General features: G+C 44.2%; 7 protein-coding genes and 2 long non-coding RNA genes across 15 annotated transcripts; 6 read left to right on the forward strand and 3 right to left on the reverse strand.

Moving 5' to 3' along the window:
- Nucleotides 1-18,346: 18,346 nt before the first annotated feature.
- Nucleotides 18,347-37,039, reverse strand: URB2 (URB2 ribosome biogenesis homolog). The gene is made up of 9 exons (XM_040551110.1): nt 36,829-37,039; nt 35,507-35,683; nt 30,212-33,596; nt 28,605-28,765; nt 27,186-27,296; nt 26,009-26,251; nt 25,156-25,246; nt 23,335-23,474; nt 18,347-19,060 (listed from the first exon to the last, which is right to left on the reverse strand). The coding sequence occupies exons 1-9, from the start codon at nt 36,952-36,954 to the stop codon at nt 18,863-18,865; spliced, it is 4,632 nt and encodes a 1,543-aa protein (XP_040407044.1). The 5' UTR covers nt 36,955-37,039; the 3' UTR covers nt 18,347-18,862.
- Nucleotides 37,040-37,321: 282 nt separating this feature from the next.
- Nucleotides 37,322-57,556, forward strand: TAF5L (TATA-box binding protein associated factor 5 like). 2 transcript variants are annotated; one of them, XM_040551111.1, is made up of 5 exons: nt 37,322-37,397; nt 41,908-42,052; nt 46,678-46,782; nt 49,134-49,858; nt 55,614-57,556. In XM_040551111.1, exons 2-5 carry the CDS (start codon nt 41,911-41,913, stop codon nt 56,409-56,411), a joined length of 1,770 nt encoding a protein of 589 aa, XP_040407045.1. In that variant the 5' UTR covers nt 37,322-37,397; nt 41,908-41,910; the 3' UTR covers nt 56,412-57,556. The 2 variants fall into 2 exon arrangements, with proteins under 2 accessions (XP_040407045.1, XP_040407046.1); XM_040551112.1 differs by lacking the exon at nt 37,322-37,397 and adding an exon at nt 40,617-40,714.
- A 6,742-nt stretch (nt 57,557-64,298) lies between these two features.
- Nucleotides 64,299-95,010, forward strand: ABCB10 (ATP binding cassette subfamily B member 10). The gene is made up of 13 exons (XM_040552585.1): nt 64,299-64,629; nt 74,411-74,611; nt 74,949-75,151; nt 76,957-77,091; nt 78,106-78,252; nt 79,054-79,189; nt 85,811-85,906; nt 90,103-90,312; nt 90,609-90,688; nt 91,834-92,014; nt 92,239-92,282; nt 93,709-93,743; nt 94,402-95,010. The coding sequence occupies exons 1-13, from the start codon at nt 64,299-64,301 to the stop codon at nt 94,703-94,705; spliced, it is 2,103 nt and encodes a 700-aa protein (XP_040408519.1). The 3' UTR covers nt 94,706-95,010.
- Nucleotides 95,011-99,247: 4,237 nt separating this feature from the next.
- On the forward strand, nt 99,248-129,237 carry NUP133 (nucleoporin 133). 3 transcript variants are annotated; one of them, XM_040551397.1, is made up of 26 exons: nt 99,248-99,565; nt 100,605-100,723; nt 101,449-101,552; nt 102,609-102,716; nt 104,446-104,577; nt 105,745-105,915; nt 106,543-106,698; nt 106,799-106,869; nt 107,451-107,598; nt 108,238-108,385; nt 109,044-109,201; nt 110,291-110,382; nt 111,135-111,298; nt 112,862-112,956; nt 113,076-113,300; nt 113,432-113,554; nt 113,953-114,052; nt 114,994-115,236; nt 116,412-116,545; nt 118,160-118,318; nt 119,709-119,844; nt 121,632-121,750; nt 123,173-123,253; nt 125,371-125,435; nt 127,755-127,843; nt 128,894-129,237. In XM_040551397.1, exons 1-26 carry the CDS (start codon nt 99,381-99,383, stop codon nt 129,028-129,030), a joined length of 3,462 nt encoding a protein of 1,153 aa, XP_040407331.1. In that variant the 5' UTR covers nt 99,248-99,380; the 3' UTR covers nt 129,031-129,237. The 3 variants fall into 3 exon arrangements, with proteins under 3 accessions (XP_040407331.1, XP_040407332.1, XP_040407333.1); XM_040551398.1 differs by lacking the exon at nt 99,248-99,565 and adding an exon at nt 99,838-99,856; XM_040551399.1 differs by lacking the exon at nt 99,248-99,565 and adding an exon at nt 99,860-99,878.
- A 3,799-nt stretch (nt 129,238-133,036) lies between these two features.
- ACTA1 (actin alpha 1, skeletal muscle) lies at nt 133,037-135,419 on the forward strand. Its single transcript, XM_040551400.1, has 7 exons — nt 133,037-133,189; nt 133,303-133,443; nt 133,549-133,873; nt 134,008-134,169; nt 134,391-134,582; nt 134,703-134,884; nt 135,009-135,419. The coding sequence occupies exons 2-7, from the start codon at nt 133,315-133,317 to the stop codon at nt 135,150-135,152; spliced, it is 1,134 nt and encodes a 377-aa protein (XP_040407334.1). The 5' UTR covers nt 133,037-133,189; nt 133,303-133,314; the 3' UTR covers nt 135,153-135,419.
- A 14,518-nt stretch (nt 135,420-149,937) lies between these two features.
- On the forward strand, nt 149,938-164,027 carry LOC121067261 (centriole, cilia and spindle associated protein). Its single transcript, XM_040551512.1, has 3 exons — nt 149,938-150,300; nt 157,445-157,728; nt 160,047-164,027. Exons 1-3 carry the CDS (start codon nt 150,012-150,014, stop codon nt 160,218-160,220), a joined length of 747 nt encoding a protein of 248 aa, XP_040407446.1. The 5' UTR covers nt 149,938-150,011; the 3' UTR covers nt 160,221-164,027.
- A 1,242-nt stretch (nt 164,028-165,269) lies between these two features.
- RAB4A (RAB4A, member RAS oncogene family) lies at nt 165,270-185,173 on the reverse strand. Of its 4 annotated transcripts, none has more exons than XM_040551515.1 (8): nt 185,043-185,173; nt 176,841-176,921; nt 176,110-176,224; nt 175,138-175,200; nt 173,149-173,303; nt 172,118-172,213; nt 169,657-169,817; nt 165,270-168,600 (listed from the first exon to the last, which is right to left on the reverse strand). In XM_040551515.1, the coding sequence occupies exons 1-7, from the start codon at nt 185,071-185,073 to the stop codon at nt 169,702-169,704; spliced, it is 657 nt and encodes a 218-aa protein (XP_040407449.1). In that variant the 5' UTR covers nt 185,074-185,173; the 3' UTR covers nt 165,270-168,600; nt 169,657-169,701. The 4 variants fall into 4 exon arrangements, with proteins under 4 accessions (XP_040407449.1, XP_040407447.1, XP_040407448.1 ...); XM_040551513.1 differs by having other exon boundaries at nt 165,270-168,679; XM_040551514.1 differs by having other exon boundaries at nt 165,270-168,739.
- Nucleotides 185,174-190,317: 5,144 nt separating this feature from the next.
- Nucleotides 190,318-194,908, reverse strand: LOC121067850. Its single transcript, XR_005818482.1, has 3 exons — nt 194,816-194,908; nt 194,649-194,714; nt 190,318-191,332 (listed from the first exon to the last, which is right to left on the reverse strand). It is a non-coding gene; the product is annotated as an uncharacterized LOC121067850 (long non-coding RNA).
- Nucleotides 194,909-230,000: 35,092 nt separating this feature from the next.
- Nucleotides 230,001-238,635, forward strand: LOC121067913. Its single transcript, XR_005818510.1, has 3 exons — nt 230,001-230,474; nt 236,331-236,480; nt 238,320-238,635. It is a non-coding gene; the product is annotated as an uncharacterized LOC121067913 (long non-coding RNA).
- The last annotated feature ends 47,716 nt before the right edge of the window (nt 238,636-286,351 follow it).

The following is a 286,351-nucleotide window of genomic DNA, read 5'->3' on the forward strand; positions in this document are numbered from 1 at the left end:
CTCTGAGTGGGACTTGGGCTCACCAGCCACCTCCCAGCACCATTTTTGACAGGAAGGTGCGAATCTGGGGAGGGGACCCGGGAAGGAGTCAGCTTGGCTTAGGAAAGAGCTGCTGTATCCCTTTTTGGAAGCCTGTTGAAAAGGAGGCCTCAAGAGGAGGCAGGTGATGGCAAAAGGGTTGCCTGCCTCAGCTGGCACTGAGCTGGGGATGTTGTAGGAAGGCAGCAAGGCTCTGGTAGGGATTTCTCAGGTGCACGAGGCATTGGGGCAGCTGCAGGAAGGGAGACAAGCAAGGTTGCTCCTCTGCTTGCACCCCGCAATGCCGGGGCAGAGTTGCCCCCTTGCAGGCATGAGCTGACACCGGTGTCACCTGCTGAGCCCCCTCTTTCTCCTGCCTGAGACCTGAGACAGGCGCTTGTTGAGGCCGTGAGGCAGTGTGCGTATAACGTGCCATAAAACAAATCACGTTACTTTGCGTATAAATAGACAGGTAAATTAGAATTCATTCTTAGGTCAAATTGGCTGAGATAAAGCTTAAAATAGAGAGGAAATGAACTCAGATATGTCTACCTGTTGATGAACCTGTTCCTAATCCACTATAAGGAAAAAAGAAAATTAAAAAAGAAATCAGAATTTCCTCTACACTACCACTCTCGCAGAGCCCATTTGTCTGCACTAAATGCTGCTGGGGGGGTCTAAAGCACAGCAAAGGGGCTGTGGCAAGGCAGAGGATGTAAACAGAAGTGCAAAGAGATTACTTCAACACAAATTCTTATCAGTTTTGCTATTCAGTGCCTGTCTTTCAGCTATGTGGCATTTCGGTTCCCGAAACTCTATTATGCCCGATTTATATCCATTTTCTGAATGGTAAAAGCTGTAACCTAGCACCTCGGGCACTGGGCTGAGGCTTCGAAGAGTTGGGTCTGGCTTGTCACTGCGTATGCAGCCATAGCAATGCCTTTATCCAAAAATCAGGGATAATACAACCCTGCTGCAACTAAAGCCAGCTTACGAGATCCTCTTGTGTGGGCCCTTTAAGTGCCGAGGGCTTATGCTGCTGCATGTATTGCCTTTGAATCAAATTCAGCTTTCTTTCAACATGACAGCTTATTTATTCTTAGCGCTCTTATTTGTGCTAATGCCACTGTCATCTATCAAAATGCAGCTGGTGTCCGCTGTATTTCTCTGGTGTCAACCTGAGGAAAATAGCAGTGAATTAGGTCCTCTCCCTTCAATTAGCCACCTTTGTTCCCATGAACACTCTGCCTGGATATGCTTTCCGCTATATTGACCGAGCTGCGGAGCCTTCCTGCTGCAGCCCCTCTCCCCAAGCTGTACGGACACCGCTTCTGGCTGCCCACGGTGCTCCTTGCTGCAGCATGACCAGAGACCGATGGCGTAGGCAAGGAAAGGAAACAGTGCTGGTGCCTGAAATACTCTGAAGGAGTGATCCCTTCTCTGATTTCTCAGTCATCCAGGCTTCGCTTCACCTGTACGTTCAGCAAAGCTACCCTCAGCCTGCTGTTAGGACAGGCTGACAGGCGCCTTTCCTGCTCAGAACAAACACCCAGACACAGCACATCCAGGAACACGCCAAACTCTTTTTTCCCATCCCCTTCAAGTTCAGGGTTTGTTTTTTTGGTTTTGGGGGTTTTTCGGTTGTTGTAATCATGGCCCTTGTGGAAGCAGTCTGCCTGACAGCCTTGCTGACTGAAATCTGCCGTTTATCCACAGAGCAGGAATGGTTTGTGCCTCTGAAGCTTTCTTATTCACATCACCTACATGCCGCGAGTCTGCTTTGAAGAGGCACCTCTAGGGGTGAAAGCATACTTCTGTCTCTAAGCTAAATTCAATCCCTGATCTCTTCGCAGAGACTAACAACAAGGGAGGCATTTGGCATGATTGATGGGAGCCAAATGAATAATTCATGGTAGATCATTTATTTTGATGAATTTTAGCCTCTTTTTCTGTTTGCAAATTGTCTGCAAGTAGCTTATGAACATCTCAAATGTATATGGGATTTGAAATTAACTGCTGGATACTTTCCGGAAATAATTCCTAGCCAGTAGATTGCTCACGAACCATTCAGGGGAAGCATTTGAAATTTCAAATTCCAGCCACGTCGATTAGCTTTGATTGCTCTCATGAGCCAGAAGCTCATCCACAACACTGGTGTAAATGCAGAGTAACTCCGCTGACTATGCTGGAACATGACTGCAGGTTTACTTTGGTGTTACCAGCCTCAGAATCTGCCCAGAAAACATTTCTGTTCTCTAGGCAGGTAGCTAACGTTTTAAATCAAGTGTCCTCAGTGACCGGGAAAGGAGAAAGTAAAACAAAATAATTATATGTTTACATTTCTTTTCCATGAATCATAAAATATTTTGCTCCAGTAACTCTCCCTGCCAGTAAATACCCATATCTTTAACATGCCTGGCTATTAGTCAGACACCTGTCATTTCTTACCTGATGCATTTCCCATCAGTTACCATGACTTTCCTCCTTCTAGAAACCCATTAAATGAGTTTGCCGAAGCAAACTCAGAACCAGACTCACCACCGAGCTCTCTGTTTCATGCCAGTGTTGCCAGCTGAAGCCAGTGGTATAAAACTGGTAGGGTACAACGGGGAACCACACTTGCATCACACATGTCACAGCGAGTGCCAGTCCCTTTTGGTGCCTAAGGCTGCCTGGGTGCAGGGCCAAGCTTGGCACGGTGCAGACTTCATGTCCTGGTGACCCAGTGGACCAGGTGCCTGGTACAAGGCGTACAAGGGTGCCTAATGCTGTCAGAAGGGAGAAATCTCTGCCTCTAGACCCCAAATCTTCCTGACTGGGAGGAGAAACTGAGTTCAGAGGGAAGCCAGGGAGGGGTCAGGGACAAGCCATGTCTTGGATGAGGCTGAGGTGGTGTGTTTGGGGCCAGGACCAGATCTGGCTAAAGCTGTCTGCAGAACAAGGACAGAGCACCAAATTCAGAAGCAGTAAGTCTGGGGGAACCCAAGGGACAGATTGTGTATTTTGGGTGGAATAGCTCAGCTTTGCAAAGGGCGATGCAGTCTCTTGGGGGGACAGGAGGAAGGAACTTTTGCTTTAATGTTTTAATTACAGTCTTTTAGCAAAGCAGACCAAGAGAGGGCTGCAGTTAATGGAATGTTATTTTTGGAAAGCAGAAGAGAGACCGTCTATTGGACTGGATATATCTGGATACCCTGTCATTCAGCGAATGCTTAAGTGTCACCTGGGCCCAGCAGTCCTTGTGCCAGATTCCTGCTGGCTTTCTGTGGACCACCACGTCTATTTTACACAAAGCAATGAATGGCCAGGCAGTCAGCAGAAGCTGTCATACAACTCACGTCAAACACGCCAGAAGTGAAAGGCTAAGGCACCCAGCCCCAGAGCAACAGTTGTCACTGCGAAGCAGGCAGATAAGAGCCTTAGTTAACTGAAAGCTGACAATCTGACTGAAAATCCTCTCCAGTCAGGTTCCCTGGCTTCAGTGAGGCCACAACTGCTCAAAAGTCAAAACACACTGCTCCAGCCATGGAGACAGAGCCCCGTCTGAGCTCTGAGTGACAGCTGGGTATTTGTTTCCTCCAAACCTCTGAAAACACAGCACAGGGAACATGGGAACTCCTCCACCGACGGCAGCCAGCAGCTAATGCTGCTCCTTCTGTACCTTTTCCCACCTCTGCCCTTGACCCTCCCGATAACAGACCTCTGCTGGCCTTCTTCCATCTGCCATGGCTGCATTTCACCATGCCTGCTGCAGCGTATTTGTTTTCTCACCGCGTCCTGATTGCACCAGAATCCGCAGGACGCAGGAGGAGGAGGAGGCAGGTGGCAAACACGAGCGCCCTTCGCTGGAAGGCCGGCATGGGTGGAGGCAGGATGGCGGTGACATTTCCTCATGGCAGAGCCTGAACTGTGTGGCACTCCTGGCCCACCCCGTGCTTGCGTGAGCCTTTCGCTGAAAAACTTCTAAGCTTGTCATTGCTGAAGGCTTTTTGGCAGCCAAGTCTTAAATATAGATTCTAATCACAACTGCACATGCTGTACGATCAGCCCCAAAACTGATTAACTTTTACATAAGCTTATGTTCAAGGGGCAATTCAAGATGTGGGAGCTGGCACCAGTTCAGGGCCTGAGTTGGTGTCTCTACACTGCTCATCCCATAAAAACAGCGTACTGCATGCTTAAAGAGAACCAAATTATATATAATAGGAAATTAAGATGAACAACCATGGAACAGCCTTCATAAATTAAGTAGACCATCAGGTTGTATTACATATATACGTATATATAGTGCGATGGAATGAACTGCTGTGAAAATGCTTATTTTACTGAACACAGTCTTCATGTGTTTTATTATTCAGTAGTCTTATTTCACCAACAGGGGGTTTTTCATTTCATTTTGAGAAAAATGCAGGAGGGAATAATAAACCACTTCAGTCCATATTGTTCCTGTAGAAGGAAATGGATGGTGCGGGAAAAGGAGGCATTTGTCAGTGGATGTATCCAAACCCATCACCAAGGCACGTAGCTCTGTGAGTTCAGTTCAAAGACATTGCAGTAGACGCCTGTAACATGGCTAACGTCATAAGGGACAGCAGTCATACCTCAGGACATAAGCAGCTCTACAGCAAGGTCTACAGCTGAGGTCCAGAAAGAAAATCCCTCTGGAATTGAACTCCAGAGAATTCTGCACCTTCACTTGAAATGCACTCAGAAGACAAGGAGTTTGACTCAATGGCCATTTGTTCCGTTCTGGTACTTTAGTTGTGCACTGTGAGTTTCTGGTTTTCCTGAGCAAATGGACATTATTTTCCATGAAATCTTCCATACAAAAATAATCCCTTTATGGGTCTGTAGTCCCCAGTGGTCGTATTTCATATCCCAAGCCACCAGCATTTCTCACTGACTCCTGGTACACTGAAAGTGGACTGTAAGGCAGCTAGTGTTTGAACAGCTGCCAGGAAGCGCTCCTACTCACAGGGCTACTGGCTTTCTTTCCCAGGCAGTGGGTGCTTCATCTTTAAAATCAATCTGATGCATTGGCACAAGCCCAGCAAGTGTTAGTCCATCTGCTGCCTAACTCTCCCGGTTTGTTTGCAGAGGCTTGCCATCAGCTGTTCAAATCCCTCCTTTTTCCCCTCCAAGGAATTTCCTTTTTTTTTTCCACCCCACTAACTCTCCAGGATCCCAATAATCCCCACTTCACTTTCTCTCTCTTAATCAGCCTCCAGAAAGCCATGGAAAGAAGCTTAGGAGCACACAGTGCAATTAACACTACTTCTAATTTAGCTAGCATGTTGATCACAGTACAATGGGGTGGGTGAAGCGGGAGAAACCCAGGTCTCTGCGACAGTGCTTGGCACAGTCAGTCCCCAAGCCAAGCATTATTTCTCCATGGGGAGAGAGAATAGGCTCCTGCTCCCCACACTTTCCTCCCTCCTGCTGCAGTTAACAGCAGCCTACAAATCATGCCTGGTAAGAGACCAGTAGAAGACCCCATTGATCATCTGCTGCCTGCTGTTTACGTGCACGTATCAGGAATGCAGCTGCTGCAATTAGCCAGGAGAAGGGGCAGGAGAACAACCAGGGGCTGACCAGCTATGAGACAGGGTACGTCAGCCTGGGACTGTGGGGAAGGTTATGTTGCTGCTGTCTACAGGAACTTGTTCTGTGGCTGTTGCCTCCCATCTCTAAAGCCTTAGGGGACACGCTTTTCACAGCCCAGTGTGAGCCTTGAGTCGCCTGGAGAGGGACTTTCTGGGCCCTCTGCAAAGGGTGTTCAGGTGAATGTCGGGCCCAGTGCTAAGTGCACCTCAGCAAAGTCAGGAGGGAAAATCCTGGTTAAACTCAGGTGTCTGCTGGAGGCACAGGGCCCTGCATCAACACTTCACACCCCTCCTCACCACGCTATGAAGGCCTCACCTAGGGAGGAGACCCTGCCCCAGCCACCTCACACTTAGGGCTGCTCAACCTCTCACTGGCGTCCCAGCTACCTGCAGGAGCAGGACGTACCTCCCACATGGCTTGGCTCCCCCCTGCCTGACCTTCCCTCCAAAATTCCCCTGGGAGAAGCACCAGCCCGTTTCTCCTTCCCTTCTCAGTGCAGAGCTGAGACGACCCCAGCATGGGCAGGCCCTGACTGCAGCCCTGCATGACAGTCACTTGAGGATGGCGCTGGCTTCCCTTTGCTTTCCAGAGAGATGAGGGCTTCCCGGAGTCACGGAGCACCTCCCCTGGGACACAGGAGACACTGGGTAGGCCGGGGTAGGCCGTACCAGCATGTATTTTCTCTCCCTCCCCCCTCTGGTGCCTGTGGCAAAGCTGTGTGACACAGTGCTTTGGTCCCGATTTGCAGTGCTCCTGCTGCTCCAGCCCCAAACAAAGGCAGCCATTCAGCCCAGGCCGCGCAGCAGTTTTATGCTACAGATGAACATCTACCATTGTCGCCAGTACTGCAGCCCAGAGAAATTAAATGCAAATTGTCTTTGTTCCCAAGCACAGATCCCCACTTCTTCAGCCCCAGGAGCCTAACAAACACCCTCTGTGCTCCCCATTTGTTCTCTGCGTATCACCTGCTTGTCAGCTAATGCTCTGCTAGGCTGTGGAATTTAGCCATGGGCACAGCCTGGCCATGTGTAACAGCATGCAGATAATCTCTTAGGGCTGTAGCTACGTATATATCGTGTACAGCGGGCATGTTTCAAAAACAAAAACAAAAAAAAAGACCAACCAGTGGGCCAGCATGCAACATGGTTAAACGCAGGAGGTTTTCTGTTCATGAGGGAAAGGCATCGCTGCTTCAAAGCCTGACCATCCACAACTGCTCTACAGCTGGGGCAACGCTGATGCTGTGCCTCCAAATCTTGATGCAAGAAATCCTGCATCTCCTGCCACTATCCCTTGTATCCGGGAATAAGAAGATAGAATTGATCCAGCGAAAGTCAGGCTGAAGATCAAAGAAAAATTTCCATTACATTAGCCTTCAATGGTGGGAAATAACTTCCTGAGGATACTGAGTATGCTCCATCATTTGCAGCACTTAATCCTAGGACAGAGGAAAACAACACAGAAAGAAAAACCTTTCTGATGGTACAGGTGAGACACTATCTAGTTTGCCAAGACACTTCTAACACTGCAGAGGCACCCATCCTGTGAGGACCCAGAATACACAGATCCCAGCACCCACAGAGAGCTCTACCGTGATCAGCCAGATCTCCTGCAAACACAACCTGAAGCACACCCTACTGCAGCGCTCTCTCCTTCTTGTGGCTGGATCACAGATAGTATGCAGACAATTCAGTCTTGCGATAACAAGGATGGGCCTCTCAGCTCCCAGTTCAGATACATGAGTTGCTATAGCTCGTAAAGACACTGCATATCCACTGAGTTGCACTGGCAGGCCGCATACACTCTTGGCCTATCACAAAAGTGAGATAAAATGTATTTGCTTAAATCATTTTCATTGAGGCTTGAGTAAATACACTTTGCCTTGTATTTAGTCACTACGTGCTTGCCTGTCTGAGCCTCCAGCTCACAGTGGTTTGTGCTTTCAGATCCATAAATTGCAGGTTCGAGCCTAGATGATGATAATGCTGAAGGCCATGATGTTTCATCAACACAGGACACATGATCTGCACAGACCTGTCAGCTAGGCCACAGCTCGTATGGTTACATCAGGGTTATCATCATGTATCTGATCAGCTCTATCCACTACCAGCCAGCATGCACCTCTGTACAGCACCAACATTCAGGTCACCAGTTATGCAATTTGTGAGCAATGAGGCGGAGTAATATCTGATATAGAATAGATGAACCTGCAATTGGCTGATGTATAAAATGAACTTTATTTAAAATAACCAAATATGGGTTTTCCCCCACATTTAGAAATCTTCATCTGCACATTAGCTTATTGGCTTCCTCACACACAGAGATTCACTCTCCCAGCACACTGGGGGAAAACTCCATTTCCATGAGTCAGTTCCTGTAGGGAAAGCACAGAGCTGAATATTCCCTTGCCAAAAGGAAATGATTAAAGCCATAAATCAGCCAAAACCATATGGCATCAAACTGTTGGGGTCCATTACCCTCCCTCTGTTAGGGTAGGGCAGGGTTCTTGCAGATGTTGAAAATCTCTTGGCCTCCAAAACGTGGATTAGTCCATTTGTTCAATACTTAGATGCAGAAAAACCCAACCCAACAGGAGGAGCAAAATGATCATCACAGTAGCATGGCTTCATGCAGCTGGCATGTGCAAGAAAAGCAGTCACCAAACTGACAAGCGGAAGGGCTTATGTTTTTCATGCTGCTGCAAGAGACCCCTGGAAACTGTTGTCACTGGAATCAAAGAAGGTGAGGGCATTTCAGAAGATGTGCATTGAAAACACAAGTTGAAAAGATGCGGGACATTCAGAGCAGGTTAAGCTGCTCAGTGGTCTGCTATAGAGCCCGCCTTCCCCTCAAGTATCCTGACGCACCACATTGATTTCTCAGTTTAACATCTCAGGAACCTGAGAGTTATTGACACAGTTACCACATCTTACTGAGGAGTATTTCACAGGAAATACCAAGCTACAGCTTTTCTTTTCTTTAACAAACACAATAGCCTGCATTTCTGGAACCCAAGGAATGTTGTACAGCAGGCAAAAATTATTTCTGTAATCGGTATGCAAACAGAGGAAGTGCACGAAGGGGTGAAATACTGCAGATGCTGGGATACAGCCCTTCGCAGGGAAGATAAGCGGCCTGCCAGAGAAGACCATGCCCAGCACCAAAGAGCAGAACCAGGACAAGATGAAGGCTCATGAATCAAGGTGTCCACAAAAGCTGAGCACAAAACCATCTCAAGCTTTGATCAAAGATCAACAAAAGACATTACCTTGTATAAGGCCACAACACAAGGAGCCCACACTCACTGTATCCCAGCTCACGCTGCAGTTGCTAACAGGCCACAGCTGAGTAGGGCTCCTGTCCAGTGCTAAACATCTTGACAGGGAAGAGCAGCACATCCTGCGGGAATCCAGGGCAAAGAGAGTGGAACCACCCACACTGTAACGCATGCCATGCAGCCTTCAAGACCTGCTTTTCAAAGCTCTGGAAACCACAACTCCAGCTAACATCTGTCAGCTGCAAGAAATTAGTCTCTCTGTTACTCACCTGCATTCTGCATCGGCTCTAAAAGAACAGGAAAAAGGGGCTACCCCTGAACAGCCTTTTTGTTTTAACCTGTCCCACACTACACTGCAATTCCCATCCCAGCTGTCTCTCATACCAATAAAATAAAAGCATTCTTGAAATACTAGAAAAAGGAACAGCAGGGCAGGCCTTGCTTTGAACTGGGCTGCACTGGGAATTTCTACTTCTGCTCTCTTTGTGTGCTTTTGACTTGAACATTTCCTACTGGCTTCAAAACAAAACCCAGAAACATACTTGCATTTCAATCTCTACAAGTTTCATTTTATGACTGACTCAAAAGGATGGATTCCCAATCTATCTGGTTCCCAAACAACACAGTGTTATCATTGCACCTTTAAGTAAGGAAGCCTCAGTGGCTCATTTTCTTCTCATTCACTGAACCAGGTAGAAAGCTCAGTCCTAGCTACAGAGAAGAAACTGCATAACAAGCCCTACAACCACAAACTTCATTTCACTCCTTTTTTTCCTTTTCACTCTTTTTTTCCCCCCCTCACTCTGCTGCACAGTCTGAACACTCCCATGTCACTGCAAGAAAGAGAATTTGTTCTCATGCCCATGGCCAGGTTTTAAAGCCAAAGTATGCTCTGCCATCAGAAATATGGCTGCAGCACTTCTGGCTATGCTTTGGCCAGCTTTAACCAAGGTAGCTGTGTTGGCAGCATCTGTGGTGCTAGGGCAATAAGGGCTGAAGTGAAGGCTGCACCCACAGCCAAGGCAATCAGGTAGCCAGGACTGAAGCCTGACTTTTCAGCTCTTGCACCTGCGGGACATCAGGTGCGATCTTGTTTGCCTGCTGGTGCTGTGAGTGCCTCCAAGTGACTCAGGTCACTTCTCAGCATATTTGTTTGTCTTCCCCACTCCTTCTGCAGATGGCAGGAAGGCAGCAGCAAACTCTACACAGCCAAAAGTGCAGAAGGGAGGAGATGAGCTCCTGTTACAACCAGGCAGGTGGTTAAAAAGGATCCTTCCATTCCTGTCCTGACACAATTTTAAGTCAGCATTTTTTTCCTTCAAGATTTCAGACAAGTTTAGCTTTTTCAGTAAAAGAGGATGATGACAAACATCCTCTTGGTCTGACAGAGTTTGAGTGAAGCTGTCAAAGTGTCAAATGCACATTAGCCAAAAGAACTCTTACAAAAAAAAAAAATGCTCCATTTGGCAAGCCACTCTCCATCAAAGCAGCACAGGCATACTACTTGAACTTTAAATTAGAAATTAAGATGTATAAGAATAGGGCTGATTGTTTATGTTGTTTAATAAAAATCTACAATCAGACTCATAACATTTATCCTGGATGCCACCAGCTGTAGCATTTTACTCCCTTATTGCTTTATGGAGCTCAGTAACTATTTGCGCCTAACTGCAAATTTACATTTGCTGGAGTACAGCTCCTAGCTATGTTTTTTTGTCAAATTTTTTTGTTGTTGTTGTTACATCCTCCTCTACTGCATTAAAGAACACTCAAATACCTGGTCTATTGCCCTACAGAAGTATTTGCATATCAGAACCGAAAAAAACATCTCTTAGTTTCCTTTCTGCAGCAATTCAGTTTATAATTCTGAAGGCTACAGATTATATATAGTAGCTGCCTTCACAGTTTTAAAGTCTTTGCAAGCTTAACCAATAAAATATTAATAGATTTTCTAATTAAAATTATTGATATCACCCTTGTTTTTCGTGGTGTTGATGTTGGTTTAATAACACTGGTGAGAAGCTCCACTCAGAACACACCTCCTGGTCTGAAGAGCTTAATGTCAAAAACTGGGCTTGGTGGAAGACATGCTGCAGCTACCCACAGGTTATTGGGCTCACTACGGCCGTAACTATCAAGCTCAATGGACTGTAATGTGATACACAAGAGGTCTAGCCAGACAATCTAGTTTGTAGTCCCTCCTCCTTATAAGCTTCTGAATCTAAATAAACAGGACAAGAAGACGACAGAGGTGGTATCATTTAGCAACCAGCAGAGCACTGCCCAATGTACAAATCACTGAACTCACAGTGCAGCACTCAAACCTCTAAATCACAGGGTCTCCCCACTTTTGTGGGGTTATGCCCTTATTCAGAGCAAACATTTTATGTCCTTCCCCCAACATGTACTATAACAGTAGGAGCAAAACCAACATATGTATGGTAATATCTATATACCATGCATTTGTATGTGCTTTGAGGATGTAATAATGTTTGTGGGGTAAAGATGGGGAAGGAAAGCAAGATTTCATTTGTTTTAGATTAAAATTTTCAACCTGAAAAGAAAGGTGACCTGCCATGGTCTTCTTTCATGACCTTCCCCCACACCCTGAGTCGTGCAACTCACCCACTGTGAAATAATGTGCTAGATTATACGCTAGTTCTCATAAAAACACTTTAGGCACTGTAAGCATACGTAAATTCAAACATTCAAATAGACTTTCTTCACCTTGCAATTGCAAGCTATTTCTACGTTTTCCTTTCCTGCAGGTCCCCGACATACATGACCCCCTTTTTTGAAACTGTGTGTGCTGACATAAACGTTGGATAGATGTGCGATGACATGGAGGTTAGGGGAGACAGAAGCAGCAAAGGCTGCACAGATGCCAGGTGGGAGTTGCAGGGGTAGGTGGAATTACATCTAGAATGAAATTGCTCCTCTCTTTTCACAGTGCAGCTTTATTTACCTTTGTCCCTTGTTCTTCCCATCATCCCTGTTCCCTTTCATGTCTTGGCTATTAACGTTATTAGGAAAATTATTCATTCAATTGCTTGTAGAAGCTGCCCAAAATAAATACATTCCACTTAATAAACCTTCTTAGCAGGAAGGAAAGGGAGAATGCCTAATTAATGTATTAATGATTATAATGCACTTTGAAGATGAGAAGTGCCATGAGTTCTAAGGGCATGTTTCCGCCCTCAGAAGTCCCTGGGAATCGTGTGCAGAAGTTAATTCTAAACATTACCACTACTACAGTGTGGCAGGGAAAAAGATGCACGTACAACTGCTTCTCAAGACCCTGGACCCACGTGTAGAGGTTGAACCATTTTCCAGATACTGCCTCTGTGTTAAGACAACATTGTTATATATTCATCTCCAAAACCAGGAATGAAGGAGTGCTAGGAGGAACCATTTAATGTAATTTGTCCATGCTCTGTGGACACATGGCCCAGCTATAATACCATTATACTTACCCAGAAAGAACAAATGGAAACTTCAAGACATTGGAAGTTCAACGCTACCATTTCTCACCATCCACACTAATGGATTTTCCCAACTCATGTGTGCTCAGTCTCCCCTCAAACAAGAGCTGCTGGGGCTCAGTCCCCTTGCTAATAGGTGAGAAGCGAAAGATCTGGTGATGCTCCTACAGTAACAGCAGCTTAAGGCAAAAGCGAGGGCAGGAAGACTGTGAGAGATGATAATCCTTAGGTATTGCAGGGAGAGAGTGTGTGGGTCAAAGGAGATTTCCAGCTGGTGAAGTTTCCATGGTTCAGGAACAGAAGTATTTCTCCTCACCCAGACAATACAGCACAGGCTGAGATCTGAAGAACAGATTTGCCCCTTGCTGCAGTAAGAAATCTGCCTTTACAGCAAGGGAAAAATAAGCAGCTTAGGAAGTCTCTTAGATGTCACTGCACAAACAAAATACGAGCTGCTAATAACAGGTTTCTTAGACGCACATTTCTTTTGGATGTGCTACCAGGAGGCACACACTCTAGGCTCTCCCTGTTATGGGCTTGGGTTATGAAACCATTAATGAACATACTTTAAAATGTCAGTTCGAAAGAAATCAGGTACTGGCAGCACACATTTGCATAGCCATCTCCTGAAAACACCCAGCGGTCTCGACAAGCCTTAGAAAAGAAAGTAAAACGCACATTAAGAGAACAGCAAGTTTCACGCACAGCTAGTGGGAGGACAAAAGGGGCAGGAATTAGGCTGTCAGTCTACACATTCTCTGATAATCACTTGGGATATGGTGAATAAATGCAGGGATGCCGTACTGCTCACCTCTAGCACAAAACAAAACAAAAAAGAAGCTTGTTTTAGCTGGGAACCCATGGAGCACATTGTGCAAACCTCGCAAGTCCTTTCTAGGGAAGTCTCTTGTCTGTGCAAGGGCCACAGAAAGCACAGCCTAGGCAACACAAGTGACCTGCAGCAGATCCAGGAGCGAAGCCAAATGAAAGCTCTGAGCTTTCCTCCCAACAGCGGGTGCTGAGAATCAGTTGCATCGCTGTGCCCCGTTGGCAGGAACAAGCAGCAGTCACTTTGTTGGGACAGACAACTTTTTTTTTTTTTTTTATAACCAGGCTAGAATCAGCATCTGTTTGCTCTAGTGCTTTTCATCAAGCGATGAGCAAGGATGGGTACTTTCCCTTTTGGGCTGACAGCGACTGAGTCAGCTTTCCCTCCGTGAGTTAATGCACTATCCGATAAAGCTGAGGCTTCACTCGCGCAGGCCATGTAATTCACCCCATGGCAGCAGTTGATCAAATTCGTTTTTATGGATTTTTCCGTTTGTGTCATAACATGAAAATTTGATTATTTTGTAACATTGGCATTTACTTTTCACTTCTTTTCCCGGGAAATTAACAAAAAAAAAAAAAAACAAACCCAGCAATACTATTCCCTGAGGTTACTGAAGGGAACTCCCACAAGCTGCTCTAAAACTGGCATGAAAAACTGAACATAAACCAGCCTCTTCTCCCTGCAATGTTGTTGCTTCTCCCACCCACTGTCTCTCACACCTGGTAGCGTGCTAGGACAGTGAGTGCCCGCTCACAGTTCACACCGCAGCACACGACGGAGGTCTGTGACCAAAAGAGGTTTCCAGGTGTTTGCAATACAACAAATAAAGCAACGGATGTTTAAGATGCACTGAGAACCAGAAACAGTCTGGTTTTCAAAGCTGCTCTGCTTTCTGCTTACCAGAAGCTTCTTTCTTTTTTTAAGCTGCTGATTTCCTACCCGAAACCAGATTGTTAATAAGGTCAGCTCATCAACAGAGAACCCTGCTAATAGTGTGATTGCATCCCGAGCCTCCTTTCCTGCTCTTTTCCTTCTCTCCTTTCCGACAGCAGAAGCAGCCCATGGCCCTCATCCTTAGGACAGTGATGCTCAGCTTTGTGCCTGTTCCCGAGAAGCCCCAGCACAGCTCTGTGAATGTCTGCAGAACCAGCCCTTCAAGCAGGGGCTAGAGAAATAAAGCAAGGGCTGCCTGAACTTAACCCAAAACTCAGCTGCTGCATGAATTAACAGGGGACATGTCCCTGGCTTCCCTCTCCTTTTACTCTTTGCTTGCTTTCCAAATCCTCTCCTCTCTGTCAGCTATCAGCAGAAAGACTCCTCTCCTCTGGCTGTGGGGGAAGAGTTGAGAAGATGTTACATCTGGAAAGAGATGGCCCAGAATCTGTGGCATCCTCCATAAATGACATCTAATAGAGGGCAGGAGATCTGTGGAACATTTCCCTCTGGGAAGCAGTTCTGAATCTAACCTCAGCAGGAAGCAATCAAACCGATGCCAATTGCTTTGGGGCATAAGTTGGTCTCCATCAACCTTAAAAATGCCAGGACTGTGGCAGAAACGGGCTCTTCTATACCTAGTAAGAACCAAGCAGCTGCTGCTGCCAAATTGCTGCAGGCCTGTACCTCTTGCAACTCCACCCTTGCATAAGAAGACGCCTGCAAAACACCAAGTGAATTTTGCCATTTTCTCTCCTTACTATCTTTAGAAATAAGTACACAGGAAGTCAGCATTCTTCTACAGGAAGGAAGGGATGGCAACACAGCTTCTGCACCTGGAGTACCTTAATTTATTCTTCCCAAATTCTCATGAAGAACTGATGAAGAGTTTGCTAGAGGGCTCTCCTAGACTAAAAGCTGTGAGAAGGTCAAAAGGACACACTCTCTTTCACAAATTTTCCAGGCTTGAAAGTTACCAACCCCCTTCTTTTGTATACTCTCACTCACATCTGACAAATTGTACAGTGCAGCTACAATAACACAAGCATCCTCCTTTTTGGGAACTTTAACCATCTGCAGAATACCTCACTAATCATCCTACAGTGGCAAAACAGCGCTGCCAAAAAGTGATACAATGGCACTTCTATGCTTATTATTAAAAAGTCATTTTGCTGAAAATAATTTAAAAAAAAAAAATAAATCATTTTTCCTCACTTGCAAACACCGCTTAAGACACAAATGCAGTTCTCCATCTGAATGGCTAAAATCCACTTCGAGTAGAAAAGCAATTACTGCACCTCAAGGCAAGCGTCCTTACAAGTCAGTAAAACACAAAAGCCTATTCAGTCCCACTACAGCTATTATCGCTGCAGACATTTATTGGTTCAGTAACAATGATATGGGAACCTCTCAAAGTCCTCCTTTGCTCGTGCTGTTTTGTTTTAACCCCAAAAAGGAAGCTTTGGAAGGAGCCGTCTGTTATCCAAGCCACAGACCCACAGCAAGAAGAAAAGCAAATCTGACGTTACCGGATCCATTCCAAACTCAAAGCAAAGTACTCAGTACATTGTCTCCTCCCAACAGGTAAGAACAGGAAAAATAACTTCTTTGTAAACGAGCAAAATAAACCATCTTTCAGTACCATATTTTGGGGTATTTCTATCCTATAAAGCAAGACAAATTAAGTATCAAGCCCCACCCTCAATAAGTAGAAAAGTCTGCCGATTTTCACAGCAGCTACCTAAAAATAAGGGATAAAGAAAACCAATGTGATGACTGCCAGTCATGAGTGTTTTTCTCACCCATCCTGTCTCTTACTTCATACCTGAGCTGGTTTGGGCATAGGGGAGCCAGGCTCAGGTGCTGCCCAGACCTAAATAAAACCAGCAACCCCAAGTCACAGGCTGAGCCTGGGGCGCAGCCGTCGGGACCCTAAAAACCTCAGACTGTGAGCAATACCTATGTGAGGCATTTCTGCCGGCATGGTAGCACAGAGAGAAGCCCTCGGAAGGGATGCACTGCGTCACCAGCTGGAGGTCTGGCCAAGATGAAGTCCCAAAAGCCCCTAAGGACCACGCAACTGAAGCTCAGCTGGGAGGCAGGTGGCGATCCCGTCCTTTAGTCGTGAGACAGGGCTTCTGCCAAGCCCCCTACCCGCCTGGTGCTCAGAGCTGTCTGCTAACCCAGCCGGGCAGAAAGAGGGCCCCAAAACCAGGAGCTCCCGAGCTGCCTCTGTACCTCTGCAGGACGGCTCCATCGTGTGACAGAAGAGGAACGCTGCAGCCCAGCGGGAACGCGCTGGAGAAAACAAAGCCTGCTTTCTCAGCAGGTGGTCCCATGCCAGCGATTTAATTTATGCTAGCTAAAAAGCCCAGAGCAGCTCTTGGACAAAGACCCAGGATTAGCAAGTGAAATGCAGCCTTATTTTTAACCCCTTTGTACCTTCCACGCTGAAACGCGGCTTTGTGCTTGAGAATTGGGGTGGTTAGTCTGGAGAAGGGAGAGGGCTAAGGGATAAGCAGTGGTTGCATAGCATGCTTGAAATAAAGGTTTACTTGTGGCAGAGTTTCAATTTCGCATTCATTCAAGCTCTGCGTCCTTTTTATAGCAAGAGTTTGTTCCTTCCACCACTGCTGTCCATAAAAGGCACTTACACGTTCTCATTTCCGAGCCACGTTAAAACTGAGAAAAATTAAGGAGTTAATACTGATGAAATAAAATTGATACCAGCACTTCACCACTCGTAAAGTGATGAGTAAGACATTATTTACGCTGTGGTCTACACTCAGGAGCTTTTGAGCTGCATGTGTGGCTTGCAACCATATGGCTACATCAGGGGAGCCCTGACACTTACAAGCCAGAGCTGCTACCTCACTTCCTTCCTCCCACGCTTTAAACCTAGCTCTTTTTTCACTACTCTTTCCAGATCTTCTCTCACTGTCCATAACTCTCCTTTTACTAGTGTACCAGCAGCCTTCGGCATAGAGCCCTCCTCCCCCCGTGCCCACTTAGCTGCACCCAGCTCACGCACATTTCCCTTCTGAAACCAACCAGGTACTTCACTGTCCCACAGCCCCAGGGGCACGATGCAGCAGGAACTCCTCTTCCAATTCTGACGCACAGCAGTGTTTCAGCTTGGAAATAAAATACAGAAGTGGCACAGGACAAGCCAACAGTGACAGGCACCAGGAAGCTGCGCCAGGCACCGCTTGGAGCCACCCAAGGGAGCCACCCACCAGGGCCCTGCCTCTGCTTTGCAGCCAGGGTCCCAGCAGAGGTTTGTGATGTCCCAGAAGCACCCAGCCAGGGCTGCAGCCAGTGGGCAGAGCAGGAGGAGCACCAAGGCTTCACTTCAGGCACCCAGGTCCAGCTGCCCCACAGCCCTGCTTGCTTTCTCCATCTTTGCCATGTGGAGCCTCCTGTGGCAGCCAAACTTCACCCTCTGGACTGGTGATGACACTCCTCATGTCCCCAACAAGAAGCTTGGAGAAAAAGCCTGGATGCTGTGCAAAGACCATTGCTGAGACCAACAGCTGAAACACTGGCATGTTACCAACTTTTAACTACAAATGCAAAGGCCACCACCAAAAGAGCTGCTATGAAGAAAGTTAACTCCATCCCAGCCCGACACAGTACGTTCTAGTCTTCCTCTACCCATCCTCTACCTATACTTTAAAGCAGATAATCATGCGAGAATAATGAGGCCTAGCTACTAACTGTGTGCACATGTGAGGACTTTCACCACTTATGAAAAAGTTTGGATCTTTAGTCTCTACTATTTTCAACACAATAAGCTTCAGTAGTTTGGCTAATGAAAGACAGTTATTTGATAAAGCTTCCTACAGGCTCAAGTGTGGTTAATTCACCACAGCTTATTACTGTCAGCTGGGTTGCAGTAAGTCCAGGGCTTGCTCTTAACCTAGAGTGAAAGGAAAGCAACAAGGCTCAGCTTAGACCAAATTGGTCTCAGATAGGCCTTGGTACCTAGCATTTATCACAGGCTAAAAATGCACAGTGAGAACTACCAGAGCTCAGATAACTAAGTGTAATTGCTTAATGACAGTAAATCGACCAGAGCTTCAAGTAATCAGTCTTTCTGATTATCAGGAGGATCACAAGATAAGTCAGTTGAGAAGGAAACTCAGTAGGTCACTTGCTCGGGGTTGGATTCAGCAGCAGAAACAACCAAGTAAAAATATAAAAGTTTTCAAAATTTTTTACTGTATTTCCACAGTACTGCAGCAGTAGCCTACCACACAGCTGTGTGATATTCACAAAGTTCCTCAGTAACAAATATGAAGTAACACCATATAAAAATATGCATCTAATTGCTTTAATTCTGCTTGCCATGTGAGTGAGTTATAACCCTCAGAGGCTTTTACACTAGGCTATTGCTTCCACAGAAAGCACCATGATGTGCCAAAGCCTGAAACCCAACATCTGCTGCCGAGACTGCAGCGAGCTCCCAGCAGGTTCGCTCGGGGGCTGCACAGGTGCAGCAGTTCTGCCATTCGTGGCACAGAGCAGGACAATCCTCCCTCCCCAGCCCCCTTTTCCCCATTATGAAGGTTGGTCGTATAGAGAAAAATGCAACCCGTGTTTAGGACCCTCTTCAGATTTGATCTTACTCATCATCCCAAAGCAAAGAGAACTGAGGGTCTTCTGAGCACTGCTGGATCAACTCGTAACTGACCACGCAGCACCAGGCAGAATTCATCACGCAGTATATTTTTCCTCCCCCTGTTTTTTTGCTTTGTGGTAGCGGTTGTAATCATTGTACAGATCCTTAAAGACCTCCCTTACACCTGCTGGTAGTGACGCATTTAAGAACTTGATGTCCCGTTCAATGCAAAGGTCAAGGATGTGATATATCCCCTCTGTGAGATGTTTCTTCACAGCTGGGTGAAGAGTCACCTACAAGAAGAACAAAACTGCATTAAACTTGAAGACAAAAAAAGCATGAAAACACCCTTTCCATGGCCAGTGTACATTAAAAGTGCTGACAAGATGTTATTCAATGCATCAGACCACCTGGAACAGTCCATTAGATAAAATCTAACATGTCGTCTTGTGTAATATTTTCCTGATTTTTGCAAATATATTTTGCAGAACAAGCATGCTCCTTGCAATAAAATGCATGTGAGTGCTACTACACACTGCTGCCAGAGACAAAGACACTGATCATCTTTGGAACCACGTGAAAAGTCCTCAGCAGGAAAACTGTAACTAAAATATTTGACCTGGATTACACATTTCTATACATCCTGTACATCTCTTTAGCTGTATGCTATGAAGTCCCAGTTTCAAACAAGTGCTGACTTTAAGCTAGTCTATCGTTCACATTGGGTAATCAATCACTTAACAACTTGATATTTATCTAACAATTTGTATCTGAGGATTTGAACGTGTGAGGTTTAATAAAAGGAGCTTTCTAAAAGCTCAGGAGACGTGCGTTTCCTTGAGCTAACATTGGAAATCGAGTAACTCACCTGAAGTCACGCAGAAAGTTGACGGCAGAACTGGGAATACAAGCAAGGACCCCTGACTCAGTGCCCTGCTCCTGCCATTACCCCTGCTCAACCCCACAGCCTGCTAACCAGGCTAGTTAACCAGGCCACTGGAGGTGGTGGACAACCCTGGAGTCCTCTGGTGCTCCACGTAAACTGGAATTTGTCCTGCGCACACAAATCACTTGCTAAATACTTCACTGCCTTAGGCAGTGCTGGCCTCTGGCATAATCACATTATTTTTGCTGCAGAACCACATCTTATCTTTGCTGAATCCCAAAATTAGCTTTATGCCTCCAGACCTAAGCCTCTGCACTCCAGGCCTGATGAAAATTACATAAAAGGCTGCCATTAAAATTCAGAGTTCTTTCTTCCTGAGGCAACTAATAAACTTTCCACTAATGAAGTGCACTCCTAATCACTGTGACAAGCTCCTGCTCTCTTTCTGCCCTGAACACAAAAGAGATAATATATTTTATTAGGGCTGCTAACATAGCTTGGAAGAACATACAACAGGCATTAAAGCACATAAGCCTTTCTTTTGATCTGTGACCCTGAACAGTTTGCTTGTCCAAAAGTTTGTCACTGATCTATTAGAAGGTTTGTAAAAGATGTTATTTCTCCCTGCCATGCACTAAAGTAACAGAACAACTGAGCATCACAGCTCCCAGTGAATGCACTGGGCTTGCTTCTCCCTCCACAGAGCAGAGAAGGGATTGCAGGGAATAAGGAGAGGGAAACACACAGCTATTGACAATACGGATTAGATGGCCCACTTGGGACAAGCAGATACCTCAGAGCTACAGTTAATGGAATTACATCCTTCACATTGCAAACCAGCCTGCACCCGTGCCTTATTTGGGCCACTCCTGCTTTGCAGTGCAGTTTCCTATAAACACCCTCCAATAACACTATGGGAAGCAAAAGCAAAGATTTAAACAGCTGCCACTACTAGCTGGCACTTAATTATGCTTGTAAGTGTTTTATGGTCTATATAGTTAGCACAACCAATTTGTCAAGCATTACAGAGCTCTTGATGTGCGACATTAAGTGTGTGAAGAGGTATTTCACTATTGCTGAATCAAGCAACAGCTCATACACAACAAGGGAAGAGCGCTGTCAAGAGTATGAAAGAAGCCAGAGATGCCACCCACTTCAGCAAGAAATCTTTCTAGGTTATCACAAAACAATTCACAAGTAAATTTATTTCCTGGTATAAAAAGGAAGCACTGAGGGAACTATTACGCAACTACATTAGGAGCAAATAACTGTTTAGGCCAATGGCTTTCATTGGTTTTAGTCTGCAGACCCTTAAAAAAGGGTTCCAGTAAGTGTGCAGATGCCTACATGAAGATTTAAATTTATCAACAGCATGTTTTTCTCAGGGATCTTTCACAGACACACAAGGTCTTTGGACTGTAGGCAGAAAGTCACTGACCTGGACTTGGAAGAGAGAAATAGCTAGAGTTTTTCTCTGCATCTGCAGAGCAACGTAAAAGATATGTGCCCCCTCAAGACCAGCATGCTGAGTCCTCCCCTTCCTCTGATACCCACCAACTCTCACCAGTCTAACGGTGAAATAAATCACCACCTCCTTGTGACCCATCTATTGTCAGAGACAGAAAACACCCCTTTGTTACAGCTTCTCAAGGCTCACTACACAAATTCACCTTTCCACGCTCAAATGCTCCATGCATACATTACCTATCTGCGGTTTCAACTATCATCCATCACTTTCCATTTATCAGTGAAAGCATTACACAAAATTTTCCTAAAATCTTGTGAGACTTTGTACTCAGTCTTAACACTGAATAAGTCTCCTTTTGACTTGAAAAAGTCAACTTAACTCAAAAGGTCATTTGACAATTCAAGCCAGGCCCCATTTGAGGAAAGGGTCTATATTCAGTGATGAACAGCCTTCAGAGAAGTTCCGCAAATTAAATAGAGCAGTAGTAGTCTTAATGTATCCCTAGTTTTGCTGGATTACTACGTATACTGTGGCACTGAAACAGGCTACCCAGGACAGCGGTCATGGCACCGAGCCTGCTGGAGTTCAAGAAGCGTTTGGACAACGCTCTCAGACATACGGTTTAATTTTTAGGTAGTCCTGGGTGGAACCAAGGGTCGGACCTGATGAGCCTTGGGAGTCCCTTCCATTATGGGATGTTCTGTTCTGTTCTCTCCAGGTGCTGTCTGCCAGAGGCTCCAGGTGGGGCCATGCTCCTTGGCTGTGGTGCAAAGCACATTTTTTACATCTTGTCCTGTCCAGACTGGCTCAAGGGCTACTGCATGAATTGCCTGGTTTAATTTGCTCATAGGCTTGTGGCTGTTCAGGGCCCCATTTGAAATCATTCTTCTTCCAGGTCACTTGGTAGAGAAGACTTACAATCAGACTGTAACTTGGAATATGCGTTCTCCAAAAACCCACAGCACCTAAGAAAGCTTGTGTTTCTTTGTTAGTTGGTGGAGACAGCTGTTACTTATTGATCACATCCACTGGGATCTGATGGCACCCATCTTGCTATTTTATTCCTAAAAAGTGGTTCTCCTGTGTAGGTCCTTTGACCATATTTTGTCCTATGACAAAACCAACTTTCAGAAGTAGGTGAGGTTCAGACTAGAAAACAGCTTTCAGGTGAGGTTCAGACTAGATATTAGGAATAGGCTTTACACTGGAGCAGGCTTTTTAGTGAGTGGCTGATGCCCCATGCCTGTCAATTTTCAAGAGGCATCCAGGTAATGCCCTTAATAATATGCTTTAACTTTTGGTTAGACCTGAAGTGTCAGGCAGTCAGACCCTATTTTGTAGGTCCCCTCCATTCTAATAACCAACTCACCAGGAACAGTAAGTAACTGACATATCCTATTGTTTTAGTCCCAAACCTCTGAAAAAAGCCAGGCAGGCAACAGAGAAGGCAGCTGAGTTTAAGCTTCATAACAGTCTTCATGATTATTTACACTGCTTAACATAATCTTTCAGAAACATAGAACCAGTTAGGATATTTTTGCGGAAGGCCTAAAGAAGACTACAATTACTTGCTGTATTTTTGGCCCATGTCCAGGCCTGAGCCACAAATAATCAGTTTGCAGGTGCTGACAATGCAGGCAGCATTCAAATCCTTGTGAAATTTAAACCATTAGGTTGGAGAGAATGACAACTAGAATTTAAGTCTGGATGTGAGAAGCTTCTGACAGGCTCTGGCATCAGTAATAGCAGGAATAGCTGTTTTCAGTAAAAATACTAACAATACCTTTGGTATGGAAGGAGAATTACTGAAGAGCTAACAATTCCCCAGCTAGATAACTTTTTTCCTTTCACTCATTCATTTAACTCAACTAAAAGATAGTTTCATGAAGGATTTTCCTTCATTACTTTGCCTAGATGAGGCTCTAACAGACATCAGGCCTGGACAACTGACACTACCTGGAAGAAGAACCTGAACTACCTCATGAAGAAAAAAACAAGACTCAAAACACGATAGAAAAAGCAGAAGTTCAGTAAATAGGTATTGCATTGTTTTACCTAACACACACACAAAAAAAAACAACCCACTGCCCACCCCTTTACAAAGTTTTTAGGAGCTGGGTAAGATAGATTCTCAGGAATTTGGATCAAAACTGTATCCCCATAAGGCACATGCCAACACCATGGCACTTTCAAAAGAGATGAGAATATATTACCTTCTGCAATTCGGTCACGTACTGAGCCACAATGAAAGCAGAAAACACAGTGAACTCCTCTGTTTTTGCAGCAATGTGACTATACATCCGTTCCACTAGGTGTGCACACTTCAGTATAGCTTCAAAGTCATCTGTGTTGCCTAAAACAGAAAGCAAGTTGCAGTCTGGTATTTGAGGCCTAAAAATACTACTAAAAAAAAATTAGACAATCTTCCACGATTCTTTAACTACATGAAACCAACATCAGCTTATCCTTTTTATCTTCTTTTCTTATCAAGCCACAGCTGAGAGGCCCCCTCCCACCCTCACAACACACCATACACATCTCTTACAATGGCTTGTTTGTAAGAGCACACTAATTCCAACTTCACACACACTGCAATGCTAAAAGTATTCGTTAGATATGCTGAAGAGTTGAAAGCAGCAGCTATGGTCCCTGCCATAATTCAGTCCCAGCTAGCACTGTGGAGGTGAAACCAAGGAAACTGGAAAATCATATCCTCTACCTGACAGAAAATCAGAAGACATATCTTAGAAACAGCATAATAAAATAGCTTTCTAATGACATTTACTATGTGCAGTACAAGAGTAGAAGCCACATCACTGGAGACATTAAAAGCAGGACTGGAGAGAGGACTTGAGAATTCACTCTTTCAGTAAGCAGTGAATGAGGAGAACCAACACAAACAAGAAGGGACATCTAGAATTCACTTTCATGTTATCTTTTATGCAAATATAACAATTCTACAAAGATAAACAATGTGTTTTTAAATTTCAGGATGCCATGTACTGATACGTTTTCTGAGACCACTGTCTTGCATAAACACACTACAGAAGATAGCAAATTCTCAGTTTGGTACCAATTTAGCATACTTTCTCTTTTACCCCTCAGCTATTGTTAGTATATTCTCCCGTGACACATGCATACATTTACATTTGCCCACAGCTGGGGGCAACACAAATCAGCCGAGATAAAACTGAACATGGAATAAGTTGTAGGACATCAGTAAAGAGCTGGGACACAATCAGTCGCAGGCCATTGAGTCAACTTGTTTCAAAACATTAGCGCTGGTAATGACAGGGTATTTGTGTCCAGACCAGCACAAAAATAAATTACTTTGAACATCTTTCACTTAGCTACTTTAACATTCATGCTCTAAGGCCAATGCAAATTCTTTAACAACTTCCTGCAGTCCTTTCTTTCTTTTTTTTTTTTTTTTTGAGATACTTAAGCCAATAAATTGAAATCCTTGACCACACAGATATATCACCTAATCCCAATATATGCTTAAGATATGTAATGTCTTGGCTTTATGCTTAGCAAAGACTAGAGAATATTCAGGTCTGAAGTAAATGGTTTCGGTCTCAAGAAGCTCCAGAAGCTCTATTCAGCAAGACCAATTTGGGGCTATCACTCAGGTGTGCTAGCATGTATCAGCAGAGCTCACAGCCACCCTGCTATAAATGTCTACACCACTTTCAGGAGCAAAAGTAGATAGGAAGAGCTGAAATTGGACACAGCAAGCCTTACTGGTTCCTGACCACCTGCCAGCCAGTTAGCGAAGAATACCTTACTCCCCCAAAAGCAGTGTTGTCTGGATGCAGCTCCAAAAGAGCTCCAGTTATCTTCCTAAATCTAAGACATTGCAAGGCTCATCATCAAATTTACAAACAGGACAGATGGGACTAATGGTTTCCACGCCACAGCTAGGTTTTGAGGACTTTCCTTTTGGTGTCAGACTGCCTTCTTCTGCAACTCCTCTTGCAGAACACAAAATTATTATGTGTATGTACAGCGTGAAAATGGAAAAGATACGGTACCTCTGTCTCCTCTCTGCCGTCCTTCATGCATGACAGAAGCAACCAGGCGATGAAAACTGTTCAGAAAAGATGGTGCAGCTTTCAACATTACCTGCAAAGACATGAAATAAAAACAGCTGAGATTATGTAGGAAAGGCAGTGGAGAGGGCAGATGTATACTACATATATACTACATCCCCCCCATAGTCAGGGGAAATCAATTCCTGTGAAGGAAACTATAAAGCTTATACGGGTGTGAGGAGCAAAGACTATCTTTTCATTCTGCATCTGTACAGAATCTAGCATACAAGAATCCTGAAGAGGACTACACTCCTGAGCGTATTCAAATATAAATAACAAGTAAACGTCACGTTTCCTTTTTGCTTCCACCCCTATCTGCCTCTTCTTCGCACGAGCACCCTGACCCTGTGCAAGTCCTGGCATGCCTTCACTTTCCCATGCCAGCAGGCTGACAAGAACACCCAGATGGTACAAAGTCTGAAGGTCACCAACTTCTAACATGCCTAAGCCCCGTTTTCAAAGGCCTGCAGAATCTTGATCTCCTGCGAGACCAGTTCGCTAGATCCTGACCCATTTTTGCTTCCAGAAGTCAAACTGTATGGATGTTTTATTCTAATCTAGTGTCAGATTTATAAGCAATCTGCTGCCAAAGACTAACAAAGGAGGCATAAAACAAAGCAGGAGAGCAACTAACATGATGTGACTGAAGCTTTTAAAGGACAAGCTGTACAACGCACTTACATACTAAAAGGGCAAATTATATCAAAACCACTCTTTAAAAGTTTCTCATCACCAGCTTCTGTCTTGGTTCTTTTGACCTTTTTCCCCTTCTCCTACCACCCCGGAGATATACCTTCGGATGACACTGCACGACAGAGAACAGAACTTCATGGACTCCCAGAAAGACACTGCCATAGTCTTCTGCCTTCAGATGATCCAGAGGGACGGTGAGGAGAATGTTGAATGCCAATGCAACATGGTGCGGATTCAAGAGAACCCCTTCTCCTTGTCTTAGCAGAGCTGCTGCAGCCTCCAGAATAGGCACAACTATGGTGGCAGTCAGTGACTGGTCCTGGCAGGCCTCTTTGGTTTGCATCTACACAAAGACAGGAAACAGAGAAGGAGTGCATTAGCCACCTGTTGCAAGCATTCAAACACCAAAGACCATAATGCTCTGACTTGAGTCAATACGACAAGACTGGTGCAAGCTGGACTGCAGGAAGACTCCTTCATTTTGGCAGTGTTGCTATAACTACACTCGGGGCAGAGGATGCACGTGATGCATTTCAAGCAGGCACTGCTCCGAGCGTGGAACTGTAAGTGTTCCCCAGTCCCCCGACAAGGTGGAAAGGCTACAGCGACCAGCACCTCTTTGCACCTCCCCATGAGTGCACTAGTCCAGTTCTCTCTTGCCCAAACATGCAGCTCTAACAAAAAGGGCAGAAATTACAAGCTCAACTTCTTGGTGCTGCAGAGCCAACATCTAAAAAATCCTGGTCTAGAGACACCATCACCAAGACAAAAGAATAACCTACATCACTAGGTTTGTATGCTGCACAATCAAGGACACAAAATCTGGATTTGGTTACTGCCAATTAAGTTTCCTATTCTGAAATCAGTGATTTTTTAATACAAGCACTTTTTTCTTTGTTTTGCTGCCGTTAGTTTCTGCTGTAACACATGACTGACAGTTTCCTTCTCTTTTGGACAGTAAGGAGGAGGACAGGAGACCCAGACGTATCTGCAGCCTAACAAGCCTCTCCCAAGCTCCAGATTACACAGTTCAGCCCCAGAAAATTACTGATAAGAAATGTCTGACCTACACATTGCACCCACAGGGGGAGACTCCCTTCAAGAAGGAGGAAAGGAAGGATCTACACAAGACAGTGGCGGTGAATCTGATATGGGTTTGTCTAGCATTCACAGTTGTTTTGCTCCAGTATTCCTCTGTGCATGTTACAGATGCAATCACTACAGACTCCAACAAATAAAAGGGATAGGTAATGAAGTTACAATAAATAGATACTTACAGCTAAAGCTGTGATTATCTGCGGGCTGGCAAACCAGAAAGCTTTCTCTTTGTCTCCACTTAATGGGCAGCTGAGCACCAATTTGATTAGCATAATAGCTGACAATACTTCCTGCAGAAAGCAGATTGACAGTCAGTCACAGGTACAAGACACACTGGCTCCTCTCAAGCACAAAAGAGCCCTTTCAAGGGCAGTGACAGTTTTGAGCATTAGCAGAGCCTTGATACATGAAAGCCCTCCTACCAACACATCTCTTTAGAAATTGTGATGTAATCAGCAGCTCAACGAAATTCGGTGTGCTGAGGGCAGAACTGGCCCAAATGTACTAATACTACATTTATTTTAGAGTCAACTTACTGTACAAAAAGGTTTGAAGTGATTTTTAAGAAAGGAAAGCCTTTTTTAACTGCCACTACATAAGAGAGGCAAGCAGGGGGGAGTATACGGACACTGGTACACTAAGAATGCTGCATTTAGCAGCAAGGTGGGTTTGGTTTTGTTTAAAAAATAATTCTGACTGTTAAGCCAGACTGATTAAAGAAACATACTACAAGCCAAAACAAATAGGTCTTGTCAGTGTATATCAACCCCAAAGTGCATGCGTACATATTCCAGTGCTCATGGTGGCTAAACTCAGGTGGCTGGACTTATAGGCATACACAGGAATTCCAGATACACTTTCAAAAAAAGGTATCAAGAATCGACATGGCATATTCATGTCTATTTCTGATAAATAAGACCAAGTCAGATAAACCCCTGAGTTTAATCCCAGTTTTGATCTCAAGTCACTGGGCCTTCTATGAAGGGAGCAGCTGGCTTTTTAGCCTCAAGTGTTCCGTGTGTTACCACTGCTGCTTGAGCTTCTCTGGAGAAAGGCATAGCATTTAAAAAGCTACTGAGCAGTATCTTGTTATTACAGAGTAAAAGTCATTACAGAGACAAATGCTGAAAGCATGGGCACAGTTTTGGTTTTATATAAAACTACTAACATATTTAAGAATGGCATGCCTGTAGCCCTGTTAAAAAGAGCCATAGACAAACAGTGGTTAACCTCACTGACTGCTAGTGTCTGCTGTGCAAGAGCTCTGATCAGCAAGTAAAAAAAAAAAATTCAGCATTGCATATAACATCACAGACACGATTTCTGCTGACAATACATGGAATTAAGGCTGTTGAGTCCTTAAAACTAGATGGAAAGATTTTCCAGGAAATTTCCATGACCTTTCCACCTCTCTCACTTTATGTCCAGAACACTACACAACACACTTACCAAGCCCTTAACCATGTAAATTAACTTGACCCAACCACAAAGCAGAAAGAGGAAAAAATATTTAAGCAGATGTCATTCAGCTAACACATTTTTTCAAGTTAGACAAAACTGAAGAAAGAACTTGACAATAAACTGAGCTCATTCCTTACTTTAGCCTTCTGTTGCCACATGGTTTTCATCTCAAGTCCCTGCAGCACCAGCCTCATTATGGCGTAAAACTCTTCGGGAGAGCAGCTTCCCAGCAGCTGGACAAGCACCTCCGTCAGCTCTGGCTCTATGCTTTTAATCACCTGGATTGTGATCGCAGGACCTGCAAATTCAAGAGACACAAGCATGGCTCAACCAATTCCCCAAGACAGGGACCTCCACAGGTAAGAACAGAGCAAAGCAAACCTTTAAACAGGTCTGAGTGCCTTTTCACCACTTGAAGGCACAGAGAACCCCATGAATTCCCTTCACACACAAACACACACACGAGTGCAATGCATTACTGTTTTCAGGAATTTACTACCCTGGAGTTTACAGAGTAGTCATCATACCAATAAAAAGCCCTCAGCAGCATGGAAAGGCTTCTTAGATGTACAAGTATCCACTGGATTCGTGTCAATGCTGAAAAAGCCTTCTTCACCAGGAATCTGTATTTCAACTTACTTAATGCTTTACACATTTATTAAAGATTCTTCCAGTTTTTACAGTGATTAATTATCTCTCCAGGCTAGAACACTTTACCAATCTTCAGTAAAGTTAGGCACAGGATGAGAGAGAGCAGTCAGCAGAAAAAAGAGAGAAGTCAGCAGAAGGATTACAGCAATTGACACCTCGTCATGGTCCCTAGTCCTGGTGTGAAATCCCTGCCCTGGCAGAGCTCTGTACTGAACCATCAAAACACAGGCAAGAGACAAAGACGAAAATACAGGTTGCTCCAATAATTAATAAAATTTAAAAGTAGCGTTGATTCCATCCTTCTCTCAAGCTTTTTTAACTTCTATTTTTGTGTGTTTTATAATGTACATAATATGTAAGTACAGTAGCACATGCATATGACTTAAATACATATTGTGGGTGCATGCTCAAAATTAACTTCTTTTTTTACTGATAGATGTGCACAACCAAAAAGTTGGGAGACCACTGTACTACAGCATGTTAGCATCGTTAGACAAATTCCAATTGTTCAGAGAAGTCAAAGGGAATGTTACCTCACTACCGTACCTCACTGGCAGCATTTAGTTCATCTTGCACTCTGAACAAGACAATAAAGAGGAGTTAGATCTCACAACTAGGAAGAACAGATTTTCCTGCCATTTCTAGCCCTGGCTCTTTATTTGATGGGGATAAAGGGTCTGATTTGCCAAACTACCACAGACTTTATCAGAATTACTGGTGTTCAGCAACCTTAAAATTCCAGTATATCTCCCGATAAGCCAGTACTGTTTGAAGATTTCTAAAATAAACAAGCAAAAGTTATCCTCCTCTTTAGAGCAACATGCAATAAAGAACTGAAAGATGCAGAAGCCATGGATGCTTACAACATCCAGAAGATCCTTACCAGATTCGATGGCTGCTGTGGTCCAGGTACCACAACATTGCCTCCTTGAAAATTTTCTTGTTATTCATTTAAAAAAGGATAGCTTACTGCTTTAACACAAGTAAATAGACACAGAATTTTTAAAGAGCTGTATATTTTGCATAAGTGATCTTTAACTTGATTCTACCCTGCAAAATTAGGAAAGGAAGTGAAGAAGGGGAGTTTTCATACCAGCGAGAAGCTTGTTTATAGCGAAAACAACAGTGACTGCAGTTTCTTTCCCAGGGCACAGCTCCGGTACGGAGCAGAAAACCGTTAAGAACTGCAACGCAGACTGAAGGAACTGCAAGTGACCTCCTGCAGAGGGCAGCTCTCTCAGTATCTGAGTGTAAAACTTTTGGTACAGTTTAACATGGGATGGCTCCAAAAACCCACTGTGATCCTCGGGATTCTTCTGCCAGCCTTTTCTGACAGCATGGCTCAGATCTGCCTTGAGAAGAGTCGTGACAGATGGTATAAACGCTACAGGCAACAGCTGGTTTTGGGTGTTACTCTGAAGACCGTGTTCAACAGTTCTTCCCAACTGCTGGACTACTGGTTCCAGCAAAGCAGACAGTATGTCTGTAGACTGCAGCTTCTTTTCTGGCTGCTGCTGAAGGTAGAGCGTGAGGACACGACACAGAGTGGTGAATGACACGAGCAGTAATTGCTCAGCTGCAGGATTCCAATTTTTACAGCATTTGCTTTTGGCCCTACCAGCACCTGGCTTGCAGCCCACGAGGAAAGACATGAATTTTTCCAAGTTAAGCTTCATACTTTGCCTTCTTTCAACAATCATCTGAAGAAAGTGCTCCAAAGAGGCTTGGACTTCCTGGAGATACTCTGCCCAAACAGGATCTGTCAAAGCATCAGTGAAGAATTTGCTAGCCGTAAGCTGGGAGGTTATGACAGCTTCAAGAACATCGCTGGCATGAAAAACCTTAAAAACAGAGTTGGCATTCCTGCCAGCTTGCAGGCACCTCAGGAGGTGGAAGCAGGTACGTAAAAACTTCAGTGATAGCAGCCTGCTGCAGGAGACACTGGCCCTGGTACTGGCTACCAGGGACAGCAGCACCAGAAAACACCGGACGCAGTCAGAGGGAAGAAGACTGTCTAGTTTCAGAAGAGAAGTAATTTCTAGCAAACGCAGGCAGCTTTCTAGCTGGCTTTCCTTCAGGATGACAGGGGAACCATTTTTTGCTAACTGTAAGATACACTGGGCAACTTTCTCCAGGGTTTTCCACGACAAACTGAGCTCATCATTCGGCTGTTTGTTTCCCGGTGGTGCTTCCACCACATCAACCAGTTTGGAAGGAGCCAGGATTTCTTCGTGCCAAGAGATATTACCTGCAGACAGCTGCTGAAGTGGCAGATCTACTGAATCCCTAGCAGCAGAGGGCAGCACCCGAGTGAACTGATGAATAAGGCTGGTCAGAAAAGCACAGTGCAGAACCTTCATCTCTGGGAGAAAGGGACTGTGCATGAAACTGAGACAGACCTTTCCAATGCTGATGGAAGGCTCCTGGTCTGCGGCAGCTTCCTGAGCTCTGGTCAATACTAACGCCTCCAGAAGCACATCTGCAACGTACTGTACATCTTTCAGGGAAATATATGGCAACAGGACAGTCAGGTTGGAGATGACAAGGTGCCAGTGTGCTGTGGGGTATGTAAGCTCATTTATTGCGCTGATATCTCCATCCCATGGTTCAGATTCTCCCCTGTTCATGGTGGCTCTCCCAGCTTCCAGGATGAAAGCTGCAGCATGCTGCAAGGCCTGTACATCACCTTGAGTCTGCATTAAAATCATCTTCATTTTCTGAAGCGTGAGCTGTTCTAAGCAGTATTTACCAGTGGAGGCAAAACTACTCGCAAGTTCCACGACTCTCTCCCAACACTGCTCTTCCACACCAGGGAAGAAAGCCGAAACGTCCCAGGGCTTTGCAGCAGCTGTAGCAGCAGCACTGACATTTTCAGCTGATGGAGACACGTATTTAGTGCAGCTAATAGCAAACAAAGTGTCTACCTCAATCCAAGTGTAAACAAGGAGGAGAGCAGAGTCGCTGGCCTTTCTTAGCCAAAGGTCTGGCTCCTCTTCCTCTCTCCCAGGAGCCTGCAGCAGCTCTATCAGCGGCTGAATTACTCCCTCCTGCATCTTGGCCAGCAGACTCTGAGTGCGAAGGACCACAGGGGCAGGAGTGACATCATCTAGGCTCCCCATGTTGAACAGAAAAGCGTGCAGCACTGAGCTCACTGACATCAGCTTCAAGGCCATGTCGGCAGACCCTTCAACAGCAGGAACAAGGATCTGGCACTTCTCCACTAAGAGACACACAATGTCCAGAATCTGGTTGGGCGGCAGCTCGAGGAGGCACTCGCGAAGCTTTACTGTCAAGCCAGCAGACAAGACAGGCAGCCTCAGTTCATCGACAGCTGGCCAGCAGATGACTGTCAGCACCTCTTCAAAGAGCCGTGGAAACTGCCGCAGCTTGGAGTATGTCTGAAACACGGCGCTGAGGAGAGCCTCCTGGGGCTTCTTCGTACGTAGCTCAGCGACCTTCGCATCAACCCAAGCAGAGGCCACTAAGTCAACCAGGTCTGGCTCTATGATAAGGTGGTTTAATGATATCAAGAGCTTGAGACACCTGAACCAAGCCGGGATGGAAGCTTGGGAGTGACTCATCAACATCTGCGCCAGCTTGCGGTAAAACCCAAACTGCACCTCCTTGTGCCGGATGCGGTCACTGGCAACGTTATAGATATCGCTGCTCAGCACCAGGCTCAGAAGCTGTTCCAGAGCAAGGAGCTCTGTGCTCCAGTCTGCAGGGGTCAGCGCGTCCTCCCTCGCTCCTTGCTGTAGGCCAGAGAGCCTGAGGCAGCCATAAAGCCTGCTGAGCATGTGGAAACACACGAGGTGGTTTTCTGCTTTGCAGTATGAGTCCAGAAAGAGCTTATACAACAGGGACACCGAACCAGCCACAACCGCTCCATGGATGGCAGGTTCACAAAAGCCACTGGCCAGCTTGGTCTGCACGGTGTTTACTGGTAGCAAGAGGCTTTTCAGTGCTCCTTTCTTCTTCTCCTGGAGTTCCCGTTCCGGCAGCAGCTCCTCTTTGTAGGATGAGAAGAGCTCAGGCTGGAATAACCCAGCCCGCAGCAGCGTTTCTACTTGATTTCGGATTTCCCTGCTTAAGTGCTGACGCACGTGGTTGTCATCTGCCTGCACCCAGCTCCTCACCGTCAGCAGGTGCCTCAGGAGCAGGCACGGCTGAAGCAAGTGACTTGTCACTTGCCCAAACACCCGATTTGGGTTGGTTTGCTGCCTCTGGATCAGAAGGTACTGAGCAAAAGTGAGGTGGAGGATGCTGAACAACTGGGAGCCCACAGCGTCATCAGAAGCCAGCTGCTGACACGCAAGCTCAGCGAGCTTGCTGAGGAGATCAACCAAGAGCTCACACTTTGCTGTGTAAATGATGGAGAGCGAAGGAGCAGAAAGGATGCCACTGGAGCAACTCAGCACTGCACCAATGTTTTGCTGCGTTTTTTGCAAACAGGCCTCTGATAACCTTTCATTTATGACCTGAAGGTTAAAAAAAAAAAAAAAAGTTAATTTTGTACACAAAGACAAAGCTCATCATAATGAATCAATGTCATCTTCTGGGAGCTCTGGCTGCAAGAAGGAAGGAACAGAGACCTGCTAACAGCCTCTGCTGGACCTCTCATATCGTAGATCTCAAACTAGAAACTGCTCTGGCCAAAATTGTGTCCCCTCATTTGTTTGCAACACAGGATATATGGGGAACCCCTCATTCAGTATGAGCATTACCAACAACAGCGTACACTGGGCATATTTGATCCTAATAATTAATCCTGCAGAAAGGGAGGAGAGGGAAAATTCCCTCCCTTCTTGCAAGGTCCCCCAAATTGTGTTCCAAACAAATTAAAACAAACAAAAAACTTCCAACTTTTGATCCAAGAAGTCTACCATAAGCAAGCATGTCTGTGACTAAATATCATTGTTACCTTCTAATAAAACCCAAAGTTTCCTGTACTGATACCTCGAAACTGAATGAGTGTCCTCTCTCTCTGAGAGATTCACAGTTCTAAAGAACTGAATAACTGAACTTTCATGTCCCTTCCTTTTCTCAAACTTTGTGTTGATTTCCCTACACTTTTATCCTTTAATCCCCCTTTTATCTGCTCCCTTTTCTCATCTCCAAATAGTTTTGTCTTTAGGGTACTCCGGCCTACTAGCCAATCAGCCAGACATGTTTAAATTTGCACGCTTTCTCTGTAACTTCTCTGAAGCACAGCACCTCTCATCCAAACAATTTTCTGTAGTTTGCAACTCAATTCCTGAACGTAAAGACAGTTCCAACCAGAGCACAACTGAAAAGGTCATTTTTTCCAGCCATTTTGACTGCCAACACAGCCATCCAGTAATTCTATCATCTCTAACCATGCAGCTGAATAAAACTATCTGGTTCAATTTTGAACAAAGTTCAATTGTAACTGAAGTCTCCTCCATCCATTTTCATCTGAGACTAAAATACTGATATGATTAAGATCAATAATGATTTGATGCCACTACTAAATTGGTTTAACTCAGTGAGCAACATAATACTTTAAATGGGAAAGCTGTGAGACAAAACAGGATTTCAGCTGACAAAAAAAAAAAAAGTCTCCTGCTCCCTGCTCTCCTGCTTCACAGCCAGCCTTTCGTCTGGGAACTTGATTCTTATTTCCAGTACAGCACAATAACATTTACCCAGATTCATGCAGCGTTCTTCAAATGAACAGAAATTGGGGAGAAACGTGCCAGAAACCCAACATGTACAAGATGTGTACCAATGAGTATGGGTTAAAGCCTTTTTTGATCTCCCACGCACATACAGAGATAGCCCAGAGAAGCATAGATGTGGATGTGGCAGTGCAGGAAGTTGGTCTGCTGGGGTGAGAGAGGGGTCTTAGCTCAAAGTAGAAGGGGAAATCAAAAGGGCAGTTCATTCAGAGTCATCATAAGAAGTTGCAAGTTCCTAGACAGGGCCTGCTGAAGAGCATGTCACTACGCATAAGTACTCATGCCAAACACACTGATTTGGGGAAAAACATCTCCCAAGACTTCCAGGTAGAATGATAATACAAACAGTAAGTAATATACAAGACCAACATGCATAAATGAGCCCTTACTTACCTATTGAAATACTTAAACCAGTTCCTTCTCGGATAGTTTGGAGAAGTTAAAGACAGAGGGGCAGATTAACTTGGAGGTTACTATTAGAATGCTCTGCCATTTTCAGTCTTAGTTCTGTACAAACACAAAATGTATTGCAGAACAGAAATAGGAAAGTTTGTAGTAGAGGTCCTAAAACCATCAGCTTTATTATTATTTATTTCATGCAACACCCTACACTGTGACGAATGGTGACATATTGTTGAAGACAGACACTGCTATCCAACATGTTACAAAATACCCATAGCTTTAGTTACCTGTGCAATTGAAAAACTGAGACTGATCGTCTTCCCACTCTTTAACAGATTCTGTAGTCTTCTACTACGGATAACATCGTCTAGATATGCCCAGAGCTTCTCAACAACTTCATCCTCCAGATTAAGCTTCTTATTGTAGTGGGAAACCAACGTATGGCTTACCCAATCAAGTAACACCTGTTAACAAAAGTGAAGAAAAAAAAGTGAAAACAAATAAAAGTAGTACCTCTTCACAACTACAACACTTGGGCCCTGAGAACTGCTTTGTATCTGAGCAGAACAGGCTCTGCACAAGCAGAGAACTTCACTTTTGAAGGCTTCAGTCAAGGCCTAAATTCCTAAAACCTTTAATTCTTAATCCAGCATTGGTCCCGTGCTCCCCCGAACCTTCAAAAGACAGCTTTCAGGAGTTGACATCCTAATGCCCTTTCATCAGCTTCTTCAGCAGAGCCTACAAATCTGGCAGTTGTTATTAATGAGCAAGAGTAATCTTTATCATTAAAGACCTGAAATCGTAGAATAGAATCGCTGAATGGCTGAGGTTGGAGGGGACCTTAAAGAAATCCCAGACGATCTTCGCTTTCTGACACTTGGTATACCTTTCATATCTTCCTTTTGGCAGGTTCAAATTACCATATAGAAATTCAGGTCTAGGAATTTAGAGGTGCAAACCGGAAAAAGTTGAAGACTACTAATTTATATCGTTGATTTCAAAATACGGTGTATGGCTACATTTCATATTTTAAGTAACTTAAACGACAGGAATTCCAAACACTGACGCCAGACGGTGCAAACCCTAGCTCCCACAAAACCCCTAGGCTGGAGGAGCAGCTCAGGACACCCCTCGCTCAGGGAAACACTGAACTTCAGGGTGTAAAACCAGAGACTTGAGGGGAGAGGTTTGGAGCTGCTGGAAGCACACACCGGTCTATGGTCAGCTCTCCCACCCTGGAGCTCTCGTTCTCACCTAGCTCCGACCCAGCAGCAGCAGGCTGGGGAGGGCCTCATGCGGCACATCCTAAAGCCTGCCCACGGCAGCTCTGAAGGAAGCAGCTTCCCTTCGAGCCATGAGGCACCGCACACGTGCTGCCCTCTGTCAGAGGGACTATTTTCCCCTGCCCCCGCACAAGCCTTTCTGCCGAAGCCACCTGGAAGGTGATGCCGCGACATTTCTTCGCACGGCCCCAGGACCAAGAGCTGCCCTCAGCTCGCCGGCAGGGCTGCGGGTGCGCTCCCACCCGGGGCCGAAACCTTTCGGCGGCCAGCTCCGTGCCACGAGGCGGCCCCTCCTTTCCGCCGGGATCCGCGAGAGGGGCGCCTACCTGCTCCTTGTTGGGAAGGAAGCACTGCTGCGACACCCAGGCGAAGCGGGCGAGCTTCACCTTGTCCCCCCACGGCGTCCGGGCGCTCTTCAGCTTCAGGTGCACGCCGGAGTACACGGCCGCCATTTCGCCGCCCGGCACCGCTTCCCCACCCTCCCTCCGCCCCTCCTCCCCCGTCCCTCGCGGTCCCGGCCCGGCGGCTCGCCGCCTCCCCCCGTCCCTCCCCGCCGAGGCGGCGGCAGCCGAGCGCCGAGCCCCGGGAGGCGGCGCGGGGCAGGCGGCGCCCATTGGCGGCCGGAGGGCGCCTGCGCGGGGGCCGCCCCGGCCCCGCTCCCCGCCGCTCCCTCCCCGCCGTGCCGTCGGGCGGCAGCACCGCCACCGCCGCCGCCAGCACCAGCAGCAGCCATGGAGCGGCCGCCGCCGGCCGCCGGCCCCCGGGCAGCCCCGGCCGCCCCCGCCAGGGCGGGCGGCAGCGGCGGCGTCGCCGCCGCTCGGTGCCGCCGGGCGCAGTGACAGCGCCGCCCGGCCCCCGCCCGCCGCCCGCCGCCCGCCGCCGCCTGCGATGCTCAGTGAGTGCGGGGGGAGCCCCGCGGGGACGGCGGCGGGGACGGGGATGGGGACGGGGAGGGAGCGGCGCCGCCCGGCGGCGGGAGGAGGCGGCGGGTCCCGGCGGCAGCCTCGTGGCGAGGCCCCGCAGGCCCGGCCCGGCCCCGGGAGGCGGCGGCGGGGAGGAGGCGGCGGCGGGCAGGGCCGGGGCTGGGCGCCGGGAGCCGAGCGAGGGGTCACCGGGCGCGTCCGCCGCCTCCCCCCCCCCCGGCTTCTCTCCCGCTTTATATTTTCATTTTAATGGCCCTCATAGGGAGACTTTCGCTTTCACGCCGGGGCAGGCAGCCCTGCGGCTCCCCGCCTCGCCGCTCGGCCGGCCCCGCTGCGGGGGAGAAGGGGCCGGGGGTGGGCTCCGGGGGCTCCCCCAGGGCCGTGCCAGGGCACCCAGAGCCCGCAGGGCTCCTCGGGGCAGGCAGCCCTAGCGCCCAGGGCACCCGGCTGCTCGGGGCAGGCAGAGCTTAATCCGCTGACGCGCAGCCCAAAGGGAGAACCGAGGCAGATGGACGGGGGCTCCCCAAAAACGCCAGCGCTCTGCTCCCCGGTTGCTGCTGTCGGGAGCGCGCCTCCTGCTTCACACCGTGTCAGCTCGCCTGCTGCTGAACTCCCCCAGTCACTCAGCTCCGGATTCAGGGTCATCCTCCCACAAGCTTATCAGTATCTTGTTTGCTCCCGAAGTTTTGCAAATCCGAGATTAGTTGAGTATCGCGAAATTAAACGCCAGGAGACTTATTTAGCGTTGGCGGTAGGCTCCAAATATCCACCCAGCGACAGAGGTTAAAACATGGTACTCCTCTGCTCCCCAGCTGAGGCCCGAGACGCTATTTTTAGTAGAGAATATTCAAAATGGGCTTTCGTGCTGTTGGGTTTTTGTTTGTTTGTTTTAAGATTACGTGTTCCTGATGGTTCTCTGCCCACAGGTCTTTCCTTCGTCTGTTGGAAGCAAGAGCGGGCTGTCCCAGAGTCAGGACAGGAAAGCAGAGTCTTAAAAAGCAGCGTTTCCAGCACTGGTTTTCAAGCTTGTTTTTTTTAAATACGTCTGTACTGGTGATATTTCAGGGCCGGGGAATCTGCCTGAACCTGTATCCAAGAGGTAGAACAGGCAGGAAATAAATTTCCTTGGCCTAATGCTTAGTGCTCATCTAATCTCCTAGGAAAGAGGAACTTGTGATGCGTTTTGTATGATCAGTCTCTCTTCTGAGTTTCTTCTGCGTTTTTGGTTCCTCAAAGAAAAGTAACCTAATACCCTTTTTTAGGCGCTCTGACTTGTGACGCTACAGGAGACATTGCATTGTAGCTGGGCAGACCCTTGATGCGATATTTCTTCTCTCTTTCCTTATGTATTTTGCTTATCAGTAGAAATAATTAATAGTGTTAGTATTTATTGTTCTCTCTGGGTGTTTGAGAAGAATGAGGCAGCTCGGACTCATGCATGATCATTTCAAGCTTCCTGCAAACACAGGCAGGGGTTGCTACATGTGTATTTTGAAGGTTATCTTCAGCTACGAGATCTAGTCCTAAAAGTGATGTGGAAGCTAAAACTGCAGAGTTGTCCTTTTTTTGCCCTTAAATTCTGCATCATCGACCTGTTGTGAACTGGCTCAGCTTGAACCCGGTTAAAGGCGCTTTGGCAGGCCTTTCTCCTGTTTGTTTTACGATAAACTCTAGTTTTGAGGGCTTGGTGCAGGACATTTGTAGGAATTTTGGGTTTGCTCTTCTGGCACTTTTTATATCTTTCACTGTGAGCGTGTTTCTCAGCTCCTGTGATGTTTCTTTATGAAATGCTGAGGGTGAGGGATAATGGCAGCGTGAAAGAGACCTGAAATGAAAGTATGGGTGGCAGTGTGGGTCTGGTGAAGACTCGTTTCCTGGAAGGTAGTTGCTGCACTGTCACCTGGGAGTAGGGAAGAAGACCTCTCTGAGATGCCGCTTTAGCATTCAGTACTCTGGCAGCTAGGAGGAGCGCACAAAGGCTGCGAATGGAGCAAGAAAATGTACAGATTTCACAAAGTGAATGTCACCTTGCTAATCCTGGCTGAAGAAACTGGGACTTCCCTGTTATCCCCGAAGCTCTGAAAAAGCTCGGACTTGAATCAGCTGCCAGTCACTGCTCCTTTCCCGGGCCCTTCTCTCTTGCTGCTGAAATACTTAAATCCTGGTGTTAGAATTTGAGACTACGGGTCAATCAGTTGTGGTTTTTTTCCCTTCTGTTTTCAAATTATCCATTTCTGCTGTTGGTCACCTGCCTCTGCTCAGCAGTTGGAGAAGACTGATTTCAGTGCTCCTCTTGTTTGACATTTCAAAGGCTGCCCTGCAGTTCTGCGTTTCTCACAGATCAGTTTTCAATTTCTCTGCTCCACGAGGAGTTATGAGGAATGACCTCTATATGCACGGTGTCCCCTAATGAATAAGGGTTTTCTCACCAAGCCTAGCCTAGCGCAAATCGGTCCTGTAACTACAGAAAAATGTACAGGCAAGGGTATTTCTAGATTCTTTTTGTTTCTGAGCCACAGACCTGAGGCTGATTTACCCAGTTTTGATTCTTAAACCACTTCAGAAACAAGGATTTGAGTCTGTTCAGTGCTATTTTGGGAGCAAGTTTCTTTGGATTATAACCCAAATCTAGCAATGTTAGATACAAATCCTCCAAAACAGTTTCTAGACCTGAAATACACATCTGTGAGAGCATCTCAAATTCAACTGAGTTGCTGCCCTAACCCGAGCTGTGTGGCAGACTGTATGCAGAGGCGTTAGGGTGGACCAGGATGGGAAATTCGTACGTGAGCCCGTGCTGCTAGCTGAAATGCAGACCAGCAGCGTAATAGATTGTGAAGCTCAGATAAGAGCTGTTTTTTGGGAGGTTGCTCAGGTGCTGGTCAGTCCCTGTGTCCACCCTTCTTCATGGACTTCATTGGTGTTGCGTCTTCTGCTGTTTTGTGTAGCAGTAAAAGTGTTGTATTTGAGACAGGGTAAGTCGATGTAATTTATTTAATTGCAAGGAAGATTAAAAGGAAATTTGGTTTTGGAGTGGAATAAGTTGTGGTTGAAGCTGATGATTTTAATAGGTCTATCTGGAAGTGCTTCCAAACTCCACACCTGTTGGTGCCCCTTCCCCACCCTCAACAGTTACTTCACCTGTGAGAACAAATGGAAAGCTTTTTAAGGTTTTCCCCAGAGCATACGGGTTTGCAATTCCACGTATCTGTTTGAAGTGAGTTTTGCTAAAACCTTGCATCCCATCTGCCTGGAACTTCACAGAGAATTTATTGCTCTAACACCTGGGGTAAGCACTAGAGTGTGCATGGGTACTATAGAAGGCATGGTTACAGTCACGCTTTTAAGTTGTCATTTTTTTTAGAAACTTGCTTCTTGCAAGGGAGGAGAGAAGACATCCCTGTCTGCCTCTCTTAGAAGCTGTGTTTCGTCGGATTTAGCTACTCAAACCAGAAAGCAAGCGCACGTGCGAAATGTATGCTGGTCTTCAGTAGCAGTGCTGTAAGGTGTGGAACTATTTTGAGGCAGCCAGTACCTGTTACTCTAGTAGAATAAAACTGTCGCTTAGTTCTTTTTGTTTTAAAGCCTTTTAAGTTATCTGAAGTTCTCTAGAATCGATAGCTATTGCCTAAGGATTGGTGGCAGCCAGGCCACTGACTACTGGTAGCTGCCCAAATAGCAGGGGAGCTGTTGCATTCATCTTCCTGAGGCTTTCATTACAAACCAGAGGCTGAAAGCGAGCACCAGGCTCCTTTTGGCTTTGAGATGCTACCAAGTGGTGTTTGTGAAGATGGCTTTCAAAATTTATTTAGCAGAAACTTCAAAGGTTTAAAAAAAAAAAAAAAAAAAAACATATGAGGCAAGTGTACATATATTGGGACAGGTGTAAAAGGCAGAAAGAAGGTTTTGCTTTTGATTTTAATTTCCCTGTTTTTTTTTTCTTTCTGGGAACTTACCTGACTGAAGCACCAGAAGTCCAGCTCTAACCTTTAAATTCAGGCTATAAGCTATTGCTCCTTTGACTCCCCAAACAGTTCAAATAGGTGTGCTATTTAAAGCATTATGATTCTGAAATTTTCTTCTTTGTATCTTAATTTCTCATTTCCTTGACTCTCGGTATCATTTTGTAGAGGAGAAACCTTCACTTTTTTTAAGAATTGTTTTTAACAAAATCAAACGCTTCAGCTCATCACTGCAGTTTTAGTCCAGAATCCTCAATGGTATTTCGGATTCCTCAGTGAAATTAGTAGAATTAGGCAGCAAAATATCTTCAGGGGTCTGGTTCAAAGTATCTATTTATGCCTTAGTACCGAGGCAGGTGCCTGCAGGCTTTATTTCATATTTCAGTGAGAAGTTTTTTGACTTCAGCAATGAAAATGCTGAGCTGTTTGTTCTCTGTTGTTTTTCATACAGCTCTGGTGTATGTCGGTCTTAACAGATACCTACACAGTAACAGCCCATCATCTCTTTCTTTTCTTTTAGGTCATGAAACGCGTACGCACAGAACAGATTCAGATGGCGGTGTCCTGCTACCTCAAGCGCCGTCAGTATGTGGACTCAGAAGGTCCCCTAAAACAAGGGCTGAGGCTGTGTCAGACTGCTGAAGAGATGGCAGCTAATCTCACAGGTAATCCTAATGTTTTCTGTGTGTGCTTCTTGACAGAGTTGTGGCAAGCGTGAGCATGTATATTGGTAACTAGGTGAATTTGTACCTATGGACAGCTTTCCTTTTGAAATAAAGAAATTTCCCAGTATCAAGTTGGTGTGAGGTATGAGCCTTTGAAGAATGAAAATATGGATGGAAATGGAACAAAATGAGATGCATGGGCAGTGAAACAGCAGGCTGAAACGTCAGGTTTGGATAGTGGAAAATGCATGTTATATCCCAAAAAGCGTGAAGTCTGGTGAGTAGTGGTGCTTTGGGACAGAGGTGAGAAGAACCTAGATGAGGAATTACGTAGAAGCAGGAAAATGTACCTTTGTGCTCAAGGAGGGCTGTATCATGTAAAAACGGGAGTGATGCAGGCTGTTTCGATTTCTGGCCTCGTCAGTTTCAAGTTGTGAAAGCTCCTATGTGTCACTTGGAAAAAATAAAAAAAAAATAAAACCCTCAGTCGATGAGACAGTTTATTCCCCTGTGTGTCCTTTGTCCTCTTTTTTAAAGTCTTCTGGATCCTGCTACGCTACCAGCTGGTCCAAATTCTGCCTGTGACCATCTTCATAGGAATTATTGTCTTTGTTATAAAAAGCTATGCTAGTACTTGAGCAGGTACAAATGTTGAATGGATGCAAGCAATGTGGAGGATATAAAGGTTAAATTTACATTTAAAACTAATAGGAAATACTAGGCCAAACTCTGGGTGAGAGAACAAGGAGAAAGTGTTTTCTTTTAATGAACCTGCTTAGTTTGTGACTGTATCCCAGGCTAAGACTGGTAGGGACCTTATTTATTTGTGATATAACTTGATCTGACACAACATTAGTTGCTGTGTAACTCTGTGATGGTAGCTAGATAAGACCAGATGTCAAAATGACTCTTTTCTGCCTTTATTTTGCTGTAATTACAATCCAAAGATGAGTGGCGTATAGGTAAATGTGTAGGCTGACTCTTTTGAGGACCTGAAGGAAATTGAGTAATATTTTCTTATTAGAGGTGACTTGCACCTTCTCAGTACTTTTGATTTCCTTGCTGTTTTCGGAGTTAATAATCAGACACTTGCTGCAACTCCCTGAAGTAATACTGGGCCGAGTTGGGGGAGAAATGGAACCAAAATAAAATGACAAATTGTTTTGGACTGGCTTTGATAAGGGGTTTTAGGGGAGAGGTGGGTAGAAGGGTCTGTGTTGGAATGGGATTAGAACTTGAGACCAATCAATACCAGGAGGATGCAAAATACCTCAAGGAGAGCTGGATTGGATTGCAAATTCTTTCATTCACATACGGCATCACGCAGGAAAAGAACGTCAGTAAAGTGTGAATGAGTGTGTGATTGATTTTTGTCTTTTAACTAATGTTCCAACAAACGTTATTAGTAAAATTCTTACAATTAGTCTCTATCTTCACGCTAGCGTAAGGCTTTTGTGGCTAGTGATTCAGAACTTAGTCATCAGTTTTCATTAGAACTGAAAATGGCCTGCTATCATGTATTCTGCTGCTGACTACTTTTCCATGTCAGACATGCTGGTAGTAAGCGATCAGTGAATATGCTGCAGTTCCCTGAATGACTGTGTCAAAAAAGAAAATCCCAGCATGTACTTATCCTGATAAAAGAGGCAGCTGAAGAAAAGCTGACCAGATTCTGAAGCCTGCGTTGCTTTATTTCAGGGAAAGCAATTAAGTATTTTTTTTCTGAAGACGTTTTAGTTTGTTCCCTAAAACTCACCTTGCTTTTTCTGTTCGTATCTTTTCCTTTATTTGCCTTTAAAATTAGTCAGTCTCTATAAATGGGGGAGTTGCCTGCTTCTGTCTTCAATTCTGTGATTTCTTCTTTCAAAGTGAAAAGTGTCCACTGGTTTGGGTTTTAAATAGTTTTCTTTTTCTGTTTTACCTTGGCATTTCTTTTCGTCTTCCCCCAGAGCCTCTTCAGTTCAGCCCTTCTCCATGCTTGCTATATTTGTACAGCTCTGGTTTTTGCACTAAAACACAGCTCAGAGCTTCCTCGTGACAATTCCATATTTCTTTAAAGAAGCGGAAGGGTATTTGAGGGACAGAATAAGCGACGGAGGAACAGGTTTCTCTGATGTTGTCCACAGGATTCTGGCAAGACGTAAGACTGTCGGAATTAATGTAAAATTCTACTTGATCTCGTCCACATAAAAGAGGAGTCAGTTGCTGTGAAACAGTGTTTACAGTAGCACTGCGTTCGTTAGCTGGAGCAGCGCTGCTCCTAGCCGCAGCAGGACACCAGGAGGGTACTGTCGGTGTCCCTGAACTAGGAACGAGTTCCTTGGAATTTGCTCTTGAGTTGCAATTACAGGAAGTGCAGTCAAGGAGCAGATGTTTCCAGTAAGTGTTCTTACAGCCACTGGGGAAACTGGAAAAGAAACTAGGGTAGGTCTGTTAATGTGCAAGAAGGATACGGACAGTGTTTTACTTCCACCAGGAGAAAAAAAAAATCCCTGAAAACTTACTCTCTTGTTCTGGGATGAGTTGAGCTCTTGATCCCTTTAGCAGTTTTAGCTGGCCAAACATTTTGGGAAGGAAAATGATTTCAAGTTGAAAGTTGAGCTTGTTGTTACGGGCTTGTAGGTAGGGTTCATTTGCCATTTGCTTGATGGGAACAAGCTCTAATCATTACTAAAACAGCAGGGCATAACGAGTGCACAGTCGGACTGCTCCAGGATACCTAGCCAAAGATGAATTTCCACTTTTTAAAGCAAGAAGTCCATCTTCATTTTGGAAGTACGTTATTTATGCAGAGAAAATGAAAAAGGTGGCAAGGAGGGAGCCCGTCATGAAACCAAAGAACCGTAGTTCGTGTTTGTGTGGCACAAGCAGGGTGGCAAGTCATGAACATTCGTGCTGAAATGAGGCCGCCAACACTCCGTGAAGAGTTGGCTGTTGCATGCAACCCTGTGACAGCATGAAAGTCAAGCCCTCGTATTTTCTGGTTTTCTGGTGTCCTTTGCCACGAGTGATACGGGTGACATTAGAAACTGTTGTTAATTGTTCTTGAGTTGCCGCGTTTGTGTGCAATGCAGAGTTTAATCAGTATTCATCATGAGAGAATATATTCAATTGTCAGTCCAAATAGAAAAGATTCTTGAATTAATTAATACCAGTATTCTGAGTTACAGAAATGTTAAAGAAAAAAGTTGCTTCTTTTATAAATTGCTGCTCTGAGTTTTCATGCAAAGCCCTGAGCCTGGGATTGCTACCAGCACTGAGTTTATGAAGCAGCCAGGCTGCAGAAACCTATCTTTGAATGGGTTGTGTTTGTTTTGAAACTGACTTGATAGAAGATGGGGTATTGGTACTGGAATCTGTATTTCTTTTCCCATGGGGGGATGATAAGCACAGCCCAGCTCTGTTTCTGAAGCTGAATTCAGAGTCGGTACGTACATCTTCTGTACTTCTGTAAGCTCTGGGAAATGGAGTGAGGGGAGAATAGCGACTGGCTGCGTGTGCCCCATGTGCTGATCTCTCTCTAATCAGAGGCATCAAGATGAGCTGGAGGCTGGCCTCTCTCTCTCGAATGTGAAAATTTGATGATCTTGCTTATAGACTTCCAGGGCTATCTCTGCCTCTGTGTGTGAGCCAAATGCTGGAACAAAAAAGTGATAGATAAAGGTTAGGAGGGAAAAGAGAGGATAAAAAGGGTTGGGAGGGAGGGAAGACCAAAAGACCAAGTCAAGGGATTTGAAAGGGAGAGTGATGAAAACGAATTTTATAAAGGGGAAAATAGTTACGAATAAAAAAAATAGGAAAGATGAAAACAAGATAGAACTCTTTGATTTGTCATGCTTTTAGAAGAGTAGAAGAATTAAATATATCAGTTACAATTTAGAAACGTAAGTTTTATTTCTGTTTCTATTCATTAGTACTTGTGTATGCTTAGGTTATATTGGTGGGTGTTGGAAACTTCCACCAAGTCCCCTGTCAGGTTGTGAGTGTTTAACAGAAGAGCGAAGGTTTTGTGCCAGAGGAAGAAAAGCCATTTTCCTTTCTAGATAATTCAGAAAGACATTTACGAGAGCTGATACTGACTCTGAAAATCAGTTTAATACCATCTCAGGTGACCGTAATACTCGGAGGTGGTGTTACTGCACACCTGATGTCCTCGATGGGTGCTGGGTCTAGCTGAAGAAGAGACTTTGTTTTGGAGAATGATGTGATTTGCTTTCCTCATCTTTTGAGTGCGAAGCAATAAAGCTGCAGTTATCTCGTAAAACTCTAAAGGGATCTGTGACAACATTACTGTGTTTCTTGTAAATTCAGTGTTGTATCTGAAAGCTCAGAAATGTGTTTAGGGCAGTGGGGGAGCAAGCAGAGTAGCTAAGCTTTTTTTAAATAAAAAAAAAAAACAACCTTCAGTATAGTTTTTCATTCGGGATATGTCTAGGTTGTGTGACTTCAGATTAAATTTAATAAATGCTGTGCTTAGGTGCTTCAGACTGTGTCTTCCCTGGGCAGTGTGAAATATAAAATGTCATCTTGGTGGCTGCATTACCTTGGATTTTATGAGAAGCTTTGTTTCAAGACACACATGCAGAACTCCTTAAATCCTAATCTTATTTTATTTCATTTCACAGTCCAATCTGAATCTGGTTGTGCCAACGTTGTGTCTGCAGCTCCCTGCCTGGCGGAGCCACAGCAATATGAAGTACAATTTGGACGATTACGCAATTTTCTCACAGGTAAATATCAAGAAGCAAGGAAGAGTATGTGAATTTTTGTCATCTCAATGAGTAAATGACAGTATAATAAAATTTAAAGTCTTATTTCTAACTGAAACTTCTGATTTCTAGTTTTGAGATTTCAGTTACTACAATTAGAAAAAATATGGATTTTTTTTTTAACCTGAGTGCTGAGTAGCTTTGGCTTTTCTGGATAGCTATCTGTTTATCTTTTTTTGTTCAGTCATTTGGCCTTTGTATCTGCGTAGATCTTCAGGACAACAGAATACATGTACAGGACAAGAAAGAAGATCAGTGCTTTATGTGAAAGGCGGGTAGCTTAGAAATGAATATAGTTCTCTGCTGTCTCCTACTTTTTTTTTTTGAATGTTTTTTGTAATTGGCTTCTTTTTATGATCATCTGGACTTTTAAGCGAGAATTTGTTCCCTTAAATTTAACTGTACTGGCTTTGAGACTAGAGGTATATGACAGAAAGGGAAAATACTATCATTCTGTAGTGTGGTGCAGAGGACAATCATGGTGTGGTGTGTTGGTTTTTTTTTTTTGGTTGGTTTTACTTTTAACAAAAAAAAAGTTGCTCCTGGAAATGTCCTTTTTTATTCTATGAGTGCCAGAGGTGGGGATAAGAAAGCAGACAGGATTATTGAGAATAGTGCAAAGAAAAGGGAGGTTGCCTCTCTTCCCATTTCTGGGCACACATTCATTCCTCCGGCGGGTCTTGACCCCAGTGTGCATAACACTAGAATTAATATTCCTGACAGTGGTTGAAGAGAAAGTTAGGGGGGGAAGTAGGCAGGAAGAGAGAGGCAGAAAAGTCGTAGCCTTGCCCCTGTTTCAAGGCTGAGCAATTTGGTGAGAATTTCCCATGCTGCAACTTGCCTTTTATCCTTCCACTGCGCACCTCTGAGAAGAGGCTGGCTCCATCTCCTCCATAACATCCCGCTGGGTACCAAAGGCAGAAGCTAGATACCTACTTAGCCTTCTCCAGGATAGGCAGACCCACGTCCCTCAACCTCTCCTGGTGTCTTCTTGGAACGTTTTCATCATTCCCATCTCTGCCAGCTTCCTACATCTTCCCCGTTGCTCCTGTTGCAGAGTGAGGTCCTTCCCTTGTTGCATTTCAGGACTTGAGCACCTGCTGACATAGCAGGAAAAGAGCAGCTGCCAGCTGCTTCGTGCTTTTGTTACGTATAGACCACTGATTTCATTGGCTTTGGCCCAGTTTCAGTGGTAGAAAAATGGGAATGATGCTGAGCTACGCAAGTGTGTGTATATATGCTGCACACCACATACGCATATGTATGCATACAGAAATGAAAGAGAGGCACAGTATGGGCTAGGACAAGTCTTGGAAGAGTGCTCCATTGGAGAGGAAAAATGGTCTCATGGAAAAGGGGGGGAAAAATGCAGTGGTGAGTGGCGGGAGGGGAGAACAAGTTGAAAATAAGTAATGCTATTTGCAGATCAGCAATGCATATTTTGTTCCGGTAATTCAAATGTCGTACTTGCACATCTGGGCCTCCAGTAAATCATTGTTGTGGCCCTGTGTGGTGCCACGGCGCTGGGCGGCAGGGCTCTGCTGCTCGCAGCTCCCTGCAGCTGAAGGTGGGAGGGAAGCAGCCCCAAGAAGGAGGGGTGGAGCTGTTGCCCAGATCAGTCTCTGCAAGGTACAGCATAGCCTAATCAGGAGTTTGTTACACTGTGTGCAAGGAATTACTGCTGGGATTTGCCTTGGCAGAGAGAGAGGGAGCGTGCTCATGAGCAGGCACAGAAATAAAACCAGCCCGGCATACTGCAGTACGTTTTGGAAACTGCAGCTTCCTTTCCCCCGGAGACAAATCAGTTCCATCCAAAGCACCACGTACAAGTTTTATTGAAGCTGAGGAAAAAAAAGCCACCAACGTTCAGGCCCACACAAGCTAGATAAATAATTTTGACTTCTACTTAAAACAGTACTTAATATGTTTAATAAGTATATGTTAGAGTTTATTGCAACAAACGACGTATGTGTTTTTTTCTTAAATACATGGGGGAAATCCAGTTGTCATGTAGCTTGAGGTGCTATTTTAATAACTGACCCACGCGTAAAAGGGGTTTTGAAATCTCTGCCTTTTATTCTGATAATGTACCTCACCAACTTTTAAATCTCTAGTTAAATCTGCAACAGATACTGGGTATCCCCTCTAAGTGACTGAAGGGGTTCACATGGATGCACCAACAAAAGTCTCCAGAGCCTTGCTCTCTTATGCCACCATCGAGACTTTTTGCAGTAATTGACCTTGCTCTGCTTTATTCCTAGTAAAAGGTAGATTGAGAAATCATTCAAAGCTTGTTGCTTTTTTTTATATAGATTCAGATTCTCAGCACAGCCATGAAGTGATGCCTCTTCTGTATCCCCTCTTCGTCTACCTCCATCTGAACATGGTCCAGAATGGCCTGAAAAGCACAGTGGACAGTTTTTACAGCCGCTTCCATGGCATGTTCTTGCAGAACGCCAGCCAGAAGGATATCATTGAGCAGTTGCAGACTACCATGACTATTCAAGATATCCTGTCCAACTTGAAGCTCCGGGCTTTTCTGGACAACAAGTACGTCATCCGCCTTCAAGAGGACAGCTACAACTACCTTCTTCGCTACCTCCAAAGTGACAACAACAACGCCCTGTGCAAAGTCCTGACCTTGCACATTCACCTGGATGTGCAGCCCGCCAAGAGGACCGACTACCAGCTCTACGCCGGTGGGAGCTCCTCGCGCAACGAGAGCAACGGCCTGGAGCCCAGCGAGGTGCCGGCTTCCATTCTGCAGAACGAGGCGGCGCTGGATCTACTGCAGGACAGCATTAAGCGCGTCAAGGACGGGCCCCCTTCCTTAACCACCATCTGTTTCTATGCCTTCTATAACACGGAGCAGTTGCTGAACACGGCCGAGATTTCACCGAACAGCAAGCTGCTCGCTGCTGGGTTTGATAATTCGTGCGTCAAGCTGTGGAGCCTGCGTTCCAGGAAGTTAAAATCTGAGCCCCACCTCGTCGATGTGTCCCGCATCCGCCTGGCTTGTGACATCCTGGATGAGGAGGTCTGGATACCCCTTCCCCAGTTCCCCTTCCCACACGCATACCCTTTCTGTTGAGGTATTTCTGACATGCATGTTGAGTATCTAATGGTGTCTTAGGGGACTGTGAGGCTGTTCACAGCCTGTCTGCCTCGACACAGTTTTCATAGCCTACTCGCATCCCTATTCTTCCCTGCCATGGTTGTAAACGCTGCACTGAGGTGTAGTGAAGATGTGCCTAGGTCACAGTTCTAGTCCTAGATGCCGATCTCCCTCTTCCTCTTGACCTTGAACAGATCGTGGTGTGCAGGCAGCCCATTAAGGACAGGTCATTTGGGAAGGCTCCCTTCCCCAGGGAGCGTGGAGCCTTCTTGTGGGTGTGAGGGTGAAACAAGGAGATGCGGGCAGTAAAAACACATCGTAGTGAATGGAAACTGGAAGAAAAGCAATTCAGAACAAGCAGTCAGAAGGGTGGAGAAAAGGAGAGAAACGGAAAGAGAAAAACAAAGTAAGAATGGTCTGACAGCTCAGGACAAAGTACACCTAAGTGAAAAACTGTATTTTTTTTTTCACCCTACAGTCACCCTAACAGAGGTGAAGAGTTAGTGTGGAAAAATTATGCAAAATAATTGTGTTAAAGAGTCAGCAGGGTAGAAACTTCAGAGGATTCTCAGTTTCTCGAGTGCTGGAGGTGAGGACAGGGATATCTGTGCTTTCGCATGCTGGGCTAGATAGCATCTTCTAGTGTTCTCTCTCTTTTTTTTTTTTTTTTTACCTCCTAGTCACACCCTTCCGCCCCTCTCGTCACAGCTGCCCGCGTAGTGTCTTATATCTGGTTAGAGATCAGAATTTATGACTCTTGCTTTGTTTAATCACTCCCCTCTTGAAGGGAAAAAGAAGAAAAAATGCATTTGCTCTTCTGTTGAGCGTTTAGCACGAGAAGCATCCTTTCATTTTCCACTGTTTTATTTTCTACTCATTAAAAAAAAATACCTGGTGGCAAGGTTCTGTTTGTTTTGGAAGAATGCAGAGAGCTTGGAGTACTGAGGTGTATAGTTAGGGATTGCTTTGTTAGTCAGCTTGAGAACTAGAGGCAGGCATCCAGGTGAGATAGCAGAGCAGCGTGCTCAGCGCTTCCCAGGTTAACCCTTTCTGCTGAGTGAACAGGTAAGTAGGTCAGGCCAACCCAAGATGAAGCTCTGTTTGTTTTCATTACAAGCTGCAAGAGTTCATCGGACATGTGACAGTGGATTGCATGTCGTGGAAACCAAATGTAAATAACCTGTGACAGAGGAGGATTTCTCTAATAAATCAACAGGTCACCTTCTTTGGCTCCAGACTAGAGAAAAGTGAGATATCGCCAGGTTATCGGGAGCGTGTATTAGCTTTTTGTTGGCACATATTTGCATATCTTACATGTGTTATGAAACAGCTGCAGGAGCTTAAGTACAAATGGCTGCCGTTGGTTATTTAATATCTTGCGTATCCTGTAGTATTTATGCACAGGTCTAAAAAAACGGTCAAAGACCAGCACAAGTCAAAGTTGTCGTTGCTCTGAATGATTTTACCACTAGTTAAACAAATAGTGACCTGACCAGGAGTTCAGAGTGAAGGGGGAATACCAGCCTGAATGCATTGTTGCGTGTCCTGAATGCAAACGAAAGCCTGAGGACTATAAAGGAAATAAATGCTAGTGTCAGGGGGCACAGAGTGAATATATCCAGGCACGTGTTGGGTCACAGGTGGGAGCAGACCACCAGCTACATGGGTTCCTCTGGAGCAGAAGCCACAGGTACCAAGACAGACCAAACAAGACCACCCTGGCTGGGGTGCAGTCATCAGCAATGCAGCCCGATGTGAACAGAGGCTGTATTTCAGACTGTCACTGCAACAAGTCACAGCGACAAATCTGATGAAAACTGTGACAACAAAAAATTCTGATGCGCTTTGACATTACTTCAGTGAGCTCTGTAGAACAACTTGTGAGGATGTTACACTTGGCTGATTTTCATAGGGTTTCTTCGTTGTTTGATTTCTGTATTGCGTAATTAGATTTGGATGCAGTGTTACATTCAAGTAGAGCCCAAAATGATCAATCTTCAGCTCGGTTTCTGACCTGCTGCAAGCAAATAAGTCATTCTGTTTATGGAGAAGTTACAGGTGTCTGGGACTGTGCTAGTTTCAGTGGATCTCTTTCAGGGTGGCACTAAAATTACACTGTTGGGTTTATTAGCTCTTTGCGTGTGTGTGTGTATATATATATATACACACACACACACACATATATATATATAAATATAAATGAGATTGTAGTTTGACAAAAGTGTTAGAGATCAACAGTTTTTCCTAGTTGACGTAAAGCCCTTGTGTCAGTGAAGTCAAAGTTGTCTTCTAGGTGTTACTAGATGTATTTTTAGTGAATTTTGCTCAGTGTAATGCCCCAGTGTGCTTCACCAGTGTTGTCTTGATCTTGGAAATAGGAGAGGCTGACTGTTTGGGATAAAGTAATTCTTTAAGTAATTCATTTTCTTTACAGTGGCATCTCCACTTCATAGTCTCTCTTACTTAAAGTCCGATATAAAATGCAATTTTACAGCTGTGCAAATGGCCTTATCGTTTGTCTCTTTGCAACATTGCCACGCTTGTTGCTGGTACTACATAAATCAACGACAGAAAATAGTAGTCTTTGTTCCAAGCTGTAATCGTGGCAGCCCTTAAATTCTGGGGAGCCAGGCTCGATCCCATTTGGCCTCACTTTTAAGACACTGAGTGGCAGTGGTCCTTCAGGTGGCGGTGAGCTGGGATGATGCTGACAGCTCGTGTGGCAGATGGGAGGGAGTTTGGGGAGACGCAGTGAAAATGCCCTGCAAAGAAAGCCAGGGTGTCTGCCCTCCCACCTTTCCCTGCTAGGAGATCCCTACTGTAGGCAGATAATAGAGCTTTCCTTTTCACACCTTAAGAGTGCTGCAGGATGAGAGAGAAGATGGCACTGAGGGAACCTTGTTACTAGTTAGAGTAAAATAACGTTTTTCTGGGGGGTGGGGAGGGATGGGCTTTTTGTTCCGTGGGTTTTTTTGTTTGCTTGTTTGTTTTTGGGGCTCACACATTCCCTTGGGGCTTAGGCTGGGTGGAAGAATCACGATAATTGTTGTCAGCTAGGTAATGTTTGCTCACAAAGTCAAATGCAGTAAAGCACGTAAGTTTTCTGAGTCCAGATGGCTGCCATCTAACATCCATTACTGATTTAAGTAATAGCTGAGGAGTTGGGATAGCCTGTTCGCAGGTAGCTCGTTCAGAAGGTGTCTTGTGTAACAAAACATGGAAATGTTTTATGTTTTTTTTTCACTTTCTTAATAATGTAATTTTAGGGAGTCTTGTACTTGTTGAGGAAGATTTCCTACTCACTTTTGAAGAGTAGATTTTCTGAGCTCATTTTAATAGTGTTGGTTTTCCAGTTCTATTACTTAAAATCTGTTTTGATAGTCAGTCTTCTCAAAATGGGGAGTACAAGTAATAAAAGTAGCTTCTAGGTGTGTCCGTAGGTTATTGATTAAAATAGGTGTATATAACTTAATTTCTTGTCAATTCTAAGGAAGCGCAAACCGTTCGTGCTGACCAGCAGCAGCAACCACTTCAGAAGGAGCTAATGGATGTCTTGGTAGTGCCCAGTGATGTGTTATACCCAGGAAACGTACTCAGTGTGTGCAATGGGAATCCTGGAAAAAATACTGCGAAGAGGGTTTCCCTGCCTCCCTGCTGATTTATAACACAGGTGGTAGCCTTTCTGTAGCTGCTGTAATCGCTCACCTACGTCGCAGTAGCTGCAGGACGCAAGGAGGAACGTGCTTGATCTGACAAAGAAATGAAGATTGGTTCTGTGAGGCAGTAATTTAGTGGCTGCACTTCCAGCTGCTCTGTTAATCTGGTCAGCAGACTGACTTGGACAGGGAGGAAACAGAAAAATGCGGTGACTCAGAAGCATTATCGGCGTACCATTTTCAGTGAGCTATGACACAAGTGTGCAGTTTTTTTGCTAAGTGATTCTTGAACAGAAGAGAAAGATAAGATTTGTCACCTGTGACCTTATAGGAGTGTGGTTTTGAATGCTTCTGCAGGCGTTTTCAAATAAGCTGCTACTGTAATGTAAGGGAAAAAGAGCATGTGCTTGTAAGAGGAAAAAGCGTAGGTGCTTGCGGACAAAGTGGCCCTCTATGATTTGAAATCATAGAATTGAGTACCTGGACTTGCAAAACTTACCAAAGCTATCATATAGTATAGGGAACCTGAACGGGCCTCCTCTGGTAACTTGTCAGGAATATTTAGGTTGTAATTAAATAGTACAAAACGCTGCAGGTACCAGTGTCTCTCCTTTAATGTGGTAACGTAGCCTGGAGATGCCGTGGATCCCAGCAGGCAGCGCTCTATCTGAGGCAGAAAAAAATCAATTTGAATAAGAATGGGGCTCTGCGTGCTGGAGCCTGTAACGCCTCTAACGCCTCGGTGCCTCACCTCTGCGGGGAGATGGAGTTGGCCCCGAGCCACGCCACGAAGCTCCCATGGGCAGCGATCGCTGCGGGGAATTAGCGCCGCTAAACGCGGCTCGCCACCTACCACTGAGCGCACAGCCGGGAGGGAGGAGGGCAGCGAGCTGGCAGAGCTGCAGGTCGTGAAACCGTAGGGTCAGTGCTGCTGGAAAGGGCCAGCATGGCAGTCCTGAGGAGGGGTGGGCTCGAGAGACTACGCAGATGCATCCCAAGCCATGGTTATCTTCTTGCACGCCGTCGGTGAGACCCCAACTTGCTAGGCGAGGACAGTTTGGGGTTGAGATGTGTTGCAACCTGTGCAGTCTGTAGCCTTGGATTATCAGGAGGTGCTGCTTGAGCGGGCTCTCAGGTTGATGCCCTCTGAAAGGAGGAGCCAAACGTTCAGATTCCTTTAGCACAGCTCACCGAGCAGCCTTTAAACCTGAAAGCCTTTACTTGTTGATGATCTGCCCTGGTACTTGAATTGGAGAATTACAGGATAAAAAGGTTTCCACTGCCGTCCTTTTTGTGATTATTCATCCTCTCCTACCCCAAAATAGATCATTTGACCTAAATAAGCCGCGTATATTTTCTGTTATTGAAGGGTGGGGATGTAAAAGTGTTCTGGTGGAGCTGGCACAGAGAAATGGATACCACGGCCTTGCTGCATCTCTGCTCAGGTGCGGGGTTTGAGAAGAAATGCCCAGTAGACAGCTTGTCAGATACGCCTTGTCCTTCCATCTCCTGCCTTTTGTCTAAGACATCTGGGTTTCTTTTTCTCTACTGTGAGTTTTGCTTCCAATAATGACCATACTGAAAGAGCAGATGCCAAGATCTGTTTCAACATCTTAGCCAAAAGTTTAGTAGAGAGCGGGTAGGGAATAAGCAGATGTTTTTAGCAAGTGTTTCAAAGCAAAAGACATTTGGAAAAATATCTTAAAATACTACTACTCTTTTTTTTTCCTTATTTGCATACAGTCCCAGGTTAAGGTGCCTTCTTAAGTGGGCATGAGGCTATGCAAAATAAGGAGAAAACCTTTTATATAAAAGTCTGATCTCCACATCTTTTTCAGCATTGACTTAGATGTAGCGAGTGCGCCAGCAGTATGTCTCAGAGTTGCACAGAATGTGCCACGTCTAAAATAAATTGTTCTGTGTTAACGCCAGCCTGCTTTCCTCACGGCGGTTCCTGTATTTGCAGAACAGATAAACAGGCTTTTTCTTTGTTGTTTGTTTTTTTTCTCCTCCCCGACCAGGAGGAAGAGGATGACAGCGCAGGCACAGAAATGAAGATCCTGAGAGGACACTGCGGGCCTGTGTACAGCACGAGGTTCCTTTCGGACAGTTCAGGGCTCTTATCTTGCTCTGAGGACATGTCCATCAGATACTGGGACCTCGGAAGCTTTACAAACACTGTGTTGTACCAAGGACATGCCTACCCCGTCTGGGATTTGGACATTAGCCCCTGCAGCCTGTACTTTGCCAGCGGTTCCCACGATCGCACGGCAAGGCTCTGGTCGTTCGATCGGACGTACCCGCTGCGGATATATGCGGGCCACTTGGCAGACGTGGACTGCGTCAAGTTCCACCCCAACTCCAATTACTTGGCGACGGGCTCCACGGACAAAACCGTGCGCTTGTGGAGCACTCAGCAAGGCAACTCGGTGCGTCTGTTCACCGGGCACCGCGGCCCCGTGCTAGCGCTCGCGTTTTCCCCCAACGGTAAGTACCTGGCCTCGGCGGGCGAAGACCAGCGGCTAAAGCTGTGGGACTTGGCTTCGGGAACTCTCTACAAAGAACTGAGGGGCCACACGGACAACATAACCAGCCTTACTTTTAGCCCCGACAGTAGCTTAATCGCTTCGGCCTCGATGGACAATTCCGTCCGGGTCTGGGACATCCGGAACACTTACTGCAACGCCCCTGCGGATGGGTCTTCCAGTGAACTGGTTGGTGTATATACCGGACAGATGAATAATGTACTGAGCGTACAGTTTATGGCCTGTAATCTTCTTCTAGTGACTGGAATTGCACAAGAAAATCAGGAACATTAATTTTTTTTTTCTTAGGGAAGCGGGTGGGTGTGATGAATGCCAGAGTCCATTACAAGCTGAGATTACTGACTGTGAAACGCTTTCTTCCTCTGCCCCCTTGGAAGGCATGTTCAGAGTGATGCTAATGCTTTACAATTTCTTGCCCACAAAAAGGCCTGTGCTGTTGAATGGAGTAAGGAGAAAGGCAGAGCGATGAAAGTATGTATACGTTCTAATCCTGTATTTGTAGGGATTCGGAAAAGGGGAGGAAGTCCAGTAGCTTGGGGAAACCAAAAGCCTGGTCCAGACAAGCGAAGCTGCCAGCCAGATAAGCTGCTGACCTGCACTTAAATATCCTGCGTTGATTGATGGGCACACCTTACCTACTGTTAACTGAGGCTTGAGCGTGTGGAGAACTACTGGCCCAGTGTTTTTTGTTTTTGTTTTGTTTTCCTGGTATTGCAGAGGACCAGCGTTTTAAGACCCTTATATTTAAAAGAACATTCTGTATTTTCTACGCTGATTGTGGTTCCAAATATTACAGCTCCCTATAGCACTTCTGCAATATTTTGGACAAGCTAAGTAGAAAATACCATCTTTCTTTTTTAATAAGGGGATGGAAATCTGACCTCAGTTGGGGCCCATCTCTGCATTGTCGTTTGGGTTTGGTTCCTGGTACTAGCTGTGATACTTGTATTTATGTTCCATTAATTAGGGATCTTTCTGAATCTGGTTGCACTGTGTTTTGAGGGTGGGAGGACGGTGAGGGGTAGAGTGGTGGCTTTAGGGGTAATAAGTGACTTGCCTTGGCTGGAGGAAGGCATGATAGAACTGAAGGGGCTAAGTTTGGACTCCTGTTTGGAACGGGGCTTGTCAATCCACCACAGCACCTCACAGAAATATTTCCGTAAATGGAAGTTGGCAATCTAGGAAGAGGGAGACAGGGAGAGAGAGAGGCACACACAAAGTGACATGGGAAAAAATAGTATTACTAAATTATTGTGCATACGCAGAGGCAGCTTTGCCAGTGTTGGATTTTTCTCAAAATGTTGCAATATCAGTTTCATGAACACTTTGTGAAATAAATCATCAGCATTTAAAGCAAGGATCTGCAGAAAAAGCACGTTCTAATTTGTCATTTGGAGAGATTAAATATTTCTGCTTTCTGGAAAGAGTTATTTTGTATTTTGTTTTCTATTAAAAGCATTTAGTTTAAAAAAAAAAATGGTTTGGACTCTTTCTGGGAAACTTGCATGGGAGGGAAAGGGCAGGAGCATGCTTTTACACTGCTTGAGGCAGAGTCTGCTTGGTGCTTGGAGGCTGAATCCGGTGGTCTTGGCGACTTGGTTTTTATATCCCCCTGCTTGCTTCCCTCAGAGCTGACGCAGCAGGTCATGGTGTTCCTGACACAGCTTTGTAGGTCAGCTAAGATGCATGCGAAGGAGCTCAGTCCTACCTGAGGTCAACGCTGCACCGCAAGGCTTCGTTCTATATGGCTGCGTTTTTGGTTTGTGGATTGGTGTTCTGAAACTCCTCTTCCAAGCAAAGGCACGATCCTAATACCATCTAGACAGTCTGTATGGAAGCCAGTAATTTGGCTTCCTTCAGACTTTCTGGACCTTCACGAGCAAATTCTTTTGAGAACATCAAACAGCCTAAGAAGTGAGATGACATGACGCCTCACAACTGTCTTTTAAAAATAAGTCGTCTTAGGTTGGTAAACAACAAAAACCTTTTATCAGAAAAGTGTGTGGCCTTTCTGAGATGAGTAACAGTGTGTGCTGCAGCTCTGCTCTGAGAGTACCAGAAACTCCTTTGTACATGTGGAGTTGAATGGCATTGCTGATCTTCTGACAGCTCGGCATCAAAGCGTGTAGCAGCTCAACAATCCCAGTCCAGGATCGGGGATTTTTGAAAAAACGATACGGGAAACAGTTGTATTGCTGATGCATTGTGCTGTACAGGTCTTCTGGAGAGATCTTCTCATTCAGATTTACTGAGCAGAGACTGCTCACTAGACTAAATTCATTGTATCCTCAACCCTGCAGTAATGTCTGTGGTTGTTTTGAGAGGTTTTTGCTAGATTCTGTTGATTCTAGCCCAAATATTTCATTATGAAATGATTACTTTTGTATCTTAGCAAAGTATCAAAGTGCATGGTTTGATAGCTGGGTGAATACCTAGGAAGACCATGGCTCATCAGTGTTCATTGGAACTCATTTGCTGTTTGTTGCCATATCCTTAGCAGTGCTGAGTTTTAGATCAGTTGGACTTTTGGTCCAAAGGTAAATCCAACAGCAACCAAAATGGGGGGGAGCAGGTGAGGTGGGCAGTGAAGGAAGCTTCCTTTTAACATCGTTACTTCTCTAATGGAATTGGGCTTTTTACTGGTTGGGTTATTCCAAGGTATTTTGCATGCAAAATGATGTGAGAGTAAAGAGACTTAGGAAGCAAATCATTGTATACACACATAGGCAAAACAAGCAAAAGTGATGTTCTGAGGTGTTAGGAAAATGGCATCGCTAACGACGTGCTTCCAGCCTATCAATTTCTACTTACTGTGTGGACAGTTTTTGTTTTGGTGCTCACAAAATCTAAACATTTTGAAGGCAGGAAGCCAGGAAACAATCTAAACTGAAAAAAAAAAAAAGTCTGCAAATGATTGACAGCCTGAATTTCAAGGCAGAATTAGGAAGAAAGTTTGAGTGGGAGGAAGAAATACCTTTAAGTCTGGCAAAATTTGGACAGTAATTTGTTAGCTGCGTATTTCAAGTAACTGCATTTGCACAGACCTCTTCCTTATTGCATTTTAAATATATGATAAAACACATTAAAGCATTTAAGCTGGCGTAGCTCTGCTCGCTTCGTTTGCAGCCTGGATGCTGCACTAGGCACCGCGTGGTATCAGACAGGTGCTCAGAGAGGAAAGGTGAGAGAGAGAGGTTGTATAGACAAAATCCCTCCATGGTTTATACACTCTGGCCTTCTTGCAGTTATGCTTTTGTTCTTAATAGGCCTCCCAAACTGTAGGCCCCGTATCAGCAATAGCTGCTGATGGATTTAGTCTCTCATTAATTTTGTCTCAGCCCATTTTTTAATCGGCTATATTCTCCTAGCTTCCGCAGTTCTCTGCAGCAACAAGTTCTACACCTTGATTTTTGTGGGTGGGAACCTATTTCCCTGGTTTTTGACATCCGTTGACTGATACTCTGTTCCCTAACCTCTTGAACTGATAAAGGCCTTGAAGAGCGAAACACCCTTTCAAAAGGTGTCAGGTAGTCCAGGACAAAATAAATATAGACAAAGCTGAGGTAGAAGTCCATGCTGAGTCACTGAATGCTGATGAAAGAAAAGGCTATTTGCTCTAATAAACAAAGTGCTGTGCCTCTTCACGGGTCTAGCTTAGAGTTGCCCTTCCTACTTCTTACACTTGCTTCTCCTGATTAGCGTCCTGCCTCACCATTCAGTCTGAGTTTTCTCTCCCTTGGCAGTGGAGTTCATATTTCTCCCCATTCAGGTTCTTTTGTTAAAAAGTTGTCTCCTGCAAATGTCTTGTAAGTCTAAGAACATTTTACAGAAGCGATATTTCCATTAACAGAACCTTTAGGTTTGCCAAGAAAAATCAAGAGGACTCTGGGCAATTCTGCTAACCTTGTTTTTTAACTGCTGTTGACTGCTAGTCCTCCAGGCTCGGTATGTTCTTCAACTAAATCCTGAAATGGCCTTCCTTGTGAGCGGTGTCTTGTTGCCAGCACTGAGCCAGGGTCTAAAACTGTACCATTACAAGACACCAATGTGACAGTTAAATTAACTGCCTGAATGTCCCTAGCCAAAGACTATCCCATCATGCTGCACGTTAGCTATGATTTATATATTATTTTTTTTTAAGTACTGGATAGGAGCCAGAACTGACTGAAATAACAATGCTCACCAAGCTCAGTGTATTTCAAGTACAAAATTGTCTCAGGACTGATTTTTTTTTTTTTTTTTTTTATTTAACAATTTTAAGCTTGCATTTGGGTTTCTGTTTCCTGGATGCTGTTATGCAGCAGTATTCAGCAGCAGCTACACAGAGAAGATAGTATATTCTCTATTAAGTGCCCGGTTTAAGACACCATGTTATCCACTGCATCTATCTTCCTGCAGAAATGTTCTCTTGGGACTGTGAAATTCTTGAACAAGGCAGCTGTAAAAGCTATTTCAATAACTTGATTATCATAGGTGTTACCCTGTAACTAAAACATGCATCCTGTTTTCAAACAGGAGAAGGGGTCAGCTGCATTAAGCTGAGGTCTAGAAAAGGAGAAAGACTTGCTTTCTTTATCAGCAGCCCTGCTTTCTTGTCTAGTTCAAATCTTCACAGTTCAGTTTAGGATAGAGTTGTCTCCTCTTTGTGTAGGTTTGTAATCTTCTGTGAAGTCACGATCCTCTGATGACAGGCCTGATAACAAAACTACTTTTAGCATCAGCTGAGGCATCAGCTAAGAATAGGACTTTATGGTGTCCGGTACTGTATAAGCATATTGGTTACCCCAGTTCCAAAGAGCAATAGGGGTCAGCAGAGTGAGTTGTAGGAGTTTGCATTGTCAATTTGCCACAGGATTTACAAATAAAAATAGAAATAATTTTAAAAGGGTGAATTCACCCTGTCTTTCAGTTAGTTTATGGGCAATTCTTCCTCATTCTTTCACAGCACTGTGATCTTTTTGGAATCGCTGTCAAGGTTTGGCATGTATGGAAGGAAGAGCCTGACTCTCTTCTCTCTGTGCGCTTTTCCCCCTCAGGCCTCAAATTTTAGGGACAGCCTGTCCCTGGGAAACTCCGTGTTGTGGAGGAGAGCCCAGCATGACACCTCCTGACCTTAGCTGGTCTCCTCCCCAGACACACCAGCCCCAGGCCTATGGGCAGTGTTTCTCTGATGGAAGGAAGAAACCCTGAATCCCTCTACCCTTACCAAAGGGTAGAGGGATTTATTTATTTATTTATTTATTTTTACTGTGGCTTAAAATAGTTTAGCACAGTTAAGTGGTAACATACCTGTTTCCATCTGAAGGAAGCCTTTGATTTTGTGATATTCTTTGGGATGTTTGGGGGATATCCCACTTCCCCACACCCTTTAATTTGGAAGGTGCCACATCAGACTTTCACTTAAGCAAGCAGGCTGCCTAGACAGAGCCATGGCACTCGCTGCTTCTGCTCAGTGGCACAGCAGTGCTCCTACTGAAGCATGAGACACATGAGTCTCAGGATGTTCCTGTAAGTGATGGGTAGAGGAGGGGTAGGTGGACAATAAGGGGAACAAGGTCACTAGATTACTCATTAATTACACCAATTACTCTTGCCAGAAGCAGTTTCTGGGGCCCTAGGCAGCAGTGATAGTACCTGTCCATCATAGAAAGCAAAGATCTCTAAGGGAGAATCTCCGTTTCCTCTTTTATTATTTTTAAACAACTTTCCTGTGAGAACTTCATGATAAAACACAGACGAATCGATTGTGTTGGAGGTGAAAAGAAGCAGGTCTCTTCAGCTTCTGAGGAAGCAGAGAAAGAAGGTTGTTCCTCCTCCCACTGCGCCCCCTCCACAGCACGAGTAGGGGTGGTTTGTTCCATATTCTGTGTGTCCATAATCACAGCCTCTGAAGTCTGCCTTTGGCCAGTCCAGGACCTGGCTTTGTTATAACTAGTGATACTTCACAGGTCATGGAGAGGGTAAAGGTAAGTGCAGAAACTGATGTGTGCTTACTGCTGTGGTAAACTGGGAACTCTAAGACAACGCCAGACAAAAGTTAGTGCTGACTGCGTGTTGAAGATGGCCCGGCATCCAGAAAAGCACAGCAAAGCTCATATACTGATATTTGTCCTTTAGGACTAGCACAAATCCTTCCTGAGCTGCACATAGTTCAAAAACAAACAAACAAAAAAACAGCCAACCCCAAGCTATTAGCTCTGACATCCCGAGGTTTGGAGTTGTGAGCGCACACATGACTTTGTAGTTTTTTAGGTTAATACATCACAACTTCAGTCCATGGCTGGAGTTGAACCAAGGCATGTTTGCGCAGCTTTTGCTCATTTTTGTGTTGGTGAGCAGCTTAGCTGGAGACTTGTGTGCTGCACTGCTGGTGCTTTTGCCATTTTTGCTTAAGGCAATAGCAGAGCAATCTGCATGTGGCAAACAAACTGGGAAAGAATAGCCAGAATTGTAGGCACCCTCTTCCCTCCTGGCAACTCCACTAGTGCAAATATCTCATGACCGCTTAGGATGACTGGGTAACCATCTGTGAGTTTGGGGGTTGTTGTGTTTTATAACACTTTTTTTTTTTTTCCTTACAGAACCAAAGCCTAAAACAAGTTGTAATGTAAAGCTCTACTGCATTTGCCTTCAGCTGGCTCTGCAAAAGAGTAGGTATCGAGGGATCTGAATGTTTTATTTTGCTTTCGTACTGCTTCAATACGGCTCAAGGTTTTCCCCCCTCAAGGCACCAAGGCTCCAGGCAGCTACGGGCCGCTTCCCGCCCAGGCCGGGCCGCCACAAGGCGGGTCCCGGCCCGGCCCCAGCCCCGCCCCGGCCCGCCCCGCTCGTCGCCCGCGGGATCGATTGGTCTCGCCTCCGCTCTGCGGGCAGGCCTCGAGCGCCAGAAAAGTCCCCAGGGCGGTCGCCGGAGGGGAGAGGCGTGAAAAAGAGCCTCCCCCCCCCCCCCCCCCCCAGCGACCGGGACCTGCATGGGGCACCTAGGGCCGGAGAGCACCCGTGGGGTGGCGCTTAAAGGCGAGGCTGCTCCGGGGGGCCTAGAAGGGAGGCGTTATGGAGAGGCGGAGTGTGAGGGCACCGGGCCCGCAGAGCTGGTTTAGCCCAGGGGTGGTGGCTCTCTGGGCGTCCTGGTCCAGAAATGTCCCCCGGTACAGCGGGGTTCGCTGTGTCACTCGTGGTAGCCAAGGGCTGCGTTCGCACCTGAACCTTCAATGTCACTTCACATACATGCGGGCTTGTAGCGGATCAAACGCTATTTTTGCAAACCGAGTCTTGCAAGTCAGCGTTAAAAATTGACAAAGTTTGACTCGACATGGTGAAGTGCTGGCTGGACTGGATGGGAAGATGGGGCACGTGGGGTCAGCACATTTGGTAATGCAGGACTACAGGAAAACATGTCTCTGGTGACCCAGTTTCTTTAACGTAGGGTTAAGGGCAGATGTGTTATTGGGAAATCGTGTGTACTCTGTGCAGGAATATGTATTAAAAAAAGTGAGAGAACGGAGGCTTCTTTGTATGGATCCCATACAAAATCCAAGCACAGGATTGGGCCCATAAGGATGCATGGGATAAATTCACACAGACACCACAGCTCCTGCTCCAAGCACGGGGTCGGGCAGTCAGTGACCCCAAAGAGCAGCAGTATGCATTAACAAAGAATGGAGGCTTCTTTGTATGGGTCCCGTAGCCCCTAGATCAAGCACAGGATGAGACCTGTAAGGATTCATGGGGTAAATTCACACCGACACCACAGCACGGGGTCGGGCAGACGGTGACCCCGAGGGGCAGCCGGGGGTTTCTCGTGTTGGACGCCGACCAGACCCGCGGGGCAGAGGGCTCGGGCCACCGAGTCGATTCTGAGCCACCCGCCCCGGGTAAGCCGCGCAGCCCGGCCGCCATTTCGCCGTGTGCCGGCCCCCCTCTCTCTCCCTCCGTCCGGGCGGCGGCAGAGGGCGCTGGCAGCGGCCCGAGGCGCGGCCCCGCCGGCGGCCGGGAGGAGGCCGCCAACCGCAGCCTTATCAGCGCGCCGCAGGGCCGGCCCCGGCCCGGGCCGCCGCGGGGGTACCGGCTCCCGGCCCATGGGCGGCGGCGGCGGCGGCGGCGGCTGCGAGGCGCCTCCTCCTGCCGCACACCGGCGCGGCGGGCACCGCCACCAGCGCCATGTCGGGCTACGCGCCGCGCCTGCCCTGGCTGCTGCCGCTGCTGCGGCGGGCGGCGCCTCCCCCGTGGGCTCGGGCCGCCGCCTTCAGCGCCCCGCCGCGCTCCGCCGCCGCCTGCGGGGCGCCCCCCGGGCCGCCGCCTCCGCGCCCGCCGTGCCGCCGCCGCCTCCTCCTCGCCCCGCCGCGGCCGGCCGGCGGCGCCCCGCGCCCCCTCAGCGCCGCCAGCGCCGAGCCGCCCGGGCCGCGGCGGGGGGCGGCTGCCGGCGGCCCGCCGCGGCTCCCGGCCGGCAGGCTGCTGGCCCTGGCGCAGCCCGAGCGCTGGAGACTGACAGGTACCGGCCGCGGGGCGGGGGGGCTCCCGCAGCCGCCCTCCGGATCCTCGGTTCGAGGGGGAGGCGAGAGGTTGGCGAGTCCCGCGCGGCCAACGCGGGGCTGTGCGGTGGGAGTCCGCAGGGTGTTACAGCAATTGGAGTTATAATTGCCGGGAATTGCTCGCCTAAAACTTTTAAAGATGCTTTTAAAATGCGTTACTTCTTCTCGGTTTCTCTAGGGTGAAGTCGAGCACCACAATCACGTATTGCACCTCTAACAGATCAGCGTCCTCTACACCGAGTAGATACAAACTGCTCGCGGTATCCCTTCTCACAGGGATCGTGGCATAATAGCTCCTCGTAAAAAGGCAATATCCAACGGTTGTGGGTTTTATTGCTTTTTTAAACAGCTTAATGGTGTGCAGCTCGTGTGCTGTGTGGTGGCATTAGTCCTGTCGGGCTGCAAAACATAAAATGCCTTAATTATGTGGGGCATGTGTGTGCTATATGGCAGCATTAGGGCTCTGCAAAGCACTCGAGCAGTTCCTTCCCACTGTGGATAAGTGGTGTTCCTCTCTGTTACCTTTATTTGGTAACAGCGAAGAGGTGCGGTGGGTAGGCTTCTTCGAAGACGTGTCTTTGAGGAATGTGAAATACTCTTGCAAGTTTTTATTCATAGTGGGTAGCTACAGAACCTGTTTATGTATTAGCGTTACACAGCCAAAATAACTTGGATCCAAATGAATATTAAAAAAAAAAAAAGGTCTTTCTATGTCATGAGCACCTGCTTCATGCAGCTAACGCAGCTGTCTTGTGTGTGCGGAGTGAAAGCAGGGAAAATTTGATGGATGAAGGGAGTAAAAGTGGTGTTCAGTAAGGCTTCAGTCTTGCTCGCAGTTATTTTTCTTTGCTGGCTTATGAACTAAAAATTAAAATCCCTTTGCCAGTAAGTAATGTTCAGCCTGTTCGGATTTTGGTGAAGAACCGATCAGAGATTGCCTGCTGACTTTCAGTGAGGTTCTTGTTTGTTTCCATGCAAAACCTGCAAAAACAAAGAGCCCAGTTGTTTTAAAGAAGGGTTTTAGGATTCAGAGGCTCAGAGCTAGCTGAGAACTCAATTTACCACTGAGTACAGTAGTGTGCAATTGTGTTCTAAAATAGGGCTAAGTATCCATCACCTGTGCAGTATCCTGATGTTTTTATCTAAGTAAATTGACTGCCGCAGTTACTAAAAATCAGCTACATGCAGTTTTATCTTTTGAGATAACAAAATGGCCTGAATTATTTAAAAAAAAAATTAACTTGATAATACCAATTCATGAGAATGGGGGGGGGAGAACATGCAAAAGTAATAACTACTTTTTTGTTTGTCTTCATTCTGGGAACAAAGTGAGTTTATGTAAAAGTTTTCTTCCTTATTGACACATTAATTAAAGCAAAACTTCTGTTGTGAAGTTGTAATAGAGGGAGAAGATGGAAAAGCAAACAAGGAAGGTACCTTGGGTCGTTTTAGAGAGCGGGAATAAAAAATATGGGTAAAAATGCTCTTGTAGGTGGTTGTAGGGAAATCACATATGTGCGTTGTATCTAACATATGTTAAAATACATTTTCTCTTGTTCCTGTAATATCTTTATACTACAAAACTAGTCCTTACAAACTCAGCATCTTTTACCTCTGTTCTCTAAGGAAAGAGAAAGGTTAATGGCTTCACAGTGCGAGACAATGAATCTAGGGTGAAACATTTAATTTCCTCTTCAAGCCCATGTAGCAAACGCAATGGGATCTCTTAAGAAGCTTACAGGTGCAGTTTTGTTTTGCAAGAAAGTTGATCTCTTCCAGACCTTCTGCAGGTTACGCAGCCCGTGGCTGGTAACAGAGGCTTATGGCATTGCCCCCATGGAGTCGTGTACCTCTTCCGTAATACCGGGCGGCAGGGGCTGTTCTGCTCTGTGTCATCCCACCCTGAAGTTCATAGCCACAGAAGAAGACGGAGCCCTTGCACTGATGTCAGGGCTAGGGAGCAGGGGAGGATGATTTGTGAGGAAGAGCAGCTTGTGCAAGAGTAGGTTCACCTGGCTGGGTGCAGGGGGGACGTGGTGTCAGCTGAGGAGGTGCAGAGGCAAAGGGGAAGGTGACCTGTCCTAGCTGGCAGCAGGGGAGGTATTTTCATCTTGTTTTACACACAGCCTCTTCCCCGTCTGCGGGCCCAGGAAGCAGTGGTGTGCTTTGGCCTGACATTGCTGTGTACTGGCATGCAGCACCCCCTGCAACAGTTCCTTCACAGAAGGAGGTGCTGGCCCTCCAGAGTCCATTAGAAGGGAAGATAGAAGTGAAAATTACCAAATATTGTACTGCCAAAAATACACACGCACACTTATCTCAGTGTGATATACCCTATCTTTCATCCTCAGTTACTCCTAGAGCTGGGTACAGCTTAAACAGGACATGTCTGTTAAATTAGTAGTTCTTAATAACAGGGGTAAAAAGATGATTAAATACTACAATGGCAATTTACTCCATTAGTGGCCACATTTTTGTGCAGTGAAATTATGAGTTTTTTAATTCTGTAATACCTCCCAGATTTAACAAAGGTGGAGAGTCGTTTCAAGAATTCTTTATCTAATGTTGTGCAGTCAGTCAGGTAAACCGGTGTCTTCAGCTAAATTCAGTTCCCAGGGAGCAGGACATAGCCATCGCTGAAATTACTAAATCCCACTATGTTTGCGAGGCCACAAAAATGCCTTTTCAAAATGATCCTTTTTATTTCTTCCCACCTCCTTGTTTCTCCCTGTGAGAATCTGTCTGTTGCGCTTCATCCAAACCGCACGCCAAGTAAAGAATAGCTCTATTGAATTGCAGGGTAAGCACAAGAAATTTAGAAATTTTTAATCCAACAGCAAAGTGTGCCCTTTTCCTGTATAACACGGACTGAATCAAAGTAAGAAGGTTCGGTTTGTACTCAGGTCTTCTCTAAAGATGTGCACAAAGTGTTATTTTGTAAGTTTCATTTTAGAATTTTGGGAATCTTTTTTAGTAGCTTTTTCCCTGTGAGTTAGGGTTGCCATGAAATGAGAGGAATGCTGCCTTGTTCATAATCTGTTTTTTCTGTACTTTGAAGTTATGCCAGGTGATGCACTTTCTCATACTTGAATGAGGAATACTTGAATTGCTGTAGATTTTCCTTTTGTAATTTTTAATAAGGAATAAACTGCTATAAAAAACAATTCTTAAAGAAAGACGATTTAAAAAAAATAGGATCAAAGTATTGTACCCAAGAGTACCTGAAGTTTTTACATTTCTTTGTAATGTAGTTCAGAAACTATTTTAATAATTTACTAGTTCCTTTGATTGGAGTAGTGAACAGCTTGAATTTATTTTATCTTTTTTTGTACAGAATGCAGGTAGAAATATGGAGCGCATCAGTTCTGAGTATTACTACCGGAAGACCATAATTTTAGTTATTAAAAAATGTCATCTTGTACGAGCATTATGTCAAGTACTTGAGTAGGAGTATCTTTGAAAACTTATTTTTTTTTAGTTATTTTAGGAAGTGAAATCAGGCAAATAATATGTATTTAGCTTGTAGTAACACTTGCATGGTTTAATTTTGAAACTTTTGCTCTTCCAAGTTTTGCAGCATGATTTTGAACATCAGCAGGCAATCCACGCTCCGTTTTAAAGATATGCATTTACTTTTCCATTTAAAAATTAACTAAAAGACAGACATGCCTTTGAAAAAAATCAGTTTTCACACACTCCCTAAAACCTTGATGGTGAGTCAAATTAATTCTGTAGTGTGCATAACAGGAAGGAAGCTGGTGGGAGCCAAGGCTTGGAGGCACCAGCATGCCCTTCTCTTTGGAACTTGGATTGAACCCCGCGCTTGTAAATCTTGCTGTTTCGTGCTGCCACCCAGTAGCTGGGACATTCCTGGCCAAAATTTAGGTTCACTTCTCAAGTCTGCGTAAGTGGCCACTGTTTTCTGGTACTATATTGCGATACTGTAAGGCGGTTCTGCTTGTCTAAAAGCTACTCAACAATCGCACCTTAACTTGAATTTTCTGAAGGCAATTGTTGTGGTTTTAAAATTGTAATTACTGTATGTATGATATTTACAGAGGTAACGTGCTGATTGTTTTCTCATGTGCCGTGGTGCCTTTTGTAGAAATCAAAGAGGCTGAATTCCCTCTCCCCCCAGCTTTTCTTCTGATTTTGTTGGTGTTTGTTATTGAGCTTAAAAAAAAGATTTGAGCAGCCTTGTAGCTTTATCACAAAAAAAAATCTAATTCTTTGGCCGGTTTGTGACAGTTCCTTATCTTAAGTTGGTGGTGAACTTAGTGAAGCTATTTCACTGAAATAGCTTTTCTGCTTTTTCACAGCAGAAACAGTAACTGCTGGCCGCTGTCATCAATTAGGGGCTTAGGACTCTGTTTCTCTGGGAAATGTTTTTGCTGCACTCTCTGTTTGAGTGAACTGTGAAGATAGAAGGAATAATTGCTAGATTGGTCTGACGTAAAGACTGTCTTCTGCACAAGATAAATATGAACAAGTTAGGTGCTTTCATTTTAAACATGTCAAAAGTAAATTAAAAAAAAAGCCGTACTTCTCCTGCAAACCTGGAGTTATTTTATGACTTTCCAATATTTGGTGGTTAGAAGCTTGGCTGATTTTTATAGCTGAGGAAAATCAATATCATGAGAAAACAAAATAGAAATTTTAGCTACTTTGCTATTGGAAGGAAGTCTGTTTTTTAAATATCTCCGATTAAACACTGTGAGCCCATAATTTATTGTTTAAGCTATTTTAACGTATAGTGGTAAATACTAAGAAACTTCTAATACTTTCCTACTTTTCTGAGTGAACTCTGTACTTCTGCTGTACCTGAACTACAGACAGGTCCATTCTCCTGAAATAATAGCCCAGGGAAGGTGCTGAAAACATACAGAGGATTCTGGCCTGGGTAAATAAATGGGCCATCCATTTGTAGTGGGTTTTGATAGGATAATAAGCTTTTCCTCTCCCCTAGCCCCAGCAAAGTAATTGCTTTTACGTTTTGTGTGTGTGGTTTTACGTTTTGTGTGTGGGTTCCAAAGGTTTTCCACAATGGCAGAATACGGTGAAGAAGAGGCCTGTTTGTGACAGGCTCTTTGCGAGTGTCTTAAAAGACCAGCTTGAGGTGCTGTGTGTGTTGATAACAACAAATTGTAAAACAGAGATACCATACTTCTTGAGAGAAAGTGCAGGCGCTTCCTTACAGTCGGTTCGAGTCAAGCCTCCGTCATTGCTCTCAGGCAGAGGTTTTGCACAGCTGTGCAAGGGCCTTCAGGGAGGCCGCGGGCCTTGCTGCCTCTTCCTCCTCTCCTGTGCAAAGCAGCAGTCCTACTTGCTCCTCCCTTGCTTGGGCTTCCTCAAACCACTGTGTTCTGCCTCTCTCATTAAGTATCTTCTCTGAAAGCTCTTCTACAAATCCTCTGTAGCCTGTTGTTATTTCGTTTGCTGTGTAGCAAAGGACTCCTGGCAGGTCAGTCCTGCTTGCTCATGGGAGCCTCGGTGAGGAGCTCCTGACGATGATTTCTGTGAATCCCGAACATGTCATGACTCGAAGAGCAGGCTTTCTTCAAGATGATAGACTTCCCTAAGTTGCATCATGTAAATGTGCTGAGCACAAGGGATGCACCCAGCCGATACTCTGGGGCTCTCTCCAGCACTGGCATCTATCTCTCTGTGCCCTTCAGACACTGATCTTGTTCCTAAGAGAGACAGGCTATACCTTTGAAATAACATCTCATTTAATTTCTGTTCCACAGCAATTTTCTCTGAGAGTTTCTCCAAACTGTTGTTGTATAATCCTGGTCAGTCAGATGACCCACAGTATGCCAGCGTTTTCATGAGCTGTCTTAAAGATATCTTAAGTTGTGCAACGGTATTGTTGGTGTACCAAAGAAAAAAAAGTCTTTGTCATTTCGAAACTTGAACTGTTCTTTTGTGCTTAAAAAAAAAAAACAAAACACCAATGATCCAATAACCACATCAAACTGTCTTTAGAATCCTCCTATAAAATTTTTCTAAACCCCATAATCATCACAGAAAATAGTAACTTGCAAGATTCAGCATATTGACCACACCTGTAAATTAACACACCTGCACTAAAAGAGCTAGCAGCTTTCCAGAATGTACTGGATATGTCTTATATAGCTGTGCTGTCAGACACACACCGTATTTCTCCTGAGAACAGTATTAGAGTTGTTCTTTAATGATCTAAGGAGGACTATTAGAAAATCCTTAATTGCTGACAGTGTATTCTGGAAGAAGATTCTATCTTGAAATCATTATTTGCAGAACTGCCTCTTCACAGTGTTGATAACAGCCATTCAGCCTTCCTGCATAATCCAAAACTAATTCCTTGTGGCCAGGATTCCCCAGACAGAAATGTACTTCACCTACCCAGCAAACACGGAATTTATCAGTGGGCCTTTCTACTATAAAATAACAATGAATGGCCTGATCTCCATGTGTGTGCAGTAGTAGACTTTATTCACCACTCCAAATGTATTTGTGGAAATTCAGTGTTAATCTTAAAAAGTCCGTATGTATTTGAATAAAACTGGACGGATAACTAGTAAAGGACAAGCATTCTCAGTTTCTACTAGAAGAGCATCTCTCACAAATCCAGAGCTCCGTCCTGCCAGCTCATGTTCAAATGACACCAGGAAAATGCGTGAAATATTCCGGGAGGTAACATCTGTAACCTTACTGAATAGGAAAAGCTAGGTACCGCTTTCATTTGCTGTGTCGATGTGTTGCCAAGCATCATTATTGCGTTGTTTTAATGTCCTTTGTCCCTTGATTGACTTGAATGATCTTAATTCATCTGAGGTCAAATCTTTACGTATTTGTGTTTAAAATTGTTTGCAAGCCTTTCTGGGAGAAGGACTGTTTCTTTGCTTTGTACTCTTCCACATACTGTATGGGGTGAGAGGGATGGTCTGGTAAGGACCAGCAAAATTAGAGATTTTCATAGCACTCTTGGTGTTGTTCTTGCATGTAGAAAATGGGTATTACGATCCTTCGGAGTCACTCCGTCCCTGTTCTGAAGAGAGATTTCTGATAGCTCTGGCTTGTTATTGCTTGTAAATACCCCAGTTTATCAGTTGGTGGCCAGTCCTCTGTGCCAAGAGTGTGTCTGTAGTGAAATGAAGTTGCAGATCTGCTGTCAAAAAGCAAACCCACTTTAGCTTTAATAGAGAGCATGCTGATCTCTGCAGTGATAAAGGCATCACTTTGCACAGCCATCTAGGTTTCTGTGCAGGCAGACAAGCAAAATGTTTGCTTAAGATTTCCAGCAGGGCTTCTCAGCTGCTCCAGGAGCCAGGTCGCCTTGTCTTTGCCTCTGTTTTCCACCTGATATAGCTCCGGGTTTGTAAGTCCCATTGATTTGCTTCACATTTTGTTTTCATCTCATAGCCTGCAAAACTGATGTTCTCTAAATATATATGTGTTTTTATATATATATTTTTTTTTCCAGAATGCACTATTTCGTTTGACACAATCTTCTAGCTAACAGAGTAGGCTGTATGAAATGAATGCTATAAAGTTTACTCTGACCTTTTTTTCTGTCAATGACAGCCTCCAGTGTCACCGAAGTGTCTTCGTATCTGCTTGCTGAACACCTCGTACTCCTCCCTTTGGCCACTTATCACAGTGACAGCTCTTCTTTGAGCGGGGAGATAGGACTGTTTGCTGATTACTTTTTCTTTAATTAGTCGACAGTTTAAAAAAAAAAAAAGATCAACAGCTTGGCATCTGTGCAATTTTCTAGTTATTCCGCTGGTGTAATCAAAGTGAGAGTTTCAATTATGGAACCTCATTTTGCGTGTGATTTGTGATTAAATTGCTATAGACGTGCATACTGCTTAAGGGGAAAATTAAAAATAACAGTCTGGATTGTGTGAGCCTTCATTTTCAGGGCTGCACTGTTCCTGTATATTTTTGACACTTTGACTGATATTGCAGTAGTTTAGTAGTCTTCAGTTTGCATTAGGTACTGGTATTTACTTTTAGTTCAGTTAAAGCTGCTGGAGGTAATTACAGTGAAATCCATGCTATTCATGAAATGAAGAAGAGCTGAAGGTAAATCCAAGCCAGGAATGCCGTACCACTAGGCAGGCGTAGACGAATTTTAGCTGTATGCTCCGTTTTCTTTGCTGAATATTTATGTATGTAGCTGTCCAGTTCCATCCATAATTGAGAAAAGGGCTGGACTCAAGGACACCGAGCTGCTACACAGCACTGTGACTGTAAAAGCAATGCTTTTGACCGTCTTCCCCTGTCTTATAGAGCAGCTTTTCCTGCCAGGAGATGACCCAGCCTTGTTGGATTTTTCCCTGCTGCTTCACAACCTGAATACACCCCTGCAGCCAGCCTGCTAATAAGGTCACTTGTTTGTGTGAAGCTTTAGCTACTAAATAATATGTTCATGAGACTTGTCTGTGTCATGGGTTACATAAGTTTGCAGCAGCAGTCTTTTGCTTTCTACCCTGGCTTTGTACAGGTTCTGTAGCTTCAAGCTAAAGCATTTGCTTCAGGTGGTGGTGGGTATGCAGTTCTTTATACCTTGAATTCTTCATCATAAATGCACAGCTGTATTTACACTTAAAGTAAAAACTGAAACAAAGCTTTCCGTGTGTGTGTGTGGAGGTGGTAAGGGGCATCACAGCCTCTGTGACAGATGTGAGGCATACTGCTCACAGCAGTGCGCTGCTGGGGGCTCTCTGCTCTTGTCATAATAAAAGCAATAACAGAAGCTCATTAAAATGGAAGGAAAACTGGGACAACTCCAGGATTTGCAATGGAGTTCCTTTTTGCCTTTAAAGACATTATCTGCTAGTAGTTTTATAGTAGTCCCGTGAATGGTTGCTCTAAGTGTGGGGTTGGCTATTTGAAAATTATGCTGTATAAATGGCATTGTTTGTTGTGGTTCAGTGGTTTTCATATCAGGTTTGTTCAGTTTCCAATCAAGAGGATTTTTTTCTAGCTCTCAGCCTTTCAGGCTTGGCTTGCCTCCTCAGAATCAAGCTGTATTCTTGGCTCAGGAAAGTTCTTTGCAGAATAAAGTTCATAAGGCTAAGTCTTGGTCCAGTGCAATTTTAATACGCTGTGACACAACTTCGAACAGTTACACAGGTGATCTTGCAATTCCAACAGACTTCTGTTTGTACGTACCCTGTTTTTCTTTGAGACCAGCGATAGTGAAGAGTAAAACAAAACAAATGTATTAAATTCTTGCCCATCAAGAGTAAAACACATTTATTTGCAAATAAAATTGTATGGTTTAGAAGGTTCTCAAATGGATCTTTACTTCAGTCCATTGTTATCTCAGACTACTGGAAGCCTTAATATGATGATATGGTAATAAACATGAATAATGAAATACAAACCAAACTGGAGTGAAGGATTGTTTGTGAGATATGGAAAACTTACTAATTGTTGTGCTGTCTAAGGATGAAGTGTGGAAAGTTAACTTTGTCGAGCGTAAGGGGAAATGTCAGACAAAAGGAACAATTCCAGGGCTGTGATTATATAGAGAGGCTTTCAGGATTTTAATACGTGCCTTGCCTAAGTTAATTTCTACAGTGACTTAAAATATCCCATTCAGAATGGGGCCTAAAAGAATGTTGATTATTTAGTGCTGGCTCTCACGAGCTTAATAGAAATTTCAAGAGAAAAAGTATTTCGTATGTATTATTAGCGATCTTGCAAATTCAGACTCTTTTTCCTTGCCTTTTCCATGTTGATTTGCAGCTGCTGTTGGCTTTCTGACAGTTTCCAGTGTCATTACCATGTCAGCCCCTTTCTTTCTGGGGAAAGTTATTGACGTTATTTACACAAATCCCAGCGAAGACTTCACGGACAGCCTGTCCAGCCTGTGTGCCTTGCTGAGCGGAATCTTTTTATGTGGTGCTGCTGCTAATGCTACTCGTGTCTACCTCATGCAGACTGCAGGTAAAAGCAAAAAAGTGGACCTGTGAGTTACCTTGTTTTCACAGAGTCAGCATATCTAGCGATCTGAAATGAATTCTTGGCACCGGCTAAGAAATTGTCATGGAATCAGTACCTTTTCTTACCGGATCAAAGGTATATTAATAGTGAAAAGATAAGCATGCTGAAATAATTGTTCAGTTTTGTTTACTGTTACGTGATATCTCAAAGCTCCCCCTCCAGTGGTACGTTAAAACTCTGTAACGTGACTGGTTCAGTGTTGTAGAGTTCAGCGATTTCTATATGGCTGGTGTGTGTAAAGTCTTGTATGCCATGCTTGACTGCCTTCTGTTTCTGACAGGACAAAGAATTGTGAAACGTTTGCGAACAACCTTGTTCTCCTCTATTCTGAAGCAAGAAACTGCTTTCTTTGACAAGACCAGAACAGGAGAGCTGATAAACCGCTTATCTTCAGATACAGCGCTCTTGGGCCGTTCACTGACTGAAAACCTTTCCGATGGGCTCAGAGCAGCAGCTCAGGCATCTGTGGGGGTTGGAATGATGGTAGGGTGGTCTCCTCCTTGCTTGTTGCTTCTTGCAGTTTCATCTTTGTTTCACTTCTGTTTGGTAATGTGTGAATGCCATTCAGTCCAGCAACTGTTGTGTGTTCTTGGATCCAAGTGTATTTCATTGGTTATTAACGCATACAATAACCTTTGTGCGTTGCATTGCAAGAGATGGTGTGCCTATAGCCACTTGATGTTTATTCATGAGCCAAAATATGGAGCCAAAAAATGGAGAATGAAGGTTTGAAATTAACTACTCTTGCTTCCCTAATTTATCAAGTGAAATTATAGACAAATAATTGAACTCCATTCTTACTGAAGACATTAAAATAAGTGATAATGTTCCCATGATTGTAGGTAGAATAAGGTGTGAGGGGCCTGATGTGAAAGTCGTTGAAGTTTGTTGATTCTGGGTAAAGCCTAGGTGAGCAAAAACCGCACTGAACTTCAAATTACCACTGAAGATTTTTATGAGTGGTAGTCTTTCAGCTTTAATCTGTCAATAAAGAACATAGAATCATATAATAGAATCCTAGAATCATCTCAATTAGAAAAGACCTTCAAGATCACCAAGACCAACCATCAGCCTCCCATCACTAAACCACGTCCCTTACTGCCATATTTAGGTAGGAAGCACGTTAGCAAAAACTTTGGTGCAGTGCATCAGTTAATATTCCGCAGTGGTCAGTTGGTTTACATAAAAATCTGACTTCCCATGGTGGTTTCTGTGGTATGAGTTTTGTTATGCTTATCTGAGAGAAGATATGCTGGTGGCAATTATCTTATATGAAAGTATGGTAACTTCTGCCAGCTACCTAGGGATAAAAAGAGAGAGCAAAAAATTTCAATACAAATAAACAAACAAAAACTTCCAAGACTGATGTTATTAGAAACGGGTAACAGTTTCCATTATGAAGCTTTAAAGCTTTAATGCTTTGTTGCTGATAACAAGTATGGTTTTCTGTCTTTATCTAAGCCAATAGAGTCTAAAGTTTATGGTACCATAGATTAACTGGAATAACCATATATAAAGCATCTTGCTCAAAAATGCTACCATGATGCGGTCTTAAAAAGTGGACTGTAAAGATTACCTAGAAAGAGGGATTATTATAGAATAATTATAAAGCCTGTCAAATCAATTTTGAAATTTTTTTTTGAGATTTGTCTGCTTTGATTACAGAAAGCAAAATGAAGTGAAAACATATTGGAACTAATGTTAAGAAATCATGAAAAGAACCCATTTAGGAGCTTTAATGATGATTGCTGTTACGAGTGATAAGGTTTTGCAACGTTAAATCCATTATTCCAGGTTATGACCATGAGTGCCAAGGAGTGCTGGTGACTCCACCTGTTCCTCAGTTACCCCAAAGTACTGTATGATGTTTCTCTACTTGAACTTTCTGTATTACACCATTTATTTAAAAGTTGTGACAGCACTTTAGAAACTATGTAATAGCTTGTGTCTTTCAGCATTCCCAGGAGATTTCCTGGTAGGCTTATTTACTGGAAGGTTGAGACACTTTGCTAAGCCCACACAGCGAACCACTGAGAAAGCTGGAAATGAAATCCAGACCACTTGACTTCTAATCCTTTGTTCTAGCCATGGGATACATTCCCCAAATGCTATGGAGGAATAGATATTTCGCCTGGAAGAAATAAAACATGATAAATGAAAGCATGGCAGCACTAAATTACAATCTTACTAATTTCAGAAAACTCTAGTGAGGGAAGCTGCAATTCAGTACTCCAGTGGCTTATTTTTAATCTGAACATAAACCCCTGATACATACCTTTTTCTTCTAGTTTTTTGTGTCTCCTAGCCTTGCTGCATTTGTTCTGAGCATTGTGCCACCCCTGGCTGTCCTGGCTGTGATTTATGGAAGATACTTGAGAAAACTTACTAAAATGACCCAAGATTCTCTTGCAGAAGCAACACAGGTAATCTTGTAGCAGATAACTTTCTAGCTAACTTCAAAGTTGCTCTAGTGTACTTAGGTTAGCATCTCTGAAGTTACAGATATTCTGAAGATAATTGTACTGTTCTTTGCCCTAAGGCCTGCTGTGCCTGTAGTTTTGCACCTGAACAGTATGAAAGCTAAACTTTAACACTTATCCATAGATCTCAAAAACAACAGTGCTTTGGGGGGTGGGGTGGGGAAACAAACAAAAAAACCCACTATCCATACATCATAAGGTGCCTTGGGAATTAAGAAATGTGCATTGTGGAAAGGATAAGGAGATTAGGCTAGAACTGTGTGACAGCATCAAAAAAATCAGTCTGTGAAGCCCTGTGTAATTTAGTACCTGGGTCTGACAAACACTTTTCTTGGACTATGGTTATGAGCTTGAAGCCATCAAACTCATAGTTAAAATATCCGTAGTTGTCAGCTGTTGTAAACTTGGAATGTCCTGAATAGGACTTGTGTAAATTGACTCTGTAGTACAATTCTCTCTTCTATTCATCTCCCTTGTCCTATATCAAAAGGAAGCTCATGTCTTTGAAAACCATGCATGGGAGTTCACATGAACAGGCAATTTTAGTGTTCTATTCAAATCTTCAGGTTGAATGGGGTGGGGACAAATAATTATATTTTAATCTCATATTTTTAATCCCAAAAGGGGCCTTGTTTTTTGTCAGACCATCACAATGTCTATTAACAACTTAGTCTAACTGGTTACAGTTGAGGTCATTTTAGAATTATTACTTTGCTGTTTAGAAGTTAAAATACTGAGTTGGAATGGGGCATTACTAGTTTAAATTAATTCCCAGTGCTGCTTTGTTTAAATGAGTGGGATTGTTTCAGGAAATAACTGCAAGGAGGGCATGAGAAAATTTCCAGTGGTATCCGAAGGAATGTATTTGGAGATACTGGCTTAACTTTCAAATGTTCTATAATATGAACTTTCAAAATTGTGTGTCTGTGTGTATTTTTGTTTTTTGCTTTAATCTAGTTAGCTGAAGAGCGTATTGGAAACATACGCACAGTTCGAGCCTTTGGGCAAGAAATGGCTGAAATGCAGAAATACACCAATAAAGTTGATTATGTGCTACAGTTGGCTAAAAAAGAGGCACTAGCTCGGGCAGGCTTCTTTGGAGCAGTGAGTATGCCCTGATGAAAGAAACCAACCATGCTATTCCAAGCATCAATTATTTTAAAATTAACGAGGATACTTACAAATCTGCAAATAAATGAATTGAGTGTAAATTGAACCTACATAGAACTGTGGGAATACTGGACTTAAATCAGTCTAAATTGCTGTGAAACTGCACCCCAAGATGAAGTGGTATGATAAAGCAAGTTTAAGCCTCAATTTCTGCCCCACACCTTCCCTGGTACTATTTATCTAAGCCCATAACTTTTATTCAGGGAACTAAACCAGTGGAAACCTTTCCCCCACCTTTGGTGTTTTACAGGTTTGGCTTCCTGATGAGATGAGCACCCGTGCCAAGGAAACTGGGGAGTGCATGGATAGGGGAGGGGGGATGGGATTGCATTTTTCTGTACCGCTTGCAGTGAATACATTTAACAGTTAAAACTGCAATCTAACTGCAGACTATCAACTCTGCTCCTTGAATTATGCCAATGTTTGGCATTCCTTTCCATCATGAGGAATGAGATTTTTCTTTTTTTTTTTTTTTCTTAAAGGGGGTGGTGGGGTTGTTCTTTGAACACTTGTCGGATAACACACTGTTGTGCTGCTGGGCTGTTCTGTTGGGCTGTCAGCTCGTTTAGGGTTAGAGTTGGTTTTGTTTGAATTTAACTTAGTGCTCCAAAACTATATATACACTTAGTATGGGAATTGTTTTATTAGAAGGAAAATTCTGAAACAGCATTTTAGAGGATGAAGTTTAGGATGTGTGTGACAAATCTCACTTTTCCTTTTTTTGTTTTTCCTTAGACTGGTCTTTCTGGAAACTTAATTGTCCTCTCAGTCTTGTACAAAGGAGGATTACTGATGGGCAATGCCTACATGACAGTTGGTGAACTCTCTTCGTTCCTCATGTATGCCTTCTGGGTTGGAATAAGTATTGGAGGTATGGAATAAGAAATTAGATTTTGTTCACATCAAAGCATTACAGTCAGTATGGGGGCGGAAGGGAAGAATCTCTTAAAAGATCTGGCTTGCTTAAAACATCTTCTCAAAATGATCTCCCCGAGAAGTCATACTTTTTTTTTTTATGAAGAGTTAATGAAAATAATAATTTATAACTTAATATAAGCTTTATATGTTCCCAAAAGAATACAGAGGTTATTTTTTTCAATGTGGATATGCAATAGATAAGTGTTGTTCTTGTTTTCTTTGGATCTAAACTAAGATATTTGGCATGTTTTGTAAAGAAATAGTATTTGTATGTTTGTTTTAAAATGGTTTCCTGTGTTAAACACAGTCTAGTTAGAAAGGCATGTAGAATTGACCTGTAATTCAGTATAAAGAGCGTCCTGAGCTGGAAAAAGTAAATAAAATGCCAGCAGAACACTACATTCTGGTGCTAACCTTTTGTTTTACCTTTCTGACTGACTCCTTTCTGAAGCTCAGACTCTGTAATCTACTGGCCCAGAAACAAACTGTTCATCTCTTTGAGAGAGCAGTCTTCACTACTGCATGCAGGCAAAAATGAAGATAAGGTACTTTGAAGCCTGATAACTGATTGGAAGGGCTCCTCTTTAAAATGAGTGTTGCTTCTGATAGATTGGCAGGGCAGTGCAGCTCATCTGTACTCCTATTTTCTAAGGCAAAGCCTGATATCGTGGGAAGCACAAAGACATGCCTGAAGGCAAAATTCACAAAACCTGCTTCCGTGGATATCAAAGTCGCTGTGGCACCCATTCCAACCACCAAAACCCCTATCTTCTGTTTGAATCATTCAAGTTTGGTAAACAAACAGATACCTGGCACTTTGAAAACGTGGGAAAAAATAATATTAAAGATATAAAAATAATGTTAGACACTAAAAATATGTTTGACTAATATCTGCAATAAAAACATATTTTTAAATTCTATTTAAGATTATTTTGTGTCTAGTTCTGGGTTCCCCAGTACAAGAGGGGCGTAGAACTACTGCAGCGAGTCCAGAGGAAGGCTGCGAAGATGCTTTGAGGACTGGAGCACCTGTTGTACAAGGGCAGGCTGAGAGAACTGGGCCTGTTTTGCTTGGAAAAGAGAAGTCTGAGGGGAGACCTCATCAATGTGTCTAAATATCTGAAGGGAGGGTGTCAAGAAGATAGAGACAGTCTCTTTTCAGTTGTGCCCAGCAACAGGACAAGACGCAATGGGCACAAACTGAAGCACAGGAAGTACCAGTTGAATATGCACATATCACAGCATTTCTTTACTGTGAGGGTGACAGAGCACTGGAACTGGTTGCCCAGAGAGGTTGTGGAGTCTCCTTCTCTGGAGATACTCAAAACCTGCCTGGATGCCATCCTACACAATGTGCTGTAGGTGATCCTGCTTGGCTGGGGGGCTGGACTAGATGACCTTCAGAGGTCCCTTCCAACCAAGGACATTCTGTGATTGAGGAATACAGTTCTGCACAGAGCTCATTCTCAGAGTCATAGAATATCCTGAGTTGGAAGGGACCCACAAGGGTTGTTAAGTCCAACTCCAGGCTCTGCACAGGACTACCCAAAAATCAACCCATATGTCTGAGGGCATTGTCCAGACGCTTCTTGAACTTGACAGGCCCAGTGCCGTGACCACTGCCCTGGGTAGCCTGTCCCAGTGCCCGACCACCCTCTGGGTGCAGAACCTTTCCCTAACACCCAGCCTGACCCTCCCCTGTCCCAGCCCCATGCCGTTCCCTCAGGTCCTGTCGCTGTCCCCAGAGAGCAGAGCTCAGCGCCTGCCTCTCCGCTCCCCTCGTGAAGGAGCTGCAGGCCGCCATGAGGCCTCCCCTCAGCCTGCTCTGCTCTGGGCTGGACAAACCAAGGGACCTCAGGGGCTCCTCAGGCATCTTCCCCTCTAGATCCTTCATTTTTGTAGCCCTTCTTTGGACATTCTCTGATAGTTTTATGTCCTTCTTGTACTGTGACACCCAAAATCATTCACAGTGCTCAATGTGAGGCCTCCCCAGTGCAGAGCAGGACTATCACTTCACTCAACCAGCTGGCAGTGCTGTGCCTGATGCACCCCAGGTTGTTCCTTTTGGCTGTCAGGGTGCACCGTTGGCAAGTTGAACGTGAGTCATCGACCATAGAATCACAGAATCGTCTAGGTTGGAAGAGACCTCCAAGATCATCTAATCCAACCTCTGTCCTAACACTAACAAGGCCTCCACTAAACCGTATCACTAAGGGCTACATCTAAACGTCTTTTAAAGACCTCCAGGGATGGCGACTCAACCACTTCCCTGGGCAGCCCATTCCAATGCCTAACAACCTTTTCAGTAAAGAAGTTCTTCCTAATATGCAACCTAAACCTCCCTTGGTGCAACTTTAGCCCATTCCCCCTCATCCTGTCACCAGGCACGTGGGAGAATAGACCAACCCCTACCTCGCTACAGCCTCCTTTAAGGTACCTATAGAGAGCGATGAGGTCTCCCCTGAGCCTCCTCTTCTCCAGGCTAAACAACCCCAGCTCCCTCAGCCTCTCCTCGTAAGACTTGTTCTCCAGACCCCTCACCAGCTTCGTTGCCCTTCTCTGGACTCTCTTGAGCACCTCCATGTCCTTCTTGTAGCGAGGGGCCCAAAACTGAACACTGTACTTGAGGTGCGGCCTCACCAGAGCCAAGTACAGGGGGACAATCACCTCCCTAGCCCTGCTGGCCACACTGTTTCTTATACAAGCCAGGATGCTGTTGGCCTTCTTGGCCACCTGAGCACACTGCTGGCTCATATTCAGCTGCCTATCAACCAGTATTCCCAGGTCCTTCTCAGCCAGGCAGCTTTCTAACCACTCATCTCCCAGCCTGTAGCGCTGCTTGGGGTTGTTGTGCCCCAGGTGCAGGACCCGGCACTTGGCCTTGTTGAACGTCATACATTTGGCCTCAGCCCATCGGTCCAGCCTGTCCAGATCATCCTGCAGAGCCTTCCTACCCTCGAGCAGATCGACACATGCACCTGACTTGGTGTCGTCTGCAAACTTACTGAGGGTGCACTCGATCCCCTCATCCAGATCATCAATAAAGATATTAAAGAGAACTGGCCCCAGTACTGAGCCCTGGGGGGCTCCACTAGTGACCGGCCTCCAACTGGATTTAACTCCATTCACCACAACTCTTTGGGCCCGGCTACCCAGCCAGTTTCTAACCCAACGAAGCGTACGCCAGTCCAAGCCAAGAGCAGCCAGTTTCTTGAGGAGAATGTTGTGGGAAACTGTGTCAAAAGCCTTACTGAAGTCAAGGTAGATCACATCCACAGCCTTCCCCTCATCCACCAAGTGTGTCACTTGGTCATAGAAGGAGATCAGGTTCGTCAAGCAGGACCTGCCTTTCGTAAAACCATGCTGACTGGGCCTGATCACCTGGTGGCCCTGCAAGTGCCGTGTGATGACACTCAAGACAATCTGCTCCATGAGCTTCCCTGGCACTGAGGTCAAACTAACAGGCCTATAGTTCCCCGGGTCTACCCTCCGGCCCTTCTTGTAGATGGGCGTCACATTTGCTAGCCGCCAGTCGACTGGGACCTCTCCTGGTAGCCAGGACTGCCAATAAATGATGGAAAGCGGCTTGGCCAGCTCTTCCGCCAGTTCGCTCAGTACCCTCGGGTGGATCCCATCCGGCCCCATCGACTGGCGTACATCCAAGTGCTGTAGCAGGTCGCCAAACATTTCCTCGTGAGGGCCACATCCTGTTCTCCATCCCCTTCCACCAGCTCAGAGTACTGGGTATCCAGATAACAACTGGTCTTGCTGGTAAAGACTGAGGCAAAGAAGCCATTGAGTACCTCAGCCTTTTCCTCATCTTTTGTAACTAGGTTTCCCCCCGCATCCAGTAAAGGATGGAGATTCTCCTTAGTCCTCCTTTTTGTGTTGATGTATTTGTAAAAACGTTTTTTGTTATCTTTAATGGCAGTAGCCAGACTGAGCTCCAGATGACCTTTGGCCTTTCTAATTTTGTACCTGCACAGCCTCGCAACATCCTTATAGTCCTCTTGAGTAGCCTGCCCTCTTTTCCAAAGATTATAAACCCTCTTTTTTCTCCTAAGCTCGAGCCACAACTCTCTGTTCAGCCAGGCTGGTCTAGTTCCGCGCCAGCTCATCTCTGGGCACGTGGGGACTGACCGCTCCTGAGCCATTAAGATTTCCTTCTTGAAGAGTGCCCAGCCTTCCTGGACTCCTTTGCCCTCCTCCCAAGGGACTCTGCCAACCAGTGTCCTGAACAGCTCAAAGTCAGCCCTCTGGAAGTCCAAGACAGCGGTTTTACTGGTCCCCTTCCTGACTTCGCCAAGAATAGAGAACTGAACCATTTCGTGGTCACTCTGCCCAAGACAGCTCTCGACCACCACATCTCCCACCTGTCCGTCACTGTTTGTGAACAGAAGGTCTAGCGGGGCACCTCCCCTGGTAGGCTCTCTAACCAGCTGCGTCAGGAAGCTATCTTCCACGCTCTCCAGAAACCTCTTAGACTGCTTTCTCTGGGCTGTGTTGTGCTTCCAGGATATGACTAGGAAGTTGAAGTCCCCCACGAGTACAAGCGCTGACGATTTCGCGGCTTCTGCCAGCTGCCTGTAGAACTCCTCATCTGTCTCCTCATCCTGGTTTGGCGGTCTATAACAGACCCCCACCAGGATGCTTGCCTTGTTGGCCTTCCCTCTGATCCTAACCCATAGAGACTCAACCTTATCATTCCCAGCCTCAAGTTCCTCAACATCAAAACACTCTCTAATATAGAGAGCCACACCACCACCCCTTCTGTGCTGCCTGTCCCTTCTGAAGAGCCTATAGCCAGACATTGGAGCACTCCAGTCATGAGAGTGGTTCCACCACGTTTCCGTGATGGCAACCAACTCATAGCCTGCCTGCTGCATGATGGCTTCCAGCTCCTCTTGTTTGTTACCCATGCTGCGTGCAGATGCACTTCAGTTGGGCCATTGCCTTCTTCCCCGGCTTTGCCATTGTTCCCCCTGGTACAGCTCCAACAAGCCTAATTTCAGCCCCATCCCCCTTCTTTCCTAGTTTAAAGCCCTCTCAATGAGCCCTGCCAGCTCCTGGGCTAGGATCCGTTTTCCCCTTAGAGATAGGGACCCGTCTGCGGTCACCAGGCCGGGTGCCGAGTAAAGCGCCCCATGGGGCTGTTCTCCCATCTCTGCTTTGTCTACGTCTTTATTTGTGAGGTGACCATGCTCATCAAGTAATGGACTAATATTATCTCTGGTCCACCTTTTGCTGTTAACATGTTTTAAAAAGTCCTTTATATTGTCCCCCACAAGTACTTGCTAGTTTCAACTCAAATTGAGCTTTGGCTGCTTGAACTTTCTCCCTACACTGGCAAACAGCAACGCTGTAGTCCTCCTACCTCAATTCCAGTGGCTGTACGCTTTCTTTTTCTGTCTGAGCCCTAGAAGAATATCTCTGCTCAGCCAAGTCAACCTTCTGCCCTGCCTGCTTGGCTTCCAGCATTTTGGAATTGCCTATTCCTATGTACTTAAGAGGTGGTACTTAAAAATTGACCAGCACTGATAGACCCCAATGCCTTCAAAAGCAGTTTCCCAGGGAATCCTGCTAACTAGTTCCCTGAGCAACCTGAAGTCTGCTCTCCCCTTATTCAAGGTTGAAGTTTTGGTGGCAGTTCCTTGAAGAATAAATTATCAGTGTTATCATCCTGGCTGGGTAACGTATAGACTCCCACAGCGAAATCCACCTCATTTGCTTGTCCCTTACTACTTACCCAGAGGCTCTCAACTGTGTCACTGTCAACTGTGAGCTCTGTACAGTCCAGCCCCTCCATTATGTACATCATGGGGACTCGGAAGTAAAGCTGTTGTGCCACAAGCTGCCCACCTTCCTTGACACCTACAAACAGAAATCTGCTGAGCGCTAAGTTTGCTTAGTATATGTCATCATCAATACATACAGGAGTTCATCCAATGAGCTGTGAAGTTCATTGTATAATCTGGAACATTGCCCCTTTTTGTGTTTGCTGTAAGCGTTTTCTGTTTACAACAGTTTACTGTGTTTTCTACCAAACACTGAAGACAGGTGGTGAAAATTGAAAACATTTTCTACTTAGTATTTGCTGTCCATATTATACAATCTTTTTTTTTATGAATGGTTGTGAATTTGCAAACCTGGGTGTCTCAGTTTCAAGGGGCTGTGTGAGACTCATGCCTTCTCCTCCATGCTGTGCTATAGACTGCGGAAGGTTTGGGGTTTTTCTTCCAAGTAGATAGCTTCTCGCCAAGGCTAGTGCCTTGTGTGGCCACCTTTCAGATAGTGCTCTGCAAAGCATGCTTTGCTTTTGAGTAGACACAAGCTTTGATGTTTTAACTTCAATTTGTTTCCTTCAGAATAATTTTTCTTTCAAAGATACAAAAAATGGTGAATAAAGGTTGTTGGTAGCTCTCAAGTGAGACTAGATAGGATTCAAATCAACAAGTCTAATGATGTATTGGAGTAAGAGATCCCCTATGTGTGTCCAGTGCTTCAATGTTGATATAACACAAAGTTAATATCTCCTAATGTCTTCCATTCATAATTCTCTTCTGATTTTGTTTAGGTCTAAGTTCCTTTTATTCCGAACTAATGAAAGGATTAGGTGCTGGTGGACGTCTATGGGAACTTATTGAGAGGAAGCCCCAACTTCCATTTAATGGTGGGTCCTTGGTTCGTTATTGTTTATAGGTTGACTTTCCTCTGTACTTCAGAAAGAGGTGTGTAATACTTAAAGGTAGTATTAACTTAAATTTTTCAGAAAGAAACAAGATACAATGGAAACTTTTCTGCCTTTTCCTAACTATGAAACAGATGATGAAAATTTCCTTTAATTGAGCTCAAAATTTCTTTTGTTTTGTTTTCTTCCTTTTTTTAACTAATTCAGGATATGCTTTTAAATATATTACTTTGAAAGTTATGTGACTGAGGACATGCTCATTTCTAGCTCCTTGCTTTGATGTCAGCACCGCTTTCTCTTGGATCAGCTTTAGAGTTAAGAGTGGAAGGAAGAAAAAGAAGGGAGGAGCTCTGTATGAGATGGCTGTATTTCGTATTTTCACTAAAAGGCTTACCATGCGCATCTCTAATGGCTAAGAAATTAGCAGTCTGAAAAAAGAAGCTTTCAAAAACAGGTATTTTTCATTAAGAGTATATCAAGTTTATGCAAACAATTCATATCAATCCAGTGAAAATGGTTCCTTAGTGTCAATTTGAAACCTCACTTGCAAGCACAGACAGTTTGATGCCCTTGAGCAGCATGCCAAACTGAACTTTTACCTTTTCTGCTGTAGGAGTTGGGGGGCTAAGATATGACTAGGAAATTAAAAGAAGGAAGGGAGCTGAGATGGAAAGTCCTTCTTGGGAGAGCATAGGATGTACAGGTACAGCAATTGTGACTTCTGGAATAATTTACGGTCCTCTCCTTGCAGAAGCACTGCCCACATTGCCCTCTTCTTTAGAGGGGGAAAGAGCCGTTCTAGCACATGGTTTACCTAAATCACCCATGGGTAGGGGAGTTATGGGTCTCTTTGCATGAGCAGCTTGCCATACCAGGCAGTCTCCTTGCCTGGCGTGTGTGGTGTTGGACCTGGTTCCATGGGCATAGTGTTTTTTTGATATAACTACAGTGTTCTAAGCCATGAACAAAAAAGTTTTGAAGGGGAGGTAATGTCCTTGATGTCCTTGACATTGCTGGGAGTGTGAAGACAAACAATTTTTGTGACAAATCAGTCATTCACATCTGACTTTTTGTGGGCTGCTTTAGGCCTAAAGATAGATTTACATGTCTGAAATCACATCTGTTTTTATCAGTAGGTTTACAGAAAAAAGTGCTCACCTTTGAGAGGTGTTAGATTTTATAGAGGAATAGCTTGCTGATGTGGTCGTCAAATTCCCAAAAGAAGATACGCAAACACCATCTATAAATCTGCCTTTTTGCCCTTGTAATTTTTTTTTGTCAGCAACACTTAATTCACAGCTCTATTTTTTAGAAGCCACGCGATGCCCTCCAGTGTATAAACAGCTTTTGCTTGTTTCAAAGTAGTTCACTGAGCTGCTTGTAGATGACAATTTCTGTGTGAATTTTTCTTTCATCAGCTGCATCCCATTAAGCAGAAATCGTACACAAGTTTTGTCCAGCTCTGCATGCTGATAACAAATGCAATATAGTAGAGTCTAGGTGAGCTGTCAGCACTGTAGTTACTCTCTAATCTTTATCTGGTTCTCTAATTTGGAAACTTTGTAAGGGCTAGCGTAAGAGGAAGAGGAGAAAACATTCAACAGACCTAACAGATTTTTTGAGTGAGCCATGGTTTAGGGAACCGAGTTTTATCTTTGAGTTGTTTGATGCAGAGGGGTGTTTTTGAAATACTCAGCTTCGGTTGTTTTTTTTTTTTTTTTTTCCAGCTTCTGTTTCCCTGTGCTGGAATTACTGGGGTTCTTAATTTGACTGACACCAAGGCACAGTCTGGGCTTTGTCTCATTTCTCTTCACAGCTGCAAGCCTGTGTCTGTAGGATGCTTTTCAGTGCATATAGGCCTTACTTAGGCAATTAAAAGTACTATTGTCTCGAATAGATGGAAGTAGAGACTTAGAATAAAACCTGCAAGAGGTGCAAGAGGTAACCACCAACTGGCTAATGAAGGGATAGCTAGACATTCTTGTCTTTACCAAGGAAGTTACCTTAAACTTCTTGCCATGACAGAGGATTATCCAGTGTTGCACTGCAGCATGCTGTGCCCTATATAGACGTAGTGCAACTCATAGAACTGTTGATTTCATCATCATTTGGATGTGATTTTTTTTTTTTAAATATGGATTATTTCAGTGGTCTTCATCTTTATGGTGGTATCAGGGCAGAGTAAGCAGTAGTATTGGGGAAGAAGTTGGCTTTCCCCCTGAAGGTATTGAATTGTTTAATTATACCAATCCAGAAAATGTTATTTATTGTATAGAGTGAAAATAAATTGGACAACGTTTCAGACATCTACGTTGCATAGGCTTACAGAAAATTTCTTCTGGGTTTCCTTTCACTATAAACTAAATACCTAAGAAAGGATATAAACCTTTGTCTCAAGGAACAATTATAGTTGATATATCTACTCTCTTGGCTGCTTAGGTTTTATTTTCACTGAACTCCAACTATATTATTTTTTCTGGTGACAACAAATATTTCAAGAACTGATGATAATGTCTTTCTTTCCCCCGTCTCTATAATCCAAACATAAATCAAGCACAATCCTGCATATAGCTTTTAGATATTTTTACAAGTAATATGTAGAGGAAGGACTTGTGGTACCAGACTTCCTGTATTGCAGTAGATTTCAGTGTTGCAGGCCATGTAATAGACTATGCAATAACTGGAACTGAGAATAAAGATAAGTGATTACTTGTTGCTTTGACATAGTAAGGATTTGGCTGCTAGCAGGGGATTTAGCAACTATATTTCTTTTCCCAGTAAACGGTTTATGGGTTGTTGTGCTTTAGGTAGCAAACAAGTTACAATGTGTATGTCCATAGATTAAAGTCAAGGAAGGAGTTTAAAATTGCAAGCGCTTGCCTTTGCCATTTCTGTGCTGCTACCATTAAACTGAAAGTCTGAAGCTTGGGGAAGAGGAAGAAATCTGGGAGAAAGAAAAGCAGTCGAAATGGCTTGCTCTAGGAATGGAAGGGCTAGTAAAAATCTTGACTGCTAGTGATCAGTGTCTGAGTTCCCTCTCCATCTCCCTCTCCCAGTTACCTGTTTAACCAAACGGGCATGTGGTACCATCTGCTGTGGCTGCTTGGGGGTTACATCTGAAAATAATGAAAGCTCAGGGGTGATGTGGCTTTAGCTGAACACTACTTGGGTATTGCTCTGGTGCTGCCAGTTTTCCCAAAACTGGTAGGAACTTCAAGAGCAAAACTCTGTCAGTTGGTAATGCTGCACCACTGTCAAATTAGCTTACTTTGTATGGACATGTCTTGTTGGGATATACCTGGGCTTGAAGAAATTGTATTTCTTTGTTTTATCTACTTTTAAGCTTTTTCCACTACTGTGATACTTCTTTAAGATAATTGTTAAGTCAAATGTTGTGTTTCAGAAAGAAGTTCCTTTTATTTAACTTCGGCAATCATTCATTCATGCTGGTTTGTTATGGTATTTCACAAACTGAAACCTTAGTTTCTCTGAACTGTTGCATAAGAATTACGCCTCTGGACTTTGAATGCTCTCCTGTTCGGAATTTATTATAATATATTTTCCAATTTATAAAAATCCAAGTCATAAAAATAGCCATTTATGCACAAACCTAGCAACAATTTTGTTCTAGTGACAGTTTTTGCTTAAATGCTAAGCAATTAACAGGTAGTGAAAAGTGAACGCTCTTGTCCAAAGGGGAGGGCATTTCAGGTGACTGTGGCTCAGTGAGAGGGCAGTAAGAGATTTGCAATGTTTATCTTTTTGCATCTCTTCTATGGCAACAGGACTTTGTCCTTCAACAGTGTGTCATTTTATTTCATTGCTCCTAATTGACAAATGTAAATTGGTTATAATATGTTTAAAAATTCAGATTGTACTAGAAGCAAACACCATAGTCGTTACATGTTAGCAAGATGCAAATTATTCCTGTTGCTGTAGCTGCCTAAGGCTTCACTGCTGGTGAGCAACCTGAAATTGCAGTCAGGCGTGAGCAGTGCCCCACGCTGATTCAATCATGGCTGAAATATAATCCCTGGGGGCCGGTGTTGTGGCTTGCAGCTATCCCTAGGTTTAATGCAGAGATGGATATTTCTACTGAGTATCTGTAAAGCAGGTCTAGGAGGTCTGAGATGATTTTTACTTCTGTTCAAACGTTTCTATTTTATTCTGTCATATAGAGGGAATCACACTAGGCAAAGCCACATTCAGAGGTGCATTGGAATTCAAGAACGTTGAGTTTGCATATCCGACACGTCCAGAAGCATCCATTTTCAAAGATTTCAGCCTTTCCATTCCGGCTGGCTCTGTCATGGCTCTGGTTGGCCCAAGTGGTACAGGGAAATCGACTATTGTATCCCTTCTCCTGAGGCTGTACGATCCTATCTCAGGTATGTTTTGAGTGTTGCTCTCATTTGACAAATGATGCTTTGTGCCTTAGATACACCCTATAAACAAGGAGGGTTCCTGCACTGAGGTCCTGTTGTGACTATCCCACTGATGTAGTGTGCTTCCCTCTGGGGTGTGCGATTACCTTGCGGTGGTGCCTGCATACTTTGCCTTTCTGATCTGCCCTGACAAGGTGCCAGGTTGTGATTCCCCAGGGGTCTTTGTTCTCAACAGTTCTTTCCGCCTCTTTTCCAGTACATGTCAGAACACACTTGACTTTACTGTTTCTTAATTTAAGGTACTATCACTGTTGATGGCTTTGATATTCGTCAGTTAAATCCACTGTGGTTCAGGACAAAGATTGGAACAGTAAGTCAGGTGAGGAAGAAAAAAATTCTAAATGAATGAAATAATTTTGTCTAAGCAACTTGTGCCTCACTTTTCTTGTTTTTAGCAGTATGTAATCTTGCATCTCAGAGAAAACCATAAAGCTCCTCCTTCTCACCGTAACTGTTGTTACGCATGTCTTATTCTAAAAATAAGTATTCAGAGCTAGCCCCATTATTCTGTAGTCTGTTTTTTTCTGTAGTCTATTTAATTATAGAGATACAAACTATTTGCTGAAAAGAAAAATATGCATGTGGAGACTGGGAAGTACAGTGTCGCAAATTATATGGGTTCAAGTACCTTGATGTTTGCTCTGATTTGTTGAGGAAAGCAACACAAAACTTAACATTTAGTCATGTTTTGTATTAATGGCAGTTACACAATCATATTTTACACAACCATATGAAAAATGACCTGTGCTCAGTGTAATTTCGTGGCAAACACAATTCTCTAACTGGGTATACATTGCATTTCAAAACATCTGCTTTATGTAGTAATGCCACCAAATGCTTTTGTGCAAAAATGATGTTCCTGTGGGCATATTAACATTTTTTCTTTTTGAATGTATGTATTTCATTTTATCCAGGCTGGAGTTACCAGTAGATTCCATACTATATAGTATGTTTCTTACTTATGTTATACCAGAGCAGACTTACCTTCTTTCAGACATTTTCCTAGTTTCCCATCACTTGTCCTATCTGACAATCCTCTGCTCTATTTTAAGCTTTAATTAAACACACAAAATGCCGTAAAATTTATGTAGAGATAGTTAAGAGAAGATTCAGTATTGTTGTAAATGATGATATGTAGTAAAACATGAAGGGAGATTTTCTGATGTTTGGATGAATAGATCTTTCTGAATTTTTCCTCAAATATTATGAATTGAGGGCTATGTCATGTTTTGTCAGTTCAAAAAAAACCCAAACAGTACTTATTTTTTTCAGCTGCCCATTTTGATGTTTTGTTGTGTGTTTTGTTTTGTTTTGTTTTGTTGTTTGTTTTGTTTTTAAATCAATTAACTTTAACATACATAAAATGTTGGGTCTTCTAAGTGGGATTTATGTTATTTGAAATATAGACAATATGTGCATGTAATTACAAATATGCCACATTATGTACATTTTTGAATTTTTCAGGAACCAATTCTATTCTCCTGTTCTATTGCTGAAAATATTGCATATGGTGCAGAGGATCCATCTACAGTGACTGCAGAGGAGATTCAGAAAGTTGCTGAAATAGCTAATGCTGCTAGTTTTATCAGAGATTTTCCGAAAGGGTTTGACACTGTAGTTGGAGAAAAAGGCATTCTACTTTCAGGTACGTTTTCATTTTATTCAAAAAAAATCTTGCTGCTACAGAGTGAAGCCAAAATTCTATTATTTTTTGTTAATCGGTCTTTTCTGCAAGTCATAGCCCACCATAAATATTAACAAATAGTTCCTACATTTCTGTTCCCCTCCTAAATTGCACGTGCCTAATTGTGTTCTGGCCTTCAGTTAAAAGTACTTTACATCTATGAATTTACTGACTTTTTTCCCCAGGTGGACAGAAGCAGCGAATTGCTATTGCTCGAGCTCTGCTCAAGGTAAGACTGCACAGCTACTTAACTACTTTGTGGGGAAGGGGAGAGGATTAAAGAAGAGGAAGCTTTTCAATGGGAGGGTTGGAAAAATCTTTTTTAAAAAAATATATATATACATATATATAAATTTACATCTTTTGTATCAGGGAGTTTGAAAGGTCTGATTGGTTTAAATACAGAAAATTTACTTATGTAAGCGCTTCTTCCTGTCTTTCAGTCATGTTTTTCTAATGATAGTTCTTGCCAAGAGTGATAGTAAATCACAGTATAATGGCTTTCTTTCATAAGACCATGTCAAGGATGAAGGAAGGCTTTAAGAATATGGTGTTAGTAAACTTACATAATATAACTTTGTTCAGTCTCTCTTCAGATCTTTTATGGGTTGTTTTTTTGGCTTGCAGTTTACCAGTGCTATAGATGGCCAGTCTTGACTTTGAGGGGAGCTGGTCTCAATTTGGAATGACCTACTAGTTCAGGCACAACATCGTGCCTTTTTTTTTTTCCTTCAAGGGTGGCATGGTTTTAGCTTTAAGGCAGGCTGTGTGCCTGGAGCCGATACTCAGCTGGAACTTTGAGCCTTGTTGAACCCAACCTAGACTCCTATTAAACCACCCAGGTGTCTATAGCACTCTAGCATGCCTAGTTCTGCTAGATTACTGGGAAATTTTCATTATACCATTCTCTTTTACCACAAATGCTGAAAAGTCAATTGCATTTCACATCAAGCACAACTCATGGGAGTAGAAACCTTATTTGGAAAAAAAAAAGTTGTAAAAAACGAGTTCTTGAGATATATGTGTTTTGGGGTGCAGTGCAGTCTCTTGATCAAGTAAGTTGATAGTAAAATCTTCAGACTTTAGCTGAAAGAGAAGGAAGTTTGGATTTTATACTGTAGTTCGGAAAAGAATTCTTAGGTATTTGAATGTGGCTGGTCTTTTTGTTTTTTAATTGGGAAGAGTTCTTAAATACTATGTATTTAATCTATGGTGAAGTAATGCTTGTTGGTAGGTTTTTGATATTTTTGATTCTAGACAGTTATATGTAGTAGACTGACTACAAGCAGAGGGTAGTTGAACTCCTGTGAAAGATCTGTGTAACAGCAGTGAATAGGAAATTGAACATCATACTGCAGTGCTGCTGAGTGTACATTAAAATTTGTCTCCCACTGCAGTATGTTTAGTTTGTATCTTTTAAACAGTGATCAGTTAATATGTTCTGTTACTTCAGCTTGCAAAATTTGAAGATGAGTTATTTCTGTTTTGTCCTCTTAGCATGTAGTCTTCTTAAAAGTAATGCTTTCTTTGAGTGATGCCCAATTCTTTTGATGAAATATGTACTTGGAATTTTCAGCTGTATGAATACTGTTGCTATTGATATGAATATTCAGATGTCGAAGTGTAACTGTAACCAATTTTACTTTCTTCTTTAGAATCCTAAAATTCTTCTGTTAGATGAAGCAACAAGGTAAGAAAGAAAATGGAAACTTAGAAATGATCTATTTGTAAAACTGAGATTTGGGTAGTGTTCCATCTCCTTTATCTGCACGCCCTTGCGCAAATTATCTAGCATCTGACTTCTCCCTGCACACCCCTCCTCCATCCCCCTCCTCCCCCCCCCAAAAAAAAGGTGTTTTCTGAAAAAAAAAAAAGGTGTTTTCTAGGTAAATATATTAAGATACCTGTGATACGAACTTTCTTTATGAAGAGTGGAAGGGATAGCTGGTACACCATATTACAGTATTTCAGTTAACTCTGTAATGTGCAACTTAGCTTTGAAGCAGATGTTTCAAAATCTTCTTGTACCTTTAGTTTAAATGATGAAGTTGTTAGTGTAAAAGAGATGATTGTAGTGCAGCACAACTTTTTCACTGAATTAATTTGGTATTATTTCTTCTTGCATATGACAATATGTAACTCATATAACTTGGATGTGTACACTACGCATGTTCGTGTAACTTTTCCTGCAGTTCCATTCGTTCAACTTCACCAACGATGTCAAGTGTTCGGAGTTTTAGCAAAATATGCCTAATGCAAACAAAACTAACCTGTCCTTAAAATAACAAATACCCTCTTCTCCCCACCCCCTCTTCCTCCACCCCCTTCTGCTTCTTATTTCTTATTAGTGCTTTAGATGCTGAAAATGAATATCTAGTGCAAGAAGCTCTGGACCGGCTGATGGAAGGGAGGACAGTCTTAATTATTGCTCATCGTCTGTCTACTATTCAGAATGCTGATTCTGTTGCAGTCCTTGGTCAGGGCAAAATCCTTGAGTGCGGAAAACACGAGGAACTACTTGCAAATCCAAATGGACTTTTCAGGAAACTGATGCAGAAACAAGCATTTCTTCAGAATAGTGATGCTTTTGCATTAGATGTACAATCCGGAGAAAATAATCTATTAAACGAAAATGTACGAGAGAATGTATGAGTAATGGAAGCTTACAAACTACAAAGAATATAACTTATGTTTCAGTTATGTAAAGTAAATGTTATATTTTTCCAAAATGTACAAAATATCCTTTTGAAACTTAAAAGTGTTTAAACTTTTTATAGAGAGCTTTTTAATAATTATTGTAACTTTTTAAAATGTCTATCACATTCAGACAATTTCAGTGTGTAGATTTTTCTGCTTTGTGTGTTACGTTAATTGAGACCATTTAGACTCTTGTTTGTTGTAATGCACTGTATGATGATGTGCTGCATTCTCAAGTAAAATCAGTATTTTAAGGGGAATTAAGTGTCAAACTTATCATTTTCATGTCATTGTCTCTTCCCTTTTCAAGGAATTTTTGTTTTCATGTTTGTTGCTAATCTTAAAATGCTGGAATTCAAAAGTGCATGTTTCACTGCTCTATTTCAGAGCAAATGCTAAGTTGATTGTGGTCACCATCTACAGTTAATAAAGAGAATTACAAATGAGAACTCATTTTTAGAGAGTATGGAAACATTGGAGGAAAGTTATTTAAAAAAAAAAAAACTAGCTGACTTTACATATAAGGACAAAGGCATTGTATTTTTTACTGTTTTTAGTTCATGATAGGGAAATCTAAAATCTGCATACATTTTCTTCCATTCTCTATTTTCCTAGTTCTTTAGTTTCATTTCCCTTTCTGAGATGATGTCCAAAAGAAGATGTTCTTACATATATAAGTTTTTGTCCTTTTTTAAGGCATATGCAAGTTTGGTTTTATTGTTACTTAAAATTTCATTCACAGAAATCCCAGGATATGCCTAACTACCTTGTGTCACTTTCTCAATGACAACTGGTAAAATAGTAGCATTACAATAATTTCAATAACTGCAGGACAGTAATGTTTGGCAATAAAGTAGGCTTCATGTTTCTAATTTAAGAACTTCTTCAATAGTGTCTCTCTATACTTTCTGAAGATGTGAAACCCCACAAGATAATTTTTAAAAAGCTATAAGCTTTACAGGGTCACATTAAAGCTTATCTGTGCTAAGAAATCGAATTGTTGCTGGAAAACCTTATTGGCAATAGGTGAGATGCCTAGTGCTGGGTAAGCTTAAAATGTTTCTCTAACGTGCCATTATAATGGCACTTTGTGGAACATAGTGAAAACACTAATGAGATCCCTGCACTATAAAATGAAAATAAAATTACATCCAGATAAAAATTATACCTTCTGATATAGTCTTACTAGAAGCAGATATTATTTTAAAAATGTGCCAAAAATACCACTGACCAAATGTTTAATTTCAGTGTTGACTAACAATAATTGTCTTGATACTGTATTTAGAGGAGCTTGAACTTTACTCTTTACTCATAATCTCTCCTTATGCAAGTGCAATGAGCGTTTTTGTTTGTGAGTTTCAACCGTGAGGTTATGGGGAATTAACTGCAGCTGAACTGAATGAATCTTCTATGTCTGTTGATCATTAGTTTTTCTGGCAGGTTTTGCAGTCTACCATAAAGAGAAAAGCTACAGAAAAGCTCTTGTTTAAAGAAAGGTGAATGTCTGTCATAAGAGGTGCATTGGATAGCAGACTTTATAATATTCCTTGGACCAAACCAAGATCTTAACAAGGTGAGAAAACTTTGCTGGACAAGTTCAGATTTTTAGTTTAGACACCTGCAATGCATGTGGCACTGCCTCTGTATGCACGTGGTATGCTATATACCTACCTCCACAGCAGTGCCAGGCAGTGATGGATATGGTTGCATTTTGAACTGTAGGAGCCCTGTTAGCTTAGTAAGAAAATTTGATCCTTTTGTTGGAGGAAACAGAGACAATATTTAAAAAGGGGAGAGAAAGGTATTAAAGCGTTGCATTCTGCTTTTGTTATAAGAGTTTGTTTTCCTGTCTAAGGTGGAAACCATTGGTGCATCTCTAACAACCCTGATGGGTGTTCTTTGTGAAGGACCACCATCTCATGCTGCTGCCTTGTGCAGCATGTTCCATAGGGCAAAAATGGACCACACGTCATAGAAAAGACTTAATATGAGAGTATCTGACAGTGCATCAGAAAGCACTATAAAACAATCTTTATTACACTTTGTATTTTTTTTGTGATTGCCTCGTTCATGTTTTAGTAATGCTTTGTATCATAAAGGTAATGTGTAAAAACATTTACTGCTTCATGCTATACTTATATTGTTGAAAAGATTAAAAAGACCTTTCAGAAAATAAATTCCTCACCCAAAACTTGACATTTCAAACCCAACCTGCGCTACGTACAAAACACTATTTACTCTGAAATCTTGTTAAAAAAAATGAAAGAATATGTTGTTATAAAGTATTACACAACAGAAATGCCTTTGATTGGCTAGTAAACATTTGACATTAGGTCATGGTTCACCTAAAACAGGTAATACAGAAATAAACTGCCCAAGTTTCAAATTCCACATCAAGTCAAATCCTGAGAGGTAAGACTTTTGGAAAAAAAAAAAAATTCAGTGATTAGTAAACACTTGACATAAAATAAAAGCAGTGGATGAAGCTAGCTTGAGGCTTTTCTAATTTTAAACTATCATTCTTCATCTTTTCAAAAAGAACTTCATTTATCTAGATGTCAACAGCTGCTTACTGCTCCGATGCACAGATAGGAGACTATTTTGCCAGACACCTTGACTTTTAAACTTGGTTTGAAGAGCTCTCTTAATGGGGCTGTAATTGCTACATTGAAATGTGCTGACAGTTATATCATAGTGAAAAATCCCCAGCTGTAATGTGAATTGGCAAGGTACTGTAAGCACTTTTCACTCCAATGTACACAATCCATTTTAGTGATTTTAGTGCCATTGTTTTTTATGGTTATCCTAACAAGTACAAAGACAAAATATTCAGTGAAAAATGGTAGAGTTTCTTTGGGTTGTAGAAAAGGACTTGAAGAGGGCATAGGTCTGCTCTTTATAAAAAACAAACAACAATAAAAAACCACCAACAACCTTGAAGCTTATGTTGCCAGCTGTTGCTATTTGTGCCCTAAATCTTGCCTCTCCTCTGCTCTCTGCTGTTTGTTTTGTTTAAGCTACTGTTAATAGTGAGAGGTTCAGTTCCATGAATGATGGTATTAACATGCTCAAAACACAGCTGTGTTGCTACTAGTGTATTACAAAGGCCAGATGGTACTCAGAAATGCCTTTGATCACAGGTGAGTACAATTTAATAAGTCAAATTAAGCGCATCTGACATTTCCTGAATGAATTTCACAATTGGTAGTTTTTAAAGTGTTTTTGTAGCATTGCAGGACGTTACATAAGACTACCTCACTTCTGTGCTGCATGCACTGGTGTTCTGTGTTGGTCTAAACATATCTTCTCTGTATAGGAAAGAAGACAATTCCCAGACATTAAAAAAAAAAATGTACGTCTGTTTACATGTACACAAAGATATGTAATATAAAGACTTTTCAGCATCTATCATTATTTGCTGTATTTTATGTGATAACTATGGGCATCATTTCAAAGTCTTACTATTAATCATGCCTTTTTCACCTTCACCTTGGAGGCTAGAACTATTTCCTTTTTTAAGGTTTGCTACCCAGTCAGGACTTTCAGGGCTCAAATACTGTATCCAATTGCTTTCAAAACTACCTTGCTAAATACACTGAATACATTACTTAGGGCTGTGTGCTTTCTGTAACCAATTCATGAGAATGTTGTTTGCAGATGACGGGGTCTGAGCTGCTGCTAGCCTTTCAAACTAAGTTTCTTTCTAAATAGGTAGGCAACTATTTGCAGCTCGTCTACCTCGGCAATATTTTCTACACAGTTTTTCAAGTAATCAGTCAAAATAGAAATATAAAAAGGTTAATATTCTCATATATTTTGAAGTTGTGGCTCTAACAGAAGTCTATTTCCATTCTCTTAGTTCAAATCCTCACTGAGGTCATGCTCTCTCCTGAAGATGGAGCCCTAACACAGGGCTGGGGCAGCAAAAGGAACCCGAGTAACGAGCTGAGGAAGCAGGGCAAGGCTTCAGGCAGCCAAGGGCTGCTGCTTGCACTAGTTGCACCCTCTCATATGTTTTAAAAAGGAGATGTAGAAGGGAGTTATTGGTTTTTAAAATAAACTGAATGTTACTGTTCGCGGATGTTGAGAACTGTGTGAATTTTATTCATTGAATTGAACAGCTTGAATTTTACTCATTTTTTTCACATCTGTGTGTGCATTTTTTTCTTTGTGGGTTTTCCTCATGATGTGAAACATATCAAAATTCGCATGGAGTGTCTTTTCTTTTGGGGTATTTTTTAATAAGAAAACTGGGCGAGCACAGGTGATTTTAAAGAACGGGCGGCTCTACAGGAACACACAGCCACCTAAAAGCACCAAACAGCGGTTTGCACCGATCTTTCAACGACACCTGCTGTTCCCAAACCCATCCTTTATCCCCCAACACGACAAAAGCAGGAACACCCTTTGCATTTTAGCGGCCAGCTGCCCACCCCACGGCTCCTCCTTGAGGGCACCGCCTCAGCGAGCGGCTGCCGCGGGGTCGCCCCGTCCGCCGCGCAGGGGCTGCCTCCCGCCTCTCGGCGGGCCCGGCCGCGCTCCGCAGTGACGCGAGTCGGCGGCGCCGGGCCGGGCCGAGCCGAGCTGTGCTGGGCTACCTGGGGCCGCTGGGGCCCTTCTCTCTGCGGCCATGTTCCCCTCGGCTCCCGCCTCTCCGCGGACCCCCGTCGGGCAGGCCCGCAGGAACCTCGGCAGCGCCGCGCCCAGCCCCCTGTCCCGGGCGGGCGGCAGGAAGGGCCTGACCGTGGCGGCGGCCGCCGTCTCCCCCGGGCTCTTCTCTCCGGTGGCGCGGAGGAGCGGCTCCATCTCCGCGCGGTGAGGCGGCGGTTCTGCGGGTGGCTGTCTCCTGGGACCTATTGCGAGATGTTCCACAGCTCTGAGCATCCCTAAACCTTTTTTTTTTTTTTTTTTTTTTTAAGTAGTTTTTCCACGATATGCTTTTGGGGTGTGTGTGTGCTAGGGCACTCGTACTCGAGAAGCTGACGTGCTGTGTAGAGTTGTGCTGTATTCTGTTTTACTTCTTAGTCTTTTTTTATTAACTCTGGCTGTTTTTTTCCTGTTTGCCCGTCCGAGGTCATGCTGCCCTGTCAGCCAGCTGTCGCTCTGGTACTTGGCTTCTCTTATGATGGTACTGAAGAACTTGGACGTCAGCACAGATCCTATAGAATGGGATCTTTCCTACAGTGTATACGTTAGCCTCTGTATTATTTTTGTTTATTTCTTTCTTTGATACAGACTTTAGTCTACAGTAAGACTTCCTTCTTTCTCAAAGCTTGATTTTGTGAGAAATATTTCATAAAGGGTCTTTGAAAGATTTAGAGAAATATAAGTACTTAGTATTGTCTCAGTTGTGTTGACTGACTTTTTTTTTTTTTTTTTTCCCCAAAAATTTGGATGGAACTGTTAGACATGACTTTCCTGTATGAAAATAACAGAAAAAAAGTATGCTGGTTACTAGTGCGTATACTCATTTACTCTACTATAGAAGTAGTAAGACTTTATTGGCTTGTAGTTTCTCAGGTACTCTCAGGTCCTTTGTAGGCTATTTGACATCATCTGTTCTCATGGTACCAAATTCTGACTGAAATATATTGTAGCTGAGCAGTTTTGTGGTTCTTTTATAGTTTAAAGTTAAATGCTGCAAGTTCAATATGTTTGAAATATCTCTTATTAACTTTTGAATTAGAGAGTTCCTCAGATATATCTGTGGTATAGGAAGAATAAGAACCTGTGCATGTAAAACAAAGCAAAAACATTCAGTTTGTGCATTTAAAGTAAACGTTGAAACTCGTGGAGAAAGAATAGAAAACTAATCACAGCTTTTGTTTTCTTGTGGTTTTTGTTTTTTTTTAAGAGCAACTCCCACCAGAGTTATACAGCACCCCTCAGCAAGCGAGACTATTAACTATGATGTTAAGGCTTTTGGATCCTCTCTGCCTGTTAAGGTGATGGAAGCCCTGAAAAAGGCTGATGGTAAGAATTGGTTTTATCTATTATTTCCCTCGCAAAAGTTGACAGGCGGAAGAAAAGTTAATGTGGTGTTGATGCTGTTTAAAAGTTGACTTTGCAGTGTAAAATGAAATGCTTGAGTCTTGGTTAGAATTCAGCTTGCTTTGGTGTGTAACTGCAATCATCATTTTCACTTGTTTGGATTCTTTTGTTTCCTGGACTGGATGCTCTAATTTTATTTTTTTAATCTATGTACTCTAAGCCATTAAATGAATACATAGTGGGTTTAATTTAACTTCAGCTCCATGTCATTTTGGCAGGTGGAAAATAAAGAAACAGAAGTGGTGGTTTTATTCTCACTTTTAAAAGCCCCAATCATACAAACTGTTCCTTGAGTTAAAGAAATTATTTATTTTGTTTTTCTAATAGAGATAATAGGAACCAAAAACGTGTAGCTTTGTAATGGCTTTGTAAGTTGTTCAGCAGTTTTAAGGTATTAATTATCTATTGTAAATTGATGGAAATGAAAAGCCTCTAGGATTGTCTTGCTTTTCACGCTCAAATGTTGAGAGTTTGTTAAATGGACTTTAAACTATATTTAGTAATTTGGTCCTTCAGATACATAGAACTTGTGACGCAGAATTTAATTTCAATACAAAAGATATTTCTTCTTTGCATATGAGAAAGAAGGCTAGTTGGTTTTCAGCTAATTCCTGCGGTGTCTTAAAGTATTAATCCTTTTTATGTAGCTGATGACCAGCTGAGCGTTCAAGTGGATGAAAGTGGATGGGCCTGGCTGGTCCATAGAGAGAAGCTGATAATTTGGAAGATTGGTCAGTCTCCGGTTGCGAAGGTAAATGAAAGATCAAGATGGAGGCATTTCTGTGTTTTATGCTAGTTGAACAAGTTACCCAGTTGTGTTGTTTTTAAATCAAGGGTTTCCATATAACTTAAAGTTTGCCTGTTTTCTACCAAAAGCAGCATTTCGTATGAGGTCATGGTAACAACAGTAACTAAACTAAAGCTTTTGAGGGAGCTTAGCAGTTTTATATTTCTCTCTTCATTTTTTAATTGTCACCTTAACACGAAGGTTAAATCTTTGTATCTTAATAGGTTCCCTTTTTTATGTTAGATAGCCTTAACAAAGCTTATTCCAGTAGTTAGAAACTAGTTGATATGTTACAGATTGGTTTAGATAATTCTGTGAGTGATGTTCAACTGAGTTTCAGTGGTGCTGAATGCATGTTTCATTTAGTTTTCTTACGTCAAGAAAAAATGTTTTTCTGCATAAATGTTTTTCTAACAACAACATATCAGTGCATGTAGCAAGTAAAGTCAGAGGAATGCTGTAGTTACAAAATCAGTACCTTCCAATTAGTGAAACACTTACTGATCATACAGATTCTGCACTGAGGGTATGGAAGTGTAGAAGTGTCAGGTATATGCATTCTGGTACTTGTAGAGATTTTTGAAGGGATTACATTTTTTCTGATTGATTTAAGTTTTCTTGGGGGAGAGGAATGTTTCTACCTCCCCCCCAGTCTCTTTGAATACCTAGTGAGCTTTTTCAACCACTTTCAGTTTAATTTTATTTTGCTGTTAGTATATTATCTTAAGGAATGTCCAAGAAATTGCACCTCAGAAAGAGAAATAATTCAAAATTGTAGTGTTTTCAGAAACAGAAATAACAAAAGGAAAGAAATTATGTTTGAAAAATAGTTAAATAAGTATGTTTTAGCTGTTGGATCATTGTGACAAATGTGCTGAAAATCTCGTGACTTTTTTTTTCCACTTTATACAGTGTCTATGCTAGTTTAATACTCCTCTGTCACAAAGTCTCTAGAACTTTTGACACTGCTGAATGAGTTCTTACATGTCTCATCTTTATAACTGCATCTCTTTCTTACAGTTATCTCTGTGTAAGGAACTTCAGCTGCCACCCAGTGACTTCCAGTGGAGTTCCAGTTTAGCAGCTATATCTTGTCTCAGTTCCTCAGGTGAAGCGCCTTCTCTGCAGGTGATTAACTTCAAAAGTTTGGGGTTAAAAATGCTTTTGGACTAACTTTGAATATATTTTATCAAGTATTTATTTGCAAATTGTGCACTTGGTGTTGTAATATATATTCCAAAAGTCAGGATTGTTAATATGCTTGAAATATAATCCTGCTAGTCTTTCAAATTATGCCATCTACCTGTTATAGGATCAGATTGAATTAAGAGTTTTCCTGTGGATTACCTAGCATGCTTTCTTAACAAACTAAGTCAACTAAGAAGTATTGCGTTTAACTAACACTAGGGTTTAAAATATCCTGTATAAGCAAGAAAGATTTAAGTACATACTTGCTGGAAAAGTTGTTCAGCTCTCTTTTAATTCTGGGTACACATGGCTGAAAAGCAAAAAACAGCACCCTCCCTTTATCTAAGCTTCATAATGAAGCTGACGTTGGGAGGGCAGATGGCTTATGTTTTGACTGATGATTTTGCTAAATACATTTTCTTACCGCACAGTGTTAGAGGATGAGGTTTGATGATCAGCTAGGTTTTCTTAAAGTGTGCCAAGTGTGTTTGTTACAATCACTCATGAAGAAAAAAAAAAGAAACTTCATTTTCAGCTTGGGCATAGTTTAGAGTTGATACATACAGTGCTGTAATAGAACTGGATAAGCAGTTGTCCTTGGAAGGAAGAAGCAGCACAAAAATATGTACTGGGAACTTTTCTTCTTACTTGTCATTCTGTTACACTTCCGGATGATAAAAGCTATCTTAATTTCTTGTGATTAGCTCATAACTCTTGAAGTGTCCTATGACTTTTTTCAGACCCAAAGAAGTTTCAGGAGAAATGATACACCTAAACAATGATTTTATTTTATTCTTTTTAATTTCATCTTTCTTCAGTTTGGAGCTATGTATGGATACTATGACTTCATAGTCATGGAAATACGGTTGGAAATATTTAAGTAAATTGTAAATTATTAAGTAATAGGCAGGAGTCACCAAGGACAACATGTTATGTATATTTTTTTATTGTTCTCATGTTGATTAGCCAACCACTCTCCTTTGTGCGCTCCTGCATCTAGTTAAAAATCATTTAGAAAACTCCATGGAGCTCAGTGACAGCTCTCAGGTACCGTTCTTCTGAACTGTGATTTTCAACAACTAGTTGATTAGGTACAGTACTTTCTGTGTAAATCTTGAATTGAGCACAGTCTCTTGCATTGTGTTTTGAATTTGGTATCTGGGTGATTTTTTGGAGTTAGAAGCCCTAATGGGGGTACACAGTGGACTTATGTCTTTTTGAAGAAAAGAGCAACTGTGTGATTTAATTCTTCTGTTAATGACTCTAGAGCAATTTCTTTGTTAAATTGTAGTCTGTATTTTAAGTCTTCTGTAGTAGCTTGTAACTCTTGGCATCTGCAACATTCCACAGGTGTGTTTTTTTTTTTTCTTGCAACTGTAAATTTTGTTTGATCCTCAGTAGCAAACCCTGAATTATCAGGAACAAGAACCCATACAAAGTGTTGTTAGCAAAATAAGCAAGTATAACATTCCCTGCACGTGCTAAGTTATGCTACAGAATTGTTTTGCTGTTCAGTTCTCTGCTTGTCAATGAGCATACATACATATTACTTTTTTGTGTGTTAGTCATTCACAATCATGCTATCTGTATGTAAAATAACACTTAGTTAAAGCTATGGTGTGATTATTTCTTATTTCGCATGTTCTGATAATTATTTTCTCCCTTCAAGTCTCTGGCAATCATGGTTGCTACCAGCGAAGGTTCTGTGCGCTACTGGCCCAACCTTGCACACGAAGGTTCCTATACGGAGACATTCACAGACTTTGGAGGCTCCCTCTGCAGTTTCCTAACAGCAGTGAAGGTACAGTGCAATACGATTTACGCAAAATTACTGCTTTACTTCCTAACCTAAAAATCAAAAATCAAATGTTTCTCATTTTCAGCAGTAAATCTCCAATGAATGTCACAAAGCAAGCCATCAGATGCTCTGAGGAGTAGTTTCAGAGATTGTTGATGAGCACTGTTGATGATCTTAAGTAGCAGAGAAGAGTGGCAGTCATAGATACGCATTAGAGAGGTCACGAGGTCATGAAAGTCACAGAGGCATGCAGGACTGAACCACAGGGTTATCAAGCCTGGCTTAGTATCTCAACCTGTGATACCTCTCTATCAGAAAAAAAGAGGGGACTGCTTCATCTGAACTCATGGTCTGCGTACTCAGTGTGTTGTGGTAAAGCTCGCTAGTGGCTGCATTTGAGAGATTTTAGTAGGGAAGGAAAGAAAAACTGTACTATGAATTCCATTTTCTGCTGGTGATATATTTAAATGGGGAAGAAATTCTCCAAGTAGAGTATATAAAAAAAAAATCAGCAAATGTTACAATATTTGATATCTTAAAAACTAATTATTCCTAATTGTATTTTTTTCATGACCTTATCAACAAGGCAGCATAACATTCAGTGTTCATATCCTATATTATAAATATTTTAGGGCATCAACATGTCGTAAACATTTGTAAACCTAATCAAAAGCCAGTGATCTTAATGATGAATTTGTTGAGAGTTTCAAGAGGTTAAGAAATACTAATGGGTATCTACCCTCTTAGAACTGAATTGTGCCCAGTTTTCAAGTATCAAATTGAGGAAAGCGAAGTCTTCTCGTACTTGTAGTTTTAATGTTGACACCAATGTGAATTTAGAACTAGAGGAACATGGTTTTCAGAGCAGAACCATTTTATTAATAAGTCAATGATTTAAAAGCTCCATTATTACATATATGACAACTATACATAATTAATCAACCTGTTGTTGGACAGATCTAACCTTTAGCATAACTTTTATATGGTATGATTATGAAATTAGGCTGATTGTTCTTTTATTCTGTGAACATTTCTTGTAGAGGTAAACACTTCGTTCTTTCAGCAACCTCCAGGCCATTATCATTTTAACAAAGAGTTTTATGTGACTATAAGATCGTTTCAGGAATGTGCTTTTAATTTTTTAACATAATTGCTTTTTCTTTTTGTTAGGGAGGAAGCTTTATTTTATCATCTTCCAGAGGCCAGCTAGTTCGATTGATTCCAGATAGTTCTGGCAAGATTCATCAGCATGCCCTGCCACAGGGTCAGGGCATGTTTTCTGGAATTGGCCGAAAGGTTTCTTCTCTTCTGGGAATATTGTCACCTGGAAATGATGCTGTGGTAAGCTTGAAAAAGTTCAGATAGTAATCTACCTTAATTTCTGTCTGTGATTTCTAGTCTCAGTCTTTTGGAAAGGAAAAAGAAAGGTCTGTGTAAGGATGTATGATAACAAAACAAATGCAGTACTGATTTATGTTACTTATATTTTCTGGAAGTTAAAAAGGCAGACAGAAGCTAACTAAATACTTACGTTGTGTAATGAAGAACACCGACTTGTTCTTTAGATCTGAATAAAAGCAGGTTTTAAAGCAGTAACACTTCCTGGGGAAGTCCGCAAAGCATCAAAATCTTGACTCTTCTAGTGATAGCCTCACTACTACTTGAAGAAACTAGCAGTAACCTGTAAATATACTTTTCAGACAAAGGGTTGTGCAGGGTTGAGGATTAGGTTGACCTTTGTCAATGAATTCCACAGAAGGTGTGAGAAACATCCTTATTATAGATGTTCTTAAATCTGTAAAATGAAGCTTCTCTTAGAAATTATCGTAATACTCTGATCTTGTAATGTAGCTTGTTCACATTGCCTGAGGAAGTGATTTTTATATGGACTGAGAGCGGTATAGATTTTTATGTCCTAATAGCAATGCTGTGATTTAACCTTTTGAGATTTTTCTTTTTTGAATGCAGATTTCTAGTGTTCTTTGGGATAAAGAGAGATCAAGTTTTTATATGCTAACGAGTTCAAATCTAAACAAATGGGAGATTGAGGATACATCGGAACGTTACATTCTCAGCTGGGATGTCAACAGAATCCTCAAGGAACACATTTCAGATGCAATTTGGGTAAGAGCATGCTCACCTGAAAAGGTTTTTTTCTTTTATTTTATTTTCCCTTAATAAGTAACTATGTATAGTTATAAACCAGATGCATTTTTTTTTTTAGGGTTCTGAAAGTAACTATGAAGATATTAAAGGAGGAGTAAATATACAGTATATGGATTTGCAGCAGAATCGGTAAGAAAGTACACTTGCTTCTGGTAAAACTTAGATTAATAAAGTATGTTTGCCTTCTTGGATAAACTTTCTGTAAGAAACTGAAATTCAATTTTACTTGAGTGCCAATATTGATAAAATAAGCATGTCAGATAACTAGATAATCATAGGTTATCCTGTTTCATTCTATTTAGTATTACCAATTCTTTACCTAAGAATAATTCCTTTCATTTTTTGATATCATTTTTATCAGGTTTGGGTATTTGTGTTTTCTTGATATTATAAAGGCAGTAAGTAAGCAAATGTAACTTTTGTACCAGCAAATGCAGAGAATTCTTTCTGTATCTGTTGTATTTTATTTAATTACAATAAATCACAACAACTGGATTGGTTCAGTTTTATACAGCAATATGCATACTGCATATGTTAATAAAACATCACGAAAGAAAAAACAGGATAGTCTTTGCTTAAAAAAAGTATATAACATTGGAAAACATTTATTTGTTATCATACTTGAATATCTTTTTTCTGAGTGCGAGAGTTCAAGCAAGTGAAATGTGTAATAATCATCTCACAAAGGGGTGCTCTCTCATCTTGAACAGTGATGGGCTGGTGATACTTGCTGCAGCATGGCATCCCGGAGATCATCCATGTCTTGTTTACTACACTCTGATAACAGTAGAAGATAAAGGCTACCAGATGTCTGATGATGTTGTTGTGGAAGTCACACAGTATAATCCATCTTTTCAGGTATGCAAATGAAGGCTCTAAAACTACTTCTGAGCAAAGAAAGCACAGTGTTTCAGAATGTTCCTGTACGTATATCAGCTCTCAGATTTTCTCTAAAGGAAACTCAAATTCTGTCTTAAGGTTGCTTTTAGAATTTGTATTTGTAATGTTCTGAGGAAAATGTCTATTACTGTTTAATAGTAACTTTATGTGAAGTTTATGCTACAGTATTTAAAGTGTAAATATATTGGTTGTCCTTACAGTTTCTCATTTGTGATATCTCTTCTGGAAGCATAGGCTTTGGCATTAGCTTTCTGTGGGTAAACTTCTCACGCTCTCCCAACCCCTTCTAGTGGGTCATTTCATAATTGAATTTGAAAATGGAAGGAGAGTGAGTGTGAAAGTGGTAATTTGTTTACTTCATCTCTCCATTGAAATCAGCAAGAACTTAATGTATATGGAAGTTTAAAAAAAGTGATGAGAGCAATCTTAAATTTTGGGGCAAATGAAAAGTGTTTTATTGGTTGTAGAGTTTTCTTTGTCATTTTATTCCTGTCTTATTAAGAAATTAAACTTTATGCAACTCTAGATCAGCCTTGAAAATGTTATATGTTTGTTTAAGGTTCTGATTATATGTGTGTTGATATGTAATGCTTTCAGTCAGAAGAGGAAGTGATGTGCTGTCTGGTAGTCCCAGATTTCTTTAGCCATGCCGCTTACCTTTATAAGGATGATGAAGTGTTTGCTTGTTCCACCGGAACTGGAAGAATTTCTTTGCCACAGGAGAAAATTGTATTTGGCATTCAAGGTAATATGTTGGGGGGGGGGGAGTCAGGTTTCGTTCAATTAAAAATTGAGTGTGTTTACATCGTTAGATTTCTTAGATCGTAGAATCATGTTTACGCTACTTTTTCTCTGCAAGTCTTTCAAACTGATGTTTTTTGTAGGTGTACAGACAAAATGCCGAAGTGACCTCTGGTATTGATATTGCTTACTCTAGAGGGTTTTTGGATGAAAATGAAGTAAATCTGTGCTCTTGGTATATGAAAGCCTGAGTGGATGCTTTAGATTTTGACACTTTTTTATTTCTTCCAGTGTTCACTGTGGATTATTTTGTTTTCTTGAAATTAACTTTGTTTTGAGACTCAGCCTAATGTTCATCCTTGCATTAGGTGCCTCTAAGTATATTGTGCTTGACCTTTCAGAGGTGTTTTCCAGTAGGAAAAAGAAATTGGTCCGTAGGCAGAGTTTGAAACACATGAATCGTAATTTTTATTTTTTAACCTTGCAGTACCTGGAGATTTACATCATGGTAATAAACAGTATCCATGCGTTCTGTTAAGCCCAGTGCAGTTGTCAGAATTACTGGTGGTTCTTCACAAAATTCAATCAGCATCTATGGAACTGTGTTGCACCTTGTTTTTGCAGTTGCATTTACATGCCCTTTTGCTTTTTCATCATCTTAGGAGATAGCATTTTAGGAGCAGGTTCCTGTACAAGCCTCCCCATTTTCTTTGCCAAAAAAAGTGGACTCGTCACTATCTTGTCCAGAGAAAATATTTCCGTGCTTCCTGAAGACCTTGAAGATTCTCTGTCCTCTTCTATTGCTGGACCAAGAAGTGAGGTAATAGTTGAAAACTGAGGATAGAAATATTACTTTTTTTCTCTGACAGTTTTGTATTTTCACTGTGGAAATCCTAGCTTGTTTAAGGTTTTGGAAGTTTTTTTAGATTTGAACACTTTCAATGAAGGCAGTTTTCAAAACCCAGGAATTTTTACCATATCTGTCACTTTGTGTAAGGTGGTTCTTCCTCCCACCCCTTGTTCTGAAGTAGCAATTTCAATGAAATAATATAATTTCTCATGTAGGTATATTACTACATGTCACTAGGCCTCATAGATAACTCCGATGGAACTGCAGAGACTGAGATTTTGCTGTCACTTTTCTATCAGGGTGGTCTCTTCAGTCTTTTGTCTGTTCCTTTATAATCAACACTGTTTTCTTATTGCACTGTGGAAAGCTTTGAGTCTAAGAAGTCCCTTACAGTGGCTGAGTATTGTTTCTGCTCTGGTACATGTTTTTGCTTTCATACAATCTTACTAAAACATGTGAAAGTATTTTTATTGATATTTTATGTAATGTGTGTTTGGTAAGCTCTTAATTACATCAAACATGTTTTCTTTAAAATGTACATAGAATTTGTTGCCAACATGTCCCTGGAGTAAGTGGGAAGAACAGAAAACTTGTTAAAATAGAAAATAGAGAATATTTCTGTGGGCTAATAGTTTCAATTTTTATCCCAATTAAACCCCCTTTTTAGATTAATTATTGTGAACTAGTATTTTAGTGGAAGACCTTTGTGGTGATAGCTCAGATGGATCTGTATTTTTCTTAATTAATCTATAGTTAGATTTGTATGCACTTTTTTTTCTTGGAGATAGAACTCATGAATGCCTTTTTAATTCCATCAAAAATGTTGGTTTTGAATGTCTAATATACTAGAATATTATATAAATGTATGCATGCTTGAGGTCAAACTGCTACTTTAATTGTAATGTATCTCTTTTGGCTAATGTTTGGCTTAATAAACACAACTGCTTCCAGATGGCATTTGTATTTTGACTCTGTACTGTTATGAAAAAAAAGAGTTTAAATTTCATAATGAAGCTTGATCTTTGTCTTCCAGCTGAAGTTTTTACTTTGTGTTTTCAGAGTCCTGCGTTTGATGTAACCAATAGGCTTGAAATCGTAGCTCAAGAAGATAAGACGAAATTACTGAAAGCTGCTTTTCTCCAGTACTGCAGGTAGAAATTGCACTTGATCTTTGAGGCTTTGTTTGCTGTTCTTGAAGGCACGTTGGTGCTTGAGTAAGAAACTGTCTTGGTAAAGATAGTATTGTGCTACTTAATTGAAAGTTGCTTTAATGGCACATACACTTCTTTATTAGGAAAGCATGGATATAAAAGTGGAAAAAATGTATGTTTTGGGGAGTGAAAATGCCAGGAAATACACTCTTTTTCAGATTATCCCGATTAAAGCAACCTTATTGCTGGGATGCAGGGAATGCCTCTGAAAGGTTTGCTATTTGGTTAGATGACTGATGTAAGAAGTGGAGGTAGAGAGGTGAAAAGATACACAGAGCTGCAGACTTGGATTAGTTACATTTAAAAGGGTTTCTTTTCAATATATATTCATTACTAGCAGACAAACAGAAAACTCTTCAGACTAATCTCCTTAAAGAGTCTTAAGATTTGAAACAAAACAATTTAACAGGAAGTAGGATTTTTTTTTTGCATAGAGTTACATGTTAGATAAAAGATTATGAAGGAGATTAAGTGCGTTGAATAAAGGATGCCAGGACAAGCTGTAAACTTGCACAGGACTTAGAAAGAAAGTCTACGTGTATTCACTTGGCACTCTGTGTAAACACAACAGCTGCTGAAGCAGGCTGTAGTCCTGAAAGAGTATCAGAAAATGCTACAGACTGAGTGGCTCTAGTTCCTATAATCCTATAAATTGTTTTTATTTCACATACGTTGTGTTCCTTTTATTTCAGGAAAGATATAGTCAATGCACAAAGCATGGTAGTGGAACTCTTTCCAAGCAGTGCAGATTTGGATTCTGATGCTGAACTGGATAGGGCAGTGACTCAAATCAGTGTGGACTTAATGGATGATTACCCTGCCTCTGATCCACGGTGGGCTGAATCTGTACCTGAAGGTAAACATAATGGTTGGTTTGTGAAAAACTGTTCTTAGTACTCTAGATAAAATCATATTTTAAATTGGCAAAGAAGGCATCGCTGTTTCATATCCTTCTCCATAAGTAGGTATATTTCCAGAAAGGCTACAAGAGGCATCTTACGAGACTGCCGGCTAAACTTTGTCTACTGTGGTTAGTTTGACTTCATAGAACAACAGAAACAGCAAAGGAAATGTGCATTTCTGAGGATGGGACTTTCTGCAGGGTGCAAGTGGTGCCACTTTACTGTTTCCAGGATTATTTGGATAGATCTAAATTAATTTCTGCAGATAGATATGTTAAGAGAGGGGTTTTACTTGCTCATGCTTAACACTTTTGTCAGCGTGGCTGCACAACTTCTGGAAGGTTTGGATCCTGGGTAGAGTGAGCTTGTGTCTTGTGTTGGTATTAATGTCTGCCACAAGAGAAATTTATTTTGGAAACTTCTGCTGTACATAAAGGATTAAAGCAGGCACCTTTTCAGAAAGAAACATCTTTGTTCATGCTTCCCTGTTCCTTAGAACAGCACGTACTTGAAGCTGTCCCCAAGACCTCTAGGCAGCAGTTCCTGGTTTCTGAGCAGAGACTTAGATTGAAAGTGGAAACACTAACATTTGAAATCTGCGTATGCAGATGGATGATGCTTCCTGCTGTTGCTGCTTCCTGGCAGCTAGTCAGAAATTGTAAAGCATCAAGTCTTTAGTTCTTTCTGAATCCTAATTTCATCTTTAACTTGGCAATTTATCTACGTTTATTCCTGTCTAAAGGAAGAAGGGAAAGTTCACTGCTTCTTGAAAATAGTCTTGCTATTTTTCCTCATAGTGATAGTTCTTTTGAGTTTTCTATCTTAGTAGTCTTTGGCTTAAAGCATATGTGGAATATAAGAAAATAATTTCACGTCTGGAAAACTCCATTGAGGTGAGATACCTGTGGGGATGCTCATGGGAAAGCTTCCATTGTCCTTACTGACCCCTTAGAGGGCTTAATTGTTTGGGCAGAAGAATATTTCTGTAAAACACTCTTCAGAAGCAAGCTCATTTGAGGAGGAAGAAAAGTAGAGTGGTGTTGGGCAGCTGCCCAGATGTTGTGCAGTGGAATTGTTCAGGCAATGTGCGCAATTAGGAATTAGGCCTGAGTGCCTCTTACTGCACACTTTTATTTCATAGTAGCTGTGGTCTAGGGCATAATAAATTCAGCAACAGCTAGCCCACCATGATGATAAAAATCTTAATCATACTAAAAGTTGAGTAAGCTGCTGTTTTAGCAGCATAATGAATTGAGCACTACAAAATAGTCGTGCTGATCTAAAGATATTTGATTTCTTCCAAAGGCTTTACTTGAAATATGGTAGAGTTCAAAAGCCACATTAAAAACAATGTGGCAGCAATATGTAAGTGTGTGTGTGCATTTGTTTAAAGAAAAATACCAGTGTGGTAACAATATAGAAATTTACAGAAATATATTTTATCTCAGAGGCAAAGTTAGCGATCAAAGAAATGAAGATACAAAGTGGTCTATGACTTTATTTTTTTTTCTTTCTAGAAGCAGCTGGTTTCAGCAACACATCCCTCATTCTTCTTCATCAGTTAGAGGATAAGACAAAAGCTCATTCCTTCTTCATTGAGTTTCTTCATCAGGTAAAATTTTTACCATTCTTCTGGTACCAGCGCACACAAGAATTCTTAAGAGAAAAATAATTCTTTCTAGTTCATTGTTTAAAGTGCATGTCATGTTTTTTTGTTTTGTTCTTTAAAAGGTTGGCATATTTGAACGACTGGGCAGTTTTCCAGTCAGAGGGATGCCAATGGCAACTCGATTGTTGCTCTGTGAGCATGCAGAAAAACTAGCAGCAGCTATTGTTCTCAAGAATCATCACTCCAGGCTGCCTGATTTAGTGAATGCTGCTATTCTGATTGCCTTAAACAAAAGGGAGTGCGACATTCCACCAAGTCTTACCCCTGCAGATGTTTTCTTTCGAGAGGTAAGAACAGCAGACTGAGTAGAACGAACCCTTTTATTTCTGAATTATTGCGTAGTATAACATGTAGTAGAAGTTGGAATACTTTAATGTATACTTTAATTTTTTTTTGCAATTTTTCTTTCTATTTTAAGGTGTCCCAGATAGATTCCATCTTTGAATGCTTGCTAGAAGAGGAGGAGCAAATCTTGAAAGATATGCATATTGAATCAGTTGAGTGGGCCCAGATAGTTGTCAATGTGAACAACATCATTAAGGTACTGAATAGCATTAACTAAAATGTTTTCGGGAAGGGAGGGTCAAATGTTAAAGAATACATCTGAGTTACTGACATGAGAAAAGTGAATACAAATTTTGCATGCCTGAATATATTAGGAAGAAAGAGATGGTCTTCTGCAGAATCAGGGGCATTCCTTTTCCTCCTGAGCCACTGATGAAGAGAGTTTGAGAAGCTGTGAAAGCATGTGTACTTAGCAAAGAGTGAAGAGCTTGTGCTTCAGAATGGAAGTTTCTTGCTCAGACAGCGTGTACCTTTCTATGTAACTGAGAAAGAAGGGGCTATTAAAATAACGCTTCAGGATTATAGAAGACAGCATATTTTATAGCCCGTGTATATGCAGATGGGCTAAAATTTTATTTCCTTACCTTTAAACAGGATATGCTGCAAGCTGCCTGCCAGTATCGTCAATCTAGAGCCTCTTTATATAAAACAGGAGAGCTTCCAGAAAGAGAACCTGAATATATTCCATGGACAGGTGAGAAATCTCTATTACTAGTTTAATAAATATGAAAAATCTTTTTTGTTTAGTAGAGATGTGTTCTGGAAAACATGAATTCCAGTCTGAATATTAACTTATTCTTAAATTTTGTCAGTAAGAATGGGAGAAGCTAGGGGTTTGATCAATGAAACTGAGTGACTAAATGGACACATTTTGTCCAGTATTGATGGTAATTCTTTAAAACTTGCAATCCAAATTTGACTACAAAGTTTGGGGTCAAAGCTTATATATGTAAGTGTGTGTGTGTGTATATATATATATATATATATTATTATATTACTGTGCACTGGTTCTAGTTGGCAGGCCTATGGGATATATAACATTTAAAATGAATCATCAATGTGATCCAGAACTGTTTTAAAAAGGCCAGTGTTTCTCAATGTTTTGATGGTTTGTTAACATGAAAAATTGTTAGAACAAATGTTTGTAGCTGCATGATCTTCTTGGTTGGTGCTTAGGCTTTCTTGAGGCCTTTGAATCAAACATACTTTTTTGGTGCTCCCAAGATCAAAATCTTTTGAAAAGCAGGATGCATGTCTGTCTTGATGACCACATCTGTGGATTTCAAGTGGGTTATGGAAGTTGAATTGTTTTTTATGTGTATTCTCTGCTTTGCCCCGGAGGTCATGCAAGTGAATTTTTTCTTCAGAATAGCTGATGCTGATGGTATAGATCTCTGTAGTTTGGGGAGTGGTTTCGTTTCTTTTTTGATTATTTTGGTGAAATTTAATATTAGAAGGAAGATGGGAGTATGTGACTTGTGGGATTTTTCTAATATTGTTCTGATTTTGACCTTAAGATGCTTATTAGCTTTTATTTTTCTTTTTAATTGTAACTAGTAACTTTTTTATACTTCAGCATGGATTCCTTTGATGGTGAGATAGTTGTTTTAATATTTACTGTGTTTTCTTTCCAAGCGTCTAGCAGCCTACGTTCAGCAATAACACGCCAGCATGGGATCATTCTGAAGATGGTGTATCCTCAGGTGGACAGTAACTTACGTAGCATTGTGGCTGAACAGTTGGTGGCACTGCTGGATTGTTTTCTAGATGGCTATGTTTCTCAGCTGAAATCTGTGGACCGACCTGCTGATCAAGAGAGATACAGCAGTTTGGAAATGGAATATGTGCAGAAAAGATCAGAACTCTTGTCTCCCTTCCGTAAGTAGTTTGTTTTCCTTTAATGCAAGGATTAAATGTTCCATTTCATGAGGAAATGATGCAAACCTAACAGAGTAAGTGGTGTTTGTGTATGAATTCAATTTGTTTCACATTTGCCTTCAGAGTATTAATGACTAGTTTTTCTGATTTAATGGGATTTTTGCAAAACAGATCGGGCATGGATGCAATCTTGTATGGAATTCTGCATGCCTCTAATAACGCATCGCTGCTTTAATTTTTTAATTCTGCTGACTTGTTAAATTTTTCTGGCAGGATTTATGTTCTGTGCTAGATGACTGAAAGTATAATAGGCTTTTGAATGTTTATATTGTTGATAGTTGGAAAAAATTATAAACATCTGAAACTTTGTTTAGTGTTTATCAGAAAAAATGTTAACTTTAGAATCTTGATTATGTAGTCAAGCCTGTTAAACATGTCAGATGTGGTCAAGTCTTTAATGAGTAACTGACAGCAAAGCCCCCCTTGTTGAGTGGAAATAACTCGAAGAAAATGTACTTTAGTAAACTTAAACTTTTTTTTAACTAATAATGAATGATACACTATAAATAAGACAGTCTAATAATCGCTGACTCTTAACATATTTAAACTTCAAGAAAAATCTGTTAACCGTCTCAGTTTTACTGACGTTCATGGGCTATGTTAGTTTGCAAATACATAAGTTAACAGAATACTCAGTTTTGTTTGAGAGGAAATACAAACTACGGACTGAACATAATAAGATTAAAATGTATTTAATAGAACCAAAAAGAAAGTTCAAACAATATATTTTGAATACAGATCCCATGGTCTTTAGTTGTTCTTTCTGTTATCGAAAGCTTTTGCCAGCTCCTTTTTTGCTTTGTGTAATTAAATGGTTATTAATACAGATATTAAGTCACTTGTGGACTTCTACCCCTAAAGAAGCACAAATAACAGATACATGCTATCTTTCAGAGAAAACGGGGAGTATACGGGTCATTTTGTATTTTAAGCTTCTCTCCCCTTGTACTGTGGGACAGAGGTGGTAGGTATGTAAACTTGCATGTGTGTAGGGTATGTATGAAGTACCTCTTTGATGTGAACACCTGAATTTTGTTTTCATTTTACGCAGACATCCTGTAACAGCTGAAGATGAGCATGTGTGATATAACTTCTTTTTCTTCTTGGTTACTTAGTTTCCCTGGGACAGTATCAGATGGCAGCTGCTTTAGCAGAGAAGTACTGTGACTTTGATATCCTGGTGCAAATGTGTGAGCAGACAGACAACCAGGCCAGATTACAACGTTATATGAGTCAGTTTGCAGATCAGGTACCTCTTTTTTTTTTTTCCATGTTTCCTTTAGATAGTGTTTGGTAAGTTTGCACCTGAAGTTTTGCAAAAAAAATAATAATAATAATAATAATTTTCTTTTAGTGTGTGTATTTACATACACGTACAGAATGAAATGTGGAAAATTAGGACCAAGATTCATCTTGCAGAACTTAATGGAGTATTTAACCTGAGCTTGTAAATAAATAAATAAAATAAAGTCAACAGAAATATGGATGTTAGCTGTATAGACAAGAGGGTTTTATGGGACCTTTGTGCATCACTTGCACTGTCTCACTCTTGACGTCTTTCAGCATTTTGTAACTTGCTTGCTGAAGTATTGTAGTCAATGTTGTTTTATTAAACTAATGTAATACGAATTTAGGGATAACTTCCAAAAGAGGAGAGGAGATTGTTAAATGTATAAATAGAGGAGTTGAGAAGAGTAGGAAGCAGAAGTGTCGCTGTGTTCTTTTTTGTCGTCTTGTCAGATGCTTGTTGGGCAATTTTTCCAATATCTGTCAAAATTCAGTGTAAACATTTTTACATGTACTGAAAATTTGGAAAATGGAAGGAAAAAGGCAAAGAGACTACTTGAGGTCAGGGGGGTTGGGGAAAAAGGTTTCCAAATTTGAGAATCAGTGAGCTCAATTTTGTTTAGCTTTCCATAACAGCTGTGGAATGAAGAGTGCTCATTAAGTTTCGTAATGAATAGAGTACAAAAAGGGTGTTTAATAAGAACAATTTAAAGTATCAGTAGCAGACAGAAATGAAAGTAAATATTTTTAGTCGCAAGAATGAAATACACAAACTGCTGAAGAATTTTCCATTTGTTCTCATTAGTTGTCTCAAATACTGGTGGTGGTGTGGGTTTTTTATGTTTTGTTTGTTTTTTTACTTAAAAAACTTTCTGAAAAGAGGTTAACATGACAAACATAGAGCAGAATAGATCAATAGATAAAGTCTTCAGACTTTTTTTTTAACTGTTAATGCAATTAAAGCTTAGCATTATTCCAAGATTATTCTGAAAAGTCTAAATTAAATCATAAACATAAATCCTGATTAGTTATTTCACACTGAAGTTCTTGAGGATAAAATAGTTTTGAGGGATGTTTTTGGTTACAAAACAAGATTTATTTTTTCAAACAATGACTAGGGGAAATAAGGTTGCAGGTTCAGCTTGAGATAGGAGGGAATGTTTCAAAACAGTGATAGAAAAATAAACTTTCAAGTATGAAACGAAGTAGTTAGCACGGAGTTCTGAGTGGTGGAAAGGAACAGGTGAAGATATTAGTTTGAACTTGTGGGTGAGGTGATACCTATTTTCAATCTTGTGGGTTACCAAAGAATTTGTTTGGCATTTCCTTCATTTCCATTTAAGGACAAACTTGGATGCATCTATCAGCATCCATAGCGGATGAATTCTTTAAAGATTGTGTTTCTAACAGGACTTAACTCCTTTTACATCAACAGTATTTTTTTTTCAGTCTTGTTTTTTTTTTTTTAAGCAAGTTAACCCACGTTCTTACCAATTACATTCTGTGAAGTATTTTGCCTTTTAAGACAAACAAAATATTTAAAGGTAACTTTTATAATGTTTGTTTTCCTATTCAGAATTTTTCAGATTTCCTGTTTCGCTGGTATTTAGAAAAAGGGAAGCGAGGGAAGCTGTTATCCCAGCCTATTGCTCAGCATGGACAGCTGGCCAGTTTCTTGCAAGCACATGAACATCTGAGTTGGTTACACGAAATCAATAGTCAGGATTTGCAAAAGGTAGGCTTTCTTAATACAACCAAACTGAAACATCGTATGGTAAAACTTCTAACCACTGTGTCAGGTATATGTTCAAGTATGCAGGTTACCTAATTCATGAACAAAAGAATGGTGCTTAACTAGGTGAACAAGGGGAGAAATATCACAGATTATTAATGGAGTACCGAAAGCGCCCCTCCAGGCACCATCTGGTGTATCATATAAGCCGCTGCATCATGTAATGGAAATTAGGCCCATGTAGATGACTGATACTTTGTATCAAGGAAGATTTATTTGGATGAGTGATCACCACCCTGCTGTTCTGGGAGTTTACCTTGAATATCAGTAACATTTTCAGATGATCCAGCAAGGGGGAAACTAAAATTTGTATTTCAAAGCTAACTTAGTGAAAGCAGAGAAATTTTGAGGTATCACAAAAGTAAAAAGTAAGGGAAAAAAAAAAAGTGCTTCATGTATATTCATAATTTGAAAGCAGTTTATTTTTAGAGGAGTTAATGTGTATGTGGATAGATTAATGTTGTTTTGGTTTTGAACTTGTTTTTTTTGTAGCCTTGTAATCTGTCCAGTTCTTCTCCTACTTCTTGTTGGGCAGTCTTCCTTCTGCTAGATTTATGAATACTTTTCACTTTTGCGAATAAACAATCTAAAGAAAAATGGCTTCTTCCAATTCATATGCACATTTATTAAATATGCAAAGGATGGTAACATCCTGTTATAAATTATAGGTTGAGAATCATATATCCATTTAAAAATAAATAAATAGGAAAACAAGAAATATTTGGTCAGAAAGGAATCTTGATATAATACAAGTAACTGAAGTGTTTGGGAATCTATTACTTTGTTGGTGTAGACTGAGTTTCTTTTATAGCAAAGCACTACGAAGGAGGGGGATTCTAGAATAGAAGTAATTCATTCTGGATTGCTCATTTCTGAGTAGGTGCTCAGAAATGTATTGTTCCTTTGTCAGACATACAAGTAAATTTTTGCGCATCTGTTGGGTTACTACAGTGGTTGAAAAATAGATGTATGCCAAATTCCTGAATTAACAAATAAATAATCTGCGTGCAAAGTTGTTCCGTCAAGGTGCATTTGCCTGGTTTTTATAGCGAAGTCTTCAATAAAATCCCAGAGGAACAGTATGTGAAGTTGCAGCTTATCTTTAATTATAAGATAGTTTTGAGGGGTATTACAGAAAGAGATACCTATATATCTTCCTAAATAGTGTAATGCAGAATTCTAATTTGCAAGTTCTTCAAGACTTCTAAGAAATAACACGTTACAGTACTACAAATCATAAATAGCTGAGACTGCAGTTCAAGTTAAATCCTTCTTGCCTGTTAACTTTCTGATGTTAACTTCTGCAACTGATCTCTAATGTGTTTAATTTCAGGCTCACAGAACATTGCAGACTTTAGCAAACATGGAGACCAGGTATTTTGCAAAGAAGAAAACACTTCTTGGCTTGAGCAAATTAGCTGCACTTGCATCTGACTTCTCAGAAGAAATACTGCAAGAAAAAATAGAAGGTAAGAAATAAAAACAGAGTAAGGTGAAGAATAGATTAATGAAGTTACTGAATTAAAGCCACATTTTTGTGAATAGTTCATTTTCTGAGCATGAGGGCTCTAGCCCAATGTGGTAAGGATACATTGGGCTGATGACTTTGCTCATGGTGGGAATGGTGAGGAAAGCAGCATAAGGCAGTAACCGCAGTATTCACCTTCCCCTGTGTGTTAGGACTATGACATTGGGAACTTTCACCTTTTCACTTTTCCTAATAACATGCTATTAGCATAAACAGCAGGCTGCAACGTTCTTTTTTTAAGTCATTAGACAGTTCAGAAGCAGCTGAAACTTCTAAACCATTCACAACATTTTTTATGAAGCTGCATTTTATATTTCATATGCAAGGTAAAAATAAATCAACTTCTTAAAGCCTAATTATTGAATAGTTATCAATTTTGAATTCCACTCAAGTCCTGAGACTCTTAGGCTCTAAGGAAATGGTGTATATATGTTATATTGTGATAGTGTACCCGCAAATACATAAATCTGTGATCAAGTAGTGCTTCCTCAGTACTTTCTAGCATGGTTAGTGGCAGTGTTTCATTGTGATCTAACTGAAAAGATATTAATGGAAAAATTGGGAATACCTGTTCTGCTTTATTACCAAGTACAGCAGTTCCACTGCTCTGCCCTCATTGTCATGCTTGAAAATACCCCTTTCCTGCTGTGAGTTTGTGAAAAAGCATATATCCTACACTAATGGTTAAACTAATACTGGCCACCAGGGGGAAGCTTTAAAATATTACTGAAGATTATTTCTCAAGTTTGCTTCTATTAATCTGCATGTTTATCTGCGTATGTTAGGTACAATTCTTGAATGAGATCTTGTTGAAAAAGGCTTAGAATAATTGATAGCTAAGTAGGTGTTACAAATTTATTTTTAGATTGTAATAATTTATTGCTTGATTTCTAAGTTATAAAACATCGCATCTAATCTCTGTATGAATGCAACTTCAAAATATATGCCAATGCTGATGTGAACAATCTCATCTTTAAATAGGAAAACCTTAGAAAACTGGGGAAAGTAAAGCTTTATTTCAAGAGTGACTATCAAAATTTGGTGTGGACTTTATTCTGGTACACACTTCTGTATGACAGAGGGCATAGCTTTTTAAATTTATGCTCTTTGTGTATAGGCTTTGCATTAATAAAGAAAGAGTAATTATTTCTGCCATGTTCCGCTCATCCACTTGAACAGATAAAATACTCCTTTAGAATTATTTTCACATTTTTACCATGCAATGGAACTGGGGTTGGAGTTCGCATACTGTGGGTGAAGTTACTCTGTGTTGATTCTGTTTCAGCCTAATAGGTTTCAGGCTGTACTGGAAAATAAAACAATTCAGAAAGGAATAATTCATGGGATGCAGCAACTCCATTGCACGGATCTTCAGCCAGAATGTGACTCTCCGAAATCACAGCCAGCTTGCTTTCCTGCCTAGTGCCATAGCATCCCTCCAATCCGATGTATCTGTTTTCTGGTTTTGAGGAGGGGGAAAAAAAAAAGCTATTAGTCAGCTTTACACTGGGAACCTGACTGGAAAATAACAACTAGTTCATTGGGATGACAGTAGTGCAGTAGAAGTATTTCTGTGCTTAAGCAACATAGAAGTATTCAAATAAAATGCTTCATAAGAAATATTTGTAGACCTGAAAAATATTGTAACTTGGCAGTTATTGCTGTGCCATAGACTTTATTACTACATTTTAATAACATGAAACATTTATTTCCTTAAATGACTACAAGAAATATCGGAACAGGAACGCTTTCTGTTACATCAGGAGACGCTCCCTGAACAGTTACTGTTAGAGAAACAGTTGAACCTCAATGATATGCCAGTGCTGTCTGCATCTCAGCTCATTGATGTAAGTATCTCCTGTCTTCTCCGTTACACAGATAAAGTTGCAGTATATTTTCTACTCCAGTGTTATAAAATAAGCTAGATCACAGCTGTTTTTATGTCTTATTTGACTTGCTAACCACTTAAAGATCTGACATATGAAATTGTTTACCTTTGCTTTGTTTATTTTGTTTACCTATAGCAAATTTCAAAATAGTTCAGAATTTCCTTGTTGCACGCGTGTTTTTGAGTGCTGCTAGGAGAAGCAGCAGATCAAATCAGTGCCAGAAGCTGTCTTACTGGTCTAAACCAGTTTTTGGAAATGAGATAATTTTTACCTTCTGTCGCATCCTCAGCAGGGCAAAATTTGAAAGGCAGAGGGAACAAATAATAACAACTTAATGAAGAAAGATGCTACAGTCTAGAAATGGAAAGGGCTGGAAGTGAGAAAGAGCACCCACAGTCTTTGTCTTTAAAAACAATGAACAACAGCAACAAAAAAAGCAACTTGTTCCAATTCTGGCATCAATAGAGCTGACTGCTCCTCCACACTCCTTTCTGGTGGGAGCCAGGAACCAGTAGCTTTATTTTATCATCCAGTGATGCATACAAAAATATTTGTTGAATAGCAACAATACGGTGTAAAACCAACCATGCCTTGTCTGTTAATTTAGCAAGTCGTTAATTTTCTGTAATCTTGTGGAAAATTAGGAGCTGGTATTGCACCTGTTAGAATTTTCCCCATTTTCTTAGAACAATGTGAAGTGTCAGTAGATTCTGAAGTCGTTACCTCTGTCTTTAAGTGAAGCTGACTGTGGGATTACAGAAGAGTAAGAAGTGTCATCGTTTGACAAGTGCTGGCACCATGCCAGTGTTCCTTCTGAATTCTCTCTGTCAAACCCATGTTCTTACTTGCTTCTTGCAATGCCAGAATGAAACTTAGGAAGTGTAAACAAACAGTGCATTAATATTAGTTTTGCTTTTAAGTACTAATTTAGAATGTTGTTTATGGGAAGGGGGGTGAATGAAATGTGGATAGCAAACTTACCTGTTTGTAAAAGGTGAAAGGCAGTACGTGTGCTTATGTACTGCTTCGAGCTTTGTCAAAATAATTCTGAGAGCTCATTTTATTTGTGGAGCTGAGCTCTAGCTACAGTAGTCCAGGAATGTTACAGCCTTAAATGGTACTTAAATTTGAAACCTAGCAGCCTTATATCCAATGTCATTTGTCCACAGACCATTGTCATGTATGTGGAATGCTGCTCTAAAACCTTAAGTATATTCCTTACTATAAAAATACTTGCAATTGAATCAAGGCATATTTTCATGAGAAGGTCATGTAAGTGGAAAATACATGGTGGTCTTCCCACAATGAGTTGTTTGTGATATCAGTTACATTAGTTTGTAGGCTAAAAATAATTCTCTGCGTTAATCTTTCATGTCGTAGATGTACATATGTGATGAGAACAGAAGGGCCAATGAGTATGACTTCAAGAAAGCACTTGATCTACTGGAATATATTGATGAGGTAGGAAAAGGTTTCGAAGACTTTCTAATCCAGAGACTTTTTTTGATCATTTAAGCGAGAATGTTGCATCTGTAGTTAGTTAAGAATATATTGGCTTAGTGTATGGTAGTTAAAAATAGTCCCTAATGTGTTTTTTGGTTTGTTTTTAAGTCACTGGAGACTTAATGCCAACTGTGGTTTAGATCATTGAAGAAAAATTACGCTCCTCATCTTCAGTTCCCATTTATAGTCTAGTTTCTTTTTTAGAGCCTTGCTTCCCTACAGGCTTCCTGCAAACAGGACAAAAATTATCTGTTTTCAGTTGTTCAGTTCATGCATCATCCCTAGTGGCAGTTTCTCTGATGGTTTATGAGATAAGGTGGAATAAAGGACACCAACTTTTTAACACATAAATAGCACTGAACCACAGATTTGTTATCCTAAGCTCGAAGTGCTCGCTGCATCTCACTGTATGATCTGGTAACTTGCCAGGAGAAACTTTCCAGTAAGCATGAATAAATCAACTTCTGAGAAACATCAAACCAGAATTAAAAGCAACCTTCACTAAAAAGCAGCGGCTGTATTATTTCAGCAAACTAGTTCAGATTTCTCTTATGGATCAGTTGGAATGTATTCCTTGGTAACTGAAAATGAGAGCTTTTTTCAGATTATCCCAGTTCATGTTTGTTTGGGTAGAAGGAATCCAAGTAGGAAAAAAAAAAAAAACTCCTTTTATTAGTATTTACAAAACGATTGTTCCATTTTGTTGGCCTTCAGTAATTTTGGTTTGATGACAATAAATATCTCTAACTTTGATTTTTTTTAGCTGCTTTTAATTGATTTTTTTAAATGGAATTTTCTTTTGAGTAACATTTATTTACTGTTTATTAACTAGTATTTATTTATTTATGTATGAATCTGTTTATTTTTCTTGTGTTCACAACTACACCGTATTTTGTAGCGTGGAGTATTACTGCTTTGTCATTTACATTGAGTTGCTTTTTAGTTTAAAAAGAAAATTCAGTGTGATTTTCTGACTTCTCCCTTCAATTTTACAAAGTAGAATCCGAATTTTGCATTAAATAATTAAAAAATTTTTTTGCAGTAAAATAAGTCTGAGTAAACTCATTTTGGTTCAGTCTTTCAAATTAATTTTCCCCTTGAATTTGTCTCCCTGTTTCACCAACATCGAGACAGAGACAACTATATTGGCTTTTTTTTGTCTTTGAAGAAGGAAAAAGGAAGATGAGATCTCAAAATTAATTTTTTTTGCTCTGATATTTAAGTCTCTTAACTTAGGTAGAACCATTCAGCAAATGATGGCTTAGCTTAGATTTGCAGAGATGAGTTCAGCTAAATGTAGGGTATCCATTACGGATAACCAAACCAAACAAGTGCAATTCACAGCACTTTAAGAACGCATATGTGTTCACCAGTTTTCCTAGCTTTTCTCCAGCAAAAGTTTAAAGACAAGGCCCATCCTCTTGCTTCCAGGTTTTTAAAGGCAAGAGATCATAGCTTTATGAGGGGAATTTAAAGTAGCTGTGATGCTTTAGGACACTGGGAGGTGAAAAAAAAAATACATGGTCTCTTCTGCCATTAAACCTTAAAAGGGTCTCTGACACCAGTTATCTCGAAGTTTCTCTGCAAAGAAAGGACTGACCTTTCCAAGACAAGTGTATATTTTTTGAAGACATTTGTTAATGTATTCATAAAATACATGTCCTAATTGTGTATGCTAATGCACATCAGCTAGCTTGGCCACGCCAAGAAAAGAGCCTTGAGTTCAGTCACCATTTAACAAATGTTAAAATAAAACTTGGCTGGAATAAACTGTTTTACATACTGGTAGTTGTTTGTGCTTTAGAATATACCCTTTTTTCAAATTGAGGTAGTTGGTCTTCAGTGATTGTGTGGGGATGTAGAAAGCCTGAGCCATGTCTTCAAATGGAAATGAACTGTCTTGAGTGGTTCAACAGTACCATCAGCTCATCTGTTAAAACAGGAGGTGTTTTAAAAAAAAAAAAAAAGTTCAATACTTGAAGAATCTAACTGACTGGTGTAATCTGTGTGACACAGTGATTATTTTTTAAACAAATTTTAAAGTTACTTCTCTTTTTTCCTTACATGATGTGAAGGAAGAGGAAGTGGATGTAAATGATCTGAAACTTAAAATTCTCTGCATGGCTCTCCGAAGAGATGGGTAAGTGCAATATGAATAAAAATTACCAGGAGTATTTGTGACATAGCTTTTCCAGAATTGCACATTGGTGTACTGTTCTTCAGCTCATTGAAAGGATTGAATTTCATAGTGTGAAGTTTATAAAGTATGAAGTAACTGGTCAGAAAGTGTGTGGAAACCTCCATTTAAAAAAATTTTATAGTACTTTGCTTAACTCACTGGCAACCTCCTATGCATTTTCAACACCCGAGAAGCAGAGATGTAGCCATACAGCTCTCATTCTTGAACCCTTTGCAAAGGTAAAAGCAGCGATCAATGCTGAAACTTTTCTTCCCCTTTGAAGCATCTCAAGATGAAGCTTTTTAAGAGCAACATGTGCAGATATCACTCCTACAAACTTTTATTTCACTTATTTTTGACTGCTGAACCACTTCGACAATTTCATGACTTTTTTATATTAAACTGCATTCTTAACTCTAAGAGATCAAAACCCCGGTGGCTTAAAAGACAGTCTTATGGGTCTCCAACGCCGAATACAGGCTGAATCCAACTGGTCAGAAAAATCTTGTCATTAAACAATGCTGCTGTTCTTTCGCAGGGTAAATAACTCAAATGGTATTCCCTCCCTGTCTTTACTAATTTCCAGAAGTTATCCAGCTTCACTAACTTCTATCCGTGTTCTTAGGAAGAAAAGATGAGGAGAGGATACATTCCAAATGCACCAAGCTATTTGTGATGGGCATGGACATAAGCATCATTTACATTCACACATACACATAGGATAGATTCCAAGGGACAATTGTCTGTAGAAAATAACTTAGTCATGCAGCTAGGAGTTTATTGTCACACACGACACAAATATATGCAGAAACAGGTTCATGCTATTCTGTTTTCTTCCTTTCCTGTTGATTTCAAGACAGAGGTATCTAGAATCCCTGCATGGCACCAAGCCAGTAATTGGTTTGTGTCCTGTCTACCCTGAACCAAGAACAGAGATTCGGATGCAATATTTAAACTATTCAAATTATGTACAGTGCTGACAACATGTTGCCTGCTCCTCTAGCTAAACAGGTACAATTTGAGATCACTTTGTACTAGTTAGTGTTTGGGAAGCGTGATCTCCCAGTTGAGTTTCCTGTCCAGCAAGGCTCACAAAGGTTTACAAAGAGGTCAGTCACTGTTTCAAAAGAGGTACTTTTAATTTTCATCAGTGTGTGAAATGAAGTATTTGACATATTACAGAACCTACCTTTTAAGGGTGGCATCTGTTTGCTACCGTAACGACTACAAATGGTGGTGAGCTTCTCGGGTAGAACAGAGGGCCTTGGTTGAACATGTTCCTGCCATTCTGGTAGGGCTCTCATTATCTCTCCTTCTCTGTGCCTAGGAGAAGGAAACCATCACCACTCCTTTCCCCTTCACTGCCTCCCTCCCTCAGGCTCTTCCCAGTAGATTTAATGATGAAGATCTAGAAATTTTGGAGTTACAGTGACATCCAGGGTAAAACTGGTTTCAGTGAAGTACGGAGGATTTGGCAGTAAGAGTTTCTGGGAGACAGGTCCAGATCTGAACCACATCCTATTAGCCAAAGGAAATCCATGTTAGTTTAGGAATTGACATGGATGTTCTTGTGTGGCGGTTTAACACACAAAACAGGTAATTTTAACAACTGAAAGGTCAGAACCCCAGCAAAGGAAGTTAGGTCGATGTTGACTTAAAGCTGCTTGCTATGCATAGAGCTCTGTAAAAATGAAAGTGTCCCTTAAAATAACATTTCTCTTAGAAAAATGTTTGGAGCTTTCTTACTACAGGTGAGACTTGTATTCATAAGTTTTTCGCATTTAATCACAAATGAAACTCAACTTGAATTTTTGTGCACTGTTACAGGACTGCAACTTGTATTAGGTATTTTTTTCCTCTCATTTTCAAACATATTAGCAAATTCCTGCTCTTGGTTTATTCTACCAGAAGATAAATCTCTACTTTCATGTCAATCAGTAATTACTGAGAATAGTTAATTTTTGTCTTGATGGGTAATACTTGTGGTTTTATCAAAGAAATAATGTTTGTGTTTATGATTCAGAAGGCGGTAAGCATTTCCATTGTCCTCCTAACTAGACTCTGTTATAGTAGTGCAGTTATTACAGTCTTACTCTTGGAATAAAGAATAACTAACTCAGGATAAAGAAACCTCTTGCTCTGAGGTATAGCCAAGTACATAACACTTGTGTGAACATAATCACCTTTGGTAACTCACTGGATTTCCTGTATGTTTTTTCTTATTTGCATTTGTTTTTTTACCTATGCAATTCTCTTAACAAATTATTCTTTGACTTGCAGATGGTCCAGCTCAGAAGGTAGAGATGATCCAATTGAAGCATCTAAAGATAGTATATTTGTGAAAATATTACAAAAACTATTGAAAGAAGGTAAAGTGTACTTAAATGTGAACTTGAAAAGATTAACTTCTTGAAATTTGGTGTTTCAAAAACTACTTAAAATGAACACTAATATATAAGAAAAGTAGCATAAGTGAATTCTTAGAGTAATATAAGCCTCCATGTGCATTCCACTAGATAACTAATTCCCATATGATTATAACTCTCTCTCTATGAAATGCTGGGGACGTGAAAGAGATGAGCTAATTTATTGGTTACAATTTCAGTGCCCTCAAATTATTGGCTTAGTAGGGCAGCTGTCAGATTTTGCATGGTTTTTTATTGCATAGTAAAGCAGGTCTTCTGGAGTCAAATGCATATCTTCTGTAAGATAAAGAATTAATATTTAATCATCTGTCGTTCAGAAGAGTGTGAAATATTTTAGCTCAAATGCTTTTTGTGTTTTTCTTCCAAAAAGCAAAATCAAAATGGATACCACCATGACTCTCACTAAGCTAAAAATGCCCATAGGAAGCTTTGGTCATAGAAGTTACAGCTTTGGGGAGGGAATGGCAGGGAGGACAAGGAATAAGCAACTTAAAGTTAAAAAAAAAAATAAATAAATCAGATTTTAATACTACTACAAATGCCCTCTTTTGAGATTCGAGAAGGCACCACATCAGAAATACAAAAATTAAGTTCTTCAGAACAGTTCAATCCTATCAATTTCTACCCTTCTTGTGAGATTTTCACAGCTTAGGCTGAAGTGTTGCAACTGATAACTGGAAGTATTTATTATATGACTGATCTTTTATTTCCTTTGTGACATGATACATAATGATGTAGATTTCATGTTTAAGAATTTTAGGTTTAATAATGAATTTAGGGATAAAATCATTGAGGAGCTCTGTTTGGGCAGGAAGTATTTTTTGGACTCAGTTTTACAAGATACCTAATTGTTATTTCATTTCTTTATGTGCATAGTAGAATTTGATCCTCCCAATCCCAAAAAAGGCAGAAGTGGATGTTTACTTAAAATGATCTTAAATGCCAATGCAAAGTACTTCTATCAGTTTGGTAATTTAAGGTTTTGTGTTGTAGGAGTTCAGCTAAGTGAATATTTACCAGAGGTGAAGGACTTCCTGCAAGCAAATGAACTTGACCACTTGAAAAATAATCCTTACTTCGCGTTTGTGTTAAAGGCAAACTATGAACTCTACATTCAGGGGCAAGCATGATGATTGACACTTTTAAAAATATTTTTTTCTAAAGTCCTGTTGAATTCATGTCTACTTTTTTTTTACATTCTGTTATTTTCCTAAAACTTTGTAATAAAGGCTATGGAGAGTAATATACTTGGTCTTAAATTTATAAACATCGACACTTCAGTCAGGAGAGGCAGGGGTGCATTTTCAGGCAAAAGAAAAATAAAGTTTTCATTTTCCGTACATCTTGTAAACTTGCTATTTCATTTTATATCTTCATTAGTATGAGTCCTACCTGACAGTCAGATACACAGACACGTGGGGTGAAATGTGTAACCCACCGAAGGAGGAGTTAACTCTTGCTCTCACTTCACAGGGGCTGTGATTTCAGTTCAGAGAACATACTGAAAACATTAACGCTGGATGACTGTATAGCTTGCTAAAGAAACAATTATATAGAATAGCTCTATTCTCAACACTCTTTTTGTATTGTGCAGTGTGTGGATATACACTTTCTGCTGTAGAAACTAGGTAATTTCAATTTTGCATTAAAGATTACTGTAAGGAAAGCTGGCTTGTCATGAGTCACTCGGCTTGTCAGTGACAGCCATAAAGCACAGTTCTCGTAGGAATTCCCCTGCTCCAGTAAGAATACCATTCTTCTAATATACCTGATTTTATATTTTATAATACTTTTTACAGTGTTTTGAAAAAGCAAGTTTATTTTATGTCTGTAGCTTTCATATAAACCATATCTATAATTATATGTAACTATAAACTATATGGATGTCTAGAGCACATCTTAAAAATGAGATTTAAGAGCTCACGGGGCAGTCATTCACTGTAACTGCTTGAGTCTAGGCTGTCAAGAAACCTAGAGAGCAGTTAATGGAAGTGAGAGTCCAGCATGATCGTCCTTACTCGGCGACTTGTTCTTTACTAGCTGATGCTACTGATAGTCTCCTTTTTTTTTTTTAATAACACCACATTGTCCCAGTTATCTCTAATGTGGGAAGACAAAATAAATAAATCCATTTTAGTTATTCTGGGTGGTAGCAGATTTTAATTTTTAAGCTAAATCAATGTTACTTTAATCTGTAACATTGCACCTTTCCTTTGCAAGTAGCTTAACATGAAGAGAATGAATGCAGAGCAAGTTGCATGCCCTTATGTTTTACTTCTCTGGCCAGATGCCTGCTGCAACAACTTGATCCAACAGCTGAGAAGGTCAGAAGTTAAATCGGTTGAAGAGAATCCAGTTTCTAGTTTTAAAAGCGCAGCTCCCCTTCCGTTGCTTCCCCTCCTCCCTGTACTAATACAGTAAGCTGGGCTGAGAATCTGAACATGTTTGGAAGAATAGCTTTATCTAGAGAGGTTCTAACTAATATGGGAAAGAAATGCATTAGCAGTCATCTTCTAAGATTGTTCTAAGAAACAAACTTTGCTCTTCTGCTGTCTTACATGGTTGATAACGAATCGTGGGTGCAACTCCTAGCTGTGGTTTCAAAGAAGTGGGATATTTAAGGCATTAGAAAAAGTGCTCATCTTTGTTTAAATATGACTTTAAAGGTGGTTTCATGTTATTGATAAGTGTAACGTTTTAAGGGAAAGGGAATACTGTAACAGATGATTGACATCCCATGCTGAAATACGTTCTACCTGAACTTTTACTAGACACGTTTTGCTTGAAGAGGAATCTCTTTAATTGACTGTCTGCAGTAAAATACTTCAGGGATATCTTATCCCTTCCTAGACTGTCGGCTGCCTGTATTCTGTTAGGACTGACAGGATAAGCCCAGGAAAGCTTCCTCGAGAAGGACGTGTTTCTGTTCACCCGTAGCTATCAGTCTGCTTCAAAGCTCTTGGCTTCCTTCATGAGATGTGTTTATTCCGGTTGGTGTAAAAGCACTCTGCAAGTTCTCAGGAAACAATCAGCCATGTAGTCTTCACAATTAATGTTTTATTCTACTGCAGGGTTAGGAGGTATTTGGCATTTGTACAATGCCTTTCATCTGTCTATTGCCAAAACAGAAGGCTACGGGCAATGAGTTTACTTAAATAAAACCTCATTAAAATAACTTCCATGCCTAAACTGAAGTTAAGTGTTCTCTCGTGCTAGGAATGTTAAATTGGTTCGCTGTTGTATTAAGGAGCTTGAAAAGACGGGGATTTGGAAATGGCGAGGAGGAATAGCCCCGTTTCATTATGTAATAAGTCACTCTTATAGAGAACTCTTGTCTCGGATTACTGTGTGGGGAGGATGCCTTCATTTACCACTGCATATCAAAGGTCATGCAGGAGCTCTGGTTTTGTCACACTTGGAAACAATTAAGAAAGCTGGAACATAAAACAGCAGGTTTTGACTAAAACAGCTAAAGGAGTGTGGACAGCTCCGTTAGAATAAGGTGGTATATGGTATATCTTCTTTCTTAAACAGTTACTTTTTCATTGATGGGAAATACACACAGTACGAAATGCTTCTATCCTCTATGGTCATAAGAGTTGCAGGAAAGTTTATCAATTTCCATTTGTGGTAGGTTTCATTAGTTCATTGTGGATAGTGGTTTTCTTTGTGCTCTCTTTCGGAAACTGAAATATTTTCTGACTTACAGCCTAAATCAGATTGATTTAGTGAGTCCAACACTGTCACCGTTTTGCTGTGAACTGTATTTGGGTAAAGAGAAAATTAAGAGAGACCATGGGGAAAGAGTAAGTTTAGGCTTGTGTCAGCTTTCATTGAAGGACCGTTGAGAATGTTTATCTTTCAGCAGTGTTAATGTTTTAGGCGGGATTTCTGTTACAAACACAACTTGATTTCAGATTCACAGCCTAATCAACATGACTGACTGTATTTTGGAAGCCGGGAGTCTCACAGTTCTGCAAATAAATTTGATGGCTGTGATTCCCTTAAGTGCTTTCAGGCTTCCGGTTTTTGTACTGCCAGTTGTAGATGACAGAACTGAAGAATAATAATGCAAGTTGAAAAATAGCACGAGGGAACAGCATCTTTTATCCCCAGTATAATTTAATACAGTAACATGACAGTGAATGAAAATGTATAGCAGAATGAAACAGGGAGCAGCCAGAGGTAAAGAATGCTGCCAAGCTAGAGGATGCAGAAATGGAGAAAAAGAAAAGCTGCTTGCTTCTCTATTGACCCTTCTTGTTCTGCATCGCAGTGGAGGAAATCAACTCCAGAAATGCCTTACTTTCAGGCGACTCCTTGCAGTGTGAACACTTCTGGTTTACTCTTTCTTCCTCCTCTCCTGCCTTCCCTGTGTTAGATTGTAAAAGGATTTTAAAATTTAAAAGGATTTAAAAGGATTTGCCTCGGCCAGTTGTGCCTTTAGAGCACAATTTTGATTTGCACGGACTCACTGGCAGGGCTGCAAATCTGCTTGTGTTCCTTCCCCTTAAATTCTGGTCACCAGTGAAGAGAAGAATCACTTTATAAAGTCTCCCAAGTGTCTCACAGGCGGTCTCTGATTAAATACTGATTTAACGCGGTGATGAAGTGTTCCTCCTGGCTCGCACAGCACCCTCACCTAGTCAGAGATGCCTTCCCTGTGAGACCGCGCTCCTTTTTACAAGGGTGAGCTGCGCGACGAGGGATGGCTGGGCACAGGGCGAGGGCACCAGCAGCCACTGCTGGGACCAGTCAGCGGGGTTCACGCTCTCCAAGGCTTCTCTTCAGGTGCTTGTAGCGTCCTCCTGTACTGTTATTTCCCAAGCCACATCAGTGAAACACACGACGCTATGCGCCGTGCGGCCACCCCAAACCTTCCTCTCCTCCTGCCTGCCCCCTCACCAGGCTCCCAGAGCCCCGAGGCGGCTCCCCCCGGGGCACACCTCCGCGCCGCCGCCCTGCCCTGCCCCGTCCCGTCCCCGGGGGGATTATTTCGGCCCCGGGCCGGGCCGGGCCGGGCAGGGGGGCTCCGCCGGCCGCTCCTTTTACGGCCGGGCCCGGCTCACCTGGGCCGCGTCCAGCAGCGCCTTCTTTGGGCAGCGCCGGGCCGGGGCCGCGCCGGGCCCGAGGCCCAAATATGGCGACGGCCGGGGCCGCATTCCTCAGCGCCCGGCGCCGCCGCGATAAAAGGGCCGCGGGGCCGGCGGGCGGCCCACGAGCCAGCCGGCCAGGAGCGGGAGGCCTCTCTGCCAGCCGCCCGACGCGCACAGCCCGCAGCCAGCACAGGTAAGAGCAGCCCGGCTCGGTAGGGCACGGCACGGCACGGCACGGCTCGGTAGGGCACGGCAGAGCCCCTCGCCCCGCCGTGAGGCTGAGCCGTGCGCCGCCCTGCCCCGCAGCCCGCCCCCGCCATGTGCGACGAGGACGAGACCACCGCGCTCGTGTGCGACAACGGCTCCGGCCTGGTGAAGGCCGGCTTCGCCGGGGATGACGCCCCCAGGGCCGTGTTCCCCTCCATCGTGGGCCGGCCACGCCACCAGGTACGCTGCCGGCTCCCGCGGGGCTGCCTCCGGCTGGCCCCGGGTCCCTGCGCTTGGACCCACCCGTGGAGAGGTCGCTGAGCCCCTTTTTTCCTCCCCCCGCAGGGCGTCATGGTGGGTATGGGTCAGAAGGACTCCTACGTAGGAGACGAAGCCCAGAGCAAGAGAGGTATCCTGACCCTGAAGTACCCCATCGAACACGGCATCATCACAAACTGGGATGACATGGAGAAGATCTGGCACCACACCTTCTACAACGAGCTGCGTGTGGCCCCCGAGGAGCACCCCACCCTGCTCACTGAGGCCCCCCTCAACCCCAAAGCCAACCGTGAGAAGATGACCCAGATCATGTTTGAGACCTTCAACGTGCCCGCCATGTACGTGGCCATCCAGGCTGTGCTGTCCTTGTATGCCTCCGGCCGTACCACTGGTGAGTGCGAGCGCCCCGATGGCCCCTTGTCCCCAGGGACACCCAGGACTGGTCCCCTCTAGCTGCCAACAGCTCTGCCCCTGGCACAAGTCTGTTCCCGGGCCGTGTCTCAGGTGTCTTCTCTGTGTTGCCAGGTATTGTGCTGGACTCCGGCGATGGTGTGACACACAACGTCCCCATCTATGAAGGGTATGCCCTGCCCCATGCCATCATGCGCTTGGATCTGGCCGGCCGCGACCTCACTGACTACCTGATGAAGATCCTGACTGAGCGTGGCTATTCCTTCGTCACCACGGGTAAGCACTGCTCCTTCCCAAAAACGTCCTCCTTCATTTCCAGCTCTTGCACCTCTGGGGATGCTGTAGCCTCTTGCCCCATTGCAAGCCATGGGAGTGCTCCCTGTTGGGCGCTTGCGTGCGGTTAGGGGTCTGGAGACCCAGCAGACCTGTGGAGGAGTTGCAAGTGTTCTGTTTCCCCCTTCATTGCAATCACTGATGGCTTTGCTCCCCCCTGACAGCTGAACGTGAGATTGTCCGTGACATCAAGGAGAAGCTGTGCTATGTGGCGCTGGACTTTGAGAACGAGATGGCCACTGCCGCCTCCTCCTCCTCCCTCGAAAAGAGCTACGAGTTGCCTGATGGGCAGGTCATCACCATCGGCAATGAACGTTTCCGTTGCCCAGAAACCCTCTTCCAGCCTTCCTTCATTGGTGCGTGCGCCCCTTCCCTCTCCCCTCCCCAGCAGCTCCCCCCTCTCTCCTGAGTCCTGGCACAGAGCTCTTGCTTGGCGCTTAACTTGTGCCTGCTCTTCACCCCTCCCCTGCCCCCAGGCATGGAGTCCGCGGGCATCCATGAGACAACCTACAACAGCATCATGAAGTGCGACATTGACATCAGGAAGGACCTGTACGCCAACAACGTCATGTCTGGGGGTACCACCATGTACCCAGGTATTGCTGACCGCATGCAAAAGGAGATCACAGCCCTGGCCCCCAGCACAATGAAGATCAAGGTAAGGCCAGAGCGTAACGGAGCCAGGCACAGGTCTCTGGGGACAGCCTTCTTTTGCCCTCCTGCGGCGCCTGACACCTGCAGCATTTACGTGCACTGATCTCATCTCTTTTGGCTTTTTCTAGATCATCGCCCCCCCTGAGCGCAAGTACTCTGTCTGGATCGGTGGCTCCATCCTGGCCTCCCTGTCCACCTTCCAGCAGATGTGGATCACAAAGCAGGAATACGATGAAGCTGGCCCATCCATTGTCCACCGTAAATGCTTCTAAACATGTTTACATGATCACTTTGCCAACCACTCTCAGGATGACAACCTTGTAGGTTCCAGGCTGCTGAGGACCTGCACCAGCCATGTAACTTTCTATTTTGTAACAATTTCTGGTTACTGTTGCTGCAAAGCTCCATGTGACACAGTGTATGTAAAGTGTACATAAATTAATTTATTTTACCTCGTTTTGTTTGTTTTTAAAACCAATGCCCTGTGGAAGGAAACAAAAAACTTCAAGAAGCATTAAATCATCAGTCATTCTGTCATACTCCTAATGCAGTTCTTTGTCATCATTTGCGTGGGTTCTTCCATCACTCGCCACCGTGGCGCCTCGGGGTTGGGAGCAGAGCGTGGGGTGGTGGGCTGGGGGCTCTCCGAGCAGGGGCAGGATCCCCAGCCCCATTTTGGGTCACAAAAAGCTCAGTCGTGCAGAGAGCGGCCCCGGGGTGGCTGCGTGCTGCGCCATGCTGCTGCAGGGTGGGTGCCCACCGCACTGCGACGCGCTCCTCCCAGCCCCGGGGGGAAAGGGTTACCTGGAGCTTTCCTCACCCGCGGTGGCTCGCAAAGGATTTTATTTGGCTCAGCCTGCAGCAGAAGTAGCCCAGGCATGCCTGCGCAGCCCCAAGCCGTGATGGACAGAGGCAAGGCTGGGGCTGAGGGCAGGTGGCGGGTGCAGGTTAAATAAAGAGCTTTCCACTCCGCTTATGGGAAACCCACCCGCGCTCACCCCGTCCCCGGGGGGCTGAGGGCACCCAGGGCCACTTCCTCACCCTGCCTGACACTCTCGCCCTTCCCCTGCTCGTGTGCAGGGGTCTGCCTGCAACGTCAGTCCCTCCCAGGGCCAGATCCCTCCCAGGGGGCTTCCCTGCTCCATGCAAGCCCTGAGGAAGATCCCGGGGGCTTTGGCTTCCCCTTTGCCTGCCCCGGGGGAGCTGCCCCTGCCTGTCTGCCTTCTGCCTAGGTGCACTGGGGGGCTTGGAGACCCCCTGTTGTTCCCACCAGCTGCTCAGCTGTGGCTGCCCCCTCGGGGAAGCACCCCAAAACCTGGCTGGGTGCAGGGCTTGGTGCAGCTCCCTGCCAGGACACACGTGTGTGTAGGAGCAGGTGGCCCTTGGAGAGGCTGGAGGGCCCTGGCAGGAGAGCAGTGCTTGGATTTGGGGGGGTTTCTGTACATTCTCATGGCTGTGGGGACAACAGTGTGGGAAAAAGGGAAGGTTTTCAGCTGAACTTCCAACCCAGGAATGTTTTTGCTCTGCTGTGACTGCATTAAGGACATGTTCTTTTTTTCATTCTGGCAGTTTTGCCTGCATTAAAGTGAGACCCGTGGGCAAATCCACTTTCTTGTACAGCCACATCCCAAAGGAAAGCCCCGAGGGAGGGGCTGGCCTGATCCTTCTGGCACCTGGGGCTGTGAGGCCCCCCAGCAGCCCTCGGTGCGGTGCTCCGAGCGGAGCGTCTGGGGCTGGATGGGGAAGCAGGAAGGCATTCGCCTCTCAGAAGACAAGCGGGAGCCAGTCGGTGACCTTGCACTTGCCATGTTTACAAGCTGGCGTGTGGCGGCACGTGCCTCGCAGGCAGCGCTGCGCGGGGACGTGGGGAGCTGCTTACCACACGGCAAATCCTCACCGCTTGACCCCCGATCGAGGGTTCAGGAGTGGCTTAAGTGGTGTTATGAGATGGATTTTAGGGCCTGCTTCTGTTTACTTGATGAAAAGGCTGCTCTGGAAGCGCAGATAAAAGTTGGAAAAGCAGCCTCGCGGATCAGACAGTGCTCGCTGTGGGGTAAGAGCGCGGCTCCTCCACGTCCGTAATCACAGTCAGGGTCCTAATCCCCCGACAAAAGGGGCTGTGGGGGAGCAGCGCCAACCTAACCCAACCCAACCCAACCTAAAAACCTCACCTTTTCAGGTTTCAAAACACAACACTTTATTTAAACTGGAACTAGCCTTTTATTTGGGCTTGGGATTTTCAGAAATCACAGAAAAGGTTGTTTGGAAACAGATAAGATGCATTTTCACATGGGTGAAAATTCACAGTGACACCAGCCTGGGTCTGGTGCTCATTGTGCATTTAACAAGAATTTCATTGTCCTCCTCTGTTGTTGGCAGGAGGCAAAGGATCAAGGACAAGCATCCTCTATTTTGAGAGAGGGAAAGCATTAAATCCGACCAGGGAGGAGTAAAAGAGAGCTGAAAGCAGGATGCAGGACCCCAGTGTGTTGTGGGAGACAGGGTGATGGCAGAATGGGACTGCAGGCAAGATTTAGTAAAAGGATAAAATAGAGGTTGCTTGCAAATCACTTTTATTTTCACCCAGGATGCTCCTAAGCAACAAGTTCTGTGGAACTATTCATTTTTGAAAGTGAAATTGAAACATTAAAATGAATCCCTTCAAAACACAGTTGTTCAAAATTTCAGACATCTTAATGGTATTTTATGGGAAAAAAGATTTGCTGCTTCTATTTAGTTAGTCCTCAGGAAAAAAAAATAAACAAATGGAACGTTGCCTGCTAGGGTTTCTTTCTTTCTTTGTTTTTAAATGGAACGGGCTCTTTTTTTTATTAAAAAAAAAAAAAAAAAAAAAAAAAACAGTTGAAATAGCTGCTCAGATGTATAGATTTCCATGGTGCATCTCCTTGGGCTGGAAAAGGAGCACATCAGGGTGACCACAACCTACTGACCAGTGCTCAGTGCAGGGATAAACTCCCCTGTTTGAGGCGGGGGCACAGGGAGCGGGTAAGCATGGTGCTGCTCTGCCAGCAGTGGTGCAGCCCTGTCTACCTGCAGGCATCTCCCATGCTGTGGCTGCCTGTAACGAGCAGCTACAGATCTGTAGGAGACTCCATTTTTCATCTGTTCAGCACCTGAAAAATAAAGCAGCTTCTGATCTCTGTGCATCGGGGGAAGCCAGGAGTACTGCAGGCTCGCGCAGGGGTTGTGCGCTGTGTGCGATGGGTGTGAGCGGACACTTGGAGGAATATTTTATGTCCCTGGGGATTTCCTCCTTCACCATGCAGGGCTCACCATCAGCCCCAAAAATCCACAGCCAGAAGCAGAGCTGGAGCCAGCGATGCCAGGCCTTGTAGCACCGGCCACCCCACGCAGCTTATCCCAAAGTGCTTGCAGGGACCGCAGCCAGGGCGCTCTTGTCCTGGCCGTCCTCTGAAGCTGATGCCAGTGGCCTGGAGGCTGCTCTGGCCCGGGCTGCTCAGGGAATGCCTGGGAATGAGCCTCTTCTGTAACCCCACATCGCAGAGCTGCGTATATATAGATCCCTGGAAGCAGCTTTCCTCCTTGGCACATCCCTGCGGCCCGTAATACCCTGCAAGCCTGCCTGCCCTGTCTCCTGCTCCCTCGCTCTCAGCTTCCAGCAGCTTCTCCCTGCTCTGAGGAAAACAAGGTTTTGAAGCTGAGAAGAGGGAGGACAGCCTTACAAAAGGGCTCTTGCATGCTCAGGGATGAGCAGACTAAAGCCAGTGCCATCTGGCCTGGGTGCCCGACCCTGCTCATGGAGCCACAGCGCTTTCTGCACTGCTGGGCTCTTCCATGAGGACCTGAGCTGTACCTGTGGAGATGGACATGCCTATGTGGCTCTTCTGGTCTCGTAGCTTTTGCTTAGGCTGCCCAGCTTCACCGAAGCAGAAGCGTCCCAAGTGTGGGTTCAGGTAGGTGTGTGTGAAGGGATGCGGCTCTGTCTTCCCCCTGGGGCAAAGGGACTACTGGAGGTGGTGACCCTTCATCTGACACCTCCTGATCCCTCAGACCAGACACAGGGGTCGCTTTGTCTACCTGAGTGCAAAGTAAGACTACTTTACATTGCCACTAACTGTGGCCAGAAAGCTGCAGAATGGGATGCTGCTTTCCTGGACACCCCCACTCTGAGCCTGTATTCTAATAACCAGCTTTCCAACTATATAGTTGTCTTTTTTGTTGTTGTTGAAGGGTATGAAAACAAAACAAACAAACAAACAAACAAACAAAAACAAAAAAAACAGAAAGCTCCCAGAATGCCCTGATCCCAACCAGTGACGGTACTGCTTCACCCCAATTCAAGCAGCACTGCTTCAGGTGATACACCATGTTTCCCTGATGACACGAAGGGAGCAGTTGCATGGGTGCTTTGGTTTTCTCTCCCCTTTTCCCTTTCCCACCCCAAGCCCATCACGCTTTTCCTCCATGACCATGAACAAGTCATGGCTCTGTTTGTTACCAGCAAAGTGGCTTTTCTGTTTTCTGTCTCAGAGGAAGATGATGAGGAACAGCTAGTGTTCATGGAGGGTTTTGAGGTGTTGTCATAGAAGGTGTTTGGGGAATGGGAAATACTTGGGATCCTAAATTTAGCTCTGAAAGTCATGCAGTCCAGTTTCCTGGCACAAATACCAGAGAAAGTCTTGAAATCTGAAAGTCTTCCAAGTGTGGCTGCAGCCCGGAGGCTGCAGTGGCCACCAGCGGTGCTGACACCACCGGCTGTGCCGCTCTGCCTCCGCTCTCCTGCTGCGGGCAGGAGGCACCAGCAACCTGAAACACCACCACGGTGACGTTGTGCCATGGCTCTGAACACCAAGCATCACTTTTGTGCTGTGGGGATAACAGAGCCCAGGCACAGGCTGCCCAGAGAGGCTGTGGGGTCTCCTCCTGGGAGATCTCCAAAAGCCGCCTGGACGTGGCCCTGGGCAGCCTGCCCTGGGTGGCCCTGCTGGGGCAGGGGTTGGGCCAGGTGGGCTCCAGAGGTCCCTGCCAGCCTCAACCACTGTGATAACTCCTGTCAAATCCTGACCAGGCTCCAGAAACCAAGTGTAGCTCTGCCCAAACTGGCAATGGTGGGTTTCTTTACAGTCTGCAGCTTGCATGTGCAAAGGCTGAAACAGAAGTGCAGGCAGCCCATGGAGCACACCTGCTGGACGTGCATCATTGTTTAAAAATAAAAAGAGTAGGTTGCTGAGAGGGGAGAGCAAAGAATAACACGGAAAATACTGCAGGGTCAGCACATGGCGTGGAGAGTGCTCTTGCCAGGGCAGGGGGCTCCAGGCAGGGACAGAGCAAGCAGTGGAAGCAGTGGACATGGAGGGGTGGCCATGGAAGGAGGAGAAGGGAGCTGGGGTGATCGTATGGGATCATCTGAGATGATTGCATTAATGATGTGCTCCAAGATTAATACAAATTAATACAGGCTCCCAGGGGCCCTGTATTGACATTGCACTTAATTTCAACCATCTGTGCAGGTTAGATTTGGCTGATCACACCTTGCAGCAAAATTTCAGCCCATTTACCAGGTCTCAGACATGGAGTTAGACAAGCCCTTGGTTTAACTCTTGGCAACATGCTGGAATTGACTTATGCAAGTGATCCTCACTGAAGCCACTGAGAGGACAAAGGATTTGGTTTAAGTGTTTGCATGATCAGGTCCCAGATTAAGAAACAAAGGCATAACAATTAAGGCAATAACATGAGAAATCCAAAAAGAAGAAAGAGAGAACAATTAATTTTATTTCTGTAAGTCCAGAAAAATGGCTTGAGGAGATTAAGTGATTGGTTGGAAGTAAAAGATTAAAATATGTATATATATTTATTCTTTTTTCCTGAAAATTGTAAAGTGTATGTATTTAATCTATTGCCTGTTCTGAAGGGTTTTGCATTGCTGATTTCATGATTGACACCTATTTTTCACAATTTTGTGTGGAAGAATCAGTCTGAACTGAGGAAGAGATGCGAGGTATAGAAGGAAATCAGTAGCAGCAAGGCCTAAGTCTGGAGTGCAGATATTCCTCAGAAGCAGCAGCATTAGCAAATAAGATACATGTGTAGAAAAAAAGCATTTAAGGAGAAAAGTGTGTCATGACACAACCGTAGGGGCTGATACCCTCAGCAGTCACATCGGCTTTGCCCTGGCCATGCCGAGGTAGGGCCCTGGGCGCGAGGGCGGCCGCAGGCCTGAGGAGGCATTTCCCTTTGAGACCCCGGTTTGTCTCTGGCCAGCAAGAGGCGAGCGGCCTGTTTTGGAGAAATGGCCGTAGATATAACGGCCGCATATGGGCACGGTGTTTTTATATGGTAAGTGTAACCGTGAGCAGGGGTTGGTGTTGCTAAATGAATATTTAAAGCAAATGTCTGATAAGTTCTTCGCTGTCAGTTTGAGTTGTGAGTCACGTTGCACAGTCCCCAGCCATGCCCCTCTCTATTTATAAATTCATGCCTTGCTATATCTGACTCGCTAAATAACCCTTCCAAATTGTGGAAGGGATTCTGGGGGCGTACTATGGGACGCAGGGAATAATTGAGAGGAGCAAGGGGAGCTGGGGAGGGCACAGCCATCTCGGCACGCGTGGAGGCCCCGGCGAGGCCCAGGAGCCGCCGGCTTCGGCCTGCTGGGCGCAGGGTGGGCAAAGACCAGCAGAGCCAGGGGGCTTCAAACCCAGCCCCCTGGTATTACCCAGCAGTATTTTGGGAACACCGCACTTCATATCCTGTCAGACACTTTCCCACCAATTTCTCCGACTCTTTTTTTACACAGAACATGGAGAGATGGCATTGGGGCTGGAAGGGTAAGCAGGCTGCCGTAAGGTGAAGTCACCATGATCTTAACATCCAGACACTTTAAAGAATTTAAAGAAATTGAGGTGAAGGGACAAAGGTGACTGGGGAGATGAAAAATCTAAAAAAAAAAGATGGGAAAATGGATTTTCCAGAAAGATTTTTTGATTAAAATGACAAAATAAATTCAGGCTTTGAGTTGGCTTATCTATTGAGTTATTATTATTTATTATTATTTTTAGATCAGCTTTCATAGATAAATAAGCAAATATAAGGGTTTTAGGGTTGTTCTCCTACAGCGAATTTCCAGGCCATGATCTGCTGTTTGGCTCTGTCCAAAATATTTTTATTTAAATGGTTTTGTACCTTCCTTGACAGGAAACCTCCATGAGTTAGGAGTAAATAACTTATTCACAAAGGAAATCTTTGTAGCACATTGAAGGAATTGAAGGATTGTTTCTCTGTAGCATTTGTCAGATGCCTGGCATTGTAGTTTCTCCACCAGAAACCAAAAAACCATTTCCAGCCCACTGGGATACAGTAAAAGGATCCTGACCCTTTCTGCCTGTCAACTTTCCACAGGCAAAGGGCAAAGAGGGACAAAGGCATTCAAAGAGTTTTTAAGGAGTGGTTTGGATGAGTGCACGATCATCTTTTTCCCTTTTGGTCATTTTTAAGTGGTGGCCTTCTAGTCTGCTGGTGGACCGGGCAAACCAGAGGCCAGGGCTGGGTGTGGGCACACACAAGTAGCCAGGCTCAGCGCCCCTCTGCCTGTTGACCACGGAGCCCTGCCTTTGCCCAGCTGCCACGTCTCGGGAAAGGAGGGTGCTCACTGTTTGCTATATTAATGGTGTCTCCTGCTTTTATTTCTTGGCCAAACCTGTCCCCTGGGACATGGGTGGGGAGAATCTGGGGTTTGCGTGCCCTTGATCCTGTCCACCGGCATGACGGGGAGACCTACCTGCCCATCTTCCATGGCTGTAAAATTAAGAGTATCAATGTAGGCAAGTGTGGCATGTTCATAATCTTCCTTGGAAAGCAGAGCTGCAAGATATTTGTGATGGAACTGACTGATTTTATTCCTGTTTGCCTTTTTCTGCATGTCGCACGCAGTTAACTGCTCTTTGGTGGACATTGTCTGATGCTGAAGGACTTTAAAGAAAGGCAATTTCTCTCTGGCCCAGCACAGCAAGGCAGGGCGCAGTAGTGTTTGTCCAGCATCATCTGCAGAGCTCCTTCTTGGGGCAGAGAGCTCTGAGCCCTGTTAGGAGAGTGCAAGGAGCAGCCACGTGAGGCTGGCCAGGCTGAATGGTGCCACTGCAAATGAACAGGTATTTCCCAGCCTGAGGAAGAGGCGGCTCTGCCCTCAAGTGGGTGGTGGGAACAGCAGTGTGGGGAAGGCAGGGATGCCTGCCCGGCTGTGGGAGCACTGGGAGCACCACACCAAGTCCCCAAATCCCTCTTTTCTCTCTCCAGCATAAAGCCACCCGTCTGGTCAGCAACTGCTAGCAAAACACTCACTGTCCTCTTAGCGAGCACATAGCTGGTGCCCAGCTTCCCTGAGAGCAGAACCGATGCTGGCTTTGTGCGGGGCACTGGGGACAAGGGGGGCAGCTGCCTGCCCCCTGCCCCATGCCGCCGTGTACTCGGGGCATGATCTGTGTGGGGTTTGGTTCGCTGGCAGCTGGTTCTGGATGGAAACCAGTGAGCTCGGGAGATGAAAGTCGTCCGTACAGCACTCTCCAGAGCCAACAGGTCCCTCGTGCCGAGTAGATAATCCATTATAAACAATGCACGTGGATGTCAACGCTCTCTGAGGGAGGCGCTCACAAGTGGTGTGCGTTTTTTTTCAAGGACACCCATTTGTCAAAACCTTTCTGGAGATAATTGCTGGTGCTCCGGGGGGATGCGGTGCTTCAAATGCTGGCTTTTGCTGCCAGGTGCACAGCTGTGCTTGGTCTCCTTCCTCTGAAAATCAAAATTCCAGCACAGACCTGGATGATCGCAGATTTGAAATATCATTTTTGTAAGGATGCTGCTGTGTCTGTAGCTGCCGTTTGAGAGTGGCTGGACTTTTTGGTGACTGCCCTTGTAATAAGGCTACTTTGCCGGAGGATTTTAGGATAAAGAGTACTGGAGAGGACAAACAGGCATCCAGAGACAAATGTACTAACCATTTAAACCGGAGAAACTCACTGTAATGATTGCTTTTCTGTATTTAAAACAGGCACTGTGCTTCGCTGAGCAGCAATCCTCCAGGAAGCCTTTAAGACCCGACGGGAAATCTCCAATTAAATGCTGAGTGGCGTGAGGGGCTGCAGACAGTTTTGGGGATGGAGCAAACCCAGAGCTGTGGGTCCATGCTGCCTGCTGCCCATGTGCAAGGGCTGGCACCCAGCGCTGCGGTGCTGATGGAGGGGCTGAGCCCCACAGCTGTACCAGCTTCGTCCTGCTTGGAGCAGAGTCTGAGAGAGCCGGGCCAGGCTCTGCCCAAACTGCAAAGCTGGTGTGCGGTCGGCAGCGGTTAGCACATGTGTGTGCGTTCAGGCTGCTGGCCGGGATTGCTAGGAAGCCAAAGGAAGAGACACCCTAAGACTTTAATCTCCCTCCTATCTGGAGGCTAAATTAACCCTGACTGCACTGACATTTTCCAGCCTGATAGCCAAGTGGCCGATTACGTGCGTCTCGCTAGCTGCAGAAACTTGCACAGATGGGATTTGCACATCCGCAGGTTCCGAGGGGTTAAAAATAAATCCCCCCCCCCCCGCTGATGGCTCGTTTCATGTCCATTTAGAGGTGTGCCATGCTTTTCATGCATTTCCATTCTCATACTCCTGTGTGAGACCTGAGAAAATGCCTTCGCAGTGGTGACATTCTGTTCAAGGCAGTTTTATTTTTTTTTTAACTATTGCTATCTGGGCTAGCTCCCCTCCGAAGTATTATTTCACCAGGAGTGCATTCGCCATCTACGTGCCGTGTTCTAAACTGGGCGCTACAACATGTTTGCTCGCACGTTTATGGCTCTCTCCGCCACTGCCGGGGCGGTGGCTGCCCCGGGGCACGGTCAGTAGCTAGCGATCCTTTTTGTATTTCTCAGCAAAACAGGGACTTGGTCTCTGGAATGGGTAAAACACTTTCCATTGCTTTTTTTCTTCATGTGTTTTTTTTTTTTTTACCTCAGTGCTGGGATGGTTTGTTCAGAGGAGCACCATCTTTCCTGCCACTTCTTAATGTCAGCTGTGCTGGGTGGTGGCACCACGTTTGGTGCAGGCATCCCAGCAGGTACCAGCACGTGCATTACTCCAAGCGTCCGCCTTTCTTACCAGTTGCTTCCTGGGACGTCCCAGGGAGCGTGTCCTGTGCAGGAGGAGCTGTGCACGTGCCCGAGAGAACAGCCGGGTGTGGACCCACAGCTTGTGGGGCTGGGGGGGCTGTTTGGGATGCGGATGGGATAAGGGGATGAATGTAACACTTGGGTGGATGTAGAAGACACAGAAACAAAGCAGTGGTGCTGTGGGTCCTGCCACGGCGGGGAGCAGCTGGGGTTGCTGGAGGAAGGGGCTGGCACCATGGCAGTGGCCTGCACACTCTGGGGAGGCTGCTGCTGAATCTTCAGTGCTTGAGGGGGAAAGGCAGGAGGAGGGAAGGGGCAGGCAAGCTGACAGATGTGGGAAATGCAAAGAGGGACAAATTCAGAGAGCCCCCTCCCCGCCACAGGGGAAGGGCACACGGAAGGGGACAAAGCTTCTTGCCCGAGTGCTCACTTCTGCAGAGACGGAGACTTTGTGGGGGACTTCTTTTCCTCCGTCTTTTTTTTTTTCAGTTTTGCCAGCAGCAGAAGACAGAAACTAGGAGCAGAACAAGGCTGGGAGGCGTAATAAAGCAAGGATTTAACTGAAAAGCAGTCAGAACAGAGCATAGGCTGGGAGTCCAGCGTGGCCGTGCTGCTTCTGTGGCTGGAGTGGAGCAGGGAGCTCAGGGCAGGGGGCTGGCTGGGGGCAGCTGTCCCCTCCCCAAGCAACGCTGCATGAAAACTGGCTTTTCCTGCTGATGCTCACCACGTCCCGGTCACTGTCGGGTCTTACCCAGCCCAGGCAGCCGCTGCGCACCGCGTGAAACCCAAGAGAGCCTGGACGATCTCCAGGAGGCAGGCAAAATTCCCATATCGAGCCCGCCTCGCTCTCTCCCTGCTAAAACCCAGGAGGGTTTGCCTTCGTGGGGGCTTTTATAAGGGGCTGCATTCCTCCCGCGGGAGCCCCCAGCCAGTCAGCGCGGCTGAGCCCATATTAGGGACACCGCTCACCAAACCCCGGCCGCGTGCCCCCCTGGCTCCCCCCAGCAGGGCTCTCCGCGAGGTCCCCCCTATGCTGGCTTAAAGACGTAGCCAGGGCAGCAGAGAAGGGCGCAGCGAGCAGCGGGCGAGACGCGTGCCCAGGGCATCGTGGCCACTCGGGATCAGTGGCCAGCCGCTAATCCTCCCCGCCGACGCTCTTCCCCATTAGGTGGAGGTGACAACAAGCGAAGAGGCAGCAGGGAGGGAAGGGGGAGCCGTCACCCTGCCCCCAGCGTGCTGCTCCTGCTTCCAAAGCTCCCTTCGCTTTCCTGTCCTCGGTTTCCCCCTTTCTTTCTTCTGCCCATGGGCAATTTTACAAGCGGCAGCTGAGCCCTCGCGTGTTTGATTTGAGGCTGGACCTGAGCAGGTCCTCTGCCGCTGCTCTCCTTCCTGTGCTTCCAGGGGGAAGAGCTCGTAAGGGTGCTGGAGGTGCTTCGGAAGAACTGTGGGTGGCTGCGGCAGGCTGTGATGGGCAGTCTTCAAGTGCATGGTCTTGCCACTGAGGCCCATAAATGGAGTTTGCACTGGGGTGAGATTTATTCTGTGCCAAAGACCCACTGTTACCAGGGTGGGGACAATAAAATTATTATTATTTTTCAATCATTAAATTATTTTCCACATATTAATACCCATCAGTTTGGTGCTTGGGAAAGTGTGTGGGCTCAGAGACTTCTGCACCACTTGCCTCTCCCTGAACAGATGCACACGGGCTGTCTGCTGCCTTGGCTCCTTGAAGTGGCCTCCTACAGGTGTTCCTGGGACCACGAGCTCGAAAACGCCTTGCACAAATTGCAATTCACTGCATTGGACTCTGCCACTCCACGTGTGGTGATTTACGCCCTCAGAGCTTCCGACTCAGTGTTTAATTCGATGGTACCTGGTTCTGGAGAGCCCCTCAGCCTGGGGGATGCTCTGCAGGGGAGCCACTGGGGTTTCCGACCCTTCTCTGTGATGGCTTTATTTTGTGGGCAGCTGGTACAAACCTAAAAGGGATAATAGCCCATGAAACCAAAGCCCCTGCATCTGCTGGATTAACCAGGCTTCTGTGAACAGCGTGGGGGCTTCTTTTGTGAGGTGGCTGGGACAGCCACCCCCAGGACTTGGCAGAATTTCACCAGATACAGAGCTAGGAAGCCTGTGTCATAGTTTTATTTTCTTTCTCTGGCGGGGAAAGTCTTGCTGATTTGGATTTCATGCTGTTAAGTACTTAAAAAAGTTAAATTTAATACTTTAAATACTTTACAAAGTACATTTATTTATAAGAAAATGCATCTTTCTTTTCCCTGTGTTTTCTCTCTGTCAGACTTTACCCAAGAGATCTCTCAGCAGCCCCATTTCAGATGACGACTGCTCCTGTTTCAGCTGGGAGTCAGCCTGCTGATGTGAAAGCTCTGTTGACATGTAATTTTCCAGCCCTGCTACATACAGACTGGCTGCTCTCCTCCCCTGGTGCCCAGTGCCACGGAGAGGTGGAAGAAATCAGGACTCTGGGGCTTGGTTCCAGCTCTGCCATTGATCTGGTGAGAAAATCCTGACTTACCTGGCCACCTGGCTTGCTACCTGCAGGAGAACAATAATAAGGATTAAGAGGCAGAAATAAGATCCTTGGGGGAAAAGGGATTTAAAAGCAGGTTTCAAATTTCTGTTTTGGTTTCAATGGTGTCTTTACTTAGTTTTTTAATGAAGGAAAAAAAAACAGCAAAATTTGTAAGGGAGGAAATTCTCAGACTCATAAATATTGTAGTTCCTCATTCAGGCATCTGTGGAGCTGCAGTTACTTAATGACTGGCTACTCTCAGCCCATGGAGGTCTCTGCCCTGAGGTATTGAAGCCAAAACTTGTTAGGATTAAAAAAGTAAATGTTTATATAGCTACACTGAGATCATCCAGAGCTGCTGTGCTGAGGACTGGGAGTGATCCCTGGCTGGTGCACATGGAGCTGTCCGGCTCTAGCTCTAGGAAGAGTTGTCCTTCGCCTCCTTCACCCAGCACAGGCTCAGCATCCTCCCCCAGAGCCCCTGAATGCGCTCCAGGGCTGGTTTCGGATGGGGGCTGGCCTGGAAGGACGTTGGGCCCTATTGCCTGGTGGCTCCTGCACTGCTAAGGCCTGAAGATTGATAGTGGCAAGCCGTGCAGAATGTGCCTTGAGTAAGGTGTGGCTTTTGGCATCAGTGTTGTTGGGTGTCTCCACAATCTTCTGTTACAGGTCTTTTTATACAAATTGTCCCCGGTTATTTCCCCAAGTCTGTCTGCGGCCAATCTGCCCATCACCGCAGGGTGTGTGTACAAGGGATAAAAGGGATGTGCTGAAACCGCGGCAGGAGCATGAGGACACGGCTTACCTCATAGCACACGTGTCTGGGTGCTTGTTTTCATGCCAGCAAGGGAATATGGCCCTAGAACAAGCCTGGTACAATGGAGGGAGGGGCAGGGGCAGCTAACAACAATCCTGCATTGTTTATGATGTGCTGACATCTTGCAGGCCGATATGAAGAGTAGTTATCTGCTCTGAGGAGTGCAGAGTCTGGGGAGAAAATGCAGAAGATGGGAGCTGGCGGACTACATGCCAAGCTGGTGCTGGTGTTGGTTCTGGTGTTTCGTGTATGAAGGCTGAGGCACACGTTAATGGCTAGGAGGCAGGCTTGTGGGCACCCCAGGAAAAGTATGGCTCTGCAGCATGTGAATCCTTTCCTTGCTGTTGGGAAAGGAAGCCATTGACTGGAGTGTCCACGGACCTCAGATATTGCCGTGCCTGCCTAAACTGGGGACGGTCTTTTTGAGAAGGAAAAGCAGTGCACAAACGTTGCTCTGAACTGACCCCTGGGAATGACAGCAGCCTTTTCATAATCCCAGCTGACAAGGTAATGCTTTGTGACTGGCTCAGAATGCCATTTTGTACAAAATTACAGTTTCTAGATATGAAACAAATGCTGCCATGCCCACAAATATGAAATCCATAAATGTTGTCTGACCATACAGACTGAGCAGACTTTCAGAGTAAGAAGTTGTGGTTTATTAGGAAGTCATCTGCTCTCCCGTTGGGCAGCTCTGGCAGCCTCCTCTAGGGATGTTTTTGGTGATGGTCACTCGTACACAAACCTCCCCTGCTATTTCCCAGGAAATTTGGACGGTGGAGCTAAGTGCACGGCTGGGTGGCAGGGGGAGGCAATGGTGACACCCACTGGAGCCCTCAGGGGGATAACCAGCATGGGTTAAATGCAAACGGTGTGGTTTTGCTGGCTGTGCTGGAGCCACCAGCGCCTGGGTTAGGATTGAGCACTTTTAATCGTGGGCGCCTGTGCTAGCTCCAATTTTCTAACTTGCGTTGGTTTTGTGCTGGTTCAGGCAGGCCGGCCCTTCACCACAGCAAGGCAAGGGGGAGAAACCACCGCTCGTCCCCGTGCTACAAACAGACAGAAGGCGCCTCCCTCCCACACGGCTTTCTGGAAGGCCGTCAGTGCCCCCCCGCGTCCGAGCGGGGCTGCGGGGTGCGCTTCGTGCCTCAGTGCCCGGCATGGGGCGCTGGGCGCCTCCGGGTGGCGCAGCGGGCATCGGGCTGCCAGAGCGCCCGAGGGAGGGCTGTGAGGACGGCGAGGGTCTGGGGGGGAGGCGTGAGGAGCGCTTGCGGTGACTGCGTTTGCTCAGCCCCGAGCGGAGCAGGCCGAGGGGAGGCCTCATGGCGGCCTGCAGCTCCCTCAGGAGGGGAGCGGAGGGGCAGGCGCTGAGCTCTGCTCTCCGCGGACAGCGACAGGGCCCGGGGGCACGGCACGGGGCTGGGACAGCGGCGGGGCGGGCTGGGCGCTCGGTCCGTGGCCGCCCCCGAGCCGTCACACAGCGGGGGGATCCCCGCGCTGCGATTGGCTCTCCGCGGGCGGGGGCGGTGCGGTGCGGGGCCGTTTGGGTTTAAACGTTGCAGCGGGCGGGGCGGGGCTCGCCCGGTGGCGGCGCGGCGTGGCGGCGGCTGGCGGACCCCCGGCCCCCCGGCGACGGCCCCGCCATGGTGGTGCCGGCGCGGCGCGTGAAGACGGAGTACATGAAGCGCTTCACGGAGCCCCAGTGGGACGCGTGCGGCGCCTGCTACCTGGAGCTGCTGCGCTACCGCCTCAGCCGCCGCCTGCTGGAGCAGGCGCACCGGCCCTGGCTGTGGGACGGCTGGCAGCAGGGCGGCAGCGGCGCCAGCACCGCCGGCTCCCCCTCGCCGCCGCCGCCGCCGGCTGCCGGCAGCCCCCCCCCGCCGGCGTACGAGGAGGGGGAGGCGGGCGGCGAGGCGGGACGGGACGGCACCGGTAGGAGCGGGGGCGGCGTAGTGGGGTGGGTGGGTGGGTGGGGGGGGGGGGACACCGGCCGTTAACGGCCGCCCCAACGGCCGCGGGTGGCGGCGGTGCGGGAGCCGGTACCGGGGGAGCTGTGGAAGCGGGCATCCTGACTCACGGCCGCTTATGTAAAGCGTTGCCATGGAGCCGCGCATCGCGGCGCTTATATAAGCCGCAGCAGCAGCACCCCGTGCGTGCGGTGTGATGGCTGCCCTGGGTCTGGCCTTTGGGGTCCTGGGTCTGTAGCAGGTGCAGAGCCGGTCGTGCTGTGCTCCTTGCTAGCATACGTCGCCTTCTGACTCCCCAAAAATCAACTTTGTGGCATGGGCAGACAGGTAAAGTTGTCATCAGCCTCTCAAAACGATTAATCTTTAATCCCATAAAGTACCTTTCCTTACCTATAACGAAATACAACTTTATCCGGCAGCCACTGACTGGTGTTTTGCAGCGTATTTAGAACCACCTGTATGCCTCTTGTGCAGTAGCAGGGGAGTGGGGAGTTAAGCCTTATGCTGCTGGGGGTTAGTTCTGGGGTTCGATGTGCTTGTTTGGACTGGGGAGATCACATCGTCTGTCTTGATGTCCCTTGGGGCCTGAGCTTACCAGAATGACGGAGTACTAGAGCACAGAGTACTCTGATGTTCACAGCTCAGCTGCATTCACTGTCCTTAAGGATACCATGTTAGCTTTAGCTCTGTTAGCTATTTCCTCTTCAGGAGGACTGGTGTTTCACTGCCTGGAAGTGGTATAGAGTTTTGTAACCTCACAGTGGCATGGGTTTGTGTGCTACCCCCGTCTGGTCATTCAGGTGTACTAAGATGCTGTTGAGCTGAAACATGGTTATTCCATGTTGGGGGAAAATGGCAAGGCGTCAGGAATGGTCATGGATGCTCTTAAGAACATGGCCTGTCTGGGTTGGTGGAGGTGTTCTTTGCTGCTGCCTGTCCAGGTAAAGCTCTCTACCTCTCCATTGCCATGCAGTGATGAAAGCACCCCAGGTAACCAGAATGTAACAGTATTAGTGGGTCTGATCTTGCTTTCCACAAGTAGTATTTTGTAGTGCCTTCAGGAAAGTGGTATTGCAGGGTATGCGTGGAAGAAGCAAGTATGTAGCAGCTCTGAGAAGCAGCACTAAGGAATCTCACTCTGCTGAAGGAGCAGGGAATGGCAGTGTAGGAAAAGATGTGCTCTGTTAGGGTGGCCTATATATAGGCTTGGTTTCTAGTGAGGGGAGTGCTAGAAGCAGTTGGGGTTGCGCTCAGAGCTTGGGGTTTCTGCCTTTCCTGATGTGGTTTGAACACATGCCAATCCTGGGTGGATGTGGTAGGGAACAGGATCTCATTCTGTGTATCAAACCAGTGGGGTACAGCAGGTAGCTTGCTGTGACCCAGGCTGACTGGCAGCTGGTGAGGCTTGAGGCTGTGTGTGGGGACGCTGTTCAGTCCTCGGCCCTCCTGCTGCCCTCCGTGGCTGTCTCTGGAAGACACCAGGCTGACTTCCTTGGTGGCTTGATTCCAGTTGGATCTGCTCTGGAAGCAGGTAAAATCTTGATAGCTGCAGATGTGCTCCTGCTCATACAGCTGTTTTCTGTGGCCAGTGAGGGTGCGTCTGTCCTGTGTGTGCATGGTTGTCTCCTCGCCTTCGTGGCAAAGGGGCTGCAGAGCAATGCCAGCCTGCCCAGGGCAGCTTTTGGGCAGCTGTGCCTGTAGCTGGTGGAACTTTGCCATGGCTGCTCTAAGAAAATAGCTCATCTTCTCTTAGCTTCTTCCCATTTAGAATAGGAGAAAAATCTATACCTAATCTTCACTTTTTTGCAAAGTGACAGTATAAATATATTTTCTTGCAGGCATTTAAGAGCCTTAGTAAAAGGTCTGAGAACAACTCTGCTTAGGCAGCTGAATTAAGTGGAAAATTATATCAGTGTATAGCTTACTGTACAATCAGAAAGCAAGTGACTCATTCAATATTAGGCAATTAAAGATGTGTTTTTCTTTTTAGTGACTGACTAATTAAAAAGTGCAGAGGAGATAACATACAAACTGCCACCCTATGAATCTTGCATTATTCAACTGCTTTTTTTTTTTCTGGAGGAGCTTAATTATGCTAAAGTGCTGTGGGGGCAGCTGAGTATGCTCATGTCAGTGACATCTTTTGTCTTTCGCATCTGACATCCACCCACGCGCTGCAGCATCCTGGTTGTTACCTGGCTACTGCTGCTTCCCTCTGTTCTGGGGGGAAGCGGATTTCTGGCTAAGTGGTATCTGAAGTGGTTGTGGCAAAGTACGTCTGGCCAGCAGTAATGTTGCTGAATATCTGAATACTACCACATGCAGTGTTTTTTCTCTAGTAGAAACAGAATTACCTGCTCTTCACACAGCCCCTACCCATGAGGGAGCACTGAAAGCTGCAAAAACCAGCACTGCTTGACTTTAAGGTTCAGTGGTGTTGGTCTAAAGTACTGCCAGCATGAAACTCCGACATGACAACTAGGACAAGTGCGTTTTGTCAATATATCTCATGCTCAAGTGGTAGCTGAGTGATAATAAGGTGCACTGAGTGGCAATTTTGGCATAATTCCTTCTGCCTCTTCACTTGCGACACTGTTGGTGGGACTGCTCTGTAGAACATGTCCAGGCATGGGTGTGTGTTAAACATAATCCAAAGAAATCTTGACCTAAATCAGCTGGTTCAGTTGACGCATCCTCGGACCTGTCAACAGAACCCTGTGGGCTGGTAAGTGAAAGACAGGAGCTCTTGGCAGCTGCACTGCAGGCAAACATGTTTGTGGGATGATACTGCTGCACATGCATCCAGGATTAAGCCATCTTTCCATCCTTATTGTGATTTTTGCCTTCAGCACTCCTGTAGAGAGATCTGAAATGACAGCAGTGACAAGCTGGTGTCAAAGCAGTTGCCACACAGTAGTCTGACCTGGATTTGTGCAGCTCAGTAGAAGATCTGATTGCAAACTCCTTCCCTGGTCTTGCATGTCATGATGTTGCAGGTGTATTTGCTGGCTTATGTGCATGGGGAGGAGCAACTGGTGGTGGGGGAAGAAGGTAAGTGTCAGCTTAGGGGGTTACAGTACTGTGATCCAGTCACTTGAGTGTCTTTTGGCTGGAAACAAGCTTTGCCATCAAGTCAAGCCAGTTTTCTACCCAGCTGTGGTAGTCATTCATAGCCACAACTGAATACGTGCCCCCCTCAAGATGCCCTGGAGACCTGCCTTGCTTGGGGGTGTTTGTGCTTAAGTGGCTGGTGTGCAGGAGGCTTCCCAGAGCAGGCACCTCTCAAGCCCGGGCTTCAGTGCTGCATCTGAACAGGGGAGCTCCAAAGACAACTTGGGGGCAGAACCCAGAGTTTCCTGCTGTGGTACAAAACACGTCTGAACCTGAGGTAGCCCTGTATGGGGCAGACATCCCACACAGATGGTAGCGTTGGTCCCCGGGGACTTGTGGGTCTAGTAGGAAGGCTGTTGGCTCTGCTGACTTGCTGGAAGTACCTTTGAAATGGGATTCTTGTCAGCCTGGTAGAGCATGCAGTGCTGTGGGAGGGAGAACAGCTCCACCAACTCACATTGGGGCAGCGGAGGGGAGCTGTTATGCAAGTTGGGCGATGCAGGAGGACTTAAGTGACCTTTTCTGGGCTGGAGCTTTCAACTGCCCTGTTGGGTGGGCCTGGTAGCCTTGTTTTGCTGCTAAGCACTTAATCCCCTCCTGTCCAGTGTGCTCTGCTTAGCATCCGCGGTGCAGTTCGAAACTGTTCCTAGCTTTTTCCCTATCCTGGCTAATCCCTGTAATGCTGCAGCCAGTCGGTTCTGAGTTTCCTGTTCTATTTGCAGCATGTGTTCAGCAGTGCCTGCCGGAGCTGCCGTGCTGCAGGGCGAGGAGATGGCTGCTGCTGCTGGTGGCTGGGCTGCCCGAGTGGCTGGGTCTGCTCCTTCCCTGCCGTCAGCTGCTGCCTTCCTGCAACAGGGGTGCCTCACGAAATTGCTGGGATATGTGCTGTAGTTTTAAATGAGATTTAGATGTCTGATGAAGACATCAGCCTTGTACCTTCACAAACTGAGTTTATATAAATGAGCTGTAGGAGTGAATTCATTAAAATATCTGCTCTAATAGGAGGTGCACACAAGGTGCCATAGTATGCTCTGGCATACAGCGTTTACTGCAAGACTGAGCAGGATTCTGCGTGCCATTTACTCATATGCTTTTATAGCTATTTTGGGACAAGCTGGCTTCGTCATTTCTGCACCAGCTGGGACTGTATCCGAGTGAGCAGCATCCGGGCTCGTCTGTTGCTTTGAAGTAAGGCTACCGATGCGATTGCAGGGACCCTGCTTCCCTTTATTTTGGAGCCTCTAAATGCCATCTTCTGTGGCTTGTGAACTCCCGTGTTGTTGTGCTCTCCTGCAGAGAAAGAAGGTGCAGTTTTCCTGTGAAGGAAGCCATTCCATCCTGCCCCAAATGACTCATTTCATATTTGACAGCAATATGTCCCCCCTTCACTGTGTTTTTCTCTGAAATGTCACTGACATGCTCAAAACAGTTCCTCCTTTTGATACAGTCCCTTGCATACAGAAGGGGACCGAGCCAGTCCTTTTTTAAGAGCAGGCACTGTAGAGAAACTTGTAGATAACAGACTTTGGCAAGGGTATGCTTCTGTGCTGCCTGTTGCAGCCGGGATGCATGCGCGGTCTTGTCAGCGGTGAAGCTGTGCCCTAGAGAGCAGGATGCCACGCAAAGTAGGTGTTTTACAGCACTGAGGTCATTGCTGCTCACTTTTATCCAGCCTTGGCTGTGACTGAAACCTTGTGTCTGATATTTAGGTATGTAAAATTCCTCTGGCCACTCGTTGCTCCCATTCTGTCACTCCTCTGGCACCGGCTGCTTTCCTTGGCTGTTCTGTAGGGGCACTCAGTTGAACTCTGAATGCTGCCATGTTGCTGGCTACTTCTAACAGCTACTTGGCCATACTGCAGCGGCATCTGCCTCTGAATGCTGCGCCTGCACAGCTTGGAGGGCACATGTATAAAGATGGCCCTGAACAGGGCCCAGCACCAGGTGCTGTGCTGGTTTGGCAGCAAGTAGGAAACGAACAAGCCGAGCAGCTGGGCGGAGCAGGCAGCCCACCTCCGGCAGTGCTGGGGCATGCAGCAGGTTGTCTGGTACCCTGCTGGGGCAGAGCGAGGGTACGAGTGAAGCACCGCTGTGCCAAGCAGGTAACTTCCATTCTGGCAGAGCTGGATGGATATGGAATGAAATTAAAGCGGTGTCAGGTTGGGCACGCGCAAGCTTGGTTAGCTAAATCACAGCAATTAGCATGAGCAGTTGCTGTTGTGTTATGGGATGGGCAAGTCCTTCTATTCTTAATGACAGTACTTCTGTAAAGTTTGTTCTAGTTGTTTGTGGTCAACCTCTCAATATGTAAGCAAGCTGTAAGCAAGATTAATTCATTCTACACCAGTGGAGGAATTGCTTCCATACGTGCCAGAGTGTGCCGGTGCTTGCTGGAAGCACATGACTTGGAGCATGGGCAGCTTGCAGCTGGTGCAGCAGGAGTCCTGCGTGTTCAGCTTGCTCTGTGAGCAGCCTGAGGGCACCGCTGAGTGTCCAGGGCAAGGCTGCAGCTCAAGCTCAAAGGTAGCCCCTTGAAGGGAGAGCACTTAGTAGCGGGCTGCTGTGCTGTTAGGTTAACAGAAGGCTTTGGTTGTCTTTTAATCAAAAGGCATGGTTGGCCTGAAAGTCATGGAAAAACCGGGTCACGATGTCTGCTTGTGTATGTCTTATCTTGTATATTATATATATGTCTTGTATAATGCTGATCTGGCCTTCAGTATCCATCTAAATGTGCAGATTTAGATGATGCACGTTAGGTTCTGTAAACCTTAATGTCTGGTGGACGAATGCTGCACCCCTTTGTCACCTTATGCTATGGGAACAGGCAGGGCCTTTAGGGATCTTGGGTAGAGGACTGGCCAGAAAGCTGTGGGTATAATTAGAGCTCTATCCTCATATAGATTTTTTAGCAATTAGCATAGCTTTATTATTACTTCATTTTTAATCACCTGGGTCCTTTGCAGCGTGGGTCAAGTACTTAGCAAGCTACATGGAACACAATACTCATGACCAAGACTCAGAATACACAAAACCACCCAAGTCCATCAGTCCTTGGAGGACGATGACCATGGTGGTATCCTGGCCACAGGGGAGCACAGGCCTTGCCATCCAGCAGCAGTTCCGGTACAAGGCCCACTTGGAAGTTGCAGATGCTGCTTTTTGTGGGCAATATCTCATGTGCTCTTGTACTCCCTTCCGTCATGGGGTCACTGCATCCTGGCAGCCCAGCCCTGGGGGCTTTCATCGTGCTGGTGGCCAAGTGTGCTTTTCTCAGTGCTGATTACCCTGCTTGTAGATAACTGCTGTATAAAATGGCATTGGTTATGTCAGCCATGTTGTCAGGTGTCAGAAGCTGGGGGGGTGGTGACATGGTGTTAGGGAAGGTGGGGAAACTAGGGCAGCTGTGATGCTTTAAACATAAAACATTCTTCACTGAACAGATAGCAAGGGTGATGTTGATTGCTTTATAAATCTTTGGTTCATACTTTCCTCTCCTATGTAAACAGCAAACCATAATCAAGATGTAGGCATGAATAATCAGGGAGCTTGAAAATGAACTGCGCTCTTCTTTCAGTGGACGTCTGTAATATGAGGGATTTATTTTACATAGCTTTATCAGGCTTGTTCTCTGGCTGGCAGCATCTACATGCCATTCAGCAGTCCATCTGTTTGCTGTCTGAAAGATGAAAGGATGAAACAGTGAATACGGAAGATCACTGGAAACATTGTTAGTGCATTTACATTGCTGCCTGGAGCTATTAGGCTTCTGTAGCCTCATTTCAATATGTGGAAGCTGATGTGCAGAGGGATGGGCTTGGAAATATCAGTCACTAAAGAGTGAAGGCGTTTGAGCAAGGTATGCCTTTGCTGCTGTGGAATTAGTGACGTCTTCCATTGCTAAAAAAAAGTGCAGCTTCAGTGACATATCAGGAGGCTGTGCAGATAGGCATAACTGTTGTCATTGGGAGCTCAAACCAGACCTTTTCTTTTTCTTTCAGAAAAAGAAAGAGAAGATCAAGAAAAGCATCAGAAGGAAGAGCAAGAAAAAACTGTAGAACACACTTCCACAAAGGAAGCAGATAAAACCAGCCGTACAGGACGACGTCCAAGCCGAAGTGCCTTGTCCAGTCGTAACGATCGAAGATCAGCCAAAAGTCCTCAAAAGACAGATGCACCAAAGGAGAATAAACATCCATTTGCTCTGTATGGGTGGGGAGAAAAACAGACAGATACTGGAAGCCAGAAAACTCACAATGTCTGTGCTTCTGCTTCAGTGAATGAAGTAAGTAAAAAGCTTCTATTAAAGTGAGCACTGATGACTTAGTGCCTAGAAAAGGCACGCAATATCTAGGTAAAAATTCCAAGGATGCTTTTATTTGTGATTGCATGGGGGGAACTGAGGGCTTCAACAGCTTCTGTTTTGTTGTGGGTGGTACTGTCTTGTAAGTACTATCCTGCTGTGGCTATGTTATGTTATACAGGAGTGAAGTTTGGGGCTTTCTTTGCTTCCTTTGAGAGCTGATGTCATCCCTCCAGGTTTGGCTGTGATTCGAGTTGTGTATGAGCAGAGTTTCGTCAGGTTAGTCCTTCTGGGCAATAGTGTATTTCTGTGAAAAGGCTTTCGAAGTGTCAAAGAACAAAAACATGTTTGGATGCCTAGTTCTGCTTGCTGCAGAGTCTTTCTACGTGTTGCTAAACCCCGTTTCATAAAGACAGCCGGTTTTCCACAGTATCCAGTCGAGCCTGCAGAGTCCAGCTTTGGTGATACCAAAAATAGCTGTTTGAAGGAACAGTGGTTTTGGTACTTTCTCCATCAAAATGCAGCAGTAGTTGTACCTGCAAGCCTCTAGTGTGGCAAGCATACAGTGGAGACCTGAATGCACAAACCTTTTGGGAGGCTTAGAGCCCTCCTACCCACAGGAAACTCAGAGTTCTCATCAGACAGGAACCCGTCTGCCTACACTGATGACTAATGTCACAGGAAAGATGACAGGCATCAGATGAATGAATGCGAGTGTGACAAGTTATGATTGAAGACACCTCTATATGGAATGCTGGATATGCACTTTCATACTGGTCACAGCCAAGTATCTACATTTTCTGTAGGGTGTGCTTGTGGATAGAGCTGCAACCTGTGGTCCTTGCTAATGCTTTCCTCACTAGAGTTAACACTTCTGTGTGGTAGTCAAGAACTTGGGTTAGGTGTGGAGGGGACAAGCAGAGGAGGAAAGCAGTTCAGAGAGGTGTATGTAACTGTAGATAGGACTGTCAGTACAGTATTGTTATTAATATTAAAGTTACAGCAGTAAACCTAAAGATGTTTGGCATGTCTGACTCCAATAGCTTTTAACCTGTTGCCAACCTGTTTTGAGCAATACTTGGAAGTTCTGATTGATGCCTGGCTATCTTGTTTCTGGCTGTTACAGTGCTGCCAGCAAAACTGGCTCTTATAAGTGCATTGCTGCATTCTGAACTTCATGAAAACAGGAGAAAAGCAGCAGGCAGTTAGTACCAGGCATCCCAAAGCTGGGATCTGAATCTCGGAGTCTGAATCCCTGAGACAAGATATCTGAGGATTAATGTGGTGGATGTGCTGTCGATGTGTGAGGTACAGCAGCTGACTTCCAGCAGGCTGTTTTGGAAGGGGTTTGAAGCATTTTCTCCTTCCTGGGCAGCTGACCTCTTCAGGAAATGAGGAATGGGACCTGCAGCTTTTGGAAGAAGCTGCCTATCCTGGTAATGGATGCTGTTACTGGATTGATAAGGTTGGATCAGAGGTGGAAGTGGCTGACTGGTGCCTTGTTGAAGCCCAGTAGATGTTAATGTCTAACTGGAGCAGAGGGATTGATACGTTGAAAGACTTCTAACATTTCTCATGCTAGAAACAAAGTTAAAGAACCCTTAAGGGTCTCTGGTTTGTAGTGAATGGCAGGATTCCTCTGAAACACTTTCAATTATGTAAGCCATGGTAGTGCTCTGTCACTAGGGTTGGCTCTGTAGGGAGGGATTGCTTACTGCCTGCCTAGGTCACTTTTCTTGGATGTTTCAAAGTTCTTACTCTCTTGAGATGAGATCTTTAAGACTGGAAATAGAGGCAAGCAAACACAGAAGCTGGCTATTAAGACCAAATTTGGTGAAAATGATAATTTGAACATGCATCAGGACATAGGTTTTTATGTTTAAAGGTCAAGAAGTTCTTCAGTATCTAGTGAGCAGTCTCTAAGGACTGATGTTACTACTACGCCTAGATTTTAAGGGATGCATACTGAAGGATAATTAAGAATTTTCTATGGTAGAAATAGGAGAAACAAGGTTTTTAAAATGTCAGAGTTAAGATTAAGAGAAACATTAAAAATTTTTGCAGTCTTTCCCACCATGAAGTGGGGGAAATATTGCAGAATAGAGTTTGAGGTATTTCTTTATGGAAAAGTTCTATGCTTCTCTTTTATTAGTGGTGCAAATTACAGAAGAAAATGTAATCTTCCTAGCAAACCCTGTTTCTTCAGAATGGGGGTTGGGATAAATAGCAAGTGACCCTTGGCTTTCCTGGGGGGTTCCTAGCCTGTTTTCCTGCTTGTAATACTAACTCTGGTCTTCCAGATTCATGAATCTGCTCTACGAGCAAAGAACAGGAGACAAGTGGAGAAAAGGAAGCTTTCTCAGAGGCGAGTACGATCAGCAGAAACAGAGAAAGCTTGCCGGATAAAACCTCCCCCGCCAGACAACCCTTGGATGACGGAGTATATGAGATGCTACTCGGCAAGAGCTCGGTGAAATTGGATTCCATTAGGTATCGTCATAAAAAGTTTTGCCTATCAGGACACTGGTGCAAGGAACCAAACTACTTATGCAAGGTTTTTATAGGGAGTTTCCAGCTGTTAAAATATTTGTTACAGTATTTTTATCTTGGCTACCTACCTCACAGTGGGGTGTATAGTTGGAGCCATAACATTTGAAGCGGCTTTTAGATATAGCTACCCAAATTTTTAAACAATTCCCCTTTTGGGAATCTTTGTAATGTGTTTCAGTTGACTTGTTTTGGGGGTGGGGGGAGTGGAGGGGAACGCTGGCATACTGGCAATCGAGGCAAACACTTTTTGATCTTGGTTATGAGTAATCTGCTGTCCCTTACTTCAAAGTTAAGTCCTCCAAATCATGAGGACGTGGTATTATATTAGGGGGGAGAAACTTTAAAGGTGTGATGGAGGTGCCTTTGTATTTATAGTACTATTGAGTCAATACTTCTACCAAAATAAGCGTATTAAGACAGGCAACAGGAAAGCCAGTAGGTCTGGCAAGCAGCACTAATAAACATAGATGCTTTTTAGGCAGACAAATGCCAAGTGTTGTCTGTATATAGAGGCTTTCAAAAAACTTGTTTAATCAGTGAATCTGGTGATACTTTTTAATTTTCATTGCTGTTACAAAGGTCATTGTAATAAACTACTAATTTTCAGAGCAAGAAACAGCTACAGAATCATTTTGCTGTTGCTGTGCCTATTGTACCAAATAACTGATGTAGACAATCATTATCTGACAGCTGCTGCTCGACAGGCAGTTGCTTGTTGTACCAGGATCAACTTGGCACCACTGTATTAAGCTTGTGGTCAACTTATTCTACATTTAATCATGTAAATGCCAGTTTATCAGTGGGCTGGCTTCTGTCTAGTGAAGTCTATTTTTAACACTTACGAATATCTGCGCTCAGTGGGGTTAGACTGCAACATGCATTCCATGTGGTGGTGTTGTATGAGTGTGCTGTTAGGGGTTTTAAACTTAAATCACTTTTGATGATGCTTGTAGATGAAGTTGAGAAGCTTTCTGTCTCAAAATTGGTGCAGAACTCCTTGCTAGTGGGGTGAGGGCTAGGGAAGGAAGGAGAGGTACCTTTTACTAAAGAATATATATAAAGGAGCTTGAATGCTTTCAGTTTGTAGGTCTTTCACATATTAAGAGTCATTGTTTGTCAAATTCTTAGTGTTTTTTCTCCTCAGGCTGCTGTGAATGACTTTTTCAGTTTGATAACTAAACTTTAGGCAGGCTATTCCTGTAGTTGTGAGCTTTAAGGTTTTGTTCAGATGTGCTGTGTTAGTTATGTACGTTGGTTACCTTTAACATTTTTGAAGCTTGCTTTTTACAGACTAGACAACTTCTCACAGTAAGCACACTTGCACTTCTGCAGCAGAAGCCTGTGCCTGTCTTCGCTTCACTGCACAATCTCAGTGAGTAAGCAGGACTAGAATTGCTGCTGCAACAAGGGACAGTTAGATGCGTAGTTGAGTTTGGTTGTGGATGTTCTTGAAAGTATTCATGTGGAGTGACCAAACACTGCTGCCTTCTAATGTTAATTGTTGTATCAGTAATGGTTTCATTAATTTCAGTCTTACTACGGTGTCTTTGACCCCATGAAATAACCTGATTTTCAAGTATAAAGCTTTACAAGTCCTGACAACTCTTGTTCAGGCTACCAACCAGAGATCTTACAGCTTTTAAAACTGGGGAAGCAGAGCATGACTAACGATGTTTATACGTGGCAAAATGACTATATTCCAACTTCTTAGTAGGCCACAGTTTAGAACTTTCTAAAACTTCAAAACTCTGTCCAAAACTGAGACAAACTATTCACCAGAATGCTTTTATTCCATGTGGGATTATGTTCTTGCATGCTGTTTTTCCTAGTCAAGTTGCTTTGACACTTTCAATTCAGAAATCCACCCTAGTTTTGAACAACAGTGTCAAAGCACTAACTCAGTACTATTTAACAGCCCTACTAAATACAGCTTGTTCTGTTGCTGTGTACACCTCTGGCTTTGTAGACTTCATGTGACCATAGCAGATGGACTGTGTACCGTCCGTGTGTTTTGTCACGTTAAGCAGTTTTCTTGATCATGGACTTGCCTCGCTTTCCAAGGCAGCTTCCAGAGTTCTCTTCCCACTGAGAATGGAGGAGCCAAGATGACTGTGTCTGCCTTAAGTTCCCATTCTTGGATAAGATGGATCTCCCATTAGATGTTGGACTAGGGGTTTTAAATGTCTTCTGCCTTGGATACTGGGTACCAAACCTGGAAAGTCTCAAAACAGGATTGTGCAGGTGTTCTGTAGAACATGAGAAACTTTCAGCAGCATCTGGGCTGCTGTGTACTGAGGAAATATTGTAGTTCTTATCCTAGTCTGGACAAGAGCTGTTCCCCACCAAAAGTAAGTTAGAAGATAGCAGTGACAGTAATTGGATCATGTGAGTCACTTTTTTTTAAATAGTCCGTAGCTAAAAATCTTGGGTGCTATGTTGGTGCAATTTTAGTCTGAGTAATGTAATGCCTGAAGTGAGGGGCAAATTCTGCTGATCAGGTAGCTTTCTTATATTTGGGTATTATTTGACCTTTTAAAAAAAGGTTAGATCTGCTTAGGCTCTGTGAAATAGTATAGTCCTGATAACTGCAAGTTGTATATGCAAAATATTTGGTGGCCAGGCTGAGGTCTGGAAAACTATTCTAGTGTTTTAACATGAATTTTGATTGAACAGACAAATGACTTGGAAAACTGAACTTTCAAGTGTCAAAGCTTTAACTATGTTCCATAGATAAAGGAGCAGGTTGCTTTGCATCAAGTTTGACTTTGTTTTCCATTCTAGATAATGTTTACCCTATCAATGAAGAAAGTTCTGACTTTTGTCTTGCCGTGGACTTTAGAATTGAGCCAAGTTATGAATGCTTTTCACTCCTGTTTTACCAGTAAAACTTTGTAAGAACACAGTCAATACTCAGTTGAATACTCAGTTGTCCAGTCTTCATTAAAGTAACTGTTTATTCCTTTAAGTTTCTGAAAGCACTCAGCTAAGTGAAATGAGACTTTCACAGTGTAATGCTGCAATTTAACTATAGTGTTGTAAAGACTAGTGTTCACAATGTGAAATGTTGCAATGAAAACTGCATATGAATGTCCCTGTAAAGTACAGTAGCATGCCTGTTCAGTCACTGCTGTCACATCTCTGCAGCTATGAACTATGGTGGTCTTTACTGGAAGCTGAGATAGTCAAGGTGATTCCTAAATTTAGAGCCAAACTTAACTCTGAGGGACAGACCTGAATTTCTGGTAATGAATTCTATCAAGGTACCCAATGCATATTAATCAAATTTTTAACACCTAGGGGAGTATATACTGCCCTTCTAATTTTTATGGTATAAATGCAGTACAACTGAACTATAAAGGCCTCTGATTTTTTTTACTGATAAGGACCAAAAGCTAGCAATCTGAGGACTGGTGTCCAATAACCTGCATGTGCCAGTTTGTTTTCTATCTCAGTTAGTGCACTCAGCAGCAAAGCCATATGTAGAGTCTGACTCAACACCTTGACAATAGCACCTATAAAATTAGGGGTAGAAGTGAATGGGAAGCTGCCTCAGCTATTGTTAGCACTGAATTCACTTTAAATCACTTTAAAAATTCTAGGGAAATACCATCTAAGCTTGAAGCAATATGTGTTTTTTAAAGTTTTTAATAGTATGTTTTTAATGCTTCTGTATTGTCTATATTTAATAGTGTAGTGTCAACTTGTATATGTGAATAAAATGAGTGACACAGTATCCTGGAGTGCTTATACTGTGGTGTTCTTTGGGTCTCAAAATTTTTGCTACAGGGCTCTTGTAGACTGCATGCAGACTACAGCCTCTGCTTCTCATATCCTCTCCTCTTATGGAGAGTAAGTGACACTGGTAACTAGCACCAGTCTTTACAGAACTGTCATCCTGAGAGCTGAGTTTGTTTCCTATGTTCTTCCTATAACTCTCCCATGATTTTAATGTCCTTTCCTTAGATGACTGGCTTTATGTAGGATGAACTTAATTAAAAAAAGAGCCAAAACTGTAACAAGCTGTCTCAATTGCAGGCTGAAGTCCTCGTGAATCTTAACTTATAGCTGGAAAAAGGGTAATATGGGGGAAATGCAAGAAGCCACATCACTAGGAACAAATATGATGTTGCAAATGGGAGAAGTTATTTAAGAATGGCTGCACTGAATTACTATATACTTCTACAAGTACATATAGTGAATGAGGAAGCCGACTGAAACTACCAGGTATGTTTTTCCCCTGGTATTGCAATATGCTTTTCCCTGAAGTCTTTTGTTAATTCTTTCAGTGTATTGAATATGAATGCAAATTAGCCATATACACAAATAACTTTCATAGTGTTCTTTTTTTTAAGGCTCAATAGGCATAGTTCCTATTGGAGATATGTCTAATTGAGTACAAAGAAAGGAGATAATCTGTGTTGCTAAGTAGACTATAGAAGTTATAAGAGCATATACAGGATTCAAGTTGCACAGAAACATCTAACTTCTGAAACCATGTTCTTCAAGAGATCTAGGCAGATGTATCTTCCCTAGAAACTAATCAGTATTGCAGTTGTTAGGGCAAAAAGGCAAACCCAACAAAGCTAAGAACCAAGTAACTGCATGCAGCCTCACAGCTCTGACATGCAGGAGCTGAGATTCTCTGTGGAAGACAGCCTTTGCAACTGCTGCCTTTCTAACAGTGGGTGGCAGCAGCAGTGCCCCAGGGTGGGGGCTGCCTTGTGCAGTGGGAATGCTGGGGGTGCTGCTGCCAGGGTGTACAGTGATGGCCCCTTCCCTGCTGCTGGGAAATGCACTGAGCAGTGCTCCAGTTCTCCTAGCTGCTGATACTCTCCTAGCTGATACTCTACCAGCTCAGCTTCACCATGAATTTAGCACAAGTGTTCTTTTTGTTTGAGACCATCTAAGGTTTGTCTTGTGGATGTACCTTATCAGGCAAAAGTGCAAATAAACAGGATTTGCAGTACAACACCTAGAAATCAAAAATTCTTTATTTGGTGTTAGATACAAGCATGAAATGAAATAGTATAGGCCAGCAGCCTCATTAAAAGGCAAGACAGGATTTAATAAGACATTTAAATCTTCTAAATCTCTGAACGGTTAAAGTTCCATATCCAGTAAATCCTAGGATATGGGTGCCTAGTATTTTGTGTAAAAACTAAGCCATCTTGCTTTGGTAAAGTAAGAACTTTACACTAAAAACCATATATAATTTAACATTTATCACTTAATATTATGTGAGCTATGTTTGGTTTGCTGTGTGAACTATAATGTTAAAGCTTAAAACTGATTCCAGAGCTCTTATAGGCATGATGTTTGTTTTTAGAAATAAAAATACTCAGAGGAAAAAGAGTAAACTGCACAGCTTACACTGGAAAGCTACTGCTTCCAACAGTATTCTCCTCAGAAGCTGCCATTTTAGAAAGTATCTTTTTTTAAATGTCAGTGAGATACAGCCTAAGGGTGCAACACTTTACAAAACATGTACATTAACCAGGTTTAATATGCACTAATATAGTAAGGGTGTAAGTATAAGAAAATTATAAAAACCTGGCAATCCTGATTATAATGAAGGTATTCTTTCCTTCCTCACGGGAAGGGGACAGCATAAGACAATTTGTTAAAGAATAAAACTGTGCTTACTGCTGCTTAACCACTGACACATGACCAAAATGATCACATGAACTAGTTAGTATAAACAAAGGGCTGCTCTTGTATACAAAGGGAAAAGGACTGGAAAATATTTTTAAAACAAAAAACACCCTGTAGAGCACTTTCTTTCAGCAGTGTACTACTTTAAAGCAACAGAATTAAGTAACAACCCTCCCCGTTTCAACTGTTAGTGTAATAATAGAGAAGTTTTTATCAAGTGGCAACCCCGCTTCAACCATTTTAACAGCATTGGAAGGGAGACCTTTGGCTTTACCTGTGCTATGTCATGGCGGGTAAGTACACAGCTTTTACTTTCGTCTGTGTACCAAGAATCTGATTAGATCATGGGGAACACATTCCTCTATCACTTTTCCAGTACTTCAGTATTGGTTTGGGGTTTCAGAACTGACACCTTCACCCCCACCCCCAAGAACTCTGGTAAAAATGCAACACACCCCAGTTGAACAATATGCCATTTGGACATGCTGGAGGTGGTAACTGCATCCACCATCTACTTCAGGGAACTTCCATTTGGAGTAATGGAAGTCAAAATAAATGTCATGACTAAGACAGGTAAGGTTATTTGGAGTTTGTTCGTATTGTAAATGCAGGATTAATATTAAAAAGTATATTTTGAGACAGTTTATCAACAATAAAATGGAATAAATTGGAAACAATTCTTATCAGTTATATAAAAATCCAAATCTTAAATAAAACATGATACATAGAGAGCTATAACATGAAAATCTTTAGACCCTACAACCTTTTTAAAACTAAGCCTAGGCTTTTCTAGTACATAGCAAACTTAATTATTTTGTACTTTTAACTCAGAGATGAGCCAGGGGTGTATAATTTTGCAATGAGCATCTATTTGAACCAAAAGTGTCAGGACAATATTTTTTCCATGCAATTCTAATTCCATGAAAGACAGTACACCTCTCCTCTCTGTAGGATTTTTGGCTTGCTCTTGTGCATTAACTGCCCTCTGAATTAGAGCCTTGGTTTAGTTTTCTTATTTAGTTTTTAAATGTGCATTTGACCAATGTCCCTTAAATAGGGAAGATTCATGTATAGAAAAATAAAGCACTTTTTACCCTTGGAATTTCAGCCCTGGGTTCTGATCAGATGAGCTATTTTGTGTTAATTTGCACTTCCAGGATAACATCCCCTTTCTAGTTGGAAATCACTAGAGATATTTTTACTTACTTATATGAGTACAACTGGAATGTCACTCCCCACCAGCAGTTTGAGTTTGGCTACCTCCAGAAACACTAACTTATTTCCACAGCTCCATAAAAGCCCCATATCTTACCTGATCGGTTGTTATGACACTGTAAAAATGGTATGCAATACTTGTGGTTCTCTCTTCCCTCTTGAACCCTCTGCAAGTCTCTTCTCTTTTGTCTCCAGCTAAGCAATGACAACAGGATTCCTAATCTCTTGTTCCATACCTCTTCCTCACCATACAAAAGCAGCACAGGGGAAGAATTAATTAACATACAAAAATTAGCACCAAGGCTGAAGGTTTCCTTGATGAGCTTCACAGGAAGAAAGAACTACATTAGTATTCATATTTTTTTCTTCTCATGCAAGTCTTCTGGAAGCAATGTGGATAGCATTGTAGTATCCACACAAAAAAGGTAGAACTCCAGAAAGGCAGAATTTAAGTTCATAATTTTAAAATCTAATTTTACAATTCAAGTTCTTAGTTGTACCTTGTAAGAGTTTAAGAACAAGATATTAGTATTCTAAACTTCAAATGTTCAGGATAGTTTAGGAAAAAAACAGTGGGGTTCAGTTTGTACTTTACTGGGTATGGTTCACCAGACATTTTTCCCTAGTTGATTTCTTAGTCAGAAGTAAGAGGTTAAATAGAACTCCTCCTGTGATTGTTCTCCATGCGCCCCTGCCCCTGCACTAGAATTACAAAACACACAGAAGATGCACAGTTCTGTTCACATATACATACTATCATCATGACACCAGTGCTAAACAAAACATCAGGACCAAGAAAAATTCCAGAATGCATGTCAGTTGACAGCCACTTGAGAGATTTAAAAGCATTTTTCTGAACTTCTAAATTCTTAAATATCTTAAGAGATACTTAAGAATTATGATAAAATAGGATATGTGAACTTCAATAAAGATGAATTCTCCAATTTGATGTGTTACAAAATGTTAACTATGGGTCTAACCCTACATTGAAAATCAGTTGTGTAAACACCTTGTCAGAATGTGTCAAATTAAGAAGGAAAAACAAACAGCCACCTCTTACTGACACTGCCAGTGGTTTTGTAATATATGGCATAAATATAAACTGTTGTGCAAACACGACAAAGCCTACCTCAGTTAAATTTTAGTTTATATGATAAAAAAATAAAATATTAAACTGCTTGTAGTGCAACATTCTATCATCATATATAAGTATACCATGCTTTGTAAATTTACTGTTACATTATTTACAGTATATAGCAATGCTTTCAAATAAAGATGAAAGAACAAAAGTAGGCAACGGAAAATGTTTACATACAGGTATCACCTTAACATTGTCCACTGAATTATCAGGTTTTCTTTACAGGCTTTTGTGTCACATGGACAATCCTCCACCCATAGCACATGGCGCACCTTTCTGTCAGCAGTCATCTGCTCTGTCTGTATATAGCGGAAAGGCATGTTTAAAAACTGCATAGCTCTCAAACTTTGTTTCTTCAAACGCCATTTACATGGACAGCTGAAAAATACATAGGAACTCCATCACTTACCCACACCAATCAATGTAAAATCTCGAGAGCTGAAACAAGATCAATAAACAGTCACTGCTGTGGAGTCACACAGAATTGGACTAAATGAATGCCCCTTTTAGCAGTCTCTTAGTTGAAGGAAGGTGTTTTATAGGAGAAAAAAAAGGGACGAAAGCAGTTAAAGGATTCTCAAGCATTATTTAAAAATTCTGGGCTTTAATTGGGAGCTAAGCTCCTTGAATATAGAACAAAATATGAGAACACATAATTGAATGTGGCCTTATTTAACGTTCTGTAAAGCTTCTGCTGGCAGTTTGAGTAATGCTGCTGTGCACTGCCCAAATTGATAAAAATGAATACAGTAAGACTGACGTAGTAACTATGCTTCCAGTAATAGCTTAATTTGATATCACTGCCCTCATGTTAGAGAAGTAAGGCTTAATGTGGCTGGAAAAACTTATACACAGCAATTCTTTAATTACCCTCAGTGACTAAGGGGGAAAGTAGGAAAAAAACAGTCAGTGGAAGCTTGAAATCCAGTACTACCTTTCATTTCCAAGTGTCAGTCTTTAAATTTCATTTTTTTTCAGAAAATACTATCTAATAGCTTTGGACAAGATACTGCCCCCATGCATTCTGTAAATTCTCATTCCTAGTAATATTTATTCACAATACCATGGAAATGATTCACTTTTTCTACAGTGCATTAGGTAAGTATCAGAAGAACAATGCGTTTCAGATATACAGAATTTTTAAATGTTTTCCGCAGCATTCCTCAGAGTAAAAACCTCAAATACATCAGTGGGGAATAACAGTCTTGTGTAAACCTCTACTGTGCATTATTTCATTAGATTCCATGCTGCTGCTTTTACAGGCTGTGAAACTGAAAATGCCGAGCAGTTGGTATAGCCCATTTATGAAATACAGTAATTTACCAAACACCCTAAGATTTTTGTAACTAACTTACCTTCTGTATCTAAAGTGAGTATTTGGAATTTTGTGCTTTGCTTCTTTAACATCCACATTCTTGAGCACTTTGTGCTTGTGCTCTACGTGGTGATCTCAGCTGTCTCAAGGCAGCGTCTCCATACTGAATACCTGAGCCCATTCTTTCTGGATCTAACTCTCCTGAGGAGAAACAAAATGGTCACAGAAGATGGATCACTTACAAATAATACATTCCAATTTAAACGACGACATCAGATACAAACATAAAATGATGTTCTGCTCTAGTTACGGAGAGATCTATTGCAATTCTGTTTATTTTTAGGCAACTCTAGAACTGTGCTATTTTCTTCTGTAATTACAACCATGTGCCCTTAATCATAATGACAAAGCAGTTCGAGCTAGGCTGCAACAGAAAAGTGTTTTTGCGCTACTTCTAACAAAGGAAATACCTAAAATGTGTTCTGCAAGCACTGTTTCATGTTAAAAGACACCTGCTCTCAGAGACTAACAAGCGAGCACTGTAATACTAAGCCAAACAGAAATGGATCAATTTGACAGTAAGATTCCGTAAAGCACTGCCCCCGGAGGAAATGGCCTCAGCTTTCCCAGCTACTGCTAATCCATTTCTGTGGCTGGTTTACTTCACACCCAGTGCCTTCAGAAATGTTCTTCCATTTCTTACTCCATGGTGAACTGACCAAGATTAGAAATGTTTAGGTAAAAAAAAAATAATCCCTCTGAATAATTCAGATAACTTATTCAGGTTCATTGCACATATCTGCTCCCCCTGTGAGTCGGCAGATGACGCCACGTTGAGCAGAGCAGTTGATAGCTTGAGGGTAGGGCTACCATTCAGAAAACACCTTGACGAAACTAGAGGAACCATTCCAGCAGGAACCTCATGACATTCAGCACCTACATGTGCAGAGTACTGTATTTGTGACAGAACAACCCCAAGCACCGGTACAGACTGGGGACTGACCAGTTGTTACACAGCAGCCCTGCCAAAAAAGATCTGGGGGTCCTGATGGACAAGCTGACCACGAGACATAGCACACACTCATGACAAAGGGGGTAAACAATGCACAGGGCTGTGATAGCAAGAGTGTAGCCAGCAGGATGACAGAAGTGATTATTTCACTCTGCTTGGCACTTGCAAAGCCACATTGAGAGCCCTACGTCCAGTTCCGCATTCCACAAATGCAAAGAACAAACTGGACAGAGTACAGGAGAAGGCCACTGAGACAGTTGCAGGCTGAAGCACACTACGTTCAGGCAGAGGCTAAGAAAGCTGTGTTTGTTCAGCCTGGAGGAGAGAAGGCTAAGAGAGAATCTAAACGCAGGACTACAGGATCTTAAAAGGGTCTAAAGGCTAGGGCCAGACTGCACTCAGAAATGCACAATAAAAGGACAAGAGGCAATAGACACAGGATGCACAATGAGACCTTCTGAACGTCTTGGGGCATCTCAAAATATGCCTTGATGTGCCCTGGGCAACCTGCTCCCACTTTGAAGCTGACTTGAAACAGGAGGCTGGATGTCCAGAGGTCCTCTCCAGGCTCAATTTTTTCATGATTCAGTGCATGTGTGATGACACAAGGGAAAGGACAAACAGCTCACATAAAGCAGGACTCATTTTTGTCATATTAATGCCTCTTTAAATCAGTCATGGAAATACAGTACCATGACTGACTAGCCATACTCTGCTTTTTTTCTGTTACCTTTTTTTTTAAATGAAGCTTGCTATTTGGCATTTATTTGGTGCAGTAATCAGGAAACTCCTGTGAAAATACTGCATTCTTTTCGCATAATTTTGTTTGGCACTCAAAATGTGTAATTACAGTCTGAGATACTTTTCAATATAGCCCATTCTTAAAACTTGGAAGACATCGGACAGCTGATGGCAGACAAAAATCAGAACAACAGATTAGCTCTAATGACACAACACTTGGGAGTCTGTTTCTGATAGAAACCTGCCCACTTGCATTGAGAAGCTTCTGGTATATTTCTAGATCTACAAAAGAAAAAATGATTTCAACTGGGAGCTAGGGAGGTCACTTCAGGGAATACAGTTGCTAGGAAACATCCCCGGCATCTTCTGTGTTAGTGTTCAAATTCTCTTGACCACATTTTCTGCTATATAAGAGAAGCAGAAATCAAAGGTATGCCTGCCCTCATGCTAGGTTTTTATTCTGCATTGCTAAATCTAATGTCACGCTTCACGTCTGTATGGACATAGCAACCCACAGAATGCACTGCCCATACTCTGAGCTGACTATTAAGGTAAATGCCATGTCAAAACATCCATAATCCACCCCTCTCCTCATTTTAGGTATACAGATCTGACTTGAACGTTCATTTCTATTAAAACATATGGCTATAAATCAAACTGGTTATTTTACTACAACTAATTAACATTAGATGCTGAAACTTACACATATACTTTTATTTTTCAGGGAAAAATAAAAATCTCTATTTACCTGATTCAATTTTGTTGAGTATTTTTCTTGCACACTGTACAAAGGCCTCTTCAACGTTTTCCCCTGTTAGTGCACTTGTTTCCAAGAACATCAGCTCTGCATTTGACACCAGAAAAACAATCTCAAAGCAAGTCTGAAATATCTGATATAGCAATTCAAACAAAAATTGATACTAACAATAATTCTTCTTAAACTTGAGGAGAGCTATCCCCAATAGCATGGTCCTGAAAAAAATCTGTTTTTGAAAGCAAAACTTCTAAAACCACAAAAACTTCACTGAAATTTACACAAACCTAGAAAGTCAGAGTCCAAACACAATAACCTAGGATGCGCATGCAAAATAGCACATGAAACCGAAGAGCTTCATATAGTTTCCTGTTAATAGAAAACTATATGCGAGGGGTCAGCCAGCAACCATAGTAAAATACATGGTAGAAGAGACTTCATAATCAATTTGCAAACTGAAAACAGATTTTACTGTTAGCAGGAGTGTAGCATAGAAGCTCAGAATGAGACTGGCTTTAGCTGCCACAGAAACGTGTCTTGAAAGACTGAAAATTCTGGATACTACAGACCAGGTAATAGTCCTCTGGATCTACGCCATATATTGAACTGTTTCTCATGAGTAAAACACATTGCCTTCATCTGAAGCCAACACCATCCAACCTGATCTACAATGTATAATATCTACCAGAAGCTGAAAACTAGGAAATATTACTCTATTTTCTCTCCAGCCCATTGGTGGCAAGGTAACACCTGAGGCTGTATTACACTCCCTACAGAATATATTGCCCATTCAAGTAGCACCTATGACTGGAAGAATCACCGGTAATAGAACTTAAATAGTACATGCAGTTCTCATTACAGACACTGTCCTTTCCCTCTGCCTCATCTACTAACAGGATTATCTCTTCCGTAGACACTTGACAAGTTACAGTGGGCCAACAAAGTATTCCCTATCTGCACAAAAAATAAATTGTTTTAAATATAAGACATCGTTCATCATTACATGATGATTTTGTACTACTTACCATTTTCTTGTGCAAACCGGGATGCTTCTAAAAAAGTAACTTCACGATCTGCATCAAGATCCTTTTTGTTTCCACACAGTATTATTACAATATTTTGACTTGCTAACATTCTTGCATCTGTCAACCAATTAGTAAGCGCATTGTAGGTTTCTCGGCTGCGAAGAAAATAACATCCCATATTAGAATACACTCATTTCTAGCGAACAGATCACCGAGCTAAAGCTTAGAAGGCAAATCAAATTTGTGGCAAGCCACAAACTGCTGCTAGTCAGGCAAGTCACTTACACAGCAATAAACTGGGAAGCGTATCAAGTTCTTTCATGAAACTATTTAAAAGCTTAAGGTTTTTAAAAAGCAAAAGTGAAATTAATCAGCCAATTTCTTTTCAGCAGTATTTTATATATTCAAGGTCAAGAAACATGCTAGCTGTGTACATGTGCTGTGGGATCCTTTAGAAAGGAATGCCTCTCAGCTTACTTTCCTTGCGTTTATGGATGTTCTGTTCCACTGCCGTACCTCCTTTCATTAGATAGCCATTCTGATTAATACATTCTGATTCAGACACCAGGTTCTATGAACCATGTTTTTTGCTAAAACACATACAGATATCCCAGTTGCAGCTATAAAGCTCTCTGAAAGTTGGACCTCTTCTAAAATACCACTAATATGGTTTAGAGTGACAACCCCAGATGAAAGGGGCACAGATGACGAAACAAAGAAAAAAGCAAACAAAAATCCATAGTTCATGATGAGTCAGACTACTTGTCGTCTCTGAGAGGTAGCAGCCTGCTTGCTATTACTCACTCAAAAAACCCCACAGGTCGGAGTAAGTCAAAATAAATAACAAAATACTCCATTAATTTGAAAGGCTAAAATTTTAAGCGCTAATCTAGTTTCAGCCTTCTGTACATGAAATTTAGGGCTAACAGAATGAGTTATTGTTTAACATGGAATTCATCTGATACTTAAGTTTCAGATGGGATTATAATAATTAACTACACTTACAGAGACTTGCTGACCTGAAGTTTCACATTTGTTTTAAGACCAATTACATTGCAAGCAGTTATGCACACACCATTAGTCACTGTAGTGGTGGTCAGTGCTGAAGCCTTCAAGAAACAGGACTGACAAATGCATCCAGCTGACCTTAAGTACAAAACACTGATTTCAAAGACTGCTCAGAGGAGAACAGTACACTCACAGGACAAAGAGCAACAGACCTAGCCAAGTCATTATTAACCAACATGAAACTTAGCTGACAAGTATCAGTCAATGGTGGCCAGAAAAAAAAATGTGTAAGTGTGCAATGGTATGGTCTTCTATTGGCTGCCTATAACATTAAAAAATAAATAAAAAATACGGATGAACAGGTTTTGGGGGGCTATAATTAAGGAACACATAGGTAGAACTAGCTTCTCCAGAAGACGACTTGTTATACCAGAACACTAACAAGCAATTTCCACAAATAGGGGTGTACTGCCCTGGTTAAAAGTGGCTCAAGTCTGCTCTAAATTTCTGTTGCACCCTGCCAATGCCAGGTTATTTGTTTTGAAGGCTATGAAATTAAGCAACATAGATCAGGCCAGAGGCTTGTTTTAGCTTTGTAAAATCATGAATGTAAAAGATATTTTAAGAAGAGAACAAGACATGCACAGTGATCCTTCCCCAATTTATTCAGTTTCCAACAGTTGGTGGTTACAGGCTTCGTAAGCCAGTGGCTGCGATTAGTCCACCAGGATTACAACAGCTACTGGTAAGCCCATTCCCATCTATTTTTCTAACCCTTACACTCTGCTTACATTTATGGCATTCATAGTATCTCACGTAAGCAAGTCCCAAGACTTGAGTACACACTAAAACAGTAATATTTTTTATATTTTTCTTTTCGTCCTGTCCATTCTCTGTTAGAGGATTAGATACTTGGGCAGTATATACTTATTTGTTAACTATATCTGATAGCCAATAAACAAAATGCAGTAGTTTTCTTACCTGGTTATATCATAGACAAGCAAAGCACCTGCAGCGCCTCTATAGTAACTTCTTGTTACAGACCTGAAATAGAATTACAGATAGCCATTTCTGTTTGTACCGGGTCTGGCTGGGACGGAGTTAACTGTCCCTGCAGCAGCCCGTACGGTGCTGTGCTCTGCACGTGTAGCTAGAACAGCCCTGGTATCACACCAGTGTTTTGCCTCTTGCTGAGCAGTGCTGGCACAGCAGCAGGACTCCCTCCGAACCACCCCAGAGCCAGTGGGCAGGAGGTGGGGAGGGGACATCACCAGGGCAGCTGACCCAAACCGACCAAAGGGATAATCCATACCGTACGGTGTCACACTCAGCAATAAAAGGTAGAAAAGGGGACACAGAAGGGGGCTCTTGCTATAAAAATGCCTGTCCTCTCAAACAACCACTATACGCACGAGTGAGACCCTGTTTCCCAAGATGTGGCTGAACATTGCTCACCAATGGAAAGTGGAGATTGTTTTTCTCTCTCTTTGCTTCCACATGACCTTTGAGTATTTTTTCCTCTTTCTTTTCTCTTTAATTAAATTATCCTTATCTCAAACTGAGGGCCTTTTTTTTTTTTTTTTCCAAAATATTTTCTCCCCTCACACCCCTTTCCTTTGACAAGTGAGAGAGCAGTGCAGTGGAGTTTAGTTGACCATCGGTGCAAAACCACCACACTGTTAAATCTCTGTTGTTTCAGATCTGGGTTAATATAATGCAAGCTACACTATGAAACGTTTATTTATTTAAATAAAACATGATTTTAAACATAGTAAGCTATGCAGCAGCAGACTATTTATAACTAGGCTTTTGACAAAGCATTTTCAATGAACATAGCCATCCGGGGATTCCTAAAGTCCATTATCCCTACTTATAAGCAGGGATAAAAAAAGAAACATCATTGAAAGTAATGATTGAAGAAACAACATTTAATAAAATGGCTGAAAAGTGCACCTGAATCTCTCTTGTCCTGCTGTGTCCCATATCTGCAATTTTACATATTTACCACCAACGTTTATGATCTTTGAACCGAATTCCACTCCTATTGTATGATTTGAATCATCTTTGACTGAAAAACAAAAAATAGAGTTGTTATTTGGAGAGTATTTAGGGTAAATGAGTAGTTGTCACAAAATCCAGGTTAGGTATGATCCAAACTCTTCAGTGTTCAAATTATCAGCTACTTTTTGAGCAAACAAAAATCAGTGCAACTCATAAGCCTACTGCCATCATGCAGAAAAAAGCATTTATTACATTTTTTGAACATCCTATTGAATTCAAAATTACTAGAATGACCTACCTTAATCAAGTCATTCCCATTAATGAATGGCAAGACAACTTCCGTTACATTTTATTCAACTGTTTTCTAATACTTTGACACAATTTAAAATTAAAGAAAAAGCAAAACACAAAATGCCAGTCTTGCCCATGAATAAGCAAGATACATTTTTTCTTTCGAGCATGAAGTTAAGGCACTTGCTCTATGCAGACTGTTGATAGCACAGATTCTTAGCAGTATGTAACTGCCCATATCAGAAGCGAGGTCATGGTTCAAGTTCATAGATTCATGCGCAGTTCCTTGGTAATTACACATTATCATTCTAGAGGTGTTTCTCAAAAGAATTATAATTCAGTTGAGAAAGATAAATCTTTGGAGAACTCCTACTGTGCTCATGTATACTTACACTTCTTTTCAATAAACTGGTGTAGCAAACAGGATTTTCCAGTTCCAGCATTTCCTATGACCAAGAACTTAAACAGGAAATCTGAAGATTGAAACAAACAAAAATTGCTAACTTTTAGTAAGAACTCACATTTTTGTCTTAAGACCAAGTACCCAGGCCATCTACTGTCTAGTAGCTGTTATTTCACGGAGAAGAGAATAGAGGGCAAAATAATGAGAAATCTGAAGAATACCCCAGTGTATTCAATAGTGAGGTTAGAAATAAGAGCTAAGAATGCTATTTGTTTATGGAGATACAAGAATGACAAGAGGAGATTAAATGGCTGAATTACAAGGCATATGGTTGGCTTGCATACCAGCAACCTGTTTTAAGAGCATATAAGCTATCAACTAGAGTCAGTACAAATGCCCTGTATCATGACATTAACTCTAAAAAAAAAGTACAAAAACGTCTAGATTTTAAAAAAATGTATTTAGATTATTTTCCGCTTTTAATGCATGTATGATCTGGAACAACTAGAATGTTTTTCCTGTGTATTCAGAGGCAAGAAATATTTTTTATTCTGGAATGGCTGCTTTCACTTTTCCTCTGTATGTAACTGAAGATACAGTTACTTCTGGCACTTTGCCTACTTATGAACCATTTACATCAGTGTTCATTTAGCAAGGCAAGTATTCAAGATGTCATTTGTATTGTTATCTATACAGTTTGATACTACCTCTCCAGGTCTACTCTCAGGGTGGCTAAAGACTGAAGAAAGCCTCCTTGTCTTATCACTCTCAAACATTTACACTGATAAACTGTGATTAGAAGGTTTACAACTACTTCCCCAACACCGAGCCATCAAGACAACTGTTAAAGTTCTTGCGTGATTCACTATTTATTTTTCCACCAGCAGTGTTCTTTTTATAGTCCTCTTTGCTTTATTGTGCAGTTCCTTATAAACATAGTAAAACATCAAATAAGCATGCAATGAAAAGAATTAAGCTTGCAATAGCAACAAAAATAAAAACTTAGCATTAGTTTTGACTATACCAAGCAAGTCAAAGCACCGATACATGAATCTTTCAGAACCTTGTTTGAACCTTTAGCTTTACAGGTCGAATTTAACATGCACAAATAAGTCTACCTGCTCATTCTGTTTCGAGCAGGAACTGTTATTTGTTATGGTGCATCATAAACATCTAGCAATGCCAAAAGCAAAAAGCAAGTGGCTATGAATCCTGGCAAAGTCCACCATTCTTTGTCTTCAGTTGTTTTCCAAATTTTGCTATCTTTAAAATGAGGTATTGTTTTACCAAAGGTTTCTGCTGTTTTTTCCACTCTACCTCTGCATGATTTTCCTGTTCCAAACGCTTTAACAGGCTTTGGTATGGACTCTGTTCTGCTTGTCTCAGAAAGAAGAGATTGCTTTTTTTGCTCACAAGTATGACCATTTACACACACTAGACATTCTGTTCCAAACTCCTCTCATTCTTCACGCCCCCACCCAGCTGCTCATGCTTTGTCGCTGAAAAAGACCGTAAGAAAAGGGATTTTGGTTCAGGCTGTGAAATGTGTACTGGTTCTTCCAGTAAGGAAGGACCCTTCGTGTCATCTCAACTGCAAAACACACTGAAACTCAGAATACTTCATTCTCCAGACTGTAACAAATCTTCACCGTTAGTATGAAATGTATGTATATCATTAATGGCCCCAAAGCATTAAGTTAGGAAAGCCAAATGTCTCTTTTTATGGACAAAACAGCACTAGTTAGCTGCCTTGGGTACCTTTCCATCTATTTAAACCACCGTGGGTGTGTGTAATCTCACTGATTTTACCACTTTCAAAGAGTTCCTCAAAATGCAAGATGTTCTGAGACACAGTTGCAACGAAAATAATCTGCTTTTTGTCTCCGCAGTTTCTTCCAAATATAAATTTGAAATCCAGTTAAAACCGGTTCTCCTACATAACTGGCAAATGCTGCTTGTCAAAATTTTGTGTTAAAAATGACTATAAAAATCAAGCCTACCTTTCTTTTGTCCATGGACAACTCATACCATGGACAGTAGTTTAACAGCTACTGTCAAGCTGAAAGAGGAAAAGAACGACAGCAAATCTCTCTTCCTACACTAGTTTTTCCTGTCATTTTAAGCCCTGGTTGTTAGATGTGGTTGATGAAGCCGTATTTTGCCATCCACAAAACCCTGCTGAGCGGCACAATTGAGGAGCTGCTCTGTTCTGCACAGGCAGGCTTCAGGCCAGCGAGGAATTCAGAGCCAACAGCGTCACTGGCAGGGACCGATATGGAAGGGCCTCAGAATAGCACTGGATTTTTCCTGAGGTGCTTCAGATTTTCCTCTGAAAGCAGAGTGATACTGGAGATTTCATATTAAATTCCTCAAATGGATACCGTACGCTAACAGCACTTTACAGATAGATTCCTAACTCCTACCAAAATCCTATTAGGCCAGACAACTTTAGGAGTTTTTGTTTTGTTTTTGTTTTTTTTCCCTACAGAAAAATCATTTGGATAGATGATGATTCAATACCTGCTTGCTTGGTAGAAAAAAAAATGCTTCCATCTGCCAAAACAGCAAACCGGTTTTCTAATGTGAAACTTGAAAGTGCAGTTTCATACTGTAATCAAGTGAATTGTAAAGAAGAGAAGTGTTTTAGTCTCCTACAGAATGGAAAAAGCCAAGCCCTCTATTAAAAAATTTATACCAGAAAATCTTTCACAACATGCAGACTCGTACAGTAAGGAAAGTAATGTTTTGCAGTTATGTTCACAAAGGTACTTCTATCACTTGAAATTATTTTATGTCGATTGCTCACAAGAGCAAAAGGCTCTCAATCAGACTTAACGTTAATAGCTTACCCACAAGCACTGGATAACACGTTTCAGGAAATCTGGAATACTTTGCACATGTAATCAGCAGCAAGGAAGGACAAGAAAAAGCATTTGCCAATACCAAAAGTCACAAATATCCATATTTAATGAGTTGGGAGCTTTTTAAAGTTATCAGCCCGGACTATCAATGAATAAAGTAATACCAGGTAAGAAGAGGGAAAATATTTTTTCAGTTTGTTGTTGTGGAACTTCTTTCTTACAGCGTCATTCTGCATGATAATGGCAACCATATCAGTAACACGTTTATAACTTTCTTTGTTTGATTTAGGACATGAAATATCTTCTCTTTGAACTGTGTGGATGTCTCAGAAAATGCAGCATTGTTCAGAAACAGAAACTGAATGAGACAGGCTAAAGAAGCTATGTGCCCACACTGCAACTCATACTCAGGAAAACCTTCCATATAATAATTCTGTGCAATTTTACCGAATACAACTCATATCCTAGTGTTTGTACCATTGCTTATTGTTCTAGTTTTTCTTTTTGGCCTCCTCTCCCAGAGGAGTTAAGTCACTTTGTTTACAGCTTGCTTTTATTTATTCATTTTTGTGATTGACAAAGAAGCTCTGAGCTCCGGCATTCCAGTCGGCTGCCAAGGCTGTCACCCTAGAGAAGTTTTTCTTATGAGCTCTGTTGTTCCTCCTTCATGGAGAAGCTGAAAAGAAACATCATTCCCATGCTAAAAATGCTTGCTATCATGCTGGTTACTAAAACGATCTAGAAAAGTTAAAGCACTCTGCCTGTAAATAATGTCTTCATTATGTAGAAAGGATTTCGAAAGAAAACTGAACTCTGTGCCAGAAGGAAAAAGGGTAACAAGACATTCACTAGAGAAAGCATGAAGAGAAGAAAGATAGCATAGCATGGCTGTTTAAGGAAATAAGGCAGTGTAAGGAGTCAACTTACTCCCCTCTGTGAGCTACGTGCCCCACCTGATCCCACACTGCACACAGTGCCAGGGAGCAAAGCAGCTGGACGGATCCTTGCTTCCTAGCACAGGTGAAAAGGACTCAGTAAAACCACGGCTCCACCCCAAAGCAGCACCGGCAGCCAAACTGCTGTACGCCGGGGAAACGAGGGAAGCTGAGGGGGAAGGAGAAGGGAGACAATGGTGGGCTTTGACTCAACCACCACGGCAGACCAAAACCAGGCAGACCAAAACCAGACGGCTGATGTGGAAACCACCCCAGGACATCCAACCTCCTTCTCTGTCTGAAGTTTACTCCAGCAGAAGGGATAATTGAACTGCTTCTGAACTACTGCAGCCTAGCCTTTAAAATGTAATGTGAAATGAATCGTTTTCTATACTCTTCTTAATACAGGAGGGGAAAAAAAGACCAAATTGTATCTTCAATCACAGCTCAGGCTTCTTCCAACTGCCTGGGAAAGACTAGAACATAGATTCATTAATGCTGACCCTTTGGAAACTCACATTCATGCCAGTTAAAAAAAAGAATTTTCCTGATAGTTAGACATCTTTGATTTTGCATAAATTTGCACAAGGGAAGAGTGCTCTGAAGCACTCCTACTAGCATATGGTTTTCTCTCTAAGTGAGAGGAAAGAGGAGCTATTCTCCCTGCTTACCCCTTTCTCCAGCAGTAACAATTTCCAAGATAAACAGGTAGAACCGATAAACTTGGCTCTGTTCCAGGTGGCGCAGAGACTGCTTGAAAGAGGGCAGCTTTGCTTCGTGCCCTGAGCAATCAAATAAGCTTTGAAATAAACTGAAGACCAAGGTGACAAATGCAAAGACCATCTGAGAAGTGCGTGCGGGAAGGGGAGGGAGGGAGGACAAGGAGAAAAGCATGAATCAAATTGCCTAGACCAAGAAGAAACACTTTTTTGATGACAGAAATATCTCTGATAGTAAGAGATTGATAAACTAAACCAGACTGGCAGCAGTAGATATTAATGGGGAGAACAGAAGGAAGTAGGGACTGAAGAGATTTGAGTGGAATCTAACACATCACATTTTCTCAAAAGGTAGTACCACCTTTCCTCTAGCCCTCTACCACTTAAAATCCAAAGGTCACTTTTATTTACCCGTGAAGGGTAAGACACTGTAAAATCAGTCCATATTTATCATGTGAAAATGCTTACGTTTTGCACTGGGAAGCAGGAGAAAGCCTGCATGTATTCATAGTAGCTATCTATGCAGAGGCCACTGCATCTCAGAAAGCACGAGTTATTCAAAGGAAAATTATTTTAAGAGATTTGTTTCCACTGTTACAGCAGATGCACATTTTACGGTGACCCTCCTCTCCCAACAGCAGCAGTAAAAAGTTCTTCCTAAATTTAGTCTCAAAATTCATGGAATTTTCTCTTCACAATTACTTTGGTTTTGTTCCTGGCACTTTGTAAGGGAAAGAAATTGATTGCATAGGATCATACTACAGCAGCGGAAATCCCAACTTGTTCCAATATACCTCAACTGAGTATCCTGGCAGTCTCCTTTTACCACTCCAAACAGAGCTGAAAGCTGGGGGAGGATGGAACAGCACATACTGAAGAGCAAAATCCCAAACATGATCCTTATTAATTATTCATTTTATTATACCCTGCTTCCCAGAGCAAACTTTGAGCCACCGCATTCCCATGCTAAAACACTATAGAGAGCGGAGACAGCACTGTTCTGGTGATATATTTGCAATAAACCACAGTTAGATGTTTGTCTGATTGAACCTCATTTGACTTATAAGTACTGTAAAGACTTCTTTCTACCAGTAGAAGAAAGATGCAAATAAATTTAGAACAGTTGTGTGAAGCAGCCATTAAGATTTAAAAAAACATACGCAGTATTTTCCCTATCTGTCCATTTCACAATCTGCTCCAGAACCCGGCACTCAAGTTCTACAGGTCTCCAGCCTCCAGCGCTCCACAGGTAGTGATATCAAGCCAGCAAAGTGTTGCAGACAATGTTAAATTCACTCTCATATTTAATTCAGTTACAACTTTTCATTCCGCACTGCTACCAACACGACAATTCGTGGGCAACAGGTCCACTGCCACGCAAGGTTTGTTTCCACCACCCCCACACCCTACTGGAGAAGGAGCGTATGCTTAAAGATCATTTGTATTCATGAAGATAGTCCAAGGAGCCTGGGCGGCATCACGTCCAAAGCCTCAGAAAGAGATTAATGAAATAAAACTGTGAAATTGATATGGAGAAGGCTCTTAAAAGACAACTGGCAACAGTAAGAAAGAAGAAGCATCCTTAATCATGGGACCATCACTTCAACTGCAGGTAATTTACAATATTGATATTAAAGCAGAAGTCCTGCAAAGATCTTCCAGAAACAATGGAATTGAACAAAGCAATTACAGTTTTCAAATCAAAGCTGAGAGTAAAACAACATAATTGGCTATGTAAAGCAGTTTTAATAAGCACAAAAATATTTATTTGGGAAAAAAAAAAACACTAAAATTAGTATTTCCACAGTAATTTCAAGGAACCTCAGAGGTCTGCCAAACGATTCTGATACCCAATATATGTTGGAAAGGAAGAGGGTTAAGCAAATTTCTTCTAAATAACTTTTGGAAAAAATACCGTCTGCACTGCTTTCTCAGCAAGCCAAAACATTTGCTTAGATTCCTCTAATTATGATGAAGTGCTATATATAGCTATTCTGCAGTAAACTATTCCAACTGTTCTGGAGTATTACAAAAAAAAGAAGGTTGGGGGGGGAATACAACATTTACATGTAGTTAGCACACAGACCCCACTCTCTCATGATGCTGAACAGACAACGTACAGTCCCCAAAATAACGGCAACCCAACCAAAGCTGTTAAAACTAATATTGACCCTTAGTTGAGACACAGCAACTAGCCTTTAAAAGTTTCCAGACCTTTCAATGTAAGACTGAAGGCAATTTAAACTGTTGTTTTACACAAACCTGATTTACCTTTCCTTTGTTCAGGTCTAGGAAATGATGAGTAAAATCATTAAGAGGGGAGACAAATATTACACTCCATCCCCTCAGAAGAGCTAAGGGTCATCAAATAAAACTGGCTATCAAGCAGAACTCTTCAGAAAACAAGGAGAGCGCCTTCTGCAGAACAGATGGCATATGTGGGGAGCTCCCTGCCAAAGGATGCTGTGAATGCAAATTTGCCAGAGTTCAAGAAAAGACTGCACAAGTTCATTGAAGAAAGAGCCACCAAGGGTTTCTCAACAGAAACCATACTAAGCTCATGGAAATTTTAAGTTGAAAATAGCTGGAGAATATCAGGGAAATCATCACATGTACTTGCCCTGCTCTTATCCTCTTTTCAAAGCACCAACAGGACACTACAAAAATAGATACTAGTCACTATCATGGTCAAGACATAGCGTAGGCACTGTTAAATTCTATGTTATGTCATAACTTAGTTTTTACTCCTCTGTCTATTCTAAATCTTGACACTCACGTATTCTAGCTCAGAATTTCTGTAGGTTATTTATGTACATACAGAACAACCACTGAAACTCAGAAGAAACATACACCAAAAAATAAGCAAACAAAATAACATACAACAACTGCAAACCGTCAAGTTTAAGGTCACATTTTCTAGAACACCAAAACAATCAGAAAGCATGAAGAGTTATAGTGGGCTTACAGTTGCTATTTTGCATCACTGGAACAATACGAAAAAATGTTGAAATGTACTTGTTAAGATATGGCATGAAAATATGGGATTGTAATAGCAAACAGGCTGGAGCACTGCTGGCATTCTGTCTTCTCTGGTTATCTGTCCATCCATTTGTTTAGAGACCACTAGAAGAGTACAGAAGTGATCCCAGTCCTTGATCACGAGTTCAGACCATGAAAAACTGGTTCAAACTCTTACCTAAATCAGCGAAGCACAACTCGCTACTCTGGTTTTGTGCAAGCTTTGTGTTTCAAGCATGGAAAAAAGAAGCAGGGTCTCAATGTCCTAATGTCTGCCCCATGCTCTGGGATCATTCTGCCCCCAGCTCTGTGCGCCTGCCATACACTGACCACAGCGGGGAAGGAGACCTTAGCCCCTGATGATCAGGGCGTTGAAAATAAACAGGCTTACACAGCAGAAACAATGAGGCCGGTGAACCCCTAGCAAGAACTCCTGCTGGCAATGCTGCCCCCCTCACACCTGGCCGAGCTGCCGCAGGTCACCACACGGCACCCACCCACGCCATCAGTTACTTACCGTGTCCCTGCCCTACCAACAGCAGCCGCACGCCCACCACTAGGCTCAGGCTGTGAGAGCAGGAGGCTGCCCCGGCGGCCCCCAGCCCCTCGGGGCGCTGCCCGCACCGCCCCAGCCCCGTCGCCGCCCCCCAGCTCCTACCGTAGGTCTCGGACATGGCGGCCTGCGACATGCCGGGAGCGCCCCGGCTCCCCGCCGGGCCCGGGCACGGCGCTGCCGCCCGCGGACCGCCGCCGGGAGGGACGCGGCCGGGCCCCGCCGCCCCGCCCCGCCTCGGCTCCGCCCGCAAGGGCCCTGCTGCGCACGCGTGCTCGACCCCGCGCCATGGCGGGCGGGCACCGCCTCTGTGACGAAACCCTCAGCACCTCAGCGTCCCCCCTTTTGGGTTTCTTAGTCTCACTCCTTCCCCAAACCCCTAACGGTTAACACTGAAGTAGACAGATTTTGCCAGATTACTAAAAATGTCATGCTACGTCACTATGAGAACAGGGAGATCTAGACACCTTGCTCTGTACAAACAGGATTTTAGGCTAAATGTAGTACTGATGCCACGCTCCTCTGCCTCCAGCCACTCCCAATTAGTTAACGTGCACGTGCCAGCACACAAAAAATGTAAAGCTTCCTACAAAAGCTTTTAGTAATACTGAAGAGAAAGATGGGCTGGACGAACAGGACAGGAAAGATAGAAAAAAAAAAGAAAAAAAGGAGACACAAATAGACACAAAGCGTGAACTAGGCTGGAAAATACATTGCTGGTATCTCTCGAGTTTGCAAATATAGGCTACTGTATTTCAATTAAAACATTATTTTTGAGTAACCAAAAAGTAAGTAGCTAGAACTGACCTCATTGGTGTCCACCTGCAGTATAAGGGTGAAGAAAACCAAAAGCCAAATGTTTGTCTTCTGATTTACGGTTTCTGTTGCTTACACCTGCTAGAAACTTCCGTCTCACGTAAAAGCAGATCGTGTCAAACTGTGTCTGCAGTTCAGACGTTTAAATACTATCATTTGTTCCTCAAATTAGTTTCACCACAGTTATTGTACCTATATACTTGGTTTGGTCATAAAGTTGCTGCCCAGAAAGTCATGTTGAGGTTTTTCTATTTTTTTTTTTACTCGTTTTTTTTTTACTCATTTTTTGCTAGTTTTTACTGAATCACAGAATCATCTAGGCTGGGAGAGACCTCCAAGATCACCGAGTCCTGACCTAACACTACCAAGTCCTCCACTAAACCGTATCCCTAAGCTCTACGTGTAAACGTCTTTTAAAGACCTCCAGGGATGGTGACTCCACCACTTCCTTGGGCAGCCTATTCCAATGCCTAACAACCCTTTCAGTAAAGAAGTTCTTCCTAATATGCAACCTAAACCTCCCTTGGCGCAACTTTAGCCCATTCCCCCTCATCCTGTCACCAGGCACGTGGGAGAATAGACCAACCCCCACCTCGCTACAGCCTCCTTTAAGGTACCTGTAGAGTGCGATAAGGTTGCCCCTGAGCCTCCTCTTTTCCAGATTGAACAATCCCAGCTCCCTCAGCCGCTCCTCGTAAGACTTGTTCTCCAGACCCCTCACCAGCTTCGTTGCCCTTCTCTGGACTCGCTCGAGCACCTCGATGTCCTCGATGTTTACAAACTAGATTACTACAATATTAGTGTCTGATACCTTAGGAATGGAGAAGGACCATAAGATCTCCTCAGAGGCAGACTCAGGATGGAGGAGATGCAAAAACTCCTTCTTCCAAATTAAAACAACATGACTTTCTGGGACTTTGCGTATTTAGACACGGCTTTAATGAGCCGTGTTTTGGATTCCCCTTCACTGGAGGCTCAGGGCTGCTGGTTGGGCCTGGAGTGCAGCCAGAGGTGGGACGGACTATTAGTTAGGAGAGTGATAGGATGTATCTTGGTTTAGTCTGAAGGTGGCACTACAAGGCCATCTGAGAAAGGCACTGCAGTAACGTGATGCTGCATGTGCGTTTTCTCCATCACTTCGGGCTGCATAGCATGGGGTCCTACCTGAGAGGTTCAGGTAAAATGGGGAACAGGGCGCTCTGCCTTGCTTTCCTGCTCCTTGTGTGCTGGATATGGAAAATATCCCAGTGCTTGGGGAAGCTGCAGGCTTCAGCTGGACGTGAAGCAGCAATGAATTTGGCTCCAACAACCCAAATGAAATAAAAAGATTGATGCGTTGAGAAACCTCTGAGATTTGCGTGACCTCCTTGTACTCAGTGTTGCTGGCCAGCTGACTTCATTTAAAAACAACTGACATCATCTGAATGCTGTCATCTTCAGCTTCCACAGAAGCTGCCCTCAACCTGTGAACGTGTTTGTCAATTAATAATGTAATTGCAGTTAGTCATGGAAATTTATGGGCTGAGTGCTTCTAAAGTCATGGGCCAACCCCTCAGCTGTTAACCAGGAGCAGTGGGAGGTGGTAAAAAAAGGTGACTGTGAAGGTAGGCTGGTGCTGTAATCAAACACCTTTATCTTGGCCCATGGACTGTCCCGTTTGGACCTTCCCCAGACCTCAAGCTACACCACTGAACTGGCAGCTGGTGAAGTTGGAGTCCAGCATGCTGTATGTTAGCCACCATCTTTTTTCCTTTAATCATGCTCTTTTCACCAGTGGCAGAGAGGAGGCAGCCACACGGAGCAGGCTAGGGAGATTCGGGGTTCCTGAACAATCCCCAGAAGCTGGGATAAGCTCATTTTCAGATAAATATATGCTATAATGCAGAAGTTCAAATATGCCCTAATGGGGGATTGGGTATCATTTTGTCTGGCAGAAACCTATAAAACATTTTTAGGTGTTTTTTTTTAGAGAAACATACTAATGTACTTTCACTAGCATAAAGGCACATAGATGCCCTGTATTAAAAAGAGAAATGCACAGTAGAGAGGGAAAAAAAAATATCAGAATATAGATGATGGATTTCAAAAACAGTTAGTGATTTAATTTTGCAAGAACCATGTAAATAGAGTACTAGAGTGACAGGGCCTAAATACTTGAAGAGTTCAAGAGAGGCATGGGAAAATGACGATAACAGAAGTTTGGGACATTTTCTTGAAATGCGTTATGTGTTTAAAGTGTCTAGAACACAGTTTTGTGCGAAACTCAACTGTATTTTATGAAGTCAGCCTCAAGGTGTCACTGATCAGCTGCTCTGCTGGTGAAACACATTGGGGATTCCATACAATACGATGTAATAGGCCACATTTTTTCACTTTTAACAGGAACTTGCTGAGGGGTTTGATATTTTTAACATCACGTACTTGAAGCAGAAGGTTTGTTAAGAGATTGCTCAGGAGGACTCAAGGCCACCCAAGTATTTCACCTCTTGAGCCCAAAGGTGTACTATCTGCTCAGGAGAACTCACTCGAAGTGGAAAGGTTGCTTATTTGGGTCCTGTTTCTCAGGTGGATGTCCTCAAAGATGCAGTACAACAGTCTTGATTCCATTCTGCAGCCTCAGGTGCTTTGAATGAAGCACCAGGAAGCCATCAAGGCTGATTTTGGACACGGGTGTGATCTGCCACCTGCGTGGTTCACCTGGATGGCTTAGCAAGTCTAGGTCAGTGTGAGCTGCATGCCTGAGGAAGAATTTGCCATGTCCCGTGTTACAGATAACCAAGTCATGGATGGATAATCTCATGCTCCCAGACTCCTTGTCTCCCAGCCAGCTCAGTCGGGGACCTGTCCAAAATGTACCATGATGCCTGCACCTGCTGCAAGTAGCTATGCAGCTGGACCCTGGCCCATGGAGGTGCTCCCATGCCTCTCTTCAGATGCAGCCTAAGCACACACCAGTCATTTGGGACCATCCATCATCAGTGCACAATGAGAGATGCCTCCAAAGAGTGCCTCAGCACAGGCATCTTCATCAGCCATCTGAGGACTGAAAGGATCATCTTCTCTGCATTTTGTTACAGAGGCAGCACAATTTACACTTGGAAAAACAGACTTTTGGATACCTAAAGGCACATTTTGCAGTGCTCTCTTCCTCTCTAAGCTGTTACACACCTTTAAACATACATTCTGCAATGACAACCGTGCTCTGAAAGCTGCTTTCATTTGATAATCCAAAAAGGCTGTAAAGCTCCTGGCTTATGTTTGTTCTGTTGTGTACACAGATGTGGTTGGGGGGGACCTGGAGGGATGCAGGCTGGTAGCAGTGAGCTGTACTCAGTGAGGAGGCTCCCTGACCAGCAGAAGAGTCCTCTGGTCATGAGGTGCTGCAGTTTTCAGCTGCAGTGTTGCTACAAGCAGCTGCAACTGCATTTAACTGTTTCCCAGTATTGCTGTCCCTCTGAACGTGGTAGTATCATGCAGTTGTGGAAGCTGGATAAGTAAAGAGGCCAAAGAAGGGCATGCTGCACGTCTGTCGTGGCAGTAAGGACATCTCAGCAGCTGGAGGAGGCCTGGGAGAAGAGAAGGCAGCTGTGCACGGGGGTTGTCTCTAGTGCTAAACTCTTGCTCTAGCTTTGCATGAGCCTGGAGATGTGATCTGTGCCAAGCTGGTTTGAGAAGACCAGTCTGCAGTGCAGTGTTAAGCCTTTAACTGCTAAGGATGTGCTACATTTCCCTGAAGCCACAGAATATTTCTGTCTTAAAAGCCACAAGGCTAGAATTTTTTATCTTGTGAAGCATTTTGTGACAGAAAATCTTAGTAACTGATTACCTATTAAGGGATCAGACTTTGGATTTTATTGTATTTATTTTAGACACTCTTGAAAATCAGGACATCTGAGGTCTAAAGTGGCTTTTATAGACAATATTTTTGCTATAAAATGCATTCACCTTGAAGTTTTCTGGGATGGAGGGGACTGAGCTGCCCCACATGGATGCCCCTGTGCTGCAAAGAAGGCTAGACTTTCTCCACAACTGATGGGCAGACCCAGCCAGCTGGTAAGCCACTTTCATGAGCCTATCCTGATGACACATGGATTTAAGATCACGTCCTTTTTGCTAGGCAACGAAGTTGCATTTGTGGATTTTTGAAAATGAGTTTAAAGTAAAAAATGTCTATGGTGATAAACTTAAGGATCAAGTCACATCTTATTTTCACCCACAGATACAAACACAAGCATAGTCTTTGCACTTCATAGGAAACTGTTCAAGAGTGTCTGAAGGAAGAACCTGAACCTAAATATGATACTATCTGTGTAGCAAGTGAGTCTCAGTTCTCAAAATGCAATTCTGTCTCTGGCCACGCACATCATTTTTAATGTCTGTGTTCCTGCCTGTTTTGCTTTCACTTGTAGATAACCTTGGAGCTCTTTTCATCTTCTAGTTATTCTTTTCCATAATATTTTTTGGAAAAGAAAAAGTTTGAAAATACTTCTGGTTCATGAAGAAGCTTCCTTCCTTTTTTTTTTATTATTTTTTTTTATTTTTTCATTACAGCCAAAGAAGAAAACTTTACATCATCAAACTGACACGCTGATTGAAATGAATGGGCATGGCTTTGAATCTGGCTTTGGTTATTAGTGACAGAATATTGTTATCGATGGCTTATATAAAATATGTTTGATGATCTTATCTGGTATCCTGGCTGTTGCTGTCACACAAAACCCACACCAGTCAGCTGTTTGGAGCAGAGGTTGAAGACAAATGAGGCAGACATGCTTTTCAGCAGATGTTACCAAATTTTTAAATGAGACCCCACGCATAAAGCAAGATCCTCACTGAGCTTGTTCCGATTTCCCTGCTCCATGGCCAGGGTTTCTCACATATTTGCAGGCCCTTCTCCTGTGCTGGGACCCAAGATGCTCACGCTGCAGACCACAAACCCACCCATCCCCTGCTGCCCAGCTGCACTGCCCACGGGGCGCAGGGCGGCAAGGGGCTAGTGTTGAACATGGCCGTGAGGATGCGCCCAGTACTGCGATCCTCTCCCATGGGAAGAGTTTGTGCAGAGGAAGCATTTTTGGAGAACTCTGACATTGCAAGCGCCCCCAAAGCAGGCATAAATGAGAGCGCAGAATTCAGCTCATAGCTTTCCTGCAGCTGCATCCCAAAACAGGTACCCTGCCTTCAGCTGCTTGGATGCTTGCACACGTGCCCATCTGTTAGTGTGGCGCCGTGCCCAGGCCGGTCGGATCCCCCTCCCGGGCGCTGGTGCTGTGCCAGGCGTGGTGTTTGGTAGCTGACCTCCGTAACCTGGCGAGTCACCTCCTAACGGCATGGTGGCCTCCCCACGCAGCGGGCACATATGTTCTCAAACAGCTTTTTTATTTTTTTAACCTTGAACACACTTGTTGACCTCAGCTTAAGCAAAGAAGGAATGAGGGCTTAGGAGTGTTTGCCAGACGCACGGCTTGTCCTGCACAGGCAGCTTGGATGCTCTCACATCTCTTCTTGTTTTACATACCAGGAAGAGTACACCAGCAAAGCTCTTGGGCTGCTGCATCTAAGGTCATGCCAATGTCAGCCTGTGGAAATAAGAAGAAAACAAGGTTGTTTTTTTTTTTTTTTTTTTTTAAGTAGAAAAGCCTGCTGAGCTCAAAGCACAAATTTAGCGCTTCCCTTGCTGAGTGGATGAAGTATTGACTGAGAACGTAGGATGCTCTTCTATATAAACAAAAGAGCAGAAGAGTTTTTCTCTGCTGGGAAGTAAAATGAAAAAGAAGTGGAACTGAGCATCCTAGTCACAGCTGAAAATATCGGATGCAATTGATTCTCTACAGGAACAACTCATAATCATTAAAACACTACAAACGTATTCGCAGGCTTTTGCCAATTAAGCCATGAAAGCCGTGCTTGTGTGTTGATTTCAACATTGTCTAGATGGGCAAAATCAATTAAAGCAATTCAATGCAACAGAAGCAGCTTAGCTTCTTCTGGGAGAACGGTAGGCGCAATTTTCTGACACCACTTAGCTAATGGGGTGAAGCCCATGCTCTGCTGATCACCGACTGCCCTCAAAGTTTTGGCTCAGGGTTAAATTTCACTACAGCTGAGACATGCAATCCCTCTCTAAATTCCAGAAATCTGATTTAGGCCTACATAAGGTCCTTAAATATAAAGCCAGTGTAAACAGCACAGGACTTAATGGGAATCCTATAAAAGTGTAAATCCAGTGGATTTACTTCCTGAAGCAGTAGCAAGAGTTATTTGTGCAGAAGCTATGATCGATACAGCACGCCTAACTCTGTGTTAGATGTTTAACACACATTTTGCAATTAAGTAACTTATACATCGATGAGATTCACACTAAGACAGGAAAAGACTGCTTCCACTCCCTCCTTGGGGCTCATGCAAGGTTGCTTTGGAAGATCTTCCCGGTGGTTTCTGCTGCAGGCATTCAATAACAGCCTGCATCGTGCTCTGAGAGTACATAGTGCAAGCCTGCTCTTGTTTCTCGTGGGACAAAACTCCACAGGATCCTTTACACTGTATCCTTCTTCCTGCTTCTGCACCTTGTGTGTGTTTGTGTATGTGCCCTCTGCACAAGGGCTCAGGACGTTTTTGCTAGTAGTAACAGAAGTGTCACTAGGGTGCAGGCACACCACACTGTGCAGCTCCTTCTGAGGTTGTAAAATGAGATTTTTTGGAGATTTTCCTACAGACTGTCAGCACTAAAATTATGTTAGAAGACTAGTAACCAGATTTAAGCTCTTGGGCCAGGGCTTCCAGTTGTGATCTTCTTTAATGGGTGCATAGATAAAACAGGGGCCAATTAACGCCTCTTGCCTTTGCCAGCTTTGTTTTTGACCCATCATGTAAAAATCATTACAGAAACACGAGGGTCACTAAAAGTGAAATATGGGGGTAATTTTCTCTATTGCTATAAGCAAAGCATTTGTTTGTCTGGGTTACACCAACACAGCCAGGCAGCAGTGCTGTGGTGGGCAGTCTAGAAGTGTCACCCTTAGGGGGGGTTTAAAAGAACTGTCCTCCTAAATAAGCTGTTTAGATCTTGCTTTCTCTATTTTGCCTCCTCCCTTTGTAACTCTTAGTCAAAGCAGTTAATGTCTTGTTGCTCTACAAATGGCTTCCACAAAACCTAAAACATCCCTATCTTTTCATGTTACCTTGTCTTCACGACTAGCTAAAAGTAATTCCAGTGAGCTTACAAAAACAGCACATTTCCATTTTCCTTCCTATCCAGGAAGAAGTTTTCCTACAGCCTTTCTGGGTAACACATGTACCTGCTTACAATGAAATTCCCTGACATTAGGCAAACATCCCACCTCTAAATATTCTTGACCTGAATTTCTGCAAAATAAGTGTACACCATCAGGGTTGGGAGAAAGCCTCCTTACTGGGCTGGCAGCAATATTATGCACTGATAAGCAACCTTTCTTTGAAGGAAATTTTAATACAACTCCAGTGTTCAATTCTGTTGGTAACAACTTTGGTCCTGTAACAGTTGTCAGATTTTGTTAATGTCACATCACAATTAATTTCTATTACTAAATTTATCTCTATTCAATCAGTAGTTAATAATGCAAATTAAATCATAACCTACACACCTAGAATACACTTAGGGCTTACTAAATTTTTAAATGAAAGATTAAAGTAGTTGCTGAACCTTTCTGTTCATGCCTTTGTTGTATTGTAAACAATAAATAACTATATGTTAGTTACACCTTTACTTGTGTATTTTTCTTTGCCAGTTTTATGAGGTAACACACACAGCTGACCAGAATTTTTCTAATTCATTTTTCTGAGGACTGTTTTTCTTTTGGCTCACCCTGCTCACCTCTTAGTTTTCGCTCTAAACCCAGCCCAGCTATGCACAAAGTGAAGCTGTGTAACCTTGTCTGTATCTTCCTGCTATACTCTTAAAGGCAGGCCTTGAATTCTCAGTCTTGTAGATGCTGGTCACCATGCTTGGATAAAGCATGAGGGCTGCCAAAATGCAAAGAGTACTTAAATTATGTACTGCAACACCATGGTAAATAATAGAACGGTGTGATTGTAATTATTTTAGAATTATTTTAATGAGTAATAAATTTGGACATGATCTTCTGTTCTTAAATTGTAAAACTTTAGCATGCTGTCTTAGCTACTACCAACTACGTAAATGATTTATTTCCCTCTTCATTTTATATTTGTCTGAATAAGTATTCTAATCCCCTTTCATTACTCAGATGACATATTATATGCAGAACTCATTACAAGCCTGTCTTTTGTGGCTGGTATATTTTACACATAGAGCTTTCATAGAATCACAGAATTATGGAGCAGCTTGGGTTGGAAGGGACCTTAAAGATCATAGAATTGATAGACGACCATCTAGTTCCAACCCCCTGCCATGGGCAGGTACACCTCCCACTAGACCAGGTTGCTATTTTGCCTAATAGTTTTCATCTGCACATTCAGGAGACGTCCTTCTTAACCATAAATGCATACAACAGGTTCTGCTACATAAAAATCTTAAAAAAATAAGCAAATCTTAGAGCTCAAAGCTGTAACTATGAATAAAGTTCTCCTTGCTGGTCAGAACACCCCCTGGATATCTTGGTGGCTTTCCCTCAGGCCTCTTGTTGGGTTAAAAAGAAACCTGTTCCTCACCCCACCGTACTATAATGAGCAACCGTTCCTGTTTCAGGATTTTTCAAGTATTTCCCAACATATGGTCTCTTAGTACATGTTCTTGGTATTTAGCAATGCACAGGATCCCCACTCTCACCCCCTTCACGCTGAAAAACATTGCAGATTTGTGAGACTTTTTTTGTCTTTGTGACTTTTTATTTCTTCCCAGTAACCATTGAAATTAATAAGCTGAGAGAGGCTACTCACTGCTTGTGATTTGAGTAATCATCACAGACATCCTTTGGGCTTCGACTTGCAAATCCTTACAAGAGTCTAAAACAACACCATTATTTAAAGAGAAATATTTCGTTACTTCATTCCTAGCAAATTGTGTAGAATTATAGTCTAATTTCATTGCTAAAGAATAAGCTTACAGCAGTAGTTCATTTTTTTAAAAATTTCCACATCAGCAGGCCAACTTGCTATAAATCATAGCTGGTAGAGGATAGTTGAGAGCGCTTCTGGGGAGGCATTCTCCAAGTGATACTATGTCAATTAATTAACATTGGAAATATTATCCGCAACGTTCTTGCTTTTAATAGCCCTAATTGGATACACATAAGTCTCATGTATTAACAGCTCAGGGAAATTTAATCCATTTGTGGACAATTCAGACTTAAAGCTACATCAACTAGTAACATTACAATATCCTCTGTTTTCCAAGCATTCTCCCACAAAAATGTGTCAAAGCAAATATTGCTCTGGCTTCCCCAGTTTAGCAGGTGTGCCCACGTTAGTTTACAGCAACTGCAATTAATTATCTAATTCTCCCTGGACCAATGCCCTGTGCTTGCAGCCATCGGTTTCCCCGCCATTGTTTTAATAATATGATTAATTTGATCCATCCTTCCAAAAAATGAGGCTCATAGAAAACAGGTAATTTAAACAGGGCTTCCAGCAGTTACAGACATCTGGCCGCTATGGTTGGAATCAGGAATCATCATCCCTAAAGGAAGATTCCCAAAATGCTCCTAAAAATGCTCCCAAACTTTGGTTCTAACTATGGCCTGGCTAGGGCTAGATGCTCTTTTAAGGGGAAGGCTGGCTTCATCCATGTTTAACACATACAGATTTCCCAGCACATAATTATACATCTCTTCTAACCAACACTTCATTTGCAAAGCTGATTGTCAAGTATATAAATTGTAAATATATTATCATTCAAATAAACCCTCGCTAATACCCTAGTAAACTGAAAGACCTCTAATAACATTACATTTATTAAAAACAAAATTGCTGCTGAATCTCTCTCTTACTAAACATAAATGCCTTAAACAGGATGTCCTTCACAGATTTACTGCCTCTTCTTTTCTGAGAACTTTAATATCTTCACGCTCAAATAAAGAATAAGTTTGAAATGAAACCTAACTCTTATTTCATGCAACTTTACTAATTAAGAGAAAAACTCATAGGAGCCAGCTTTGTGAAAGCATATACCCAACCTGTCTGTCAAATTCACGGTGCATTTGTATGTAGTCACTGTTAGTAATTCCCCAGCAATCAGGCTGTGGGAAAATGCCTGTAACGCGCTACGACAGCATTGCCCCCCTCCCAGCTAGCTGGCTGCCGAACAGTGGCCAGAAATCAGCCTTGGAGAAAGCAAAGAAGTAACAGCTGCCACAGTGGAGGAGGAAAAAGGACTCCACAGATAACTCAGCAATTGTCTTGGAGCAGCTAAATCCAGAAGTGTTAATTGGTAAAAGCAGAAGCTGTGATTTTCCAGGGGATTGTTTTCTTCTCTGCTGTATGAGGGACCTGTTTGTGGCAGAGCCCAAGGAGGGATTGCCTCCTGCTCTGGGGACTGAGTGATACCGTGCTGTCATGTGTGCCTGCAAGAGGTGTTACTGAGATACAACGGGGCCAACAGTGGGTTGCACCCATTCCAACCTCCTGGCCTGGGAAGTCATAGATCCTGAACAGAGATGAGACAAAGTTATATGACAGGCTCACAGACATGTCTCCTGGAGCAGAGCTTCTGCTGGAGTCCTGAGCCCACCCGAAGGCTCTCACCTTGAGCAAGGGGAGTGCTGGACTGTAGAGCATCCCCTGGGGGTGACTGTTCCTGGGGGAAGGAGCATTGCCAAAAGCCAGGAAGGGTGATTTTTCCATGTGGTGTGAAGCCTTGCGTGGTGGTGCTACAACTGCAGCTGGGGTCTCAGGGCACTATGGCAGTTATCTAATAAAAAAACTCATTGTTTCAGTCTCCTGTTTAAGGCTGTGATTCTCAGGAAGACTTTGCTTTGACGTGAGGAAGAAATAACCCATGTGTCATAGGAGCCCAGGAGGACTCTCTCAGAATGGCACGAGTGATGCACTGGCATTGGTGTCCAGCCACGTCCATCCTGGTCAGTGCAGAGCCCCTGGACCATGTCCGCACTCAGGTCCACTAGTGCATACCCTGCATTTGGATCTGTGTCCAAGGAAATAGGATCTGACCTCTTGCTGCTCCAGAGGGATTTCTTCACATTCTCCCATGGCTCTTATTCATGTTTCTCATATTTAGTATGGCCTCACACTGAAAAAAGCTCTTCCAGTCACGTCAAAATCCTCCCTCCCCTCTTCTTTCCCCTCCCAGGCTATGCTGGGCCACATATTTGGGTAAACTATGTGGAGGGGGTTTCTGTGTTTGCTTTCTGACATTCCCCAACTATGAAACCATAGATTCTTACAATGTACTTTCTGGGTATTTGCATGCTGTACTGGCATGGTTGTTGGTTGGCCAACAGCCCTTTTCCTGTGACAGCGCCTGGGAGCTCCCTCTGGGTGTCCTGGTGCCTCCTGACCTTTGTTCTTTACCCCTCCACACATCAAAACAAGGAATGCTTGCTTCTGGGGTGACAGGACTGGGGGCTCCTAAAACACGAAGCAGGATCACTACACTGAGCCACCATACATACGCTGATACACTCTTGTGTAATTTAGGGGTAGCACAAATACTGCATTGACCTTTACTCTGATGTCTGCTTATTTATCTGCAGCAGATGAGCAGTCAGTGGGTATATCCCAGCCTCAGCAAGTTCTGTCAGCACTGCAAATACCATTTGTTGCTTTATTTTATGGGAAGGAAGGAAGATTACCTTTTTATTATTGTTTTCAGGGATGCCTCACTGCAAGGCCTGCTTTTCCCCACCCTAGATATCTAGAGCTTTTATACCATTGGCCAAATTTTGCCCTCTGGCCACATTTTGCCTTGGACAAGCTCTCGAGCATATTGCACATTTGATGAGACTGATGGCAGTCAGCCCTAGGCTTATGGACAGGAATAGCAGATCCTTATCTGAACTTCTATGAACTGGGTGTGGGGGGAAAGCACTTTGGTCCAGGCCGTAGATGGAGGTTCAGACAAGTTTCGGCTCAGTTCTATAAGGCTGTAATTGTAATGGTATGAGAAGAGAGAAAGAGACACCCTGAGAATAGAGCTTTGCAAATTATACTTCCATTATCACCTAAAATGCCAATATAGCTAGGCCTTTATTTTATTATTTGCACAGAGCATAAAGCAAGCTTGCCCTGTGCAAGCAGTTTCTCATCCCATCAGCACCAGCCTGGCATGAGAACAGTGTCTGCCTTTTATCTTCTTGGCTCAGTTGATGTGGTTTATTTCACACTCAGATGAGCTAGAACTTAGAGGGGGAGAAATTTAATTTCAAGCTTGAGCACAAAGTTTGGGATCTGGTTCAGATTTCCAGTTTGTTTTAGCTTACGCTCAGCACCAGTGACTAGGTTACAGGGAGGGCCCCTTCTATCACTGCTCCCCTTTTTTATACTTAGGTTGTACAAAATCCCAAACCCAAATATCTCCCAAATTTTGAGTTAATTTGGACCTGGCTCCATAATTTTCAGAGCCTTTTTCTCTTGGAATAGGAAACTTTCCTCCAATTTGCCTTTTGGAGAAATTCACACCCAGCTTTGCTTGATCTCTAAAACTAACCTTTCAGTCTGCCCTGATACCATTTCATTTCTCCACTGAGTTCTGCATGGTCCTTTTCCTGATCAGCACTTTGTGTATATTTTGTGTCCAAGCCAAAGACCACAAAAACCTTACAGGGATGTCTTCGTGGACTTCAGGGACAGCTACATTAAGCCATGGCATGTGTTTCCATGTGCCTTCAATCACGGTTTTTGGCAAAGTTGTGAAGAGATTTGATTCTGTCTTACTGAAAACAAGAAATCCTGGATTTGATTTGAGTCACTCTTTGCTTCCTCTTTCCTGTGCTGAAATGTTCAGTAACTTATGTATGTCTTTCCAAGCAGTGTTAACATTTGATCCTGAAACCTTTGGTGACCTGCTGATAGACATGCAGCCACAGGCTAAAAAAAGCCGACCACTTTTCCTGGACTGACTCCAATAGCTTTGATCTAGAAACTGAATAAATTTGTGAGTGCTTTGTAATAGGAAAAGGAAAGATATTTTCCAGAACATTTAGGACGTATTGTACAAAATGAACTGTTGTGTGCTAAGGTGGAGATGACATCTGAAATAGTAAATACACGGCAAGGATAAATTATTCATGGAGAAAGGAAATTGGCTGCTCACCTTTGGGAATGAAAATCCAAACGAACCAAAGATTTGAAATGAAATAAACTGGATGGTTTCAGCCCCCTCCCTGAGGTGCGATAATATCAGCATCATGCCTTGATCTCATTTGGAACTGTCCTTCCTTTCCCTCTTTTTCCCACTGCCAGACCATATTGTTGCAGTATTGTTGCTGTCAGTTTGTCATTCTGATGGTGTTTGCTGCTTCTTCCCAACTCAAGGTGAGCAGAATTGCAAATCGGGTGAGCATATGTGGAGTGCTCCTGCTTGGTATTCAGTGGCAAGGACAGGTGGCTACCAAGTGGCTGCTGGGCATAGATTTTCAATACTGCTGCAGTCTGAACAGACTTATTTTCACAGTCCATTGAAAACCCTAGGTTTCCTGAGATGCTAAACGCAATTCTGAACATTTTCCTCTTGCTCTGTGCACATGTGCATGTTGTGTGTGTGTATGCACGTGTATGCACGTTTGTGCTGGGGAGCCTCTGCGGTGCTAGGGCTCATTTTGCCTTAAAGGGGGATCATCACTCTCCTGTCTTCGGAAAATAGGCTGGCACTGTGATGAGTTGATAGAGAAGGCCTGATCAGATCAGTGAACTTTTTCAATCTCAAATCTCCTAAGTAAATTCAAAGAGTACTTGAACTAATGTAAATTTATTGTTCTTCCCCTTTTGCCATGGCTTCTATTTTCTCTTCTTCATGACAACCCAAACAAACACTTCTCCACACACTCCCCTCCCAATTCAGCTTCCATGGGAACAGGTCTCTGCACCTAACTGCTAGATTTGCTTCATCGTATCCTTGTCTTCTTCCTCTCCTACCAGCTCAATTTCTGGCTTATTTAATCCACTTAGCTCCAGATGTTTCCACTGTGTAAAAGGAACTTTTTAGATACCCGCATGGGAGGCTTGTCTCATTGCAGGGGGTGGCCTGCCCGTTCAGGCAAAGGTATTAACCGCACGTACATATGAAGCCATAGGATTTCAAGCATGGATATCTGAAAAACACCGTTCTTGAAGTTAAGCCTTCATTTCTGTTCTACTTTCTCTGTGACATCTTACTGTCAAAAAGGCAGCAGAGGATGACGACATCAGACAAGTTTATTTCTTGCAGAAATCCCTGAAGGCTGTACAGAGGGCACAAACAATGCTAGCATGCAGGGAAGGGCAGTTGCACCTATGCCACCTGGAAATTCCACATCTAGCAGGATAATCCAGATTTCTGGTTATTGGAGACTAACATAATGGCCCAAAGCAGCTGGAACATGCCAGGATCTGTCCCACAATACAGGCTTGATGTCAAGAAGGATTAACCCTTTTCGTAGTGAAAAGCGATACATTTGATAGGGTAATGGGATATAAATCATCATGCAACATGACCTAAGGAAGGTAGTAACAGATTAGGGCTTGGAAAAGACTTTCCCTGTGAGTAGATGGGCAGATTATTCTTCAGCTTTCCTTGGCAGAATTTCTTGTCCTTGGCACTGAAACATTTGCTACAGGAGGAGGTGGCTTCTAGATATCTTAAGCTGGCCTGAGGGCGGGCTGTGATGGACTCCTACCTTCAACCTTTCCTACCTTTACAAGCAGGACTCTGTTGAATGGAAAATGAGAAAAATTTGACCACCAGGACCCTCTGAGGGGTGAGTGGCAGCTGGGTAGCACAACCTGCCGGGAGCTGGGACTGCCCTTGACTCCCGCCTTGTGAAGCTTGCAGGCACCTTCATGACTCAAGGCAGGTCTCAATCACCTCTCTATTCAGCACAGAGATGCTGCTTCGCCCTTGCCTTCAGATTTAATCTGCACCTCCAGATGCTGACAAAACTTTCAAGCCTGTTTACATACACCCTGAATTTGGGCTCGCTGCCTCGCTGGGCCTGCTAGGGCTGGGTTTGTTTCGGCTCGGTCCCCATCCTGCCTGCTCTGCGGTGTGCTGTGCCATCCGCAGTGCCACCTCACCACTCCTCCAAGCTGTGTTTGCCCACGCTTGCACTATTTCACTTAGTATTCCCCTCCTCTGTTGTTGTCCCCGCCAAGAGCTGGCAGGAGGCAAGGAGCATGCCGAGGCCTGGCACGCGCTGCGCAGCCTGCGTGGTGCCGGGCTGTCTCGATGAGGGGATCGAGCAAGTGACTGCTCTGGGTGAAGAGGGGGTTGTGCCTCCTGAAGTGAGCACAAGCTGGCTTTGCTCCTAGTGTTAAGAGCATAAAGTTAAACACATCTACGTGATTTGCAGAACTGAGCACCTTACCACATCTAAATAGGGGCCGACTTTGCGTCCCCTGTCCATGTGAATAAGACACATGCACATATGAATAACTGAGCAGATACAAAATAATCCAGAGGGTGGCAGGAGAGGGTGCTGGGGGGCTGTAGCCCTTTCCACAGGCTCTCCTGATCCAGCCCACTCGCAGTCCAACAGTGGTGCATGGCAGTGCACCATCCTCCACTCACAGGGCAGGCCCAGCTGGCACCCGCAGACTCTCCCCGTGCAGAGGGACCACTTAGGTATCTTGCTTTCACTCTGTTAGGTGCCATGCCAAAATAAGTAGAAGGGGCTTGCACTTCATCAAAGAAAACAGAAAAACAGTACTGGCAGCACACAAGAAAACAAACCAAAACAAAATAGAAACAACAGAGAGCTTATTGTACCACCCAGATCGGATGATGGAGAAAGTGTTTCTGTCTGCACCTGGCTTTCCCCTCTCTGATCACCTTGAACTGTCACGAGAGCGATTGTGCTGTGAGCTGGCTCGGAAAGTCTGCCTGCAGACTGCAGACTAAGTGTCCAAAAAGCAAGAGGATTCTTGTTTTCAGCCAGGATCATGTACGAAGAGGGCACTCAGCCCAGCCCCAGACCTCTTCTCTGAGGTGGGGACCCTCTTCTCTGAGGTGGGGACCCTCAGTGCCAATTTGTTGCAGCCTGGGGTGCTTCAGGTCCTGCTCAGTAGTGGAAAATAAGGCAATCCCAGCCCTGCTGCAGGCTGTGAAAATGGAGTCTTGAGCCTTATACCCATTGACCAGCCTCCCAGGAACAGCACTGTTCTGGCAGAGTGACTCCATCCATCTGTCTGTGGCTGCCCAGACAGACAGCTGGGTCTACCTGAAAGGGGACCCTGCACCATGGCCCTTCCTTGAGGAAAACACATCCTCAGAGGGAGGATCTCCTTTGGAGCACAGCCTCAGGCCCTGGCAGTGCTTGTCGATGTCCTGCTTTCCACTGAAGCCTTTTTGCAGCATCAGAAAGGAGGAGGAATGAGACTGTGATGTCTCAAGAGATGCCAATGCAATGTGATATGTCTAACGTACCGTAGATACCAATGTGAAATAGCAAATACCAGTATCTGGCTTTATAGCTCACTTTTTCTGGATGCTTAACCCGCAAAGGGAGAGAGTGCACTGATTCTGTGCTTGCAAAGCAGTATGTACATGATTAATGATTTCCAACTAAAAAATAACAACAATAATGTGGACAACAATGCCTCTGGGAGCAAGGCTGCTGCGCCATATGCTTGCTGCAAGGCAAAAACCAGAGGAATTGCCACAGAGAGCGCTGGGAGGCTGGGGTGGGCTGAGCCTTCTTGTTGGCTGACATAGGGTGGTGGTGTTTGAAAAATCAGCTACAGTTCTGCGCTGCGTAAGCTTTCTCCCATCTTACTCCTAACAGGGTATGTTCATCAGTAACCCCATAAAGGGTCACCTGCTGCCTGCTTGTCCTTAGGGGTTAATTACTAAAGCCCCTTATAGGAACAGCCTCTAAAATTTGCAGGAGGTGATTTTGAGTCTCTCTTTGAAGTGCAACTGTCTTGTTTGGAAGTAAGATACTGGCACATGAATATTTTTGCTATAATTTCAGGTATAAGTTTATACAAGTCTAGTAATACAAGCTATTTTAATATGAGAAGGCCTATGCTGTTTTATCTTTCGTTAAATTTGTAACTTAAGCTAAACCACATAAAGCCTCTCTTACGCTATTACAATCATATGGCTAGAAGGCTCTATAAAGAATGGACCCAACAGGTAACTTGTCTTATGGTGACAATTTTCTCACAGCTGCACACAAACACACTTGCAGAGATAAATTATAACACATTTGCCTCAAGGACTGCCATGTATGCTCTTGGCATAGCACCATACTGGGCGTCATGGATGGGGATACATCAGAAATCTCCAGTGCAAAGGACCAGGGATCCAGGTTGCCCCCAGCAAGCTTGTGGGGTGACCTGCCCTTGCAATTGCAAGGCAGCAGCTCTGTCCCTCTCCTCTTTTGTGACTATACGTGAGGGGCTGGCAAACAACAGAGGATGCTCAGCACAGCCCAACAGGTGAAGCCCTTCAGTGGGAGACCAGCTGTGTTGCAGGGCTGTGAGTGCATGAGCCATGCCCCAGCCCCACAGAGGTGTGAGGATGGAGCCCATGGCATGGGGGCAGCCCATGGCATGTTGAAACTCAGGCCTGTGCTCAGAGTCCAGAATTAGTCACAGTGTCTTACAGGGGCATGCTGGAGTCTTACATATGGCAGGACATGAAATGGTGCTGCAAAACTAGTCCTTCAGTTTAAACATCCCAGCATCAGGAAGACTTTTTCAAGTAACTCTTGTAAAAATAGAAGTTAACAGGTGAGAGGGTCAGATAAGCTGAGTCTGGAGAAATTCTTTGCCATGTAACTCTAAAGGACAACTTACATTAGAGTCAGGGTACTTGAAGATCTCTTCTACAAAGGTCTGGGATCACAAGTTTGAACCAATATTGCTGGCTGAGAAGGCTGCTTGGCTTGTAAATCAGTCTGTGCTCAGAAATCCTGTGACAGGTCCCACGCTATTAAAGATGATGTAATTTCATAGAGAAGTATCTGTTTTTCCCACGGCAAAGATGGATCTGCCACCCCAGATCAGATTCCTGGCTCATCACCTCTCATTTTCTGCCTCCAGGAATGGACAGTGGATGGTGCTGTAAAATAAACAGCAGTCCTCTTCAGTCATTTACGCTCCCTTAAAAGTTGTGTATCCAATGAAACAATGCTACCTGTGTGCCTCATCACCTGCACATGACCAATTAATGTCCTAATGCATTAGATTTGACTAGACTTCAAGTATCTTATGTCATGTCAGACCTTGTTGACAATACAAACCATATTGGATTTATTTATTCCCCCAGAGCTGTGTCACTGAAGGTTTAAGTGCCTGAGTCTCTGATGTTCTCCAGTGCATATTCAGGGCTTCCCGGGAAACTGCAGTTAGAAGTTATTAGTAGCCTTTACAAAATACAATTCCAGCAAAGGTTTTCTCATAAGCATGTTCAAGAGTAGGGAAAAGAGAGAATAGTCACACTTGATTTGGTCAGTGGTTAATGAAAGGATATTTCCTTCACTTGAAGAAGGCATGCTATTAATGCGTGCACACACAAGCACTCCCATACAGTTTACCCATCTGGCTGCGCTGTGTGCCAGCAGCAAGAGCCCTGCACGTCCACTATCTTCCCCCCCTGCTGAGAAGGGTGATTTTTGACCGCTGGGGAAACTGTGGTTTCTGAAATCCCAGGGTCCAGCTAGATGCCGGCGATGCTTTTCTGCATACCAAAAATCACCCCTGGAGGATTACAGGGAAAAGATGTGTACCAAAGCCCCTTCACAGCCTTCACTGGAAGTGCCCTTTCGATATCTGCTGCCACTGCAAGGACTCTCCCAACTGCTGGATTGGTATAAAGAGTTTTTTTTTTGTTTGTTTGTTTGTTTTGTAGATGAGAATTTGGCCCTTGGGAGTTCTGCCTGGGTAAAAGCATTTGGATTTGGCCATGTGTTAGTATAAATCCACACTTACCGTTCTCTCCCCTGATTGCAAACTCATGTTCCGGATGGTTCTAGCCCTAGCTAGTCACTACCCAAGTCACAAAGGGACTGGTACCTAGTGCTGTGCTTTAAAGACATGTGGAATAGCTTATCTAGCTTTGAAAGAAATCCCTTTGCCTCAGCAAAAGAGCTTGGGGTTGTTATTTACAGCATAAAACAAACAAGCAAACAAACAAAAACAGACCACAGTAAATTGGAAAACAATGTGTAAATAAGAGAATAAACAGATTGGAAAAAAGGAAATGGAAGTGGCGATACAAAGCAAAATCCTTTTAGTAGGATCCTTGAAATGAGTGTCCAGTGTCTTGCGTATGTAGCCGCTGATAAAAATATTCACTGCTGAGAAATGTCATCATTCTGGAAAAGAAATGAAGATTAATACCCAGAAATGAGGAAAAGGCGGGAAGTCCCTTGTGACTGGGAGATGAAGAGAAGCGTCATTTAGGCTTTGCTCGTTCTTGTTGCTGACTCTCCAGGGAGACCGGGGCCGTGCGCTGTGCAAGCTTTATTGGAACTGCGTTGGCATTAATCACACGCCTGAAGGCGGCTTGGCATGCTCTTTGGCAAACGATGCCGTGTGATATAATGGGAAGGAAGCACTTTGTTTTTTCCTTTAATAATGGTCACTGCACATAGGCTTGATTCCGATTTCGCACTGATTTTGTATAGCAATTTCACCAGTTTACACTAGCATGTGCAAAAGCACAACCAAGATGTTAGGGTGCACAGACGTCCAATCAGCCACTCATCTGACAATTTTCTCTGGAGTGCATTTGAATAATACAAATGATTTCACTAATTGCAAAAACGAAAAAAATGGAGAAGAAAACAAAATGGACAAAAGATTCTTTTTCGCTAGATGTCTAAAAAGGAAAAACATCCTATCCTACATTAAAGCAGCACTTTATTGATTGTTTCTCATGATGATACTTTATAATATGGGTTTATACCATTGCCAAAAGAGATTTGGATCCCAGAGGTCTGTTAGAATAAAAAAGAGGCATAATCTATGTGCTCATGTAAAAGAAAATAACCCTTCATTTTGGCACAAAATAAAATTCTGTACAACAACCAAAGCTGCACATATTCACTTTCCATTGCACAATGTCTTACGGTACCTTCCTCCCTTCTTCACCACAGAGTGGTGGATGTACCCAAGATATGAGTTAGGATCTGGATGTCCCAGCTCATTCCCAACAGGCAGTTTGGAGGCAGCCATCCCCTCTTCCTGGCAATGAGAGGTAGGTGTGGTTTGTGTCGGGCCACTTGCCCTCAGTGCCACAGAATAGTCCCTGATCTATTTGTTTACCAACCTGGACACATCTCCGGTGACCATAACTAGGGGGAATAGTGCTATATAATGGTGAGTCACAGAGTTTCTTCTGGTGCCACACTGCTGCGCCTTTGCAGAATAAACTGGGCAGCTCTGAGATATCACAAGACAATAATATATTTTAGTGCTGGAAAGGCAGGATGCTGTGCTACATACCCAAAGATGGGCACAGCCTAATTATCCTGAAGATTTAGGCTGTTTCAGGCTCATTAACACTAACCGAGCAATTCACTGGTGTCATTTTTTGCAAAAAATATAGCAAGTGGTTTTGCTACTCCGAACAAGAGTGACTGTGACCTGCGGACTGGAGCTTTTTCAGTTGCTTCTCAAAAATGTGCATGTACATAGTGTCAGCCTCGCCATGTGAAGGTATTCGGAAACCATGAAATTGTAAAAAACAGTAATGTTGATTTGTTGTGCTTTCCTTTTTTCCTCCCCCCCCCCCCCCCCCCCCCCCCCTTTTTTGAGCTTTTGCACCGTATTTTAAAGATTTCCTCCATTAAACATGAGAACTGTAAAATTCTTCCTAGCAAAAAAATGGAAGCCCCGATTCTGATAAGCTCACAGGGCTGCAAGTAAAAGTGCTTTAAGGGGAAAAAACAATAGCACAAGGTTCAGAATTCCATTACAAGCAGTGAAAACATTGGGGCTGACATCTTCCTTGCACTCAGTAAATAAGAAACCTCTGCTTGTCTCATTTGAGTGGTATCAGCAAATAGCTGGGAGTCATGTACACCACAGGCTTCTGCTGTGAGTCAGAGCATCTATCTGCTAGGCACTTCTCAAAAACATTTACCTTGCACACTCTTTCCAAGGAAGCTATTAGCATTGACTTCAACACACCGTCCAGTACACAATAGTCATGCTTTTTCTTTAATAGAAGTTTATTGTATCCCTCTTTGCTCACACAGCTTTTCTGGCTACACACGTTTGTCTTAACAGCAAGCTGCAGACCCAGCAGACGACAGCAGCCAGAAGTTACAGCGTAAATGCATTGCATCCCCCTTTTTCGGCACTAAGCTTAATGAAACACAATATTCATAATAAATAAATCATGCAGTGCATGGTATGTTGGGAGCACAAATAAAGGGAGAAGAAGCCCTGTCTTTATTTGCCCAGCAAACTTCACAGCAGGCTAGCCCGGTGCCTTTCATCACGGCAGTCATACAACATCTTCTCAGCTCTTCATGCACACACACAGCCTTGTATTTGTAGCTGCATGGAAAATCCTCCAACTGCAAGCAACGTGTAAAATCCGTGCGGTCTAAGAATGTCTCTCAGAGCTGCAAGTGGTCTCTAGACTTACTGCCAGGACATTAGCTCTGTATCTGAGCACAGAGACAGCGCCAGGACTATGGGCATCTCTTGTGAGCGCAGGCTGCCTGTCTGCTCCCCAAAAGCTCTTTCAAACAAACACAAACGAAGTGGCACGTCTGTCGGACCTGATGCATTCATAGACCCTGTGTGTAAACAACAAGGCAGCTGCTGAAGCTGGATGTAAAAGAGATGTTACCTTTTACTGGATCCTATCGAACTTTAAGGGAAACAATGAAGCACTGTACAAAATATGTAAATAGTTATGTCCCTCTGATGTACGTTGAAAACACGTTTCAATTGTAGCTTCAGGAACTATAAAAGACAGCCTGAAATACTCTTGAGGCTTCCTTTCTTCTGTGAGAAGAACTGTTTCAGAACAAAAATAAAGTATATACGGTCACTTGTATTTTGGTGTATATTTTCTACAGAAGGGAGGAAGGTACTGTAAGACATTGTGCAATGGAAAGTGAATATGTGCAGCTTTGGTTGTTGTACAGAATTTTATTTTGTGACAAAATGAAGGGTTATTTTCTTCGGGGCAACATATATATATATATATGTATATATATATATATATTTTTAATTAAGAATTCTGTACTGTAAGAAACTATAAAAGAATTGCAGTCTATATCTACTGCATTCAATCCATTTACTTTTCCCTGTCCTTAAATAAAGGGGGGTAAATAAACTTTCTGCAAAACCATACCAGGACATTCTGTAAGGAGAGCATCGTGCAGATGCTTGTATCCATTAGGCTGACGGAGCAGGACACTGCTGAACTTTGCACCATGAGCAGAGAAGTGCAGCTCACCCCAGGCCTTCCTGAATGCATCAGGGAGGACCTCCAGGGAGGGAGCTGTGCGGCAGGACAAGGCCACCTTGTCACGGGCTCTCCTTCTCCACCTTCATGTCTCCTTCCCTGAAGGAGTTGCTAGAGAGGAAATAAAATGGTGGTAGTGAAGGCAGCTGCTTGGTTGGCAAGGAAGCTTGTCCCTTTGGCACAGTGAAGACTGAGGTCTGCATTATCAGAGCACCAACACACGGCCAGGACGTTACTGGCCTTTGGTGACATGGTGCTGTGACATCAAAAGGGGGGTGAGGCAGGATGACAACAGGCCCCATCAGTGGGCCAGGAGGAGGACTTTTCCACGGGAATATGGAGGAGGCAAGGCTACAGCTGGTGGGGCCGGGCATGCAGCCGTAATCCAGGCTCAAGGTGAGAAATGCCTGGAGAAAAATCTGGGAACAAGAGCAGAGAGGAAAGGTTAAGTCCTTAAATCCTTAAAATGGTCTGGAAAACAGGCTCTGCTGCTTGTCAGGGCGTTGCAGAAAGGTGGAGATGCAGGTGTGAGGAGGAGGAAGAGGTTCAGGAACCCAGAGGTGTCAGCCGGTATCAGCAAGCAGATGCCAGGTGTCAATGAGGAACTAAGCTCAGTTTCTCAGCAGCTGTACCTTTGGGTAAAACTTGAGGTGGCAGCTTTACAGCTCCAGGGATGCAAGCAGAAAGTTCAGGTGAGCCCTCGCTCAGCTGCTGGCTGAGGCCAAGGCACCGCTCGCCCTGAAGTCACTGGAAATTAGAGCTTTGTTTGAAAAGGTGAGGGAGCAGATTGAGGGTGTGGAAAGAAAAGGGTGGTGCTGGAAGAGTGACCCTGGCTCTCCCTTTGCCTCCACATCTCACCCATCTGCTGAAACCAGCACTCTGGGTGTGCTGGAGCTGCTCCCTGTGGCTGGGACACGAGGTGCTGGCTGGTGTCAGGCACTGGGGATCACTCCCTCTCCAAGACTTTCACTTGAGCAAACTGCAAAAAAGGAACAAATTTGCATAGCTGCAATTTTAACTGGAGTATCTGCAGTTGTTAATTCCATGCAGGTGCTTAGTCCACCTGTTGCAAAAAGGCCAGCAGCGTCCTACTCACTGCTGACCACGGGGCAGGCAGAGGGTGCTATGGCTGTGCTATGGCTGTAGCATTTAGACAAGGCAGTGCAGCATCTCTTCTCACCCACTCGCAGGATCTTGTCAGTGAACACTTGGCTTTTCTGCCCAAGTGGCAGAAAAGGGTTTGAATGCCCAGCACTCTTGTTTGGAGACATAGCATTGCTTTTTCTATCTCTAATCTCAGGAACAAAGGAAACAATTACATGGTCCAAAGTCTGAAATAATAGCCCACAGAAGTTTTTACTTGTGTTATGCCCTCTAGAAATACCCTCAAACACCTCTGATACAACACCTGTCCACTTGGATGTGAAACAGGGCACCTGTTTGTTTTTTGCATCCATGCACATAATATTATTTCTTGCATTTTCTTAAATCAGAGAGCATGCACAAGTCACAGCTGGGTTCTTAAAGAGGCAGCGAGATGGAGTAAAGGCCAGAAAAATCACTTGCCAAGATGCCCTGGTGTTAGGAAAGGTTCACATCCACCATGGCAGCCCATTCAAGGGCAAGAGGCAGGAAGGCACTGGGGGTTATAAAGAGGGCAACCAATGCACTGTATTATAAACCATGCTTAGGGGTGGGTGGTATATATAAATTCAAGCTTCCATTTTGCTGTTTGTACATATGACATCTTTAATACACAGCTGCGTGCATAATAAATACATACGTGCATACATGCATCTCTGTTCAAACAAACAAGACTTGTATAGCAGCCATAAGCAAGCACTTAACCTCATGTTGCGAGTCTTATTTCTGTCTCTCTTTCTGCATTGGTGTTTTCTGTGTACCCTGGATCTTTGCTCTCAGCCCTTCAAAGCCAGGGAACCACATCTCCTCCTATCTGCAGGAAAGCACCTACCAGGTTTCACAGCCCCGTGCCAATAAATAAATCAAATAACAGCTTGCACTGGAGAACTGGGACTCTCCACAATCGTTTTATCTGCAAGTGAATGATGTGGTGGAGAAAGCTGCTGAGCCTGCAGCTGCTAAGATTGAAGTCCTTTATTTACCTGCTGAACAGATAAAATGTGGGGGGCAGCAGAGCAAGCCTGCCTGCCTTGCCCCATGAGGACAGGGACAAATTCAACCTCCTGTCTCTGTCTTTGCCATTGCCCCAGCTGTGGTAGTGGCACGGTGCGACGGCGTGAACTGGCCATGAAAGGGTCTCTCCCCCAAAGGTCAGCACGCAGATGTGCATAAAAAGGAAACCATACACACGTTTGAGTAGTTCCTGATGTTTGACTGTGCACAAAGGTTGCACCTTTGGTGTCAAGCACATGTTCCCCTTCCTGCAACAGCACAAGGAGATTAACTATGCAAAGGCCACGGGCAGCACCCGTCCGGACTGCAGCATGACAATGTGATTAATGCCAGGCTGCGCTTATTGAACACCATAATCTGGATGTGGCTACAGCTCAGTAAGTCCTGCAGCCACTGTGGCTGTTGTCTAGAGGGGGGAGATGTTGCCTGTATCCTTCTTGTCTCCGCAGGGTGCTGTCCCCATGGCCCAAGGCTTCCCTGGCCCTTGGGATGTGAGCTGGTATGGCATAACCAGGGTGTTCTCCCTTGAGATGCTTCTGAGAGGGCAGCTGGCTTCTCCTGCAGCCACCAAGTGATGTCTCCCTGTGGGAAGGACCTCTCCCTCCAGGCAATGAGGACTGAAGCATGGCATTGCTGAAGCACAGAGCAAATGAAGGAGTCCTCCTGGCTATGAGTACAGCAGAAATAAGTGCAGCCTGGCTGCATGAGGGAGATGTACTGATTTAGTTAAACCATTGCCACAGTCTGCTGAGAAGCCTTTATTCTCTGGACTTTGTTCAGCTAGGAGATGCCTGCTTTGTTTTCGGTGCAGTAACCTTGCAAAATCCCTCAGATCCCTGGCCCAGCCCTCCAGCTTGGCACGGTGTGTCTGTGCCAAGCCCAGGCAGCGTTAAGCCTCGGTGAGACTCAATACCTCGCCATGAGGCGTATGTGTGAGTGCTTCACTGCACAGGGAGGGACTGCTAAATACCTTGCCGAATGTGCTGGGGTATTTGACAGAGATCAGGCCTCATTGACAGCCAGCAGAGGAATAAAACAAAGGGCAGCAAGCAGAACATGGACTGGAAGGGGATAAAATTTTGTTGAATAAAAGCTTTCTGCAGAGTAAAATTGAAGGATTTCAATAAATTAGATGGAAGGACACACAAATATAACAACAACAACAAAAACAAACAAACAAAAAAGCAGAAGGAAAAAAATTGCTGGAGCATTTCCTTCCAGCAGGATGAAATTCTCATTTTTGCCCTTTGGTGATCAATGGGAAAGCCACAGTGTATTTTGACAGGAACAGCAGAGCACGCCTGAAGACCTTCCCGAGAGAAAACAATAATCTTTAACAATTTGCACTGAGGCAGCAGAGAAGGTCACTCTCTCTGCACAAGCTGGGGGTAATCTGAGGGTAGGTCAGGTACAGGTCATGAATTTCTGTTTAAACAGGTCCAGGAGCCCCTGTACCCTGCAAAATTGGTGGTGAGAAAGAGCCAAAATATCGCGGCTGTCATTCCAGATCAGAGGTTCCAGCAGGTATGTACGTGTATTATCTTGTTTCTCTGTCAGCTCTACTTTGTTCACCCCACAGCCTGAGCGATCAGATTTTGCGGGTTCAGGAAGCTTCCTACATTAAAGGTGCACTCTAAACTTATCAGGTTCAACAACATAGTGGGGTTGAATTCTGTTTTGAAATAATGAGCTTTCTATCACACATTGCTTTTGGTTCTTCTCTTCCCTTCTTTTAAAAACGCTGGAGAAATCAATAACAGAGGTGAGGTTAACAAAAGATTAAAATTTGCCTTTCTTGTTGGATTTGCAACCCTTCTGAGAAGACTCATTGCAATTGTGCTGTATCTCTACTGCATGATAACACATTTCATAGCTGCATAGGCAATAGGGACTTACGCTGACTATGGACTCCAGCTTCTCAAGCTTAACACATTTATTCATAGAAATAGATAAAATGTGTGCAGAATTGCCCCTTTCTGTGATAAAACTCCATAAAATGAGGATTATAGATTTCTCTAAAGCTTTCTTTTTGAAATGATGTTTAATGTTCATTTTTTGCTAGTCTAGTGAGCAAGGTAAATTTCACCAAGTTGACTTTTGATGACAAATATGATCTAGCAACTCTCTACATCTTTAAAAGTGACAGCTTCTCTGTTAACTTAACTCTATCTTTTCTTGTGTTTGAGCCTTTTTCATGTAATTCAGTCACGGACTTTTTTAAACATTAAGGCCTGGCGTGTTCTTACTTTTTCTTGTACCCTGTAGGCTAAATTGTACTGCCTCATGCTTTTTGGAGTCATATTCCCATGCCATGTAGAAGCTGGGGCTGTATTTTTCCATCTCCATATATGTAATGCATATCTTATATTATGAAGTTTTTGTTGTGAAAATTAGGCACAGTTTCTGAATTAAAAGTTGATAAAAAGGGTGGAGGACAGCCACACAAGTGCTCTTGTGTTCTTCGCCAGCCTGGCAATGCAAAGCCCTACCAGGATGACAGTTGTTCAAGGAATTATCTCCATTTATATCTTTTTAAAAAGGAGCTGAAGTTAGAACCAAATCCTCTGAGACATGCAGAGCACCAACCCTTAACTTAGGAAAAGTTTATTCTCAAGCAGTTATTCAGTCCTGGTGATCTAAACTGGTATGGCACACAACCTTGAAGCCACAGAAATTTCTGTTTGGTTAGAAGCCTACGTCAAACAGTTTGCTGGTGAACCCTTCCCCATTTCCCAGATGTAAATAGTTTTGTTTCTAGTGCAATAATTAAAGGTGTCTCATTTTCATTCTGTAACCAATACCATGGTGACAAAGGGCTGTGCCTGTGCTGGCCACTTTTGAGGGACAGTTCTGCAAGGATGCACAAGCACCCCTGTGACATTTTGGGCTCTCACTGTCGAGGGACAAGGTGTATTCATGAACGTAGCAGCAAGTGCCTGGCATTTTTGCAGCTCTGAAGCCAGCCAGCACCAAGCAGGACTGCCTGGGACACACAGAGCAGTGGAGTTCATGGGCTGGCTCCTTGCTTCTGTACTGGGGATGGAAACGGGACTTAAGAAACTCAACAAACAGTGCCTGGCAGCTTTGTCTGTGAGTCTAGTGGTGAATAAACACCACCAACTGAAAATCTTACAAGCCTCTGGATACAGAATAAGGAGCAGGGAAGAATATAGCACTTTTTTGCACTTCAGGGACTAGCAGAAAAATAAGAAATTGAAGGACTGGTAAAGCCAATGTGCACGTGTCTAGTGTGCTTTTCTTTTCATTGTCAGTCTACATGAAAGGACGTTTCAGGCCCCAAACTCTCTTTGGGCCCAATTAGGCAGCGGTAATTTTCTTGCTGCCACTGCTGTCACTTTCATTGTAATGTTCTTCTAAATAAAATCCTCAGGAAAAAGGCAGTAATTATTTATGCAAGCCTGAATTTTTTGGAGCTCTCACTTTATGGAGAAATAATCAAACATCAAGCTCTGACCCATCTTGGCACTCCACATAGTCACATGCTAAAATACCTGTGCTCACATGTAGAATTAAAAACACTGATTAGTGTCCAGGCAGTATGCTGGACCATGGCAATGTCTCCCCTGGAGCTGACACATCATCGTTTCTACTCAGTGCTGCAAAAGAACACTGGCCAGAAGATGCAGTAAATACTGGGAGAAAAAGTCCTCCCTGCCCCTGCATTTGCCAGTTGTGTTTGTCATGGCCAGCCCCTGCAGGTACCAAAGATGACAGCGGCTTGTGACTTTGGCATTTGCTTTCCAGGTGGGGAATTTAAAATCAGTCCTATTCCCTGTATTTAACTGGTGCCAGTTTTCAGAACTGAGGACCCTCATGAATTAGCCAGGACTGTGTTTTGAGGACAGCCTGGGCCAACCATTTGCCTCCTCAAGTTACTTCATTTACTGATGCATCCCCCATTGCTGTGGGTCCAGGTACTTCACAGTTGTCCATGTGTTCTTCCTGAAAACACCCAGAGAAACGAAATCCTGTTCATTTTCCAAGGGGGCACTGGGACAACATGATTGTGGCCACACAGCAGTTGACAGTGATGGGCTGCTTGCAGCTCACCTCCCATGTCCCTGTGGCTGCCCACACCACTGTGCATGCTCTCTGATGTGAGATGCTCCGGCTTCCACTCTCGAGTCCTGCCTCCGAGTGATAACTTTCTCTGAAATTTAGGTCCTTAAATCCTACATATGAAACAAAGCGCTATCCGTGCACCACCAGCAGAGAGGGTGATTAATCAGAGGACAAACCGCATTCACAGTAACACGTCATATATAAAGAGCAAGAAGAGAAACCCGTCAGACATAAAAAAAAATGCTTCCCAAGTGATTTTTTTTTTTTTCAACTGGAAATGCCATGAAGCTTTTAAACAGAGCAACCTCACTCTGCTGCCTTTGCAGCAGCCTTTCATGCCGGTTGACATTGTCCTGGAGACATCCTGTAGGTGTCTAGTCATGCCGTAGGGACGCTGGAATTAGGTTATTGAGGATGCTACCAATTACCTCCATTACTCTTTTTCTCTACCATTAGGGCAGCTCTGGGAGCTCTAACAAAAATAGAACCAGACAAAAAATAATTGGGAGCAAATTAACCACAGAAGATGCAGCTTTGTCCTTCAAGATGGGCAATTAGAGGTTTCTGTTTTATTTTCATCATTACATTTTGAGTTGCTCTGCATATCTGTCCCACTTATCTTGCCAGCTATCTAAATAAAAGATGCAGACACAAACAGTCAAGGAAGACCTTTTTTCTCTCAGGTACACAATGTCGTCTAGCCTAATTTGGGTACTTTTCTCATTTGATACACATTTATGTTACTGGAGCTGACCTTCTACTCCCTGTGCAGCAGGGGGTTTAAAGTGTAGGCCTGAATTTGGGATCCCACTCTATTGTGCATATCCCTGGGTATGCCACCATGTAAGTTTTGTGAAGTTTGTGAGCTTATGTAAGGTTTGTCTTTACTTTTCTGGGATTGGACAGTGCTCATGGTTTATGTCAGCATTTGTAAGGTTATCGCAAAGGTTATCTTGGCTAAATAATAGCCCTTTGTTTATCCACGTGGTTAGGTATGGTGCAAACAGCTGCACTGTCAGGAAAATCTTTCTGCTGCCCTCAGCCCTGACCTGGAGGTACCAGACCCTGTGAGGTTATGTAGCTCCGTATGAAGGCAGCTTTGAAGGGGCTGTGGATTAAAGCTGACACTCTACCTGAAATACCTGCCCCCAAATTAGCTGTGAAAAATCAGGTAACTGATGGAAGATGCCAGTATGCCTTTTTGTCCAGCAGCTCACCCTGATCAGTGAAGCTTCTCCTTGCCCCAGGAGCTCACATGTAGCATGTCCCGAAGATGAGAAGATCCATAGTTGAAAGGGGATAACTGGAAACGCCAGGAGGGCTGGGGAAATAGATGTCCTGCAGCGTGTGGACATGATCTCGGCCTCTGACAGCTGGGGACAGCGATCTGCTCCAGCAGCCCCAAAATCAAATTGCATGCGTCTGTTGTTCTCTTGCCACAAGATGCCTGCCGTGGCATTGTCAGCTCCCCTTCTCCTCATCCACTGCACATCGCCCTGCACTTTGCAGGAGGATGTCAGGCCCAGATCTGAAATTTCTGACTTGGTCTCTTTCACTCTGTCCATGAGGCTTTGCTCTGACCCTGGCTGTGTCCATGTGCCTTTAGCATAAAATCACTGAAATAAAGTGGTGCTTATCTGCTGTGAGCCCTGAACCTGGCCTGCTGCATGCATGTGCATGTGCCCATGTGTATGTATGCCTGAGCACATGCATGTATGTGTGTAATTTAGCTAAAAAGAGGTTTTAATTAGAGATAACCAAATAGTGGGAACAATTTTTCTTTGAATAAATTATTCAACGCATTTTGTCTTTGCTCATCTCATAAATTATTCAACTAATAGTGTTTGAATGGTGGTAGGATGGGAAGGGTACTGCAGAGATGATTAGTCAAATAGGATATTCAGTAAAGAAGATCAACATTAGCTAAATAATGTATTGGCAAATAATATTCACCCAGGCCTAGTTCTAAGCGATCCAACAAGAAATGCAGACACAGCACATAGCACTCGTGGACGGCTTGGTGAACTCAGAGGGAGCTGACCATTTCTGCTTTTCCTTCCTCTCCCCCCATACAAATAAACACCCAGCTCCCCCCTGGCATTGCTGTGCATGACAGGGTGGGATGTCCCAGACAGCCCAGGCGCCTTCCCCACTGCTTTCTCCTTACATTGCGTGGCAATGGCACCCACATGGCAAGGCTGATTGTCTTGAACTAGCATAAAAGGAAGAAAAGGAGGAAAAAAAATAAACCACATTGATGAGACTGGAAAATTTGCAGGCAAGCAAGCAATTTATTGGAAAAGGAAGAGAATCTTATTTGCTGCAGGAGCTGATTTAAGGGACATGAATTAATACATTTTTGTGGTAATTTTATGCTAGACATTATGGAGACGTGCTACATCTTTGTTAAATTGTAAGGTTTTTTTGTTTTCTTTTTCTTTCCTTTCACAATCTTCACTTCTTCCTTGTTACGGAAAAAAACCCTAACAAGTCCAAGCTCCTCCTTTCCACATGACATTTCTTTCCGTGCAGTCTTTCATCAGAAAAGAACTGTTTTTCTTGGAAATGTCGAGCTAAGCCTTTGAAAAAATGAGATGTCATTGGCTGTGTGAAACGTCTTCTTTCTTTTTCAAAGCCAAACCTCGAAGATATCTTGTTTAGAAACTTCACGTCTGCTTTATTTAACAACATCCAGGGACATACAATTCAAATTAGATTTCTTCTGCATTTTGATGGTACCATCATTAATAGGAAAATATGTCATCCAGAAGATCAACACTGAGTGCCAGACACTTTGCTTATTTCTGAAACAAGTCCATTGGGACTTGACTGGGGCCCTCTACAGATATCACACATGAGGGCTTCACATGTCAGGATCTGTCCCATTCTTTCTAACTATTGCATATGTGTCTGTGTGCATGTTGTATATGCTTATATGCAGGTGGCAGCTCAGCAGCCCACCAATATATGAAATTCTTTTGACTGAGATTATTTATAAGGAAAGTTAAGAGTGGGAGTTGCTGTGGTTAGGACCTTCATGCCTTTATTCTTCTGGAAAAAAAAGGATGCAAGCAGCAGGCAGATGCTTAGGCAGAGAATTTGGCCAAATAAAAATCACATGCTGACTTCTCAGTTGTTGGAGAGGATTTGCTGGATTTTTCTATCTCCACCTTCAGGCAAAGAGCTGTCCCCATACAGCAGCAGAAGTGGAAAGGGCCCCACTGCGGTTTGCTTTATGATTCTTCCAGTCTCACCTTTGAATTCGATCCTCCTAGCACAATTCCTGGCCGTACTTAGGCTCCTTTTTAAATGAGGTGATTCCAGCCGATTGCTGCTGTAAGGGCGCTCCCAGCAGCTGGCTGTCAGTCCGTCCATCGCTGCTCCTCAGCTGTGGGCACGGACCCAGCCGCTCTCCCTCCGAAGCCGTCGCAGCTCCTTGTGGTGAAAACGAATGGCAGCGTGGTTTTGCAGCTAAAATTAGGTTATAATCAATTTTATGCAGCATTAATCACTCCTGTAAATAAGCCCCTCCAGACACGTTTAAATCAAGCTGTAAGACCTGAACCAGCACAACAAAAGACTCCATAAAATCAGTCCAACTTATCCCCCCCAAAGTGACTAATTACATTAATTAATTCAAAGCCTGATTAAACAAAACTATGTTGCAGCAGAATCATCCCTCTGAGTCTTCAGAAATGCTGCTTTTATAAATAATGAATGTAGCTTTTACTGCTGTGGAATTGGGGTTTCGTGTATGGATATTATTTATTTATTTATTTATTTATTTAATCAAAGATTTGACTACCTCATTTCTGATTTCCTAACAATGCCTTTGGTTTGCCCATCCCATGTTATGATAATTGGTTTATTACTGAAACAACGCATAGTTGTCAGACAGAAATCTTTTAAAACTACAAGCATCATAGTCGATTCTCAACAAAATCCTCAGCTTTGAAATTCCCTGAGTTTTTTGAAAGCTTGGCTAAGGAATCTTGACCATTGAGGCTTGGTAATCCAAGCTAAAAATAAGCACGCTCATCTATTGGAGATCTACAGAACCATTTTAACTAGCTCAAGTGGGAATTAGAAAACACTGGTGTGTGTCTGTATGTTGTTAAGGAAGCATCAACGGTGCATTCCACGCCCAGCTCTACATTTCTGCTACTGGAAATTTTAAGATGCCTGCCATTAGGCAGCCAGCAGCACCCAAAGGGCAGGGCAGCCCTTGGCTGGGGCCGATTTCTGCAGCAGAGGTGTGGAGGAGCAGAGCAGCAGGGATGCAGCCCTTAGGCCTGCTGCTGGTGGTGATGACCCCCATGGGGACCTCCAATAAGCCCCATGGGGACCTCCAATAAGCCCTATGGGGATCCCCCACAGAGCCCTGACTGCCTGAGAGGGAAAATAACCCATGTCACACAGGTGTGCCATTAACTGGTTTATTTTGGTGAGTAAGCAAGTTTTGTTCCCTTTGTCAAGGGTGGCAGCTTTGTTCCCTCCCATGGGTAATTGGGAATTAGCAGGGGGTGTGACAAAAAGTTGCAGATCTGCCCTTTGAGCTAGGCTTAGCTTTTTTGGAAAGCTGAGGTTCAACTGCGAAACAAGAAAATGTAGAGCTGCAGTGTAAAATTATTCAGTGTTAAAGCCATTATATAATAGTAAACAATATTGTAGCTAAATAACAAAAATAATTGAATATTAGTAGTCAGTCACTGATGTGGTTTTTATCCTCTGTAGTTCTCTAAGCAGAATAATTCTTATTTTCATTCTAGACTCCCTATGTCTGAACATGCTCACATTTTGAAATCCAGAGATGTAAATGACCTCAAATGCTGGATCAGAGGCACAGTGAAAGCAATATGGAAAAGTATTCTCCTCTTTCTGGTGTAGGACAAATGGAAAAACAGGAGAGAGACGGCAAGAAGTTGTAACCAAGAAGCACAAAATGCAGGAAAGAGCTAAGGGAAGCTAAAGATATCAGAAAAAAAAAAGAACAGAAAAAAGAAAAAAGAAAGCAGATTAAGAACCAAAATGTTTGCTTTTAATGAAAGAAAAGAGCTCATGATGGGAAGCGTGATTATGGGGAGATGATGAAATTGTCAGGGATGGAGAAAGGCGGATGTGTTGGGTAAATATTTCTGCTTCGCAATTGGAAACAAATAACTTATATCCTCGTTTTCAATGAGGACAGTACATACTTTCCATTAGTAAGCAGAGTGACTGTTGAATAACCTTTGAGAGAGAGAAATATTTATGCCCATATGTCCAGAGAACTGATGGGTCAGGCCTCCAAAAAACCTGGCTGCAGAGACCATTAGCTCATTGGTATCAACACTGAGTGGTTCTTGGCTGCTGGGAGTACTCCAGGAAGCTGGGCAAAGGCTACTTTTGTGCCAGTATTCCAAAAAGGCAAGCAGATGACGGGTTCCCCCATGCCAGCTAGCCTGACATCAGTCTTGAATGGAATACTGGAAATGCTGATACATGATTCAGCTGATAAGAGCAGGGGAGGGACAGGAGTGTAATTCATACCACTCAGCATATGGGAAATCCAAAATGGAAAAGCATATAGTTCTAGTGTACATGCTTTAAAATGCACATTGAAAAATTGGAGCATGCAGAAAGCAGTCACAAAATGATTCACGGGCCAGAGGAAATGCCTTCCAGAGAGGGAGTCAGAGAGGTTAGCTTGGCAGAAGGGAGCTGGAATGACACTTGAATTAAGATTTGTGTGTAACTTCACAGGGGTAAAATGGTGGACCCCAAAAAATGGTGGACCCCAAAGGGTTACCCAACCTGGCAAAGCAAGATGGAATGAGAAACAATGGCGAATCAAAGCCAAATCAACTCACATGACAGAAGGCTCCCATTTCTAATGGAGATGATTAATGAATGTGATGGGTTCTCCATGTCTTGATGGCCCAAATCAAGACTGAATGGCCTTCTGTATATACAAGCTCTTGGGTTCAGTGCAGGAAAAAGCAGTTAAAATTAAATGACCTGTGACATACATGCAAGATGGCAGACCAAACAGTGTGTCTGATAGTCCATTCTGCCCTTAAATTGTACACATTGCAAAACTGAAGGACAGATCCAGTCCTGTATTGGTGTTATAGATAAACACTTTAATTCCTTTTTTCTATTTTTATTTTTATTTCCCTTAAGAATAATGATTGCAGGGAAGCCCAGTGTGTTGTGATTCATCCAGGTGGGTCACCCAGGGGCAGGAAAGTGTGTGGCACCTCCCTTGCAGGGTGACCCAACACACCTGCAGGAGAGTCCATCTCTGCAGGCACTGCAGGTCTGACTCTGCAATGCTCATATGCACAGAGAAGCCCCTTCCCTAAGCTGCCTCCAGGGAGCAATTCCTTGACAAAACCCGCCCCATAATCCCTGTGGGTCTCCAGGGGAAGCAGGGCAGCTGTGGACAGGTTTCTCTGTGATTAAGCTGTCATAGCAGGCCCCTCAGCCCCCAAGTAAATCCGGATCCATTACAACATCTTGTCTGGATGAGCAACATTTTAGATGCAACCTAGATGTTGCACGGCAGTGTAGGGATCTCCCCCTGTATCAAGCCAACACCATCTCAAGAGACCCTGAAGCAAACTCCGGAGATCCATCGGGCATTTATTTTGGCAGTACAAAGAGAGATGCAGAAGGATGAATCCACACACCCTGCAGCAGGTGGAGGGAGGGCAGATAATGTCGGAGGACAGCACAGCCCCGGTGGACTGGACTCTAACTCAGGCATTTTGTGGTATGAACGGCCCTGCTGGTCTGAGTGGATGCACAAAGTGCAAATGTGGCTCCCTGGAGGTCACCTTTGCTCAGGCTGATCTACACACATGTGCAGGTAGATGTTACAGTAGCTGAAACAGTAGATAACTGGTATTACAGTAGGTAGTGTGCTGTTTAACTGCTCCCAGGTAAGAAAACAAAAAGAAATGCTTTAAAGGCCTTTGCAGACAATTTGCACTGCCAAAATGAGAAAAGTTTCAGTGAGAACTCACATGTTGTCTGTTGCCCGGCCCTGTGAAATGCTTTGTGTGGTAAAAATGGCCTGTGAGGGAAGAGGATGTGAGATGAGTATGAGAGCAGCGGTGGCTAATCCTTCCAATTGCCACTTGATAGGAGAGCTTAAATGCAAAATGGTTTGATGTATGTAAAGCGAAGTGCTCTGTGCTTTGCAGCGTGCTGTTGCTACCACAGCTAAAGCACTGCTATTTTTTTCCATTCGGATCCTGTGTTCTGCTGTTTGCTCATGCATAAGATATTTTCCTCAGCCTGAGTTCTCTGCCTTTCTGAATCTCTGTAAAATCACTTTACAAATCACGTTCACGGCTTCTCTTGGGTACCATGTAAGAAAAATTATTTATTACCATTCTACCGTGCTAGGCACTGTACAAACACATATTATTGAACAAGTAGGAATATTCTTCTGACATTTTCTCAGTCATACTCCAGCTACAACACTAGAGGCAAGAAGCAGATTTTGTGAAGAGAAATAACTTTCTCACAGGCTGTTTTTCTTATCCTTGCCCCCAGCCCCTCTCTGTTTTACACCTCTTACAGCCATCTCCACCTGACTGAGGGGAAGGCACAGTAAGTGTAAAATGCCACCCACTTTGCAGAGATGGAAAAGGCAGTGAAGGTAGGAATCAGGCTGCAGGGAGGGAAGCATCACCTCTGTGCAGTTACACAGCAGAGCTGCACACCAGGATGTGCAGATGTGGAAGTGCCAGTGAAGGCTTCTGGAGGAGCAGCTATTGAGACAGCAGGGCTCAGACTGTGCTTATGCCATTATGACTTGCCCCATCTCACCTTTATGCTACCAGTTATTAACAAGATTTATAAATCCTCAGCCTGGAAGGGGCTACTGTGATTTTATTATTTAGCTGTGATATTAATATTTTCCCAGCAATTTTGATCCTGAGTATGGAAGTCATGTCTGAGACACAGTCACAGGTTCTGTGCCTTGGAGAGTTGCTCAGCCTTGTCCCAAAGGTGCAGAGTGACTGAACCACAATGCTTGCTGGTGAGGTGTTCAGTGGTTAGTTATCCTTGTTCTCAAGTGGAAAATTTCCTTTTACTTTATGTTGCAATCGTCACAGCTTCCCAGCTTCCAGCAGTCAGACTTTGTTAGCTTTTTGTTGGCTTCATTTAAGAATTGTCCCCGCTGCAATCAGAGGTGTTACTGTAGCCTAAAACTAATGTAATCCAGCAGTAAATCATGCCTGTGGAGCAAGAAAGGCTGCATCTACCACACGGATGTTGTTTTCCTCTGTCATTCACATGCCACTTTAAAGTTCCCTTCACATCTTGTTTAGATTTGGCCATGTTTATACAACATCACACTGTTACTGCTATAGGGGAGAGCAAGACAGCGCACCCGTTTTATAACTTGTTTAATTCCTTGTTGAAGAGCTTGACGTAATCGGGAATGACTACAGATCTGTTGTTATAATTAGAATTTGGTCTTTCGCCCTAGGCTTTTCCCCTTCAGGGGGGTTGATTGGAGGCCTGGGAGGCCTCACATCTCAGCAGGCTGTTTCCTGAAGCCTTTTTCATCCCCGCTGCTCAGTGCGTGCTGAGTGACTGGCGGGGGGAAGAAAGAGGCTGCGGGGCTCTGCGGCAGCAGAGAGAGCCCGTGATCCGTGCTGGGGTAGGGGCATGGCACAAGGAGACCAAACCCAGTGGAGAGGCCACAGCAGCATCTCCTGCAGCATGCTGAGGAACACCTCTGGTTAGGAGGCCTCAGCACAGCTGAGCCTGAGGAGCCGTCTTTTTATAGCGCGGTGTTCATGGCACACATTCTCAGCTGCTGCACGTTAGCACCGCTGCACGGCCTGCCCTGACGACAGCTGGGCCCGGGCCCTGAGCCCAGCTTGTCTGCAGAGATGGGCCTGAGCCCTGCAGGAGCCCCGCTGCGGGGACAGGCCATGGAGGGACAGAGGGTGTGACGGGAGATGGCGTAGGGGCTCTCTTCTCCACTTGAGGGGTGCAGGCACCCACCAGTCTCCTCAGGATAGCCTGGTGCTGCATGTGCTGCTGCCAGAAACGCGCACCTGCAAGAGTCACTTGGCCCAGGGATGTCACCAAGCCCAGATACTACTGTCTATGTGTGCAACAAGCCCCCCACAGCCACACGTGCTTGCAACACTGGCCTATGTGTACACGCATCTAGCCTCATATACCCACCCTGCCTGGATGTGCAAAGCCTCAAAGCTCCATGGAAGTACAGCTCCACTGAAATTAGAGAGCAAAAATGTTCAGAACAGGCTGGTGAGGATGTTCTGATCAAAAATAAAACCTCCCTGGGTTCTTCAAAACATTTTCTGGCTGAATACATCGCCCTCTCTCTGTCTTTCTCCCTTCCCTCCTGCACAAACATGTGCATAACTTTTTGGTGACTTTGCTATAAAAACCCCGCCATCCCTCCCCGGGCAGTCTCGACTCCACAGAGCTGGAATGTGCTGTATTGATCTGTCAGGCCATTATATCTGGCTGCTAGATTCACACACACTCTTCTTAGATTAGCCAAATCTCCCTGCAAACTGCTGATAGGCAATTTCACAGACCCAGCTGTCCAAAGATAACAAGAAAAGTTCAGAAAACAAGGTTTAGGTAACTGATCTGTGGCTGCTGAGGGCTTGTAAAGCTTTCAAAACAGGCTGTGAGTGAAGGCGATTGGTGAGGAGCAGAGGCTACCCAGACCTCTCAGGATATCATCCTTACACCTATCCTGTTGCCTGTGTGTCACTCATGGCAATAACCCGGTATTATTTGCTTGACCTTTGTTCTTCAGCCAAAGACGGGGGGTAAGCAGGGCAGGAACTGCCCCATCCCTCTGTGTGAAATTGCTGGGCAAAGATGCTTGAGGAGCTGCAGTGCTGAGCAAAGTAACTTCACTTCCTGCAGCGAAGGCTGGAGGCTGGATTTCGGGGAATGACTGACACTTCCAGCAGCTCTCCGGGATCTCTGGGGATCCCTGGAAGCAAAAGTGTGCCGAGCCATGTGCTCCTTCAGGAAATGGCCCAGGTCACGGTCTTTGAGAGAAACATTGTCCGCTGCGATGACCTGTGCTCTCAGCTGCACTTTGGAAACCGTCAGACCCAAGTGCTGATGGGGAAACAGATGCCTCTCCCCATTTATATATGAGTTCACGGTCCCTTTGCAATACCTATATATGTTGCTCCCTCTGAGCAACACATGCATCCAGAGACAGACCCTGGCCAAGCAGAGCTCTGAGCAGGACCTCCTGAAGATGGCGGCAAGCAGCAGCCCCCAGTGAGCTCCACCAGGCCAGGATGACCGTGGGGCCATGTGTGGGGTCAGTGGGATGTGCTGAGGCTTGCCTGTGCTACAGCACAAAGATGCCACCACAGGTCCTGCAGACACATGGAGGTTATGCATGGAATAATATGCATTATTCCCACCAATATGGATCTCAGTGATACCGATGAGTTTCTGCTTGGGTTTTGCAGCTGGCTTGGAGCCTGTGCTGCCAGGGATGGGAGTGCCTGAGCCACCTAATTTCAGTCCAGCTGGGAATGCGCGTATGAAACGCAGTGATGCCTTTGCACGGCGGTTCGGACATGCCCGCTGCATGCCTGGGGGCTGCGGTGCCCGTGCTGCTAATTTCTCCTCTGGGGTCAAGCGGGTAGCGAGCAGCCTTGCTTACGACACAGCCTTGTGGATCCAAAGAATTTGCCCAGCCTAAGCTGAAGGCAGGGTTACATAGCTCCACTGCCCCTTTTATTCTCCAGGGAAGCCTCTTTGCCTCTGACTGTCATTGCCCCTGGAAAACTGCCAAAACATATTTCTTGGCAAGGCTTGCATCTTCCCACCAAAAGGTCGTTATCTTTTCATAAGAGTAAAGGGAGTTGCAAAGCCCCCAGTTCCTTGGCAAAACAAACAGGCCTCCCTCGGAGACTTATTCATCCTAAGGCCAGAATAGGAGGCAATGAGAAATACAGGAAAGACTTTTTTCCCCAATTTGTCACACACTTTGGCTTCCAGATCTCTTTTCCCTACCAACAGAAACTCTGAGAAGTGGCTGAAGCTAAGGAGAAGGCTGTCTCAGTGGTGGGTCAGCCTCTGCGTTGTCCTGTTCACTGTATATTGTTCATGCTCCCGGGGTCATGCTGACCTCTGCAATTGCCCCTTTATGTCAGATGGGGAGGTTCCCCTGGATGCTGGATTTTTTCCTGTTCCCTTTGTAATGTGAGGTCTGGCCAATTTCCAAGGATTATCTAGGAGTTTTACAGCAGGGACTGAGGACACTGAGGATGTCTGTGATTGCCACTGGTCTCTTCCTGTGGCACACAAGAGCTGTGGGTTTTGTTCTTTGCTATTGGTCTTGAGCTCATTACTGGGCCCTGGGGAGCATTTTGTGGCCATTGATGGGAGGGTGGATGCTCTGGAGACTTGTCTGAACTGCTGCCTGTGGTTGTGGAGGACTGAGCTTGTCCCTGTCCCCTTCTAACTCCAGCTTTGTTGTCTGGCATGACCCCTGGTGTAATGCAAAACCATGGTGTCTCACCCAGTAATTTCCAGCAGAAGGAACTACTCCCGGCTTTCACACACAACACCAACCTTGCACTACATATTTTTGCTCCTTCCCTTATTCATTAAGAGGTGAAGAAGCACAGGGTAATGGAGATCTGCTTCCTTCCCACTGGCTGGAGGATGGAGCAGGAAACCCCAGCCCTCCTGGTCAGGGGGAGAGGGAGGGGCTGCACCAAGGGGGCACTGCCAGGGCTTTTCAGTCCAGCTCACCCTGAATGTTTCATGTGGGATCCTGTGCAGGTTATTTACACCACCACTGCATGCACGTCTTTGGGGAATGTGTCGGGCCAGGTGCTGAGGCCCAGATTTCCCACCTGTTGGGAGCTCTGCAGAGCCACAGATTTCTGCGTGGGGCACAGGAGCCTGTGGTAGGTGGTGTAAATTTTGCTCCCACCAGTTCAGCTCTACTTCCTCTAGCCCCCTCATTTCTACCCTTCTCCAGGAACTGAGGGCTTAGGAGCAGGGGCAGGGTAATCCTTACCAAGCAGAGATCCAGTGGGTGCTATTTGATGCCTCGCTATTTCCTCCTAGCCTTCCTTTCCTCCTCTGCCGTTCAGTTTCTGCTCCCTGTGAGGAGGCGGAGGCTGTGCAGCCTGCCCATCCCACACAGCTCTTACTGCATCCCTCTCGCTTGTGCTGCCAGGATCCAACCCCTGCCCTTCCAGGGCAGCAGAAGAGCAGGGGAGAAGTGTGCAGTAGCATTTGGGCAGGAAGTGGGAATGACAAAACCCACGGGAATCCAGAGCTGGGGGGCCACAGCTCTGATCTTAACTCTCCCTAGCAGGTGTCTCTGCAACCTGCTATTTTTAGAGCTCCTTTTTCACTTCCTGTGTTGTTTGAGTTTCTGCCTAGCACTGTCACTGAGAGGTGTGACCGCAGGCTGGGCTGCTGCTGAAAATCAGGAGTCATTCCCGGAGCAGCCATGAAGCTTATCTTTAGCTAGCGTCAGCCGCTGACTTGTTGCAGTTGCACCAGCAGCCAGGCTCCAAACCCATGATATATAGTTATTGTCCAGGTAAATAATAAAAAGCCCAGCCCCTTGGGGATAGATACGTACTTATACAGAGGATGAGGCCTTATTCTGCAGAGATGAGTTCTGTTTCCACATAGCCCAAAGGTATTTGGGAGTCAGTGTGTTTACTCCACAATATGCTTTGGTGAGAACAGATAGTTTCACTATCTGTCCTTTCAGAGAAGGTGCTGGAGCTGTGCATCAGGTCTCCTCTCCCTCTTGGAGGTCCCTGCCATCTCCGTTGGGGCTGGAGATACCAGTGCCACCGTCACGGACTGAGAACCAAGGGCATACTGTCTTATTTGCACAGCTTTGGTCAGGCATGATTTGTGGAAAACAGTGTATCCTGGGCCTTGCTAGACCAAACGGTGAGAAAGGGTGAGACAAGACACTTTAGAGATGAGAGCTTGGCCCCCTGCCACAACCCTGTTGCTCTCACAGGCACACGGATGCTCCATGAACCTTACACCTCTACTCCTACGCCAGAAAAAAGGGCAGCGAGCCACATAACCCGACATACCTGCTTCCCCTCATTCCACTTGGACTCTTGTCTCTGTGTGTGGCCACTGATGATCAAGAAACCATGGTGCTCATTCCCTTTGCAGGCATCTCCATTGCCTCTTATAGGACTATTGCCTGGCAAAAGCCCTCCAGAAAGTGGAGATGCCAAAACAGAGGCATGCATACTTGCTTTGCCAAGGTGCAGATGGCAGCCTGGTGGCACACAGTACTTTTGCTGATTCTCTTTCTGGAGTGGTTGCAGATGCTGGAAAACAAAAGGATGCTCTCCTTGGGGAACTGCCTACAGACATCCCACACAGGAACCCTTGGGAAGTGGAGTGGGAGGCAGGATGCTGTGTAATCAACCCTTGATACCACCCCGTGGTGCACCTAGATACAAGCACAGGATGTGTCCTTGGGTTAATTCAACAAAAAGACTATTGTGGGCTCACATGTGATCCACATCAAATCCTGGACAGCTGGTGGGGCACAGATCTGGGATTAATAATGGTGGATCCCCCGCACTGGAAAGGTGCATAATAGTGGTAGCTCAGGGACCCTGGCAGCTTTGAGGAATTGTTGTGTGATGGTTGCCTTCTCAGTAAGAGGATTAGCTATAATTAAATGATGCTGGCTTTATTAATTAAATGGCTCTGTTCAAATGATCCTGTCACTGCTTTGGGGAAGGGTTTTCATAAGTGCCTAGCCTTGCCCTAACTGCTCTTGCAGACAGTAGTCAGGAGTTGTACCAGCACCTCCAAGGAGAGTACAGACCTTCTGAGAACTTGCCTCCAGCCTCAAGCCCTTTGGCTGCCATGGTGGGACAGGCAAGATACTCAATGCCACTAACGGGATATTTGCAGCTGTTCAGCTGTTCAGCTCTCCCTGAACAAAGCACAGTCAGCGTCAGGGCACAGCGAGGCAGGAGAGCCCCAAGAAACATAAGCGGGGTGCAGAGGGCTGGGGATTTCCCTAGATGGGCTGCTCCCCGGGGAGGCAGTGCTCTGGGAAGGGGGCATGGGAAGGATGCTTCAGCTTTCAGATGTGCCGCGTGGAAAGTGTGCCAGGGAGCTGGGGACATGAAAGTTCTCACCATGCTCACCTCCTGTCCCTCTTCCAGCTTGCTTAATCCTGCCCTGCCTTTTTGAAATGCCACCTGCCATCCCAGTCAGAGCACAAGTCCTTCCTCACTTCCTCTCTCGAATTGTTCCAGAGCTCTGCCATCCCCTGGTAAAGCGACACTGCACTTTGTCCCAAAGCTGTGGAGAACCTTTCTTCCCTGTCATTTCTTCCACGAGCAAAAGGTCAAAGCTATCACTCATGCGCCAGGGTGGGAGGGACAGCTGTGGGCTGAGTCACCCCACCAGCAGGGTGCGGGGATGTCCAACCGAGCTGTGATCATCTCAGCAGCCCCGCAGCCTCGTGCCTGACACAGCTTTCCCAGGGCAGCTGATATTTAGGCCGAGCCATGGTTATTTCAGAAAAGAGGATGTGATTTCTGTTCCCTGCATGTATCAGGCAGGGTGATATTGAAGAAGCAGAACTTTCTGGGAATTGCTCCTGAGCTGGGAGCGCTCTTACAAAATTATGTCTGAATTATTCTCTGCCCTGCCTGAATTCTCATGTTTTCAGGGTCGGATTTGGCCTGACAGCCTTCCTGCAGAGGCTATGGAGAAAACAGATCTGCCCTGTTGTTTTTTTTCAGACTCCCTCACAATGCAGGATCTTGATGAAATTAACAGCTGGCAAACACAGATCGTGGAAAGGGAAGCAGCGCTCGGGCAGCGCGCTGTCATTGTAACCCTTGGAATTCGGGGCTGCGGGGGGCTCCTGCAGCTTGATGCTCTTCCAAGGACAGCAGTGCAACAAATGCGGTGGTCACTAACAAAAGCTTGGAGGCGAAAGTGAGGGCCAGCAGGGCATGAGGAGGAATCATGGCCCCAGAGTGGCACTGAGCGGCTGGCTGGGTCATTTGGGAGGCTGTCTTTTTCTACAGTATTCGGGAATCTTCTGGCAATGGGAGACAATGCGTAACTGTAAATTTATAGCTTTGTGTTTACATATCTGGTCAAAACTTGGAGAGTTTAGATCACTGGAGCCAAAAAGAAAATATGGGCCAATTTCTAATCCTTTTAATGTTCTGACAGAGATTTCCATCATGCACACAACTAATCCTACGGGGTCACACCCTCTGAAAATGTAAGTCCTCAGACTTTGGGCTGTAACAGCTAAATACACAGCTTTGTTTTTCTTGTTTTGTTGTTTTTCCCCTCTTTTCCTAACAAAGAAAGGCTTATGTGACTGCATTTCTCTCTGTGCATTTATCTCTCGAATTCACCCCTCTCACCCCCCAAATCTTTGAGCCGGTTAACTAATGTAGTCGAAATTTGACATAGGGGGTAGATAACAATAAGGTGTTACATTCCTGCACATTTCATGGAAACTGATGGTTATTCAGCAGGCATTAGTTACATGGTATGCTCAAAATTGGTGCAAAGCTGCAGCATGATTTCGGCGTTATCTGTTCAGCTCTGCCTGCTGAGTGGCCCAGAGGTTACTGCAGTGAAAAAGTATGGCCACAAGGCATCAGTCTGTGGGAGACTGGATTTTGTCAGCGCTGCTGCTCACAGAGCAGCTTGCTTTGTCAGCCCACAGAAAATGTTCCCTTCACAGAACTATTAGTTTGTTTTCTGACATGTACACAACCCTTGATACCAAAGGGACGTTTGTATGACTGCCACAATTTTTGTCCTTTGCAGGGTTTATTTATTCACAAAGACCTGATGCAGATGGCAGATGTGAGGAACGAATGGGGCACCACTGCAGCTCACTAGTAATTTGACTTGCTGTTGCTTCTTCATGAGTGAGTGCCATTTTGATGTACAGTTTAATTATGATTTTAAATTTGCTTCCCATCTATGTCATGCCTTGATTTCAGTGAAATTATCCCTGTGTTACACCAGTGGCTTGGGCTGAACGTTCAGACCATTCGCTTTAAACTCTCCTCAGTAAAAACCATGTACAAATTCAACTGAGCCCATGGGCTGTGTCCTTGGGTTGGTGGTTGCAGCCTACACAAGAGCAAGCAGGGGGCATTGATTTTCAGAGGAAGGAGCATTTTGTGTTCACTACAGGCAGATATAAGTAATAAGTCAAGTAGGCTGAGATCAGAATCGGATCTAATATCTCTAATAAATACGATTGCCATTTTATGGGAGGCATTGCTCAGTGTTATACCAAGACCAAGAAACCTGTTACGTCTCCCGCACCTCAGACCAGCCACCTGCTGGAACTTGGTCCCAAAATTCAATCTTGGGCAAGGCCTAGCTAGGCATTTCCAGAAGTGCTTCAGGGTCGCTAAACTCACAGGGATATGTGAAAAACCGAGAGAGATGCCTGACCAGCTTGGAGGTCTTGGCAGGCAGATGCTCTGTAGGTACATGGGAAGCCACGGCCCACTTGTCACAGGTAGGCACACCGACTGCTCAGGAGCCTGGTGTGGCTTTTGGGAGATCGTGTGAGGAGGGAGGAGAGGAAGGGGGCAGCTCTCCCAGCCCCCGGGCTGTTGCCAATGGCACTTCTGGTCTGACAGACAACACAAAGTAATATATACAGCATTTAACTGCCTGAAATGTGGCCTGTGCTGAGTGCTCTGCTGTGCATCCCAGCAGCGTCAGGGTTGCCGGGTAGCCTGTAATTGTATAAAATTTAGGTTTTTGTAGGAAACAGATAGGAATGGGTAATTGCTCACAGAAGGTGGCCATAATTGCCTTTGCTAACAAGTAAGGGCATAAACTGTTGCCTCTAGCCCCACTTTAAAAGGACAAAGCAAGGAGCAGTTGGCAGGAGGAAGAGGTGGAGCCTGCCAGAAGAATTTCCCATAAAGAAGAGGTGTTTGGTATTTGACAGGGTAATTGAATGTTTAGAAGAACAGGCTGACATGAAAATACATTTTCCTTTGTGTGGCTCAGGAAGGCCAACCTTTGAAGACAGCAGAATAGGGACGTGCTGTAGCCAAAGCTCTTGTTTGGGTTTGGGGTGCCACCTCTTCCTGAGGGGCTGAGATGTCCTCACAGCACTCCCCAGCCCCTCTGTCATTGTGTGTCACCCCAGGTCTGTTCTCGTGGCAGGCCTCAGTGCAAAGGTGAGGCTGCTGAGGGCGAGGCCAGTTTCATGGCTTTACCTGAAGGTGTTTTGAGATCAAGGTGGTTTTGTTCCAGTGTAGACCCTACTTTAATAAACCACAAGCTTTTTGGAAGACCCTGACATCCTACCCAGGATCAGTTAGGCTTGTCTTGTGTCAGCTACTAATTTTGCAGTCCTTTTAAAATCGGACACATGCAACCATGTCTTTCTGGTAGTAACCCTGCTACCTGCCTGAAGGGTTTCATCCCCTCTGTGTTAACAATGGCATGCCCTATGCAAGACTGAGCCTTTAACAAACCCAAAGACTTACAAAGGCAGAGACAACGCAGCACACCAGTTACCAAATAGACAAGTGGGGCTGTCTCAGTGCTCATCTTCTGCTTTCTATTAGTTTGAGGTGGTGTTTGCAAGGCTGCTAGCTCTCCCCAGAATCCCTGGGTCACTCAGGACCTGCTTTCTTGAGTACAGAAACAGTTTTAGCAAGGTGGATGCCAGACACTGAGGGATGCCCAAAATGCATGGCTAAGTTTTGGCTCTGTCCTCACCTATTATTTTCTGGCTTTGGGGTGCAGAACAGCTGCTGGGTCATTTTCTTCATATTTATGTTGATGTGTAATTTGTACCAAAGATGTCTAGGGCTAAGGGCAGGTGGCTTTTTATATATCCCGATTATAAAATAAAACGAGCATTGATGGTCTCTTGCATAGTATGTTCCCTCCCAGCCCATCTCCATCAAGCCCCATCCAATAGTATTTGTTTTGGACAGCTTAGTGACTTTGAGCATCACAGTCCTGCCAAGCAATGAGATATTCTGAGTCCTGTCCTTCACATGGGCTCTGGAGCACCTTGCAATTCGGTGTGCAGCCACCTTCCTTGTGAGTAGAGCATGGAGTGAAAGAAGCACAAATGAGAGGAGATGGGGAGGTTTGCACATAAGTTTGCAATGGAATGGTTCCAAATCATGGTCTTCCCCCACGCACTGTTCTCTTGGTACCCTCTCATCTCATGCCTTGTGGATTAAGGGATATCACTAAATCCTCTTCCTGACATTTAGATAAGATGTCCCAAATTCGTCTCTTTGCAGCAGGTCTTTCAAATATTCCATTACCTCATAGCTCAGGCTAAGAGGTGCGTGGTATTTACACAAAGGGTCCTCTAGCCCTGGAGAGAGGCTATGCCTGCCAACCTGTTTTTGTTTTGAATTTTATGTGGAAGGGGACTGTATTGTTAGCCCATTAATCATCACAAAGTTAATGGCTTTGGATCCAGAGGCCAGCAGCTTAAATTTCTGGGAATGGGATTTACTGCAGACTATCACATGAGGATACTGTGACAATCTGGTTGAGGCATAAGAAGAACAATCCTATTAGCTTGAGTTGTCAATAAGGATCAAAGCTCTTTTCCCTCTTGCAGAAAGGCCTTGGAAGCAAACTGATCACTGTCCAGGTCTATCAGACCATGAAACTAGATTAGCAAACTGGTGCCTTTGTGGCCAAATGATATAGCAATTGAGAGGCTGAAGTAAATGTAGGAAGAGGGGGAAGAAGGGGAGGTTATGGAAATTTCTTGCAAATAGCTCAGTTTATAGAATATAATTAGAGAAGACTGAAGGTACAGCAGCACTACCATCTGGAAGTAAACTGTCTCTACTGTAGCAAAGAACACATTCAACGTCATGGTGAGGAAAACCACATCATGGATGAACAGTAGCTGAAAATTTCTCTTCACAGCTACAGGCTTGTGTATGGTGCTGGGGCACTTTCTTTTCCTGTACTATCTATGGGCATGCAAGGAGCAGAATGGGAACCTTTTCCTGCCAGGTATGTGCTATGCACACTTTGGAACAGCCGGCTTTTTATTAGAATTTATGAACTCTGTTGAAACTGAGTAAAAGAGAGGAGAAAGAATAGTGCTTGATATGTTATATGGTTATATGGTGCCGGCCACATTGGTAATATGAGTCTTCAGTGGTCAGAATTATTTGCGGGGTTACGGAAACAGGGCTTTCTGGTACGAGGTGTTGTGCAGGCAAAAGAAACCATGGGCTCTGTGCTAGCAGATATTCCAGTTTAATCTTGCATGCCCTCAAGAATACTTCAGGGTGGTGGCTGGCTGTTGGTCCCTGTGGAATAAATGAGGACCTGCATCCCCTTGGAAAGGGATGGGTACCTAGCAGTCAGCTCTCTTGCTCTGAATTAGCACTAAATTATAGAAAAGCCCAAGACACAAGTTAATATGTGGCATATTAAATGTATTGTGAGGAGTCAAAGCCCAGTGTGTCCTCTTGGATAAAAAGGCTGGGGCAGACTGTCCTGCTGGCTCCTCTCCTACCTGGACTGCACTTTGCTGATGGTCATAGGCTCAGCAAGGGGGACAAGGACTGAACAGACTCAGCTAGCTCCATTTTGCTAATTAAGTCGACAGGTTGTATGTGGGTAGCTATGTATGATTAGCCAAGTAATATGAAATCCATTTCTTGGGTGGATGCTCTAAAGTTGAAATTGACCTTGCCAACGTTGTACTGATGTGCAGGATATTCCTGGTGAATATGAGCAAATGGTTTGCATGGTTCTGTATGCAGCACATTCACAAGAGCTCCATACTCCTGCTAGGCAGAATTTTGTCCTCTGCTACTTACTGCTCCTTCTCATAAATTTACCATAGGCTGCAGATTTTTTTTTTTGACAAAAAATTCAGCTGTTCTTCTTCTTTCAAATACACTGTCTTTGTATTAAACTGTTCAGAGTGTACCTTACGCTGGGTGAAAAGTCTACAGCAGTTTTAGGCCCTTGAATCAACCTAGCAGTATGATTGACAGATCACAGGCATTTCTTCTTATCAAGACAGTTTACTTACTTGATAATTCAAGTGAGTCCTTCCCTTCCAGGTCTCACCCACAGCCCAGCCTCACAGCCACAGCATGTGCCCTTAGCAAAGAGAACTTTGCTCCTCATCTTGCTTCTGTCTTTTGATGTTTCTTATTGTGAGCCAAGAATATGAACTATTTGGTACACACAGGAAAGAGGGAGATACTCAGGGAAAACTCTATGTAAAACTTAGCAGCCAAGAGAGTCGTGTAGAATTACCGTTCTACAGCCTTCACAGAACAATTGCAAACAGAGTATTTATTGATTATGCCTTCTATGACAAGCCCTAAGTAACATCAGTAAGATTTTCCAGTACAGTAGTTCTTAGCGTTTCTTTCTCCCTTTCTCTCTCTCTTTTTTTTATTATTTTTTTTTTTTTCTGGTCTAATCCTGACTTGAAGTAAGCCTTACTCACAACTCTGGCAGCAGGTGGTGCCCACAAAATTTGGGGAATTCACACTGTAATCTCAATATGGGTTTGCCAATGAAGGTTTTGCCTTAAAATGGATCTGATTTGGGACCCAAAATCTGAACACCACATCATTCTGGGTAAATTCAGGTTCTAATTTTAATGCTAATCCGAATCTGTATTTCAGGACTTGACAAGAAAAAAAATGTAGTAGTAAATAGTATCTGAAACAGCAGGAACAATAATAGCATCAATAAAACCAATAAAAACAATCATTTTCATGCATTAGAGCTCCCATTCTCCTAAGGAATGTATTTATGAGTGCTTTTAAAACTCTGTATACAGAGATCTTCCATCTGCGGTTGTAGCACATACACTTTTGGTGTGCAACACAGCAACAGCAGGATTCAAACACAATCTTTAGGGGGGAGAGCAAAAAATAACATTGAACAGTGTCACAGCTGAAAGAGAGGGGAACGCTAAGGCAACATATAATTAACCCAGCTGGAATTTGGTCAGGATGTCCAGGTTAACACCTCATCCAGTTAATGGGCTCTGTAGTAAATTGTTGAATATTATTGTTTAAAAGTCAAATAATTTACTGAGCTCTTTTCATGTGTGGAATATACAAGGAGGTCATCTGCCTTTTTAACATCTGGTAGCAGAGCCCTGGTGATTTACCTGCACGCTGGTGACTGTAGATAGCCAAGTGATAGATGACTTTGCTAGAAAGCTCGTTTTGTTAACTCACACAAGCCCACAAGGAGCCTGATAAATCTGCTCTGTGGAAACATTAAAGGCTTTATCTGCAACTTGTGCAGATTGACAAAGCACCATAGATGTCAGTGGGACTCTGCTGATTTATACCTGCTTTGGCTGTATCTCTAAATCGGAAAAGCATTCATTACTCCCACTTGGAAAAAAAAAAAGAAAAAGAAACAAAAAAGAGGAAAGAAAAGAAAAAAATAGAATATATTTTTAGTGGTTGTTTACTTATTAGAAAACACTTTATTTGACTTTTAAATTACCTTACAAATAAAATCTAGGATTTGTGCATGTCCTGGATGGGAAGAGGCCACACTTACTGTAGCTGCATTGCTGCCTGGCACTGCTGGCTGTAGGAAAGCCAATGGAAGAATTACAGAAACAGCAAGTAGAGTATAGAAGGCCTTAAGAAGGATCAGGAAATTGATTAGGAGCTAAATCTTTTCTCAGCCTAAAGAACCCTGTACAAGGCAGAGCCTCCACCTCCCAAGCCCTTTCTGGCTTACTACAGCTCTTGTCATTTTAAGCACAGCCACACACCAGTTCTGCTGATCCTATGGAGCTGACCTTCCCTGCTATAGAGGCATCTCTTCGATCAGCATACCTGCACCCTGAGAGACTCTGACTGCTGGTTTTCACTCTTGCTGGCAAGAGGAAGCCACTGTGGTTAGGGAAAAGCAAGGTGAGTCCCACTCTTTTCTGCCTTATCAGCAAAACTGTCAGCGTGCAGTCACGGAGCTGCAGCTTCTGGAAACTGAAGAGGCAGGAAGGACATAGCATTGCTTAATTCCTTCCCTCTCCCCGGGCTAGATCTGTAGGGCTGGCAACTAGAAAATTCACCTTCTGGCTTGAAACTTGCTTGAGCTTCAGCCCGGTTTTGGCAGGCTCCATGCTCAGCTGGGCTTCTCTGCTGGGGCTGGTGCTGGGGCAGCAGGGAGGGGGTGAAGGTCCAGCATGGCAAGGGCACTGGTTTCACAGCATGCTCCCCCTCCAGATTGCCCCTGCTTTGCACAGACCTCCAGATCACAGGGGGATGCTCTGCCTCCACTGGTTTACCATCCTGGCAAATGTCATGCGGAGCACAAGCTCTGCTGTATGTTGCAACGGGGCGAGCGGTGCCTGAAAGAGGGCAATGTTTGCAGTCAGGACTTTCCTTTGCAAACACTGAATCACGCTGTTGTGAAAGCAGGACAGAGCGATGAATGACTCACTGTTGGCAGCACATACTGCCCTATCAGTAGGCTCTGTTCAGTGGAACGGGATGGGGGGGCTGATGTTTGATATCATCGCTGTTCTCCCAGCTCCCCGCATGCTAATGAGTAATGCACACTGTGGCCGGTATTGATCTGCAGTTTGCTTATTCACAGGGCTCTGCACAAAGACTCCCGGATTGCTGGAAGCCTCCTTACTCACAAACACAAAGATGTCGCTTTGGGGACGGTTAAAAACATCTCTCTTGCTTGACCGTGATGTTTTCAGCTTTCTATTTATTTATTTATTTCCAGGGTGAATGCTTTGCAGCAATAAAATGTAAAACTTCGTTAGTAATGGACAGAAGAAACATACCTAGAAGATTCAAAGAAATGATAGTAAGATACAGACCCTTGGGCCAGTGGTTCAGAGCTAGTCCCTGCAGGTTATAAGATAAGGGACACATCCCATTTTTAGGTGCAGGTGGTTGGATTTATGACCCAGAGCAGAAGCTGGAGCAGACCTGTCTGTTGGTACAGGGCTGGAAATGGATAAATTGCCAGGCTGTGGCTCAAGAAAGGGAGAGGGGAAAATGTTGTCCTAGGTTAAAGGGCATCAAGGTACCTGTTCTGCAGACTGTTTCTAAGCTATGGCACAGAATAAAATCCCAAAGAGTGCTTCCAGGACATGGGGATGAGGGTCTGTGCCCTGTGATACCCAGGGTTGAGAGTGGTATTGCAGGAGGTCTCCATACTCACCCGAGACAATAATTGTCCCTACTGCCAGCACTGCACCCACGTTTCACTGGAGGGGGGAAGCACAAGGGTGGAAGTCCCAAAAAGTTTATAGATTGATCTGTCCTCTCAAGATGAAAGAAGGCATTCACAGACCAGCAGTGAGGTGTAGTGAAGGTTAGCCTGCCCTTGCCAACCATCTGTAATTAAACGTGAGACTTCAGGCACTGAGTGCTACAGCTGGGTCTGTAACCACCAGATCCCAAGGCCACTGAGAGGCTCCCACTACCTTCAGCACACTACAGATCAGGCTGCAAGTAAGTGCTATACTCACTCAAAAAAAGACAGAGTGAAACTAAAAAGATAGGAGACAGCAGCTCTTCGCAGGACAGGGCAGGAGACAACAGCCTGGTATGAGCACGGGTTCACCTAAAGTTAAGGCTGAGTGAACAACATGATTTCAAAAGTGATTGGGAAAGGGAACGTGGAAATTGAGTGAAGCCCAGAAATATGTTCTGGATCCCCACCCCAATCACATGGTGGGGGGAACTCACTATTGCCGTAAATCAAAATGTATGTTTAAAACCTTTTTGTAGTTCCTGCAGAGCACTCTCCTGGGGCCCAAGATGGCTGTTGATAGCCAAGAATGCATTACACTAAAGCATCACAGGTCCTGGAAAATCCTATCAAACTTTATGGAAAATGATAACATTCCTGCAAGCTTAATGAACCGTTCCAAAGTTCTTAGGAGCGGTACACCCACTGCTGAAATGTACGGGTGGTGCACGCAACCTTGCAGAAAAGATAAAGCTCTCTGACAGTCCTATGGTGGTAGTCTGGCCGAACTCTCTTTCATCTCCAACAACCATATTCACTCCTAACATGGTCCTGTAAATGTTCCGAGCCTCTACGGAAACCGCTGGCCTCAGCCCTAGCCTGCTCTGTAGGGCTTTCCTGAAAGGTTTTATGACTTTACTAATAAAGTAGACCCCAGATTAACACCCATTCTCATTTTTTTCCTTCAAAAGCCCCCTGCAATCAGCTCGGGAAAGCAGGCAGCGCAATAATGACTTGCTCTAAACCTCCACCCTGTGCGGAAGCCTCTGCCCAAACCACGGGCTCGTTGTTCTCCCCAGGAGTGCCTGGGCTCCGGGAAGGGGAGTTTTGGGGCAGAACCGTTTTGAGAAGAGGTGAGCGTGGGTGTGAAGGCGGGGAAGCAGGGAGCAGGAGCAGAACCAGCGAAGGCAAACGCCGGAGGTAGCATGGTGTGTGGCCCTGGGGAAAGCCCGGAGAGTGGGGGCTTTGGGGTGGGGGGCTCGGCCAAAACAGCAGGGAGCTGGGAAGAGAGAAGCCTGCTCCCATGGCCTGACTCCTGCTGTGTCACACAGGGGTTTGTCTCTCCTTTGCAAATAGACAAAGTTGCTTCCAAAAGCTACTTGAGTCCTGAACTGACTTTTCTTCCTAACTGGAACAACCTACAAGACTGTGAATTTTAGATAGCCATGTGGGTGGAAGAGGAAATGCAGGATTTTTTGGGCGGACAGACAAACTCTCGGTACACACACACGCACATATTTAAAGGAATTGGCAGCAGAAGTGACCAAAAGAGACAGAGGGGAGAGGAGGCAATGTTCAGCAAGATTTGTGATATCCTCTCCCTTCTTGAATAAAAGGCTTCTGATCTAGATGAATTCAAGCAGTCCATTTCCCGGTTTCAAATCCTGACTGTAAGAATGGGCAAATTCTCTTCTGTGCATGCAGCAAATTAATGGGGAAGTGTTTGTGTTTCTTTAGGCAGTTAGGCAGTGGGTTACCACTAGTGTCCTTAATCCAGGTACCTTGTTATCTTAATTAAAAACCAAAATCAGCTTTGATCTCCTGCAACTTCGTTGCATAACCACTTTCACTATGCTATTGTTTAAGCTCAGCTAGCTTTCCATGATGAAAAGAATTTGTATTTCACACTGGGCAGGAAGTCCTACTTAAACGTTTCCTGGTTTTGATCTCCTTGAAGGGAATTAAGTTGTGTTCCTGCTTCAAAATATACATGGCAAACAGATTACTGAATCACTAGACTCGCTCTACTGTGAGCCAACTGGGGGCAGCAGGCTGGACACAGAGTACGAAACTGCTCCATTCTCATGATTTACAGTCTCATGATTTACTTGCCATCCCACTCCATGGGCAGGCAGAGCACCAGCCTCTGCTAGCTGCCATGCCATGGTGGTACAGCCAGGCTCCTGCCAGAGAGGAGCCAAAACCTGTGCTGAGCTGACCTGCTGCTTTCCCCAAGAGATGAAAGAGAGCAAGTGAGATTACTCAAGGTGAGCCTGGAAAAATCTTTCTAGATTGCTGAGTGGGGATTTAGATCATTTAATAAAAGCACGTTTTTGTGACTCTGGGACGTGCCTCCAGCTTCCAAGAGCTTTTGGCTTTTGTGGGGGTGACCCAGGCTGCCCTGGTGCATGGGGATGGGAGGCTGAGCTCCCAGGGTCCCAAGTGTACTTGCTTCTCATCTTACCACTCAAAGGAAGCAGGGAAGGAGACGGTGACACATTTTCCCCACCAGTTGCCCTACATAAAAACAGTTATCTGCTTAAGTGGTTACAAAGTGACTGAAGTTTGCAACTCATTGTCTGAAAGTTAATCCTCTGTGTCTCCATCAATCGATGTCATGGGAGTTTATGAGAAGCCAGAAGGAGACAATGGGTAAAATCTAGTCACTTAAAATGAAAGTCAAACAAATTCTATTTTGAGTGTTACAGTTTTACAGGTTTTGCTTGCTTTATGCCCTCTCATGCTTAGTATATGATAATCTTTGCCTGCTGTCCCCCTCATTTTTCACTCCATTGGCAGCAGTGACTCTCACAACAAAAGTCTCCAAAGGACTTTTCCTTGCACACACAGATTTTATTCTCTCCCTCATCCCTGCTGCACCTCCCATTTTCAGTCTGTTTTACATGAAGTCAGGATATCAGTGCTCCTGAAGTAGCTGTAGCATGCCAGTGCCCTCAGAGATGCTCTGGATCACAATGCAAGCCTCCTGAGATGCATCAGTGCATGTCTGGGCTCCAGCGGATTAACAAAGTCCAAGTCCCACTTGTGGATCAAGTTCTTTCCCACATCACTGCCTGACAGTTCAGGGTATTTGACTTCAGGGCAGTTTCTGGGGGTAACAAGGTGCAGGCAGTGCCTCAGGTGACCCTGGGAAGGGTTTCAGTCAAGGGCTAGTCCAGTATTACCCCTCATTTTGGCTCTTGTGGCCTGTTCCTTATCCTATTCTAACGAAACCAACCAAGGCCCACAGCCCAGTGCAATTGCCCTGATCGTTCATCCTTGAAACCAGTCCTAAGCATAATTCTGAGCTTAGCTCTGGGGTGCTGTGGGGTAAGCCCAGAGTTTGGGTTCAAGCAGGTGAAACTCATGAAGTTTGGCAAGAAGTGCAAAGTCCTGCACCAGGACATGCTGGGGGAACCCAACTGGAAAGCAGTCTGCAGAAAATACCACAGGGTCCCGGTGGACACCAAGATGAAGATGAAGCAGCAACGTGCCCTTGCTGCTAAGAAGGCTAATGGTATCTTGGGCTGCATGAGGCAAAGTGTTGCCAGCAGGTCAAGGGAGGTGATCCTCCCCCTCTACTCAGCACTGGTGAGCCCACCCCTGGAGTGCTGTGTCCAGTTCTGGGCTCCCCAGCACATGAGAGGTGTGGGCATACTGCAGAGTCCAGCTTAGGGCCACAAAGATGATTGGAGCACTTCTCCTAGGAGGGGCTGAGAGAGATGGAACTGTTCAGCCTGGGGAAGAGGAAACAAACTGGAATACAGGAGGCTCCCTCTGGACACTAGGAAGCACTTCTTTACTGTGCAGCTGGCTGAGCCCTGGCACAGGTTGCCCAGAGAGGTTGTGGGGTCTCCTCCTGGGAGATTTTCACAAGCTACCTGGAGATGGACAACCTGCTGTGGGTGTCCCTGCTGGAGCAGGGGTTGGACCAGGTGGGCTCCAGAGGTTCCTGCCAACCTCAGACCTTCTGCGATCCAGTGGTAATTCCCTGCTGGTCAGTGGGGATGTGCCAGGAAGCCCTTCCATGGTGCACTAGGGAAGGAGGTGGGAGAGGGATACGGAGAGAGTGCACATGCCCGGGTCTTGCCCCAGGCTGCAGTCAGGATACGATCAGAGGGACATTTGGCAGGGCCCCGTGCTCCTGTCATGGCAGCACCACCAAAAGAGCCTGAAGGGCCCTCTCTGTGATGAGCTCAGGTGCCACGACTGCATGCGCTGGTCCCTGAGAGCTCCACAGCCCTGTGTGCCTGCGGAGTGAACTTCTGTCCAAACGGGGCAGGAAAAGCAGGAGTGCATACAACGATTATGTCTGCCTGTACAGCCTACGCAAATGCTGTGGGCCAGCTGGACAAGATCGCATGCAAATAAGAAATTTGCACAGTTATCTACCTGGCTCACAGTCTCAGACAAGTATCTGCACGTACGAGTTCGTATGCATGCCGCAGACGGAGTCCAAGCCAAACATGAATTATTCCACTAGCTCCAATGGGACAAGATTTGTTTGTGCAGTTTCAGAGGCCAGCCTGAAAACTTGGAAAGAATATTTTCCAGGCATTTAACCAATTTCTGGGTAATCTGAAAAGCGGTATCTTTTACAGAGAATTATATAGCTATAAGCACACTCTCACATACATATGTGTGTATATATAATGGCTCTTTGCTTGATCTTTCAGTCATTTTGCTCCAATACTACTCCAATTGTAAATATGCCCTGGAATGTGAGGATTAAGGAAAGTTAACCTGAGTTTTTCAGACAAGAGTTTTTGGGTTACAAAAATGAGTAGGAGGGTTTTTTTTTGGGGGGGGGAAGGGAGGACGTGGTTTGGTTTCTACACATACTTAGTGTCAGCAGTCTTTAGTTGTACTTAAATGTAAAGGAAATATGTTCTCAAGGAGGGAAGTGCCTTGCATTTTTGAAGTCTGTTATTAAAATATAACAGAAAAATCAGACAAAAGTTTGCTTTATGATCCACTGAAAGGTCAATGCATTTTGGACTGCTACTGGCATGAAAAAGTAATTTCTCCCGTATGGTTCGGGCAGCTCCATTGTGCCGGGGTTCCTGAAATGACAGCTCGCATTCCTTGGTTTTTTTTTCTCGTGGGGTGGCAAATTGCCCAGTTCCTGAAGGCAGCTCACCACAGCACTGCAACCTGGGGGCTGGAGCGTGTGGCTGTTGCCGGTAGCTGTCCTGTTGCCACCTGAGCAGCAGATCTGAAGGGCATCCCGGGTGCTGCTGCCTCGTAGGAGCTGCTGCGTGGAGCATGCAAGGTAGCGCCCTCTTGTCTCACACAACACCTGTGGCCCGTGTCTGCAATGCATGCATGCCTGGGGTGGGTGCCCCCTCAGTTGTGGGTGCTGTTTTTTTTTCCCCACCCTAATCTGGTTAGCCACTGCTATCAGCTGGAGATGCAGATAATGGAAAACAGCAGAGGTCCTTTGAAGCAGGGCTGCTTTACACTGGTGAGGAGTCTGCCCTCCCAAGGTGAAGTGGGGATATCCCAGCCAGCAAGGTGCTCACGCGCAGGCCTGGTTTACCTTTCACTCCCCCCTTCCAGTTATCAAAGAAAACACGATGTGACAGTACCCTGCACTCCTGTTGGAGATACCAGAGTAAAATCAAGGCTTCTGGAGACAGTTCCTCAAAAGGAAGATTTGAAAGAACTTGTGCGCTCCCTTCCAGTTGCTTTTATCTCTGACTCACGGAATGAAAATGCAAGATACCATAGGAAAGAATCCTTCCCTCTTTCCATGCTTTGTTTGCTTGTTTGTTTCTATGCAATTGGGGTCAGGTTAGTGGGCCAGATAGCAGAGGGCTTCGACCCACTGTGTTCCATTGTTTCTCTACTTTCTCTTGCCCAAATGCAGAGAAAGGGCAAATATAGCTCCTCGCACGTACTGCTGTGTGTGTGTTAGTGCTAACGCGGTTATCTTCACTCAAAAGCTGAGATATTAAAAAGTTGATTGCAGGAGGAAAGCGCGGCTTAATGGATTGACCAGTGACTTACGGGTCAGGGGCTGGACTCCAGCTGTGGTTATTTATGGCTGACAGCTACCACCATCTGACACAGCTTCTGGCAGCCAAAAAGGGCACGGCAGCACCTGGGGCCAGGGCAGCAGCTGGCTGTGATGCTGACCACGGGGCCGGCGCTTGCCCCCAGGCTGCTGAGCCATGGCCAGAGCCCAGCAAAGCCAAACGTCCGTGCATGGGGCTTGCTTGAGCTAAAGCCATGAAGGGTGAGAGGGAGAAAGCTGTAAGGAATTGTTTAAAAAACAAGAATAATGCACTTTACTGGGGTTTTAATTAAGAAAAATCAGTGAATATACTGTGTGAGTTCAAAGCAATAAAAATACTCGGGAGGGTGCTTTCCTTTTTTCCCTCACTTTTGTGTTTGTTTTTTCCCTCTTTTTCTTCCCCCAGCCCCATCTGACAAAGTGGAAAAATAGAAGAAAGACACAAGGAGAGAAAAGAAAGCACAAAGAATGCAAAACCAGGACTTTTTAAGAGGAGAAAGTACCTAAAAGCTGGAGAGACGGGAATTACCTAGAAATTCTTGCTTGAAAATGAGCACCATTTATTATGAGTAAAAGAAAAAAGGAAACTTTTTTAACAAATAGTTGTAGCCACAAAACGAGATAACAGAGCTGTGGTGGTTTGGCTTTGCCTGACGCCTTTTGCACCCAGAAGCACATTCCTGCAGGAGGAAAGGAGGGACGCCCAGCCCGGAGATATCCGAGCCTACCTTGTGAAGCCAGAGCTGGCGAGTGGAGCGTCGCTGGATCAACAGGCAGCCAGCAACACTCAGGGTTTTCATACTTGCACGGGGAGCTTTGGGCATACGCCCAGCAGGACTGCGGGAGCTGATGGGGTGCTGTTCTTGCCATGCTGCTTGCAGTGCTGCAAGGCGAGCCTTGATTTTCAAGCGGTGTTTGCAGGTGAGTGGTGGGGCAGGTCTGTGAGCCCTCTCCTGGGAGGGAGCACGTGTGGTGCTCTGTGCCTGCATCCACACGGAGAACAGAGACGATTTGGTGACCTCCTCTGGGTGAATTGACAGATAATCTCCTTCAGGCAGGGGAGAGCTACAGCTAAGTCTAGCTGCCCCAGCCTGAAACCAAGCCCTCGGCTTGCCATCCTGCTGATAGCAGAAGTGTGCAATGGCCAGTCCATTACTGTATTTCAAACCTCCTCCAAGAGCTAGAACAAAATAAATTAAAGCATTACAGTGTCATTTTCTACAACATTAGTGCTATGATGAATGTGAAATCTAATCTCTCCTGGCATTGCCAGGACTGGAGAAGACAACCCTATGTGTTAAGAGGGTGTTGTCAGAGCCCCTTGGGTGCAGTGTGCAGTGGCCAGACAACTTGGTCCTCCTTCCTCCTCCTCTCTGGCTGTCTCTGCTTGCAGGAGGTCACCTCGCTTCCCTGAGGTGAGAGACCAGAAGTGCTATGGCAGGTGTATGCTGAAGAAGCAACAAAGGTTTTTTTTCAGAATTATTTGGGAGCGAGCTCTTACTTGAAAGCAGAGAGAGAGGCTTGTGCTAGAATGGCTGATCCCAGAACAGTCACTCTGCTCCAATGGATTTATAATTGTCATTTTAACCAGTGCCAGGAAGGCAACTGAACTTCTAATGAGTCATTTTTCCACATCTGAGGGTAAGTTAGGATGCACTTCAGATATGCACTTTTTTTTTGTTGTTGTATAACAAACATAGCGAAGCCTTGAGTCCCTCCTCTTCTACCTATAGGGAGGGACTATGTCCATCTTTCTCAGAGATTTCCTTCATATTTATTCTTTATTCTGCATAGAAAAAGCTAAGATACGTTATCTGCAAGAGTAATGGCTTTTGGTTTTCTCTCTCTGCACATCTCCATACCCAAATTCAATTCCAGTATAAAGAAAAGCCCTGCTATGGACAAGCTGCACTGGACGGAAGACTGTGCATACTACTGAGCTAATAGTCAAGCTTGCTGCATATACCAAAGCCTTCTTGCAGCCATTCTTTCTACCTATAATTTCCCCCATATACATGTAGATGGACTCTCTCCATAGCTCCATTTTTCCCCCTATGTTTATGCCTTTCCCTATATGCTTCCTTCAGTTAAAAGTTATCCTTTTCTACATACCAAAGTCTTCCCAAGGTGCACCCAACATTTTTCTATCCAAACATCACTGCCTGAGTGCAACGTTTTGCAAACTGTGACAGGTGGACCTTTATGGTAGTAAAGATTGCACAGCTTTTGCTGAAGCTAGCAGGTCGCTTTTCACATCAGGCCTTCTTGCCACACACTTGAAGGAATGAGAACAGGCAAACTGGCTTAGACAAAGCAAGAACCACTTTTAAACTGTTACTGTAGCTTTATTCTGGTCCGAAGATTTTTTCCAATTAGCTTTGGAGAAGCTGCTCTTAACTTTCATTGCTTTTTTCTGGTTTCATACACCTGTGGCTTTGCTGTGCATCCTGAAGGATAAGGATCAAAATATCAGCAGCAGGGCGCTGCTTGTTGTGGTTCAGGCTTGCCCCAGCGCGGATGGGGAGGAAACCTTCCTATTGAGACACTTTTGTGGTGCAGTTCTTGTGCCTGCAGTTTGGCTTTGGGGTGTGGGGGCACTCCTCTGGGTGGAGCTCCCAGGCACTCTGGGACCACCAGGGACCTTCACAGCAGGGATGGAGGCCATCAGCACTAGGAAGTGAGGATGAAGGGATCATCCAACCCCCACCCTACACACCCCTTTCTGCTCTGATTGCCCATATTTCATGGCCTATCTCCTTCTCATCTATACATTCCTGGTAGCATACCTTGCTGAAAAAGTACACCTTTGTTTTGTGCTGCACTGTTGAACAGAAGAGGATCCTCCTTACCCTCCAAGAGCAACCGCCTTCTTCTGACGGCAGCTGCAGCCTGGCAGAGGGGAAGCACACACTATGCTTCTCCTACAACCCCGCCTGGGTTTCTACCCTCACCCAGAAGAAGAGGGCATACACGCTTTGTCCTGCCAGCGTGGGGGCAAGGCTGCTGGCAGCGAGGGCCAACAGCAGGGCAAGAAGTGTCACACCCTCACAGCGACCAAATATGCCACACGCCTTTTTATTGTTGTATCATAGTCATGATGCTCCTTTAATGTAGTTTGTTTAACTGGATGACTTCTGTGCTAAAAATAAGTGGATCTTGCTGTTTCCAGGACAACCACCCTCCCAACGGCTTATCTCGGCGTCTCTGCTCTGTCAAAAGGATGTTCTAAAAAGAGCTGGCCATGAATATTAAAGATGAACAATGCACACAATAAAGCATTCCATGGGAAGAGCCCCATGTTTTAATGTTATACATTATGCTAATAGGATGGTTGTTTCTCAGAGAGGTGCTTAATTCAAAGGCTGCACAGTGTGGGATCAGATTGCAAGTAAGCAGAAATGTAATGTGTGTCTTTTTTAAAAAGAAATTAAAAAAAAAATCAATCTCTTTCTGGTGGTTGGAGAGGCTCACCAGGCGGCACTTTCTGCCTCTAGGACAGACATCTATAAACTGAGAGCCTGCACGTGTGTCCTCAACCAACACAGTGGGGTGGCTGTATGGGGACAGAGAGCTGCTGCCTGGTGCCAACAGGCAGCCTGGCTGCCCGCGTGGGCACCTGAGAGCTGGTACCCCCTGTGCTGAAGGGGGGAAGAGGTAGTGTGACACAGATGAGGCTGGGTTCTTCCGAGGCTCTGACTGAGTGTAATTATGAAATAGAGAAACTTTAGCCTCTGTAGCTGTACAAAAGAGAGGAGGTAACTTAGCCGGTAGGATTGGTTCTCCAGTACAGGCTGAGCTGAGGCTAACTGGTGAGCAGTATTGCTCTGGCAAGACCCACGTTCAGCTTATACCTTTGAGTGAAACAATTAATTCCCTATAAATAAAACTCTTTGATTCCCTGATTACAAAGAAACCTTTAGGGTTACCAGTGCAGTATAGCAGGGTCTTGTACAAAGACAGAAACCTTACCAAAACCAGCCTGACTTCATCTAATAATATTTTCTGGGAAATATTTAAGAAAATATTAAACATTTTGAAATATTTTGCCTACTTTAATCTCTGCAGTTACACTTGTAACAAAACTTCTACTTTACTGAAGGCATGTTTATGTAATAACTGGCATGACTGCTGTGAACAAGGCCCTCAGATGTTATAAACTGGCTAGGTTTCACTGTCCAGAACTTAATTCTAATCAGATGAGGCTCTGGCCCTTTGGTAGGAGGCCTTCTGAAAGCCATCAGTTGTTGATGAGAGCTGACAGCGAATGTAACTGTTCAACCCTGATGCACTGAACCCAAAAACTTTCAAGGTGAGTGGCTTGGCTGCAGGACAGCCGCCATTTTGTGAGGCCGGTACAGAAGCCACAGAAGTGTCTCCTGAGCTCCCACTGAGACTTATTGTCTACTTTTCAATATTTTGTTGTTCTCTTTTTCTTTTTCTCTCAGAACTAGTTCTGATTCCCTATAGGTGTTTAATTTTGTTTATGAAAGTAAGGTAACAAATGCCTGCACTCCTTTGGTCTGAAAATTTGGACGGCAAATCTCATATAAACAATGAGACCAACTTTTCTTGATGTGTTTCAGTGCTTGAGTTTCTAGCCGCAGCCAGAACTCAAAAAGCCAAGAACATGAAAAATAATGTTAACCGAATGTTTAAAATCTCAGACATGGCTCTGTTTTACTGGTGTTTGGAACATAAATTCCAGGGAGGTGCAAAGTCCTCTGGAGGTAATACATATCTCACCTCATTGAAAATACCTTATCTTGGCAGGCTGTGTCATGTCAGAGTAAATAATGCTGAAATGCATTAAGGAATCTGGAGACCGGATCTATCCTCAGTACAGGAGATCTGTATCATACCATTTTTTTTTCCACTTATCTGCTTTGCTGTATTATAGAATAATTCCACCAAAACCAGTTGCTTCAGAAATGCGTGTCTGGGGACCCTCAGAGAGGCAGTACCTATGGCCCAGGCTGAGAAGGACCTCACCGCCACTCTCCTACGTGCAATTGCAGGTGGATTTTGGGGGCAATGGAAAGGATGAAGAGGTATTGACATATCATGGGTGAGGGGTGGTTGGGGATACAACACTGCGGGCATAAATCTGGTTTTTAATGTGCAAGCAAAAATTTCTGGTGCAATTTTGATTGCTGACAGTGAACTTTTGTCACTTCAGGATAACGGGGAGTTTCCAGCACTGCAGGGGACTGTGGTGACCTGGAGTGGGGTGCACAGCTACCACGGCAGTGGGGCCATCACAAAAAGAGGTGTGCACACACATATACACAAACATATATATAAAAATATTTGTGAATGCATGCAGCGGGAGTCCCAGCCAGGCTGTAAGAGCCATGTAGCTTCATGAGGGACTAAGCAAGTGCAAAAAAAGAAGGAAGAAGGTGACGGAAAAGACAACATCACAACACATTCTGCTTCTCCTGGGATTCAGGGTAACTCAAGGCACAGAGAACGAACACCCTGTTCCCCTAGCTGAGGTATGAATAAAGCCAACTTGCCTTTTTGGAATTAAGGAAAGAAAAGCAGATGTTAAGCTGTACTGACAGCCCTTTAGGAAGTCTTAAAATCCTCCAAAATTTTTTCATAGAGGAAACAAGGTTTGCAATTAGTGAAATACAGCATGTTAAACTGTGATTGCTATTAGTGCAATTATAGTCAAGGTTGTGATAACTGTAGCGTCTTCCTGAAAACTCAGGTCTCTGCTTCATTAGGCTACTCATTGCTTTTTCAATATTGTTTCCGGAATTCAGCAAAAGAAAATGCAAATTGTGAGTCTAAAAACCTTCAGGGATGGCCCCTGTGATCTGAAGACCGAGTTCACATGTCGAGAGTGGGACTAGAAGGCATTTGAGGAATATTTTGGTGTATGTCCTCGATGCAGCATAGCAGTAGCTTCTGCAAAGTCACTGTAGTCACTGCTGAGCAAATCAGTGCCCAGCACATGGCTGCTGGGTTACTGCACCTGACAGGAGTAGTTTATATCAAGAATTATTAGGTTATCTTAATACTAGAGTCTCCACTGGTTGTGCGGCAAGAAAGCACATGGTCCATCTGCACTTTCTGTGTGTTATGAACTTTTAAAAAATTCAGTGATTTAACTGATTCCACTGTCTCGATCCAAATTCCTCTTCCTGAGGGTAGGGTGTGACCCTTTGAATCTTTCAGCTGCAAATAACAAACAGCAAATAGCTGTTCACCTTATGCTGCAACCTTCCCCTCTATCTTGAGGAGCACTTGGACTCCTTTCCATCCAGCTAACCTGTTTCCACAAAACCCACAGGAACTTTAACTGTCTGAGACCTAGGTCAAGCTGGACTCAAGTGATCCAATGTGTTCAAAGTTTAAAGACAGCTAGACAGACAGAAAATGATGAAATTTGCCATTAATTGCAATAACAGTTTGCATGCAACAACTTGGTTTCTCAGTATTTGCCAGTGAGTATCAGGGTATTTTGCTCCTTGTGATGTTTAGGCCAAGCCCACCATCCATTACTTCTTCACATCCACCACCCTTACCAGCAAAATATGCTTAGAGAAGAGTTCTTGACTGGTGGCTGATATTTGGGCCTAGAGCTCCGGTGCATTTGGGGTTTGGATGCTGGCTGTACTGCTGACATGATTTATAGTGTTTGCTGTTCAGTATGAAATGCCAAAGACATCCATCAAGCTGTACAAAAAGTCCATCCCATCCTTTTCTCTCTCCAAAGCATGTCTGAGGAGGTATTTTTGGCTGCTAAGTGTACCAACCAACATACCACTTACATAAAAATAACAAAGACTTCATACATGAAAAAAAGGATCATTGAGATTAAGGTCTCACAGCACATATATCATAAATACTAAGTTGCTTTTCTTATAAAATGCAAAAGAAACACAACTTTTTTATTATTATTATTATTAATCTCTGTTGAATTTTGAAAAAAAAAAGTTTTCCTGTAGGATTTCAATAATTGTTTTTTAATATCTTTATTTGCACAACCTTTTACCTTAATGCAGTCAGACAGATAGATATAAAGAATAATGGATTCCATGTTTTTTTTAATATCCTTTCTATTTTTACTAATAAATAAATGGACTAAATCATACTGAAATAGAGACACAAGTGGTATTTCCTAATCTGCAAAGAGAAGTCAGTAGATCTGCATTTCAAGCATGTCAGGGAAATTACTGTGGAAGGGCTGCCTTAATTCTCATTCCTGTGAAAGAGTGAAATGCAAATTGCTGCTTTCCTATTCATGTGCATCAGCTAGCACAGCGGGATCTTGGTCCTCACTTACAGTGTCTCAAAGGCTATCAACTAAATAAATATTCTTAGCCATTTCTGTTCATTTTCATGAAGCATGTTTCATCCAAAGGCTTTACAGGGCTACATCCAAACCCTGTAGTAGAAGCATCCTACAGAGTGCTCTGGGTGTCTAGTCCCTCAAACAGTTGGGCTGGGATGTGGGCACAATGTGCAGCAGCTATCTAAAGCACATATTTTGGCTAGGCACCTGTGCTTAGGGGTGCTCTGGCTGAACCTAGTGTGACAATATAGGCAGGACTGGCAGACAAAAAGAGCATACTTTCTGGGTGCTGTTGTGGATCTGGTATCCCAGAAAAGACTTGAGGCTATAACCCTGCCCCTTATGCTTCTAACTGAAATCTGATCTTGATTAGGCCCATTTTCAAATTCAGTGCAGTACCACCGAGGGAAACACTTTAGGGACCAAACCCCTCAGATTTGACTGTAGCTTCTATGTGTAGTATGGCATAAATATATGTAAACGCCCAAAAGAGATCCAAATACAGCATAGTACATTACTGCGGTATGATTAAAGTGGAAAATTGCTGGCTAAGGTTGATATCACATTGCTAATGAAAAGATTTTTTTTTTCCCTGTAAATGTTGCAAAGCACAGAAAACAATTGCATAAAGAAATCTGGAAGCAGCCCATCTGAAATGCTAAGGCTTGAACAGCCAACAGCCATTCTGCCTTGGGAGCTGGCACTACAGATTTCCCAGTGGAAATTAAGTTATACCTGGTTGGGCACAAATAATAGAGCCACAGCAGCATTTATGGGTCCAAGTTGGGGTCCTAAGCCCTGTCCTCCTGCCCCAGGGTTGTGGTGGTGATGCTCTGTTGCCCATGCTGTCTCTGTGTTAACTGGGAGACATGAAAGGGACTGAGAGCTGTGTGCTGTCATGCCAAGGGATCTGTGAGATTTCGCTTACTCACAAGCAGTGCTGACAAAAATGGAGAGTGTAGACATGCCTGTGGTGTGTTCAGGGCTATTGGCAATTGATTTGGGAAAATGCGCATTTCCAGATGTCTGCAAGTTCTGGTATGTGTGCTATAAACCAAAAGTACAATAGTGGATGAGGTGTCTGCCTCTAATGCAAACATTTTTCCTACTTGCATCGTGCCAAGAGTCCTTTTTAGCTTTAATCATCACTAGGTGGAAAACAGGTGATTAAAGTCTTGTCCCTTTATAGGTTTGCTTAAAATTGAAGGAAAAGTAAATGTAGCAGACCCAAACCGTTCAATCTGAAGTGAAGCTGAGAGGACAAGCTAGCAAAAGAAAGGCAGTTGTTTAAAGGTGTGAAATTGCCAAAGAGGGCCAAGTTACAAGGGGTTATCCATAGCTGCGGCCAAGTTAAACAAGACCAGCTGGTGACTCAGCAAGGCCCCACCTCTGGTGTCATTCATAAACCCTGTCCCCAGGCAGCCAGGGCAGCTTTAATTGTGTCCTGCGTAACTTGGCCTTGGAATGACTAATTCCTCCAAAAGTTGGCTCTTCAGGTAGGTATCACACCTTAAAACATCTGACTCTCTTTTACCGATGCAAAGTGTTCTTTTATGGGATTTATTTGTGCTGCCAGCCTGCTTCCTTGGGCTTGGGTTGGTCCTACCTGGGGCAGGCATGGTTCTTGCTGGCAGACGACGGTAGATCCAGCAGTGACTACGATGCCAGACAGACTTGGAGAAAACAACCCAGAAGTCCCAAAGGGTTTAACACGAGGCTTCATCTCCACCTTCGTAGTCTGTGGGCTTTAGCTGGAATTTGGAAAAGCGTGGCAGAAGATGACCAGAAACATGGGGGAATCCAATTGCAGAACTGAGATAAAGACACCAAGGCCCCAAGTGCCAGCTGGTATCACTGGTGAAGTTTGTTTTGCTGTGTTTTGGTGGCGATGTAGAACAAATTGTATTGAGTGTCATCAGCAACAAAGAAGTTATTTTCTGCCACAAAATTACATGGTGAAAATGAAGCTGTTTCATTTTCAATGAGATTTTCCATCACTTTTATGGGGAGGGACCGTATTAAAAGCAAACTGAAAAAAAGAAGTCTTTCAAGAGCTCAGCACAAGAACCATGCTACTCCCAAAGCTTGCAAGGAATTCTTTTTTCAGCTTTCCTGATTTTTTTTAACCAAGCTGAGAAAAACAAAGGTGAACTTTAGACCAGCAAGCCTGAAATTTTCCTTTTTGGAATGGTTTATCACCTCCCTAGGGTGACTGCAGAGGGTCTTGGATATCTATATATAAGGAACATCCCTTAGCAGCTCAGGCTGAGGGCAGTTAGCCATGGCTCCTTGCATCGTTGGCAGAGTGGGCCATGCCATCCACTGCCACTAAGAGTTTGGTGCATGCCTGACTGTGATCTGGTTGCTGCAGCTCAGTGCTCTCTGTCGGGTGGGTCTCTAAGTCGTCTTAGCCGGCCCCATATGCCTTAAATTGAACTGTCCTGACAGTGAGAGGAATAATCTTTGATCCGCATGGATCCTGGGAATAGGAACACCCATTGGTTTAATTCTACCAGCATGGTAGCATGGCTCAGGGGGTGCATGGGGTTTGCCTCTGTCACGGTGGCAGGAGGTGTTGTCCATCCTGGCTTGCATGTGGCCCCATGAAGGGTGAGGTTACATCATGCAGGAGGCACTTGGAGGTGCACTCTGCCAGCAGCGTGGGATTAAGCTGATTATGGAGCAGCAGAGGAGCCCCCGTGGCTGAGCTGATAATGTGAAGAATGCATTCACCATGAAATGGAAAGCCCTCGGCCACCTTCAGCTCAGTGTCGTGGAGCTTCGTGCTTCAGGGGACACAGTGAGATAAACTGCAGCCACTCCAAGGGCTCCATCAGAGCCTGGACTGGGGGCTGCAGTCCCTCTACCCTGAAGCAATCTGGTGTTTGTGCTGCCAGCAAACAGCAATAGAAACAGCACATAAAGACCCAGGACCACGCAGATGTAGTGATAGCTCCAGGCCAAACCATGGGAAGGGAGTCAATGCCCTGCTCCTGCCCTGAAGCCCCTGGTTTGGGCCATGCTCTGGACGTGACTGCCCACTTCCACCCCTCCCCTGATGGTTTCCAGATCCCTCTTTCTGCTGCCCGTCAGCACAGGTGCCCTTCCAGGCTGGGGGGTCCCATCCTCTGCTGGATGCCTCAGGATACCGTGACACCTCTCCCTGCAGCCTTTCCCTGAGCCACCTTCACATGCCCTAGGCCGTGCGATCTTCAGATGACCAAGAAGGGCTGAATGCTGAAAAACAATGTCTGTGCTGAAAAAAAACAAACATGCATGGGTGCTTCAGGTGGCCCCCCTGGGTGAGGAAGGGACCCTGTGGCCCTGCGGAGGGGTCTGGCTTGTGCTCGGCAGCGGAAGGGCAGCAGTGTCTCAGGCACTCTGGGAGGCAGCCGTCCAAAATCCCGGGAATCAAACCAAAAGAAAACAAGCAAATAAAAAGGCACTGCTTCAGCTTCAGCTAGGAACCCAGGACAGTAAACAGAGGAGGCTGGAAAGCCAATATATTCTGCCCTTGGGGAATCAGCTTTGCCTGAGCCAAAAAGGGAAGAAATGCATATAAAACAAAGAGCAAAGATGAAAGCCGCATATCCCAAGCACAAACCGTCACGGACGTGATTGGCAGTTTACATATTACATTTTATAGCTTTCCTCTTCTCCTCCCTCCGTATTTTCTCTCTCCCCATTTCTCTGCTGACAGCTCACACACATGCCTCGCCCTGCACAAATAAGCGCCCCGCTCCTCCCTCGCATCCTGCCCGGACCCCGGGCCTGTCCTTCCCTGGGCTCACACCCCACCCCACCACCCCAGCTGCACTGGGAGGAGGTGGCAGGTCAAGGTCTGAGCTGTCACGAGTCCCCCGAAAAGATTTCCTGTCATGTGCGAAGCCCAGCCCCTCTCCCCTGGTTTATTTTGCTTTTTATTGAATCCGGTCAAATCACAATTTCCCTCTCCTCTTTCTTTTCAATAAACAATCAGCCCCGTGTTGACTTGATTACGAGCTGCTGATGCAGCATTGTTGAATCCAAGCCCTGAGTGTATATTTTGGCAAAAACAGTGCTATTTTCAGCTAAGAGAACAAGGTGGCTTGCCAAGAAGGCTCAGCTTTCCCGCCGGGCGTGAGATGGGCTGGAGGCAGCACTCCGAGCCATTGCCTTCCCGGGGAGCAGGACTGGGTCCTGGCATGGCACAGCTCGGCACTGACACCCTGGCATGGCATGCAGCACCTTGCTTCTCCTCCTGCTGGTCCTCCAGTTTGTCCTCCTCTCCATGGGTGATGGGCTGGCCTGGGTGGAGAGCTGCCTGCGAAAAGCTGCCTTTCCTTCAGCAACTTTGGTCCTGATAGTTAAAATTGCTTTGTATTTTTTAAAAAATGCACCTGTGGTTTTGCAACCTCGGTTAACTATAGGTACCGACATGCCTGTGAGCACTTAGTTGTGCTGGGACACCTCTCCAAAGGAAGGGCTGTGGCCCTGTGGTGTTAGGTGCTGAGCAGACCCTGAGCTCTCAGCAGGGTGGGATGTGCTGAGCAGGGGGAGTGCGAGGAAACCCTGTCCCAGCTCCGGCTGCTCTAGTAGCAACACAGCCTTCCTCTCATCCCTCTACTTAAAGGATATTTACCTTTTTTGGAACCACGGTGCATCCCTAAACCCCATTCTTCCCTGTGTACCTGCATGTGGCTCTGCCAGAGGCTGCCTGTGCCTGCGCCTCCTTGCGCTGGATTCCAGAGGCGTTACGTGTCCCGTGGAGGGAAGGACTATTTATGCCACAGGCATAAATAAACCCAGCCAGCACTCGCAATAACACAGGTTGCTCGGGGCCTGAGCTCAGTCGTGCTCAGGCCAGGGACAAAAAATCCCGCTGCTGTGCCGTGCTGGGGACAGGAGGCAGGTGACGAAAAGCAGGTGGCAGCAGCACGGTGACGTGCTTTCAGCTGGATGCACTGGTTGACCTGCTGCCCCCAGACAGCCCACTTGCAGAAGGATGCTCACACGTCCACATCCTGAAGGCACTCACTTACAAGGCACTCTGCTCTTTGCAGTGACAGCCTGGAAGGAGCTCCCACCTGATGCAGAACTGAGTGGTGCCTGCATCGGTTCCTCTCTGCCACGTGACTTCACATACCTGTGTTCCTTCGCAGGATGTTTGTCGTCTCTTTATTTAGTAGCAAGTTGTGTTAATTGTGGTCACACAAGCCCTGTGGCAGTATTTCTGCCTCCTGCTCACACCAGAACATTGAGCCGGTGCACTTTTGTACCTGACTGAGATGAACACGCAGGTACATCCCTCTGTGTGCAAGCTGGGCAGAGGAGAAAGCAGTTCCTTACAGGTTCACAGACGGCAGGCAGAGCAATTATGAACACTACCAAAATTAATTTTTTAAAAATCTAGCCACTGCATATTTAAAAATAGACTCTGGTTTCCCATATTTTAAGGGAGGGACATTGCACGCCGGCTTTTACACGTGCTGCAGAATGCCACCAAGAAACTCCTGCACTGAGCTGATGTGGTATGGTAGCTGGAGCTCTCCTTCACAAACACATCCCTGGTGAGGCTTACTCACTGACCTTTACATGCACATAATGTAGATGTCTATGGCTGAGCTACAGTCGGTAGAGGGGAACAGGCATTTCTGTGCACAGGTCACCTCGACTAGAACACACCTCTAACACTAGGCAGATGGATGGCGCTTTGCTGGTGTCTCCTTCTCCCTCTTGACTCTGAGGGACCCCTCAGGTCAAGCGCAGATGTAACATTGCCAGTCTGAAAAAGTGGGTCAAGTGAATTTATTCCTGGTCTTTACTGGAAGTCTTTGGCTGATCACAAGCCTGTGACATTCAAAACCTCCCTCATTGTTCAGATCTGCCCTTTCCCCCCTTCTTTGCTCGCTGAGTGACACTCTGGTGTTCTGGCTGATTCACCACTCCCCTGGATATTTCCCAGCATGAAATTGCTCTCAGCAAGTGATGAATGAGTGCTCTGCCTTCACTCTGTCAGAGCAAAGGGCGCTGCCACCATACACACCACAACTTTCATAGTATGATGGATACGAGCTTTTACAAAAATCTTTATTACCTCGCCTTCCTTGACCTTGGAACTGAACCTCTCACAAGGAGTTCCCACTTTAATTTACTTTCTTAAGTAGAACAAAAGAGGTGGTGAAACGAGTGTGATTCTCTTACGGCCATTTTGGCTTGGTGTAAAACTCAGTGTTGGGGTACAAGGGGGTGCTCAGCCAGACAGGGCGTTGGAGCATCACCTGGCAAGCAGGGAAAGCCGTGGAGCTCCAGCCCTGCTTGCAGCAGTGGCCTCAGACTGCTTTAGTTACAGCCATATGACAAGGGCTGTTTTGAAAACAAGCTGTTTTAACAACTGCTGCAAGCATTTGCTCTTCATTCAAACTTGGTATACAAAATCTGGTGTGAGTTTTTAAAAACAAAACATTTTCTGTAAAAATAAAATGAAAAAACTCTTCTTGCTTTTGTTGTAACAACAGCAGAACCTCGTAACACAAAGGGAACCGAAGTCTTCTGAGTTTAGTACAATAACTCCTATACAAACTCTGTGTGAGACTGCTGCCCTTCAAAGCTGGAACGAAGGACTAAGGTGGGAGGAAAGTGGCTGAAGAAGGCACGTGTAGAGGAGAAGCATGACTTGGATAAAGCTTTTGAAGATTTTAGATCGGTTCTTGGTTCATCTGCCAATGTTCTTTCTGACCATGGTCCTCATCACGGTCAGGGAAGACAGAGTTTTAAGTTCTTTTGGTGGGTGACCTGAAGTCAGAAGCAGACCTGTGTGTGCTTGCAAACCTGGTCCTGGAGGAAGCTGCTGCAGCACAGCCATTAACTGGCTGAGGACTGGCACACAGGGCTTATGCCATGACGCGCACAGGAGCAGAAAGCCATTCGTGTGCTCCACAGTGCATTTACAAAGGCTTTGCATGGGACATGTCTAAAAATACACAAAGGTGCCTTTTCACCTTTCTTCCTCCAAAGATGATCTGCAGGGGCCAGTCCTGTGTGGAAGGGGGTTTTAAAAGCTACAAGTGGCCAGGATTTGGTTTTACTACAAATGGAAATGGGCAAGATGGGGAGGCTAGAGCAGGGGCAAGGTATAGCTACCAGGTTAAAGGCTACTAACATGTTAGCATGGTAACATATCAAATCTTGGGTCCAACACTGGCTAGGCAATATACCACAAGGGAGCTAAGTTGTCACAATGCTCGTTTATTTTCATACACACAATGGCAACCTTAAACAAACCCCATCCTGTTTATGCTCAGTGGCTATGCTACTCACCTTAAAACTGGAGAGGTGGAGGAAGTCCCTGGCTTTGCAGTTAACTGCAAGCTGAGCTTCCACACAATGCAGCAGGTGCTGCCTCATCCTCAGCTGCACCGGTGGTTTTGCTAAGGCATACGTGCAGCTGAGAGTTCAAGAGTTCACAGGAGTGATGGGTGACTTCCAGGAGCCTGGGCAAAAAATCGTGGTGCTCCAAAGCTGTGGCAGTGGGGCTACAACATTACCTTGGGTGTTTATCCAGAGCTGTTCAAATCTCTTGGTCAAGAAATATGGCTTTTCATCACATGAAAGGACTTTCTGCTTGGATGCCAGGGTTTGCAGCTTTCAAGAGTCTGGATATTCCACAAATATATTTTCTGTGTGAGAATTACACCTTTCTGCTCTCAGCCACAGCTGTCCTCACGATCTGCAACGGTGGGTTCGGAGAAAGGTGAGAGATGAGCAAACGAAGAAAACTTCATGAATTTGGTGAGTTTAGGTGAGTTAATGTGCTATTAATACACTGTCAGGCCCAGTGCTGTGGCACCAGTGGTGTGAATGACAAGTGTATTGTCACACTGAAGGCCAGCCACCAGTGACAGAGCTGTGGGCTGGCTTTGTCACCACTGACCATCAGCCTCCTCAACCACTGCCTGCTCTCCAGGGATGGGCCTCCAAGGGAGGCAGCAGCAGAGAGCATCGATAACTTATGCCAGCCTTGCTGCTGGAGTAAATGTGACAGTTAGGAGACAGGTTAGGGGGATACCAGAAAGCCTATGGGAGCAAAATTAATCCTGTAGCAAGATATCAGTGACTTTAGGTAACTCCAAGCAAGCTTGCCTGGGCCCACACTTTATACCAAGTGTCCACAATGGTTTTGCCACCAAAAATAATGATGCCACCCCGATCTCCCAGGGGGCTGGCCTGTCCCTGAGGGCATCAGAAGGACAGTGTGGGCACTGGAGTGCACACTGGGGTGGTGGGGCACGCACAGGAGACCTGGTCCCCCCTGGGCAGCCCTGTACCCCAAGGCTGAGGGAGCTGGGGAGGTGCAAGCTCAGGCTGCTCCCACCTCTGGTGGTCGGGGGATGGGGCTGACGAGGAACAGGCTCGCTGCTGTGGGCTGTAACAGAGGGACTGAGCCAGCGCTAACTCGGATCTTTTTGTTTTAATTGGCCCTGAGCTGGGTATAATCAATCCCCTTGTTTAGACAAAAGAAGGGGAGGAAAAATTTTTAAAAAGCCCTGTTTAACAAAGAGCGTTGATAGACTAGATAAGCATCCTTCTCTTGAAAACAAGTCCCCAAATGAGCAAACAAGGCTGGAGCAACACTCTGATTTTCATGCAAATTCCTTCCCTTCAAGGGGACTGCATGAGCACAAACAAGGGTTAGCGGCTAATATTCATTTGCATGCCGCAGGCGAACTCCAAGGACTTTTGGTACACCATGGCAAAGCATTTTGCTCTCCATGGATTGTCCCTTCCACCTTTTCCCGTGCAGGTAAGTGCTGTTTGCCCGCAGAAAGGGAAACTGCAAATTACAGCCTCGATTGAGCCAAGGCTCACAGCCTCCGGGGGGAGCAACAAATGTTTTCATTGCGCTTCGTAGCGGGAAGGAAAGGAGCAAGTGACTTGCTAGAGGTCACGCAGGGAGACAGCAGAAGGGTTTGAAATAGTACCCGATGTCCTGTGCTCCTAGACTGGGAATAACACCATTACATTGCAGCGTGCGAGCAGAGGCATGGCCACTTAGCCAAGAGGGTCATTGGTTTTGGCCTTTAAGGGTCTTCTGGAAATTGAGGGCAGCACTTATTCCCATTCTCCTCATCCCCAGCTTCAGCTCAGGGGTCCTAAGAAAGAGGGGGTGGCAAGCAAAGATTGAGGGCTTTGCTCTGGGCAGGTTTTCTAATAGGTTTGTTGCTGATGCAGAGCCCTGGGATTCAATGCGCCCTTCTTCTCCCGCAGATGACTTCATCTGGTGTCATGAAGGGGCTTTTCTGTCTTCGTGGCGGCGGTGGCGGGCGCTGGCTGGATCCCATCCCAGAGGGAAGCAGGTGCTCACTCAGAGCCACCCGTCCCCGAGGCTCGGTGCTGTGCCTGGCTCTGCATCTCAAGGAGCACTGTGGGATGCCGGGGCAGGTGGGATGCACCGATCGCTCAGGCCCTTGCTGTTCCAGGGCATGCCAAGCAGCTCCTTTCCCCCTCTCCTTTCATGTTCACACAATGCTTTACACCAATTTCCCCTGCGCACATTTATCTGCCAGACAGGGTAAGAAGAGAGGGCCCCGGGAATCTCCAGGGCTTTTGTAAGGGCTCGATATTGCCGAGCTGGGAACACGGCGAGAGGCAACGTGCGGAGCTAATCCTGCAGTACAATAGCCAGCTCTTCGTGGTGGGCGTCAAATTTGCTAAATGCAGGGTTGTTTATTGTTTGCCTGTGTAATGATGTGCACGGGGCTTAGGCCAATTTGGAAATATTAATAAACATGACAGCGCTTAAGTAATGCACCAGACAAAATCCTCCCATTGCTTCCAGGAATGCTATCAAGATCCGTTCAAAAAATGGAGGAGGGTTCTCTTCCAAAATTATATATATATATATATATATGTATGTATATGTATATGTATATATATATATAAAACCACCACCACCACCACCACCAAAAAAAAAAAAACAACACACACTTTCTATTATCTAAGCTTTACAAGAGAGCTCGTTCACACTGACAGGCTCTAACCACAGGTGGACCCACCACAAGCTTTCCTCTGGTGCAGCAAAATCAGGTCAGTGTAAGCAGCAAGAAAACCAATGTTAGTGTGTGCTGTCACTGTGCTGTCAAGGGCTCTTCTGTGGGGAGGAATGGGAGGGTGACTTCCAGGCCTTTCAGCCTAGAGCAAGCTGAGCAGTCTGTTTTATCCCAGCCTTTCCCCCATGTGGACCAGCATCTTTTTGGTTCTTGTTTTCCCCTTGACTCCCCATGCAGTGGCACAACTCTAGCGTCTGTGCAACCAGTGCTGCAGAGGGAGTTGTTCAAAATAACTAACGGTGAATGCTTATTTCCCAAAAGCAGAATGTTTCATCTGCACCAGGCAAGCCCTTTCCCTCCCTTCTGTTTTGCAATCCATGGCATCATAATTTTTTAGTAACAGCCTCTTCATCACCTACTGCCTGGCCCTGTGAATCCTGCCAGGTCGCCTGCTGTATACTCCATCAGCTGCACGCAGGGCTTGGATCAGGCAGCGGTGCCTCCATCCAAGCTCCTCCAGATGCCAGGGCATCCAGCCCTGCCAGTACTGCATGGTTCCTGTGTGTGCCATGAGACGAGAGATGTGCACATCTTGGCTGTGAGAGCAGGGAGCAAAAACCCTGGGGGAAACCTGGCTCCTGGCCGCGGTGTGTAGGCATCCTTGAAGTGGCAGCACTGCTGTGCCCCTGGTAGCACTGCTGCTCTAGGTCCTCAAGTCAGTAACATTTTGTTTGTTTGTTTTCAAATGAAAACAGATATTAACCTCGGCATGGGGGTGATGCAGTCCACCCAGCAACACCTCTTTGCTGGGATGAAGAGGCTTAACACTGCACAGTAACCAAAAATAGCCCTAGCAGATGAGCAATGCAACTGCAGAGGCAAAGCCCATCCTACCTCAGAGAAGAACCAGGCTGCTGTTTGGTATGCAAAACACATTTCTTGTGCATGTCAAGGTGTGCTCTGTGTCAGTGGGTGGAGGGTGAGGAGTCCGTATGTGCCTTGTGAGGGTGAGGGACCCTACTCTGCCATGAGATGGTTAAGGCAGAAAATAAGGGTGTTGAGCCTGAACCCAGCGGACTGGTAACTACAGCATCCTCCATTTCTTCTCCCCCAGTGCATTTCCCTTCTTATATGTGCACTGTCCCAACCTCACAGCACTGCCACATCCCACCTTCAACTCTTTCAGCACTCTCACCACTGATGGTTTTAGTCCTCTTCTGGCATCATCATCGTTACTGCCTGCCAGGTAGCCAGCCCCGCAGCCTTTTTACATCTTGTCTGGAGCTGTTGCAAAACACCTCGCCCAGGCATCACCTCCAGGCAGCTTCTGTTAGCAGTCATATTTATACACTCACCAAAAATCGAATGTTTTCCATGAGACTCTGTAGACTGGCACTGCTTCTCCCTCTTTTATTTTTGTTCTGCTCAAATCCCATGTCATCTCCTCCACTGCCTGGCCTGGGGTTGATGTCAGATATTTCCATCTGTCTTTTTTTAAACCCTAGCACATATTTACACCTTTTCCAATCCCCTGGAACCGTGCTGGCACCCCTGGGGTTATTAAAAGTGAATGCCAATGGCCAAAGCCAGCTCTGTAAGGACTGCAGCATAGAGGTTATCTGGGCTTTGCAATTGAAAACTGTTTATCCCTAACAGCTGTTGTCTATCATTCTTCTCAGCAATGCACTGGAGAGCACTTTATCATCCTTATGTGATCGCAACATATCATCTTTTTCTCCTCAAATACAGCACAAAACTATTAATTGAACACTTCTACATTATCATTAGTGGTTTCATCTAGAAATGAGTTAATATCATTGCAAAGGCTTATTTTTCAGTTCACAATGTATGACTTTATTGCCCACACTGGGACTCGTGGAATTTATTTATCAGCATGAAAATTATCTGAATGTTTTGTGATGTTTGAATGTGTGTAATCAGTGTTGTCTTTTAGATGCATCACTTAGGTACATAATTTGCAAAAACACAAGCTATTCAGGATGCTGTTCTGTAGCAGAAATGAAATTCAAATAGAGTTTTGTTGCCTGGGTCGATAATCTCATCCTGATGAGGCTTAAAGCACAAGAGACACCACTCTTTTCATTTTTAGTAAGTGTAAGTTAATTGAAATGGAAAGTATCCATCCCCACACAACAAGGCTGCCTACAGACTGGGGATGTAGCTTGATCGGAGAGATATGGGATTATCCCTGGGTCCAGGAGGCGGAGGTTTTATCGCCAGCTCTGTTACTGACGTTCCCTGGGAACTCCTCAGCTCTCTGTGCCTCAGCAATCCTGCTTTATAGCTGGGCCCTGCCACTGCTCCCCTTACTCCAGGAAGTGCTCAGGAATCCTGGAAGAGGAAATCTGAATGAAGCCTTCTGCCCTCAGGAGGTTTTAGAGGCGTATCTTTGAAGAAGAAGGTTAAAATGGCCTGGGTTAGTGTGTGCTTAGCTAGTGGAGGCCTCTTCTTTGAGTGCAACCTCGCCTTCGCACTCGCAGTAGCTCAGCTAACTGTGATTTGCTTTTGGCTTGAAATTTGTTTAAAAGCCATCAAAGACACAAGCACTTTGGAGCAAGAAAACAGGGTGATGGCTTGTTTATCTTTTAATAAACTCTCTCCCTCGTCAGAGGGTTTCAGGGCTTTACAGTTTCCGTTCTTTCTTCCCCTGAAGGTAATGAGTGAAATAAGTGGAGAGGAAAGTTGAAACCAGGAGGGATCTGGATCTAATATGCGATTTGTTCGTTATGGAAAGATCAGCTTTGGTTCAGACCGCCCCAGCTGGTAAAACTTTCACTCTGCAAATTCAGTGTGAAACCAAATGTGTTTCTTGAAACAGATCCTCGGAGGACTTTCAAAGACACCGGTAGGTCAGATGTATCCAATTAGTAAGGGCCTGTGACAGCACGCGAGGGCCCCGAGGGGCAGGGAGGGGAATCTGCCCAGAACATCTTGCCTGCACCAGGCTGAACTTCACTGAGGTCACCCCGTGGGCTACAGCATCAGGAGTTCACCGTGGGGCTTTGTTGGTGGAGACTTCTTCGAGCAGTGCTCATATAGGTACACTGGTAAAGACGATGTGTAAACAGCATAAACTTAGCTCTGTGAGTCTCTTCCTTACTTACATCTTCCACCCTGAAAGTGCTCAGTGGGTAGATAAACCAGAGGGCAGTTTCCCATAGAGGGCCCATCATCCTAGGAGGTTGTGGAGCATTTCACAGCTGATGTGCATACACCACTGTGCAAAGGCACAGGGAAGCCCAAAGCATGGCAGGGGAGAAGGGGATGTTGTTGCATGAGACATCTGGGCACAACCCTCCCTGGTCCAGGGCCTGATAAGAGCCACACAGGAGCAGAGAGAGGCTTAGTTTGTAAAGCCCCAGATGGAAACTATGAGGGGGAGGGTGGCCTGAGGATTAGGAGGGCAGACAGAGATCTGAGGCAGCACTGTTTTCCAATATTTCTATTGGCCATGCTCGGGGCAGTCATTTTTCAAGCTGGAAAACTGAAAAAGTAACACAGTGCTAATGACTTCTGAATGATGCTGTGGTGCTAGGCATCACAGTGTGGAAGGACCTAGCTTCCCATGAGACTGAAAACCATGTTAGAAACAGAACAGCCCACATTTACCCTCTGTGTCCCAATTGTCTTATCCTCATCCTTGTCAGGCACCAAATGTTCACTTGCAAAACCACTGGGTCGTGCGCAGCCAGGCAGTTCCTCGTTCCTGTTCGCAAGAAGCCCCGAGGTGCCCACAGGCTTGGACATACCTGTGCTGTCAGTGGGACTTCTCTAACAGCAGCATTCATTTTGCAATGGCTACCAATGCCATAGGAAGTACTCCAGAAACTGGCTGTTCACGAGCTGATTTATGAGCAGGAAGAAGAGGGTCACAGCAGCTACCTATGGTACTGGTAAGCACACAGCAGATGGTATCTGCCTTCAGCTGCAACCCCTGTGGATGCAGCACTCTGCACATCTAGCTTTCAGCAGTGGCGAGAAGGAGGAATCAAAGCGCAGGAGTCCTTGAGGAAAGGATGAGCAAGTCTTTGCATTTTAGACGGGCTTTGGGTTAGAAAAATAATAAAACCCAAACATTTTAATAGAAAGATCAGCTTTAGCATCGGTAATCTAGCCAGACAGCAGTGGGATGAGGAGAGACATAGGGAATGTTTGATGTAAAATCAAGGTCGTGCCCTGAAAATCAGACACAGACGTTGGGAGAGGTATGTGAACCATTAAAATGAAAGGAAACCCGAGACGGCTGCTCCACCAGCTGCCAAAGACACCGCTCCCTGTGTTTGTGCACGCTGGAGCCCACTCTCCTCCACCTTTGGCAGCGTGGCAGATGCTGCTTTGTGGTACCATCAGAGGAGAGGAAACCCAGAGGATAAACCAGAACTGGGCTAGCGACAGACTTAAATTCCTTTCTAGCCTTAATCTAATGTGTGAGAAGAGATTCAGGGCGCTCTGTGGAGGGAAAGGCTTTGGCCCAGGAGCCCAGGTGGCTGTGCTTTCTGCTTGCTCGCTGAGCAGTCACGGGGAGCACAGCCCTGCTCAGCTCTCCCTGCTCTGCCTCCTCCTCCTCCTCCCATGGTCAGAAGCACTGGTGAGCAAGAAGGAGCTGCTCCATCTTCCGATGTGACCAGGCAGCCCTTCAGATGGTGCCGAAATCCACAGTGGTTCTTTCTGGGATGGCAAAGGTGCTGCAGGGAGACCAACAAACACATTGCACACAAGGCACCAGCCTGCACATATACACAGGAACCTCCTGCTCGTTGTCGGTTCTTTATGCCCAGGCTGTGACTGAAGGCTTCAAAGCCTTCAGACATTTTACTGCTGGTTTCACTGGGCTCTGTGGCTACTCCATGATGTCAGCAATGCCTGTGGCTCCCATTAGGCTTTCTTCTCTCGACACCCAGCATGGGAAACCAGCTCAGAGCCTCTGTGCAGGCTTTCCACACAGCCTCCCCACCAGCCCTGGCAGGTGGGGTGCCAGGGTTCTGGACAGAGCAGGTGGTCAGGAGGGTACCCTGGAGACATGTTGAAAAGCTCAGGCCTTTCACCTGTGGGAGCGCGGGCTGCATTTTTCAGTGTACCAGTGCTGGAAACCCTCTCTTATTTCATTCCCTGGGGTCTTGCGTAAAAATTTTGGGGTTTGCAGATAAACAGAGCTCTGCACACAAAGCTTTTATCATACCCTGACCTCAGCATGGTTCAAGTCAACATTTTCCTTTGAATCAATATATATTTTTTATTTTATTTTCTTTTCAGGGAAGACAGCAAAACAATCCAAAATCCACACCGGAAAGCCCAGCTGAACTGCTTTCAAGGCCCCCAAGGCAGTGGCCAAGCTGGAGATATCTCACCAGCTATAGTGTGAGCTAAGACATAATGAGCTCATGACACGTGTTTGTCTTGGCTTTGACCCACCCCACATGAGGCTGTAGCAGCTGACAGCAACATGACAAGTGGCTGCAGCCCACACAGCCCACAGCACTGCAAGGACAGCATCGGCCTGATGACTCTGGGGCAGGGCACGAGCTACCCACTAGGAGAAAGTCCAAATTGCTTGACCCTAAGTGTTTACCAGCACGCTGCACCTCAGCTTTGTTGCAAGGATCACCACTTGCTGTTTTCAGATTTAAAGCTGGGCAAATAGCAGTAGGGCTGCTGATGCCTGCGATGCCATGGTGTCACTGCTTCGTGTGACGTGGTGCTGTGTAACAGGACGGTGGGCTCTCACTACAGTGAGAGCACATTGCAGAGCATCCTAAGGGGGAGCGAGGTGCTCCACGCTTGCTGTGACCTTGCAAAAACAATTTTTGCCTGGATCAGGCACCCAGGGCTGGTAGGCAGGAAGGGTGCCAGCCGCCACCAGGCAGGAGCACTGCCCACAGTGAAGGGACGGGGCTGTTCAAGGAGCACCAGGGTGAGGCATTTCCCTCTTTGTACTTGCTTATCTCAGCAATGGTTCTGGTGAAAGCTAGGAGCTGCTGTATGCATGGCTGCGTGTGGAGATCAGCCCAGCTATTTGGTCAACAGAATGAGAATTAAGATACTTGAGAGTGAGCATCTGTTTTTTGCTTTGTTCTTTTTTAAATTTTGGACAAGTTCCTATGAGATTGGAGCATATTTCTGACAGGTCAGCATAGCTAAATGCCTTGAAGCTTTTTAAGGATCGATTCTTTTATTAGATGGCGGCCCAGAAAGTCACTGGGGATGTACAGTCAGCATCCGCCCTTTATGGGAACAGGAGAGGGTGGAAGGGGAGAGGCCGCTGCTCTGATTTGCTTGGCTCGGTGCTCAGGCTCACCAAGTTTTGCTGTGTGCCGAAGCCACGTGGTTTGTGTAGTTGTGACACAAAATCATAAATCAATCCAGTTTGGCTAGGAAAGTTCACGAACCCTTATTGAACTTTTGGACGAACCTGGGTTGAGTTTCGAGCTCGTAACGAAATCTGAAACCAGGCGGGCTTCAGAAGGATTTGTGCTTCACGGCAAACCCTTTGTAGAGCTTTGCTAAAAAGGCGGCGATCAGGAAAACACTGGGTTTGGTTAAGAAAAAGGGTGTTGGATTGAGAACATTTACATAGAGTAAGGCTGACCTTTAGAATAGTCCTACTACTCAGTGAGGGAAAAATAGTTGTTTTTGAGAACTGCCTCTTGCATGACACTGTCAAGGTCTGCTTCCACTTCACAGAGCTGTCTAGCATGGCTAAAGCACCTGCTGGGAGGGTCCTTATTCCCCATCAGATTTTGCAGATTTTTAGTGATATCAAACCTCTTAACTTAAAACCTATTAAATTCTGCTGATCTGTTTGAACATTCCAATTTTTTATAAACTCAGTTTATAGGTGCAGATGTTTCTTACAAACATTTTAGTCCAGTGTTTGCGAAAGATTTCAAACAGCATCTTGATCTTCAGACAGCTGGAAATTCCTCTCTATTCCTCCCTTGAACATGAGTGCAGAAATCAAGGCAGAAAGCCCTTCCAGGTAAGGTTCACTGTCACCTTTCTGGCTGAAGGGGGTTGCATCCTCCTGCTGCACCTTTCTGGACACCAGACTTCTGCAGAGGATTTGTCTAAGTCCAGACTTTGAATAAGCCTTCGCAGTGCTGCTTACTGCAAGTGGGTCAGGGCCAATAACCAGGAGATTTCAGGATAACAAGGCTGAAGGTCCTTTCTATTTGTCCTCTACCATTTGAACCCTCAGGTTTCATTTTGCTAGTTTTTCTTCCCAATGCACAGGAGTCAGAAAGTGGAGCTCTTTGAGCACTCACATGGCTGTAGAGTCACCTTCTTAGGAAAACAATAAAAAAGCCATGACTCTTTCAGAAAGAGCTCAAGATCAGGCATTTATATTTCCAGATGACTAAAGGAGTCTCTGACACCTCTGAGCTTTGTCTTTTCACCCATTCAGAGTACAGATTATTAGAGGTTGTACCTTATCTGTTGTACTTTAGATTGAAAATACACATATTGCATACTTATAGACTGCTGCAGCTACTCAGCTCAGTGTCCTCTTTGAGTTTAGGGTTGTTTTTGCCTTTGGATTAAACTGAATCTGGAGCTGCTCCCAAATTAACAAAAACAAAAGCGTGGGACTTGAGTCATTTTGAACAGCACAGACACAGTAAAGACTGAAGTTTAAGCAGCATCTTGCAGAAGTCTGTGTCTCTTATAAAGCAAACTGTGCTGATGCAAAAGACTGAACTGTGTGGAAAAATAACCCAAAGCTCCTTTGTTCTCCTTATTGACAAATAGATTGTGATGATTTAGAGGAAAGGGCTAAAAAAAGGAGGACTGTGAAGTGCCTTGCTCGGGAAGGAGTAATACGATGCTCAAATCCAGGGCAGTGAATTTCGTTTGGCCTGGGCAAAATTCAATTTGGAAGTTTAAGGGAATAATGAGCTGAAAACCTCTTAGCTATGTACAGCTGTCCCAGCAAAGCCAACACTCTGGGCCAACTTCTACTTCCAGAGACACAGATACACCTTGTATAGGCTATATATAGGATTGGACAGCCAGGACTGGGAGCAGCATCTTGGGGTGCACCAGGGTGTTCTGGACCATATGTGCATTCCTGACAGTATTTCCTTCAACGAGTGGGTCCTTTGGGCCCCCTTCTGACCTCCACCCCATGTGCATGTAGATCCTGAGGGACCAAGAGAAATCATGCTGCATTAGAGATTTATGCTGAGTTTGGAAACTGATTTGTGGCTTTAAAATATGAGGTCTCAAATATGGGAACTGATTTACTTTGTGTGTTAAGGTAGTGGATTCAAGTCTGTTTGCCAGAGGAACCCCAGGAGTAAAGCTTGGGAAAGAAGACAAAAGCACAGTATCAGACTTGGGCTTGGTAAATAATATACGGGGAAAAAAAAAGACACCATCACTACATGAAGTGGACAGGTTACACCAGTTCTTTATGTCAGGAGATAGAGGACCAAGAAGGCCTGAAGAAAAAGCTATAGACTAAGGATGTTTTGGTTAGATATTAGGAAAACTTTTCTTGACCCAAGGAAGATGCAAGTTGCAGAGTGCCCCAGAGTCAGAGTGGGCTCAAAGGTGGCACTTAACGGAGACTGCCAGTGGCACACTATCACTGCTGCTGGCACCCAATCCAGCTTTCTGTGGGTCCCAGCTTGCCATAACTGTGTATAGCACTCTTGCATGACCCACAGCCACAAAGCCAACTTGAATGGACTATGCACTGCACCAAAATATCTTCAAGCCATTGAAGCACTGGGGATTTGCTGGAGTAGAGATTGAGCTGTTCTGTCACCCAGGAAATTCTGCAAGGGCCCTGCAGGTACCACAGAACTAATCACAAAATGGTTAAGGTTAGAAAGAGCCTCTGGAGCCCATCCAGTCCAACCCTCTGCTCAAGCAGGGCCACCTAGAGCAGGTTGCCCAGGACCACGTCCAGATGGCTTTTGAATATCTCCAAGGTTGGAGACTCCACAACTCCCCCTCTGGGCAACCTGTTAACCAGTGACACAGAATAGGCTTCCTGCCTGCCATACCCCCTGTGCTCACTTTGAGCTAGGAGAATCTCTCTGTGTGAGATACCAGCACTTACTCCAAGCAAGACTAAAGTGGGTAGCTCACTGGATGTCTCTTTCATCCCAAAGCATTCCTTCTGAGGCATGTTTCTGCACAGCAGCATGGTTAGGAGATGTGCTTTCAACATTCAGGTGAATTTCTCCACTTCTGCAACTGGCCTAGGAGCACCCTTTCAAAGGTACTTCCACTAGGAAGGGTTTTACATGGAACAAATTCCCAGAAAACCAGAAAAGCAGGAGTTGTGCTATCAGCAGCTGGGTAAAGAGCTATTTATTTGCTTGGGCAAAATATTAGTGGAGAGTAAACACATGGTTGTGCCATACCTGGTATCAGCAGCAGGAGCAGGAACAAGCTGAGGATAAATCCTGCATTTCTTAATCGAAGACTTTCTGCCCCTGGAAATTCAGAGTCCTGCACATATAGGACTTCCTGAGTGCATTCGTGTGTGGTCCTCAGCTCTTTGTTATATACCTTGATTTTCCCCACCCCTCTACAGAGATAAGTGGGTAGGAGGCAGCTGTTTGGATAAGTCAGTGGCAGGCGATAAGATTATAACAAAGCCACTGGTCTGCAGTGGAAAGTTTCTACACCACACGCAGGGATTTTTATCAGAGCTCTACAAATTGCCTTTGTTTCATTTCAAGGGCTTAACTTAGCTCATCCTCAAAGCAAAATGTCTTTGTCCTTCCAGTCATCTTCCAAGATAGAGGAAGTGGTGGTAAGTGTGTGTGTGTGTTCCCTGTCACGGGATATCTCCTTACAGCAGAACCCGGAAACAGCTCTATTAATTAGCATTTTGGGTTTCCTTTCCTTTTTTTTCCCTCCTTTTTGGATCCTTTGGCAGAGGAACCTCCTTTTCCTACTTTGCTCCACCTAAACAAACCAGGCAGGTCAGAGACTGGGTGAAACAAGCCTGTCTGAGCACACCTGAGCTTGGTGGGACCTGTCCCTGTGCCTTCCCAACACAGGCAGTACCCACCGTTCCTGCCCTGATGCTGGGTGTCAGCTGCTGGTGCTCAGCCAGGCTGCCACAGTGCTCTTTGTGAGAAATGATGGTTTTGCCCTGCACAAGGCTGGATCCTGCCACTGTTGACAGGACAGGCAAGATGCTTATTGGCCCCTGCTGCAGCAGGATTAGTCCTGGGAGGACAAGCTTTTTTTCTCTCCATCCTGCAGGCACATGCAACTCCCATTAGCACTAATGGGAACTGCACACACGTGTACTCCATGTATACCCAAAAAAGTCTGCAGTTCACTGGGCAGCTAATGAACTGATAGCTCAGCCAAGGCTAATGAATGAACTGGTTTGCAGCTACTTAGCTCTCAGCCACTGTGAAAGGGGAGAGGTTTTTAGCAAGGCTGTGTTAAGTCTTGAGAAAACATGAATCAAGTGAAATGGTAGCAGAAAAGTGGTAGCTGAAAAGAAATCCAGCTGAGCCTTTCAAGTGCTGGAGAAGTGCTTGAAAAGTCTGGTGTGGTAAGCTCAGGGAGTGTGTTGGTCACATTTCTGCTGCCAGTGCCCTCTTGTGAGACCTCCAGCAGCTTGCACCAGCATGTCCTGCTCTGGAGGTGGGGCAGGCAGGGCTGGAAATCCAGTGCACTGCTACCTGTACAAAAAGAGTATCTGCCCTGTCACTAAGGAAGTCCAACAGCAGCCAGCAGTAAGCAATGTGTAACCTTTCCTTCAAAAAAATAGGAAGCAGCATCAAAATAAAACAGTAGCTTCTTGAAATTGCCTACCAGTCCACAGTTCCTAGGGACCAACAAATCTTTGGAATTAAAAGGAAAAAAAAAAAAAAAAAGAAAAAGGAACACATTTCTTTCATACAGGCTAAGAGTGAAAAGGACATGATCACCCATCATACAAGAAGAGTCAGCAGCCATGAAAAAAACCTTTTCAGGTGAAGAGTTTCTGCCAGCTCTTTCCGTTATGATCTGTATTCCAGCTCCTGTGTGAAATCAAAGCCCCTTTGCAAGGCAGGTCTGCACCCAGAAGATCTTGCAGTGTGTACAGACAAGACGTACAAAGGATGGGAGAAAAAGGGCTCATTATCCTATTTATTGGCCAACGGAGCTGAAGAAGCAGAGAAACTCAGAAGTGTTCCTGATGTACTTAGTCTGTGTCTCTCATTTTTGGCAGCCAGAGGGCTTTCTGGCTGCCTGCTTAGCTCGCTCTGGACACATGCTCTTTGTCTGCCATTGGGATGGTCACAGATGAGGTCCTTCAGGAACACGACTGCATGTTAAATCCTCAGCCTGTCTTAGTCCACACAAAATTGCAAGTGTAGACAGGCTGTAAGTGATTTAACCAGGCCAAAGAGGAATTCGGCAGCAGAGCAACCTTGTTCCCTGCCCACCTCAAGGATAGCCCAGTGTTTAACCACTGTGTGATCCTGCCAGTCCCACGCTCACAGTTTACTGAAAACCATCTGTTGAAAGACCTTTGCCAAACTAAACCTACCCAACGCTAACTGCAAAGTTTGTAAGCAAGGAGTAAATGAAATAATCAAAAAGCTGGGGAAATGTCTAGACCACTTAGGTGGATTTATGCATTTAAGAAAGGGTTGGCTTATGCCTTCACTAACAACTCACCAACCTCAGAAGGAAATACTTTAAGTCTTCTGCCTGATACAGCTCTTGTCTGAGAACGAAGAGATGAAACAAAGACAGCATCTCATTAAAAACCCCAATCACAAGCCCTGAACAGCCCAGTAATAGTCTACAGGACACATTGATTTTTTTTTTCCAGAATATTCCTGCCTGAGATTTACTCATACTCACCAGACATGTAATGAAAAAGATGATTTACAACACAATCCTTATACACACAACCTTTCTTCTAGAAGACAATCCCTGTTTGTGAAGTGCTGGGAGAACCTAAGCTGTGAAGAGGTTTGATCAGCAGAGGAACGAGAGGTTGACTCACTTAGAAACCTTTCAACACCATAATTTTACTTCCCCAGCAACAGGCCACTGAAGACACACTGAACAAAGGCAGGAGAGGCTCCTTCTGCTGTTGATGGTCCTCAAATAGATGCGTACTGGTGAGGAGGAATGATGAGCTTCCTTGCTCCAAGCATAGGAAGGTGCCCTCTCCAACACCAGGGCAGATGGCCTGTAGCTCCATGGAAGTCACCACACCGGCTTCACCGATGCACGAGGCCTTGTCCTTGTGTTTTGGTGGCTAAAATGGCTCTCATTCACCCTGACAAGCCAGAAGGAGACTCCCCCTGTGTAAGACAGTCCCCAGGGACTACAGAAGTGCTCTGTAAGTTCCAGCAGGGCACCGGTGTTAGAAAAAAAGGCAGTGAGGGAGTGTCAGGAGGCTCGTGAGCTCATCTGCTTGCTCCCTATCTGTGGCCCTCTGAGATAGCAAGCCTGGGCCGGCCCAGGGCCTCTATGGACATACCTGCAGTGTCCTCACCTGCAGCTGACTCATTTTAATCAGGAAAATTGCACCACACCAATCCCCTGGGAGAAGGCAGCACTGAGGATGGGCTGAGAGCTCACTCCTGTGAAAACAACCCCACTGAAGACTTCTGCTCCGCCTGCCCCACCACGAGCAGTGTGAGGCATCAGTTACTTTTCCCTCCTTCTGACCCCATCTGTTGGACTGAAGCCTTTTCACCAGTTCCAAGACTTTTAATGAGCTGGAAAGTTAATGAGGTGGACATAGAGCAATTTGTTTGTTACAGGCATTTGGAAAAGGTTTTATATGTGTGCTTGTATTTGTGCACACGTGTACACCAACATATGTGTACATTGGTATACATATATATGTATATATACATATTCTGCAAATGTTCCCATACTAAAATAGATCTAAAATTGCTAACAGATCTGTATGTTTAAGTGTCAAGAAGTGATTTCTGTGCTGAAAAACAGTCTGCTGAGAGTGTGGGGAGGGTACAGACTAGTTTAAAAAGAGGGAAGTCGCTATCTTGCTTTTAGCTCATGTGTTGTTTCTTCAGTGTGGGGGTGGTTTTTTTTTTTTTTTTTTTTTTTTTTTCTTTTTTGACTATCACTGTGAATATTAGCTTCATACTTCTGAACAGGCTTTGGCCAAGCAGCTCTTGATGTAGATGTCTATACTTCCAATTAGGAAGCACAGGGATTGTGGTATTCACATTCTTTAGATTTCCTGTTGTTGAGGTACAGCTCTTGGGCCTCCATTTGTTCCTCATGAAATAAGCACAAAACTACCGTTACTTTCAGTAAGGTCAAGACTGGGTCCACTGCAGACAGAGATACATCGAGCACTTTATGTGCAGGCCAGCACTTCCAAAACTGGCCTGATATTCTTGTTGTTCAATCCTCCTGGCTGCTGTTAATCAATTAATACATGAATTTGCAGACTCCAATGGAGAAGGGATATGCGTATGGACTGTGCATTCTTTCCCTACAGGAATTCCTGTAAAGCTGTCATTAACATAATGCATATACATGAGTCCAACAGAAAGCTATTAACTTATGTATTCATCCAGCCAGGCTCAGTAAGTGCTTTACCATCAACAATCTTGCTGCACTTGAAATTAAATATGTGTGTCAAGGTTAGCGCTTCCTGGGTTGAGAAACTGAACCAGAAGAATACTAACAGATGTTAGCAATATGCATGTGTGGGAGGGGAAGATCACACCTGACTCGTGTCAGTGCTGAGCAGTATTTGGAGCCTGGAGCTAATCATCTGGAGCAACCCCACTTTTAATGAGGGCAAATGGCATTAGTGTTCTCCACTGATGCCTTTCCCCTCTCGGTACACCCCGAGGGACTTTCTGAGATGGAGCACAGATTGAACACAGTCTGGCTTTGGGCATCCAGTAACCAGCATGGCCTCTTCCAGCAAGGCAGAGCTATCTACAGAAGTGTCCCTGGCTGGTGTAGAATTTGTTATGGACTCCAGCTCCATGCAGCAGCTTAGGGATGGGCTGGCAATTACCACTCCCTGTCCCCCAGACAACCCTCTAGTTGGAGGTGGGAGCATTGAAATGATGTTCAGGAAAGCTGGTTTAAGTTGGCTTTAGTTTCCCTGGACGTATTGTCTTCTAAAAAAAAGCAAACAGGCATTAGCTATTTCATGAAATGACTGAGAGAATAGATAACTTATATCAGGAAAGCTCAGGGCTTAAGCTCCCTTGGAAAAAAGCCTGCTCAGGTCTGAGATCAGAAGACCAGGTGTAAAAAAGACAGCTCTGTCCAGAAGTGCTCCCAGGACTTAATAAGTAGCAGAAATTCACCATGATCCCATATCACACACCCCATGGTATATGAGGGAGTGTGCACAGGAATCAGGGAAGCAGTAAAATTTGTAAAAGGTCCAAGAAGGGGGAAATGCGATGCAAGAACTGGGAATTGGCAAGGATGACTATTGTTTCAGAAAATAAAATAAAATAGACTAATGAGACAATCTGGGAAGCAATACGGCCAGTGAGTTGGACATCTGTTCTGGGGAAAAGTCCTGGGAGCTCTTTCAAGGGATGTGGTAGGAGAGCAGTGACCAAGCCCCAGCTTGATTAGAGGAAATCGGCACAGGAGGGTCGTGTCATGCTTAACTACTCTTCTGGAATTCTTTGAAGATACCGCTGCCATGACAGATAAGGGCAATTTAGTGGGTAGCAGAATATTTTGATTTTCCAGAAGCATTTGACAGTTTTCCATACAGGAGATTAATGGCTTTTGTACAAAGACATTAAAGAGAAGATAAAACAGTGACTGGAATGGAAAAATAGCTTAAAAATAGGAGACAAAGCTTGGCAAAGTGTGGAAGGAAGCATTTCTGACTGTTTCTAAAACTGACACCACTCCTATTTATAATGGACCCAATCCTATTTATGTTTAAGCCAGCAGTAGCTTGCCACTGATATCAGATTTGCAAGAAGACAATGAAAAAGGGAGGTGTCCTGCTTCGGTCTATGCACCCCTTAATTCAAAACAGCCTAAAAAAGGGATGGCAATTCACCTCCTTACTGCAGGCAGACAAGGATAGGAAGGGAACTTGGGGGGGGAGGGGGAGCGTTCCCCCATTAACTCACACGGAGGGGACCAGGAGGGGTCTAGCACACATCGCTGCCACTGCTCCCATCCAAACCCCTGACTTGTAGTTGTGCCAAAAGTGTGTCTCTGGAGGAGAGCTACAGTAAGACGTGCAAGTAGGGCTGAGACAAGCTTCTGGAAGAAGGGAAGGGCTATCACTAGTACAACCAGCAGCAGTCTGTACAGCAGCATGCTCAGCGTGTGCCTGCAGCAGGATTAGGCTTCCTCCCAGTGAGATCTTCCTAGCACTGGCTCCTGGGCAAGCTCTGGGCCAAGTGGCAGTGCCTGCCCCAAGGACCTGCTCAATGCCAGGAAGTTTAGGGGAGACCCCTGGGGCTGCATGACCCCAGAAGGCGATCACATACATTTGTTCCGTGGTAGTAGCTTCCTGTGTCTGTTGTTCTAGTCCTAAAAACCAATGGCATGAAGACCCACCTTCCATCCAGGGCTGGAGAAAGCTGCTCTCCAGCCAGAGCACCAGCCAGCAGCCCCACCAGCAATCTCTCATCTCCTGTCCTGCTCCATGTCCTACCCTGTGGACCCCTGCCTCTGCTCCTGCCCCATCAGTCTCATCCCACACCCACACCAGAGGCTTTCGCTTCCTCTTTGTGCTTGGGAGAAGAAACAAGCCAGCTTGTGGGTTAATTCTGTGCATCCTGAGATAAAGCCCAGAGCCCCCAGCATTAGAGTGAAATTCCATGAGTTGAAATTTGGAGCCACATTTTAAATTTGCCAGAAGGAGGTAGGGGTTTATCCTGTTTTTCAAGTCTTATTATGGGCTCTGAAGTTGTGTGTCCCCTTCCTCTTGGGCAGAAGGGTCCTTTATATAGCCTGATGCTCTTCTGCTCTGACAGACACTTTGTTGGTCAGATCCACAGATCTAAGCCTATCATATACTGTCATAAGATCCTAAAGATGTTCAACTTGTCTTCTCCCTACATTTGCACTGGAGCTACATTAATTGCTGGACAAAAGCATATCTGCCAGCAACTCATTAAACAAAAATCCTCCCAGATTTTCTTCTCAGATTTTTCTGCTTCCTAGGAACAGAACAGAAATATTTCAGATGATTTTGCCTGAGTATTCTTTCTATTCCTTCTCAGTTTTGTCTCTAGCATTTGATCCTGGCTTTTGGGAGGGAGAGAGGGAGAGACAGGAAAAAAATATATCATCTTTGAATGCTGGTTGGGTAAACAAACAATATTTGAAACTTTGTTTCAAAATATAACTTTCTACCTGTAGTCTTTGTTTTTTCTGGAAGTAGCCAGAGTCCTTGATGACACTTGAATTCTTAAAAACTCCTTTAAAAACTTACTCAATGAAAGTAAATCAAGGTAATTAGTACACATAGTAACAATACTGTCTCCTAGTTGGTTTCAACTTGTTCCAGCTGTTTGCATGACTGTGAATTGCAGGAGCAGGAAGACCGTGTCCACAGTCATGTTACTGGCAGTGACGGACTGACCACTTGGGCAGCCCTCTGCATCCATGTAAGCAGGTCATGTAACAAATAAGGTTGAGTTCACCTTGTGGCAATCGACAGAGTTATTTTAGTATTACTCAGGAAAATCTAGCTCTTCAAACTCCTTGAAACTGCCATAAGAAAAGGTCATGCTCAGCAAACAAAAAGAAAATAATACCTGAGTGTTCAAAGTCCGCCTGAAGTTTAATTCCTCTGCCAAAGAATCCAGCACTAAAGTTTAAGATAACATTTGGAAGGAAACAGATGTACTTGGGTGGTTTATTTGAAATGACTTCTTATATCTTGTAGCCTGACTTTTTAAAACTTTCCTCTTACCTGATGAGCATTTAATGTGATTACCTTATAGAACATCTATTATTAGTGATACACAGACAGTTATCTCTAGGGATGTGCACTTTACACCCCGACTATAATCAACTTAAAAAAAAAATAAATTACATACATGAATGCGTAAGTGTCTGCACTTTAATACATTGTGTTGAATTCCTTATTCAGTGACAATGCTGAGCTCTTACACAATGCTTTCTCTTATTGGCAGATCCCTACAAAATGTGGTACCATTGTTTAATTCTTTCATCAATGGCACAGCAAGAAAGATGCTAATGTGGCTTTCTAGAAGTTGCCTGCCATGAAATGACAGGCTTGGAAATCAAAACCAGGCATCCCATCACCCACCCCAGAGCCATAGACCAGCATCTCCTTTGGGCTGCATTGCCTCATACACTGTGCAGGAGTTTGGGGTAGGTCACATCATGCATGTCTGTGACCTGTGTAATGTGCTTACAGCATTCAGGTGAAAGTGTCTGGAGGCCCAGGGTGGCAAGTAACAATTTTTCCTGGTGGGTGTTGTTCAGGGGAAAAGGTTAGAGGACCTAGAGTGCGAACTGGGAGCTTTGTCCTGCTCCTGACAGCACCCAGGGGGAACGCCCCCGTGTGCACTCCTAAATGAAGGGACTGTGTCAAATAACCACTAAGATACCCTCTGCTCTTCTTCCAGCAGCACCATGAGTACCCAGGCACTGGCTAAGCAATAACCACAGCTTAGAGAAATGGCCTCGGCTGGGGCTGTGATCCTCCCTGCCCTGATGTGCCTGCAGATTAGCTGTCAGGGAGGGCAGGAACGAGTGCGGCACTCTGATGCACTGGGAGCTTTAATCAGCCAAGTAGAATGTTTGGCATCTGAGGTTATCACCTGCTATATGGCTTTCTGGGATTGCCCAGGTATGAAAAACTATATTTAAACATGCCTTTAAACACCCCCACCCACCACTCCATGTTTCCTATCTCAGAAGTCCTTCAGGTTGAAATGAAGTTAAAATCAGGATTAAGTCTAATTACCAAAGTCGCTTGTGGTATTGGCATAAGGAAGGTCTTGGATGGAGCAATTTTGGGTTACAGACCGAGGAGTCAACATGCATCTACATCATGTCTCATTGGGGAGCTCAAGGAGCAGGCAAGGGTTCAACAGGATCACCTCCAAAATGTCAGCTATGTTCTGGCATCCCAGGTTCACACCATCTCCCTCACTTCCACCTGCATCTATCCCCAGTGCTGCCACTGAGCACATGAACCCAGCACACCGTTTCACCTCCTCGCAGCCCTTTTCCACCTGCTGCACTAGTCTGAACTGTGCGATCTTCTGGGTTGATGCTGTCCTTCCCGGGGTCTATGCACTGTATCTGCAACAAGAGGCCCTGATCTTTGCAGTCTGGCACTGCTGCAGTATGGATGCTTTACTGGGTCCTTTCATTCTCCCTCTGGGCACAAAGCAATCATGCTTTAAAAAAATAAATAAAGTTTTTGAAGCTGTTCTTGAAATTTTCCTGTAAATTTCCTCACTGTAGAAAAAATAAATAATAGAAAAAAATGAATATGAAAAAAACCTTAGGAAAGTCGTGATTTATTATCTGCCATTGGGTATTAGGGATTGTGAAAGGAGAGCTAGCATCAATTAATATTCGTCAAGGAGAGAAGAATTAAACATAATGAAATCCAGCTGTAAAAATTCAATTGAAGCAAAGGATTACAAAGAGCTCTGTTACTGTAGGAACAGGTGCTGCAGTGGAGAAGGCAATGAATGGAAATGTCAGTCTCCCATGGGCTCAGGAGCAGGCTCACCTGTGGGGTCTGGGCACTGCAAAGGGGAACTTTTCCCTGTGTGGTGGAATAGGGGAATATCATTTTGGTGCATTTAGGCATGTTGGCACCAGAAAAATCATTATACAAGCTTCAGACAAAAAAACTGAGATTGGCCGTCATTATCCTGGGACACATCTGGCCCGTTCCCTGTCTTTATTTTTTTAGATAGAAATTTAGGACAATGAATAAATTTATTTTTTTTCAGGATATAGCCAAGGGCTCTAACCTTGGTCTGCTCTTCTACATGCTCACTGTGGCTAATGACAAGCCCACCTGGCCAGCCCACTAAGTTAAATCTCTTTGATTTCAGGTGCAAATAATATTTTCCAGATCTGGACAATAGAAAAAGGTACAGGAAATGATACTGCTTACTTCTGACTTGAGATGGCTTAGTGTTAGAGATGGGGCACTCTGTGATCAGCTGGGCTCCCCATCGGCAGCATTACTGCTCACCATGCAGGCTCAGCAGGGAGCTGTGATTTCTCAGGCTGAAGGGCTGTCACAGGCCATTGACATCATGACCACCATCACAAGGGGCAAAAAGACAACCCTATACACTTAACATTATCAGCTGCAAACATCACCCAGACCCCAAATCCTCTGTAGGATGACAAACCAGCTTAAAAATCCCATTCTTGTAGGTTGTAATATTTTATGATGTTGTTTTGTAGTCACATAGAACCAGGGAAGCAGGTTGAGTTTTGTTTCAGCAGCTGATGGGATCACAGCAGCTGAGCTGAGGTCTGTCAGGGAGCACTTCAGTTTCCACAGATCAGTGTAAGTTAACATATCTTCCACAAAGGAGAACAAGTTACTTTGGTGAGGTCTAGTAGGGATTTTCCAAACATACACTTGTCCCTATGTTTGTTCATGCAGACATCTTTATCACATTTCTTCCTTATCAAGTGACTTCCGAGATTTCAAGAAACGCTTGTATCTTTACTCCTCAAACAATGAGCTATGACTATGAACACAATAAGGTGGTGATGTAACACCCATAGCTAGGTCTTATGGAAAAAAACAGCAGTTTTCTTCAGACTTACAGTAGAATTACAAGAGATGGCAAAAATATATGATCCTTCCTGATATAAGCTACCACAGATTGAGAGCATCACCTCAGGCAGTCTCTGTCCTCAGTGGCCAACTGCATTTCCTGGGATGCTGCTTCTTACACCCCGTAACACCAGCACACACACATGTTCTCACATCCTCTGAAGCAGAGAGCTATAGAAGTAGGTAGAGAGCAGTCCGAGGAAGCCACCCAAGAGCTGTGAGGAAGAGAAAGCGCTTATCAGTGCTGTAACTGAAGCAAGGTCTCTGGCCTCTCTGACAAAAGGGCTCTCCAAGCAGCCTGGAGAAGGGGATGGGCTCTCAGCTGGCAGCCCAGCTCTGTTCCTCACACCCTGGTGATCATGTAGGCAGGCAGCAGCTGCCAGAGCTGCCTCATTATCTCATTTCAAGAGAAAAATCTGATTAGGCTTAAAAAACAATCAGTAAAATTGAAAACACTCAAATTTTCCACGTGGGTGAGCGAGCTGTTGGGTTTGAATATTATTGTACAGGGAACACAACTGTGTCTGGGTGGGTTTGCCTTGCTGCACTTCCCCTGCCCCGCAGGATGGGCGCAGGCTGGGGACCTCTCCTGGAACCTGCCCAGGCATTGCTGCAGCAAGCCCAGATTTATGGACAGGTTTTGTTCAGAGTGACCTGGAGGTCACAAGCTGCCATAACCCATCACATCTAATCACCTGAAGGCTTTTGGCCATGCCCTGGTGCTACTGAAGTCAGCAAGAAGATTCCCATCAGTTCAAACAGGACTGGGGCTGGGCCTGGCAGGAGCAAACAGAAAGGCTGAGACAATGAGCTCTCTTGATTTCTCAGAATAATCTCCCACTTGACTGGCATAAAACAGTGTTTACAAAAAGAGAGAAGCCAACATTACATAGCTCTCCTGTGAGGCAGCCTTCTTTCCGTTGCTTGCTTTACAAAAGCAGAGAAGCCGGCGTTTGCGGCGCTGCTAATATCTAATAAATCAACAGATTGAAGGCATCTTTCCAAATAGACAACTGTGTTTATTAGTACAAGATACTAGTACAAACACTCTGTAATGAAGATTTCCTCATGTCTTTGTTTTATGTTTATTATAGCCTCTCTTGTGTGCAACAAATAAAACTGACACGAAGATTATTAGAGACACAGGCACACTTAGATGTTTTTCGAATGTCCCGGAGTAACTAGCACAACACAGCAATGTAGCAGGAACTGCAAGGGAGTAGGTGTTGCTTCATGTTACAAGGAAGACAAACACAAATTTACGTGGGTAGTTTCCTGGGAACTGATCCCAGGTATGCAGCAGAAGTCCTTGCTGTCTCAGCTGGAGCAACTGGAGAACGAAGCCTGGGGAAGCACCTCAAAATTGGACTGGTGTACCCCAGGGTAAGAGGGCTGGATCTGGCCACCCAGGAGATGGCTGTGACTGCAGAGGACTACTGGCCTCACCAGAAGCACCATATTGGGTGCCACAACACCCATCTCCATTGCTGGTGTCCTTAACTGATCTGGGGAGTGATCCCAGGGGCTGTCAGCTCCTGACTCAGGCACATGGAAAGTTGGCCTTGGGGAACTCACACACTCTACAGAAAATCTACTCCTGGGGAAAAATAAAAAAATAAAAAAGAAAAAAATAAAAAAAGAAAAAAAAGTGTGGATCAGGTCACTAGGAAATGAGATTATTTGCAATAAGGGAACCTGAATTTTAAGGTGAATTATAATTCTAGGGACCCCTTTTGATAGATTGTGTGGTTTTGATAGATTTGCCAGTGGTTCTACTTAGCTCAATATTAACTCAATATTGATAACAGCAAATGATCAGTATCAATGGAAATGACCCTGAATGTCTTGATTTGTACACCAGGAATAGAGTCCACAGCATTACTAGACTTTAAATTTATATGAGAAAATGTTTAAAAATTGTTTCCTTATCAAGAGAAGCTGATCAACCTTGTGCTACTGGAAAAGTGATCGGGGGAATACGAGAAAGACATTCTGTGAAAATTTTTGACATCATTAAAGGGCTAAGCTATATAAACCTTTTCCAGGGATTTAGTAATCAGCTCAGGTTAACAGCCTGAAGCAAAATAACTCATCAGGTTATATATTCTATGGGAAATACCCTGGGGCACTGTGTATTGGTTTATTAAAAAGCAGTAGAAATGCAGAATCAGAAGGCTGATTAAAAAAAATAATCCTGTTCCAGATTAATCAGGATGTTTTGTTAATTACATTCTATGCAAAAATATTACTTTGTCCTCTTGAAAAAGGAAAAATAAAGACCTCTACAATACATATTTACCCTCAAAAAGAAACAAACATATGAACTGCCAACACCAAATCTCAGTCTTGTTTGCATAGTGCAGTACTGCCAAAGGCAACAATGTGAAAATCTGCAAGACCCAAATTCATCCGGGTGTTGTTCAGCTCACCCTGGTGGAGATACAGCTGGGACAAGTTTGTCTCAGTAGAGATAAGCAGACTGAGGCATTAGACAGACCAGCAGAGATATCGTCCCAGTGCTGGGAGAAGCGAGGAGATGCCACTGCCAGTGGCTGGTTTAACCCATGCTGCAGCGCAGAGGTCCGCAGTGCTTCTTGTTTCTTCCACGTGGAAGTGCAAGCTGTTCCCCACCGCTGGCTGATCCAAGCAGCTCTGAATCCAGCCGTGGGGTGGTTTCAAGGGCTGAGCACCAGGCTCTGGTTCAGCAGACCTTGGGTCCCTTCCCAGCCTTAACACTAGCTGGGTATGTTTCCTCACCTGTAACACAAGGATAAGGACTTCGGTGACCAACCACAGGAGTCCAGGTAGAACACAAGAACAAGGCAAATGTGGTGATACTTCTCTGCCATATACTCTCCCCTCCTCCTAGAGACTTTATGGTTTGGTTTCCCCAGATAAGAATTGTTTTTGCCTTTAATAGCCCTCAGTGGATCTTTTTTTCCTTCATGAAGCTCTTTGACACTGACAAGAAAAGCAACTTCTTTATGAAAGCCCATAATTCCTAGTGTCCTCTCCTTGTACAGACTGTTATGGTTCCTGCCTGATGGTCCAGGCTCCCAATGACAGATACATGATGCCAGTTTTATCCCTCCTCCAGGCTGCATTGAGATCTAAGCTCTTGACCTCACCTACATACACACATTTGACTGCCGTCCCTTTCTGCTATGTCCTGTCAACCCTTGCCTGTTGCCTCCATGGGAAAGATGATGAACCACCAGGAACATGGCCTCAGAGCCACATTGAATCAGTACATCTTTGCATTTTTTTAATGTAAGTTAAGTTATGTAAGTTTTTTGGGTAAGTTAACCAGAAAGCTAGAGAACAGCTCAGTGTGTTTATGCTATGCAGACCTACGCTGTCAGATGCTTTCAGCCTTGAAGATTCCTACAATAGCACAGATGTACATTTGTCTGTGCATTTCTAATCTACCTGCCACACAGCATGGAGATACCACGAAATTCATGTCAGCAGAAGCCATTAAACCTTCCTAGCACGTCTTTACTTCGTGCTGGATCAGGATAAGCTAGCAAATGTCAGGCAGGGCTAGGGCCGCCGTGGAGCTGTAAGCATGCATTGCTCGTAGCACTGCGTTTTGCAGGGTATCCAGATGGTTAACACGAGCTGCTGCTGTAGGAGACCCTGGCAGAGAGGCAGCAGGAGTAGGAAGGCTTATCTGAAGGAAAGCCAGATTTCACACAGCCCAATAGGCTGATGTTAATTGTGATGGTCTTCAGCAGAGTTTCTCAGAAACGTTAAAATACATGTGTTGCTGTTTATGTAATTGCCATCTTCTTGTTTAAAAAAGAGAGAGAGAGAAAGAGAGAGAGACAAAGAGACAGAAGTGTGTGGGAAAGAAAATAGAGCTGATTTCAGACATTTGGTATGAGCCAGCTCTCTACTTGACTGACTTCATCTGTGTTCTGCATGGTGTTTGGGTAAAGCTGACATGGATTTAAATGAAGAAATTTGGACAAAAGGATGAAACGAAGTGCAAGAGAAATATAGGCTGAATTTCAGGACACAATGTTTAACTGTCAGGGGATTACTTAGACTAAAGAAGTAAAAAAAAGACTAAAGGTCTTGGTATTTCCAGCATCTGCATGCCATGTAAGACAACCTAAGAGGGAAGGTGCTTCTTCTCCCTCCTCTGTTTGTGCCCATAAGCACCCCAGGACCACATCTCAGGGAGCCGTGCGACAGCACGTGCACGCACCGTGGATGAATGTGGCCATGCAACATGGGCACAGACAGACAGACGTGAAGGCTGGGGCTTCTCTGGGGGAAGGCTGGTCCAGCTCACCCAGAGAAGAATGAATCCATGTTGCCTTGCATCAGGCCACAATCTCAGTGCTGGCAGTGAGTGTATAAGGGACCCAGCCTGAGGAATTTAGGTCACTGTCACCAAGGGCAGATCACTGCCCGAGGAGAGCATCGCATCCTCACTCTCCATCAGGAAATCTTCTTCTACAAGTGGCATCAGGTCTGAAATCAAAGGCAGATCTTAACGCAAGGAGGCAGGTGCCAGCTCTAGATGTCTGTGCCACTCAGGCAATTAGCCGACAAATATAAACCAGATCTCCACATTTCAAAGCTCATTTGCATTGCTCCTGAGACAGTCTGTCGGAAAAGGATGCAATTAGGTTGAAGCTGACAAGACTTATGCAGGGGGGCAAAAAAAAAAAAAAAAAAGAAAAAAAAATGAAGCCTTCAAACACCCATGAATGTCAGTTTTGGCACAAGCAGCCTTCAGAGGACAGCAGTCACTGGGGCCACAGCAGTGGTGAGGGAGGCAGAGAGCTGATGCCCCTCCAAAATTCAGCAGAGAGGGGATGCTCACAAGCCACCAGTATTTGAGCATTGCTACTTCCAGAATTCGACCCCTGCTGTTCATGGATGCTGCATGAGGGCCTGCAAAACATAGCCCTCCATTCATCAGACATACTCCTCTTTTAAATAGATCCTTATTGCCATTCCAGGATCATGTGCAAGCTCAGCAGCCACCACAACAAACAGACCAGCAGACCCCGTGCTGGGGTGTCCCTCTCACTTCTGCTTAACTAGGTTACACAGGCAAGGTGCCAAAACCTGTATGGCTGTCTGCCCTCAATAGCAAGAAAACTCCATTAGAATTCATCCACCACGGCTGGCATGCCCGTTATTTAAGAGTAAAATTGCTTAGAGTGAAATCACCTGTTTAGCTTTGAACACTGAGAAGACTTGGAGTTATTTTCCACTTGTGAAATTCAAAATTGTGAACAGAGAAAATACAGCTTTGCCACGCAGACCATTGTTAATTCTGTTCTGCGGTGAAAGACTGCAGTAATTAAATGATTAAAGCATTTTAAAAGTTACTGGAGATTGTTCAATTGGCGTGGAAAAACGCATTCCCTCCTTCCATTCTTCTCTCTTGGCATCACTCTGACAGGAGCTAATGGTGTCTGAGCAGCTCA

Source organism: Cygnus olor, chromosome 3 (assembly GCF_009769625.2).
Source record: "Cygnus olor isolate bCygOlo1 chromosome 3, bCygOlo1.pri.v2, whole genome shotgun sequence".
In the NCBI taxonomy this organism is placed as follows: domain Eukaryota; kingdom Metazoa; phylum Chordata; class Aves; order Anseriformes; family Anatidae; genus Cygnus; species Cygnus olor.

Coding starts and splice junctions, on each gene's coding strand:
- URB2 (XM_040551110.1), bottom strand. CDS start 36,954: ATGGCGGCCGTGTACTCCGGCGTGCACCTGAAGCTGAAGAGCGCCCGG. Junction 28,766..30,211: donor TATAAACAAGCTTCTCGCTG/GTATGAAAACTC, acceptor TTGAATTTGCAG/GTCCTGCGATCACAATCCAG. Junction 25,247..26,008: donor TCGTGCAGTGTCATCCGAAG/GTATATCTCCGG, acceptor ATGTCTTTGCAG/GTAATGTTGAAAGCTGCACC.
- TAF5L (XM_040551111.1), top strand. CDS start 41,911: ATGAAACGCGTACGCACAGAACAGATTCAGATGGCGGTGTCCTGCTAC. Junction 42,053..46,677: donor GATGGCAGCTAATCTCACAG/GTAATCCTAATG, acceptor TTCATTTCACAG/TCCAATCTGAATCTGGTTGT. Junction 46,783..49,133: donor ATTACGCAATTTTCTCACAG/GTAAATATCAAG, acceptor TTTTTTATATAG/ATTCAGATTCTCAGCACAGC.
- ABCB10 (XM_040552585.1), top strand. CDS start 64,299: ATGTCGGGCTACGCGCCGCGCCTGCCCTGGCTGCTGCCGCTGCTGCGG. Junction 92,015..92,238: donor AAAAGGCATTCTACTTTCAG/GTACGTTTTCAT, acceptor TTTTTTCCCCAG/GTGGACAGAAGCAGCGAATT. Junction 92,283..93,708: donor TTGCTCGAGCTCTGCTCAAG/GTAAGACTGCAC, acceptor TTTCTTCTTTAG/AATCCTAAAATTCTTCTGTT.
- NUP133 (XM_040551397.1), top strand. CDS start 99,381: ATGTTCCCCTCGGCTCCCGCCTCTCCGCGGACCCCCGTCGGGCAGGCC. Junction 104,578..105,744: donor GTTTCCTAACAGCAGTGAAG/GTACAGTGCAAT, acceptor TCTTTTTGTTAG/GGAGGAAGCTTTATTTTATC. Junction 111,299..112,861: donor GGCTGAATCTGTACCTGAAG/GTAAACATAATG, acceptor TTTTCTTTCTAG/AAGCAGCTGGTTTCAGCAAC.
- ACTA1 (XM_040551400.1), top strand. CDS start 133,315: ATGTGCGACGAGGACGAGACCACCGCGCTCGTGTGCGACAACGGCTCC. Junction 133,874..134,007: donor TGCCTCCGGCCGTACCACTG/GTGAGTGCGAGC, acceptor CTGTGTTGCCAG/GTATTGTGCTGGACTCCGGC. Junction 134,885..135,008: donor CCAGCACAATGAAGATCAAG/GTAAGGCCAGAG, acceptor GGCTTTTTCTAG/ATCATCGCCCCCCCTGAGCG.
- LOC121067261 (XM_040551512.1), top strand. CDS start 150,012: ATGGTGGTGCCGGCGCGGCGCGTGAAGACGGAGTACATGAAGCGCTTC. Junction 150,301..157,444: donor GGCGGGACGGGACGGCACCG/GTAGGAGCGGGG, acceptor TTTTTCTTTCAG/AAAAAGAAAGAGAAGATCAA. Junction 157,729..160,046: donor CTTCTGCTTCAGTGAATGAA/GTAAGTAAAAAG, acceptor CTGGTCTTCCAG/ATTCATGAATCTGCTCTACG.
- RAB4A (XM_040551515.1), bottom strand. CDS start 185,073: ATGTCGCAGGCCGCCATGTCCGAGACCTACG. Junction 172,214..173,148: donor CCGGTTTGCACAAGAAAATG/GTAAGTAGTACA, acceptor TGTCAAATGCAG/AGCTGATGTTCTTGGAAACA. Junction 169,818..172,117: donor ACTCAACAAAATTGAATCAG/GTAAATAGAGAT, acceptor GTTTCTCCTCAG/GAGAGTTAGATCCAGAAAGA.